Genomic DNA, 288,358 nt, shown 5'->3' with positions numbered 1-288,358 from the left:
TACAGCAAAAGAAGATAATGAACCCGTGGAAGGATAAGTCTTATGTTTTGTTTCGGCTCGGTGCTTGTCTTGAAATAAGATAAACTGCCAAGTCAAGCCGAAGCTGGTCCAGGTCCACCCTCGCTGCTGTCCGACTTCACAAACGAAAAGAGCGTTCGGGCTAGCTTGAGCAGCCTGGAGAAAATTCCACAAATTTTTAATCCATGATGGTTTGGAAAATTAAAATCTGTAAGACTCTTGTAACTTGATAGGGTGAAACCATTTTACTTCTAGCACGCTCTTTCGACCTTTCCAACCCGAAGTATATTTTCAAGGCGCCAACTCCGGAAAACTCACTTTGCACAACATTTAACTTTATCTCGTGTCTGTCGAAGCTTGTCCGTGCCAAAGCTTTCTCGCCGAAGTCACAAAATCAAGCAGCTAGCTGTCTAGTAAGTGCAAAACTCTCGGGAACACAACCGCAAAGCAATATGGTGCTTAATTTTATTATCGACACTTCCCCTCCTCTCTACCCTCGCAGAGATGCCGAAGGAGGTGAGGAAAAAGTTTCCCGCAGATTGGAACGATAAAATCTTTTGGCATTCGGTTGAACGCAAAGATTTCTGAAGCCCCGAAAACATAAACGTGGCAGTTAACTCAGTTTGGAAGGAAATAATTAATTTGATAAAATTGGAAGTGGATGGTAAATCTTATTTTTATAGCACTTTCTAGAACCCGAACTTGTTGAATTTTTGGTAGTGAATATTTCGAAATGTGATACCAATGCAGACTTAGATTGCTAGAGACAGGATAAAACTATACTACTGGAATAGAGTTGCGTGAGAGGTACAAAGCAAACTTTAATTTATTTAACACGTCGTTTTGCAATAGCTACTATATGCATTATAATTGCAGGGAAACAAACCATAGTATTCAGGTATAATTTTGAAGGCCCTTACACAATTGGATCATTCACACCAAAACAATTCTGAAACCATTTTGTGAACTTACTTTATTTTTTAAAAAGCAATGTGAGTTCACTTTGAAGTTAAAGAAAACACTTATTTCACAGTTGAGATATTTATCCCCTGCATTAATTATTACTGTAAGACGTGAATTTAGTGTTTGGTCGTAAATGAATATACAGATCACAAGTGCAGTGAGAGAATAGTTTTCTCATATAAATAATGTTAACATTATATTCATAGCATCAAGAGCAACCGAATCACAGTTTGGAACGAAATCATAAAAAACAGGACATTGATAATAGCGACGAAATTATTGGTTACAGTATTTTTATATCTTCGGAAATACAGTGATGGAAAAATTGAGTTACGGGAGTATATACTCAAATCAAAAACAAAACCTTTTCATTTTTTCACCCATGCTGTCTATGTCTATGAAAAATATGTAAACAAATCAGAAACTTGGTAGAATATATAGAAAGAATGAAATTCGAGTACAAGTAGACATGTATACTCTTAAAAGCGCTTATAACCATACAATTTTCATTTGATTTTCATATTTTTTCAATGTTCTAAAAGTTGAACAGGCTTTAAAAACACATTTGTGTATAGAATAAATCAACCTAATTAATTTCGTGTTGAAGTTACTCCTGTTGAAGCGATTTCTTGATTGTCGAACACAACGCTTTGATCAACCAACAGTGGCACTCTGAAGATTGGTAAGTCACTATATCCCCAAACTAATTCTTGCCACCACGCGTACTGGTTTCGTTCAGCTGGAAGTAGTTTCGGCTTCGACGACCACGTGAAACAGCATAATACCTCGATTGTTTCAGCAGAAGACCACTGCTCGCTCGATAGATCAGTACTGAGGAACCGTGAGCTTATTCCGATTCGTAGTGTAATGGTGGACTACGACCCCACTTGGTGAGCACATCTGTGATATTTTGCTTTGTCGGCACCTAACTCCAGTCTCGCATTCGGGTTAATTCCAAAATTTCACCCACTCTAAACACTACAAACTGGAATTTATACTGGTCAAACTGCAGCTATAACAGTACCGTTCGTGAATCTGTCCACAGAATAGTTTGACTGATTCGCAAAGAGTGCGTTTCCATAATAATTTGCCTCATTCGGGCTTCCAGAACTTCGGTCATCAATTCTAACCTTTGGATCGGCAGCCGTTTCAGTGGTGCTACTTTGGCTCGTGATATGATCAGGCCACACTTCACTGCTCCATGAACGACCAATCGTAGTTACGCATGCTCCTAAATAGCATCGCGGAATAGATAAGGCCTCCACATTAGACAGCAACTCCGTCCACTGTTTCCACAAAAGCCAATTTAGTTCATCGATCTCTTGGTCTCATTTCACTAGAAATGTTGTATGAGAATCTTACCATGGATCGAGTGAATGGCCAAAGCAGGCTCAGTGGGTCAATAGTTCCACGACACAACTTAAAACTATCCGCTTTGTCGGTCACCAACCAATTCGAAACCCAGTTCCTTATCTCAAAACCAGCCGTACATGGAAAAACTTCACCTGCTTTGCTTGATCTGCGCTTCAGGATACTGTATACTGTGCAAACTCTGGCGCATTTTGGTTTTTAATGAACCGTACCGATGCTGAAGGGCATGTTGAACCATAGGTAGCATCATCCATCACATATACTATCGGCGCCTCACTACTGTTATTCCGAAAACGGAAGCGTTGCACTTGCCGGTCAATTCTTCCTCGGTGGCTTAGTAAGCATATTCTTTTCCTTCTATGCTATCTTCTACCGAAAATTTTAATACACCTGTGGCGATTTCTCCAGTTTTCTTTCTTGCTGCTTCAGACGTTTTAACACAAAGTGTAGCTATCTGGGAAGCTCGTCTCGAAACGATTTTTCACTCATTTCGTTGTTCGCTCCATAATCAATCGAGCTCGTCGATCCTCAGCCAACTCTTTTTACGCCTTAACCACTGATTCTTCTAGCACGAAATGGCTCTTCAGGATATCAGGCATTCCTTCATTAGATATTGCTTGATGCCCCGGAAAACTGCTTGAAGAAGTTGATCTGATTTGACGCGGTCCATATACAGTCCAACCGAGCTTGCAGCGAACAGTGATCGGATCCCTTGTCCTTTCAATTCTTGCTTCCAATGGGGCGAACGTGTGGATGTTGTTAAGACCGATTAGTGCGCCCGGTCGACCATCGAATGATACGATTTGCAATTCGCGCATGTGTTTGCACTGTATCGATAACTCATTAGTGTCCAACGTGTGATGATGCAACATCAAATTTTTAACAGTGTTAACTGGCTGCATTCAAAACTTACCGAGTCCACAACGCCCACCGCAGAGGTCCACACGTTCATCCGCCTTGAATTTTTATCCACACGATAAACGTCAGACGTCCGGTTGATAATCAGCTTCTCTCTCACCCCTGTGAGTCCCAGTCGTTCATCCAGATCATTCTCAATTGGCATCGCCGATGCGCCTTCATCCAGGAAAGCAAGAACAGTAAACGATTTGTCTCCACTATGAATCCGCACCGGAATCATCCGGTACATCATGGAACTGCCGAATCTGTTTATATGCACTCCTGTCTACCACATTTTCTATTGGAAGAATGAGTGGGTTGTGCGGTTGCCCACGTTGCAGCGAATCGTGTAGCGACATTGACCACTGTCATCATTAAGACAAATGTTGCACATTTTCCATTTCGTCACAATTCGCATCCGATCCGCATGCGGTAATTCGCTGAAATCTTGGCAAAACCGCAAACGGTGAACTTCCGCTGGCACACACGGCAGGGGTTTTTTCCTGCTTTCAAACACATTGGATTCCGATCGGCTCGTAGCGCTGTGATTATATACTACGCCTTTCTCCTCCAGCTCTATCGTCGTAGATTTGGTATCTGGTTTGTAATCGATGTTGACATTTGCCTCACCTGCATCTGCCACGATTCTGGAAACGAAGTCGGTTCTTTCGCTTATACTGCACCCTCTGCCACTTTATTCAATCTGGGAGCTTGCTGACTAAATTCGGGATCAGAATCGGATTCACTAGGTGCAGTGTAAGCTCTGCTGCTTCAAGATGCTCGCAAAGCTGTTCTACCGCGTTTCCAAACGGGATGAAACTGGCTAGCCTATCGGCTTTTGGCGGTTCAAGTTTCCGCACCTTATCTAGATGGCTTTGTAATAGTTATTCGGAGCAACCGTAGAGCTGATGGAGCTTCGCAATTACTCTTGGGACTAACTTCGGAAGTAAAAGCTGTCCCCGAACAGCGTCCAACGCTGCACCTTTCAGGTTGTCTCACCAAATTCTCGACATCCATACAACCCCAGGCCTCGTTCGATGCTTGATAAGTTCAGAAGAAGAGAGGCCTCTCGTCATGTTTCCCCGAGAAGGTAGGAAGATTCTTTGTTAGGCCACCCTACTCGGTCCGACACGTTACTATCTGCTTTGAATAACACTGGAACTATCTCTAGCGTCGTTGGCGTTGATGGTCGAGTCATCGTCGCTGTTTCTTGAGCATTCGCCTTCTTCGCTGGTGCTATGCTTTACATGTAGACCAGATGCCCTTTCTTTTCCCACAATTTCTGCTTAAGTTTGAGGTCCTTTTTTAATCTCTTGCGCGCAACAGTCGATCATTTTCCAATTCTTTTTCACGCAACTCTGGCATACTTCTTATCTTCAACGCATTTTCATCACCATTTCCTATTCTCTTAACAGCATCTCCGCATCCATATCTTCTACCAGGCGTTTATTTTCTACTTCTAGCTCTTCTAACTTCCACTACATCTGGTACGGACAACGGTTGACGATTATCGCTCGATTTGGAGCTCAATTTATCATATTCTTCCTCAATTTTCTTTGTGCGAGACGCTTTCTTCTCATTCTGGTATGCCTGGAAAACTGCTTCAAAGGTAATCTCGTATCAGAACCATTTCTTATCTCATTTCGGTACCGTCGTTAGTCCCACACAACGTATGTGGAACCAACTGTCACAGCTGTCATAAGCAATCATCTTTTCATCCAGTGTAAATAGGGTTGCCACCCCTCCGGGTTTAACCCGGAGACTCCAGTTTTCGAGAGCGATCTCCGGATCTCCGGGTTTTACATCAATTTCTCCGAGTTTGGTGGGAAGAAGCATAGGTTAATTTTTTTGAATCAATTGATTCTTCACAAAATATTTAAAAAGTCTAGGTTAACTATTACTCTGGTTCAGATTTATTTTCCCGACTAACCCTTCGTTTCAAGGTGGGAAGAGTTCACCAAATATTGCTCATTTCTTTCACAAAGCAATGAAAATGAAAAACAAATAAAATTTACTACAAATTAACCTTCCGGAAGTCGCGCTAGTGCACTGAGTGCACGCTGCTCTGAAAATCTAGCGAAATCGTCTTAGGGGACCAGCGGCTGCTCGTTCGGTAGGCCATATGCGCGACTTCCGGAGGATTAAGGAAAGTAATATTTCGCTATGTGCTACAATTGAAATGTTGCATTCCACTAAGTTGCTCAAAATGGTGTAAAAAAGTTATTTTGCTGCAATTTTATCAAATCATTTCACTCTGCTGCACTAAGGTCTGGCAGATTTGTTTTCTATCCAACTGACTAGGTCAACATCAAACGAGTTCTTGCGGTGTTGTTGCTACTCCGGCAGCGATCCTTAATTGAGTTAAGGAGGTGAGTTTTGCCCCTTTGTTGCGAAATTAAAATTTGTTGATGACGAATAACCGACACCACATAGTGTGATGTCGCAGCTCTGCCTCCTTTGCTCTCGTTTTCCTGTAAGTTGTGGAGGAGAGCAATGCTCGTTCGACTTATCCTCCACAGTGAGAGTAGCTGGTGCTTTTGTATTCTTGGCACTTAGTCGGGGAAGTGAAATACTACACCACATTAAACCGATAAAACCGTTCTCAAACGTGAAAAATTTACAGTTTTACTTTAACGTAGTAATAAAAAGCGATTAAAGTGCTCCAAAATGCCGAGCAATCGCTTTGATTCCAATTTCTGTCTCGTTCCACTCAAAATCCACCACCCCCCATATCAGTGGTCAAAGCCTCTCCAGAGATGACAACCCCGGGTCAAAACCTCTCCAGAGATGGCAACCCTAAGTGTAAGCGTTTTTTCCACACTCCGCACACGCTCATTCATAACAACTAAAATGTGAGTAGCACTCAATTTCATGAAAAGTACACATAGTCAAAAACTGAGTTTTCCTAGTTTACTCAGTTTTGAGTTTGGGATAAAAATATCAAATTTGGGTACATTTTACTCAAGAGGGAAATACAGAAAATAATCATTCCGCATTTTTAATAAAACAACAAAGATATTCATTGGCATTTCAAATATCATTTACCTGATCCCCCAGACCGTTGCCCAGGTGTTTGCGATGTTCGGGAACTTAATCCAAGGTCGGCATCTTGTTTAAATTGCCGAAGCTACAAAAACACAACTGGAAGTAAGATTTGAAAGCAAACAAAACTCAATGAAACTTACCGTCTAGTTTATGCCTTTAACTTCAGGCTCTTTTTAAAATTTAAATCAACACCTAATTTCGCACACTTTTTTGAGAGTATTTTTTCACTCAGAACGTGAAAATTTTATGATTACTCAAGAAATGAGTTAGTTCTATTCAAATTAAAACTCATTTTTTGACATATTGCAATTGAGTGCTCCGAACTCAAATTTTGATTAGTTTCGAATGAGCGCGCATATGTCGTCGTGGATTGGTCCAAGGATCTTTCGCTCATCGTGATAGAGGGTACCGAAATCTTTCAATAAGATTTTAGAGATTGTTCGAGTACACTATTAATTTTGCAGCAGCTATTCAGAGTAGCTCAAAAGCTGAAATATATTGCCATTATTTTTTTGACTGCTACAGATTTATAATTGGCACTAAACCTATTGACTCTAATAGTTTCTTCCTTCCTTACGACATCGATCCTTCTGAACTATTCTTGATGCTTCCTGATCCTGCCTCTTCTTCTTCCTGTATTTTTAATCTCCGATCAATATTTTTTTCTTATTCTTCTTTCAGATACTTACAAATTATACCCGTAGAAGGCTATACGATGTAATACCTGCGCCTTGGGTCTTCAGTCCTCGTGTGATAAGAGCTAGGCAAGAATTTCTTTATTTTTTGTTGTCTAAACTCTCACCAATTCAATCTCCATTTTAAGTTATTTACTTACTAAACTTACTAAATTGCGCAAACGCCTTGCAAATAGATTCCCTAAATTCAACCGATCGTTCGCTTACACTGAACCTTGTCATTATTTTAATAAACATTCCAAATTTTACTGCACAAGCTGAAAACAGGTTTTTATTTGTTTTTTGGTTTATTTTTTTTCAGTGAACTGTTAGTTATCGGGGGGTTTGCAGCCAATGTGATATAAATAGGTGTGGCAGATCACACGGTTTACTTAGAGCACTCTAGTTAGAGTGTGGCCAAAAGGCCATGACGTATCCAAACGAACATGGAATTCGACGTATACACAATAGAAATATGTCAAATTTCATGTTCGTTTGGATACGTCATGGCCTCTTGGCCACACTATAACTAGAGTGCTCTAGGTTTACTAGCTTTCAAAAACAAAAAAATGTAAACAATCCAGAAGTACAACAGGTCGACGTCATAGCGTTCACACGATTCTTAAGGGGTGGAACGAACGGTATGACGAAAGCAAGTCGATTTACACTCAGGTTTTTTTTTACGCGGGGGATACGAGCCGCGTAAATGAAAACCGCGTAAATGAAAACCGCGTAAATTTCAAAATCCGCGTAAATGAAAACCGCGTAAATTTCAAAATCCGCGTAAATGAAAACCGCGTAAATTTCAAAATCCGCGTAAATGAAAACCGCGTAAATTTCAAAATCCGCGTAAATGAAAACCGCGTAAATTTCAAAATCCGCGTAAATGAAGACCACTTAAATTTAAGAATCCGCGATAAAGGGAACCTCATTGATGGATACCGCGTAAATTCCAAAATCCGCGTAAATGAAAACCGCGTAAATTTCAAAAACCGCGTAAATTTCAAAATCCGCGTAAATGAAAACCGCGAAAATTTCAAAATCCGCGTAAATGAAAACCGCGTAAATTTCAAAATCCGCGTAAAAAAAACCGCGTAAAAAAAACTTGAGTGTATACTGATAGCACTAACACCACTCATGTAAGATTAATCTTACGTATACGAATACCTTAGCCACATCAGTATATACCACATTGGTCTGCAGCTACACCGACTCCAACACTTACTGTTCAAACTTTTGTTTAAACTTTTTGTTTGGAGATGCAGTAGAATTATCGTTGGGATAGTGTCGATCGTTTCAACAAAAATATTTCCTGGAATAATTTTTTATCAACCAACGACATTGAGATTGCATCGTCGAAATCTGTCGCTCAGTGTATTCTTGGGCTGTGAAAATAGGTCCGCTACCCTGCTTCACAGTGCGTTGGTCAAATTAGTTGACTGGAAACGGTTTGAAGTCAAAATGCTATACTAACAATCTGAACTAATACTGTTATGTCCGCTCCCCTCCAGTTTTTTTAAACATTATTTTCGTTCCATTGAGCTAAGTCCATCCCCTTAGATGAACAAATTGCAATGTTTGTTTCACTGAGACAAGTTTCCTTCTGCTATCGGTATGCACACATAGCGAGCACACGTGCCTTTGTGTGAAATTCATGAAATTTTCATGTTTTCCTCAGACGATTACGTTTACGTTAATTAAATCCCGAGTGAATATAAATCGACTTGAAAATCGTTTCCTTTCCCTTTCTCTTGCCAAGTTTAAAACCAACAGTTCATTGATACAGAGACGGGTTTCTACACAGCAGTAACGATGGGAAAATGTGCGTCGAGCACATGGAACGACAGACAAAAGACATTGACGGATGAAGTGAAGGCGAAATCCGTAAAATTGCGCTTCTTAAATACAATTACGGGACCAGTGCTGGCAAATTCTGGCATTCAGAATCAGAATCTTATTGTTAATTTCGAGAATTACAATATCCTAACACAAAAGGGATTTGTTCCCAACCCTCATATACATAGGGTTAGAGATTTTTCTAATCGGAAAAGGAGACAACAAACCTTAGTGTTAAAACCTGTATAATCTAATAAAAAATAAGACTACATTCACCACCAATACGTGCACGCTCCACTGTTAGAATCGACCCTGTAATAATAATAAAACAAACTAGCAACACTGCACACAGTGATGTAGTCATATTCCATTCCTGATCCTTGTGTAGGAGTAGTTCAATTTTGTGCGACCCTACTAGCAAAATACGCTTCGCACTTTCGTAATACATTCTTCTCAACGACCCATACCCAACATTAGTGCTTGTGCTGGCATGTGATGGTTATTAAACGGTTCCCTTGCATATCGAGTAGCTCGCGAAAAGCACGGGAATGTTTATTTACATAACCTTTCTCGCGAATGCCGCTGTTGGGTGATGCTGGACGGAAACGGAAACTGAAGTGGCAAGTTTTCAGGATACTCGAAGAGCGTAGCACTTACCGTTGCTAAATTGAAGTGCTCTGTTGTTCTTCTTATGATTCAATGTAACACTCGGCTTAGAGTGTGTTGTCGGAATTTGGCAAGAAATGCTTTAGCAATGCTGCCCGTGTTACCGCGTTCACCGGTGAAAGTAATTGTTTGCTTGAGTAATTGATGAGTTTTAGTTCGAGTGACTATGTGCAAATCCACCTGCCAGCCTGGAATGTGGCTATTGAGCTACTGTTTACGATTTTTCCTACTAAAATGTGGATTTTAAAATTTCCTTTTCGTACTGGGCATCCTAGCTATTTTGAACTTATGGATACGCATCAATTTTCATTCTACAATTTGAACGACTGCGTTGACCAAACATAAAAAGGCGCTGCAATTACTCATAACACAGTTACTCATAACGTTTCAAATGATTGACCAAAGGGATAAGGTAAAAATAGGAACAACAGCCAACCTACGTTCATTAGATACCATGTGAGTGCACATGCATGCTTTTCATCGAAGTTGTTTTTGTTTGTATACCACACCCAAGCCGAAATTTCTCCTGCACATATTTCGGAGCACAAAAATTTTCATATTAAAAATATCTGCGTCATGCAAGATAGGTCAGCACGGATAATGGAACAGAAGAATATTTCGGTATAGCTTACTTTTCCTTCTTGTGAGTTATTCGTCCGCGCTCGCTCACTAGCGGGAAATATATTTAAATTCTATTTGTCTATGGTATATGATCTCATACTCATCTCATTAGTAGGGAAGGTACTAGGCTATTTTATTGACTATGTGAGCTACATTATGTAAAAATTAAATAAGAAAATTCTGTGTACGTTAATAACGGGTGAATCGATAGTTGTTGCGGCACTTTTTATTTTGCGTTGACAGTGAGATTGCGGTCGATAAGGAAGAAAATTAACAAACCGTTTGCGAAAGGATTTCGTTCACCCACATGCAACCTCTGGGATAGTCGCATCGCTAATGAATATTAGGGTGGGACAAAAATTAGATTCCTGCTCCGAGCAACTTTTTAGGCACAACTGTGCAAATTCTGAGCTCGATCCCTGAAACAATATTTTTGCGCCCACTGTTTAAAGTTTACATGGGTTTTTGTATGGGAAAAATAACTTTCACAAAATAAATCCTCCAAGACTCTCTCATTGTCTCCTAAAAATAAATCATTATGTGGCTTAAATTTAACAAAAAAAAACAAAATCTCAAAGACCACGAAACGATTTGAGGCTTAAGAAAAAAGTTATTAAGCAGAAACCGATTGATGCTCTAACGATTGATAAAATATTCAATTATTCTAGCACCACTGCATCTGGTTGTTTAACTATATGCAATTTTGTTTTGATCTTCTCTTAATATGCCTAAAATAAATTATCGGAACTGTTTGGCCACTTCACAAGAGTTTTGGAGGATAAATTAAGGCTTCTATTGTCCTTCATAAGAGTAAGTTAGAATTTTTGTATATATTTCTGCCGTCAGCAGCAGTTATGTTAAAATTGAAATTTTCATCGATCTTCAGGGCATCAATCGATTTTTGCTTAATAACTTTATCCACAAGCATCAGATCGTTTCACGGTCTTCAAGCCCTAATTTCCTTGACAAATTTCCTATAAAAATCTGACATTTATTAGTTTTTAGGAGGTACGGGCGACTCTTGAAAGAATTATTTTTCAAAAGTCGATTTTCCCATACGAAATCCCATGTAAACTTTAAACCATGAGCGCAAATATAGTTTCAACGATCGAGCTTGAAATTTGCAGAGTCGTTCTGGTACCTAAATGGGACCCAAAAAGTTACTCGGAGCGAAATTTTATTTTTTTCATATAACCGTGTCCCGCTCTAATGAATATACATAAACCGGCTCAAAGGCCCTCCAACGGTTCCAGAAACCGATGGCAGTTGACAGCTGGACGAAAACCGAGAACAACGCTTAAGAAACCGACAGAGCACTGATTGCTAATTTCAAGAGGTATCCGAACATTTCGACGCGAGGCTTGGCTAAAAACTTGATATTTCGTAAAAAAAAATCGTCCAGGGGGCTCCACATCCTGATTGAAAACGTACAAAACTTCCAATATTGAACGCTGGAAAATAATACTTACTGCTGCAGAAAGTGCTCGGGTACAATGTTTTATAAACACAGGAGGCAAACAATCTGGACCAGGCCCTTTCAACGGATAAACCTGGACAGTGCGCTCAATACATCGACATCATTTACATCAAAGGGAGGAAGAGTTAATATTATACGTTGGCATTGTTTCAAGTTACTGTTGCGTTGGATAGACAGGAGGGCTGGTAAATGACAAGCTTTGCGTGGTGGTAAATAGCCTCAAGCAGGCAACTGATATTACTGGCTACTGACCTTACGAAGGAGTACAGAATATGTGTACCAGCTAATCGGATTGAAATTGACGGGCCGTCTCCAATTCGACTTTGGATTGCGCGGATCTACTGACACACGTGGTTGCAGACAGGAAGAGGACATGTCAACTCAGACTCTTATTACGTGACCTTTATCGGGTCTCCCCTACCTAACTACCTCCTCCTTAACAAGGTTCGTCTACCTGTTCGCCTATTCGTACCGTGAGTCTGTTTCTTGAACGCAAGGAGAAAAAATCAAATCTATCTTCTACTGCAATACTAATTATAGTTACTGTAGCGATCACGTGTATCAGATTTTAAAATAGCTTCGGTAACTCCCGTGGCCTGCTGTAAATATAGACTGTCCACTTCTTCCATCTCTTCCTATGATGAAGAATGAATATCGGGCGGCTAGAGCAAATGTTCTGCTTGCGTGCAAGCCGAACGACGTTTTCTCTTTGCTATAGCGCGGACTTTAAACTTGCAGGCGATACGAAGTGCCGACTTATTTGTCATGTTCTTGTTTCCCCAAGTATTGGACCCGAAGATCACTAAAAATTGGGTGGATGAAATGGTTAAATACAAAAGACCAAAGGGGAAACGAGATGCGGATCGATCCCGAACAGTTCTAAATGAGTTCGTAATGTAGTCTCCGGTTTCAAACTTTCAAAACTCGTTTAATCTGAGGATTTACAGTTTCCCTGTGCAATCATTTTGATTTGATCAGTAGAAGAAATCAGAGTGTGCTTGTAGTGTCTCGTTTTCGTTAAGAGGTTTGTCTTTAAAACGTGAGAGTTCTTAAGGCCAAGTTACAAACTATCATTGTCATTAACAGGCTTTGCGCAAGATAGCTAGTAATTGTGCGGAGACTTCGAGGGCAAGTGCGAAGACAGGAAAAGGTAATAGGACCAAGGATGCAAAATGCATACCTTTTCTGCGGCTGTAATTTTTCTGCCTACATTCTCATTTCTCTTTTGACGCTGCTGTCGTTCGCTATTGCAGGACGCCCAGCGCTGTACGGCAGTCTGTAAGCAAAGCAGTAACATGACAAAGAAATACTGCCCCCAGTACAGCCACCAGAAGCGAGCGGTACAGCTTCTCTTTCCTTATTTTACACTTTTTAATATTTTTAATCTATTCAATATTTTCAATAACAAACGACGGCAATAAATACGGTTTGTTTACGCCACGACCGGCATCATCGCTTTCGTGTGTGGGCCTCTCCCTTTGATTACGCAGCGAAAAGTGTACAAAGCGAGAGAACAAACTTTACTACGCCACACTCTCACCGAGCAGTCGGAGTACAGCTACAGAACAAAAATGTATTCTACTGCTGTACGGGAAAATGCACTCGGTTTGGCAACCGTTCTGGCAAGAGCTGTAGTGATGCGTCGCTGTAGCGCGCTGTACGGCTTGTGCAAATGTAAATATACCGGAAAAAATGTAGTTTACCAGTACCTTTGGCATCCCCGAATAGGACAATGCAAAATAACTCATTGTAAAACAATGAGCAAAGATCATTCCACCTCCTGCAACCATACTCTCGAGCAAAGCTCCATAGCGAGGAATTGCGTCCGTTGCAGCAAAAACTCGGACATAGAAGCGCCGCCACGTGCGTAATGCGGCAGCGCTAAACGCCGTATTTTGTTGCTGGTACGCTGTCAGGAGGTCCGACACTACCAGCAGTTAACATAAACCCGTGCTAGGACCTCAACAACAGCCTCGGTGCTAGAAAGCGCAAAACAGCCGTTCCGTCACTGAATAGCAGCAATCGAATTTGGTGCAAGCAGTGAATCAACAGCAGTCGTCGGCGTTAACCCTTAAAGGCGCAAACCAATTTTTTTCAAATTTTCTGAAAATTATTTCACAGCTTTAATACGTTACTATGATAATTTTGAGATGGTTTTCGCAATGTTGTTTTAAAACAACATTGCGCATTTAAGGGTTAATGGTATGAGTGCGCATCGAAAGCAGTGGGAGATGGTCGGCAGATAGATAAAGTGTGAGTAAACGCCTAAATTCCCTGCGCAGGGTGATAAAAGCTCGAGAAAATTATAACGTGTTTACACCGTTTACACACCCGTACTTGTTAGGGCCCTGAACCGGTATAAGAAATGTAGAATTAGTAAATTAAGAGTAGAATGTTAGTTTGTAGAATAAATGTTGCAAGTTAGTTTGCGTTTCCTAAAATATGTTTTAGTGCTTGAAGTGATGTTTTTGTAGTTTTGTCGAATTAAAGGGTCTCATGTTTCGCGTTCGTTTCTGGTAGTTTTTTTGTTTGTACTCTGGGTAGGATTGCTCGGGAAAACAGTCCCCACTCTGGTTTCTGAAGCTAGCTAGTTATTTGGTAGTTTATTAGGGATTCTGCCAGTGATGAGAACCACGAGTTGGTGTCAATTTTCGGTAAATTAGTTGCGAGCTTTTTGGTTATTGTTTGGTATCGTCCTGCGAGACGGAGTAACCTTCAGCTTTTGCGTCTGCCGTTTCGTTTCCCCCAAATGTTGGTAAACTAACCTGCCCTGGGGTTGGATTTCTGGTCGGGCAACCTAGAACATGACAGGTGGTTCTCGTAAGAGGTGGCGCTTAAATCACTTGTTCTGTGATCCGGGGTAAGCGCCATAGCAGACAGTTACGTAGGTACGTTTGGTACGCTACACTACGACGCCGGTCTCTGCGAATATACTTACTTGTCTACTGACGAATGCAAGTCTAATGAACCCTGGAAGGAACATCTTCTGCCTAGAAGCAATAGAAAAAATAAGGAACATCTCCGCTCCCAAGCTACATTGTAAAGGCCAGAATGTCTCTTCAAGGTTCTCCAAAAATAACTGCTCGAGGAAGTTCTTGTTCCAAATCGAATTAGTTAACTCCCAGTCTCAAAAACCAGAGCTCAGAAAAGGAGTTCCCAGCACTTCATGGGACATATTTCTGACCCTCTTAAAAGAATATTAATAAGCTTTTTCCCAGCAGTAAAAACATTGTTGATGCAGATGGATGCAAAATGACCCCTCCTTTTAGTGATTGAATTTGATCACTGTGTTACAGTGGAATTTCAGAAGAATAGTGAGCGTAGCGTAGTTGGTAAATCGATTGCCTTGTACGCAGCGCACCTGGGTTCTAGTCCCGCCCCGCACATAGGGTTAGAAATTTTTCATAAGAGATTTTTCTAACCCGAAGAGGCGAATGACCTTAAGGTTAAAACCTCTATAATCGAAATAAAAAAAAAAAACCTTAACTTGCACGATTTCAATTTTATTCGCCTCGATCGAGAAAACTCTTACGAAGAAGTATTTTTGAAGATCAAAAAGTGCTACTCTTTTAATCGAATCGACCTCCCCTCGACACCAGGCAATAAATTTGTCACTTGCTAACTAGAATTAAAGACGATGACGACTTTGCATTGCTTCCACCTACATTCCCCTCAGAACCACGCTTGGCAACCGTCGGCTTCACGATATTGTGATAATCTTCCCAACACAAAACCTATTTTTAGGTGGTCTTAATTCCCATGGTACGGCATGCAGTTGCCTCACTGCGGTTAGATTGCATGTGGAAGGTAATCCCTGATCCGCACGGCAGCGACCATCTGCCAATAGTAATTCTTGCTGCTAACGGTTCAGACCCACCAAATGCAATTCACCAGTAAAAGCGCTGTTGCCGCGATTGTTATTCATTGCCATCCTTGCATAAGAAATGCATCGATGCATCGCGTAGGAAAGGTTGATGTTGATCTTAAAATCCCGAAAATGGAATGAAAAGAACACAGAAAAAGGGATCACTCTTTCTATTTACCAACCTCCCGCACCTAATTTACATAAGCATGCAATATGCAGTCCGATTAGCTACACACCTAGAAAAAATCGTGTAAATTTACATCTCCTGACCATGACATATACGAGCATAAAAAATGACATAGTTTTACGTTTGATTTTAATTTTACATGTCGTTGAATTTTGCGAGACTCGTAATTTTACTCTACATACGGCGTTTGTTTAATATGTTGAAGGATGTAATTTTATGGCACTGCGCATGGAAAGTACATCTTTCATGTAAAACTAAACAGAACACTGTTATATTCCGTCGCTTTGTCAATTACGGCTTGTTAGATTGTGGCTAGTTTAGAATTACGTCAACGATAAAATTCCGATTTTTTTGGTGTGTAGCTTTGGTTTTTCCTTCTCACTTTCTCTGCGGTTAGGATAGTAATAAAATCTTAGAAAGCGGTACAAATGTAACCACATATGTACTTTGTGAGCCCTTACGGGACTGGACTAGGATTGTATAGCAAGAATCCGTTTTGTGGTTGAATACGTCACTCGCTTGATTTTCAAGTTAATTGGGAAATTGGCCATTATAAACAATCGTCATTCTAAGCTTTCGCAACCTATTTCTAACGCGCAATTGGACAACTGCGGTGTAGTGCTGATCCTACTGGTAATATTCCCTAAATGAAGGGCCTTTTGAGATCAGTGATTTAGCCTCTGCACCACCAGCATAGGATAGAGATAACCTGAATACTGTTGCTATTTTTACTCCGTTGACTGGTTCGGGAACTTATGGAAGAAATAGATAATTTCTTATTTGGCATGCAAGAAAATTTTCACTTCTAAATAACACAAAACACCATGAGGAGAACTTTCGTAATTTTTAAATAAAGTATACAGTAATTTTTTCCGTAAATTAGTGCTAAAAATTCGCGATAATTTGCCTATATTCAAAACATATTAGCTTGTAAGCTGCACTTAGCCTCGAATAAACGCCAATTGCTAGTTCCTATTATACACTTTGGTTTGGGCCTAGAAACCAATTATAGTTAATGGACTCATAGTTGCTTTAAGTGATTTTAAAGTAGTGTTTATTGCGAAAGACTCAGAGTTTTTTTTTCCATTAACGTGACTATAAATTTTTTTTATTCGTCGCGCAAAGATTCGGACTGCATTTGTTCAATTTGGCTCATTCAATATGATGTCCTGAAGGAAAACAGTTGAATGAATACCCCTAAATAGCGGCAACCAGGCTGTCACATGTCAAACATTGCCGGTATGTGTTACACAAGTAGCGGCCATGATCAGTAATCATGGGAGTGCTTGTTATAGTTCATGATCTTCGTCTTTTTCATTATGATATGATGAACGATAATCATGACTTCTAAGGATGACAAAATTTTTGGTTTCATGATTTTATATTCATGAAAACAATAAAGGATTTGTTTCCGTGTAGTCTTGAAGAGGCAGGGCAAAATATATAAGTAAACAAATAGGAATTGCGCCCTTCTAATGCCATAGAAAATCTACACCGTAAAATACGAGAATAAGGAAAAAGTTTGAATTAAAAGGGACAAATTTTCCCCTTAGCGATATATGAATCGCGCGGGCAACATGTAGCTTTAAGATAACGTTTGTAAATATTTTTTGAATAAATTAAGTTCCAAAGTGTAAACAGTGTTCCTAACCAATAAAAGAGAGCTCCCTTAAGTGAAAAACAAGAAGCAACAACGGCAGCAGGAGGAGCCAAGCGAGGATCAATGCTCAGCAACTGGTAAGAAACAAGATCGTCAAAGGAGCCACGGACTGGCTCAGGTACATCCTTCTCTGCCGTCGTTTCAAACGCGTTCACACAAGAGCTTCCTCCGGAGGAAGACTATCTGTTTTTGGCTTGCTTGTTTCTCGGTACCGCGATTCAAACTCAAACTAAACGCGTACCAAACGCGAACTCTCACGGATGACCATTGGCGGATCCAGGGGGAGGGTCTTGGAGGTCCGGACCCCTCCCCCGAAAATTTTTAACTTCTTGAGAAATTTTGAAATAGTTTCTATTTTAAATCCATTCTAAGTTCAAAATCATTCCAAACCAGATTCGATAAGCAAAACCAATTTTAATTGAATGAGGATATTACATATTACGTATTGTACAATGAATATTTCAAAGTCGAAATTTTGGACCCCCTCCGAAATTTTCTTCTGAATCCGCTCCTGCGGACGACCTCTCAACTCATTGTGAGACAAAGGGTGCTGAGAGGCTACCCGCTAGTTATCGACAGTACGCGACGTTATACAAGCGAATGAAGAATTTGAACAGTCTTTGCGGCACGGCCCAGCGTATGCGAAACTGAAACAGTACTAACGAGAGTGTGAAATATTCAAACTGTGGTTATTCGATTTCGCCAAGAAGGTTTGTCAAGGAGTTCGCTCCGGAACAGAAGATTTACCACTCTGCGTTCCCTCACGGTAGCTCGAACGAATCACCATGTAAGCCAAACAGAATCAAATTCAACTTGTCAACATACTCTCGTAAGAAACGCTTGTTGAATGTATTTATTAATTTTTTTTTCCTTAGGGGAAACATTGTCGCTCGTGACTGAAGACAAGTGAAGGTCATCGCCAACCAAAAATCAGGAAAACCAGCTTACGACTACAATTCGCATCGACCGATTGCAATACTATCCTGTATCCATAATCATTTTATATGAGAAAGGTGCAAAATTAGTCCCAACAAGTCTATAATTTCTTACAAAATTTAAAACTTTTTGATTTTGGTCAAACATTTTTTTTGATAACTCGACGCTTCAGACATTTCAGACGTTTTGCATCATAATACAAATTCGATTTATGAAATTTCATTTACTCATGGACATTTTTCAGTTCCTGCTTATATGATATCAAGGTGGCCTATGTGACCAAAGTGGCTTTAGTTTATCATTAGTAATATAGAACTGCAAATCCAAGAAATTTTACGCCCATTTTAATGTTTTGCATCATCTTGATATACCGCACTCGTCAACCCGTAACTCTGATCGTTAAAAAATCAATAGCAGCCTATGGGAATAAATGAATCGATTAAACCGTTCTCGTATACACCAGTACACCGGCTGAAACACATGTCGACTTTGCGCGTCAATATATCCCAAATGGACGAATATATTATAACGAGAAAAAACATGTTTATTATATAATATAAAGTCTTTAAAATAAAGAAATGTTAAAGCCTTTAGCAAGGAAACTTTGTTTTTAAAACACGCGCATAGAATCTGTATGATTTTAATCGTTTATATGATATTTCTGCATTGATAATATATTTGTAAGTGAATAGTAAGGATTATTTTACTTATCCAGTGTTGTAATACTTCGAAGAACAAACCCGCAATATCATCCTATCGTAGTCCTCGGGGGACGGGCATAGCGTAGTTGGGAAATCTATTGACTTGTACGCACTCACTTGGGTTCGATTCCCAACCAGGCACATATGGTTAGCGATTTTTTCAAAAGAGACTCCTCTAATCTGAAAAGAAGCGAATGACACTACGATTAAAACCTCTATAATCAAAATAAAAAAATAAAAGTAATACTACCGTAGTAGAGTGACTCTACATACGAGATTCAGAGTGCGTGGCATCTCACCCGAAATTACCCAACACACAGGTATTTTCCGGTCTTGACTAACTGATTCGAATGCCACGTGACACACAGCTCTCCGGTCAGGATTTTGTCGTCGATTTTCAGAGTGATTGCATAACCTTTGTATACGAGAAAGGCGAAAACAGACATGTCTTCGTGTTGAGGGTGGGTAGGTATACTGAAATTATCCACACTATTCCACAGAGGCAGCATAGGGGATGAAAAACGAAGGTTTATTTTGACTACTACCATATTTACCGAGAGACCACATAAACGCTGAAAGTGCGAAAACAAACATTTTCTACTGAAACACCATCTGTTTATATTGAAGTGGGACATGGTCGAGATTGCACGAGATTTCCGATCCAGTCCATGGGGCCATCAATGACAATAGATAGGAATCAACTAATTGAAAAAATGAGTTATATCCTATTTTACTCCAACTTAAATATGAAAGAAGACACAATACATTTATAATGCTCTTGCTGAATAAATCGGTTTTGCAAAGACCTTCTCATCTAGCACCCCTCATTCAATAATCGAGTTCTTCTACTTACACGGGCGCGAAAGATTTGTTCACTGTTTAAATGACAAAGCCGTTTATCATGGTGTTATTTCTCACTGAGTGGTTGAATAGAAGATTTTGTCACCTGAAGCCTTACTTCCTTCGCTCCATTCAGCCAAACAGCACGAAAATCTCTGGGAAGCTTAATTTTCTATTGTCTAGGGATTTTCCGTTTAGACGAACAATTTGCTTCGAGTATAACGGCGGGTGTCAGGCTTATTCTAATTATTTTCTTAAGCCGAAGATTAAGAATGTTTGACTTCCATAACACTACAGCTTCCGACTGAGATTGGTTTGACCATCTTGTCGAACATAGCATAAGCACTTCTCCTGCTGCTCCCGCCATAAAAATTTAACGCGGTGATTATCTTGTTTCACCATTCATCAAGCATGAAAGCAATCGGAACCAAATCAAACATAAGTAGATAGGTGGAAATGGTTGAGAAAATCTAAGCTCCCCCACAATCACTTCTTCGCAATCAACGGCACTAGGCATCAATGTTATAAGCCAGTGCCAGTGGGAAGCAATACTGTTTCTAGCGCTACATCCGACTTCCGAATATATACGATGATATTGCACAACTTTCCTTTCGACATTGTACATAAACAGAATCGTTTTTCTTTGGTTTCACGAGTTAAGTTACTTCTTCTACCAGCCGGCGAGAGATGTTTTGAATTTTAAACGCGAATGCTTGAATTGAATATTTTATTGTGCTGAAAAACATACATCCCCACCAATTTGCCCTTCAGCGAGAGAAGTGATATGGGGTCTTGCCTGGAATTTTCGGTTTCGATATCGCTCGTCCAGGACAAGTCCTGTGGGAAGATGGGTCGAATAAGCACACCGTACCACACTGTACGCATAGATGACACAAATGCACTGTACCCGGAAAGTATGTTTTGGTGGAAGGAAATCATATTGCTGTGTATTGGCAATTTAATTTTAAATTAGTTTTGCTCATTTCGTACCGAATTTAACTTTCACAGAAGTGTGTGATGAAAATGTATGCCCAAATTATCCAAATTGTTCACGATTTTTTTAGCAGTCTCGGTAATATTAAATTGAAAACTCCGTTTTAATCCACCTAGCGCAGCAACTGTGCCTTTCTCATTTTTCCACACTAAGATTCTATGGCTGGTTATGTTCAATATAATTGTGGAAATATCTATTACATTCAGAGAACACCTATATGCAATGGCTCGCCAACCATGGACTTGATGAACTACGTGTCGATGTTGAAACACTTGAAACAAAAATATATCATACTTAATTAACTTAATCAGCATTAGTCCAATGGTGCCTTGTCGCTAACTTATTTGGCCATACGAGGTTAGGTGTGAGTGGGATGAGAAACCCACAACCTAGACACACCATTTCCAGCTTATTTTGGTATGCCTGATGGGTAAAGGCCAGGTTGAGGTTTAGTCGGTAGGCTTGCTGGAGAAAAGGCTGCAGTAAGAATCCGACAGTAGCACGGCCAAGTTGGTAGCGGTCTCTTTTGAAGATTCCCCCTCGATAAAAACACATACGCGTCACACACACATATTTGCCGAACTCAACGAACTGAGTTGAATGGTATAAGAACTTCGGCCCTCTGGGTCTCTGTTAAACCGTCGATTTTCAGAGTGATTGCATAATATTTCTACAGGAGAAAGGAAAAAAGATTAATATGGGAAATTCACTTATGACCGGATTCTTTTTTTAATAGCTCCAGAACCAATAGTTCGTTCAAACGAAAATCGAGAAGAAGCAGATGTGAATTCAATTCAGGAACTTAACCACTTTCCCGAAGCCGCCGCCTCAACAATAGCGGTCAAAGTAATTGAGCTTCAGTGAGCTGAAACTATAAATCCAAGCAATTTAGAACACATTTGATGAAGTTTTGCATCTTTAAGATAACATGCTGATACCGATTTATATGGGAATTTCATACGTGACCACACTCTTCAGCCCGTAACTTCGGAACCGGAAGTCGGATTTAAATGAAATTCAATAACAGCCTATGGGAACGTTATACCTTTTATTTGAGACTAAGTTTGATAAAGTCGGTTTGGCCATCACCGATGTGCAATTGTTGGTCACATACGCACACACATACACACGCATATATGCAGACACAGACAATTGCTGAACTCGACAAACTGAGACCAATGGTATAAGAGACTCACCCCTCCGGGCCTCGGTTAATAGGTCAGTTTTCAGAGTGATTGCATAGCCTTTGGGAGAAAGGCAGAAGTCCTAAAAAGTCGATTTTTGCCAATTCTTTTTTTTTCTTTTGAGTTTACATAAAATATCCACACATAAAAGGATATAAAAAGACAGTTGACATCAAAAATATGAAGTCGATATTTAAAATTTAATATGGTCCCTCCTTTAAAAAAACGCTGATTTGGTCATATCGGTCCTACCATCTCCAAGAAAACAATGTGACTATTATGCTCAATTTGGATACCTCCGCCGGGGCATTCGGAACCGTCGATGGTGGCCAAAGATATTATAAATGGTTGTTGTGCTCACATTTTAAAATATAATTTTCATATTTTTACATCATCGCAGTATACGTTGAAATTTGCTGGGATTTGCTGCGCGTTCGTGTTCATCACCCTGTAGTTCTTGAACCAGAAGTCGGATCCATTAGAAATAATGGCAAACAATGGAAACGTACTTTTTATTTGCGAATAAGCCATCTCTGAGAAACTTTAATGACGTTTTTGATCACTTACACACCCACATATAAACACGCACATGCATACACAGTGTGTCAGTATAGTACACACACACATATATTTGCCGTCGGAAGCAGCAAGTACAAAAAGGACAGGAATTCAGGGGCTTAACGACCCCCCCCCCTCCAGCTCTACGGACCTACTGCTAGTTGGAGTTTTTTGCTAGGATATGGGGCTTGGGCTGCATTGGAGTCTGTTAAACCTCTAAAAATCCAAAACCCGAAAACCTCTAAGCCATTATTCCTAAAGCAGCTCCGACGAAGCTTCCGCTAAGATCCTTAGATTTTTGAAATCAAAGATCTTAGTAATAAAAGTACCCTAACCAAACCGGAGTGCGAACCGGATCATCGACCATCGACTCCAATAACATCCTGATTGCAGCATATATGTCATTGCGAACGTAAATGAACAGTACACGAATTACTAATTGCACGGCGACTTTGGACTGTCAGGCGTGCTGTTCTACTCCCTGAGTAAGAAAGGATGGCGTGACGAGTGAGCTAACAGCATGGCTGCCTCCGTCCCGTTAAAACCTTGACAAATCTCCAGGTACGTTCAAAACTCGTCATTAAATTAGCACAGATAACAGACATTTGGGCTAAAACAAAAAAAAATCAAAAGCCTGTGTAAACTTACAAATTGATAAATGTTGGAAATCAATATTTCACTATTACCATCTACGCAACCGTTTGCTACAAGTGTTTGACAGCTGCACTCCAACTGCATTGCATCGATCACTGCGCCACCTACAAACGTTTGCCAAATTTGTTTCCGATGTCTAAACTTATTCGGAAGTTCAGTAGCGGGCATTTACACACATTTCGAGCTACTTGGCTCGGAAGGACCATTCCTGATTTTACACCGATCCGGCTCGGAACACTACTCCCCATGAAGGATAGTGTCAACCCTAGCATGGCCTCTCTGCTGTGATCACAAGAGGCAACTACGCACAACCAGTGGAGCTAGCGGCCTGAGTTGGGACCCAATAAAATGGAGCGGGAAACCCACACAGATGGTGTAGGCGCGACGAATCCCTTCTCCAAAAGTGGTTCAACGAGATCACCACCTCGGCAAAGCCAACCAGTGCAACAACAGTACGAGCAGGAGAAACAGCAGCCGCAGCTCCAACAACAGCAACCTCCAGAAGTAAGGGAAGCTTATGAGGCGGAAGACAAACCCCAGGGAACGGAAACCGTATCCCTCTCTACGCCGAAGAGGCGAAGAGCTTCACCAGATGATGCGAGACCAGGAGGTTCCAAGAAACACAAGGAGGCTCCCGGTACCGTGGTACGCGTAACGAACGAAACAGCCACTAACATGGCCAAATGGGAAATCGTCGGCAACACAAAACGGAAAGCGAACAACGAGGATAGGTCGGATAATTATTATAATCATAATCGAAAACTCTTCAAAAGACGAAACAAAGGTGAAGCACTCATAGTTAAAGCTAACGATGACTCATACGAGAAGGTACTGCGTGCAATGCGGATAAACCATGTACTCAAGGAAACTCAGGAGGCTCAGACGTCAAGAATATACGGCGCACTCGCACCGGAGAGATGATCCTGGAATTGAAAAAGGATTGGAAGCCAAACAGCTCTGCTTAAGAAGAGCTCACCGAGAAAGCCCTGGGCAAAGCGGTGGAAGTGAGAGCCTTGTATCCGGAGGCAACCATCCAATGTAAGAACCTGGGTGAAGTATTCTCAGAAGAAGAGCTAAGAGAAGCTCTGTGAGAACAATGCGAACTTGGAGAAGTGCAGATGACGATCCGAATGAGCAAGGGATCTTTCGGCAGGCAAACGGCTTCGGTTAGGCTTCCAGTCGAAACAGCAAACAAGGCTCTAAAAACCGAAAAGACCAAAGTTGGCTAGTCAGTATGTCCACTGAGTGTTTTTCATCTCGGCCACCTGGCTAGAAACTGCAGTGGACCTGACAGAAGCAAACTATGCTGAAGATGCGGGAAAATGACCACAATCCAAAATACTGCCGACAGTCGTCGAGATGTCTATGCAAACGAAGAAGGTAACAACCACGTTAAAGGAGTCCCACGATTTTCGACCTTCGAACAGGCGACTGCAACTAAGTAACAGTGGAGGTAACGCAAATCAACCTCAACCACTGCAACACAGCACAACACTTGCTGTGGCAATCTGTAGCGGAATTTAAGTGCGATGTAGCTATTATCTCGGAACCATATCATATGTTATTTTTAATGCTTTAATGTCAAAAACGAATTCAGCGCACCAAAATTACATAAAACCGTTATATTTGAACCGATATGGCAAAGTTTTGACTTTAGTCCAACGTATGTTGTAAGTCGTGCCACTGTGGCGGAGAACTGGCCAATTTTCGTCAGCAGCTACAAGCAGTCGACGAGGACCTGTTGCTATTCGGATGCTGAGAACGTCATTCGCCGATAACGGTGCTTGAGAGATAATGTTTTCGAGTTAGTGAAAATTCTGCTGCTTCTGCTATCGAATTTACAGCACGTCATTGAAATCCTGCGTACACTGTACGGCAATTCGGAACTATTGATTCGAACTCTCCTGAACAAGATTCACCATGTTCCGACACTAAGGCATGATGGACTGGAGACATTGATGTAGTTTAGACCGTTCGTGCAAAACCTGGTGTATCACTTGAAAGCAGCTGGTCTGCATAGCCACTTAGCAAATCCAATGCTGATTCAGTAGCTAGTGAAAAAACTTCCTGGAACGATGCGGCTGAGCTGGGCTGAATTTAAGAGAAGGGTGCCTTGTCTTAAATTCAGTCAGCAAATTTAGAAACCTTCGGCAGGTTCATGTCTGGACTCGCGACAGCTGCTAGCAAGGTAACATATGATTTCCCGAGACTCGTGAACACGGTTCGACCCGAAAAGCGGAAACCGAAGGATGCTAGCATCATCAACGACCACACGCACAATTCAAATCAGACAGCGTAGACGAACGGTGGAAATCGATCCAGCAGAACGGCCTATGAACGACATGCTTGAACAGTCACGGCAAATGGTCATGTCGGTCGTAGACTGGATGTGGAATTGAAGGATGTCGACAAAAACGCCACACTATTCTCCACTCCTCTTCTCTTACCAACCGCAACGTTAGTATTTCTGCTAATTACGTTTCCTTGCGACAACTCAACTGGCCATTGTTTCGGGTATTACCGGTAGTATTTCTGCTAATTACGTTTCCTTGCGACAACTCAACTGGCCATTGTTTCGGGTATTACCGGTAGTCGTGTACGGAAAAAAGTGCTCTCGAATTATTTTCGCTTTCATCGATTAGGGTTCCTCTTATACCCTTCCGGAGCAGTCGATCGCATAGATGCTCAACGTTTCCGGCCAGAAAGAAAGCTCACCTTGCAGTGGACAGGAAATGTGACTCGAGTTAAGTCCGAATCACAACAGGTATAAAAGAAGCACTACCCAAGTACCTGAAGCTACATACAAAGGTCGAACATGCACCGATGACATGCGCGCGTGGTATTATGCTAATTACTAGAACAAGTTTGCAGACAATAATATCGAAAAGAAACTAATGTGACGAATTTCGCGCCAACTCGAACAAATGTTGGCAGCACACTCCCAGATTTTAATAAAACTTTCTGTACATGATAACTTTGTCACAAAAAGCCACTTGCACACTTCGTTTTTCCAAAAATGATCTAGACTGTCTTTTGAAAAGGGTCAAGCTTGCTTTACCAATTTTTTTTTCATATGGCTATAGTCTAAAAATTACAAATCCTACAAAAAATATTGTAGGATTGATTTTCACAAAATTAGTCAAATTTTTGAATAACAATATTGTAAAAAATTCTTCATCTGAAAAAAATCGATTTTAAAAATTTTAAAACGATTTACAAAAAAATCCCATCTTTGATTTGGATGAAATTTTGTTCCAAAATAGGTAATTATGTTCCCTACCTACCGTCAAAAATTAGAGTTGGGCACTATCAATGAAAAAAGTTATTTAAAAAAAACTTTTATTTGTCAAAACAATTTTTTTTTCGTGTATTTTTATCGATAACTAAACCAATGAAAGTCATAATCATTTCAGAATCCAATGACCCAACTGCTAGTTGCAAAAAAATATCAGGAACAAATTTGGTATAGCATCTCGGACTGGACTGGAACGAGGCCGAATCGATTCGCTTAACGGAGATCTGGTACTAGAGCACTTAGCGCACAACCAGACAACATGTTTAATATCGCGATAACCGCCACCACAAGCGCAGAGGTCGCTTTCCACGACTCCAATACGCCGGAGATGGACATTCTACGTATAATGATTGTACATGACTCGAGATATCACCCGAATGAAGTCATGACCCACATCCGTTCTCTTGGACCAAGGTTTGTTGATCCCTTTGGGATTCCTGAACTACCATCGCTCCGCAAAATTTTCCCATTTTCGAGCGTCCTCTGAAAAGAAATATTTAAAAACTCGTTGAAACTACGCGATCTTTCAAAAATTTTCGTCGGGTACTCGTTTCGTCTGACCTTTAACCGTAGTGGAACCACTTACTTCGGTTTTGTAACAGCACCCTTCAAGGGACATTCTAAAGCCTTTACGAGGAAGCTTAGGAGAGAAAACTGGTTTTCCTCTTTCAGAAATTTGTAGGCACATTAGAAGATGTTCCCACAATGGGATGATCAGACTCTCGCTCTTTAGTGTACAAGGAAACGTAGAAATTAGTCGTTGTCGGTGGCATAGCGCTCTTTTGCATTTCTTATCGGAGTGTTCCTTAAAAGAATGTTTCATTTTGTCCCCACATAATGTATACACAGGATATGTCGAGAGATTATGCAGAGTCTCTCAGCAGTAGGAAATTTTTTCATGATTCTCTCCGCATGTTCCACAGCGTGCCTTGTTTGTACAATAAGTCGATGTAGGCCCAATTGTTTGCAATGATGGCAGTTCATGCCTCGCGGCACAAAAAGGCGAACAGGCAGACTAGCCCCGTCCAAAAGATCAAGGTTTGGAAGAGTAGATTCGGCAAAAGGTTCGAAATGAGGCTGATGGAAAATAAGTTATTTTTATATACTCCTTGATTTTTCCTAAACGCAATTGCTTGCGAACCAGAATTTTAACTGGCCGAAGCAAAGGGTTCTTCAAGGAGCGAACCCCATACTTCGCAATTAAGGCCCCTGTTGGAGACTACACCATCAATCTCTACTTCCCGGGCCGGTACATAGACAAGATACTTCTTCGTATACGGCGAAGTGGTATTTAGTTAAATCTCGCATATATCGATGTGAAATAGCTTATCTTTGCCCTCATACAAGTTTGTTATGAATATATACCAAATTCGATGATTATGACTTTTATTGGTTTAGTTCTCAATGAAAATACACTGAAAAAAATAATTCAAGGAAAAGTTTTTTTTTCAAATAACTTTTTCTCGTTGAAAGTGCCCAACTTGAATTATTGACGGTAGATGGTTTTTTTTGTAAATCGACTTTAAATTTTTAAAGTCGATTTTTTCAATGTAGTAGTCGATGAAGAATTTTTTCAATACTTTTATTCAAAAATTTGACTAATTTTGTGAAAATCACTCCTAAACCATTTTTTGCAGGGTTTGTCATTTTAGACTATAGCCATTTGAAAAAAAACGGTTCAAAAAGTTTGACCCTTTTCAAAAGACAGTCTAGATAATTTTTGGAAAAACAAAGTATGCCAAGTGGCTTTTTATGACAATGTTTTCATGCATAGAATGATTCATGAAAATGTGAGAGGAATACGATTTAGGGTGAAATTCGTCTAATTTACTAATTTAAAGATCAATGTGCTAAAACCAATTACATGAAATGTAAGAAATAAAGAGAGAACCTCTACTTTTACAATTAATAGAATGAACATGATGTGATGGATTAAAAGCAAATCAATGAATACAGCAATAAAAAATCTGTTCTTCGTACAGGTATGACTGCCGTAAATTTGTTACTACTTTTCGAATTCAATTCTCAATCCTCATACATGATGTAACAGTCATCGTTCAACTTAGACAAGACTATGCGTATTCCACACGCACATTAAATTATCTGTGGAGTTGATTCCCTAATTGGTCAAATAAACAACGAAATAATTGTTTACTGAGTGCAAATAAATGTTAGCTTGATTGGCATCACCCGGCGGATACGTGGTCCCTTACAATGCCACCAAAACCACGAACATTTACAATTACACGCAAAAAAATGTGTGCAATTTCGAAAAGAAAAAAATGAAAACTACTACAAATTTGCAATAAAATAAGATCGGAAAAATAGTTGCATAACCAAAGTTGCTCATTTTAAAAGATGTTGATACATCATCTAATACAAATCGGTGGTAAAGGATGTGGACAAAAATATCTGAACGCCGCTAACGTCATTGTTGCAGACACAATAGATTTGGTTACGTGGACATATATCGTGTTCTAATAATTTTGTATTCTTCATTCCTCGCAAATTCGTATTGATTGCGTGTAGACAATCTTCAGTGTTTTTCAGAAATCTATACAACAAACCATTCGTATCAAAAGGTTTCTCCTTTCCATAACAGTTTAAATGCTAGAAATCGGTTGAAAATGATCCAGCAGTCACTGATTTCTTGGTACACAAACAAACGAAAATCCAACCCGTAATTTCGTTGTAGTGTATGATTCTATGAAATAATTTCGCTTTAGTTACTTAAATGACAGATCTCAATACAAATACCGACAAATTTATATATCTCAGATCAATTATACCGATAGATTTCTCCCTACTGACCATCACATCATACTGAAAACTTAGAAAAGGATATCCGCTCCTTTTGCGATTCAAACCTGTGAGCTGTTTGGATGGTTCAACATTTATTTCCACATTTCGATACGTGCTGCTTCTTTTCCGGTTGATTTCTGGCTGGAAACGGCTTCTTCGTCAGCTTCTCGACTGATTCCGATTGGCACTTCCTCTTTTTCTCGTTCTCACATTCCCCAGCCACCAATCGGTATCGCGTGATCCTATCATCATCGGTTTACGACTCCTTTGATTCAGACAGTCAGTGGGACGCCCATGAGAGCTACAGAGGAATGGGTAGCACCGTGATAGTAGAGGATTTCAGGGTGAATTCCAGAGGGTCGGTGGTTTTGTTTTTTTTTACGAGCGTACTTTGAACGTTCGGCAGTAGTATCACTCTTTCGCTGTTTATGATTCCACAGTCAATTTCACAATTCAAGTCGATGCACCAAGTGGCTGCGACAGCGGGGTCGATGAGTTGTTGTCGTACATGGACGAGGTGCGACATATCATCGTGGTTCAGTTTGTTTGGTGACACGATAATTTTATGATGAAATATACGAACTTGAAGTGAACAAAAATAGTTTTTCAACTTTTAAGTCAGTTGTATGAGTACTAAGAATAAATCAAATATTTGACTAGTTTAAATAAGTATAACCATGCTGTCAAAACATGTTTGTACATATTTTAACGGGACAATGCGCGATAAAACTACAAACGAAAAGAATCTAAAGCTACTTGCAATACTTTTTCAAAATACATGTATAAGCGGTTTAATGAATTAGTCGATACGCAAGCAAGGGTTTTGTAAAACTGTTTTGTTACACCGTAAATTCAGTTTACATCGAAAAAAAACTATGATGAAGATCGCAGGTAGTATTAGAAATGCGATATATCTGTCGATATAAGTAGTGATAGTGGAACTAAAAGAATAAAAATCGATTTCTGTCTTTCTCATACAGAAAGGTTTTTTATTCTCTTATTTGGCGAAAACATTGATTAAACGTCCAAGCTTTCGTCCAATCCTCCTCGTACGGCCAGCCTATTAACGAACGGGTTGGTTTCGGGGGATTACAAAATGGTGAAATCATTTTTATTAATACTCGTGCAACATATGCTGCTGAAAGGTCCTATGCACATTTCAACGATGAATGATAATTGAAAATCTGTGAAACGGGCGCGAGATCTAATACCGGAAAAAGGCCAGAAACCACCACCGTCATCATCAATCGATAGATTGGTCCGTGCACTGCTGAAAACAACAAAAATGAAAGCCGGCCAGCATGAGCGTTGATACCCTCGGGATAAGGTGATGTGGAAAAAACGGCGCACCGGGTTATGCCCATCAACAACTCATCTCTAACGACCGCAAAACCCTTTAAGCCGCGGTTCTGTCGCGGCATGAAAAAATGTTCCGTTTTTGTAATATCAGACCTGACCCCTTTGAATTCACAACTGTACCGAGTGCCTCGCTTTTCTGCCGGCACACGAGCATCAATTTATTGGTTTACAGTGGAGAACTCCACCGAGATAGACGCGGTGTGTCGGTGGGCGGTAAATGCCACCATTGTGCGGATGTGGTGACTGAATTTGTGTTAATTGATTCAGTCTCGTCAAATTTTCGATCACTGATTGTTGCATGCGACCGGGGAAAAGCTTCTGTAATGACGTCCTAATTAGCTGAGCCCGACATCCGTGATCCGGTTGGTGTTACGGTAAGCTGCTAGAGCTTTAATGCATGCCGGTGCTACTTTATGAAAAGGATGGTTTTCAGTTAATGTGATTCGGTTTTGGCGCGCTTTTAGCGTTTTCCGCAAGCTGGTAATTGAATTACTGAAGATAAAAGGTTATGAAATTAACATAAACTGATTGATAACCACAGGGACATTTAAAATGCATGTACGGTAAGTATAAAATTAATCTCCATCGAACACAGGAGAGTAAAATCTGGCTGAAACGTGTAGCTATGGGGTTCTTTTCATTTTCTTTATTACATTTGATCCTTGTTTTACGTGATCACTCTTATCAGCGAAGCTCTCTTCTTCACAGACAGTGAATTTCGCAACATGTCGTTTTTTTCGGGCACACATTTACAGCATAATACAAGAAATCTGTGGATTATCTTAGTCATTCTTTAACATAATATTAAGGTGAGATGTCGAATGCGTGCTTAACGCAAATTGTTTGGGCCAATTGAGGCAACGATCAGAACTGTAGCAACCTATTGGGCAAGAGGGGGCTTACCTCCACCGCGCGTTTTCTGCCGAGCCACATTTTTCTCATATATTATGTAATAGATACTAGTAAGAATGGAAATACATTAAAGAATTATCAAATAAAAAGCAATAAAGTAATTTATTTGTAATGTTTTGTACTGTGTTAATAAGTATCGGACCGAAATTTCGCCGCACCAAATTGTCATGGCACAACGCTGTGATCCAGTAGAACGGCGACGTCAAGCCTTGCAGTAGATCAGTATATCTGGGCGGTTGTAGCAGGCCCGTGCGCAAGGGGGGGGGGGGGGGGTCGAGGGTTCCCATGAGCGTTTTGACTTACTTTTAAAAATTTATTATTTTCCTGTCCAGGAAAAAAATATACTGCAAACCGTTTGGACACATAAAATGTCATTTGAGTTCGGTCACTCTAGAAACAAGTCAATGAAGAAATCAAGGACAAAACTTTGGGAGGGTGGCTTTAAAGGGATGTATGTCAAGTTGGACGGCTTCTCTGAAGGATCGGTTAACGTTTCGACAAGCTTCTATATTAGCAAAAGTAGTGAGTAGACAACAGATGTTGGTCAGCGGGATAGCAACGGCAGTTAAGGAGGAAAAACACGAAGTTGGAAAAAATCGGGATATCGTTGTCTAGAGAAATTTTACCGCCGATGATTATTCCGTTAGAGTGGCAGCGAAATGGATCGCGAAAAAGGGCATCGGTATAGGGTGAAATACTGCCGCCAAGAAGTTCTCAGCACCAGCCAGCAGATAAATAGGAACGACTAGCACCAAGAAGGATAAGAAACCCGGCGAAGGTGGTTGTAAACAGATGTAAATCCTTATGGTCGACACCCCCGGATCGGTTCATGTGCCAATAGGGTACGATATTTGCAGCAGACCTGAGCAGGTGAGATATATCGCAAAGGTTTGACAGTAAGTAAGGAAAAGTAGCTATGGATAAAAACATGACGATTAACACAAAACAAAATAAGCAAGAACACAATCCTTACTAAAGCAGTACTTAAGGTTGGAGAGAGAATCGGCAAAAATCTAAAACGAAAAAAGAAGTTTTTTCCACACCGCGTGTTAGATCTTCATAAAAATCAATCAGCAGTACTGTAACAACATTTTACATAAGCTGATTGATTTTTATGAAGATCTAGCACTCGGTGTGGAAAAAAACTGCTTTTTTCGTTTTCGATTGTTGCCCATTCTCTCTCCAACCTTAACGGTTGCCCCGGATGGATGAGGATTACGAGAGATACAAGAAGTTTAAGTTTAGTCGGTTGGCTTAAAAACTACTACAAACCAATCCGAATCCACCAGGAGCCATCAGGCAACGCACAGTGGTCGGAAATGCCAAAAACGTCACTAGAGGCCTAACCATTGAATATATTCATAGGGTATCTTTGGAAGAATGGTTCGTAAGAATATTCCCCACAATCTGATGAAAATTAAATGAAGGCATGGCTTACTATGAATGAACTAGAAAAATTAACTTTTTATGCTGACGAGGTAGAAAGTTGGTGTCCTCGAAAAAGTTTTTGGAATTCTCATAATGAAGAATTTTGTTGAACAACTTGAGCTTGCAGGACTTAATGTTATCGATTTATAAAGCGTTTTCTAAGGCAAATCCCTTATATTTAGCTTTTTAATATAGCTTTTTTTCGCTTTGACTTTTCGTGCAAACGATGTTCCAGACAAATGTTGAGGTATTAAAACCACATAATATTGTTGAAGACTTCATGTAAAAATTAAATTATTGTTGAAGACTGCATGTAAAAATATTGTTGAACACTGCATATAAAATTTTTACCTGAAATCGGCGGCGCGGCGCACACCTCTTGTAAAAATACTCATTGGTTTTAGAGTTATTCAAGAATTTTAAATTTTTTCCCTGTGAAAATCTGAAACTCTCTAGCGCCGACAGAGGATGGCGCATTACCGTTTGTTCAAACGCCTTCCTCAATTTTCTCTCAAGTTCTTCCAGGTCAGTCCGGTTCCATGTGATGACGCCGAAACTGTAGGTGAACACGGGGACAGCAAACGTGCTCTGACATTATTCCCTGCGTTCAGGAAAGACTTCAAGACACAGTTCACTCAACTCAAGAACTTATCTCGGAGCTTAAGCTTGATATCGGTGCCAGTGTTGCTGTGGTCCGCTAGGAGGTTGATAACAGTCTATTATTTTTCTCCGGACAAAACCAGCCTAGAGGACGTATGGCATCCGGCGGGTTAAAGTTTCTCAACCAAGAATTGATCCACCGGGTTCCTGCCCCCATGTCGTAAGAGGCGATTGATTAATTACAAATTTGTGCCGATTGTTATGACATTTTCAGCCTTTTTTCACTGAAAAGTGCGCTATTTCGTGTAAAATTAAAAAAAAAATCCTGCGTTCGTCGTTTGCTATTAACATAAGGAATTCGAAAAACTTTAGTTTTTGGCTCCAGGTAAAAAATTACGAGGGATAGATTTCCGGCCGTGGACCCCTTCCAAAAAAACATGCATGGGGGAAAATGTTATACAGACGCCATCTTGTGATAAAAGTATTCGAAAAACTTATTTTGTGCGATTCAATGACAATGTTTTAAATCCCATTTAACAATATTTCGATTCACCTCTAAGCGTCAAGAAAAATTATCGAAATATGCCCATTTTTTCGTGCTCTACAGTGGTGTAACCCCTTAAGCGGATCTCTGACACAGTGGAAGTTTACATCTTCGAAAATCGTGAGATTCAAATGGTGGTCATGTCCCTAATACCCATTTCAGAATTCGCTATGGGCGATTATACGCCAACGTGTTTGGTATCTTCTAACTGCTGTACAACAAGTGCTGATGAGGAAATATGTAGTGATGTGATCGAAAATGGTTAAAGTATCACAAATTAATCTTCAACATAAACGCAACTATGGTTCAATCCCGCCTTGTGGAGGAATGAAAAGCTTCTATAGCTTTGGTTCAAAACCCGTATTACAACAAAGGAAACTTCTACGTCGGAAAACTAGTTAACTCCGTCTTCGTAGCTTTCAACAAAAATTGCATGCAAATCCACGTGAAATGCCTCGTGCATGTGTACTTGCAAATAATACTATTGACACATGTCTTATATCCGATTTCACATTTGCTGATAAACTAAACAAGAAACCCGTTAATTTGCCGCATAATGAACCATCATCTCCTGATGATTTCGTAAGGGCTGTATCATGCTGTGGCAGGAATGGATTTCCCTTCATAATCGACGGTGATGCAACCACCACATAATTTGGGGCAGCGTAGGCATCAATTTTAGAGGCAACGGATTGATGGAATACTTAAGTAGTACAAATCTGCATATACAGTATATAACAAAAAAATAAGACACCCAGTTTATCATTCCAGTATTTTTAATAAAAACCTATTTTAATCCACCTAGCGGTGCAATCGTGCCTTTCTCAATCATGAATCACGAGAATGTGTGCGTTGTTTATATTCATTAAAAGCTTTTAAATGCATATATTACATTTTATTATTATACATCACATGACAACTATATACAGGAAAATAAATCATTCTTCGAGTTCCAAAATTTTGTAAAAGAAAAAAACAGCCACGGTAATATTGAACTGAAATATCGGTTTGAATCGGAGTTTTCTATGTGATCGCACTCCACAACCCGCAACTCCGGAGCCGGAAGTCGGATGGAGATGGAATTTAATATCAGTTTCCGGGGACGCAACACCTTTCATTTCAGACTAAGTTGATCAAATCGGTCTAGCCATTTTCGAGAAACCAATATAACCGTTATTCTGAATTTGGATGCTTCCGGATACGTCGATGGTGGCCAGTGTGGCCAAAGAGACCTTGAATGACTGTTGGTGACCTAGATCTACAAATTCAACAGTTGTGTTTACATTTTGGAAAAAATTTCACCTTTTTACATTCATCGCAGAATTCGTTAGAATCGAGATTTGCTGCGTGATCGTATGTATCACCCTGTAATTCAGGAACCAGAGCTCGGATCCACACAAAATTCAACAGCAGCTGATGGACCTTTCATTTAAAATCAAGTTTGTCAAAATCGGTTCAGAAAATTCCGAGAAACCGATGTGGACAAATCAACAAATTTTGTTTTGTAACCATACTCTTCAACTCGCGATCCGGAACAAGATGTCGGTTGAAAATTAAATTCAATAGCAACCTATGGGAATATTATACTTTTCATTTGAATCTTAGTTTGTAAAAATCGGTTCAGCCATCTCCGAGAAACCGATGTGTACATTTTGTTAACAAATCCGCACATACACACACATACACACATACATACATACATACACACAGATATTTTACGATCTCGGCGAACTGAGTCGAATGTTATGAGACTCGGCCCTCCGGGCCTCGGTTAGAAAGTCGGTTTTTGGAGCAATTGCATAACCTTTCTATGTGAAAAAGGCAAAAGAATAATATTTAATTAGCTTAATCAGCATGAGTTCAATATTATCTTCATCTGATTATAATTTGGAAAGGTTGGTGGAATGGGTTTGAGCGTGTAGGGAATGGGGGTTAGTAGAGTGGGAGTGGAGGATGCGTCAGAAATCCTTCATCTTATTTCGGTATACGGGGTGGAAGAAGGAAATGCGTGAGGGTAGTCCAAGAGGAGGGGTGATGAAGGAAGGAGGTGTAAGGGCAAGGCGGGGGGGAGGGGCGTCGACGCAATACTCAACTGCATATTTTGCCTTCCATTTGAGACTTGGTTTGAGAAAGTCGGTTCAGTCATGACCGATGAACCGATGTGACTTTAATTGTAGAATATGCTCGGAATTCCGGCCTCCCGGAATCGTCGATAGTGGACAATATATTCAAAGAATGTTTGATTGGCAATCAGTGATCTAGATCTGCGATTAGAAGTAATTTGGTGACCATTTCAATAGTTTCTAGCCTCTGAGGTATTACGATTGTACCGATTTATATGGGAAATTCCAGTGTATCCTTACTAACACCCCTGTAACTCCGGAAGCAAGAGTCAGAACCGAATGAAATTCAGCAGCAGTCAATGGCATTACTGTATCTTTCATTTGAAATCAAGTTTGTAAAAATCGGTAAAGAATTCGTTGTGGAATGGGTGTTATATTAGCTTAGGAACATAGCGGGTACCCCGGGGGCGTCATGAACCGTCATAGGTGGCCAATGTGGTCAAAGCTGCTTTGATTGATCATTAGTGATCCAGACCCGCAAACTAGAGTAATGTTACATCAATTTTAATATGTTTTGCATCATTTGAACATCATGGTGGTACCAGTTTATATGGGAATTTGCTGTGTGACCGCACTCTTCAACCCGTAACTCCGGAACCGGAAGTCGGATCAACTAAAAATTCAATAGCAGCTTATGGGAGCGTTATACCTTTCAGATGAAACTAAGTTTGCGAAAATCGGTTCAGCGATCTCTGAGAAAATTGTGTGAGTTTGACACACACACACACATACACACACACATACATACACACACAGACATTTGCCGATCTCGACGAACTGAATCGAATGGTGTATGACACTCGACCCTCCGGGCCTCGGTTAAAAAGTCGATTTTTACAGTGATTGCATAGCCTTTCTTTATATGAGAAAGGCAAAAAGCGTTAGTTGTATTATACGATGCTACGGTCCGATGAAAAAAATCGTCTTGTTTGGGTCAGATAACATAATTACGACCTGGAGGAAGCCAGGAGAGCGTATGAACGCAAAGTGCTTGCGGCCTACCGTGAAGCACGAAGGAAGTACCCTTTTTCATCAAGGTTTCTAGAAGGAATGGATCCTAATTTAAGTTTGTCTCTATGGCGAAGGATGGTATGGGGCTCAATGTCTTCGAACGGCTATGGAACGTTGGAATTCATCGAAAAAATTATGACCAAACAGGTTTACTTGGATATTCTGGAGAGAAGCCTCCACACCAGTGCCCGAAAGGCGAAACTTTCGCGGAACTTTATCTTTCACCAAGACGGAGACGATAAGCATACAGCGGAAGTAGTGTCACAAAAGCTCAAAAATAAGAAAGTTAAGGTCTTGGATTGGGTTGCTCAATCTTCAGATCTTAATACTATCGAGTACTGTGGGCAATTCTCAAGAAAAAAGTACGAGAACAAAATCCAAACTTGAGGGAGTTAAAACGGGTCATCTTGGATGAATGAAAAAAAAACCGAACCAACTGTCTTCCAAATACTTGTAGAATCCATGCCGGATTGATGCCAAGCCGTGATCCTGGCAAAAGGAGGCAACACGAAATATTGAACATAGTTGGGGGTGTGTTTAAATTTTTGTTATTATTTTTATAACATTTTTCTAAATCTTACCCCCACCGAAAGAGAAGACGAAACAACTTTGTTTGTTATTAGAACAGTTCACGAAACATCCAAGAAAATTTTTTTTTATATCATGCAAAAGTTTTTAATAAGTCAAGAAAGAAAACAATAGGGCTGTCTTCCATTATTTTACATACTGCACTTAATGTAGAAAATCGCCCAACATTTGCACAATCTGCCAGAAAAGAGGTGTTAGATGTAACTCTGCTCTGACAGTATTACGCATGAGTTGGCAAACTGACCAAACGAGCTTTAAACTTCGTTATCTGATCATAAGTACATCGTAACGTCTCACTAGATATCGTCACATATCGTAATCCCAAATCTACAACTGGGACTGGCGACTTGGCGACTAGGTTTCATGGGTATCTTCCGACGATTGAATCTCAAAGTGACTTGGATGAGTTCGTGGATAAAACAAGCATAGTAACAGCATATTAAGAAGTTTGTCCGCTTCGAGTTTTACGGGATTCTAGAGGAACATCTTGGTGGAATACCGAACTTGTTCGACTCAAAAAGTTATGTGGAGGAGCTTGGACTCGCATACGCAAGAACGGGTCGGAAGCATTTAAGTTGACTCGCAAAGCCTACATATATGGCATGAATGTAGGCTTTGCGAGTCAACTTAAATGCTTCCGACCCGTTCTTGCGTCTGCGAGTCCAAGCTCTTCTACATAACTTTTTGAGTCGAACAAGTTCGGTTTTCCACCAAGGTGTTCCTCTAGAATCCCGTAAAACTCGAAGCGGCCAAACCTCTTAGTATACTGTTACTATGCTTGTTTTATCCACGATCCTCGATCCTCTAAGCGAAGTGATTGGAAAATCCTCTGCATAAATGTCTCAAGTCCCAACGAAACTAGTAAATTATATAAGTTACTTGAGAAATCGAAATACTTTCATGTCAGTTCAATTAGAACTGCTAATGGTGAATACTCGTCTGTCGAAGATGTAGTACTCAACTGTCTTTTTGACAAAAACTTTCCATGAGGTACGGAGCCATCACTGACGACTGCCCCTGAGATCTGTTCAGGTAGTTCTGATTCTTGCTCGTAGAATTGTGACAACCGAATCGAAGCTTGCTCCGTATAAGTCTCCGGGGAAAGATGGAATCATTCCAGTTCTACTACAAAGAACCTTTTTCAAAATATGCTTGAAGCGTTCATATCCCTTCAAGCATATTTTGAAAAAGGTTCTTACTTGTAGTCTTACAACAGGATACATTCAGTTACCGTGGCGGGAAATAACTGTAAAATTCATTCCCAAAGGTGGCCGCGTCACTTATGAGCAGGCAAATAGCTTTAGGCCGATAAGTTTGACCTCCTTCCTTCTCATATCAATAGAACGTTTAATCGACCATTACATTCGGGATGTTAGCTTGGGTAATAGACTTCCCAGGAAAGTAATGAATTTTAATAACTCAATCGGTCCACCGCTGTGTCCATTTCTAGTTCCACCAGGAGTACTTATAATAAATTTGAAGCAAATCGGACAAGTCTAGCTACCGGAACAACGTGCCTAAAGTTTGTATGGGATTTTTCGAAAAATTTCATGGAGAAAATCCACTCGCTCGCATTTTCTTCGCTTAGTAGCACTGTATGCGTCGGATTATCATTGTAAGTGAAAATAAAAAAGATAATTTAATTGTCTACAACTTTGTCGAAGACTGCTAGTCAATCGAGCTTTGTTGAAAGAAGCTATTAAACACTTAACGAAGAGATGTCTGTGTCAGTTTTGCATGGGATCTAGCAGTGCATGGTTGTGTATCAGTACTCGATTCCCACGAACTATACATTGTTGTGGAATAATGATTAGATTTAGCTGGAAGAATTACTGAGAAATGCCCGTTCTACAACTTTGTGGAAGACACCTAATTTCTATGTGTTAATTTCACTTCCAGTGATAATACGATGCATACAGTGCCACTGTAACCGCTGAGGTTACAAAATGTTTTTTTGTATAAATTCTGTTGTTTATCTGGATAATTTGTTATGGTGGTTGTGGTCGTAATATGGTAGAAAACCGTATTGTTTAGTGGGTATAATTCTGGTGGGTGGCAGTGGATGTATCTCTCAATAGGTGGCTATGTGGGTGGTTGGCTGCGGTGAGGCAAAACGGATGATCGCGGAACGGTTGGAAAATGGAATGAGATGGGTCGAGTGTTCATGATCAAGAGACTCTCGGTCTTGAGGTTTCGACCGTGGAAGCGAGAAGACGTGCTTAAGTTAGCTGCTAGTTATTATACCAAACCTGGAGATACGGTGAAACCGGCTGTGATAGCCCTGGTCGCTGGTGTGGTCTTCGACCGCCAGCTAAACGCAAAGGACCAGTCAAATCGTGCCTGTCTCGCCCTGATCAGCTTTCGAGCTAATACGGCTAATCGTAAGAGGAGATAGCAGGCCGTCGTCGCGGGTTCCCCAATTGTTAGTCGGTATTCGCTCCACCCGCTAAAAGCTTAGGACGACCGCGTGACCCGTGAGTCCGCCATTGCAGTGCGATTGGTCGCAAACCATCTACGACCAACAACAGTACGACCATCGAAAACTTACCGCTTGACGGATAAACCTCCGTGACGTTGCTGAGTTGCGCATTGCTTCGCCGAGATTGATAATCACCAGAGAAAGCCATCATCGAAACCGCCGCCACCCCACCAGACACGTAGAATAGAGTATAAACCAAATTGTGAGTAGGAATATATTAACTGTTCATAAGGGAAGTCTGCTACCACCCTGTTACACAATGTTGCCTACAACATTGAAAAATCTTTTTCACAAAAGCAATCAAGTTTAGTTTTTTTCTCGAAATATATTGAAGGTGCTTTTGACAACGTGTCTTTTGAATCCATTTTGGAAGCAGCACGAGTTCATGGAATACCTTTACATATCACGAAACTGGATACACGCAATGCTTAGCAACCGGCATCTGTGCTTATCGTTAAGACAAGTAGGGATAAGGAAACTGAGTGTCTGCGGGTGTTCTCAAGTTGCTTTGGTTTCCAACATATGGTTTCGCTGACGATTATCATATAATGATCACCGGTATTTACATTAACACACTTTTTGATTTGATGCAACAAGCCTTATGTGTTCTTGAGAAATGGTCTGTTCATGTTGGACTATCAGTTAATCGAAATAAAACATCAATGGTGCTTTTCACGCAACGAAGGATCACTAGCGAAGCTCGTCCGTGGCAGTTCTTTGACTCGAAGGTCAAGTTAAGCACGTTGGGGTTATTTTAATAGCTAATAGCGTTGCACATTTCCAATCGAAATATTTTGTTTCGAAGTTTTAGTTTTTGCGCTTTGTAGATGATTGTCCATATGTAGCAAACTATGCTTGACTCAGTGGTGCAAATTTTCATTTTCAAACGCCAACTTTCAGTTCAATCAAACCCAACCATGATTCAAATTCAAAGCCTACCTTAATCATCACTTTCAAGTTGGTGGGATTTTCATAACTAAACTGTACGTCTTCATCTCAAATTGATGCTTTTTCATTCACCAATCAAAGCTGTCATCTGTCCTATAGAGGCCAGTTTAGGTTGACTGTTGACATGTTTTGCGTTTTCATGCTTACATGAACAGTAAGAAATATGTTCAGAGTAATTTTGTTTGAAAATATAGTCAATACCCCAGTAGAATGATATTCACAGGGTCAATCAAATTGAAAATGAATGGAAAATTATTGAACAGCTCGGCTGTTTGAATGGATGATGCAAACGAACAAGTGCGAATTGAACATAGTAGGGCATGATTTGAGATTTGTTCAAATCAACCTGTTGAAAATTTGCAGCTCTGGTTTGACTAAAACTATATAGCAGAATAATCATACTAATTATATTCCCAAACGAACATCGTACACAATGTTCGTTCTTGTTCTATGCTCATAATAAATTTTCGTACCAAGACACGTGCACATATTCGCCTGCGCCGAACCCCATGTACATTCTCTTTCTCACTCTCATCATCACTAGCATTGACTCTTTTTGCCTTGTGCGAATCGTTCTCGTGTACGCACCTGGTGTACGTACACGGATGTTTCAACTAGAATTTGTTCATCGTTTGTTTGAGATGAACCTGTACATCGAGACGAAGCATGTTTGAGGTTGAACGTGTGCACGAAATTTTGTACACAGGTACAAACTTGTCGATGTTCATGGGAAGTCTGGATTAAACTATATAAACAGAATATACTGTATGCATACAATACAAATGTTCCGTGGGGATATAAGCAATGCTCGAAAACTTAAATTTACCGCAGCGCATTGGATTCATACAGGATTTTTCATGCTAAAAAAATTTCGCGGGAAATTGAATGGTAATGAATTAATATTAACCGATTTTCAAACATGTGGCATCTAATCACATCTACAAACTTTTTGCCTTTGGGACATCCAACAGTGTATGGTTCTGTGATGACTGCATCAAATCTGTCGATCACTTAAAAGCGCATGATTCGTCAGATACGGCACATAGCATTATTGCTACCGTTAGAAATGTATCGCTGAAGTAAAAGACGAATTAGGGCAAACAGTAGGAGTTATAGGAGAGATCGAAGTGTAAGACGCAATAGTTCTTGTAGGATACCTTTATACGAATACGAATATAGATGCTGGTCTTAGAGGATGACAGGGGTCGACGATGTAAACCGCTTTCCAAGAGTCTGCGAAAAAATACTTGTTTGCGGTGCATTTTGCCTTATATTGCCGTACGCTTTATCCTTTTTTTTATAAATGAACAACATGATGGAAATAGTTTCCCAAAAAAAAATGATCATAATATATTTAACATTTTGTTGTTCGGAGTTGCTGAGAGGCAAGTTTTTGGTTGATAATTTATACAATAACATTGCTCAAAAACGTTTGTGAGGATTGGAGTGTTTATGAAAATAACTATATTTTGGTAGATTTCACGAAATGCGACGATATATGCTCATGTTTTGTTACTTTTGCGAATAATCTCGCCAATTCCCTTCGACAAAGCTTTCAAAATGATTCACTGCATAATGCGTATAGTCGACCTCACAAGCAGTCATATCTTCTTTAATTTTCCAACAATCATTTATGATAGTAGCTTTTGCTTTTTTATAATCTCAAACAATGTTTGACTTATACGATCTTCGACGGCTATGACGAATAAGGTTCTAGACCTGCGTTCGATTTCGTCGAATACCCACGCGCCATCAATGATCCAGCCCCGATTATATCTCCGTTCTCTAAATTTTACTTCATCGATTTATACCGCTTTTTCCGGGGCTCTAATGATCGCGGAACTGTTGGTGTATGTTTAATATATAAAAACCTCACGAATGAATTAAATCAGGGTGGATCATGGCTCTTTAACTAAATTAAAATTCTATTCGCAAAGACTGCGTTTTCGGAGCGTTCATTTACACTTATAATGCTACGAAACGAGAAATTCCTTTCGAAATAAGATGCAATTTTGAAAGAAAGTACTTTTTACCGCATTTTTTCTGTCTAACCACATCGCCAAGTCATATTATTTCTCGCTATGGATGCCGGATTATTGCAAATCTTCATTTTCACTGTGCACAGTAAAAAGTATCAGCGATATTTCGCATCCTAAACAGCGGTTTGACATATTTGCAGAAAAACTATCGAAACCCTGAGCGAAACAACCACGAAATAAAAATAATGCGCATTATCAAAAATATCTTATAATTATATAAAGTTAATAAATATTCTTACATTTATTTGTATAAACTTTCAGTAGTGAAATTGTCGCTACGTACTGCGCCACGGCCCATTTAGAAATAAGGATATACTCAGATCGAATGACAACTAATGCAAACAAACCTTACTAACAACATTGGCACGAGATAATGAGATTATGTCATTCGTTTTCGAGCGCTCGGTCGAGACACAAGTGTTTTGTTTCCAGTCTGTGCAGTGTATAGCGACAAAGTATAGTGCTAATCCGCTTTCAAGCTTATCTTGCACATTGTCCGCCTCTTTGAGCTTTTGGGCTTTCTTTCTTCTTTTGTGCATGTGTTAACCATCAGTCGACCAGCAGAGCAGTAGCAGTGTTTTGTTTCGCGAGCTGCATGGATACCGATATCCAAGATAAGTACCGAATTATAACGTTTCCCCTTCTTGGTTCTCCTACTAACGTGCACTGGGCAACAGGCCCGTACAAAAATGACTTCCTCTGACAATGTTTCATCTCAAGGTGAGATGGTTTTTGAAACAAAATCGGCTGCCCGGTTCAAGGTATATCCATGCTCGACCACCGGGCGATCTTCTTCCGGGCCGAAGACAAAAAGTGTTTGAATTTATTGAAGATTTCTCGAGTTGTGACAAATCGGTATTCGGCCGTCACAGATTATTGAAAATTCGCCCTGATAAGCTTCGGAGTGTGATAAATAGATTGAATAAGGCAATCGACATGTTGTTGTTGTTTCGGGAAGCACATCGACGCTCTGATTTTTTTTGCCTTTTCTAAGGTGATAAACTACATTGTTGTTTTCGAATCTGCGAAATATTTAGTTGCTGACATCCGGATCATACGAGGCACTAGTTAGTTTGGAATTATCCTAGCGAAAACTACCGCAATTATAATTCTAAAAGTGAACTGAAAATAGACTGCATCTATCATTCATTACCGGCCGAACTGTACGCGATGTGCGAGGGCCGATGTAAGCAAGGTTTTCACGCAAAGTGTGTTGGACTTGGTGAGATGAATATTTACAGCCTCAGCAAGAATTTAATATGGCTTTGTGACGAATGTCTGTGTTTTTTCCACAAGACGCGGTATGTTGTTGAGCCCTCCAGTCCACCAAAGCAGATGGAGGAGCAAATAAAATTCATGAACGATAAAATTACGCTAATATATAACGCACTCTCGCTGAACGAACAACCACACTCTCATGCAGAACGTAATTCTACACCAATTTCGACTACGCGGAAAGCAATGGAATCGAAAGTAAGCAATCTTCACCGATCTGTTGTTCCAGATCTGACCGACTCGCTACAAGAAGAAAATAAGTTCGCTCTATTCCTTACAAACATTGATGGGTGTGCAACTGAAAGTGATGTTAGCTGTATGGTATCTGAGTCGCTAAACCTTACTGAGGTCGATGAGGTGGAAGTTAAAAAGTTAGTACCTAAATGGAAGAACTGCGAAACTCTTGACTTTGCATCATTTAAAGTCGTCGTATGCGAGAAATGGAAATCAGTAGCAATGAAAAATTCTACTTGGCCTCCGGGAGTGAAACACCGAGAATTTATCAGTTTACGTAACTCAACATGGAAACCTGCCTATTGGGAATCAACTCGCTTATAATTCTAGGCAACAAGTGAGATGTTTTTCTTATTGTGCTGAGTTGTTCTGAATGAATTGTAATTTCGTTAATGTTGTTAATGTTTACAATATGTTGTAGAGTATTATTGATAGCAACTGGAGCTCTCGAAAGACTGTTGACATACATGTAAGATTTCCAAGCATAAGTTACTCATAAGAAATATATAGTTTTAAAAATCGTCTGTACGGTGTATACCGAAGATATGAAAATAAATAAATTTTAGGACATTGTTGGCTGCGGGCCCTTTACGAAGGAGTACAGAGTGTATATACAAGCTAACAGGGTTGAAGTTTGCGGGGTTGACTCCGATTCGAGTCTGAATTGCGAGGACCTGCTTCTGTCGGTGAAGATACTGGAATGCAAACGTTTGCATTCAGAATCAGTCGCAGCTGACGGAAAGAGAACAATTGTCAACTCAGACTCCTATGATCTTCGCCGAGTGTGCCCTACCTAACTACCAGCCCGATATGCATGATGCATCCAGTATCATGAGCGGTATCAAATGGCATGTATGACTCAGAATTTTACACTTGCGGGGGCAAAGTATTCTCTGGAAATAAAATAACTTTATGCTCTAAAATATCTACTATAATGGAAGCTGCGAAAATTCAGACAATCCTTCATCATGAGTCATTTTAAACAGTTGATATAAATATACTGCCGTAGCAGCTATCCCACGAAAGAACCGCGTTAAAGTAAAAAGTCTTTCCCAATCAACCGTATCATTCTCTGAATCGATTTTCATTTCCACTTCCCATAGGCGTTGTTTACACATCACGTAGATTTGAATACACAAACTTGAACTTGTCGGATATCAGTCTCGGTCTGCTTGCACTCTCTGTCACATTTGAATAGGGACCGACCCGATTCCGCATTGTCACTCCCAGTCCGATCAGTCAACTTCTCACCACAATGACACTCCTCTCCCCGCCCTGGAAGAAAACTTTCAATCTGCTGTCGACACATCATTAAATAGAGGGACAGTAGAATTTAATTTTCCTTAAGGCACCCTCGACGACACCAGACCAAATAATAAAATAACCCACTTTACGTGCCTTCCGAAAAGGTTTACCCATTAAAAAAAAACCCGTGCCCTGTTTTAAAAAAGTGGTCCAAGTTCAAACACATAACTTTGCATTAATTGACTACGCCGACGTAATCTGCCCGAATCGTTTCATAATTTTTCAACTCTCCCTCTGTTGGCAAGTAGACAATGTTGCTGACATGGGCATGGAAGGGATGTACCGATCTCCATACGTACCATGCTGGAAGGAGAGACAAGACCCAGAAGTAGAAGGAGCATCTCTTTTGTGGAGCTACAAAAGAGCAAAAAAATCGACGACAGGCGCATAAGGACGTGCCTTGAGTTCACTTGTTTCCAAGTTTCACCCTCGATGCTGCTCTTGTTGCCGGTATTTCGGAATTGCATTTCGCTGTTTGGGTCGCTGGTAGTTTATTCCGTATTTTGGGCAGGGTTCTCGCTTTTTCGACAGCCAAAACACGCTGAACAGTGGCACGGTGCATGACAAAATCCCAAAAATGTATTATTGTATTCTTTTGCAAATATGCATTTTAATATCCTATGAGTGTGAAACTTTCTCGGAATATTACGATAATCGGATGAAAAATCAATTTTAAGGATGTTTTACAGTTCATTAGTTGGTCTACCATGTTGAACAACTAATGACGATTACGTCGACGTTGTTTAAAAATGCGCACTTGGAGCTTAGACAGCTGAGTGCAATGAACATCATACGTTGGAAACTGTTAAGACTTAGGGGAAAGTCGGCTAATACGGACACGGTGGGTAAGACGGACACTTTGCGTTTTCCAAGCTCAAATTTCAAACATCGATTAAAACCTGAAAATCATTGATCTCGGAAAATAATCCTAAGTAGGCATGAGGAACTGGATATTTAACACTTGATTGGCGAAAAATACAGAAACTTTATATAATCACTCTGAATATAGACACATTTTTTAAATGTTGAATCATGTTGAGTACGACGGACACAGTAGGGTAGGGAAAGATGGACATATTTCTTACACCAATACAAACCATATTGCCTTCAAAATACCATTGGGCTATTTTTGTTATCGCTACATTGTGATGTACTGACAGAAAACAAACTTTATTGGTCGAGAAGCGTCTCACGTCTCACTATCCTATGTCCATCTTTACCAACGTTGCATGTTCATCTTACCCACCCCAGGTCCATCTTTCCCGTACCACTTTTTAAATGTCGATTTCGGGCCTCTTTTTCATGATCATTTTAAAGATATATCTGTTTGTATTCTTATATTGATGCAACATGTTCTCAAATCACGGTTTACGTGCAATTGGGTCATTAGGCTATATATATTTTTCCGTTCCATTCGATAAATTTTAGGTCCAATATACATAATATAACATTATTTCAAAAAAAAATGTAAACATAGACAACCATGCATAGGAAAACTGCGGTTGTTTACATCTGCCCAATCAAGACAACACCCAAAATGAAAAAAACTATCTACATTGGATGGAGTTTATGTCAAATAAAAATAACCCTGCGGGAAAACGAGTATTCATTTTTTCTGACAGGGCATCATTTGCCGTGAAATTCGATATGTCAAATGTTTCTGATACCCAGTCAAAAAGGGCAAATTTCTGGCTAGCGGGGGGCTATTTGCCAACTCGGATGCGCTAATTGCCCTACAACTTGCCAGCAATTTGCTGGCAATTAGTGGGCTATTTTAAATGCTACATTTGAGCGATTTGCCGCCGTCTTTTTTTGCCGTCCTACCTGCCCTTAAATCGCCCCCAAATCGCCCTGGGAACGCGCCATTTTATCGCCCTTAAATGACTGATATGAAAATTAAAAATAATAATTATTTGCGGATTTATTATCTACTCACATAAACTTAACAATACACCACCAAACTATAAGAAGAATCGAAGGTGAAATTCGTATTGCACACCAAAACTTACCACAATCTGATTTTCATTTAGACTTTAGGTCAGAGATCTTGTTCCACTATACTTACACACGATTCCACAATTTCCCACATTCGTTGGCTAAATTAAGTGCACTAGGCAAACAAAATACAAGCGAGAACACGCCAACTGTTTAAAAAAACAATTTTAAACTTAAGCCAAACATGAACCGCCATGTTTGAAAAACGCAAAAACAACCAAGTCCATTTCAGCCGCCAGAAAATTTATCTAAGTGTTGAAATTGCCTTTAAATCGCATTCATAAATTACATTTGTTCCTAGGGGCAATTAGCACAGGCGAGTTGAGTCAAACGTCCAACTGTATAAATCGCCTGACCATGTTCGTCCGCATTTTTTGACTGGGTAGTATCAAATCAAGACTGTCAACATATTTCTTTATTTTAAATTTAAATTTTATTTTCACGTTTTCTGAGTTGAAAAACAACATTGGTGTAATCACGAAAATCAGCTTTATCGATGCATGTAATAAAAAACGCTTTTAATCCACCTAACAGTGTGATGAGACATCTTCTATATATATAAAAGTCAAAGTTTGTATGTATATGATTTATAGACTCCCAAACGGCTTAACCGATTTCCGTAAAAATTTGCACACAGTAGGTATTTGGTATGGGGCGTGTTTGTGTGCTATTAGTTGGAGATTATCTGCCCGCCAGATGGCGCTTTGGAACAAATTGTGTTTTCCTCCTATTTCGCAGAGTGTCGCAGCAACGCGCGATGGGTATTAGCTAGTATATATATAAAAGTCAAAGTTTGTATGTATATGATTTATAGACTCCCAAACGGCTTAACCAATTTCCATAAAAATTTATACACAGTAGGCTTTTGTTATGGAGCGTGTTTGTAAGCTATTAGTTGGGGATTATCTGCCCACCAGATGGCGCTATAGAACAAAGTGTGTTTTCCTCATATTTCGTTACAAATCGCAGCAACGCGCGATGGGTATTAGCTAGTTTCTTATAACTCTTATCACTCTCTTCGGATATTAGATCGTTTGAGAACATTTAGAACTTGATGCTTCGCGATGTTTTTGATAACACATACTACATGGGATAGTGGTAGGACTCAGAGAATCGATCAAATCAGCATAGGACAACATCAGTGCTAGAAATCTCAAACCAAATCAATGGGAAAGCGAAAAAATGCCCAATAAAATAGACATACCAACGAATTATTGTTAATGCTCTATTAATAAAATATCTATATTGTGGTGGGAAAACTGAATTTTCCTAAAGGGGTTATATATTGTACTGAAACAAAAAAAACGATTTTTTTTTTTGAATCGATTTGAAGTTTATATTTTACTCAAATTTCCAACGCGACTGAGAACTAAGAAATCAACGCTTTTTCTTAAAAAGGGCGATACTAGCAGTGATATCATTCAAAGAAAATCAACAGTGAATATTTCCAGACTTGGTTTTATTTCCTATTTAAGAACTATTGTGTTTTTTACATCCTAGATTGCATGATTCAGTGATCGAAACCCAAAACTTCATAAAATATTTGAAATTATTAAATTAAAATTTGTTTTTGCTATTGAAATTGACAAAATGATAGTATCGCCCCTTTGGCGATTGTTTACTTTTTCGGTAACACCTATCAGCATTGAAGTATCGCCCTTACGTTTATTTACAATAATTACCGTTTTACACCACCGATTTCGTCCGGGTTTTTTCAATAGCGATCATTGTTACTATTTACAGCTAATATCAGCTTGATAATCCTAAAAAAATATTCGCCTCTAAACTGCTAGCAAAAAAAGTATCGCCCTGTTTGTTTGCATGGAGCGTGGAGGGCGAAACTTTAAATAAACAAACAAAAATACAGTTTCGCCCGTTGTATTTTTTGCTGTAGTTTAAGAAAGCAATATCGTAGAATCCAAATTTTAGGTTAATTTGTTGCGTTTCAAAGCCCTCATTCGCATGTATGAAAAAAGCCTTATGTTTACATTTGTAAGTATCGCCTTTTTCACAAAAAAAAGCGTTGAAATGAAATCGTAGCTTCTGATATCACACTATCTCTGAAGTGCATGCGTGCATAGTTCCAAATTTTACTTCAACATCGACTTTTTCTAAAGGTGACTTCCCAGTAGTATCCTTGATTTGAATTATTATCGCAAATCCTAATGCCAAAGAACAAATAAAAACCTCTCGAAAACTAACCGTTTGGGAAAATCATCATCATTACTGAAATTTTCATTTTCACGAATCTTTTCGATAACCTTCCGTTACTTGCGTTAATGCACTGGGTGCACAGTGCTCTGAAAATCTAGCGAAATCGTCTTAGGGCACCAGTGGGTCTAATTCAGAGCTATCTGCGCGGCGAGTTAAATCTATAAAGAATACTAAAAATTAATTTCTATTCCATAATTTTCAGTTCAGCAATTCGAGAGATCGTGCTCACCGCAAGCCATGAAAAATAGACTACGTTGTGAAGCGATGGTCACTATTTATTAAAAAATTACGGTTAAATAAAAAATTAAACTATTAAAAAAATTTCAAATAGTTTATAATTTTCACAAACTTATTAGGAAAAATTGTTTAATAAGCTTTCGTAATATTGTGTAGGAAAAAGCTGAAAATTTCAGTATTTTCTCTATCTGCAACATATAAACCCTTAAGTATACCAATTAATTGGTATACGAATTGGAATAGGTTCGCCAAATTTTGGAAAAAGTCTATAAAATAACCCCTTGAAAGCTACCAAAACATTGTTGTAGTTCGATGCAATAAAAAAATCCCCAAAAATGTAATGTACCTATTAATGTGAAACACAGTGAATAATACATACAGTAAAGACCCATTTTTATCAATCTCATGGTGTATTTTAGGCTGACAAAATGGGGACATTGACTAAATCGGGCAATTTTTTTTCTTTATAATAAACTGAAGCTGTTAAAATATTCTTCCCGTCCCTTGATGTAGTCTGATAACTATTTCTGATTATGATGAACTTTTCATTTTTGCATATTTCCATCTTCATGATACGGAAAACATGCTCAAGAAAGGATTTACTCGAATTCAATCTTGTTCGTCTGCTAGAGCCCATCAAACATATGTTCATATTTGGCTGATAAAATTGGGGTGTCAATGTATTATAATAGACATTCAGCATTCGAAGAAGTTTCTTGTGAACGACTGTAGAACAACTTTGTTTCTACTTACTTGAAGTCAGCGGCGTAGCCAGAAATTCGGTTTGGTTGGGGTTTGGTGAAAATCGATCTTACTGTCCAAACGGCATAATTCCGAAACCGTAATTTTTGAAATTTTAAAATTATGCAGAATTAATTTTTCAGAAAATAGTAACAGAGATCGTGTCTTTAGCGAATTTGTTGAGACTTTATTGTAGTCATGAATAATAACCTGAGAAAATTCACCATAAAGACTTCTTGGACGATATACCGTCAAAAAATTTTTATCAAATGATGCGCTGTTTAACGTTTGTAAAACTCATCGAAGATACTAAACCTCCGAAATCGGCGGTTTCAAAATGATGCTATCTTGACCTTAAATTACTGTTTTTGAACATTTGACCTATACATATAATTGGTCATACAACAAAAATCAAATGCTCATCAAAATCGATCAGAACCTGCTAGAGTCGAATGGAAATCGTAATTTTTCATAAATTTCTCTCTACATTCGGAAAGTGTTATCCTCGTTATTAATCATATTACGTTTTCGTCTCAACTCGACGCATTCCCAAAATAAAAACCTGTTTTAATCCACCTAGTGGTGCAATTGTGCTTTTCTCATTTGTCCAGACTACGATTCCATGGCTGGTTATGTTCAATACAATAGTGGAAATGAATATTACATGTTCAGTACGATTTGCACATATATACAATGGATCGACAGCCACGATCTTGAGATACTATGTGTTGATACTGAAACATCGCTTGAAACCAGCGGTGGATCATGGAGAAAGATCCGGGAGGTCCGGGTCCTGCCGCATTTTCAACTTGTTAAGAAATTTTAAACTAGTTTTAATTTTAAAGTAGCAGTATGATTGACGATTTTTAGAGTTTGACTTCGCTTCCTATTAAATAAAGACCCTTTTACAGTACATCTCTGCAAAAGCTAGCTCAATTTGAAAAGAAATCTGAGGACTATGATTGATTACAGAACTCTGGAATTTTCTATTGGAATGTTTTCAGGCAGGAATTAGATATTGATACTATTAGACAACTGTGAAATCAAGACCAATAGATCAGTTACATATCAGGACCCCATTCCGACAATTTATCAAAAATCCTCATGATGTTTACAACAACAGGTTATCAATCTACGGATCAGATAATTGTTATTGTAATATTGAATTAAATCAGTCTGCATCAATAAATTTTCAACTTCAATCCAATATATTTTTTTGGTGTGTGGGGGGGTTGTATGGTGTTAAACCCCAAAACCTTCTCTTGGCTACGCCGTTGCTTGAAGTTATTTATTTCGCTTTCCATTTTCCGATATGTTTCAGATCGATCCGATGGTCATAAGTTAGAAAAATTGCAGTCAGAAGTTTCGCACAAATGAACATTTTTGCACTGATAAGTTATCAAGCTCCTTCCAGACAACTTGGAAGTGTTCGGTGATTATTTCTAGTGGTTGTAGATAGAAAAATGAGATACAAAATTCGATTTATCGAAATAATGTTTGGCTTATTTCAATGGATTATTATTATATTGAACAATAAATAGGCGACAAATAGTAAACCACAAACAACAAGCCATAACTTTTCAAGTATTCAAAATAGATATTTGAAGTCTTCAGTAAAGTTATTCGCAAAAGTAAGAGCTACAAATTTGCTGAAGGCATCATTTCGATACAATCACTTCCAAGAAAATTTGTGAAAATATCTCACTCATACGGGGATTAATCAGCAAAAACACAATACCAAAAGAAAGGGCATATTGCCTCCATTAAATTCTCCGAAGATACTATTGACCTAAAATAAGCCGTTTTGGCGTTAATAATAGATTACATTATCTCTTTTGATAATAAACCGATTTCAACAATCTATAGCTTGTTCGAAAGGTATTCGTTAAAGCTGTCTAAAAACATATTAATTGTTAATCTATATTGTCAATTTCGGCAGATAATTCAAAAAAACTGCAAAAAACGCCATTTTTACGCATTCAAACATTCATATCTTGAAAACTAAACATCAGAATCAAAAACAAATTAATAGCGTTCATACTGTTTTTTAGTTCTTTCATTTAAAATTGGTTTGGATTAAATCGGTTCAGCCATTGCTGAGAAACACGAATGAGAATTTGTCCGTTACATACACACACAGACACACACAGACATTGTCCCAAATCGTCGAACTGAGTCGATTGGTATATAAGACTCGGCCCTCCGGGCCTCGGAAAAAATCTTGAAAGTTTGAGCGAATTCTATACATTTCTTTTATAAGAAATGTTAAGAGATTTTATTTTCTCATTTAATGACCCAATTTGCGAGCAATGCATCCATGGATGAGTCCAATTTGCTATTTAAGCTTAAAGTGACCGTCTTAGGCACCGTACATCTATATTAGGCCTTATCTGGATATTTTTGTGCCATAGACTTTATATGGATGATTTGATCGGTGTTAAGTCAGACCGGACTAAGTGACAAAATATTGATTTCGAGAAAACGGGTTTAAAGTTTGAATCGCAGCATCCTCTACGTTATAATTGGAAATTATTTTTTTTTCCATAATTCTTGTTTATGGTTACATATTTCAAATCTGGCAAAAGTTGAATGTAGCTGAAGAAATTCTTTATCCAGTGTTGTCATTATTTCATTTTTAATGTTTTTCGACTTAGTCCGGTCTGATTCAACAACGACCATTTGTGAAAATATCCACATGGAGACGCCATGTGGCTCATAAATCATCTTACAAATTAGTCACCTAATCAACTTCATATTGTTACTGATTTTTACTAGTTTTGGGAAACCTTTCTGCTATCAGTTTTTATTGGTCCTTATTGTTGACGTGTATATCAGACGTGGTAGAAAAGTTAAACATTGCCGTTTCTGTAGGTTCCCGTACAAACATTTTTTTTGGCGGCAGCACGAAGTGATGTCCCCAGTGAATCCAAGTTTATTTTCGTCGATGCATTCGCTCGGAAACTGATGATCTGATAAGGAATTAGTAGTTGTAGACCCAAAACTGAATTTATCAGAACTAAGAGCACGAGGGAGTCTAGGTTGTATAAGCAAGAGTGTCTATAGTAATGTATACATTCTTACATTAGGGTTCACAATGGTCCAGATGGCTGCACGACTAGGTTCTGTTACCGACTTTGTTTGTATCGAATTCATCGTTAAGTTTCTGTTTGTATTCGCACTGCTCAATCTAATTTCTCTTGAAAAATAACGCTGTAGTTCCTCAAGGCAGTACACTTGCACCACTGCTATTTTTGCTGTTTGTTGATGACGTTGCCGATATTTTAAGTCGAGTCACACACACTTAAAATATATTTCTTCATTTGTAATCAGTCTGGTTTTACCAAAAAAAATGCCCCCGAGTGAGAAATTTTGGTGTTCATCCAATGAGAAAAATTAGGGTGAAATATAACCCAGTGTATTTCAAACAATTCTCCAAACTATTTGATTTTAACCTTACTACATCTGTATTTTGGAGACGCATTCAATCACACTAGTTTTAAAATATTTCATTAGGGAATTATGTTAGATGCACAAAGTTTGCAAATACAAATTCCGTCTGATCGAAAAATATTGTTCAATTATCAAGCGTAAGATGAAGAAAATCGGAGAAACACGACTCTGCACGAGTTACACAATGAAGCGCTGAACAGTATAGTGTCGGGTTCTAACCGTATGTGTGCAGGATCAATTTTCTGTTCTCGTCATCCATCTATTTTTCCTAAATAATTCGCAAAAAAACAAATCCGACAACTAGAACGCTGCTAAAGCGTGCGAACTCTATGTGAAACACTCTAGTTCATACCTTGAAATGTCGCACTTTTCTTGCTTCTTTTAAACTTATTCTCATTTATTTAATTGAACAGATCCAGATTTCTGCGCCCCCTGAGGCTGACGCCCTTGACGGCGTCCAACCCGACCAACTGCACGCTACGACTCTGAGTACACATAATATAAATTGCTTTGGAGTTGAGTCAACTTTTACTTTATGCTTTTTACATTTCTTATAAAAGAAATGTATAGAATTCGCTCAAACTGTCAAGATTTTTTCCGAGGCCCGGAGGGCCGAGTCTTATATACCAATCGACTCAGCTCGACGATTTGGGACAATGTCTGTGTGTGTGTGTGTGTCTGTGTGTGTGTGTATGTAACGGACAAATTCTCATTCGTGTTTCTCAGCAATGGCTGAACCGATCTTATCCAAACTAATTTTAAATGAAAGAACTAAAAAACAGTATGAACGCTATTAATTTGTTTTTGATTCTGATGTTTAGTTTCCAAGATATGAATGTTTGAATGCGTAAAAATGGCATTTTTTGCAGTTTTTTTGAATTATCTGTCGAAATTGACAATATAGATTAACAATTTATATGTTTTTCGACAGCTTCAACGAATACCTTTCGAACAAGCTATGGATTGTTGAAATCGGACTATTATCAAAAGAGATATTTAACATTAAATGCGGACGAAAGATTTTTATCATTTCCCATTGCCAGAAATATGACCAAAAACATGTAATCTATTATTAACGCCAAAACGGCTTATTTTAGGTCAATAGTATCTTTGGAGAATATAATGGAGGCAATATGCCCTTTCTTTTGGTATTGTGCTTTTGCTGATTAATCCCCCTATGAGTGAGATATTTTCACAAATTTTCTTGGAAGTGATTATATCGAAATGATGCCTTCAGCAAATTTGTAGCTCTTACTTTTGCGAATAACTTTGCTAAAGACTTTAAATATCTATTTTGAATACTTTAAAAGTTATGGCTTGTTGTTTGTTGATTACTCTTTGTCGCCTATTTATTGTTCAATATAGTAATAATCCATTGAAATAAGCTAAACATTATTTCGATAAAACGAATTTTGTATTTCATTTTACTATCTACAACCGCTAGAAATAATCACCGAACACTTCCAAGTTGTCTGGAAGGAACTTGATAACTTATCAGTACAAAAATGTTCATTTGTGCGAACCTTCTGACTGCAATTTTTCTAACTTATGACCATCGGATCGATCTGAAACATATCGGAAAATGAAAAGCGAAGTAAATAACTCCAAGCAACGGCGTAGCCAAGAGAAGGTTTTGGGGTTTAACACCATACAACTCCCCCCCCCACCACACAAAAAAGAATTGGATTGAAGTTGAAAATTTATTGATGCTGACTGATTTAATTCAATATTACAATAACAATTATCTGATCCGTAGATTGATTACCTGTTGTTGTAAACATCATGAGGACTTTTGATAAATTGTCGGAATGGGGTCTTGATATGTAATTGATCTAGTAGTCTTGATTTCACAGTTGTCTAATAGCATCAATATCAAATTCCTGCCTGAAAACATTCCAATAGAAAATTCCAGAGTTCTGTAATCAATCATAATCCTCAGATTTATTTTCAAATTGAGCTCGTTTTTGTAGAGATGTACTGTAATAAGGGTCTTTATTTAATAGTAAGCGAAGTTAAAATTGATTTAATGTCTATGAAACATAGAACTGCTCACCAAAAAAATGTATAACTTTCAACATTTGCTAAAAATGTTTTTGCCTTTTTCAAACACTCTAAAATTCGTCAATCTAATCCCGACCCGGAGGGCCAAGTGTCATATGCCAATCGACTCAGTTCGTCGAGATCGGAAAATGTCTGTGTGTGTACGTATGTGTGTATGTGGAAAAAATATGACCTCTGTTAATCAGAGAAGGCTGGATCGATTTGCACAAAGTTGGTCTCAAATGAAAGGTACAACCTTCCCATCGGCTGCAATTGAATTTTTTATTGACTGGACTTCCGGTTCCGGAGTTACGAGTTGAAGAGTGCAATTACACAGCAAATTCCCATATAAACTGAAAGGAAAAATTTTCAAGATCAAATTTGTATTTTTGATGCCAAATGAATTTAAAATGCATGAAACATTGAGATGTTTGACAAAAATTGACTTTTTTGGACTTTGGTACATTTTTGCCTTTCTCATATAGAAAGGTTATGCAATCACTCTAAAAATCGTCAATCATACCGGCCCGGAGGGAGTATGCAGTGAGGGGTTGCTACTTTAAAATTAAAACTAGTTCAAAAAATTTTAACAAGTCCGGCAGAACCCGGACCTCCCGGATCTTTTTCCATGATCCGCCGCTGGTTTCAAGCGATGTTTCAGTATCACATAGTATCTCAAGATCGTGGCTGTCGATCCATTGTATGTATGTGCATATCGTACTGAACATGTAATATTCATTTCCACCATTGTATTGAACATAACCAGCCATGGAATCGTAGTCTGGACAAATGGGACAAGCACAATTGCACCACTAGGTGGATTAAAACAGGTTTATATTTTTGGAATGCGTCGAGTTGAGACGAAAACGTAATATGATTAATAACGAGGATAACACTTTCCGAATGTAGAGAAATTTATGAAAAATGACGATTTCCATTCGACTCTAGCAGGTTCTGATCGATTTTGATGAGCATTTGATTTTTGTTGTATGACCAATTATATGTATAGGTCAAATGTTCAAAAACAGTAATTTAAGGTCAAGTTAACATCATTTTGAAACCGCCAATTTCGGAGGTTTAGTATCTTCGATGAGTTTTACAAACGTTAAACAGCGCATCATTTGATAAAATAATTTTGGCGGTATATCGTCCAAGAAGTATGTATGGTGAATTTTATTCATGAACTCTGTTACTATTTTCTGAAAAATTAATTCTGCATAATTTTAAAACTTCAAAAATCACGGTTTCGGAATTATGCCGTTTGGACAGTATGATCGATTTTCACCAAACCGAATTTCTGGCTACGCCGCTGATTTCAAGTAAGTAGAAACAAAGTCGTTCTACACTCGTTCAAAAGAAACTTCTTCGAATGCTGATTATCTATTATAACACATTGAAACCCCGATTTTATCAGCCAAATATGAACATATGTTTGATGGGCTCTAGCAGACGAACAAGACTGAATTCGAGTAAATCCTTTCTGGAGCATGTTTTCCTTATCACGAAGATATGCGAAATATGCGAAAATAAAAAGATCATCATAATCAGAAATAGTTATCAGACTACAACAAAGGGACGAGAAGAATATTTTAACAGCTTCAGTTTATTATAAAGAAAAAAAATTGCCCGATTTAGTCAATGTCCCCATTTTGTCAGCCTAAAATACACCATGAGACTGATAAAATGGGTCTTTATTGTATGTATTATTCGCTGTGTTTCACATTAACAGGTACATTTCTTTTTTGGAGATTTTTTTTATCGCATCGAACTACAACAATTTTTAGGGAGTTTTCAAGGGGTTATTTTATAGACTTCTTCCAAAATTTGGCGAACCTATTCCAATTCGTATTCCAATTAATTGGTATACTCAAGGGTTTATATGTTGCAGATAGAAAAAATACTGAAATTTTCAGCTTTTTCCTACACAATATTAGGAAAGCTTATTAAACAATCTTTCCTAATAAGTTTGTGAAAATTATAAACTATTTGAAATTTTTTAATAGTTTAATTTTTTATTTAACCGTGATTCTTTAATAAATAGTGACCATCGCTTCACAACGTAGTCTATTTTTCATGGCTTGCGGTGAGCACGATTTCTCGAATTGCTGAACTGAAAATTATGGAATAGAAATTAATTTTAAGTATTCTTTACAGATTTAGCTCGCCGCGCAGATAACTCTGAATTAGACCCGCTGGTGCCCTAAGACGATTTCGCTAGATTTTCAGAGGACTGTGCACCCAGTGCATTAACGCAAGTGACGGAAGGTTATCGAAAAGTTTCGTGAAAATGAAAATTCCAGTGATGATGATGATTTTCCCAAACGGTTCGTTTTCGAGAGGTTTTTATTTGTTCTGTGACATTAGGATTAGCGATAATAATTCAAATCAAGGATACTACTAGGAAGTTTCCTTTAGAAAAAGTCGATGTCGAAGTAAAATTTGGAACTTCAGAGATAGCGTGATATCAGGAAGTGCGATTTCATTTCAACGCTTTTTTGTGAAAAGGGCGATACTTACAAATGTAAACATAAGGCTTTTTTCATACATGCGAATGAGGGCTTTGAAACGCAACAAATTAACCTAAAAATTTGGATTCTACGATATTGCTTTCTTAAACTACAGCAAAAAATACAACGGGCGAAACTGAATTTTTGTTTGTTTACTTAAAGTTTCTCCCTCCACGTTCAATGCAAACAAACAGAGCGATACTTTTGTTTGCTAGCAGTTTAGAGGCGAAACTGTTTTTCGTATTTTTTTAGGATTATCAAGCTGATACCAGCTATAAATAGTAACAATGATCGCTATTGAAAAAACCCGGACGAAATCGGTGGTGTAAAACGGTAGTTATTGTAAAAAACGTAAGGGCGATACTTCAATGCTGATAGGTGGGACCGAAAAAGTAAACAATCGCCAAAGGGGCGATACTATCATTTTGTCAATTTCAATAGCAAAAACAAATTTTAATTTAATAATTTCAAATACTTTATGAAGTTTTGGGTTTCGATCACTAAATTATGCAATCTAGGATGTAAAAAAACACAATAGTTCTGGAAATATTCACTGTTGATTTTCTTTGAATGGTTTTCAAGAAAAAATGTGGATTTCTTAGTTCTCAGTCGCGTTGGAAATTTGAGTAAAGTATAAACTTCAAATCGATTCAAAAAAAATTTCGATTTTTTTGGCTCAGTACAATATATAACCCCTTTAGGAAAATTCAGTTTTCCCACCACAATTTAAATATTTTATTAACAGAGCATTAACAATAATTCGTTGGTATGTCTATTTTATGGGCCATTTTTCGCTTTCCCATTGATTTGGTTTGAGATTTCTAGCACTGATGTTGTCCTATGCTGATTTGAGCGATTCTCTGCCACTATCCCATGTAGTATGTGTTATCAAAACATCGCGAAGCATCAAGTTCTAAATGTTCTCAAACGATATAATATCCGAAGAGAGTGATAAGAGTTATAAGAAATGTCTCATCACACTGTTAGGTGGATTAAACACGTTTTATATTCTAAAATAGACCGAACATATGATACGTAAAGGCTTTTAATTGTGTAAGCATCTTGAAAACGATCGCCGAAACGTTTTCCAAAATCAATTGCTTTTTCTATGAACAACGGTATTAGAATAGTCCAAAAATTCTTATTTAACTCCTCTCTCCCTTATTTTGGCGCATTTCTGAACGTTTTGATTATCTAATGTATTGAAATGAAAGTCGTAATTTGTTTTTCACTAAAAACTGTAAGATTAAATTGCTAAGTTCCAATCAACATCTACAACACCATTTGTGTTTCATTGTGGACAATAATAAGGGAATGTAGTCTAGGTTGGGACGGGTTTGTTTAGAGGCTGATATCTTGTTTCCATGACAATATTTTTCAGCTTGTAGTACACTATTTTGTATACTATATTACGTGGCTTAATGTCTGCGAATGGAAGATGTTTACTTGCAATTTTAAATAAGACTCAGGTTAAATTTTCTACATGACGGCCAAATGGCCAAAAAAGTGTCGTATAGGTTGGGACACTTCAAACAATTTAAATAATTAAAGGCAATTTAAACTTTAATGCATTATATTTATTTTTTGGTTAATATTTATTTGTTAATTGGTATTTTGGAATAAGAATAAGTAACTGAAAGACTTATTTACTTCCATTTGCCAAAGTTAATCTGACTCACAGTTTTTACATGTAAAACTTGTACGCAATCTTGTACGCATGCGTAATTGTATGGTGTCCCAACCTATACGACACGCTTGTCCCAACCAATTTTTCGAAGAAAAAAAAATCCAATGAAGCAAACGCAAAACCCTGATCGGTAATAACATTTTAGTTACTTCTTAACACTTTAAAATTATTTACGTTGAAATTTCGATGAAAAAGATTCAATTTAAGATGGCGCAAAAATCAGCACAACCAAAGATTTTTCGCTCGTTTTTGACACTGCTTAGTGCAGCTGTGACAATAATGCACTATAACTTCAACTTGGTATAAAAAGTGAGCTACGATCGAGTCTAGTATGTGCTAAAAATAACAGATGGCAACACTGCATAGGAACGAAAATATCGAGCTGTCCCAACCTATACAGCGTCCCAACCTATACGACAATCCCTTATTATTCCCTTATTATTATTTTTTGTTTCTTCAATTTGCTTAATATCATCATATTTTTTTAACTATAGGGATAAATCGAAAATAAGAGGTCCCAAACACAAATTTTGAGGAACCCAAGATAAAACTTATTGTAATAGATTTTATCTCATTGAATTCCATTCGTACGGTGACTCTCGCAGCGATCAGTCGATCTTTCCAGTCCGTGCATCGTATAGCGATAAGGAATAGTGATAATCCGCTTTCAAGATTATCTTGTGCATTCTCCGAAGAATCGGGCTTTACACTTTTTTTCGCGCGTTAACCGTAAGTCGACCAGCAGAGCAGTAGAAGTGCTTCGATTGTTGTAAGTTGCCTGGATACCGGTACCCAAGATAAGTATCAAAATTATTTTACGTTCCGCTTTCTAAGTTCTCCTACTAACGTGCACTGAGCAATAAGCTCGCGTAAAAATGACAATGCAATGGTTCGCCTAAAGGTGAGATGGATGTCGAAACTAAATCGGCTCCGCATCTCAAAGTATATCCAGGTTGGGCGACCAGGCCCTTCGTGATATGCTTCGAAGGAAGGCAAAAATTAAAAAAAAATGTTTGAATTAATTACAAATTTCTCGAGATCCGCTGAAACGATATTCGAGCGTGGCAAAAATATTTGAAATTCTTCCTAATAAGCTTCAGATGGTGGTATATAGTTTAAAACAGACAAATGATATTTCTGCCAGAGGGCCATTGATAAATTACGAATAGCAAAAATTGCGCAAAACTGACACCCCCTCACACCTGTCACAAATTTCTCTATCCCCCCTCCTCTATTACGTGAAAAATTCTTGGAATTATTTTTCCTTCAATAAAAAAGAGTTACGTAACGCTTCAGCTTACTCCCCATATGTCGCAATTTGTCATACCTCTCCTGCCCCACCCCTAAAAGCGTTACGTAATTAATAAATGGCTTCATACCAAGGAATGCAGAATATATGTACCAGTCTGTGGGGTCGTCTCCGATTCGAGTTTGAATTGCACGGATCTGCTGACACATGGTGTTAGCTGCTTTAAAGACCTCATGATTCAATCAGTGAAGATACTGGAGAGCGATCGTTTGCATTCAGCATCAGTCGCAACTGACGGAAGGAGGAGATATATCAATTCAAGCTCTTAACGGGTGACCTTCGTTGGGTCCGCCCTACCATCCTACCTCCTCTTTGGCAAGGTTAGTCTGTCTGATCGCATTTTGTGTCGCGGGTCATGAACTGTACTCCTTGCAAACAATTGGGACACACAGCCTCCCATTGTAGCAATAAGGCTCGTTGTAGGAAATCGGTGGGTGTGGATGATTCCTGTGGAAGGGATGTTGAAAAGTGTCTCTACTGTTGGGGAAATCTACATGATCTCCCAACATGACAAGAGCGAGGAGAATCTTAAGCGTTCCCTTCAGGGAACCATCTTTATTAGAAATGCTGAAGCTAACTATGCCACTGGTCTCTAAGAACACCTAACTTGTCTACTGAAGAAGGCGACCGCGATGGAATAAAGGAGGGAACATCTTCTGCTGCTACTGCTAACTACTCGAGGAAGTAATGGTGCAAAACCAAAGCAAGTAGCTTCCGATCTTAGAAACCTGAGCTCAGAAAAGGAGTTCCGAGCACTTCCTGGGACATCAGAAACCGCAAGTGTTCCCATGCCTCAGTCGGAGAAGCAAACTAGCGCTTCTCTGATACTGTGGACCATATTTTCACAGCTGTAAAGATTTCTGGCCCTCTTGAAAGTATATTGATAAGGTTCCTCCTGGGAGTAAAAATATTATAGATGCAGTTGAATACAAAATGGCCCCTTCTTTCAGCGATTGTGTCCTTCGATAGCTAATTCATTGAACAAGGTCACTGATAGGATTACCTTTTTACAGTGGCATTGCACAAGCATTATCCCGACAATAGATTCCTTCAAAACTTTAATAAATAATTCGAAATGCGATGCGTTTGCAATATGTGAAACATGCCTTACTTCAGAAATATATCTCAATTTTTCCTTCTTTTAATATTATTCGTTTCGATCGAGAAAAGTCTTACGTTGGAGTACTTTTGGGGATCAATACTATGTCATTCTTTCAATCGAATCGACCTCCTCTCGATACCAGGCATTGAAGTAGTCGCTTGCGAAGCTAGAATCAATGGCAATAACTTTCGCATTGCTTTCATCTACATTGCTCCCAGAGCCTCAGATGGCTATCGACGACTTTGCGATATTGCGAAACTCCACACCATACCTAGACTAATTATGAGTAATTTTAACTTCCACGAAATTTGTTACAACTTTAATATGACCATTTTGAACATGAGTGAAATAACGCGAATTTTGGCTCCAACAGCGCGTCCGAGCGCCTTTGACTTGTCCCTTTTATAGATATCAATGCGGTTAGATTGCGTGTGGAAGGCAATCCTTGATTCCGGCAGCAGCGACCATCTCCCAATCGTAATTACTATTACTTACGTTTCAGGGTCACCGAATACAATCAATGTTTCGTACGAAATATTAACTGGATGAGCTACGCGTCCGCGATATCCAGCAAAATCGAATCCACACTCGTGCTTCCTCCGGAAAACGAGTACGGTATCTTGGGTGGACACCGCGATTCAAGATCAGGTTAAATGCGTACCATACGTGAACTCTCGCGAGCGTCCTCCCAACCCATTGTTAGACAAAAAGCACTCAGACGTATACGCGGAAAAGGCCGCCGCGTATAAGACCTCCCAAGACGATGGATTACTAGCTAGCTATTGAAAGTACGCGACGTTAGAAACGCGAATGACGAACTTGATGAAAGCCAAACAACTTAGCTACTGGCGCCGCTTTATGGACGAATTAACGAGAGAAACATCGATAAGCACACGTTAGGGCACTATTGGATATTCGATTCCACACCAGAACAGAATATCTAGTGCACCGCGTCCCGTAAAGATACTGCAAACGTGGGGGTGAGCGTAGCGTATTGGTAAATCGATTGCCTTGTACGCAGTGCACCTGGGTTCGAGGCCCGACCCCGCACATAGGGTTAGAAATTTTTCATAAGAGATTTTTCTAACCCGAAGAGGCGAATGACCTTAAGGTTAAAACCTCTATAATCGAAATAAAAAAAATACTGCAAACCAAACACCTTTTTCGATGATAGAATTATCATTTGCTCTCTTATCATATAACAATAAAGTTCCAAGGCCGAACAGAATCAAATTCTACTTGTTGAAGAGTCTGCCAGACTCAGCCAAGAGTCGGTTGTTGAAATTATTTAGTAAATTTCTTAAGGGTAACATTGCGCCACATGTCTGGAGACAAGTGAGTGTCATGGCCATTCGAAAGCCAGGAAAACCAGCCTCCGACCACAGCTCCTATCAACCGATTTCAACGCTATCCTGTATCCGGAAGTTGTTCGGAAAAATGATCTTGCTTCACTATTTCGCTATTCGCTCGTTGAAACCTAGAAAGCACATTTCGTATTTCTTTGGGAAAATATGGGTGCGTTTATGTAGTTTGTAAGATCGTACAAGATTACATTACTTTGGGTTTCCTCGCATTGCTCCATCTCAGGTAATTAAGAAACTGACTCGTCAGCAAAGGCGGGCGCTTTAGAAGGTGACATCTGCGAAAGACGAATTTTTCAATAAATTTCGCTAGAAATTTAGCAGGCATCTTGGAGCAATGTAGAGTTAGGACGGTAGCTACATTCTATTATCCCGAAGGTATCAACGAAACCTAGCTTTAGAAGAATGGATTTGGATCGGGATTTCATTCGTGTGATGCCTCGGTTCATGTCCAATCACTACACGTTAGACGCTTATCTCCGATATCGATTACATTAACTGGGCATGCGCTGAGTATTCTGCTGTCTCATCACAACTAGTGGATTCCCTTCAGACCCGAAGAAGATCATCTACTGCCCCGGTTTGACACGAAACATCACACGCGCAATTCGGTGTGCTGCCGTTCCGTACTACAATCTACTAAGTTGAATCTGAGCCGTACTACGAAATTGTCTGTAGGAACTCCTGCCGGTTAGATAAGGACCACCTGCCGTCTCAGCACATGATGAAAACCGTACGAGTTCATAATCGATGCCGCTGAGCTCCCGTTTCCTGAAAATTTAACAACATTGTCCACCTTCCATTGTTTCGTTGTCTCCGATACTCAAATGTAAGAATATTGTTTGTGCGCTTACGTTATCTGTGGCTTGTACTACTAGAGTTATTAAGCGTAATTTTTAATTAAGCTAATTATTGATATTGTTATCCACCAAATATTGGAGTTAGAATTTAAAATAGACACAAAATTATTTGCTCGTCCCACTGTGCAAATTGTCCAATAACAACAATATCATTTTTTTTACATTTCATATCCTAGTACTAGACAACGCATTCGCTAAGATATTCCTCCTCACGAATCTGCTCCACTTCTCCTTTACTTTCTTCAATAGTACCACTTCGTTCCAGTGTGTTTATCAGGAAGAAAATTTCGGTCAGGCGCACTACGGACCTTGAAGCCAAGGGGAACGTTCCAGATGTTAGCTGAATGAAATTCATTCACCCCTCTGTGGTGGATGAACCGTCCGCCCAAACAAACCGAGCCGGAACTCACCACACTCGGAATCCATCACACAAAACAGCATGCCGACGGAACGGAGTGCAAAATGTTTGGAATTTGCAATCATTTGCAGTACTTCATCAGCTGTATCGTTGGTCGGATGTGCAAAAATCGTCGTGGAATACGTGCGCGCCGAGTACTAGGGACTCTTTTTTCTGCTTCATAGGACATCAATCAGTTATGTATATTATCTGTGTTTGACAATCAAATGGATAGTGGTAATGTTCGTGCGCCCCCAGCTGAAGGAACCGATCCCGTTGATGATCCCGCCATGAACAAACGATAAGCTGTGCAACTGAGTTTTAATTGCGACCAATGAATGTGTTAAGCTACTGATTGAATGAACGAGTGGCAGTTTATTGGTTTGCCTCGGTGTGTGTTCAATTTATTATGCCTGAGTTGATAAATCATTTGCTAGTTTATTGGCTAGTCTCACGGTTGTAAAGAGTGGTGTGTTTGTGTTTGAAATAAATCTAATTCATTAACGAACCCCGGTAATTGTTCTAGTATTGAGAATTTTTTATCAGTGCTATTCGAAGCCTTGCAGAAGGTGCATCACCAGTGAGACATGCAACAAAATTGCTGAAACACCTGCTTCAAGAACCGACCGAGAATTCACCCGAGCCCAACAGCGGAAGAATCGTGCCAAAGCTGTGAGTGTACAACTTTCTAACTCGTCGTATTTGCTTTTATTCACACGCCCATGTGCCGGCGATGGTTTCTCGTCTATTACCGATTGAAGTCGCTGGTATTTTACGTCGTCCATCTTGGAGGTGTAGATCGAATTATTTTGTTACCTGAAAACTACATATCAATCTTGTTACATACTTGTAAACATCCAAAGTACATACAGCTTAAACAACCGTGCTTCTACATACTTGAAAAAATGGCATGATGCGGACGCACGGTGATATTTATGATTTACTTTCTATATAACATTCCTTCTTATTAAGCAGAGAGATCGTGTTTTAATTAACAAATTTCTATATGTGTTGTTCAATTCTCCTGGAATCCCGCCATTCTACATTTAGGGAACCGCCTGAAATTCTAAGACGAATTCGCTTAAATTTCAGTGCACTGCGCAACTTCCGTAAAGCAAAATCGACTATAAAATGCAGCACGTAAAGAAGAAAATATAACTGTAATGAAACCATCAACCAACGTTTATATTGTTGAGCGGTGATATCGAATATTTCGACGAATTTTATGACAGCAATAATGCAAAGCGACGAATTCTAAAATATGCTATATTTCTCCCTAAGGAAAAAATAGTCGGAACCTAGTTTTGCTTATAACTAAATTAGTTATGGAATTTACGTTTCGATTTCGTCTCATCGCAATCCGACACTAACTTGACGCTAGCTTCAAAAACGAAAACACAAAGTTTATGCATGAATTAGAAAATTCCATTGTTTTAACCCTGGTGAAGCGGTATAGATTATATGGCACTTGCCTCTTAAGCCAGACATCCTATGTTCAAACCTTGTCTAGGAAGCATTTTCAGTGTCAGTAGGATCGTAATACTAGTCATGCATTCGTCCGGCAGGGTTAGAATCGGTTACGAAATCTGTTGAAACAGAAGGCGAACATTGCGCAAAGGGATTATAGTGGCAAAATTTTTCTTTTATATATTTTCATTGTTTGTGTTCTATGCTGTTCCTCAAAACTTCTTTTATACGTGACATGACCATACATGCGCTGCATTCTCAGAACCGTATTAAGTGAACAATGTTTTGTCCAAAATCAAAAATGATGAAATTGGGATGGTTGTGGTTCACCACTTGAGCTCAGTTGTTTTTTTGCACTTCATAACATGTTTGAGATTATTTCCATATTAACTTTTGAAAAGGGCTAATATGATTTGGAAACATACTTTCGTCTTCCCGATTTCTATTAATTCACTAGAATTTGAAAGCAGAAAACATGTCGAATTGCTTCTACGATGGATAAAGATGTGGATTAATGTGTATTTTTCATGAAATTCCACTCCAGCGAAATGCGAAAAATGTAAGCATTCCAAGCCTATCTCAAGCAGAGCCGTCAATATGAAGTACCAACAGAAACTCAAAAATATTTGACCCCTCTGGTAGTCGCGTCATTAGGACAACGCAATTTTTTTAAATTCCTAAACCTATCCTCCCTTCTTTATATTGCGAAAGCTCGGTAAAAGTCTACCAAGCAGGGAACCCCAATTCCATAGTGCCATGCAACCCACGCTGTGGTAAAAATTGTTAATGAAAATATTTTCAATGGCGAAGGAAGCCTGGAAAACGCCGGGCGAAATTCCCAGTATACTGCATTATCGTTCACTCTGCACACCGCAATTTCATCGTTGAGCTTGGTGAGACTTTCGGATGATAGTAGTTCGATGAAGTTTCGATTATCAAATTTCGATGTGTACAGACGAACCTTCCCCAAGTCGTACGAGGTAACTGAAAACATTCCCCAAGTCAATGTGTAGTTCCGTGCCGAAAACTGAATGATAGTCGCGCACGGAGCATTTTGGGTTCTGGCCAAAAGCAATTTGGGTACTGTGTTATGCGAATCTCTGACACAGTGGACTGTTATTTTCTTCGCAAATCGTGCAAATCTAATTACGATCGTGTCCCATTTAAACTTGATTTGGCTCGATACGTACGTTTATATCCAAACTTGCTTGGTTTCCTTTAGTTCAATGGTTTTCAACCGGGGTGAATTCACCCCCAGGGGTGAATTAGACTAATATAGGGGGTGAATTGTGCGAAATTTTAACTTATTATCCTAACATTTTCCATGCACGATTCTGACACGCCATACAAATTTTGTCATCAATACACACCTATGACACGTGTGAGTGCGACTTTTGTTTACATTTATAGTAAAAACTCGCAACATAGTCAACCAATCTTCATAATATCAGAGAAATTAATACAGAATACATAGATGCATCAATTGTCTTCTTTGAATTGTTTCTACTATTTATAAGTTTCAAGGTATTCAATCTCCCCTCATCGTCGAAACCAACCCCAAACAAAATTTATGGATACCGTCGTTAAGTTATTTTAAAAAAATTGCTTCACAATTTGTATGGACATGTTTCTTCACAATGTTTTAGTAGGAACACTAAACCTCTAGCAATTTTAGGTTTTGTTCAGTTCAATTCGTTTGGAAGCTTCGACGATAAAAAAATGTTCGAAGTCCCACAAAAGATTTTTTTTTTCAAAAGCTGTCCTCAAGAAAGTTTTAACTTGATGATGTGTTGTTGCAGGTAAGGATTACTCAGGTTTATATCGTTTTGGTCTTTTTAACGGTTAAAAGACTGAAATCGAAAGCAGCTAATTTGCGCAAAGGAACCAAACGGAATACTATTTCTGCTATCTGCTGTGTGCAATTATAACAAAAATGAAATCAATATTAGATGACTTGTTCGAAAAAATTATTTGAACTGAGATCAAAATAATATTTAAATTTGTTGCTGAAATTCTTTTCATCCAAAGGTGATGACGAGGATCCTCGCAGTTTTATCCCATTTATCAACCATTTAATTTACATAGCTTAATCAATTTTCTTTATTTTTGTTCTAACCACATTCAACTGGCTAGAGATTAGGAAGTAGGGAAAGTTAGAAGTGGCAGACTTCAAATCATTCGGACTAATCTTCTGTCTTCTACTGGTATAAGTTGGGTTTAGGCTGAGTCTCAGCAAATGGAGACTATGCAAACAGACAATCAATTTTAAAATTTTCACGGACTTTAAGAGTTTAACTTTTTATTTAAATTTGATGATTCGATAATTATTTTGTTTTTTTTGTTTTGTTCGATTAATTTTATTAATTGATTTTTTTAGACCCTCGATAAAACTCCGTCGACTCTTATACGCGATATCCTAGGGTGCAAAGATTTCGATTATCTCAAAGAAATATGCCATTTTCTCAAAATTATTGATCTAAAAATATAACATTTTTCGGCAGGTCACACCAAACCATCCAAGCAGATGAAATGATGCCGACGATTGATGTGCAGTGATGATGACAAAGTATTCCATAAGTTGAATTTAGTTAGTTAAGACCAATAGCTATTAGACTCAAACCTGTAAAATTTACTACGTATTGTAACGATTGTACTAATGAGCCGAATAATAAATGCATAGGGAAAAAATTATTAATTCGTCATGCTTTAATAATTTTATTAATTTTATTTAGTTTGATCAAATTTAACAAATGTTGACTTTATTAGTTTTTTATCATTTAACCTGTTTTGTCAATTCATTCATTTCATTTCATTAAATATTATACTATTTTATTTTTATTAATTTTATTCAGTGTATTTGTTTATTTAGATTATTCATTTTATACGCGCTATTTAATTTTATTAGTCGACATTATGCGGCCTCTCAAATGCCTATATATTTTAAGAAACCTAAAAACAAAAAATAAAACACAGGTTGAATAAATCATATTTTTCATGAAATTAGCAAAAACAAACACTTCATCCTTTTTTTAAAGAAATTCTCGCTCTTTTGTGTTGATGGTGCTTTGTAATTGCTCATTAGTTGTTTATTGAACGAAACTGGGAATAATTTGGTGGATTTAGTTCTTTTAGGGTGATTTGCGCTCCAACTTTGCGCGTCCGTGATAAAATGGCAACTGGCTAGATCATAAGACGTAATGAAAGATAAAATCTGTACTCCATTTTTAACTTTTTGAAATTTGCAGCCTTATCCGTCACGAAAACGCTGGTTTTCTTGCAACAGGAACAGATGCCTTGCCAAACGTTGGTTTTCTTGCAACAGGAACAGATCCCTTGCCAAACAATAATTCTTTTTCGAGAAAACAAACTTAAACCTGGTAAGAAACTTGCCACGAGAAAGATTTGTTTGAAATCGGCTTTCGCATATGATTCATCGGTGAGAAAAAAAAACCAACGAGTGAGATTCATCGACACCTGGTCATACAGCATACGGCTTGGGATTTTGACAACTGTTTGTTGTTTGGGGCTTCGGTTGGGCTTTTTATTTTTTCGGTAACATTTGTAGAATTTTCGCCAACAGTTCAGCGGGTAGTATTCAGTGTTTAGGTCAAATCTGAGATGTTGAGATTAGCCGGAAAATCAATTTCTGGATGGCTGTTTGAAACGAAACAATTTCATTGCTCACAAGCAAAGGAAAAATCGCAACCACCATTTTCAAGAAAGCTTTCTTTGCCTATGAAACATTCTGCTTGCACAGAAAATGAAGCAACACAACCTGGCGTAATGAACGCACACGAGTCGAATCTGCAACAACAAATGTAGAAGAATCGGTTGCGTTTTGTTCTTTTCCTTCCCATAACACATCTCGAATGGATCGCTGTTTGTATTGTAGATTTAATCAACAATTCTATTTTGATATCATTTTCTCACAAAACAAAAAATACTTGGATAATCATTGGTCGTTTATTGAATATCCGATAATCGCAGTGGGGTCTGGTGTCCACTTAGTAAGTTAATATCATTATTATTTTGCGCCACACAAAGCCTGCCCTGAGACCGTGTGGCATCCGACGGCAGAAGCCAAGAATTGATCCACTGGATTCCTGCTCCAATATCATAAGAAGCGGCGACTATCTGAAGGAAATTATTGGGCATATATTTTATTTCATTGTGTTGAAACCTCCACCTTAAAATGCAGTCTGCTACAAGCACGGAAATAGTACAACCTGGGGGCAGCAAACAATACTGTCTTCCCAGTATACCGGTTTTTATTGAACAGTTTTGGAGTAAAAGCATTCAAACACTAGTAAAAATATGGTGCACTAGAACCTCAATTTACTAACCAAACCGTAAATTGAATAAGTTTGTTAAAAAGTGTTCGTTATTTGGGATTTAGTTCGTAAAAAGAAGTTTGCTTTACAATCTTATTAAAATTCGTTGGTTAAGCAATATTCTCGATAACCCTAGCAATACGGGTATTTTTGGAACGGGTTTGACAAGTATATGATGAAAATGGATGTTTGGAAACTTTCTGAAATCCAAGAAGGCGACTTCCGGCTGAGTAGTATTATCGATAAACCGGCGATATGGGAAATTTTGGAACGGAGTTGACGACTACGGTGAAGACCCGTTTTTATCAGCCCTTCGGTGTATCTTAGGCTGACAAAATGGGGACATTGATTTTATCGGGACATATTTGTTCTTTGTTTTTAATGAACCGAAGCTGCCATAATACTCTTCTTTGGCCCATAGACATAGTCTCACCATCCTTTCTGATTGTTTTGGAATACAATTCTGCATCAGCCAAATGTCTTTGTTTTTCGTTGCAAATTTTGTAAAACTGGCGGGTTACATTATGAAATAATCTGAAAGTTATATTTGAATACTAAGAAACAATTTTTCGACAACCGTAAACTAGAAATTTATCTCGAAGAATTTTTAGAAAAATACGACGGGGGTTGGGTGAGCGTTAACAGTTTGATTTTTTTTTTGTTTGTTTTTGGTAAGAATTTAATTAAATGAAATAAAAAGAGGGGAACATGTTCAAGTTTGATTTTTGTAAGAGTGGCTTCTTTGCATAGGAATGCATTTGAATCCAACATCGGATTAACAGCAGTATAAGAGATAGCGGAGAGAGGGGGGGCAATGATGACAGAGAAAAGAACACCAATCTTTCAGCTTTATGGGGAACGAAAGGTTGACGATAGCCCTGGAGTGCCAATACTCAGTGGAATGTGCTCTTTGAACCCATAGGAAACTAGGAAATGTCACTGACTACCCTAACTAGTCCAATAATCTCCGCACGCAACAAATAGAACAAATTCTCTACTTTTAAGTCGAGTCATTAAAAAAGCTGAATAAAAATTTATTCCTACTAAGGGTCGATTTTTTCACCCTCGCTTAACTTTTACCAGCACGTTAAAACTTGGCTAGTGTGAAGAAATCGGCCATAAGTGTTTATATTGAATCGTTTTAAACAGTGGCGGCGCTAAGGGGGGGGGGCGAAGGGGGCAACCGCCCCGAGCGGCAAAATCAGGGGGCGGCATTTCCTACCAAACAAATTTCTATTTCATTTTTTTAATAATTCTTCAAGTTTCAATAATCACGATCAAAATCAAGTGTGGGTGAAACGCTTGAATTTATATTATTTTGGCGATTGACTATTAAAAAGTAGGGTATCAAGACGACGGATGCAATCGAACAAAATTATATACATATTGCTCAGTCTCAAAAGATTCAACTGAGATTAGTTTCCGAACGAACTTAAAGTAGTGGGAGTATGCAGACTAATTTGCTGGGATTAAACCAGGGAACTCTATCATATACAGAGTGTTTGGTTCATGGTTAAGAATCTTTCGAGCGGTGATAGAGAGTTGTATGAACTTTTTTTTGTAAACAACTTGTTTGTTGGCCTCATATGTCCTATCTTCAAGAAATGCTACAAACTCGAACATAATATCTTCTTAGGCATAACTCAATGCCTCCTACAAGGTAGTTTCTCGTGTTCTATTGAGGACCCTGCGCCTGTTGGCTGAATGCTTTGTCGGTCGATCAACGATCAACGACGGACCAAATGTTTACCCAGCGACAAATTCTGAATATATTCCGGGAATACAACTTGCGGACTCACCATCTGATTGAGCATGGTTTTCCGACAAAACTGATTAAGCTGATTCGTATGACGCTGGGTAAGATAAAATCAAGCGATACAAAGATCTGATGTGCAAAAGGATCATGACATCGACATCATTGGCGTTGATCGCAGAGCAGTGGAGGAGGCATTGTTGCCTTTCATAAGTAAAACTGCAAGAATAGAACTGACTATAAACTCTCACAAGACAAAGTACATGGTAGCTGATAGAGAACGTGACAGCACGACGTTGGGTGGAAATCGATAGGGTACGGTACAGTACAAACAAATTCATATATGTTAGAACACTAGTGTCATATGATAACAATGTTAGCCGCGAAGGAACAATGCATGTTGCTTCTGCGAATGTGGTTTACGTAGTCAGCTAAAGCCGCACAGCCTAAGAATAGCACAGTCGCATGAACCCCTAACGGTGCCAAGTATACAACCATGGCCAGCATGGTTGGAAGGCTGATAAAATACGGCACACTACAGTGAGCAGAGCTTGTATGACAAGAGAGAACCAGCTAAAGTTATGATCAGCAGAGAACCTGGAAGAGGTCGTGGACTGCGCGGTATACCCCGCTATCGCTGGCGGTGCATTGAGGAAGATGCGCGTGCTGTGGGCGTCCATGGAGGTTGGGAACCGGCGATTCAAGATCAAGTAACCTGGAACTCTAAAATACATTCAATTATGATTCTGTTATCCGAATTGTTGGGTCACTAGGTCACTAGGATAATGATGACGATTATTAATTTGTTTACGCAAATTTGGAATTATGGTAGAAGCTTCTTGGCCGCCCTTTCATCTGCAGTCGTTTGGGAGCATATAAATAGGACTCAAATTTTGACAAACAATTACTTACAAAGCTGAGGCACGAGGTAGAAGCTGGCGAACACATGGAAGTATACATAATTCGACGACCTTGTTATTAGTATACAAATACTACAAATACTATAAAAAATTGTCGACTATTGTACCATAATGAATAATTACACGGGGTTACAAAATAAAAAAGAATGTACTTTTCAAGTGATTTAGTAAAGGTTAGGTTAGGTCAAATACAATACAAAGCCACATTTGATCAAATTAATATACCCTCAAAATCTTGATTTATGGCAAAAAAACTATTTTTCGGGTCTAAAATATTAGTTTCGCAGTCATTTTTCAGCTGGATTTAATTTTTTTGAGAATTCTGTAACGAGGAAGAAATGGCCTTATCAACGGTATGTTATGTTATATTCTTTTGTTAAAAGTGTTATGCGGTATTTTCAATCACAATTGGTTGAAAAATGACAGCGTTTCCAAATTAGAAACTTGCTCGCATGATCTTTCAAGGGGCCGTCCCCATAAAAAAAATTCGATTTTTTTGCTCGATTGCGTATACATTTGGAAGCAAGTGTATAAACTTTAAAGTGAAAGTTTGAAGATTGTAGCCGAATTTGGAGATAAACAGGTCGTTAGATGCAGAATTAAATCTCTAAATTTTTAATAAAATTGTTGAATAAATTTTTAATAAAATTGTTGAAAAAATCGCAAAATATTGGTTGTTTACGACTTGCTGTCCTAAACCCGCATTTAAACGAGTATTTTAAACAAAAGAACATAACATAGCATACCGTTGGAGAGGTCTTTTCGTCTTCTTTGCAGAACACAGAAATTGAAAATCAGTTAAAAAATGACCGCTTAGAAAATCTTTCAGCCGCGAAGGTCCCGAAAAATATGAAAACTTTTGGCTATAAATCAAGATTTTGAGGGTATACAGCATTTCTCATACAATATTTTATGTTGCATTTGATGAAATCTATAACCCAGGTCACTTGAAAAGTACAGAATCACTATGGTACCGTGTTATTTGTAGTAAAAAAGTTTGTAAAAAAGTGAACATTGCGATACTTTAATATGAAAAGTTAATATTTAAAAAACATACCTTAGCCCATTCATGTTCCCCTTTTTCCCTGGTGCATATAGGACTCCAAAACAATTTTTCATCAAAACTGTCGCGATCAAGGAGCATAAAAACCTGTTTTAATTAAGATAGATTCTTCTTTCGCTGTGCTAAAAGCTGCTCAAAATTTAACATCCGATGCTCAATACAATTCCCTTACAATGATTACTATAATCAAATAGTATGGAAAAGGTAGTCAAAGACGGTCTTAATTGAGTCTATCAGTTTTCAATAATAATTCGAGCCATCATAAAGATATCAAAAATGTATGTTATGCCCACTGCAATTACATCAGTTCTATGAATATTACTTATATGTGCTAGTGCTCAAATGAAATTTAATAGTCTCAATAATTAGTTTTGTAAGCTAGTCTTTCCTTAGCCAAAAATTGATAAACGTTATTGTTTATAAATAAAATGGGTTTGATAGGGGTTAAAAGAAAATTATGTTTCTCTGAACGTTTAGCTAGAGAATTTAAAAAAAATGTTGATCGCCAGTATCTCACAAAAATAATATTTTAAAATGATTTGTCCAATTCCTTGATCATATTTTTTTAATATGTAATATTTTATAGAAGGTGTACCAGTAGTCATAAACCAAATGAAGAATGCCCTCTCTTTGCTCAAACAAGAAAATTTTCGGCACCAATTATTGCCATAATTAACCCTTTCATACCCAACTTTTTTCTAGAGCATGTAGGGTTTCAAAACCATTTTTCCTTGAAAGCCACCGGTCAAGAAACACGAAAAGCCATTTTTCATAAAGATAGGCTTCCTTCGCAGTGCTAGAAGCTGCTCAATTTTTACCTTCCAATGCTCAATACAATTCTCCTAGAATATTTACGATAGTCCACTTGTGTGGAAAACGTAGCCAAAGACAGTCTAAATTGATAAGTTTTGTCAGTTTTTAATGACATTGTAACATAACGAAGATATATGAAAAATTCATTTTCCGTCGTCAACGTAAACTGTCCCTGGCAGCACTGCTCCATCGGAATCCAATCACCCGAATTGCAATAACTTCAGTTATAGAGCTGATTCTTGTATCTATTAATACTCACATGAAAGACAATAGACAGATTTATTAGTCTTACTTGATTTTGTGAGCAAATTTTGCCTCAATCAAAAGTTATAGCTGTTTAAAAACGTTGTTGTCCACAAACAACATGGGCATGAATGGGTTGAAGGACATGAGCGCGGAGCGAACATGTGAACGGAGTCGTAGCCACACCTTTCGCGAGGAAATTTATGCGCAACACTACCGCCAGGACAAAATATTGACAATAAAATGTGAAAAAGTTCATTTTTGTTCGTTTCATGTGAAAAGGTGGGACATAGTTGAACTTTTTTGAAAATTCGTTGTAAAAGGGGCGACAAATTTAATGTTTGGCCCCGAGCGACAAAACACCTCGCGCCGCCACTGGTTTTAAACCACTATTCGAAACCAGCAGACAAACTAACTCTAGAACAAATCCGCACTTTAATAAAGCTTTCCACCTATATTTCATGCATTCCGCTGTCTCTTAACTCTTAATGGGAGCACGTCAAATGTTACGCTAATATCAAAGTCAACTCCAGGAACCAAATGAAAAACATAAACACTAAATTAATATGTTCAATCGATGCGTCCTTCATCATCTAATTCCGTGTTATATTGTGGAAGTTCAGCAACGTTTATGATATTCTAGGGTGGTTCGAAAGCATTCCGTCGGCCAGTTTCATGCTAACAAGAAGCTCAAGTTCAGGAACCACATAAGTTGATGTTCGTGTACACATAATTAGTTTATCGCTTCTACGGTTCTCATGAATAATTTTCATTGTATTTATGCTACGTGGAACTGACGTGGCGTGTGCAGCTCAAGCTTCTAGGTGCGAAGAGGGGTGCTGGTTCAGAATGATTCCGGTCCGAGCAAAACAGCATGATGAAGCTGCTTCTGACCACGATCGCTGCGAGTTCCGCTCAGATTTGTGGGTGGGCTAAGAGCAATATGAAACATGCCCGGTGTGCCCTTTACCGCTACCTATTGCTGATGTTGGCCGCCTGGCTGGATGATTAGGCGCTTGCAGCCAGTTGGTGTCTGGTGTTCGTGTCGAGAAAAGTTATGACCAATCATTCAAATTAATAATTGCTTGTTGTTTGCTGACAGGAAGAACAGTGGTATGAGATATGGAAAGGGGATAGCGAACGCTTGGTTAGATTGTATTAACTTTTGATTTAGCAGAGAAGTGCTAGCTTAAGATTGAAATGCGATTGCTGGAATGTGTGTTGAGTAACGGGAGCAGGACTGCGATTTTATAGTTACTTCAACACATCATAACTCATTAAATTATACACAATTGACCATCGTATAATCGCATTCTTTTGAACAGAGCTTCTTGAGTGTGTATTTCTAATGACTGTTCAATGTAGGCGTATAAATACACAGGATGCTGATTTTGATGTCGCTAGATTCAGCGATGTTCTGTGCTGCGACACACAATTAGGTGTAGCTGAGCACTTTAGTTTCTGTTCTAAGTGAGAAGAGAAGGTAGACTGCAGCTTTGACAGGTTCGCAAGTACAGCAAGTACATATTGAACCAATTGTATGATACTTGGGAGTAGTACATAATACTCAACGTGCAACCTAAAGAGACTAAGATTGAAGTACGATCAATAACATAGATGGCCACGTCTAAGCAGGTCAATTCTGGGATAGGAAGGAATGTTAGTTCAACACTTGTGACTATTATGACCGAGGAATTCTCTGCATCACCCACAAGTGTCGCAGGATAGGATTGGTGTTCGTAGGTTTGGAAATTAATCAGGATATATTGGTAGACATTGTGATTTAGCTAAGTACGCACGCGCTTTGTCTCTTTCATTATAGATCAAAGTTTTCAAGAGTGCGACCAGTAGAAATAACAGGATAAAGCCGCGTGGAATATAATAAAGGTCTATTCATCTATAAACAATATGATAATATTATTTCCAAATTTTGCAATACAAAACCAAGCGTACAAAATATATAAAAGATATCCCAAATGAATTTGAATAAATTCACTGCGAAATGTTAATGACAAGCTGGCATCTCCAGACTCCCTATCAGACACGTTTCCATAATTGGGTTAAATGACCAATCGAAAACGACATGCTTAATAAATATAATAAACACAACGACAAGGGCTTTTGATCCATCGGCGGTCCAGAAGAATAATGCATAAGAGTAGAGCAATACTGGCAAAGACCGACTACCATGAGAGCGGTTCAATCTCGAAAGAGTGACCCAGAGTACTGCACTGGATGATTTTGAAGAAAGGATCAGGAGTACGATTTTACGAAGTTTTAGCTTCCGATGGCCCTACATTCTCTGACAGAGTGAAGTGCAAGAGTGTTAAAATGTTTACCACTGTTCAGGAAATCAAAAGTAGTTCAAAGCTAGTGTCAGACCTTCATGAGACCTCAAGAAATCTTTTGGAGGTAGACGGTTCCAGATTTAATAAAAAAAACTGGTTTATTTTGACACATCTACAGATCGCTTGCACCACAAAAAACTTTTTGTGTAGTTCGTCAGCATCATCTTAGGCCAATTCAAAAAATTTCCTACTTGAAAGTTTCCGTTTTTTAAATACGGTTTTTAAGCCGAAACTTTAGAAGTTATACCTTGGCGTGGAAGAGCTGGTATATTAATATATGCTGTTACTTAGTGTAGAACTAGACTGTGTACAACCGTACAACCGCCAGAAGAAACCTAAAACGTCGGTACACAATCGGGAATAGCGAATCAGAAAAGGTGACTATATGTCAGTGATTTACTCAAAATGGAATGGATAAATTAAGAGCTTATTGGTCACCGCAAAATTGTTATACATTTGATTTGTTGATTTTTCTAGGATAAAGGCTATGTTGCAAAAACTTAAGGTCCGTCCAGGTTAAGTCTTCGGTACGGATCAATACCTTGACCTAGGAACTCCTAGCATGTTGTTAGTCACCTCTTACGACATGGGAGCAGGTTCCCAGTGGCTCTATTCTTGACTAAAATAGTGCGAAAAAGATTTAGACCGCCGGACACCACACGGCTATACACAAACTGTACAATGGAATTCTCGAGAAAATTTGAAACGACATATTCCATGAAAATTTGTGTGATTCTGTAGTTGTTCAATACAAGCTTCAAGTTTAATACAAGAGACTAAGCTTAAAAAATATGGGATAATCAAGAATATTTTGTGCAAATTTAGAAATAATGTGATGCAACTATTTGTACTTTTTTATGTTGTAACGACATTTTATTAGCAAGGGACTGAAAAGTGTGAAATATTTTTCAATGTTAGGAGCCATAGTACTCAAGGAAGAGCAAGGAGTTGAAGGAAGAAAGTTTAGAAAAGCATGGAATAGGGTCATATGAGCAAGCTTAGAGTTCGCAGATCAAAGGTAGTGTTTCTTATGCGAAAAAGTCCAAGGAAATGATTGAAGATAGACAGAATTACGGCGCGGAAGGTGTGAATTCGTTTTACCCCATGTTTTCCAAATTCAATTCAAACATGGCAATATAGTTCGGAGAGTCTAGAGTAGATAGTTAGAATGGCCGAATGAAATGTGTGAACCCGTTTTACCCCGAATTCTTTCTATAACTCAAGATTAAAGTTAAACCAGGTTTTACATTTAGTGAAGAGGTCGGATACGGCTCATCCAAAGTAGTTATTATTATGTAGAAAGTCCGGGGAATAGTTAACAGGACCGCACGAAACTTGTGTATTCAATCTACTCCAATTCTTCTCATTACTCATGTGTGAAATGAAATCTGACGCTTCATTTCAGGAAGAGGATGAATGCGACTAATCAAATGTATTAATACTTATATAAAACCGTCCGGGAAATCGGTTGAAGATAAATAAAACGACTGCACGAAATACATGTACCCGTTTTACCTCAGTTCCCAGAACTCATATATGAAGTTAATCCTTACTTCACATTTAAGAAAAAGGCTGAGTTCGGCATATCAAAAGTAATATTTCTTATTTATGAAAACCCGAGAAATTGGTTATATATAGTTAGAATGACCGTACGAAACGCGTGAATCTGTTTTACCCTACTTCTTCTCAAATCTCGTGTTTTCAATTAAACCTGACTCCATTTCGGAAACAGGCTGAACTCGAATTTTCTGTACGTCAGAACTATTGCTTTTCATCAGCTGCATTCAGCCTCTTTCGGAGTAGTACAGCCTGGTTTAACTTCATATTTAAGTTAAGACTTAAGAGAGTAACTTAGGGTAAAACGGGTACACATGTTTCGTGTGGACATTCTAGTTACATTCAATTGATACCCTGGGCTATTAAAAAATACTTTCTATCAGCCGCTTTCAGCCTCGCTTCCAGCCATTCCAAGTATGTTTAATCGATTCCCTGAACTGTTTTACACAAGAAAAACTACTTTAGTGAACCGCTTTCAGCCTCTTTCTGAAATAGCCTGTGTTAAGCCGAAGAGAACCAAGCGCCATTTTGAGATACATGCTCTAAAACCGCTATCGTATACAATATATAGCACTAGTAACACCCACATCTGTTTATTTTTTAAAAAAAATTGTATAGTAACCGAAAGCAAATAAATGTTTCTTAACAGGCTACGTTAATGGTAAATTATCTAAAAATTCGCTTCAACGTGAAAAATACAAGAAAAAACGCAGGCCAAATGATGAGTAAGGTATAACTTCACACATACATTGTACGTAGAATTAGAGTAAAATGGGTATACGCGTATCGTGCGGTCATTTAAACCATCTTCAATCGATTCCCTGTATTGTTTTGCATAAGAATTGTTACTTTTTGAGAAACTGCATTCAGCCTCTTTCTGAGAAGCACTGCCAGGTTTAAACTTCCACTTGAGTTATGATAGGAATTTGTGGTAAAACGAGTACACATGTTTTGTCTGGTCATTGTAACTATCTTCAATCGATTCTCTGGACTATTTAACATAAAAAATTACTTTTGATCAACCGCATTCAGCCTTTTGCTGAATAGTTGAGTTAGGTATATCTCGACGCTTGTATTATGTGAATAATTGAAGTAAAACAGACACAAACGTTTCAAGCGGTCATTCTATCTTTAATCGATTCCCCGGATTTTTTGCATCAGAATTACTGCTTTTCATTGACCACATTCAGCCTCTTTCCGAGAAGCACAGCCAGATTTATCTTCACCCTAGAAATAAGGGATGAGTTGGGGTACGATTCGTACTTACTATTTTCAATCTATTCCCCAATTTTTTTCCATAAAAAATACTACTTTTGATCAGCCGCATTCAGCCTTTTTCTGAAACGTAGAGCCAGGTCAAACTTTATACATGAGTTCTGGAAGAAATTGAGGTAAAACGAGTACACACGTTGCGTGTGGTCAGCCTAACTAAATTCAACGATAACCTGGACTTCTAAACAAAATAATTACCAGTTTCGATCAGCCGCATAGTAGTCTTTTAGCGAAATATGAAGCCAGTATAAACTTCAACTATTAACAGAAGAGAAAGTAAACAAAGAGAGTCACTCATTGGAGACATGTCATTTTGAATAAACGCTCTAGAAATATCGCTTTCTTCAGACGTTATTGGCATTTTGCTGCAAAGCTTAATTACCTGCTGCGACATCTCCAGATTAATAGCATAATCAATATAAAGTGGATGTTTGTGCGTTTTTCATATCTACGATAAGTAATTTGATGTAATTTTTAATGTTTTTCGGTAAATACACATTAATTACAGTAAATAATGGACTCAGAGGGGAAGAAAAACAATTTGGAAGTTAATGGGAATAGTTTTTAGTAGATACACTCAAGTTAAACATAAGAAATCTTCGAAAATGTGTACACTGTGCTTCTAGGTTAGGTTTCACAACCGGCCGAGTTAAGAATATTTAAACAATCAATCAAAGCATAACCAGTATAAATTCACTTTTGGCTAGAATTAGCTCTCATTTCGAACATACACAACTTCATTTTATTATACAACTAAGGCCAATTTTCTTGAAAATGCAAAAATTATGTAAACTTTTAAAGATTTGCTACTGATCTGACAGTTTATTCGCAAAACATCCACCGCAAGTATGTAGCGCCCCCTACATATATTTTCTGCGTAAAGATGCCAATTCCGACTGAAAATTTTTCATAATGTATATTACAACGCGAAGCAGTATTCGTCAGTTGCAAAGTTCAAGAAAGCAATCAAATCTTTTTAAAACAAGCTCATAGCAAGAAATATTGAAAATCGTAATAATTATATGCCGAAGCGAATGAAACCTGGATTCGAAACGTTTGACTACTACATGAAGTGTTAATTATTACTGGATAATTACTTAAATACAAATTTTTTTGGAAAAACTATATTTAGTGAACGTATTTATATGCACTAAATATAGGAACAAATTTTTTCACTTAAACTGCCATAACAAACGAACAAAACGCACCAAAGCTTCCAAATATTGAGATACATCGTAAATTAGGCTTCAAAATGAACCTGAAAAATTTGGTGCAGTACGTTTGAATAAAGAAAGTTATTATGAGAAAATAGGGTGAACGGATAAATAAAGGACGCATTTTTCACTTAAATTGCTATAACAAACGAACAAGATACACCAGGGTTTCCAAACTTCGAGGAAGATCGTTGATTAAGCTTTAAAATAAACGCTGAAAATCTGGGGCAGTTTGAGCGAATAGAAAAAAAAGTTATCCAAAAAATAGTAAGGTGAACGTATAAATGTGAAACACAACTTGTTTCACTTAAACTGCCATAACAAACGAACAAAACGCACCAGGGTTTCGAAATTTCGAGAAACGTTGTTGATTAAGTTTTAAAACAAACGCCGAAAATTTAGTGCAGTTTGCTCAAACGAAAAAAAAATATACTGAAAAAACTGGGTGGACGTATTAATGTGGGACACACTGTAGTAAAATGTCTGTCATCTAATGGTCAGTACAGTGAAAAAGTTTGTTATTCACGGTGCTTACTATTTCGATTAAAATAGGTTTTTTATCTCTAATGGGTGGAAAGTAGCACACATGTGGGAAAATATGGGCGGGTAATGTCTGGGACATAACTGGAGTGTCGTGACTATGCATCGGACTCTTATTTTATTTTTATAAATTTAATGATATTCAACGAAATCACGCTTGAATGGTAAATTTTCAAATATTTTCTAATTATGGTGGCTCTGAAAAGAACATTTAATATTGGCGTTGGTGTTAATGGGTGATGCACTGGATTTGAAGATCGCTAGATGCTGATGACTTATGTTCACTATGCTCAGGCCCATCTGTTGTTCATGAATGCGATTCTGACATGATTAGTGCAGGTTCATCAAACGATTATAATTTCACCATATGTTGTACATTGCAGATTACAAGTTATGTGAAAATTGTGTTAATTTGGTTCAGTGTATTTTCACCGATTAGTTGTTTGTATTGTCGCTCCAGTTATTTATTCTAAATTTTATTTGCGCTCTTGATATTGTGAAGTTTTAAAGTGCTTCCTGTAAATTTTGTTTTTGTGTCGTGAAAAATCCAGTGAAAATGGAGATTGTTTACGTCACCGGACCTGTGTGTAATTACCCACACAAATTCACACGCGCACTTCGCCACCTGCACGCGGGTAGAAGAAAGTATTTCGCACATTAACTTGGAGCATAGTGAGAAGAAAACGAAAAGCCGGACCTAGGGCGGGTAGAAAATCGGCATTATGGCAAGTGCATGCGATCACTGCGCGAAAACCGTCAAATCGGACGACGGCTTTATCGAATGCATGGGATTTTGCAAACATGTGGTGCATATGCAGTGCGGGAAACAACCTAACAAGCCGTTCTTGAAAAAAACTTGCCGAAACCCCAAATTTATTTTGGATGTGCAATAAATGTGTCAAGTTGATGAAGTTTGCTCGCTTTCACGACACCGTTTCCTCACATGGATGTATTATCGCTGGGAAAACGGATGACGTCTGTGCTGAACTAAAGGCAGAGTTATCAAAAAATAACCAGCAAATTTCACACCTCGCCAGAACGGTTTCAACCAAGAGGGTGACATCATATTTTCGTAGCCAACATAAGAACGTTGCTTGTAACAACATGAACGAAATTAATTTTTAATACGAACGAGGAGCACTTTAGTTTACATCAAATCAGTAAAAGTGTTCATTGTTTTCTTTTGTTTACTGCTACTATTGTTTGTTGATGACGCTTTAAGCGATTTTGACGTTGTCAAACTGACCCCCCTCGATCGGTGGAAAAACGATGTTGCCTATTGTCAAACTCTGTATGTAGAGATAGGGATGCAAGTTACCTGGTTTCAACAGCCACTCCAGTCCGGCCAAATTATCTTAAAAACTCAACCTACGTTAGGTTAGGCATTTTTGAATGTGTATGCAAAGTTTGAAAAAAATCGGTTAAGTAGTTTTTGAATGGCAGGTAACACAGCAAATCATGTTTTTTTCCAGAGACGTTGTACAAAAAGCTTCGTCACCGAGTCGTTTATCGATATTCTTGCATAGAAAAATTACAGAAACTAACTTAGATGGTACACTATAATGAACATTGTAGTGGACCAACATGGGTCAGATGAAAAATGGAAATAAACATGCTTCACGCAAAGTTCTACAAAAATCAGAAAAAGTGTTTTTTTTACGCTACAACCCTTATCCGCCCCCCTCCCCCATTTTTTTAAGTTTTTCGCCTTAGCCTGGATTCCTCTATATTTATGTTGTCTTGCACTGTGTTCACGAAAGCAATCGAACAGACAAGGGAAAATCAAATCATTCGTGCTCAACAATGAATCCATCCGATCCAGACAAGTCCCTATGTGACTAGATTTGCCTTCAGACAGCTTTCTTATAGCGTGTTGAATTGCACGAAATTGAATAATTGTTGGTTACAGACAGATAATGCAGAGGCGCGAACCGGTAGACCGCAGCAAATTTCTTTTCAATTTCGTGCCCTTCCAGCTATGGCAGAATAAAGCCGGTTCACACATATTGTTAGGTGGGATGTATGAATGAATTCGTTTTCACAGTTTTAATTTCATCATGATTTTATTCTAAGTTATGTGTAATTTGGTTTATCCAATCTGGTATAATTTCATATAAAATTATTTTAGATTTTGTGGTCGTCTCTTATTTACACAATCTCGCAGTAGATTCTTGTCGTAAACTGTTCGATTATTTCAGAAAAAAAATCTAAATTTGTTCATTATCCATCAGATTTCTTCCATATAACTGAAGTTATATTACGTCGTAGTAAACCGCAATATTTATGAAACAAAAAGCTCCGACAGACTAGACTATACAAGTCCTGTGATTCACGTAGACCCTATTGACGAGGGAGAAAATTAATTAACAATCGCATGCCCCGGTCCTGCATCAGTCCACTTTCTCAATCGTTTATAAATAAACGGTTTTATTCATCAAACATCGTGCCCTCCAACAAACCAAAGCACTACACTCACTGTCGGGCATCGTTCATGTCAAACTGGAAAACAGCGTAAATCGTCGACATTTTTCAATTACCTTACTAGCGGTCGGTACGGAACAGTCGAATCACTGGCTGACTTTCCCGGTCTATCGACGTGGCCTATTGGTTTGGCGAGGTGAACATTGACGATTGGGTGTCTGTTTCGTCTGGAAAGGAAAAAATGCAAAAAACACAGTTCCCCCCAGAAAGCTGCAGTACTGACAGCATGTGATCGGTGGCAGTGTTAACAGCGTTTTGTCCTCTATCATTGCCTCGCAAGCTTAGCGATGAGAAAGGATGGGCACTGAATCAGAAAATGTAGAGGGGTAGTCCCAAGCCCAACGTACACTTCGATTACCATAGCTCCAATAGAGTGACGGTATAAATTCTCGGAGAAATTTAAAGTGGTTGTTTTTGAGTATGGTCATCAATGTATTAACTTGCCGATTTCTACTGCATATTTTGTCTCAGAAAATGATAGTGCATTCATTGAACTAACACACCAATGTGTATGATTTGTACTAAATATTTACCCATAAAACATGAATGATATCCTAGTTCCATTCCAAAAATTGTGTCAATATTCACACAAACATAGGATTTTTGTTCTGTTATACTACGATAGTGAGTTCTCGTACATGATGCGATTCGACAGTCAATTCGATGCACAACTTCCATCCACTGCCAGCAACAACGTGATGACTCTAAAAAAAAGTTGTCACTTGCCTTCACTCACGGCACTGGCCAATTTTCAATCTGTTGAATTTTTTAACAATCCTCTGCTGCGACGACAGCCGACATGCAGACGTGGCAGCAACAATAGATTCAACCATTCAAATTCAAAAGACTTCAAGAAAGAGTCGCCTGTCGGCCGTCCGACGTTCAACTCTGGCAGCGCTGCAACGAGCAGCGAGAAGACAAACCTGATTTTCCATTTTCTCGTAGCTCTCGCCTTTTGCCTCTTGTCGACGACATGTCTAGTGAGCTGCAAATAATTTAAATTGAAAATAAAAATAGCGCAGCCAGCTCTCTTCTTCGGCTCGGTGAGTTATTGTATGGTTCTGATTCCGATGCTTATCCCGATGTCCTGATTTTCCCCCGATGCATGCATAGAGCATGCTGATTTCCATGACATTGGTGCACTTTGGCCGGAGACACTCAAGAATATTAGTATTGTTGATAGGGGAGAAACAGAAACTACTGTTGATTAGAAATCAATGTATGACACTTACCGGTACAATTTATACTGTCTTCAAACATAGCTTATTTTTGTTCACTTTTTTTGCTTAACACATCACGATACGTTAGCTTGAAATGCCAGTTTTAAATTTCTGAATACTAAGGGTTAAAAATTTGAAATTATCCTATAGCTATATTTAGTCTACGGAGAAAAATTATGATACTATCTTAAAATTAGAAAAATAGTTCGATACTCAAAGCGGATCAATTAAATTTGATTAAGATTAATGAGGGTTCTCTTATTAACTTTGTAAGGGCTATGACCACTGCTTCTCAATTTTTGAATAGAATAACCACTGTTCGACCAAGAAAACCAAAGATCAATATATGGAGCTTTCATATCTTCAATAAAATTATTTGTAATAGCATTCTCAACAACTTTACTGAAGGTACCAAGTTGCTAACCAAATATTGGTTTAAAGGGTTAGTTCTTCGTAATTATTTCGAGAAATATTAATCAAGAAAACTATTTTATCAGAAAATGCGCTGTTTGATGTGGCAAATTTTGTTTGCCATTTTGTATCATTTTCCTTCTTCTGTCTGTATTCTGTATCAAGTAGTGTAATGATTGAATAGAATTAATAAGAGAAAACACATCGAGCAAGCAAAGCAATCGAAAAACAGCCCGAAATCAGTAAGGACAAAAAAGCGCCGTTACTCGAATTAATGCGGTAGCCTTAGTTTTCCAGGTGATTAATGAAAAAAGGCAAAGTGTAGATATACTACGGTACAATACGGTAAGTCGTTTTTTAGTATTGTCCGATTCGGACGTTATGGAACGTTTATTGAACGGAAGTCAATTGCTTCTAATTCCATCATCTACATAATGCTGTACTGATGACGTTAAACGCCTCTGTCATGTCGGAAAGCTTTCAATGAGCATGACAATTTTAGAATCATCATTCTTTTTTATGTATACGATGATGAAATCGAGGTACAAGTACACGATCAATCCCACGTATTTTCAATAAGACCTTATTGGGCCATGAGTGTATCTTATTGGGCATAAATACGTTAAATATACAGACGTTAGGCACACGTACCTTAGACACAATGGATGTTAAGCATAACAGCATTGGGCCTAATAGACGTTTAATATAATACACGATAGTCACAATAAAAAAATCATTTTTCAGCGGTAATGACGTCGGATAATAAAAGTGTCTAACTCGATCCACGTTTTGTTGTACATGCTGTTGTACTGTCTATGGTCGCAAATCAGTCCCATAAAGATAGGAAATCCCATAGAAAATAGGACAAATATGCGATCATGGGTAATGTATGAAATCGAAGAGATCCTTGCTCAAATAAAAGAAGCAGGGCGCACGCTTGGCACGAAGAAACTGCACTTGCGTTAATTACTCAACAAACAATAAATGAATTGCACATATACTGATATGAATAAATTTATGGAAATCAATTGAGCATGAGCATGAGCATGATGACCGTACAATTCATAGTTGCTACTCCGTAATTGACCAGAACAAGTGAAATTGCACAGAGAATCAAAGAATATGTCTATTGCTCTAGGCAACCGGCTGCCGAGAATTTATGATACATTTATCGTTTGTGAATTAATTTGGAAATGCTCGGTTTGCAAAAAAAAAAAAAAAACAGGATTCCTCGGTCTCTAGTAGCAACATGTATCGGACTAACATTCCTTCCTTTCCCAGAAGATCTGCATTCGGACGTAGCCGGCGTCGATATTGATCAGCATGCAGGGATCGGAATAGATTGTACAATGTGGCTCATCATGTTATTCCCAAGCATGTTGTTCCAATCAACATTTTGCAACCTAATTTGGTTCTGGTCAATAACGGAGTAGCAACTACGGGCGATCTCTTATGCTTATGCTGCTTATGCTTAAATGCTCGGTTTGCAAAAAAACTGACTTAACTTAACCATTTAGGTTTTATAGCACGCTACAAGTGCAATCTAAGTTTTAAGAGACTCTACAAGAGTACATTAAAACCGCAAATGTTACTTGGGAACTTAATATAAGCAACAATCTCCGGAGAGCCGACAGTCGGGAGTGTTATATATGTTTAATTCAATCAAACAGCATGTGAACTATTTTATTAATCTTCGTTTTTTTATTCCGAAGAAACACGACACTTCAAGAACAATACAATGTAACGAAAAGCGATTACCTTTATTGTCTCGAGACATTTATTAAAACAGATATGCTAATGTCTATGTAAAAAGAGATTTCGTAATACAAGTATTATTTATCGTATATTAAATTTACTGTTATTATAAAACATTAAATGACAATTATGTATTGGTTTCTTTCTCCGCTAATGTTTGAATAAGGTATCGATTCTTATATTATCATCATTCGCGTGCTTTGTTTTGCCAATCTCGGAAAAATTGTGAATAAAGTAGCATGAATACTCGAACAACCATGTTTTCATGTTACGAAAACAGGACCACAAACAAAAATTATGTGTTTTATAATCATATTCAATTTCCCTTCAGTAACGCCTGCATAACGCTTTTATTGATTGAAATATTTGTTTTTGTTTGTGAACTTCAGTCACGGTTTCCGCCATGTCACTGCCAAATCGATTTTCTGCACGTGAACTAGCTCACAACTTCCAGAACATTATTCATAAAACCAAAGGTTGACTCATGATGTTAGTTCACAAAATCAAAACATTGTGGATTTTTTCTCGTGAACTATTTCACGAAACTCGGAATTTTAATCATCATTCCTTTTAATCCTCGTGAATTAATTCATGGTTCCTGATATACTAGTCACGATCTAATATCCGTGCTCGTGAAATAGTTCACAAAATCATGAAACAAATTCATTTATTCGTGAACTAGTTCATGTTTCCTAGTATAGCAGTCACGGCTTACCATCCATGCTCGTGAATGAATTCTCCAAAATCATGAAATATTATTCATGTGTTCGTGAACTAGTCCATGGTACCTAGTATCATAGTCACGACTTACCATTCGTGCTCGTGAAATAGTTCTTTATGTATTCGTAAAATGGTTCATGATTGCTACTACAATAGTCACATCTCACCATTCGTGCTCGTCACATAGTTTACAAATCATGAAATATTATTCATAGATTAGTAAACTGGTTCATAGTATATGATATACAATCTTTTTTTGCGTGCATGTGATATTTAGTAGGTAATCCTAATCATTTTTAATTTCATGCCAAATGGTAACGAAATTTTCACATGAACTATTTTACAAAATTATGCGTGTACTCATTGTTGTTCCATGCACTTTTTCATGCATTGTTCTACTACTAGAGACCAGTAATAAAAGCAGTAGATATAAGAAAAATATTAGGACCTCCAACATCGTAATTCATTTGATAAGGTTCAGTATGATGTCTAGACGGAAAACGAAAACTGCGCTGAGTACCACAAATCGTATTCGTGATACAGTTCACACAACAAAATATCGCGAATTAGTCACACTTTTATTATCCAGTTCATATTCTCACTAACTCCGAGCAGCATAACAGATTGCGATAAGGCGAAGAGAGATTACGAATACATTTTCATTCGATGGAGCATGGAAAGCACTCCTTGCATTTTCTGGGAAAACATGAGAGTTTCTTAGTTCTTTATCTGAAAAATCCTATTAGATTACCTTAGTTTGAATTCTTTTGCATTTTTTTTATTCCGGATAATGAGAAGGCGGGCACTTAAATTGAACTGGTAATGAGAAAAGGCGTACAGTTTGGCATTAGAAGGTGATATTCATGAAAGATCGCGTAACTTTAACGAGTTTTTCAGTATTTCTTGTCAGAGGACGCTCGAAAATTGGCAAATTTCGTGGAACAATGGAAGTCTAGGAATCCTTAAGACACAAACAAGCCGTGGTTTAAAAGAATGGATTTGTTCGTGACTTCATTCGGATTATATCTCGGGTCATATCCATTACACGTTGGATGAGCATCTTCGGTGTAGTGGAGTCGGGGAGAGTGGTCTCTGCGCTTATGGTGATGATTATCGTAACATTAAACATGTTGTCTGGTCGTGCGTCTCTGTTAAACGAATTATTTCGGCCTCGTTCCAGTCCGAGATGTGCTAGCTATGCTCGACCTTCCTATATGTCTCTATAAACAGATTTTCAAACGCGATAGATAGCTAAATTTAGTTATATCTTCTCATTTGGTTGATATGTTAACAGCTACCTGGAAATCTGGTCCCAAAAGGGTTCCCAGCAGATCCATGAGGGCAATCGGCGATCCGATTCATGATATCTTGTAGTATTCTTCCGTTTGTCAAAAGTTTAATTTCTTCTTTTCCCGAACGTCGTTGTCCGCCCTCTCTTTACTTTCCCTGATACGGTCTCTGCTACTCTGATGTTGTAATCAATTCCTCTTGTGTATAGCTTTTGCCTTCCATATAATAATTGTAATTGCAATTCTTTATTGATGGCTTTAACCTAATAGTCATTCGCCCGTAATTACACATAATAAGCCTAATAGTGTTTCTTCTTTGTTTCAATTGTTAATCAAATAATAGTTCGAGCTAAAAAAATTGCAAATTGTATATCCAGTCTTCGAAAATTTGTCTAACTGCATCATTTAATCTGAATAAAAATGCACTAATAATTTTTCGATAATATCGATCTGAATTCCTTGTTTTAAGATGTATATGTGCCAAAATATATTCCCATTAGTATTACTAAAAATAAATTTAAATTTAAGCAAATCCTAATTATTATACAAAAATTTAAATTTTAAGCCAAAAGAAATGTGTATCTCAATAAAAAATTAAAATTATTGTGCATCTAGAAGTTCAGACGACTGCATTTTGTGCGCAAGACACATATGCAGTTAATTTCAGGTTTCAGTTTGTTCCAAACTTTCTAGTGAGTATTTCCCTTCCCGGTATATTCGAGTCGGTAGTACTACCCATACTACCAACGGTATCCGCCGGCCCTGACAACCAGTCCTCAACCATGTCTCGATATTGCTCGCCAGTAATGTACACATTGTCTCTAGCATCATTTTTGAAGAAAATGGATCCATCATGCATTCGTGTCGTGTACAATCTTCATTGAGATGAAATGGATCCTCTAAGATCTTCTCTGGTCATGCAATACACTGAATAGGCATTTCATACCCCGTAACCGAAATTGAGCTTCATGACGAATCATTAGCAGTTAATTGCAAAAAGTTTACTTTACTAAAATTAAAAAGAAAGCTGAACAAATTAAAAGAACAATTATCAACTCAGTCATAAAAAAAATCGCGATTGAAAAAAAATATGAAAAGCATTCTACTTATCCTCGCCTCGGCCCACAACATATGAATTTCACAGTATAAATTCATTTTACGATATATGCAAGAACAGACTAGTAAAAAAATCAGTCAACAAAAATAATGGGCATATGTCTAGTTAAAAAACATCAACATAAAAGTATTAGGATATTTTCAATACTTCAATTTCTGCAGCATCACAAGCATTCCTCAAACAAGCGTGTTGAATAAATAAAAAGGGACGTTGCATTTTTAACACGTAGAGACTGTCGGTTTGTCCGAATCCGTGATGTTTCCGCATCTAGTCGTTCAAACTTTTCAGTCGTCACTGGCCACCCCACACACAGGGACAAGCCCAAATCAATTCATCTATCAGTTCAGAAAAAGAGTGATACATCTTTTGAAATAAGGTTTGAAATGTATCAATCCAAGGGATTGAAAATTACGTGCCGTCGTATAAGTCTTTAGTGGAGTTTTCACCTGTCTTTTCAAATACTTAAGCTTTTAATTTGATCGACGCTTGTCCAATGTCTATACTTAAAACAGGCAAAGGTCTCTTTATAATTCATATTTTACGTCTGAGGGAATCTAGTGTTGTTGCTTTGGGTTAGCGAACGAGATTACTATACTTATGCGACTTTCCTTTTTCCCCGTAAAATCACTGTTACAAAGTAGATACAGCACCTAGATTGTAGTGAAAATAACTACTTACACCCCACTTTCCCACTCCTAATATATAATCCTAAAATCTTAAAATTGAAACACTCTTTATCTCATGATTGTTCTAGTTGTAGACTTATGTTTTACTCCATCCTTTGCCTTGCAGCGCACTGTCTCTCATCCAAATACCCGGATGGCACTAAAGTAATAATGCAATATTAACTCTCTTTTATTTTTTCTGAAATCTCCCGTTCCTTCCGGATAGAAACCCCCCCCCCCCCCCCCCCCCACCGAGTGGTATTTTTTGCTATTATGCTTCACACGGATGGGATGGAAGGAAAAATGCCACCATCCAGCACGGTAGAGTTTTAACAGGCGACACAGTCGGTTTGCCAATGTTTGGGGTTTTCTTCCGTTCATAGTAGAGCTTGAGAAAGGGAAAAACAAACGACGAGACAGCATCCAGCAATCATTACATAGAATGGAGGCGTTAAAATTTAATAAGTGTCTTGTGTGCAGAAAGGTCTTCAATTGGTTCGGATGTTGGAGAATTGATAATGCTGGGACATTGATTTGTTCAACTTGGATAGATATTGTACCTTGCCGTCCTCAAGATACCTAAAACCAATCCACTGTTTCATCGAGTGCTAAATCGAAATAAATTTAATTAATACTGTTGCCAATTATAGAACCATGTTTTAACTCTGTAGTATGTGAAATATTGTACACATCTTTCATTTACGCATTTTTGCGAAGTTATCATTACGATTCCTCAGTAAAAACGAACGATAAAATGCGTCATGAAACCAATTGATTCCCCGGTGCTCTATTTCTGGGCGCACCGGAAATACACCATGAACTGACGTTACTGACTCCATCAAGGCCAGGGCGTGCAGAGCACAAATCAAACATAATAAATATAAATTACGTAACGTAAATCCCGTCGAATGCATTAGTGCGGCATATCCCTTCTTTCTGCGGCTATCCCTTACCTGAAGCAGGACATTCAACTTAAAGTGATCCAGAAAAATTGATTAAGAGATAATTAATCCCTTATGCAGTTTTTGTCGTGACTAATTATTTTTAAATATGGGACATCCTTTTTTAAAATTTCAGACACAAACAGGAGTGGACGTTTTGAATGTTAGTATAACTAAAGGCGACTACGCACTAATTTTGCACAAATCATAAAATGCCACCAATTATTGTAATAATTTGCGAAGTATAATGTCTATAAATAATTAATATCCAAACTGGTTTTCGAAAGCCGCAATTCTAAATATTCCACTCTATTTTAAGCATAGTCATCAAAATGAACTACCAACCGAACACCTAAAATTAGTGATATTATAAATATAAAATCACTAGAGATTTGCCTCACTTGCTCGCTGTCGTGCTATCTTACAACAAACGCCACTGTAGGACAAACTGAATTAACGCCACTCTGGGACAAACTAAATTAAATATGCCACATTACTTGTCTAAAAGTGGTGTTTCCAGAATTTTGAAATTCCGCTTAATTACTAAGATAAAGCAAGAAACGTGTGAGAAATTGTGAGTTATTTGAAGAAGGGGGTGATATTTTCGGTGAAAAAAAATGCTCTTGGCGGTATAGAAAGTGTTAGTGTATTCAGTCAATGTTCATACAATAATACAACATTTCCACAATGTTTTCTCTAATTTTCATAGCATAGCATAGCAAGAAAAACGCTTTTTCTTCATAGTGAAACAAGCATCACAGTGTACACCTGGTCACGTCCTTACAATCGTCGAGAAAGGGCAGGAATGTTAGTTCTAACATCATACTGCTTTCGTACATGTTTCAGGAATAGGAGTTTGTGTTAGTAGGTTAGGTTATTTATGAGGAGCTTATTCAACAACTTTTCAGTGCAAAATGGTTGTAACTTACCTTGTTTAGCCCGTATTTACAATAAGAAAATTATTTAGATAAAATATATACCGTAAAATGGGGCAACATTGATCACTTTTTCAAAAGAATTTCTACTAACTATCTTCAATTCAAGTAGATGTAACTGTTTGCATTAGATTGAAATTGTTCAAGTTGTTGGGTATTTTATTTCGTTTTACCATAAAAATAAAATTACTTTGTTGTAAATTTTCATTCGTCGTTTTCGGGGTAACTTTGATCAGCAAAAAGTGTGTATCGAAATAAAAGATAACGCTCGAAATGTTATGTAAATCCGTAGGCAATTTCATGGCTCGATATTGTGTCGTCTCGCAAGAAAACAAAATTATCTAGAAGAATACAGCCAACTTTTACAGAACTTTTTCAAGAATATAGTCAAAATTAAATAGGTAACAACAAAAATCTCGCATTTTTTAAATGAATTATTGGATAAAAATATTCACGGTTTCTAAAAAAAATGATCAGTTTAGTTGAAGTTTATTGATTTCATTAATATACAAGGAATTGTTTGAACATATTGAAACGATGCATGAGAGTTGTATCATTTTCAATTTAATTTTGTGTTCATAAAAAGTACATTAAACGACGAAATTATCGTTATCGATAGATGCTGAACATGTTTAGAATATGGTTTATTTTTTTGCTTCGATGATTTGGATACAGGGAATCGTCTTATCGTACGTTACTGAAAAAAAGTCTCAGGGGGGTGGAGATAGCGTAGTTGGTAAATCGATTGCCTTGTACGCAGCTCACCTGGGTTCAATTCCCAACCCCGCATATAGGGTTAGAGATTTTTCTAAACAAAATTTCTCTAACCCGACTAAGAGGCGAATGACCCTAAGTTTAAAACCTCTATAATCAAAATAAAAAAGTCTCATTTGATCAAACTTACCCCGATGAACGAAGTTACCCCGTTTTACGGTAAACATTAAAAAGAATATATATGTATATGTAATGTACTGCTGTTATAAGCATATTTGTCCCACGTTCTATGGGACTCCCTATATACATCGGGCAATTATGTGAAGAACGGCAGTGAAGTGTAGATCATAAATGATATAACTCACTTACTCAAAAGATCTTCCATACTCAACCCTCCGGCAAATGTGCTGAACTGTATGACACCAGCAGTACACATTTGAAAACTTATTTCTCAGCGTTGTATTGACGAAAAAATTCTTCATTGACTCCTACACTGAAAAAATCGATTTTAAAGTCGATTTACAAAAAAAAAATATTTGTTTTGGATGAAATTTTGTTCCAAGATAGGTAATTATGTTCCCTAGCTACCGCTCTAGTTGGGCACTTTTAAGGAAAAAAGTTATTTGAAAAACACTTTTCCTTGTCCAAACAGATTTTTTTTTCTTCAGTGTATTTTTATCGAAAACTAAACCAATGAAAGCCATAATTATCTCAGACTCCAATAAAACTTGGTTTGTGAGAAGATGTTGTCTAACTTAGCAACAAAGCATATTTTTATTAAGGGGTTAACTACTTTTTCATTTTTTTTAAATCGAAATTTGTTATTACTTTATCTGAAAGTACAACTCCTTGAGAATGTTTTCCCAAATTTTTATAGATATCCGAGAAATAGATCGAAAGTTACAGCGCTTCCAAGCGCGCTTCTTATACCAAGAGCAGTGGTAATTTGAAATTTTAAACTCGATTATCTCGAAATGTCGTTTTCCGTGATCACGATTGCCGAAAAGCTACTTAATCTATCTTCTTAATTTTCTTTTTCAATTGATCGTAATTATTTTTTCTCGTGCTTTAACGATTCCTTTTTTATTCATAAATTTTGTTTAATGGATAAGATTTTTTAAATACAATCTTTAGAGCTTAAAACAGCGTTTTTCACTAAAAACGTTCTCGAATGCAGGAAAAACATATTTTTTTCAATTAATCGTTAAGGTACAAGGAATACTCATATACTAATGGAATTTTTTGAGTTTTGGGATTTTAGATGATCTATAGGTCTTCAATCGTAATCACCGCAAACCTCTTAAATAAAAACGGGTTTCGGGGAAAAAGCCATAACTCCACCAATTATCAATTTATTTTTATAAATTTATGCTTGTTTATTTCACTGGAAATGTATTGCCAAAATATTATAAGTTTGATGTAATGAAATAATTGCTTTATTCCTTTACATAAATTCAAACTTTCTTAACATTTTTATCATTAAAAGGTATGTAACCCCTTAATCAAGAATCCCATTAAAAAGAGTTTTTGTCATTAAACAAATAATCCATTATTACTTTTTTACTTTCTTGTTTAGTGCTGAGGAAGAATCAGAGAAAGAAATAACCACCACAACATTATATATTAAATTTTACATAATTATTAATTTATCTTTATATACAACATTTGTCTTAAAACTATCTTCATGCACGCTATTTTATACCAGAAAAATATTTTTGGTTCATCTTCTGAATTAGAATACCTTTTCGTCTCTACTTCGCCACCAGGAATAGGCACAAAACTGTGGAATTTTTGAATTCCACATATTGTTTTGGAGTTATTAGCTCTTCGAGTTCTTCTGACATTTTGTTCAGTGTTCAGTATTCAGTGAATATGTAGCGGAAAATTAATTTTGTTATATTTTATCAGTTTGTTCAACTGCCCAGTTATATAATTCTCGGGGAGTTGTTATGGTATTTCCATAGTCGCGAGCAAGCCTATCTTTTTTACCGAAATAGCCTTTGTCGCCTCCTAAATCACTGTATCTACAGATTGGCTCAAGTTATGTTAAAGTTTCAAAGTTTTTTTTTCTGTGTAAAAATGTCTGCGGAATGCAATGGCATTGAAATTTTCAAAAAATAAATACAAACATGTATTATGCGCAATGCAATTTTAGTTTTAACTGTACAACGTTGCACTGGAGCACAAATGTACCCCACGACATCTTTGGAGCCGCGTGAAAACGAGAATTCGGCATTCACTGACCTGGGACTCTCACCATAATTCAATCTAGAATTTAAGGTATGAGTAGGAAAAGGTGATAAAACCAGTTTGCTTTTGGCCTTCGTGAAAGCAGGAGTCAAAGTCTGTTCCCCAGTGTATCGTTGCCGATAGCCTTTCGTGCTATCAGTGGAAATATAACTTGTGATGATACTAGTTTAAAGAAAGGTTGTTTTATTACGTAAGTAAAAATTAGTGTTATGTAATCGTTTTTATTAATTATTAGCATTTACTGAACTCTAAAAGAAGAGAATCAGTCGATTTATTAGATTATCACAATTCAAATTATGCGAAATAATTTGTAGAAACATAATTGACCGGACGGAATGGTGCATTTGAAAAGTGGCGGTGATTTGTTGTCACACCACCAGAGCTTAAAAAAATTGACACCCCTGCGTGAACTTGAAGGGAAACGAAATTCAATTCATACCCGCTGCGATGAATTTTTGGTTCGTTTCCGTCGTCATTCGTTCTCCCGATGCAGCGCATTCAGATTCGGACATGTTCGATGTCAGAAGCAAACTGAATTTGGTTTCTATGCTAGCTCTAAGAGGGAGCAAAAGTGCGCCAGATATAGATTACGCAGTTTACTTATGCTTCAAAATGTAGAGATGCCAATTTCTGCCTTCAAACCGTCCGCATAACAAATGAATGCTTTGATTGGTGAAGGAATTTATATTTCCTCTGCATTCAAGCATTCGATTCTGCATGAAATTTCAATCAGTTAGAAGTTAATGAATGAGGGAGGTGGTGAATATGATTGTTGGTTTCGGTAAATTCAAGCAAAAATTAGTAACTGAATCTGAAATTTCGCTGCACTGCACATCACCACACTGTGCTGGGACACGCAACACAAATGCGTAATGAAAAAACCACAAAGGCTTCGTGATCGCCAGGATCAACGGCGTATTCGTATGTAACTGTTATGCTCCCCTACAGTGGACACCAGAGCAGTACAACCAGATGCTGGACGCACTAACCGACTCGTTAGTCGGGCGAACGCCGGTTGACATAGGAGGAGATTGTAACGCTTTTGTCGTGGAGTGGGGTTGCAGGCTGATCAACGCAAGAGGTTACAGCCTATTGGAAATACTGGCGAAACTGTACGTAAGGCTGTACAACGAAGCTTGCGTTTGCACATTCCGTAAAGACGACCGAGAATCCATTATCGACGTAACATTCTGCAACGCGTCGCTTATGGATAGCATGAATTGGCGAGTTAGTGAGCAGTACACACACAGCGATCCACTACACAATTGGTCGTCGGAATTGAATTGTGACTCGGAGAATGAGGACTGGCGAGCGGTAGTGGAACATAAAGGACTTCGACAAGGACTTTTTTGTGGAAGCACTTCGTGCTGACAGCCCAGGTCCTATTTCGAATGTCGATTATCAAGGGCGTGGCTCAAGGGACGAAAGGCTCAGCATCCTCCGTGCTGCCTGCCTGAAAGCCAAAAGACGTATTCATAGAGCAAGAACTGAGGTAGTCATAGAAGAGTGTAAGGTTCCAAGCGGCTAGGGCCGCTTTTAAAAGCGAGATAGTGCTTAGTAAGGCCACCTGCTACAAGGAGCTGTGCAGAGAAGTAGACGATAACTCCTGTGGCAACGCTTACCGTGTAATGATGGGTAAATCAAAGTCCAACGCCGCCAGCTGAAAAGTGCACTGACAAATTGAAAAATTTTCGAGGAGGGTATTTTCCCGAAGCACGACCCAATCGCATGGCCGCCTACACCGTATGTTGATGCAGACGATGGAAATGCTGGTGGTAATCGAGTCTCCAACAACGAGCTTTTTATAATGGCAAAAGGGCTAAAAGCAAAGAAAGCTCCCGGTTTGGACGGTATCCCCAACGTGATACTGAAGATCACGATTCTGGCGTTTCCGGACATGTTCAGGCTAGTTCTACAAGAAATGCTTGGACGAAGGCTACGAACTGATGGAAGGTCCAGAAACTGGTGTTGCTGCCATAACCAGGGAAGCCACCGGGAGATCCAGCATCGTATCGGCCTATATGCCTGCTGGATACTCTTGGTAAACTTCTGGAAAGGGTCATCCTCAACAGGCTGACGAACTACGCTGAAAGTGAGAACGGACTATCTCAAAGCCAGCCAAGAAGTTCAGATTCCGGAAAGAGATATCGACGGTGGACGCCATCCGCACAGTCATTATGAGCGCGGAGAAAGCGTTGAAGCAAAAGAAAAGGGGTAATCGCTACAGAACGGTGGGTACGATCGACGTGGTCTACGAAACCAACACGGGGCATAGGTCGGCTAGGGCTACGGCAAGAGCACCTCAGGGTTTCATACTTGGAATGTAATGTACAACGGAGTGTTAATACTGGACCTGCCCATGAGAGTCGGTCTTGCAAATGACGTTGTCCTGACGATAACCGGCGAGACCCTTGAGGAGGTGGAGATGTTGACGGCTGAGACAATAGGCACCGTGGAAACCTGGAATGCTGACTTCAAGCTGCAGTTGGCTCACCACAATACGTAGGTAGGGCTCGTCAGCAACCGTAAAAAAATCCAGCGTGGCATGATGAGTGTCGGGGGACAATCAATCACATCGATGCGTTCGCTGAAGTATGATGCGGTGTGATGGTCGATCGATTAAATTACAACAGCCATGTCGTATGTATGTGAGAAGACTGCGAGAACAACAAACGCATTGGCAAGGATCATGCCGAATCACGAAGGAGCAAGATGCAGCACGAGACGTCTCCTGGCGGGTGCCTCATCCTCAATACTAAGGGGTGGCGTGCCAGTCTGAACTGCTGCGCTGAACTCAAAGCGGAACCGGAAAAAGTTGACAAGCATTTTCCGCCTAATGGCTGTTCGTGTCGCGAGTGCGTACAGAACGATATCGTCAAAGGTAGTATGTGTAATTGCCTGGATGATTTCCATCTGCATCACTCTGGCTGAGGGTGTAGAATGCAAGGGGACTAGTGCGAGCGGACTCGTTGGCTAAGTGGCAGCAAGAGTGAAACAACTTGGAGAAGGGATGGTGGACCCACCGACTCATCCCAAATCCTTGGGTACATAAGCAGCATGGAAAGGTGAACTTCCATTTGACGCAGTTTTTGTCCAGGCACGGATGCTTCCCGAAGTACCTGGATAAGTTTAGACACGCTTCGTCACCCCTTCACCCGGAGTATGAGAACGTGCAGCATACACTGGAACACGTGGTCTTCGAATGTCCTAGGTTCGAAGAAGTCTGAAGGGATATGTTTGGCGTTACAGTGGGCAGTATCGTCAGAGATGTACCACGACGAGGACGCTGTCAACAGAGTGGTTACGAGTATACTCTCCGAACTGCAGAGGAAGTGGCGAAGGGACCAACAAAGTAGCGCCATTGGCTTGAACATCACCGTGAAACTACAAATCGGGTTTCGAGGTTCCACCGTCCACCGCCAGTGAACTCTCCGTCGGTGTACACTAAGTCCACCGCCGAGGACCAGTAGAGGAGTACGCGATGTAGCAACGGGTTCAGATCGCCAGTAAACCTTACGTCAGGCTTCACCAGAATCGCCGGACCGACCTCGACACCCTACCATGTGGCTCATGAGTAGGCTACATCCACCGTCGGGGCCTGGACCGAGTAGACCGCGTCAAATAGCTATCAGTGGGTCGTTAGAGCACCAGTGAACCTGAAGCTACACTCCACCCGGAATCGCTGGATGGACCTCAGCCAGCGATGTAATGCACCTTAGAGCAAATAAAGAGAAGAATAAAAGACTCTCTTTGCACTTTTCATGCGAACCACCGCTCTTCTCTTTCACAATAAACCTCTTCACTCCGATGTGTGTTGCTCGCACACGTGTATTCTACTATATGGCTACACACCACAAAGAGTAGAAATAAAGAGGCTCTTTAGTGTGAATCTTGGTCTTACGCGCACGGAAGCAGAGAAGGCAACTAAAAAACATTTTATAAACGTTCTTCCGATCAAACTTTATCTGAACTGTAGTTTGATTCGCCTTCCTACCAGCTTGCCAGTGAGGGGAAGCACAAAAAAGTGGCTCTTCAAGGTGACTCTTTGAACGAAATTGTGCAGCTCTTGGTGCATAGATCTTTCTCTTTTTCGTTTTCAAGTTTCTCGTGCGATCGTTCTGCACAACACAGTGTTTTTGTGCTGCTCTATTTTTTATCGGTGTATTTCGCTCTTTGTGGCACATTGTGTGAGCAAATAACTAGCCTGACCTCAGCACCAACTGGCTGGCCGTTGAGTAGGCTAGGTCCACCGCCTGGGACTAGACCGAGTAGGTTGGGGCGAAACGGGGAGTTAAAAGGCTCACGGAAACAAACTACGGTATCGGGAGCAATCTACCGCCGGGGAATTCACGGTACGGTAGATTCTCCGCCGAGAACAATCCGACTATATCGTGACAAAGACATGACGAGAGCTACACTGATAATATATATTCGGAAAATATAATTAAATCGATCATGCAATGCACGAATTCATTCGTCGTTTTCTGCAACGAAGTATTTTCGTGCATTCTAAATAGTAGGTTTCGTTCATTTCATAAACAAGAAAGGTCGCTTGTTGAACGAAAGCTTTCGTAAATTTTACACATTTAATGTTCACTGCACGAATGTTATCGTTGATAACGGCATTGTTTTTCTTGAATGAAACGAAATGTTTTGTTTATTTTAATAAACGTGATTTCGTTGGTCGCGCGAATTCATTTCGTTTATCTTAGAAAAATTTTCGTATTTATTAGCCTTTTATTGTTTTCAGTCGATCATTTGGGATCGATGTTTGACAACATCAAAAAAAATTTAAAAAAATCGATGTGGCCAAATCAATTTTACTGTGGTATAAAGAAATGACCGCTTGATGAACAAAAGTTTTCGTAAATTTTATTTATTCAGTGTACATTGCACGAATGTAATCGTTGATAGTGGCATTATGTTTCGTGAATGAAACGAAATGTTTCGTTTATTTTAATAAACGTTTATGTATATTACAAACGATTTGGTTGGTCGCATTCGATCTTTTAGGATCAATGTTTGACAGCACCGATTTTTTATTAATTAAAGGGATCTATCTGGTAAATTCGATTCTATTTCAACCTGTTCATCATTATTGAGGACTAGAAAAATTATGGTGTGAAGAAATGGACGCTTGATGAACAAAAGTTTTAGTAAATTTTACTTATCTAGTGTACATGGCACGAATGTTATCGTTGATAACGACATTATTTTTCGTGAATCAAACGAAATGAATCGTTTATTTCAATAAATGTTTGTATATATTACGAACGACTTCGTTGGTCGCACGAATTCATTTCGTTCATATTAGAAAAGTTTTCGTATTTATTTTCCTCTTATTTTTGCATTCGATCTTTTAGGACCGATGTTTGACAACACCGAGTTTAGATTTAGTGTACATTGCACAATTGTTGTTGAAAAGGACATTATTTTTCGTGAATGAAACGAATTGTTTTGTTTATTTTAATAAAAGTTTGTGTATATTACGAACAATCTCGTTGGTCGCACGAATTAATTTCGTTCATCTAAAAGAAGTTTTCGTATTAAGTAGCATATTATTTTGGCTTCGCTCCGACAGAGAAAGCTAAAACTAATTCACACAAACCAATCGCGATGGCTCAACTGAATCCGTACTGCTCCGGATTCTGGAACAACTGGAAGCGAAAGAGGTTCAGGAAATCTTCCTGAAATCGATGGACACGGATACGGCTACTAAATAGTCAGACCGAGATCGTCGTTATGATCAACAATTATCTGACGTATAGCAACAAACTCTATATTGAAGCTTTTTGACGTTGACGGTTTGACGAATAATGCTCGTAAATATTATAAAGATATTCGTATATAACAGCGAACAATTCGTTTGCCGAACGAAGCTGTTTCGTAATAAGCCAACGAAAGTCGTTTCGTGGTTTTAGCGAAAAACTAGTAACAAAAAATAAATGTGTTTCAATAGAACTACGAATGATTCATGATATGTACGAAAAATTCGTATATTTTATGAACATTTTCTTTACGAAACTAATGCCTAGCGATTTACGAATATATTTTATCAGTGTAAGGAAGCGAAATAATAGATGGAGACAAAAAGCAAGAGAAGAGTCGAAAGGTAAGTCAAAGTTCAAAAGTCGAGCCATTTCATGAATCAAATGAAACTTCGAGATAGAGCAGAAGAAAGAGGTGCGACGAAAGCACAACGAATCCCCCCCCCCCCCAACGAAGTAATGCAGTCACGCAGCATCACCCTACCACATCGCCGTGATATACTTTATTTTTTGTCAATAGTTCGGTTTAATTTTTCTTCGTACCTAAACGATTCCTTTTTTATACATAATTTTTTATTTGTAGATAAGAATTTATTGAAATACTGTTGTAAGTTTTCGGGGTGGGGGAAGGGAGGGTCCGTACCCTTTTCCCTGGATCCGCCCCTGAAATTAATATTTTAGTTTGTGTATGATGCATTAATGATAAAAGTTATTTAAAACTTTTTTATTTGTAATTCATAACCAAATAAATTACGAAAAAATAAATCGTTTCTTCAAACATTATATTTTGATAAATTTAGCTATTCTATAAGGTATTCTACCATCACACTAATAAGGTTGTAATTATTGCTTTCGAGGAATTCGAAATGTAAAACAAAGAAAATTCACATCCACAAGCCAACGGAATGCGTCGCGTCAAAAAAAATGAACTGAACAAATATGAAGGCTCCAATTCATACACCAGGCCACAAATTTATCGAATCTGTGAGTTCATGACTACATTCATATCTGCACATATTTTTCTCCATTGCCAACTACTCTGCTGAAATAATTAAATCAGCCGATAACGTAGCCAGTAGGCGCAAGCAACGAGTAGGGCACCATTTTTTTCCACAAACAAAGAAACGGCAAAACACAGCAACTAAAGCCTTATGCAGGTGCACACATTGTATCAGATTGTCAAAAACAACATCGGCAATATCCGAAACGATTGAAAATATTAATGAGCAGGAAATCTCGACAAACAGCCATCATGACCAGTTTTAAATGAGTGGGCACGTGAAACATGTAAGAATCACAATCGCATGTACCTACACATCTCATTGAACGATTCAGCATACGGCCATCATCGACCGGTAAACGTCGGCGCGCCTTTTCGAGGAAATGGGGTTTTTACGGTTTGCTGTGCTGCACCGGTCCAGGGAAAAACCCAACAGAGCACAGCGGAGGACTTTGTGTTGCAATTGCTGTTGACAGCGATTGTCGTGCAACTGTGAACATGGGCTGGACGTGAGTTGGTGAAAGCAAGTGGTCATTCTAGAACTGCCAGTACCTACCTTCCCCGCCACTGACTGGTAAGCTGACAGTTGCAGTCGGTGTTCTGCGGTGATAATAATTGATGACACAATAACAGTACATTTACACTTTATTAAAACAACATAATTGCGGAAATAGGTACGGACGTGGTCCTTTTTACCACGTTCGCTTTTTGTGGGGAACTTAACTCTTTTTGTGTATGGTGCCCGTTTTGCTGACACGACCGGTCTGTATTCGATGTTTGCACAAAACGATCATTACATGCACAACTGACCATGATTTGACGATATTGCAACATTTTGCACTAACCCGGTTCATCCGAGAGGATTGAAAAGACTTTTCGATAACAATTAATTTTAATTGGTAAATTCTATATCACAGTTTATATTAGCATTAGCATCGTTAATTGCACCTCACATACGTAGGTGTTACAAACGCTTGTTCGCTGTGAACGAATGTTAGTTCTATATCGATATAGATTCATTCGCGTATGGCATAACACTCAGAGAGATATAAAAAAGAATACTTTGTTGTCGTAGAGTGCTGTGTCGAACAAATATCTTGAATAAATAACTGTTTTCGCGGAGCATCCAATCCAACAATCTGGATTTGTTTCTATAAGATTTGCCAAATGTCGCACAAAGCGTAAGTATATCTAGCCTACCATCGGTGGTGATAATTTATTAGATCGCTTTATTTTGATTAAAAATATTTTAAGTGCTGTAAAGTGTCGGCAACGGAATGTTTTTTTTTTGTATTATCTTTCTACATGATGGTGAATATTTTGTGTTGCATTCTTCCAGGCAATGCCTGAAACCTATCTGCAGTTTACTCGTGACCATGGGCTTCACTGTCAGGAGTGTGTCGAGCATTATCAAGATTTATGGGCAAATTTTATGCACTCATTTCCGCTTGAGTGGTGTGTCAGCTCGAGTACGCTTTCTCCGCGAATGCAGAAATTAATCATGAAAATGTTCCAGTCACACATTATTCGCTTACCGAGGATGTTTGTAGCGGAATTTCTGCTGAAATTTTGCATTTTTTGTTCCCGAAGCTTGATTTTACGCAACTTTGCAAAAACCTTGTGAATGCAATTTGTGAAATTATTAATAAGTGTTTTGTTCGAGAATATATATTATACAAATCCGAAAGAATGGCAAAAATGCTATATTTGCGATTTTAATTAACTACTATTATCTACTAACAAAGCGGGATTGCAGTTGCTGTATCTGCTGCATACGATTAAAAGAACTAACATGTTTCATGGAACAATAAAGGAATGCAGACAAGAAAGTTGTTTCAAAATGAAAATAAGAATAAGGTATCAAAGAGGAACATGAAATTTAATTTCAAAGCACTTAAAAAAATAATAGTACATTTGTGCAAACAACGTGGTAGCCTATTTTTATCAGCCGGTCCGATCATAAGCAGGTCGTTTAGCGACACTTTTTGGTTCAGTGTATTCTTACCGATTAGTTATTTACATCAATCGCTCCGGTTATTTTTAATTCTTTGAAGAGATTTGTAAAGTTTTATCGTTGTTTTTCATATTAAACGACTAGGAATTTTGTGTTTACCGTTGATATTGTGCAGTGTGAAAGTGTCTCCTGCTTGCTTTTGTGTTGTAAAAAACAGCGAAGAACGGAATCAAGTGAATTTCTGTGACTTAACCACCAACACTTTCCATCGAACGCAGAGCCATCTATATTCCATTGTTCTCATTCTCAGACCGGCACGCATTATGGTAAGACAACGATGCGATGTGGGAAACAACTTAATGAACACTTCTTGAAAAACCTTGCGGAAAACACAAATTTATGTTTGGATGTTTTATCGCAGCTATCGCTGGGAAAACGGATGACGTCTGTGCTGAAATTTTCAAAAAATAACCAGTAAATTTCGCGCCTCACTAGAAAAGTTTCAACAGCTACTCCAGTCCGGCCAAATTCCGGCACCTTTCGACCACCTCATAAACGTCGTCGCAAAGATGGGCCCGATCCGAGCAATATTCTTGTTTGCGGTTGAAAACTAGTCCATAATAGCAACATTGTTACGGTTCCATCTCCACCGCCATTACTCTAGCTGTATCTTTCCGGCTTTCATCCCAACGTTAGTAAAGAGGCTGTCGACAAATGTCCACAGAAGTACTAAATTGCAACGAGAAGATAAAGGTTATTTCTTTTTAAATTTTAAATGCATAGAAGTCAGTACGTTGAACTTCATATCCTTCAGTTTTAGTTCACCCAAAGTACCGTGATGCAGCGCTTAATTCTGATACATGGCCGCAAGGCATGCTGTTCAGGGAATTTGAAGGTAACCGTACCCAGTGCATTTGATGCCCGCCGACTGATTTTCCTCCGTCTCCAGTCAATGGTCCTGCAGAGGACTTCGCAACGATTGGCAACGCCACTATACCAAGGTTCACCGCCATTGGGTCGATGCCAATCGCATATTGGGATGCAACGCAGTCGCTACTATGGAAGCCATTGATTCCCGCTATAATCGAGCCTTTGCTAACAGCGTTCAACAGTCGTCCTGGTCCTGTATGTGTGTGTGTCGAAAAGGGGTCTAGCAAGCCAACTTTCTCGGCAAGTATTATACAAATTGTAACGATGCAACGGATGAACCTATTTACGCTTCTAGCTCATCGTCTGACTCTCGCCGTAAGCAACTACCGTCACGTTCCTGATCTTCGCATCGCGCCATCGAGTTTCAACGCACACTGGGACGCACCGCAGTTGGCACTATGGAAGCCTTCGATCCCCCCGCCAAAGTCGATCAATTGCAGCCAGCGATCATCAGTCGTCCCGGTCTTGTGTGTGGGTGAATGAAAGGGTCCTCCAACCCGCCTCAAATGGTAATTATACATCTGATCCGAACACTTCAAGTGCTGATGTATTCTTCGCTTCCAGTATTTTGCCTTTTGCTCCGGTATCTTGTGATCATATGTCAACCATTTCTCTCGCCGATAACGATTGTCGTATTCTTGGGCGCAACGCTGTTAATTCGGGATGTCTCGAATCCCTCAACACAGTCGACCAAGCGACCGTGAGCCGTTCGGATACTATTTCATGGGACTGACGAAAGCAGCTTCCTACACGCTCAAAATAGCAACATGACTTCGCTCTCTGTTGAACCTGATCCGTCCTCCAACAACATCGAAGTTTTTTACTAGAATGTTGGTGGCTTAAATCCATCAACGGACAGCTATTTGCTCACGACTACTGGCTGCTGTTATTACGTTATCGCCTTGACCTATACGTGGCTCGACACCCTGACAATCAGCCGTCCTTAGACGATAAAATTGCCAAACGCGCTGCATTTAAAAAATCTCGAAACGTAAGAGACTTGCATGCAAACCACTACTTTCAACTCAACCACGAATACAAACAGCGAAATGTCTAGCGTCAACTGAAAACTAAGCCCAAGTCGTTCTGGAAGTATGTGAATAAGCAGCGAAAAAAATCCGGTTTACCATCTTGTATGTCATTTAATGGAGTTTTAGGCACTGACACTAAGGAAATTTACCAACTGTTTTCCGACTAATTTTCAAGCTTTTTTTAACAAGAGCCTTCCACCACAACAAGTCGCTGCCACCGCTAATTTAACACCTTCTCTAGGACGAACCATCAACCGAGGTTGCGTCGATAATGCTGTCATTCTTGCAGAAAAATCCAAGCTAAAAGCATCTCGATTTTTGTCAAAAAGTGCATCAGCGGGCTTATTGAACCACTTCGGCGAGTGTTCGAGCCGTCTCGGTCCAGTGATACTCCTCCTCTACTTTAATGACGTCAATATCAAATTACAAGGACCCCGCCTTTTTTTCGTCGACTACATGAACATTTTTCGACAAATACGGGATAAAACCTATACTGAGCTTCTTCAGAGGGAACTGGAGAGCTTTAGTATGTCGCGCATTTACCGCCGTGGAAGAGCTCTTCGAATTTGGTGAGCCGTCCAACCGCTTTATCGACAAAATTAGACAATCTGCTGTGTTTTGATATTACTTTTTAATGTGAAGATTTGTGTGTACTAGGACTTAATATGAATTGTAGTTATTATTATTATATGTTTTTGTGATTTTAAAAGATGGTGGTTTTGCGCCCATCTGAGCATGGCATGAAAGGTGTCCCGTACAATGCCATCCAATCGACGAACATTTCAAATTACATGCGACACAATATGTGCAATTTCAACAATAATAAAATGAATACTACTTATTTGCAATAAAATAAGCAGGGAAAATAGTTACATTACTAAGATGGTTTATTTTCAAAGATAGCACTGTTGACGAATCATCTAATAAAAATCGGTCACGAGGCGAAAATTTAGCGAAAATTTAGCATTAATAAACCATAAACTATAAAAACAAAGGTTACGCCTGAAGAACCAATTTTATATTCATTTTATTTTGTTAATTTTATTCTGTTCATTTTTCACTTCTTTTTGTTCACTAGATCAATTCTAGTCATTTTGTTTATTATACTTATTCTATTCATTTTATCGATTTTGTTAATTTTATCCTTATTATTGAGTTTATTTTGTTTACTTTATTCCATTTGTTTATTTTTTAAATTAACTTTTTTATTCCGTTTCTTCATTTCAATAATCTTTTTAATTCTGTTCAGTAATTTCTCCTAATTATTTTATCCGACTTTTAATGTGACTCGTTTTAATAAATTGGAGTAATTTTATATTTTTTGTATCTTCAAGTTTTTCATTTAATAAGCTGAACTAATTTGATTTACATATTTTAATAGTTTGATTTATATTAACCATTCTACTCATTTCATAAATTTGATTGTTTTTTGTTCATTTCTTTGCTTTAATATTTTTTATTTCATTTGATTCATTGATTTTCTATAATTTATTCAGTTTATTCGAGGGTTTTTTCGTGCATTAGTCGAAACTGTGTTCATCCCACCACTACTTGGGTACCTACTTCGTATGAATTTTGCAAACCATTGGATGATTATATGTAGATATGTGTAAGAATTGTCTCAACGCACTGCTTGGTGAACTAAGTCGGTTTTCAAATTTGTTACGTTTCATTTATCCATCATTTAAAGATACAGAATACGCATATCAAATAAACAGACTGAAGAAATCTAAATTCTGAAATCATCACTTGAAAAATATATATCAAACTTTTAATAAGTTATTAATTCTGATTTTGCTGCTCAGCATTGATGCTGTAGCTTTGCGGCGCCGGTGGTTGATTGGTAAGCGTGACCGCCACTCATTCCAGTTGGCCTGGGTTCAATTCCAGCCGAAGTCGTTGAGATTTTTCTGAGGTGAAAAAATCTGTGGTCACGTCTTCCTTCGGAAGGGAAGTAAATTCGTTGATCCCCGGTCCATGAGTTGATGGATAGATATCTCGTCCAGATAATGGAGTCACCTCTCTGGCGTCGGTAAAGAAGAAGTAGAATCCAACTTCTATACTTATTAACAAATATCCTCCTCCCGTGGTACTTGTGGAGTGCGCAGTAGTATATACGGCCTCTGGCAAAAGCAAGTATCGGACTAACAGTTCCTTCCCTTTCCTTCCGCTATCTACGTTCGAGCCTGGTAGGTGCCGGTATCGATCAATAAACACTTTAGGATTACCAGAAGTTGTACATTGAACGATGTTTCGCTACTCCCAAGCATAATTATCTACTGATTCCCTGTGCAACTTCAGTTAGTCCAGATCGATAATGGAGTAGCAGCCAGGGGTGGTCGCACAAGCTCAAGCTCAAGCATTGATGCTGTAGCTTTGCTGTTGTTTGATGTGGTGAAGTTTGGAAGTGAAATAATTTAACATTAAACATGCGCTTCATGAAGGTCGACATTGTTAAGAATCAAAAAGTGGTCGTATATAGAATTTAGTGAGGGAACAAACAAAACTGGCTAATTCAATGAGTTTCAACGTCGCAAATGCTTAGTGTGGAAGTTTACCGTGACTTAACTTTTTGTCGGTTCCGACAGCATGAAGTAACAAGTTACTGTACGCTTGTCCGGACATGCCATAGAAAAATGGTTAACAAAAAAATGGTAAAAATACGTATATAGAATATATTATTATTGTTTTTCGAGGTAAGTAAGGTAATAAATAAATAAAATAAATAAATAACTATTTTCAAATGTTCACACCCTCAAAACGAAAGGAGTATCCCTCCGAAACGTTGAACCATGGGTAGGCAGACGACCAAAAATCGAAAACTACATCAACTTCAATTTAATTCAGTTCTATTCAGAGCTTTTATATGCACTATAATTAAGGAAATTCATGGATATCTAGAAAAATATTTAACTTAGGTGGGAAATATGGAAGCTTGAAGATGAAAATTTTGAGAAGAGACATTCCACGTGCGTTATTTAAACTCATCGTATCTCTATTGAATTTTTAATGAAACATGCTCAAATATGTCATGTGAAAAGTAAGAACACTTTTTTGTGATGCTATAATTGAAAATATATATTTATGAACTATTATGAAGAATAGCGGATCAAAGCCCAAAAATATCCACAAATTAAATCCGGGAAAAGAAGTATCCCAAAGACACCACACTTGATGGGGGTCCACGTACAATGTTTCTTCCAACTCATCGTTGTCCCTTTTTGCTCTATACTAAGTACAATTCAATTGATGTTTCAATGGCAGTCAGAATTAGTAGAGAGGCGTTGGATAATTCAATACACATTTCATCTGACTACATTTTTGCTATTACTGTGTAACACAAATGAACCGGAAGGGACACTTTTCATGACCATTGTGTCTAGAAAAACATTTTTATTCGCAGAAAATTAAGACTTGTACTTCAAGCATGTCCATTAGGGTGGCACGAGCATGTATGAAAAAAATTGAATACCGCAGAACCAAGTTAGAAAAATTCGTAATTCTTCAACGAACTCTACGCTAAATCTGAATCAAATCTGTTGGAGCATGTTTTATCACAAATGATTCTAAGTTTGTATGGAGTTTACTATGAGAAAATGATACATTTTCATTAAATTCATAAATATTCCGCCTGGTGCCCCTGAAAAATATATTGTATGCTACATTCTATAGATTCAGTCAAGTAGAACAACTTCTTCTAAAGACAGTTCATAGCTACGACAACTGGTTCATGAGTTATTGCAAAATTAAAGTTTTCGGTGTCTTGAAAGTTATGAAAATAGTTCTGTCTCTGGCTACCCGGCGTGCTGAACCTTCAATCAAGTGAACCTTGACGTATTTGTTGTGGTCACTAGTTATACCGTTGGTGTAAAGCGGAATTATAGTCCAGATGGTATCATCCGGAACATGTGATCTAAAGGACTTGGGATCGAATTGTAACAGAATTATTTTTATGTATTTTTTTGTGTATAGCGTTAGAGCATAATTTTGCTAAAATAAAATAACACGTCGGAAATAACGGTTACGATCTCCCTTATTACTTTATTTCAAACGAACAATTCTACATAATAATTTTCTCGCTTTACAGGCAATAAAAAAATAAAAAATTAAGAACCGAACTCATGTCCTTCAGATTGTCTATTTATGACACTCGCATCTGAACTATAAAACCGGCTATGTTGATAGCTGCCTAATTCGGTTTATGACTAGCATACCACGGTTAACTTGATTGAAGTATCAACCAGAGTATCCAGACAAATTCAATTTTCGCCAACAATGTAGACACTTAAGCATTGTATAAAGAATAACTTTTGAACCAGAAGCCGCAGCCTATTACACTCTTCGGGGAAGTTGAACATGGTACTCGTATCTACCGAAATTAGCATAGCATATATTTTTTAGAATACATAGGAACGTGTCTACGAAATATTAAATAATGTGGATCATTTATCCATGTTAAATCACATACAAACTTTAAACCATTTGTGCTAAAATATAGTGCAACCTATCAAATTAACATTTTGCATGGTTGAATGAGGTCGTATAGCGAATAGTTTTAGATCGGTTCTACTGAATTCTAAAATTTGTGCCACCCTAATGACCATCCATCAAGAGCAGTTTTTATGTCCAGTGACACTTTCAATGACCACCTGCGTTTCCAACAAATTTAATACATATCCTGAAATTTTCAGAATTTTCAGTCTGAAAATTTGAACCATTTCTTTTTCGTAGTATTGCTTTGTGTAGGACTCATTTATCCATATCTACTGAACGAGAATTCCGAACGGAACAATATGCAAGCTATAAGGATGGCTGGAAAGAGACTGCATTATAATCAACTATTACTTCAATGCAAATGAAAACTTTGATATATCCATCTGTCTCATTCACGAATCGCACTCTCCCTCTGTCGCCCTCTGTTTAAGGGACTTGAATGCACATGTGACATTGTCTCACTTTACTATTTCCAAATGCGCGAATTAATGTATTCTTCTAACCAAAATACAACTTTAAATTCTAAAACAATTTGAATTCCTGATGACTAATTAAGGTCCATCAATAAAGTAGACACACCAGATAATCTTAAACGACGCCACCCAGAAAAGAACAACGAAAAGGTGAAAACAAAAAAGAATGAAAATCCTAGAAAGTTCATCAAATTTATTAGCCATTTTTCAGATTTCTTGTTTCATTTTGTATACTCGACTAATTTTAACTATATGATCTTTGCATTTTAATTATTTGTTTCATTCGGTATTATTTTTATTCATTTGGGTTCGTTTTTTATATTTTATTCCTTTCATTCTTCGGATTCACTCTGATCAGTTTTTTCGCACATTTTATTTATTTCATTCCTTTAACTTATTTTATTTACTGTTATCCTTCCATGCATTCTATTCGTTTTTTCCAGTTCATACATGTTATTCAGTTTCTTCATTTTAATAATCTGACTATCTTTTCAGATTCACTTCATCCAAATTCTTTATTTGACAAAATTTACTTTCTTCTATTAATTTATAACTTTTTAACATCGCTTGATTTTTCATTCAATTCAATTCATTTTGTTCTGCTCATTTTCTTCTCCTTTGTATTCATTTTATCAATTCTATTCGTTTTGTCTATTGATTCGTTTGTTTTATTTATTCATTTATTTTTTTCTTTTATTAATTTAATTATTTTCATTCATTCCAATCCATTTTATCCATTCCATTCATTTGATTCATTGTATTCACTGGATTCATCAAATTCGTTCTATCCATTTGAATCCATTGGATTTATTTGAATAATTCAATTCATTTGATTCATTTGATTCATTTGATTCATTTGATTCATTTGATTCATTTGATTCATTTGATTCATTTGATTCATTTGATTCATTTGATTCATTTGATTCATTTGATACATTTGATTCATTTGATTCATTTGATTCATTTGATTCATTTGATTCATTTGATTCATTTGATTCATTTGATTCATTTGATTCATTTGATTCATTTGATTCATTTGATTCATTTGATTCATTTGATTCATTTGATTCATTTGATTCATTTGATTCATTTGATTCATTTGATTCATTTGATTCATTTGATTCATTTGATTCATTTGATTCATTTGATTCATTTGATTTCATTTGATTCATTTGATTCATTTGATTCATTTGATTCATTTGATTCATTTGATTCATTTGATTCATTTGATTCATTTGATTCATTTGATTCATTTGATTCATTTGATTCATTTGATTCATTTGATTCATTTGATTCATTGATTCATTTGATTCATTTGATTCATTTGATTCATTTGATTCATTTGATTCATTTGATTCATTTGATTCATTTGATTCATTTGATTCATTTGATTCATTTGATTCATTTGATTCATTTGATTCATTTGATTCATTTGATTCATTTGATTCATTTGATTCATTTGATTCATTTGATTCATTTGATTCATTTGATTCATTTGATTCATTTGATTCATTTGATTCATTTGATTCATTTGATTCATTTGATTCATTTGATTCATTTGATTCATTTGATTCATTTGATTCATTTGATTCATTTGATTCATTTGATTCATTTGATTCATTTGATTCATTTGATTCATTTGATTCATTTGATTCATTTGATTCATTTGATTCATTTGATTCATTTGATTCATTTGATTCATTTGATTCATTTGATTCATTTGATTCATTTGATTCATTTGATTCATTTGATTCATTTGATTCATTTGATTCATTTGATTCATTTGATTCATTTGATTCATTTGATTCATTTGATTCATTTGATTCATTTGATTCATTTGATTCATTTGATTCATTTGATTCATTTGATTCATTTGATTCATTTGATTCATTTGATTCATTTGATTCATTTGATTCATTTGATTCATTTGATTCATTTGATTCATTTGATTCATTTGATTCATTTGATTCATTTGATTCATTTGATTCATTTGATTCATTTGATTCATTTGATTCATTTGATTCATTTGATTCATTTGATTCATTTGATTCATTTGATTCATTTGATTCATTTGATTCATTTGATTCATTTGATTCATTTGATTCATTTGATTCATTTGATTCATTTGATTCATTTGATTCATTTGATTCATTTGATTCATTTGATTCATTTGATTCATTTGATTCATTTGATTCATTTGATTCATTTGATTCATTTGATTCATTTATTCATTTTATTCATTTTGATTCATTTAATTCATTTGATTAATGTAGCAATTTTCTAATCAAGTAATATATCGTACTTAACAAGGTGCGGCAAAATGATAAATTCCTATAACTATTCAAAATTTCAGTTTTTAGTTTTAGCTAATTATCGCGAAATTGAACAGACTGTGGATAGGAAATAAAAATAAGGTACACCGGGACAAGTTTAAACGGATTTTTCACAGTTGAAATTTGAGCCTCTCTAATGAAATCATGAAATAAACGATTTCTAATCTATTAGCGGAATACATTTGCTCATTTCGTTTATTACTGAAAAAATATTGATTCATATAAGTATGTAAGAAATATACAGCTTATTGAGATTTCCAATTCTTAAGTTCCTTGTTGACGTTTGCCGCTCGTAGCGGGGTTAGTTAAAATATTATGATTTCAAGATTTGGAGGTTTGGTTTTTGGACTAAACACTGCTTGATACACATGTTTAATGTTCACTTAATTGTCAGGGATTGTTCCACGGGATTAGAGGAAGGGTATGCATTGGATCGATCATAAATGTTAGAGATTTAATATCCTAAGCAATTTAGTGATAAATTGAGGTATTTTTTTTAAATATTTTTTCGTATTTAAAAACGGCGCAAAACTTAAGAAGATACGGTTGAATGAAGCTTTAACAATATGTATATGCAGAAATTATTCAATAGTGGTGCCCCGGGAAAGAAAACTATATTTTTCTTGTTTTGATTAATTTTACCCGACAAGTTAAAAAAAGTTTATTTACTTAATTGATTATACAGAATACTTTAGTTATTCATTAATACCTGCAAATAAAAATATCAGAATACAAAAAATGTAAGATAATAACAAATTCAAGCCGTGAACCCTGCCAAGCGGAGCTCCCAAAAATTGACATCTCTATGTGAGCCTGAAAAAGAAACGACATTAAATTCATGCTCACCGTTCTGAAGTGTATGCTTCGGTTACTTGCCTCGTCAATCGGTCGTTGCAGCGCATTCATTCAGTTATTTCCGATTCAAATTCACTTAAGTTGCAAACTGAATTTTGTTTCTACGCTGGCTCTGAGTGGGATTAGCGACAAAAATACATCACCTATGCACGAACAACCTTCTACCTCCAATTTGTCCATATATGTGAAATTCAAATAGGTTTTATTATTCAAAATAGTAGGATACAATGCAAGTATGTATTTAATCGCGGCCACACAGAACACTTACCGATCGTTCTGGCGTCTTCGTAAGCACTAAACTTCTTCGCCCGTGGTCTGATTCTTACATCTCGGGCATCCTGCAAGGGTTCTGGACTCCAAACATCGTAACGCTTCATGTGAGATGCTACACTGGTCGTCTTTCTAGGCCCCTCTCCACTTATCTTCTCAACTTCATACCTGTTATTCAGCTTCACGGTGCTAACCTTGTACAGTCCCAGATACTCGGCCGCATACTTTTTTCCAGGACCAAACTGCGTTCGTTTGATAACTACAACATCACCTTCACGGCAGCTCGAAGCGACTTTCGCACGTAGATTGTACGAGTGTCGCTGTTCCTTTTGCGCCTGCTCGATCGCTGCTTTTGCTTTTCTTCGTATATCATTCCGTTGCTCGTCGAACTGCGCAAGCCTGATTTCTTCTAGCATCTCACAAAGACGGATATCGCCTTCGTGACGCATTTGCACCCCAAACATTGCCTCGAACGGACTCACACTTGTACTCTGATGCACGCTTCCGTCAATCCAACGTTGGATGTTTCCGACGTGTTTGTACCATTTTGTCGTATCGTTTACACTCATCTTTGTTAAAATTGTAACTATAACCTGGTTTACCCGCTCGACCTGGCCGTTGCCTCTCGGAACTCCAGTCGTAATCTCCACGTGCTCAATGTGCTGTTCCGTACAGTATTCTTTAAATTCGTTCGATGTAAATGCAGCTCCTTTGTCACTAACGATCCGCTTCGGATTCCCGAAGACTTCACTTTTTTGCATCAGCCTCTGAACAACCTCCTGAGTATTTGTCGTCTTAGTTGGGTAAATCCACACATATTTTGTTAAAGCATCTACCACCACGAACAAATACTTATATAGCTTCTCGGTAGCATCCATTGGCCCAACATGGTCAACGTGATACGTGTCAAACGGAACTTCACCTTTCGGAATCGGTGTTAGCAACCCGTCGATCTTTCCTCTCTTCCGTTCCGCCAAGATACACTTCACACAGCATTCAATTTGTCTTTTAATCTTCGCAGTTAACTGAGGTACGTAGTAGTCACGTTTTATCATTTCTTCCAGCTTTCGCACACCGAAATGTCCATTATCATGTGCTCGTCTAATAACTTCGCTCTGCAGCTCTGCTGGCACGACAATCACTTCGCGTCCATCAACCACCTTCATTAATACCTCGCCACTCACAATATAATCCTCAAAAGATTGCGTCTTCAGCAGTTCGAAAATAACTCGTATCTTCTCGTCACGGTTTTGCGCATTTTTTATCATTTCCACAAGTGGGTCACTTGCAGCCAACATTACAGGCGCTCGACTCAACGCGTCAACATGCTGCATCCGGCTGCCTGGGCGGTGCTCGACTGTATAAGTATATTCTTCCAGTAGAAGAGCCAATCTCGCTACTCGTGGACACAACTGCTTCCCTTTTAACCTTCCGGCAGTCGCGCTAGTGCACTGAGTGCACGCTGCTTTGGAAATCTAGCGAAATCGTCTTAAGGCACTAGCGGCTGCTCGTTCAGTGGGCCATTAGCGCGACTTCCGGAGGGTTAACGTGTGTTGAAGTGCGGCACAGTCCGTTACAATTTTGAACGGCACGCCAAGTAAATAAACTCTAAATTTCACAACAGCGCGCGCAATTGCCAATACTTCCAGATGGTACGCACTATAGTTCTTTTCCGCACTACTCGTTTGTTGACTCATGTACGAAATAGGATGAAACTTCTCATCATCATTTTTCTGTAGAAGCACAGCGCCGTAACCTTCTTTGGATGCATCAGTGTGCAGCTCTGTTTCGGCACCAGGACAATAAATCTTTAACACTGGGTCCGACACCAAACACTCTTTCAGCTGCTCGAAACTACGCTTCTGAATCTCTCCAAACTCGAATTTAACATCCTTTTTCAGCAGTGACGTTAACGGTTTTGCAATTAATGCATAAGCTGGTATGAACTTCCGAAAATAGCTCGTAAGACCTATAAAGCGCTAAACTTCTTTCTCATTACGCGGCTCACGGAAACTTTTCAAATCCTGGATTTTCGCGGGTGAAATCTTATAACATCCTTCACTGATCACATATCCGACATATTCGACTTCTCTTTTCAGAAATTGAGATTTCTGCCAGTTAAATTGCACTCCATGTTCAGCAGCCACTTTTAACACTTCCTTCAGGGTTTCAATGTTTTCCTCTTCGGTTTCCGATGGAATAATCAAATCGTCCACATAGATCACAAGGCGTCCACTCTTTATCAACCCGCGAAACACATCAGCAAAAAATCGATTGAAACTCGCCGGACTGAGGCATAATCCGAATGAGGTCTTCAGAAATTCGTACTGTCCCGCGTGGGTTACAAAATTAGTGTATCGTTGACTCGTTGTTTCTACCGGCACGTGAAAGAATGAATTTTTCAAATCCAATGTAGTGAATATTTTCGCTCCTTTCAACTTGTCCACCTCATCTTCTATATTCTTCATGGGATACCAATGACGCACTACTTTCCGATTCAGTTGTCGGTAATCCACACACACCCTCATTGACCCATCTTTCTTAGGCGCTAAAGTAACGGGACTCACGTATTCGCTCGCACTTTCCTTGATGATCCCAGCTTTTAGCCATTCGTCGATGGTTTTCTCTACTATTTCCTTCTCTTTTGGTGCGAATCGTCGTGGATTGATATGCACTGGAGTATCATCATTTAAAATAATACGCGTTTCCACGCGACTTTTCACATTGCTTTTCGGTACATACTTTAAAACAATCGCTTTGATTTCGGCAGCATACGCCGGTGCAACATCAAACACATCGCCGTCATTGGCACTTTCGCTTAAAATCATCTTCATTTCATTTTCTTCATCCGATTTAGTTTCACTACTCTTCTTCTTTATTCGTATGCCACATTTACTTATTTCGCGTCCATGCCCAAAATCGCATCGTATTTCATACACCCAACAGGCACAACGTAAAACGACACATTCGCATAATCGTCGTCACCAACACAAACATCGATCTCGATTGTACCGCGCGCTCGCGTTTTCGTCGCTCCGAATCCGGTAAAAATCATCCGCGCACTGCTGACTCGTGGCCCTCCAATTTTGCTAAGCACACTCTCACAAATCAAGTTGTATCGGCTTCCCGTGTCGAATAATATACGAAGCACAACGCCATTTGCTTCAACCTCGAATACAGGCATCTTTTCTTCCTCGATTGTGTTTACCTCGGGTTCTTTCTCTTTTTTACAGTCTTTGGCTCGGTGGCCGAACTCGCTACATACACAACACTTCGGACCGTGCGATTTCATGTCACAATCGTTTGCGTAATGTCCACGTTTGCCACAGTTATAGCACCGAACTTCACCGGTGATAGTATCTCCAACTTCTGGTTTGCTTTCATATTTAAAGCTCTTTTTCGCTTTGTCTTTGTCTTTCTCAACTTTAGTGTATTTCACCGTTCTATGTGCATTTGGCTTTTCATTTTCTCATATTGTTTAACTTGCTCTTTTAGCTCAGGTAAGGTTTTTGCTCCATACAGGCAAACTTTGTTCACCGGCTCATCACTCACACCACGAATAACGTACCTACTCACATAGCGCTTCCTCTTCAATGTTGCCACGCTTTGCAATATTTTGCATGTGATCTTTCGTCTTTTTGCGATCGCGCAGTTGCTCGTGTATCTCAGCACTTGTCACTTTATCTTCGAACTCATTTTTAGCGCCTCTTTCAATGTGGACCAATCGTTAAGGCCAGATGAACTATACACAAACAGCTTAGCTGTTCCTCGTAGCAATCTTCTTCCGTAAATGAACTTTTGCAAATCATTCCACCCAAAATTCGCACAGGTTATCTCAAATTCGGTTAACCACTCACACACGTCACGATTCGATTTTTCTCCGGAAAACTTGTCAAGGGAATCCGGAATGTGAACTGCGGACCTCGCGTATTTTCTTCTTTACTTGAAGCCATTTTCTTCTTATTATTTTTCGGCGTCGATGTGATTATGGTTTCATTATCAGACGAATTTTCTTCAATACTCTCGTTGATCTCACGTAGAAGCAGCCCGATCAGGTTATGCTTCTTTCCACTTGTTGGCAAGTGTCTACGAGATCTCGTCTATCGGCAACTTTTGCAATTGGCTTCTCGTAGGTGTAGACATGTCTATCTCAAGCTTCGTTCTAGGGTCACACAACTCTTGTATCACACACATTATGGAGAATTTACTCCGCTCTCAACTCATAAGATTGTGGAGACTTTTCTCATGTCATGTCCGGTCTCGCTCTCGGATCACAACTCTCAGATCACACACGTTGTGGAGAATTTACTCCGCTCACAGGGTTGTGGAACCTTCCCTCGAAAATCACGCGGAATAAAATGGCGACGCGTCTGTTTAATTTTATTTCCAACACCAAATGGCATTGTTTGTCACTTCAATCACTTAATTCTCGACGTCAATACTTGCGGGGATTTCGGTTGAGCCCCCATGTGAAATTCAAATAGGTTTTATTATTCAAAATAGTAGGATACAATGCAAGTATGTATTTAATCGCGGTCACACTAACCGATCGTTCTGGCGTCTTCGTAAGCACTAAACCTCTTCGCCCGTGTTGCCGATTCGTTCATATATAATATTGGTTGCTGAATGTATTCAAAATTTTTCTGCGCTGAAGACATTGGATTCTGAATAAACCTTCAGTCAGCTTGGAAGTGAATAAGTGAGAAAGGGGTTGAAACTAAATGCTGGTTTCGGTAAATTCTAAATTTGAGATTTCGCACCGCTGCTACCTATCAAATTACAAACAAAAGTAAATTAAATACGTAACAACTTGTTACAAAAATGTAGAAAAATTGTGTGGTCAAATGATCAACTCCGAATCGAAGATTAGTGAATCATTACTGTCGTTCCAATTTGCTTCTCTGTATGCAGTTCCATTTGCCCCAAGGGGTGTCAAAATACGGGGTATGATGAAACGGTAAAAATTTAAGGTGAACAATGATTTATTAACAAACATTTCATAATCATTACACTTTTTTAATCATTTCGTTTATTTGATAGGCATAAATGTGTTAGCTTGGCGGTGCCAAATTCTTTTGTTTTTACATTTTAGATATCTTAAAACTAGGAGGTTACAATGTTGAAATACTTTTTTTTTATAAAAGAGAAAAAAAATTACAGCTATCTTAAGACTAGAAATAAGATTCTATATACAAGAGAGGGGCAAAAGCATAATCATTACACTTGATAGACCCTAATTGATTGTTTATCATGTAACTTTTTAGAAATAATCTGCAATCATAACATTTTTGGATAAATTGACCTGGTTTGGAATAGGTTTCTGATTTCGCGAACGACGAAATATAAGCAAAAGTTCGAAAGTCGTTGAGATGTTTCAAACTTACACCTATGGGATTCAAAATGTGCGTTCAAGGGAACTTTTTGCTGAAAAAAACAATCTCGGCGAATCCTCTTCTCTGGTGATGGTTACGGCTTTCGTTCCAACTTATCCCGCATTTCAACTTGCCGCAGTGTAACTTATACAACATAATAGATGGAATTAAAATCTACCACCGCCCTGAATATATCGCCTTAGCCGGAATTATGTTTATATCAGTCTAGTTTAATCATGGTTATCAAATGGCTTGGTTCAATAACAATGAAACTCAATAGTTTGATTTACTTGGTTTTTCATGAGAAAATGAATTCAAAAGAAGCTGTTATTCAATTGACATGCAACTCGAATTGGTTCAACTGACGGTGAACGGTTTCAACGGTTCATTTTCAACGAACTGAACTCCAGTCGTCCTATTTCACTGTATCCGGTGATGGTCAGGTTATTTTGCAGTCACCGTTTTAAAGATAGCTGATTTACACACAAACACCTAATGCCATTCTTCAAACCCGTTAGCCGTTAGAGTTTTCCATATAGCATCCGGTAAGATGGAAGTGGTAAAAAACTAATATCCCTAATGTACAGCATGTGAAATCAAAGTTGATGGGGACGAGGATAAAACAAGAGGGAAAAAAGGCACCGAAGCACATGTTTGCAGCATATGCTTACTGCTGCAGTGTCCTGTTTTTAACATGTATAGCGTATACAGCACTCATCATTCAAGTGGGATCTCTCACAGCGTTTATGCTCAAGAAACCTAGGCAAAACAAAAAAAGTTATGTAAACTTTTCAACCCCCACAAGGATCATGCGAAATTTCGACGCGTTTCTTGCGTTTTGGGTTTGGTAAGTTTAGAGCTTGATGGGCATTGAATGGCCGGAACGGTGCCTGGAAAAACTAAATTTCAAAAATCTCATTCCTTCGTTCCTGAAATATCAGTCCGGTTTAGAAATACACTGGCTAAAACTCAAACAAAAGAGTGAAGATAGCGGAAAGCTATGCATACAGCAAGACGCGTTTTATTTTGTGTGCGGGATAAACTTCTTGCGCTTTCGGAAAATTGCTCGTCCAAAAAGAGTAACGAACATAAATATTTCATCTGAGGAATTTCAATTAGAATTTCCGGCGGAATTAAAGCCTTTTGTGCTTGGTGTTGCGTCTTACCCAAAAATCCTTCCCCTGGAAACGTTTTTTTTTGGCACGCGAAAATCATCGTTTTGCACGGATGCACTTGACTCTTTCGAAATGCGACGGTCGCTGGGAAAAGAGAATAGCGAGAGTTTCGAAAAAGCTATAAGCTAACAGCTCGTGTATACCGCAGTTGGTTGGTTCATTTTACGATGATCCACGGACGCTGATGGTTACCGAAAGCCGCACATATCATCAGACAGAGGAACCCGTTCAGTAGCAGGCAGCAGTACGTTGCATTCATTGCGCTGGAACCGGAAAATAGGTCCAGAAGGTAATTTCTCACCCCATCCCACCACCAGCTATCTTGCTGACCTACCACAGCGCGGGTAGCCTGAAATATTTAATTTAAAAATTAAAGAGTGCTGCATTATTCATATCGGTTTTAACGCAAATAAATTAATGTCACTGCAGGTTGTCACTGGCACACAGAGTGCACTTTCAACCAAAATTTTAATAATTACCGGGTGGTGATTGTCATTAAGTCACACGGGTGCCGGAAGAGAGTTGTCGCGCGTATAACCAATTGTTCGTAAATTACTGAATCGCGTAACTTGTTGGGTGTGATGCAATCAATTAACAGTTATATCATGATGTGTGTGTGGGTACATATTTGGGCTTCGTTGTGCATTGAAATCCCGTTAAATTAATCAGGAAAAAATACCGCAAATCGTACTAATTTTGTTCAAAAGCCCAATTATAAAACAATGTTCCTTTGTAATCATTATTGAGTGTAAATAGACATAAGAAGATGCAATTCTCTTTTTATTGAAATTTTTTGCGAAAAAAATAACCTGACTTGAATTAAAAGTGTTTTACGAAGCAGTACCTACTAGAGATGGACAAACTGATTCACTATAGAGAGAGAATCGTGTCCGATTTAAAAAGAATCTAGGCATTCGGCTCTGTGTTAAACTTCAGTCAGCTTGCAAGTAAATGAATTCGAGGGATTTTGAAACTGAACACTGACTTCGGTAAATCTACGCACAAACAGACAACTGAATTCACGATTTCGCACTTTTACAAAAAGTATTCCGTTTTAAATGCTGCAGTTATTATAATTCCTCAAAACTCTACCTGAACTTTTTTACTCACAAGTTTCCTATCTCATGCTTTCACGTGAGTCCATCGATGACATTTGATCGTTAGACCGGCGTCGGCTGGGTGCTAACAGCCTTCTGCTGTAGTAAAATTTATGTCCCAATCCAAAGTGTGACGCGACCCGTGCCGAGGGATGAATGGCGAGGGGGTATCAACACGTCGAACTCCAACTTTACGTAAAACTAGGACTGGAATCTGAAGTGTTGACAAATACCAAGCCGGGGCACCAGGGCGCACCCCACAGTATTTTTGCCCTTACCCTGTCAAACGGGACTCTGACAGGGTTGACTTTCTTTTCCTAGCTATTCGTGGGAACAAAACGGAAAACACTAAAAACACTGTAAACATGAGTTTGGAGGAGATTGCGGCGATGGAGGTGGAAGAAGGATTGCGTGGGAAGCAAACTTGGAGAACTGCTGAATAGCAGTTCATTGGAGGATGACGTGTCCTGCACTTCGTCCATTCTCAACTCTCCAGACAGAAACGAGGATCGGGCAGTGACCAGGGAGGACACAGACCAATCCAGCGGAGCAAACGGTGGGTCGGAGGGCTCCGAGAATAAAACAAGAGAAACAGGAAGAACTTATCACTTAAGCGGAGCGGCACTGAAACGCTATGGGTGGCTGCTGAGAAACGGCATCAAACCCGCTGAAGCGCTAGAGTTGGCAAAAGTCCCAATAGTGAAGGCACCATCCATGCGACAGCGTTCGACTGACACCGAGTCGCCGAACAATAATGGGTGCAAGAAAGAACCGTATCCGAAAAAGATCAACGGTCAAGATCCCAGACAGACACTAAAAACTGAGCAGCGCCCAACCTTCAACGAAATGGCCAAGTCGCACTCGATGGCCATCAGCCCGGTTGGGTACCCTGCGAACTCGATGCGCGCTGATCAATAGCATCATGGAGCAGAGCTCAAACAATACGAGACTCAAGTTTAGGAAGTGCACATACAAACAAGGGTATCTCGAAATCGCCTGTGTAGACAAAGATACAACTAAGTGGCTGCAGGATGCCACAGCTGCGATCAAGCCCTTAGAAGGCGCATTATTGGAAGCCGTTGAAGCGTCGCAGATTCCAAAACAAGCACTTTACATCGGGTATTTCCCCAACAGCATCGAAAGGTCCGATGGGAGCATCCTCCGCCTGGTGTAGAATCAGAACGATAATTTCTGCACATAAAGCTGGAGGGTCGTGAAGAGAACTACCGTTCTCAAAACGGTAGAGCTCCTGTTGGCGGTAGATGAAGCTTCAGTGAAACTGATAACCTCCCAACACAACCAGCTGAACTACGTATTCGGAAAGGCTAGAATGCGCCAGTTGAAGAGAGACCCGGTCTTCGCCGCACGTGAAAGTTCTAGGCAAGCATGGACTGTAAAAGCTCCTGTGGGTGACCCAACACGGAGCACCTCACAACGGACTTCTGATCATAACAAGCCTGCAGCAACGGTAACGAGTGCATCGGTGGCAGTCCGTCTTGCGAGCAAAACACAAAAGCACCATACTGTATGCGGCTCACGAACTGAAACGCAAAAAGAGGATCGTAACCTCCCGTAAGCGAAGGTGCGCAAACGGCAAGAGCCGAAGCAAATACTGGACCGGAAAAGACCACTGGAACGTCGAACAGTACAAGCCTGTGACTAGCCGTCGGTACAATAAAGAGGACGAAGAATTGGCCCCAAAAACCGACGGCAAAGAAACACCGAAAAAATGAGCAGCATTCACTGCATTCAAGTGAGACTTCACCATGCAAAAGGTGCCACAAGTGTCCTTGCCCGGAGGTTCACCAAAGAGCGACTAGACATCGCTCTTCTACAGGAGCCGTGGGCAAATAAGCACAAAATCGTTGTCTTAAATTCCTCAGCTCACAAGATAGTATATTGTAACAGCCAACTCCAAGAGCTGCAGTTTTGATAAACAGAGCAGTAAAATTCTCGCCAATTACTAGATTCATACAACGAGATGTCGTTGCAATAACAGTGGAGGCCTCGACGGCTATGGGAAAGTAGGAGATTGTGATCGCATCTGCCTACTTCCCTGGCGATGCGGATGCAGCCCCACCTTCTGAAATCGATACCCTCATAAAGTACTGCAGAAGCATAAACAAGCCCTTTATCAGTGGAATGCGCATCACATAATATGGGGTAGCACGGATATAAATACCAGAGGTGAGCATCTACTAGAATACCTGTCGTCAAATGATGTCAATGTATGTAACAAGTACATTGGAGTTGTACCTACATTTATGACCGCATTTAGGAGCGAAGTACTAGACCTCACGTTATATAGCACTCAACTGACGGAAAAGATGAAGAGTTGGCACATTTCTGACGAACCTAGTCTTTCGGATCACAATTATGTGTCTGTGATCCGAATAGATCACACTATTGGGACGTTCGCCATAGAAGTCAACAAACTCACAATGCAAAAACACAGGCAAATAAGGAAAACAAATTGGTGTGTATTTAGCTCACACCTGAAACAGTCGAATAAAAACGGAGAGTAAGATCCAATCTGCTTGTTCAGTAAAGCGAAGATTACTGGTAACTGGTCAAACGATAGGACCGCTCTTACCAAATACAACACTGAGTTGAGAAAGACTAAGAAACTATCAATGCGCGAGTTTTGTGAGACCATCGGAAACTTTCCAGAGGCAGTTCGCCTTCAAAAAACCTTGTCAAAGGATCACACAAATGGCCTAGTGCAAGTGAAAAAAGGCGATGGTTCTCTCACAATTGACAACAGTGAAACATTGGATGTTCTAATGAGTTCACTTTCCTGGGTCGGTTGCGAAAGACGAAAATTCAACAGATCAGGATTGTGATGGACTCCATCCTAACAGGACTTGTGAGGCATCACAGAAACTGGCCTGTCGGATTTTCACACCATCTCTAATTAAATAAGCTCAGAGGCGACGCGTCGGTACGTTCAACCTGTTCATTGAACAGGTAAGCCAAATCAGACAAACCGAAACCCATTTCAAGTTTAAATGAACTGTAGAACTCAGCAAAATATTTTCAATGAAGGGAAAAATAAAACACTAAGGTCATTCAGTTTTGAACGATAAACCAACTGGTCTCCAGTAAAATTTCAGAAAATGGTTTCACCAGTTCATCCTCAAACATGCACGCATCTCGTACTCTCACCGCACGCTTTGGATGGAGCAGCAGCAGCAGCCTGAGAGCCATGGGCGACGGTTTTTTTTTCTATTCTCTTTTGCACCGGTTCAAACCAAATATTGAACCAGCGTGCATTGTAGCGATGTCCATTTGCTCGTTAGAGCTCTGTGTGCGAAACGAGAGCGCTTTTTAATTTTCCAACACGCTTCACAGTTGTGCCATACGTTCACAGCTGTCGGTCGAACGCTTGTTTTCTTGGGTAGTCTAACCAGATGTTTCTGCCCTTGGGACATATTAGTTATAAGCACGTATGGATTTGGTTAATTCAACGAAAGTAATAAACCATGTACCTGCTTCGTAGAAATTGTTTGTTCTTTGCATTTACACATTGAAAACATGTCTACTGAAAATGTAAAATGGACATAATGGATTTCATTCGAATCGTTTCGCGTTCTATTGCAATAATGTTAAAAGTCTCTTTCTTACGTCATTTCGCGAGGAAAATGAATTTTTTGGTATTGCATATGGAACATTTAAATTTCTCTCCTGTTTTGTAGAATTAATAGATGATTTCAAACAGGTTAATAAATGTTTCAACCTATCTTATACAGAAGAAGGAATAATTCTCGGTGTAAAAAATAAGATTCTACATTGGAGGTTAATTCGAATCATAACATGACTTATGAGTATTCAATAATGCCTTTAGACATGGTTGTTGAAATTTAAATTGAGAAATCTTTTTCAATACGAAGTAAGCGGTTGCCTATACGGATGAAATATATCTTTTTTGCTTTTTCTGTGGAACTCTCTTGAATTAGGTATTCCACAAGACGTTTGTTTGATAATTCACCGATGGGTTTTGACAACAAATTTGTTTTGCTCAACTCCTGCGATCAGAAAAATCCGTCCGCCAAACATCTTTCGTTGGTACTATTCGTTCGATGTTAGAATCGTCGATTTTGAGGGATTTTGTAGTATTGAACAGGTTGACGGTGGAATCACGCGTCGCCTCTGAATAAGCTATCAACACCTTCAAACCCTACAAATACCCCGGCCCTGAAAACATTCCTCCAATACTACTACAAAACTCGGCAGACATAATTCTTCCGGACTTACTAAACATCCTGAGATCCAGTCTTATGCTTGGGCACCCACCTATAAGCTGGAGGGAAGGTAGGGTAATATTTATTCCAAAAACAGGAAAAAAAGACTTAACAGTACCCATGGCCTTTAGACATATTAGTTTGACATCAACAATTCTTTAACTGATGGCAAAACTGCTGAACCACTATATTCGAACGGAGCACTTATCGAAAGCTCCGCTAAACAAGTACCAGTTTGCATATCAAAAGGGCAAATCTACGGAAACAGCCCTACATACCTTAGTGACACTTGGACGATCTTCTCAATGATCTGACCGAGATTGTTGAATACGCAGATGACATTGTCCTAATTGTGAGGGGAAAAATGAATCTGTACTATGCGATCGGATTCAATTAGCCCTGAACTTCATCATGACATGGTGTTTCAAAGAGGGACTCAACGTGAACCCTGCAAAAACGGTTATTGTATCGTTTTCTAATAGGAAAAAAACCTGAAGTTGGTTACCCCAACGCGCAGTGGAACTAAAATCAACTACGCAGAAGGGGGCGAAACACCTAGGTGTTATCCTAGACAAAAAACTGAATTGGAACTCGCACCTGACATACGCCGTTAATAAAGCAACAACAGCACGGTGGGCGTGCAGTCAACTCTTCGAGAAAACTTGGGGTCTCAAACCGAGGTTGGCTTACTGGTCCTACACGACCATCGCCAGACCACGATTAACCTATTCCTCCATTGTGTGGTGGCCCAAAGTTAAGCAAAAGACCGCCCAAACTAAACTAACTAAAGTTCAGAGGCTATCCTGCCTCTGTGTCACAGGCGCTATGAAATCAACACCCACTACAGTCATGGAAGCCATGCTTCATCTACCTTCATTGCACAAACATGTTATAAGGGAAGAGAGACTTGGCTCTGTGAGAGTGCCAAAGGGTAAACCACTATTTGACGGGGATTTAAATGGTCACCTGAGTATAATAAAGGAAGTCAAGCTAAGCCCTGTCTTGACTACACTACCCATGATCGCATAGTTGTCCTGTTTTCTATGGGAGTTCCTATATTTATGGGACTGATATGCGATCGTAGGCAGTACAGTTCAAGATAAAATGGAGGCTAAACCGAACTTCGATATCTCATATGAGGTCCACAAAGTACATCGTCAGATATAAGATGTATGGGGTCCCATACTCCCTCAAGGTACAATATCATTCTATACGTATGTTTCTAAAATGGGTGAGCTGACTAGCTCGGGAGTCTACGGACCAAGAATTAAAGAAACGATATCAATGGGAAAGTAGACTACAGCTCTCCAGGCAGAGCTATATGCATATGTCTATGACCTGCTCGGAGGTCTGTAGGAAACGAAACTACAGACATGCAAAAATCTTCTCGGACAGCCAAGCAGCACTGTTGCCATTAAGGTCGTCGAAATGTGAATTCAATCTGGTTTCGGAGGGCATTACATCTTTACAACAACTGGCAACTTGGAATAAAGTAATGATATTTTGGGTACCTGGCCACCAAGGAATCGATGGTAACGAAGTGGCCGATGAATTAGCCAGGCGTGGTTCATCAAACATGTTGATTGGACCACAACCATTTCTAGGTATATCAACCTGTGCAATCAAACTAGAACTTTTGGCTTGGGCAAGGGACCAACTACTAAACGACTGGCGTAACGTAGAAGGCGCTCGATAAGCTAAGAAATTCATTAATCCAGATATAGCGAGAGCCAAAAAACTAATGGATCTATAACGAAAAGATTTACGTATAATCATAGGTTTATTTCCGGGACATTGTCCTGTTACGTATCATCTCAAAAAACTCGTTCTAACTCACCTAGTGGTGCAATTGTGCCTTTCTCATTTATCCAAACTACGATTCCATGGCTAGTTGCTATGAGTCGACGCTGAAACACTTGAAACCAGCGGCGGTTCTAGGAGGAGGGTTCGGGGGTTTGGATCCCGCCAAAAATTTTCAACTTGTTAATAAATTTTAAAATAGTTTCTCAACTCAAAATCATTTCAAATCAAATTTTTCACTGGTTTTTCAGACCTAGTAGGAAAATTCATTCTGAAGGAACTAGAAAATTTTATTCGGGTATAGTAGCTACATGATGAGGGAAGAGCGGTTTAGGGAAGCGTGAGTGGTGAGTGATGTAGGAGGGGGCTACCCCTCACCGTATCCCTCTAACTACGCTCCTGTTGAAATACAGAAAACCTATGCAAGTCAAAAAAAATTGGTCGGGATTAAGTTGACGATGTTCAGAGTGATTGCATAACCTTACTATAGGAGAAGGCAAAAATGTGAATTTGCTGTGTGTCCGCACTCTTCCACACGTAACTTCGGAACCGCATCGCAGAATTTAATGAAATTCAATAGCAGCCTATGGGAACGTTGTACCTTTCATTTGAGACTAAGCTTGATGAAATCGGTTCAGCCATCTCCGAATAACCGATGTGCATAGTTTTGTCCACATACATACATACATACATACATACATACAATCAAAGCTCATAGGTCGTGCCACTCCATGAAGCAAGCGAGGTTTCGAGATAGAGCAGCAGAAAGAGGTGCGACGAAAGCGCAACGAACCCCCCACGAAGTAATACGATGACGTAGTTCCGTGGGGAGAAGGGCGTAAAAAGTAAGGAATGTTTTTAGTGGTTAGGCACGAACGTGAGTCGTGAGTCCCACACAGTGCCAATACACTACAGACCAGGCTTTTGAAGCTTTTTTAACCTTACTATAAAAAACATACATACATACACACATACATACACACACAAACATTTGCCGAATTCGACGAACTGAGTCAAATGGTGTATGATAGACAGCCCTCCGGGCCGGGATTAAGTTGACGAGGTTCAGAGTGATTGCATAACCTTTCTATAGGAGAAAGACAAAAATGGCAAAAGTCAAGATGACAATTGTCGATTCAGTAACTACGAGCCCGAGAGCTCAGAACATATTCTCTGCCATTGTGCGGTACTATTTCTTCGAAGGGAGCGGTGCTTCGGAAGGCATCTTATGACGCATCACGAGGTATGGCATACCTGTCCCAAACGGATCCTCAGCTACATTAATAATGTACTACCCGGTTGGGACGACACATGTGGACAAACAAACAACTCGCTTCCAACTACATTGGATTCGGGTAATTTGTAACATGTAGAGCACACAGGGGCAGCCACAAAAGGTAACCTGAATAGTGGTCGCAGTGGCAAAGTTTCCCCTAACAACAAAAAAACCTGAACTTTTTAAAAAAAAAGCATCGTGGCTCGTTCAATCTTTTTCAAGAGTTGATTCTTTCGATCACTTCGCGATTCACTTTAGTATCTACCCTCCTAACTTATAATTTTTTCCATAGCTTAGGTTTAAAACCAGTATTTTGAAAAGGGAAATTTCCACCTTGAAACGTTACTAAGTCTCTCGATTTCTTTGCTTTATCAAAAATGGAAATCGTGAAATTCTTACATTCATACTTGTGAATAGTGCTATTGATGCATTTCATAGACCCGAATTCAAAACTTCGACCAGATTATTGAAATAAATGTATTGTTCGTCAAATCTGTCGCATATTAAACCACGGCCTTTTGAAGATTTTAATAGAATTATGTTGCCCCAAATTCAAAATGCAAAATATCGACCAACATTTGCAACATCTGGGAGAAAAGATGTGTCAGATTTATCTCGCTGCTTCGACAGTATTACGCCGTATGGTCTTGTTTAGGCACCTTCGCCTGGTGACTTCCTAGGGCGCTTCGCGTTCGACGTCGTCTTGCGCTTGCCCTTGCCCTTCGAGGGGAACTCAGCCACCGCTTCGAGCGACTTGGCTGCTCCATAGAAGGGGAAGGGGAAGGTCCCTGTCTGGGTACCTATGTCGGCCTTCTCTCTTCCCTCCCTCTTGGAGGCCACTGTCTGGGTTCCTCTGTAGGACTTCTCGCGACATTCCACACTCTTGGCGTAGCCTGCTGTTCCTGTCTTGCGACACGTTATTTAGTTCGTACTTAGTTCAGGTCTAACGAGCTCGAAACGTCGATAGCTGATCGAAAATGGATCTTCTTAGATAAAATTCATTGGGGTCCGCAGCAATCCAGGGTGATTTCTAAGCAGGTTGAGAACCGTTTATTTAAATAAATTGTTAAAATAGACCGATTTACACAGATTTCGTCGGTTAGTGCAATCGAATGGATAGGCAGCTGCATCATTAGCACAGTCGGCCGATTGTGCCGATTTAAGTCAAATTCGCAGTTTCAGTGACGTAGCGTGCGCGGGCACCAATCTTCTTCAATATATTTCATTTACGCGCACAGCACTTGTGGAAAACAGTACCTGTGCATGATAAGCGAGAATGTGAGCATAGTGTCAAGTAGATTAACACCATCATAACTCTCCGAGCTCTCGATCGAAGCAGTTCGTTTTCTGGTGCCGTGCATAAAGTGAATAAGTATAAATATTGTCAGTGAAGGGTCAACCATTGTTTGAGGCAGTCTTTGTTCGCCGGTGCCCAGGCTGGTGAAGTGAATACCAGAGTAGCCGGAATCGCCGCTATATAAGCTAAGTATTTTTATTTCTTTCATATCCCTTTCCCCGATCGGTCTCTACTTCTTCCCTTTCCCCTGAATATAAGTTTCATCTCTCGTTTACACCACGTGCTATCCTCGTGCCTAAATGGCCGAGGGCGAAGTAACATTGGATGGGAATGATATTCCCATGGATTTACCGGATAAACCCGAAATTACTCCCTCCCCTGATTCCCCCAGTCCTCCTCGTATTAAAACATACCCACCCAGTTCAACTAGACCCTGGGTGGTCTATTTCCGGCCCATCGCGAAATCGCTTAATATTTTAGAGATTTCACGGGAGCTGACTGCTAACTACCCGGCCGTAGCTCAGATAACACGTGTTAGAGCTAATAAAATACGCATATTAGTGAATGACCTCGACCAGGGAAACCAGATTGCTCGCAGCGAGCGTTTTACAAAGCAATTTAAGGCGTATATACCTTATTTGGCATTGGAGATCGACGGGGTCGTCGCCGAACCGGGTTTGAAGTGCGAAGACGTGTTGAAGTACGGAGTTGGTTGCTTTAAGGACCCCTCACTTCAACATGTGAAGATTCTGGAATGCAAGCAATTGTATTCAGCAAAAACTGAGAATAATAAGACAACTTATTCATTGTCAGACTCGCTTCGAGTGACTTTCTCCGGGTCTTCCCTCCCCAACTATGTCCTCCTGGATAAGGTTCGTCTACCTGTTCGCCTGTTTGTACCGCGGGTAATGAACTGCAGCAATTGCAAGCAGCTGGGCCACACAGCCACCTATTGTGGCAATAAGAAAAGGTGCGGCAAATGCGAGGGAGAACATGAGCATGACGCTTGCGGTGGAGAAACTGAAAAGTGTATTTACTGTGGGGGCCCTCCGCATGATCTTAAATCATGCCCCGCGTACAAACAGCGCGGGGATCAAATTAAGCGCTCCCTTAAGGAACGCTCGAAGCGCTCTTATGCAGAAATTCTTAAGAATGCTTCGCCATCTGTCCCTTCCGAAAATTCCTTTGCTCTTTTGGCTGGCGTTGAGCAAGAATCTGACGACCCACGAGAGGGAACATCTTTGGTTAACCAAGGGGAGTCCAGGAAGAGGAGAAATCTAGCCTCCCCTAGACTGCCTCGTAAGGGTGCCAAGGTGTCGTCCACTCAGAGTGCGCCAACTACAATCAATAAATCCAACGGAAGTGATGCACTAAAGCCGAAGCAATTTGCTCCAGGACTTGGAAATTATAATTCTAACAAGGAGAATCCACCACTTCCAGGGACACCAAAAACCCCAAGTGTTCCCTTTTTCCAAACAGATACTCAGTCCAGTAGCGGACTAATGAAATTTTCTGACATAGTGGACTTAATTTTCACAATGTTACTGATCCTCGTAAAAGCATTCTGATACATTTTCTCCCTATGGTGCAAACATTTTTCAAACAGTTGACTGCTAAATGGCCCCTCCTTGCAGCGATCGTATCCTTCGATGGCTAAGTCATCAAACGAGGTCACTGATTCGATCACTGTCCTACAGTGGAATTGCAGAAGTATCCTCCCGAAAATCGATTCCTTCAAATTTTTACTAAACAGTTTAAAATGTGATGCCTTCGCATTAAGTGAAACTTGGTTAACTTCCCTTATAAATCTCAACTTCCACGACTTTAATATAATCCGTCTGGATCGAGGAAACCCTTATGGAGGAGTACTTTTGGGGATCAAAAAGTGCTATTCTTTCAACCGAATTAACCTCCCTTCGACACCAGGCATTGAAATTGTCGCTTGTCAAGTTATAATCAAAGGTAAAGATCTTTGCATTGCTTCCATCTACATTCCTCCTAGAGCCTCGGTAGGGCACCGAATGCTTTGTAATATCACGGAATCCTTACCGGCACCGCGGCTAGTTCTGGGAGACTTTACTCGCACAGATCACTACTTCATCATTTCGGACAGCCTCAGCTCTATCGAAGCTCTTCGTGCGATGAAGCCCAAAAAAGCAATTCCTATATTTCCTGGGGAAGATACGGGATTCCTTGTGTACGTTATCTGAAAAATCTTATCAGATTACCTTTGTTTGGTTCCCCTCTCATTGCTCTATCCCGGGCAATGAAAAGGCCGACTCATTAGCAAAGGTGGACGCATTAAATGGTGACATATACGAAAGACCAATCTGCTTCAACGAATTTTTTAGTATTTGTCGTCAGAGAACACTCAACAGTTGGCAAACGACGTGAAGCAATGGGGAGCTTGGACGATGGCTACATTCGATTATCCCAAAGGTATCAACGAAGCCTTGGTTCAGGGGGATGGATGTGGGTCGGGATTTTATTCGTGTAATGTCCCGACTTATGTCCAACCACTACACCTTAGATGCGCATTTGCGGCGTATTGGGCTTGCGGAGAGTAGTCTGTGCGCTTGTGATGAGGGCTATCACGACATCGAGCACGTTGTCTGGGTATGCGCCGGGTATTTGGACGCCAGGTCTCAGTTAAAGGATTCCCTTCGAGCCCGAGGTAGACCATCCAATGTCCCAATCCGAGATATGGTGGCAAATCGTGATTTCCCCTATATGTCCCTTATATATACTTTCATAAAAACGATAAATATCCCAATTTAGCTCCTATCTTTTTATTTTTCGTTTTTAGAAGTTTTCTCCTGCCTTGTGGAACCGATCAGCTCCAGACTGCCACTATGTAACCGCCGTCGCCCTCACCACGACAGAAACTGAAGCAAGAGCGAAGAATACCATCCGCCAATCCGACCTACTAGACTGAGGCGCAAATTTATTTCGCTGATCTCCCGTTTGCCCGAAAGTTGTAAGTTTTTCTCTTCTCTCCCGGTCACCATCTACACCTTCTCTCCCCTGTCCTTGATACAACTGCTTCTACACCGATTTTGGAAATAAGCCCCCCTCTGAATATCTTGACCAAGCATAAGTCTCCGGTAAAAAAGTTTAAATTTGTATTCCGTATTCTTAGTTTTAAGATAGTTGTAATTTTACGTCTTTGTTAAAATTATTGTCCCCCATCTTGTAAATAGAATTGTATCCCTAGTTTTAAAACACCTGTGAAATTTTTCATAAATATTTGTTCCCCCTTTTGTGTACCAAACTATATTGTTAGTTTTAAGATAACTGTAAATATTCCTCAAAAAACTATTACTACTGAAATCCTTGTTTTAAAAATTTTCATAAAAAAAATCTTTTGCCCCCTCTCTTGTACATAGAATCTTATTTCTAGTCTTAAGATAGCTGTAAAATTTTTCTCTTTTAAAAAAAATATTTCAACATTCTAGTTTTAAAATACCCAAAATGTAAAAACAAAAGAATTCGGCACCGCCAAGCTAACGCATTTGTGCCTATCAAATAAACGAAATGAATAAAAAAAAAGTAGATTAACAAGACAAGCATGTTTACCGTTAGGTGGCACTGTATGCATTACATTATCACTGTAAGTGAAAATAAGAAAGATAATTAAAGTTGTAGACACAACTTTGTCGGAAATTGCTTGTCAATCCGACTTTGTCAAAAGAAGTTATTGAACTTTTAGCGAAGTGATGTCTGAGTCAGTTTTACACGGGGCTCAGCAGTGCATGGTTGTGCATCAATACTCGATTCCCATGAACTAAACATTCTTATAAAAAATAATATTTAAAGAGAATTTTATGCCAATTTTGCAAAACATATTGTTTTTGATGAAGAAACGTGAACAACTTATGCAATGGTCGTAATTTTACTCATTAAAGGGAGGTTCTCATTCAAAATTTTCAAAAATTTGATTTTTTTCTTCGCACTTATTGAATGGTATTATTGTCAACTATATTGTGTTAAACAAGGTTTAGAGGCCATTGTTCGAAGCAGTGTCCTGGCCGCCAAGGGACGCTTTCGGCTCAAGACGCACGCCTCGGATAGAAACCTTTTTACGGCTTTATGCACGTTCCTACGCCTGAAAATCATATTTCGCGGATTGATTTGTAGAGGTATCGCAGATTAATCGTGAGTTACGAAACAATCGCAGAAAACGGTAAAAACGAAAAAAAAAATCGGTCAAAATTGGTAAGGTCACATTTTAGTCCGGCATATTGGAATCACCATTTTTAAATTTTTGATTTTGATACATATTAACTCAAATTCGTGTTCAGAAATCACAAAATCTTTTTTTTTCGGTTTTGGCAGAAATATCGCTTATTTTTGTGGATTTATTGGATCCTCCATTTTTAATTTCGAAAAAATGACTTCAGTTTCATAGTCAGCGATATTCAAAACCTATAATTCCATGTAATTGTTACAAAATAGTAATATTCTACCACGAATTATTCATCGAAAGTTTTCTCAAAACTTTAAACGCGTTTATCTCAATACATGATTTTTAAAACTGCGCACAATCTCAGTTTTTACTCTTCTTAGGTCATTCCTCTAATAAATTTAGCTTACTTTAGAGCCTTATTATTAGTTTTGTGTTTCAGATCGATCCCGAAGCAGCAGGCTGTAAGCAGCTTTAGAATTGCACGTGCACCTTACATTTGACAGAATTTTTAACCTGCACATATTGTTCTGTAGGCTTAAGAATGCTTTCGATATGTTAAAGCTGGCCAATTTCACTTTCACAAACCTTGGACCCCCAACTACAAAACGTTTTTGTTTTGTTGGTCTAAGCTGTTCATTTTTCTGCTCTTTGTAAGCTTGATCTTGGGTTTATCTCCGCTGGAAAGCCACTACAATTACCCTACTTCGCTGAAGAGAATCCGATTCCATCGGATCGTGATGACAACGGCGACGTGCGATGATTCAACAGCAAAGAGTGTACGTAGCTTGAACCAACGTAGTGCCATAAATGGAAAAGAAAACCATTAAGCCGGAAGAATCCAAGGAAGCACTTTTCCTACTAAAATGTAACCACTCTTTGTTATCTGCAGTGTTGAAATAGAGAAGCTGCTCAGCCACAGTTGCAGCAGTAGACTAAGTATTTTTCTATGATGGCACGAAGCGGCAGGCAGGCAGGCAGCGTGCAAATAGCAATATCCAGTCCGTGAGAAAGGGCTGTTTATTTTTGCTTCCATGTTTTTATTTGGTTTGCTAGAGAGGATATCTTTTACTGGAGGCATTTGTTGAATGCAACCCGGTTTAGGGTGAAAGGTTATTTAACTGCTATATGACTGGTGAAATGTAGCTTCTGGTCGCACGCTGTGACCATAGCTACTCGGATTGAAAATGGAGTATATGTATATACTGTACCATGTTATAATAGCACATATCCATGTCCTAATTGAATTATCTCTCAATATTTTTTCACGTGCACTTTCCTAGTCCAACGTGTTAACTCTTAAGCATGAAAGCAAACACTGCACTCGCATCTTTATCTCATCATGTGCTATTGTTATGATTCTTATTCTTTAGAGTGAATCCATGAGTAAGATGCCAACCTATGCAAAGTACTTCATTTGCGCTCTGATTCAAGATAGTATACATGCAGGGCCGCAGAGAGGAAATACGGGCCCGGGGGGTCCAACGTACGGGCCCCCAACACTGTGTCTTGCCTGAGTACAAAAAAGTCAATGTTTGAAATCCATTGGAGTTCACTGATATTATGTATAGTACACTGAAATTTTATATTTATGTTCCATCTTTTGCTCTAGTTGTTTGTAGTGCCAATGAAGGAAAAAACGCAGAGTTTTTTTATACTTTGGGAGTTTTTAATACCTCTTCGACAGTTTTGGTAACTTTCAAAAGCGTCATTTTTGTAATAGTATTCATAAAAGTAGGGAAATGACAAGATTAAAAATGTAGTTATTACAAAAATTAAAAACATCTAAACGGCGATCAACGGCAAAAGATAAAAAACAATAGGAAAACTAAATATTAAAAGAATGTACAAAAGAGCTAAAACAACAAAATCAACCACATAAACAAATGTCAATTGTCAAAAAATCTTTAATCGAGAAAAAGCAAAACAAAGCCTATAAAAAATTGATAAAGGAAAACAGGAAACCAGGAAAACATATTGCGAAGATTAAAAAAGTCGAACATTATTGAACAGATTGTTAAAATAATGAAAAATCAATAGTAAATTAGGAAAAAAATTAGAATCAATGAAAATGAAAAAAAAAACGAAAAAAGAATACAAACATTAATATGAAAAATTCATAGAACTGAAAAACTCGATATGATTTAAAATTTATTTAACATTAAAAACAAGAAATATTTAAAGCAATAGAAAAAATAAATTAAACTTTAAGAATGCATAAAACTAGAGGAGTATATATAAAAGACAAGAGTAAAATAACCATAGAGAAATTAAAAAAATTGACGAACCAGAAAATTTTGAAAAACTGGAAAATTTAAATGATGAAAAGACGAAAAAGTAAAGAAAATTGGAAGTATTGAACGAAAAAAGGGAGCAAACAGACAAAATAGTAAACAAAAAATAGTAGAAAAAAGCCATACTACAGAAACACAAAAATGAAGATATTAACACGAAGAAAATGAATAAAATGGATATTATTTAAAGAATAGAAAAAGCACTAGAAATGAAATTTGAAATAAATTCAAACAACGAACTAAATGTAAAATTAAGAAAAAGTGCGCATAGTGTCAAGAAAAGATAAATCAAAAGTTTTTTTTAGGAAAATAAAAAAAAATCAATGTTAACGTATAGGAAAATGGTCAACTGAAAAAGTATTTTCAAAATAGGTTAAATGAACAACATGAAGAAATAACAATAACGAATTAAATCTTAAGAAAAAAATATAAAAAATAAATAAAATTATATTAAATGAACAATGGGAAAAAATAAAACTACGATAAACGGAAAACTAAAAACTAGAAAATGAGTAAGAAAATAGGAGAAAGGTAAAAATTAAACAATAAGACAAATTGGAATGAATTTGAATAAGTAAAATTGCTTTTAGAAATGCAAAAAATATGAAAAAAGGAAGTAGAAAAAGGCTTTGACAAGAATAAATGTAGTAAATAGACAAATTCTAAAAATTAGATGGAATGACAAAAGAAACAAATAAAAAAACAAGGTATCAAAATATGAAACAATAAGAAGAAAAAATAAAGAAAGCAGATTTTTCTCGAAAAATTGCGAATAAAATTAAATAACAGAGAAAAAATTATAAATTAAAGTAAGTGATAGTGATACAATAGAATAAGATGGATAAAATAAAAGTATGCAAATAGATAAAAAGGCAGAATATTACAACTATAGAAATATACATACAATCCACAACTTGAAAAAATAGATCAATAAAATTTTAACAAAATAAAAAAAATCCACGTAGGAATAAAAAAATGAAAAAAAAAATATGAGAAACATGGTTCAAAGTTCAAATAAGGGTTTTGGTTGGATTTTGCGCTATGCTGGTTTCGAAAACATTCATAATCCTATAAAAACATGAATTATTCTTTTATTTGTGTTAGTGTGTTAGCACACCTTAAAATATTTTACAAAAATGTTATACCTGATTTCTAGAAAATAGCTCAAAAATAAAATAAAATCGTTACGTTCAGGAAGCGACGTTCAAAATCTCACGCTCACTCCTCCAAAACCTAAAGATTTTGTATGCGGATTTCACTTGCAACATTAGTTATCTAATCTTGCTAACTAGTTGGTTTAATTTGGAAGCAGAGTTAAATTTTCTCTTCGAAATCAATCAAACACAATTTAGCAATTTAGTTGAACGTATGCTTCTTAGAATCATTGGCAGCTGCAGGTTTGTGAACTGGGAGATCTTCTCTTCATGCTCCATGACATATAAAATTCAAAACAAAACTATAAACACTATACTTGTCACGACAGGGGCTTGTTGTTTACGCATTTCGCTGTTATAATGAAAATGTTGATAAGGGATCATCCATAAATGACGTAGCATTATATGGGGGAGGGGGGAGTTTTGTATTTTGTGATGATGTGTGACGACAGGGGCTTTTTTAAAGGGGAATAGAATAGAATTTTTTAAAAATTTTGCGGTGACAAGGGGGGGGGCAGAGTTACCGTCAAGCTACGTAATTACCAGGGGGTAATTAGAGGTTTGTGACGAATTGCTACGATGGGGGAGGGGGATGTTAAAAATCACTCAAAAAATGCTACGTCATTTATGGATCATCCCTAAAAGGCCGAATTTGAAAGAATTGTAAAACGTATTTATTTTTTTCCATCCCTGGCCTCTTTGCTAGGGGAAATTGGTAGTCGAAAATTGCCGAAAAATTGAGTATGACCCCTTTACTGAGAAAAATTTGAGTATGACCCCTTGACAAAAATGTTTCAGTATCATCTCGTAGCTGAATATGATTTTTTATACATTTTGTATCAATGAACGGCAAACCAAATATATTAAATTTCAAATTTAAATTTTTGTTTTTGATGACTCATTTGACCAATTGAGCTCTCAAATAGAGGTAGGGTTACCGCCTCTAGTGGTACTTTGACCAGCAGAATTTTACTGAGCAGGGGATAGACTTCAAGAGACACATGGGTATGCGTTGAAATCAATTTGAATTTCGAATTAAAGTGATCATTCGACAGAATTTTGGAGCGCTTCCATTGCTTTATATTGTATAAAACACTTAAAAACAAATAAATATGCACTGTTTTACTTCTTATGTAGCTCGTAGCGCTAGGAGGAAAAATATCTTATTTTCTTCACATTCATCGTAGAGTGTAATGTTTTGGTAAAGCATTTTTGCATTTGTTAACAGTTTTGTTGATTTAGTTGGATGTAGCTTTCTCGGATATTCACAAAGAATCCAAAAGCATCAATCACTCTCGCTGTGAAGGCTAACCCGAGCGCTCTGCTCTGCTCTGCTCCTCAGTAAACAAACACGGGGTGTGAAATCACACTTCAGATTCTTTCGAGAATCTTTGTGAGGAACATAATGCCTGCAACCCGAGGATTATGTTTATGAGGACTGGGCGCTGGGCGATTCCTGGAAAAGAAAAGGGTAACGCAAAATCTCAAAATAATCCAATGGATTCTTCCGGGCGAATTCAGATTTACCTGAACGAAGACACGGAATTCGCCTCCAAAAACCGGTGTGGCAACCTTAAACAGGGTTTTTTTTCTTTCAATAATTACTTTCGATACTAATCCAGCGCTTTCGAAGATTGGAAATTCAATAAATCAAAAAAATCGATTCCAAATTAACGAAATTTGAAGACAACCTCATGACTTCTAATTGGGATTCGAACCCAGGTGAGCTGCGTACATGACATTCAATGTACAAATTCCGCTATGCCCGCTCGAGTCTGATCTTGTTTCGATGCGAGATTTACGTTGGTATAAACATAGTTGATATCAAATAAGAGGTAGTTTAGAATTCTCGCCATTCTAGTTACCTCATACACAAGATATTGAATGTTTAATTGTATTCTCAAATAAATTTTTGTCGAAAAAATATTTGCCAAAATTTTAAGTTCTGTTAAAGATCCGGGCCCCCTTCGAAATTCCGGGCCCGGGGGGAAACACCCCGGTCCCTCCCCCCTCTCGGCGGCCCTGTATACATGCATAACTCGTATACTTAGCATGATGACTACTTTTTTTTCACCAACTGTTGTCAGTACGGATTGTTAATACACATATATAGTTGCTAAACTTTACTTTAAATATCAGGAGCTGATTACTTCTATACACATATATTATTTTTCCCACACAACAATTACGGCTTCATGGCATTTGTGAAGCCCTAAAACTTATATTACGCTTGTAGTATGATATAAAACCAAAATTGTTACTTTCTCCTTTCAGTGGTAATTTAATATTTAGAATTCTCAGATTCAGCAATGTTGATTGAAATAACAAATATGAAATTTCCTTTACCAAAAACGAACCAACATGCAAGTCGAAAATTTTGGGAATGTTAGGGAATAGTCCTCTTTGTTCAAACATTTATTGATTGATTCTAGAAGTATATTTGTTTTATTCATTTGAAGATAAATGGAAAGAATGTAAGAAAAAACCGATTTAGTCCACCTAGCAGTGAGATGAGACATTTCTTACACATTTCACTATTGGATTAGTTTGCAGAACTCACGAGAAGTAGGCACCCAACTAGAGGTGGAATGAAAACAGTTTCTAGTCTTGCACGAATAAAATCTCGAATAAACTGAATAAATTATAGAAATCAACAAAACGACCGAAATAAAAAAGTAAAGCAAAAAATGAAATAATAGGTTTTTTAATTCATAAAATGAGTAGAAAAATTAATCTAAATCAAAATTAAAATATACACGAACCAAATTAGATTAGGTTTTTGAATAAAAATAAGATTATATTTATAGCCAAGGAGGGTATATGTCCTTCCGAAGCAATTATAGATTCTGCACACCCTCAAAACAAATCTCAATTGCAGTCTGTCTAACCTGCCTGACAAACAACTTCAATGTCTAAGTGGAAAGTTAGACCGCATCGCTTCTGCTCGCTCAGAACGCCTCCCACTACAGACTGCTGCTGAACACAACACTTTAGACGCCGTCACCGAAGATTATCTGCACAGCAGTCGACTGGAATTTCACCCTTCTGACCCGGTCGTGCTCTCTGAAGATTTGAACCAACTAAAAGAAGGGGCACTTTGTTTGTCGCTGCCATCGCCGGGACGCCCGTTATACAGCACTACGGAAGCCCCCAAGCGCTCCAACGCAGTCGCGCTACCAGCCAGCGACCCGCTTAGTCGTCCCGGCCCTGCGTTTGGAGGTCGTGAGGGGGTCTTCCGAACTCCCTTTCTCAGGCGAGTATTTTGCTTTATATGACAGTTCGCTTTCTGAAAACCACTCGGTTTCTAGCGTTCCATCGGGTACAACACGTTCGTGCAATTTGCCGTTACTTGAACGAAGCATAATTTCCTTGCCATCACCAAGACCACATCTACAAACTCACGCTGCGCTGCCATCACCGGGACGCCCGTTATACAGTACTACGGAAGCCCCCGAGCGCTCCGACGCAGTCGCGCTACCAGCCAGCGACCCGCTTAGTCGTCCCGGTCCTGCGGTCGGAGGTCGTGAGGGGGTCTTCCGAACTCCCTTCTCAGGCGAGTATTTTGCTTTACATGACAGTTCGCTTTCTGAAAATCTCTTGGTTCATAGCATGCCGTTGCGTACAACTCCAGATTTCCTGTCCGTCTACTACCAGAACGTTCGTGGAATGAGAACAAAAACGCAGGCTTTCTTGCTTGCGCTCACTTCCTGCGACTATGACATTATCGTTCTCACCGAAACCTGGTTACGTGATGATATATTAAACACCGAGCTAACGACGAACTACACAATCTACCGATGCGATCGCAACTCTTCTACCAGTCATCTACGTCGCGGAGGTGGTGTTCTCATAGCGATAAAGAAACATCTAACTGGGACTATACTAAAAATGCCTGGATGTGAATGTTTGGAGCAAGTTGTCGTACGCGTTTCACTGCCAGGTCGATCGTTATATATTTGTTGCATTTATCTAAGGCCGAACAGTGATCCTGACTTGTACAATGTTCACTCTTCTGCAGTCCAAAGCATCCCGACCAAATGTAATAGGCGCGACAATGTACTTGTTGTAGGTGATTATAATCTTCCTAATCTTCGGTGGATTTTTGATGACGATTATAAGTGCTACCTTCCTGAAAATGCAACCACGGAATAAGAGACGGCCACCACAGAAACTTTGGTCGCTGGTGGCTTGTATCAAATCTGCTCTGTTAGCAACGCTAATGGACGAACCCTCGATTTAGCTTTCGTCAATGACACGGACGTGTTCGAACTGATTGAGCCTCCCACATCTATACTGAAGGTTGACCCTCACCATAAACCCTTCGTTTTAAGACTTGATATGCGTTCTGATGACGGTGAAGCTTTTGATACAATTAACGACGACTTCAACTTTGACTTTACTCGATGCAATTTCGATGAAGTCTCAATGGCCATTGGTGCACTCAATTGGCGTGAGATGCTGGTTGGAAATGACTTAGATCAGGCAGTTGTGGCGTTCTATGATGCCATATATGAGATTCTTCGCCGTAATGTTCCTAAAAAACGTCTCAGCAGAAAAGCAGAATATAAATTTCCGTGGTGGAACGCTGAGCTTGGTCGCCTACGCAACGTACTCCGAAAACACCGAAAGCGATATTTACATCATAGGACCGACGACAATAAAACTATTCTTCGTCAAACTGAACTGCAATATGAAACAGCCCGGAACAGTGCATTCGGAGAATATCTGAACCAAGCTCAGCGCAGCCTTCGAAATAATCCTTCGACATTCTGGACATTTATAAACAGCAGAAAACGTTCCGTGGGTGTACCAGAAAATGTCTATCTTCGAGACAAAAATTCACAGTCCGCTGCCGAGTCGGCGAACCTTTTTGCGGATCACTTCCGAGATGTTTTTTCCAGCCCTCCTGTCTATCCATCGCAACAGTACCTTGAAACATTGCCAACGCATAATATCAACCTTCCTCTTCCTAACGTCAATGATTCTGATGTAGCGAGCGCTCTGTCCAGCGTTGATCCTTTGAAAGGGCCTGGTCCGGATTGCTTGCCTCCTGTGTTTATAAAGAATTGTGCCCGAGCACTTGCTGCACCAATAAGTATTATTTTTCAGCGTTCAATCTCGGAAAATATTTTTCCAATGGCATGGAAAGAAGCTGCTATAGTTCCTATTCATAAGGCTGGAGATAGGCACAATGTTGAAAACTACAGAGGAATCTCGCTGCTGAACTGTCTAGCTAAAGTTCTGGAAAAGTTTGTGTACAATGCGATGTACGCTGCTTCTTCCAACATAATCGACGAACGACAACACGGATTTATGAAAAAACGCTCCGCCACTTCGAACTTGATGACGTACACGAGCCTTCTAGTTCCAGCTCTAGAGAAGCGTCAACAAGTGGACGCTATATATTTTGATTTCGCAAAAGCATTCGACAAGGTGCCCCACAACATTGCTGTTTTGAAGCTGGAGCGACTAGGCTTTCCTGAGTGGGTTACCAGATGGCTGCATTCTTACCTCTCACAACGATCTGCCTTCGTTAGAATTGGCACTACATGCTCAAGCGCATTCGAAACGCCAACCGGTGTGCCTCAAGGAAGTCACCTAGGGCCACTGATCTTTCTCTTATTCATGAACGACCTCTGCACCCGCATCAACTCTGAAAAACTGCTCTATGCTGATGATCTGAAAATCTTTCGTTCAATTGCTTCAGCACTCGATTCTGCTGTGCTCCAAGACGATATAGCCAATATAGAAGAATGGTGTTTGCTGAACGGTATGCAGATCAACATTGATAAATGTAAGTTGATAAGTTTCGGACGCTCGGCAAATATAAGGCGTTGCGAATATACTCTTCAAGCCTGTGTCATCGAGCGGGTGGATTCTATCCGTGACCTGGGAGTGTTATTCGACAGAAAACTTCGTTTCGCCGACCACATCACTGCAACAACGGCGAAGGCTTTTGCAACATTGGGTTTTCTAAAACGTAACGCTGTCGATTTTGTGGATTTCTACGCACTGAAATCTTTATACTGCGCACTGGTCCGGAGCACTTTGGAGTATGCTGTACAAGTATGGGCGCCATACAACGCCGTTCAAAGTAGCCGACTAGAACGCGTTCAGAGAAGTTTTGTACGATTTGCTCTCAGAAAGTTGCCTTGGAACGACCCTATCCGTCTTCCGCCGTATAATAATAGATGCATGTTGCTAGATTTGCCAACGCTGGAGTCTCGCCGCACGTTCTTGCAAAGAATGTTCATTTTCGATATGTTGTCGAACAATATTGACTGTCCCGACATTCTCTCAAGGATTCATTTATTTGTTCCCCCTCGTGATATAAGGAATCGTCCGCTTCTGTGGATTCCCAGGCACCGCACAGCATATGGCCAGAACAATCCGCTAGACAGATGTTGTAGCAGATTCAACGAAACTGTTTTAGTTTATGACTTCCATACCACTAAATCTAACCATAAGTTAGCAATCAGACATTTTTAACATTGACACTAGCAATAGAATTAAGTGTAATCTGTACGATATATATCGAAGATGTAATAAATAAATAATATATTATATATTATATATATTATATATTATATATATACATATATATATATATATATATATATATATATATATATATATATATATATATATATATATATATATATATATATATATATATATATATATATATATATATATATATATATATATATATATATATATATATATATATATATATATATATATATATATATATATATATATATATATATATATATATAAGATTAATAGAATAAATTGACTCATACTAACAAATTGAATGAAATAAAACGAATGACCGATCATGAAATGCATAAAATTAAAGATATGAATCAAATGAATCAAATGAATCAAATGAATCAAATGCATCAAATGAATCAAATGAATTAAATGAATCAAATGAATCAAATGAATCAAATGAATCAAATGAATCAAATGAATCAAATGAATCAAATGAATCAAATTAATCAAATGAATTAAATGAATCAAATAAATCAATGGAATCAATGGAATCAAATGAATCAAATGAATCAAATGAATCAAATGAATCAAATGAATCAAATGAATCTAATGAATCTAATGAATCAAATGAATCAAATGAATCAAATGAATCAAACGAATCAAATGAATCAAATGAATCAAATGAATCAAATGAATCACAAATGAATCAAATGAATCAAATGAATCAAATGAATCAAATGAATCAAATGAATCAAATGAATCAAATGAATCAAATGAATCAAATTAATCAAATTAATCAAATGAATCAATTGAATCAAATGAATCAAATGAATCAAAGGAATCAAATGAATCACATGAATCAAATGAATTAAATGAATCAAATAGATTTAATTCATCCAGTGAATACAATGAATCAAATTAATGAAATGGATTAAATGAATAAAAAGAATGGATGAACAAAATGAATAAAGTAAAAAATAAATGAAATGCATAAATAAAACAAACGAATCAAATAAACAAAATGAGCTGAAGTGATAAAATAAATAAAAAGAAGAAAATGCGCAGAATGCATTGATTAAAATGAAAAATTGAACAATGGTAAAAGGTTATGAATTAATATAAAGAAATAAATTGAATCAAATAAATTATTGGAATGAAATGATTAAAACTGAAAAATTAGTCAGACTATTAAAATGAAGAAACTGAAAAAATGAATAAACTGGAAAAAATGAATAAAATGCATACAATGAATAAAATAAGTTAAATGAATGATATTAATAAAATGCACAAAAAGAATAAACTGATCAGAGTGAATTTAAAGACTAAAACGAATAAAATAAGTAAAATGAACGCAGATGAACAAAACGAATAAAAAGATGGGGAATGAAATAAATAATTAAAATGAAATGGTCATATATTTGAAGCTAAAAACATTTTTGAATAAAGAAAATGAATGAACCGGATTGTACGAATTTGAGAACCATTGCATCAGAAACTTTTGAAATGTTTTTGAAAATCCCATCTTCTGAGAAAAGGCTAATAAACATGCAATGGACTTTCTAGGGCTTCCATCTTTTTTTGGTTTTATTCTTTTTGTTTTCATGCTTCTTTACTTGACGGCGTCGTTTTAAGATTATATTGTGTTTCTACTTTATTGTAGGACATTAATTAGTTATCATGGACCTGGAACGTTCAATTTGCTTTGGAATTCGAAGTTTTTGGTTTTTGGTCGCATATTCCCGAAAAAAAGATTTATGTACAGAATAGAATTTACTGGTCCAGTATTTTAACGCGCAATTGAATATAGTAAAGTGAGACAAGGACACATGTGCTTTCAAGCCCCTTGAACAGAGAACGACAGGGAGAATGCGATTCGTGAATGAGACAGGTAGATATTTCAAAGTTTTTATTTGCATTTAAGTAAATAGTGTGAAATGTCTAGGCTATGTCGATAGCATAAAAGCCGTGCATTCATTTGATTGCAATGCAGTTTCTTTCCATCCATCCTTATAGCTTTCATATTGTTTCGTTCGGAATTCTTGTGCAGGAAATATGGATAAATGAGTCCTATACAGACCAATACTGTGAAAAAGAAATGGTTCCAACTACTCAGTATATCCAGATATGGACGACGATAAGTTAGAAGACACATTTTAGTTGCATCCCCCATCGAGAGTGGGTACTTTGGGAGACTTCTTTTGCTGGATCTAATTTGTGGATATTTTTGGTCTTTGATCCGTTATTTTTCATGAAAGTTCGTACCAATACAACGAATGTGCAGCTGATACAACTCATGGTTCATTCGCCTGCGCAACGTTCTGTCTTCCATCTGCACGTCATCATAGATGGTACGCAACACCTTTTGTTCGAAAACTCCAAGGGCGCGTTGGTCCTCCACGAACATAGTCCAGGTCTCGTGGCCGTAGAGGACCACCGATTTAATCAGCGTCTTGTAGATAATCAACTTCGTGCGGCGGCGAATTTTGTTCGACCGGAGCGTCCTCCGGAGTCCAAAGTAGGCACGATTTCCCGCCAAGATCCGTCTCTGAATTTCTCTGCTGTTATCATTGTCGTCGGTTACCAGTGAGCCCAAATACATTAATTCGTCGACCATCTCGATTTCGTCACCGTCAATCCGAACTCGGGTGGGAGGTTCACATTGTCGTCTCTAGAACCTCTTCCTCTCATGTATTTTGTCTTCGAAACGTTGATGGCAAGTCCAATCCTGCTGGCTTCAGCTTTCAGTCTTTGAGCATATATTTCATTCAAAATTCAATAGAGATACGAATAGTTTAAATATCGCACGTGGAATGCCTCTTTTGAAAATTTTCATCGTCAAACTTTCATATTACCCAGTTAAGCCAAATATTTTTCTGATATAGCTATGAATTTCCTTAATTATAGTGTAGATACAGGCTATGAATACAATTGAATTAAAGTTGAGTTGATGTAGCAGCAGACAAAAAATAGTTTTGTTTTCTCAAACCTTCGCAATTACAATTAATAAATATTTCAGATTGGCAGAAGATCTTATCACACAACTTAGAAATGGATACAGAAATAGCTAGATAGATGCGATAGAAAAGAGACAGAGAGAGAGAGAAAGAGAAAGAGAGAGAGAGATGGGGGGGGCCTTAAAAAAATTTCGCTCTCTCTGTTTTGTTCAATTTATCGTCCGGGTCAATGCCTTTGATGGATTGTCAAATAGAATATTAGGGTCGACACATACCGTAGTTGGTAAGTCGATTACCATGTACCTAACGGTTCCTAACCCCGCACATAGGGTTGCAATATTTCCTAACCAGTCCAAAAAGGCGAAAGACCCCAAGTCAAAACCTCTACAAACGATACAAAAAGGTAATAGCTACCCTCACAGCAAAATTGTCGTAGGTCACATGAGAAGTTTGACAGATGTGCCGGATTAAAGCTGGTAACACTTCATAACAGCCACCCTGTATGCCCAAAACCTGCACATAGTCATTATATTCTAAACCACGGCTGCAAAAGCTGCAGGGACAGCAACAAATAGTCACTCAACAACGATGAGATAGCAACCAATACTCACTCAACAACGATCGTACCCAGCACCCTCAAACCAACAACCAGCACAACTAACAAAGAAGCGTATACCGAAAAACACGATGTGAACAATCCAACTGTGAACATATAGAAATAAGCGTCATAGTCGTGCACGATTGCGCGAGAAAAGGCAAACTGAGTGACCTCCAAATGACTACGGACTGCTTCACCGCCAAGGAAAACGATACGCTGCAAGAGAACGCGGCCGTCGGAAGCGGTGAGAAACCGCAACCAGCAGCATCCAGTCCGAACCATGGACAGTGTGCAGTCCTGAGATGATTTGGGGAAGATAAACACTGTGAAACTCAATTTTATTGTTTAGTTAACTGTACGAAAATCAGAAATTTTGGCATAATCATCTTGGCCGCCCTATCACTTGGGGTCTGCCATTATTTTTTTTAACCTGTACTTTCAACAATTCGACGTTACTACTTGTAGTGCCAAACGAAGAACCGGAGTATTATCCCGACAACACTGGTTCAGATATTCTAATTTCATGAAATATTCTGAGCATGAGCATGAGCATGATGACCGTACAATTCGTAGTTGCTACTCCGTGATTGACCAGAACAAGCGAAGTTGCACAGAGAATCAACGAATGGGGCCTGGGAGTAGCTATCCATCCTCAATGTGCACGTTTCGAGAGTTCTATACTTTGAAATGTCAATAACGGCGCCGGCCACGTCCTTACAGTCATCGGGGATGGGAAGGGATGTTAGTGTAACAAACGTTGTTATGGAGACCGTGTATACCTCTGCATCTCCACGTTTGCCACGGGAAGGTGTTTTTGTTAGTAGGGTGGGGTATAGAGTTAGACAAAATCTGGATTCACCTTGACAAGTGATACGATCTGTCATTCTCAGAACTGTTATCATGTGATTATTGATCTGGGCAGCCGGCTGCCGATGGTCGGCAATGACTGGGCAGTGCGTAAGCCTCTTGTACCTGAAGGCATAAAATAGACCCCACTTGCGGTCCTTAGCTTCCTGCCCAGTAACTCCTAGCCCTGGCCTCCTCGTGGCGTCGACTGGGATCCGAGTAACCTTAGTGAAGGTCGGGTAACCAACCCCGGTGGGAACTTTGGTCGTATGCTGGCAGGGAAGGGGGGGTTACCCTTCTTCGGAAGGTGTAAACCTGTCCTGGTGCCCAGGTGGGACCCTAAGCAGTCCTGGCACGATGGCCCACCGGCGAGACAGGTGGTTGGCGTAGGCCCTATAAGCCGCCCCTTAAAAAACCCACATAACGAACAATACAGAAGAGAATACGACCCAGAACAATCGGCAACGACCCAGGCGACGAATAAAGGATCACGATTGGAAACTCGGAACATGGAACTGCAGATCGCTCGGCTTCGCAGGATGTGACAGGATAATCTACGACGAGCTACACCCCCGCAACTTCGATATCGTGGCGCTGCAGGAACTTTGCTGGACGGGACAGAAGGTGTGGAAAAGCGGGCATCGAGCGGCTACCTTCTACCAGAGCTGTGATACAACCAACGAGCCGAAACCGGCTTCATAGTGCTGGGCAAGATGCGCCAACGTGTGATCGGGTGGCAGCCGATCAACGCAAGGATGTGCAAGTTGAGGATCAAAGGCCGTTTCTTCAACTACAGCATCATCAACGTGCACTGCCCACACGAAGGGAGACCCGACGACGAGAAAGAAGCGTTCTACATGCAGCTGGAGCAGACATACGACGGTTGCCCTCTGCGAGACGTAAAAATTGTCATCGGCGACATGAACGCACAGGTAGGAAGGGAGGCAATGTACAGACCGGTGATCGGGCCTAACAGCCTGCATTCCGTATCAAATGACAACGGCCAACGATGTGTGAACTTCGAAGCCTCCCGTGGAATGGTAATCCGAAGCACCTTCTTCCCTCGCAAAGATATCCACAAAGTCACCTGGAGATCACCGGACCAAGTAACAAAAAATCAAATCGACCACGTTCTAATCGACGGTAGATTCTTCTCGGACATCACAAACGTCCGCACTTATCGCAGTGCGAATATAGATTCGGACCACCACCTGGTTGCAGTATGCTTGCGCTCAAAACTTTCGACAGTGCATAGCTCTCGTCGAAGCCGAACGCCGCGGCTAAACATCGAGCGGCTACAAGATGGCAGAGTGGCTCAAGAATACGCGCAGCAGTTGGAAGTGGCACTACCAACGGAAGAGCAGCTAGGCGCAATTGCCCTTGAAGATGGCTGGAGAGATATCCGATCCGCCATAGGTAGCACCGCAGCCACTGCACTAGGTACGGTGGGCCCGGACCGAAGAAGCGACTGGTACGACGGCGAATGCAAGCAGTTAGTCGAAGAGAAGAATGCAGCATGGGCGAGAATGCTGCAACACCGCACGAGGGCGAACGAGGTGCGATATAAACAGGCACGGAACAGGCAGAACTCGGTTTTCCGGGCCAAAAAGCGCCAGCAGGAAGACCGAGATCGCGAAGCGATGGAGCAGCTGTACCGCGCTAAAGACACACGGAAATTCTACGAGAAGTTGAACCGCTCGCGCAGGGGCCACGTACCACAGACCGACATGTTCAGAGATACAAACGGGAATCTTCTCACGGACCAGTGTGAGGTGATCCAGAGGTGGCGGCAGCACTACGAAGAACACCTGAACGGCGATGCAGCAGACGACGAGGATGGCACGGCAACGCACCTGGGAGCACGCGCGGAAGACATTACACTATCGGCTCCGGATCTCCAAGAAATCGAGGAGGAGATTAGCCGGCTCAAAAATAATAAAGCCGCTGGGGTTGACCAAATACCAAGTGAGCTACTAAAACACGGTGGCGAGCCACTGGCTAAAGCGCTGCACTGGGTGATTACCAAGATTTGGGAGGAGGAGATTTTACCGGAGGAGTGGATGGAAGGTGTCGTGTGTCCTATCTACAAAAAGGGCGACAAGCTGGATTGCTGTAATTACCGAGCAATCACCCTGCTAAACGCCGCCTACAAGGTACTCTCCCAAATACTATGCCGTCGACTATCACCAATTGCAAGAGAGTTCGTGGGGCAGTACCAGGCGGGTTTCATGAGGGAACGATCTACCACGGACCAGGTGTTCGCTCTTCGTCAAGTACTGCAGAAATGCCGCGAGTACAATGTGCCCACACATCATTTGTTCATCGACTTCAAAGCCGCATACGACACTATCGATCGAGATCAGCTATGGCAGATTATGCACGAGTACGGATTCCCGGACAAACTGACGCGATTAGTGAAGGCGACGATGGATCGGGTGATGTGCGTAGTACGTGTCTCAGGGACGCTCTCGAGTCCCTTCGAATCACGCAGAGGGTTACGGCAAGGTGATGGTCTCTCGTGTCTGTTATTCAACATCGCGCTGGAATGTGTAATAAGAAGAGCAGGGATCGACACGAGTGGTACGATTTTCACAAAGTCCGTTCAGCTACTTGGCTTCACCGATGACGTTGATATTATTGCACGAAACTTTGAGAAGATGGAGGAAGCCTACATCAGACTGAAAAGAGAAGCCAAGCGCGTCGGACTTGCCATCAACACGTCGAAGACAAAGTACATGATAGGAAGAGGTTCACGAGAAGAGAATGAGAACCGCCCGCTGCGAGTTTGCATCGGTGGCGACGAAATCGAGGTGGTTGAAGAGTTCGTGTACTTGGGCTCACTGGTGACAGCCGACAATGATACCAGCAGAGAGATTCGTAGACGCATCGTGGCAGGAAATCGTGCTTACTTTGGCCTCCGCAAAACACTTCGGTCGAACAGAGTTCGCCGTCGTACGAAGTTGACCATCTACAAGACGCTGATTAGACCGGTAGTTCTCTACGGGCACGAGACCTGGACCATGCTCGTGGAGGACCAACGCGCACTTGGTGTCTTCGAACGGAAAGTGCTGCGTACCATCTACGGTGGAGTGCAGATGGAAGACGGCACATGGAGACGGCGAATGAACCATGAGTTGCATCAGCTGTTGGGGGAGCCGCCCATCTGTCATACCGCGAAAATCGGACGGCTACGGTGGGCCGGGCACGTAGCCAGAATGTCGGACAATAGCCCGGTGAAAACGGTTCTCAATTGCAATCCGACCGGTACAAGAAGACGTGGCGCGCAGCGAGCACGATGGATCGACCAGGTGGAAGACGATTTGCGGACCCTTCGCAGACTGCGTGGCTGGCGACGCGCGGCCATGGACCGAGTGGAATGGAGGAATCTTTTGTATACGGCACAGGCCACTTCGGCCTTAATCTGTTAATAAATAAAAAAAGTACAAAAAGTTGGTGAAAAATTCAGATTTGAATGTGAAAGCCGGCTGCCGAGAATTGATGGTAGATTTATCGTTTATTGAATTTATTCGGAAATGCTCGGTTTGTAAAGAATGCAACTTAAACTCCGAACAGCCGACTGTCGGGAGTGTTGCTTATGTTTAATTGAATCAACCGTCAACGATTTTATTATGCTTTGTTTCTGTAATCCGGCGAAACGCGCCATTCCAAGAACATATTCTAATTTCATGAAATATTCTACTTCAAAAGTTTAAGCCAACTGCATTTTTAGAATGTTTTGAACCAAAAAATAAAAATACTTTGAGAATAGTGCCTGGATGTTCCTAAACAAAAAAAAAGTTTGCTGGTGGATAATTTGCTCAAAACCCTAATCATCCATCTGGCATGTCTTGAAGATTCCATACATCAGGTCAGCAATCTACGAGCTCTCATGAGAAATTAAGATATTTCCACTATTAAATTGTTTTGAAAGCTGCTTCCGATCCAGACATGAAACTAGAAATAAATCCGTGTACATACTTCGCAGCTGAAAGGACGAAAAAGCAAAACCGCAAATAAAAGCATAAAAGTATCATAATCACCACCATCATAGCGCGTCATCTTGTCACGACAGACGAGGGAAAAGAATCCTGCAACATGTTGAATATTACATTACGATTCTTTTCGCCACGTTCTGCTAGTTCGCTTGAAACAACAATCGTAGAGCGATCTTCTGGTAACTATACGCTAGCTTGGAGTACGACGGAAGAGAAACTTTTTTGATATAAATTTTGTATTCGACGCGTCTATCCGTGCCACGTTCTAGCATCGAAAATACTAACAATTTTTTCTTTCTTTTCTGTTACAGACGGTATCCGCAACCAACCAGAACACTAGAGACACATAGTGGTTGAAATTTTACCTCTGTGCTGGCTTTGCGACAGGACACGAAAAAAATCGCATTCCACATTCCTCTACCAAGCAAAGTGGGGCTGGCCGGGTGAGGAAAATGTAAAATAATGCAAAAACAGTCAAGATGACGATAAAACTTCACGAGTGCAAACATAAACATCATCATAAACATCATCGCAGTGACAACAGTCGTAGAATTAATTTAACTTCCGGCACAGCGGACGGTAGTTGTGGGGTGTGGAAGGTGAAACCGGAAAAGGTGGTAACTAGTGCAGATTACGGCGATGGTGAAGGTGAGCTAGCGAAATCTGACCCAGCTGCGGTGCTGGAAGACGTGGCGAGGGTAGCTTGCTCTGTTTCTGTACGAAACTTGAAGGCCAGCAGTAGTGTGTCCACCGCGCGTGCCTGTGATGGTGATACGGCGAATGGTGGTCCATCGCTAACAGCACGGTCGCAGCAGAGCAAACAGTATCACATCTGTCAGCAGAACAGCAGTTGGAGCCATCCGATTAGTTTTAGTGTAAAATTGTTTCGTTCCCAATTACTACAAACTGTGATCGTGTTGTACATAGCACTTGTAGTAATTATAGCAGATGGTAAGATAATGGCCTTTGCTTTACTACGTTATAAGAATTATCAATATCGATTACTATATTATCGTGATAAAAAATGTTGTTTTTGTCTTCTATGAAACAATGTCTATAACCTAGAATAGAAAATATCAAATGTGAGATTCGGAAAAATAGATCTGTTGCTTACAACTTTGTCGAAGGCTACTACATTGAGAAACTATATTAAACGGTTGACGAAGTGATTTTTGAACAATTTTTGGACGGGGCCTGACAGCGCATGATGGTTCGGATGAATTTTAGACCGCTACCATTTTCCCCCTTATTTCGAAACATTGCTAATTCATTAAAATAGTTGACTCAACAAACTTTATGTCAAATATGAGCCTTTTCTGAAAGCTATAATTAGCTTACAAGAGTTGTGCTCAATGTTACTTACATCCTATTCTAATTTTTCTCCAGAATTGGGTTCTCTTCTGACACACTTAACCTCACTTTCCTTAGCAGTTCACTAGTACTGTTTACATGGACCTGGAAATTTTTTTTGGATGACTAGATTCGCTCGAAGCAAATTGCAAAGAATTTCTCTAAGTCCATGTAAACAGCGCAAGCAAACTGTCAATAATGACCATTCGAGTTAATTTGTAATGCCACTGTATAGTATTCAATGGTAGGGTGAACAAGGACGCGTTGGACTCGTCTTTTCGCTTTGCTCAAACGCGACTTTTTTAATTCTCCAGCCTAGATTTTTGCTGTACTATTAAGCACAATCCAATCACTGTAAACCGAAAAATCAACGAGGAAATGGGGCATCCTGACTATTGAAATGGATAAGGGCTCGTCTAGCCTATTTAAAAAAATACACAAATAAATTTTGGTCGAGGGGGAGATTAAAATGTTTTAATTATAGTTCAACATCGGCTAGACTGAGCTTGGTTTCAAAGATAGAATTCTGAAAGTCAACCCAACGGAAATGCAAACTCATTATGAATTAGTACCATGCATTTGTATAACATTCCACGTAAATATATTTTAGAACAAATATAATATCGAGTCTGTTCGGAGTCCTTCGCTAGAGTTTGGCAAAACGTTGTGGTTAAATTTTGCTGGATTATATTATTTGTCTGAACCAAAGTGTATATACCCAACTAACTAGCTACATAACGAAATTGAATTAATTACTTTTCATGTAATGCTCTTCAACCCAATCGTAGGATTTTCAATTTATCGCTTTCTCTTTACACTGACCCGCTGGACCTTCGACCCATCAACCGCATTACCACAACAGCAGTGGCAGCATTTGAGCCTGATTTTGTATACCCACTGGAAAATGTTACGGTAGCAAAAGGTTTGTATTCCAACAAAGACCACATAAGGCTTGACTTGTCGCTACCAAAGTTGGTTTGTTACTTTGACTTGTGCGACCCCTTATGAATGAAACCATCATTCCAGGCAGATCACAGCGTCCGCCCGGTCAAAGGTAGTTCTACTATCACTATTTATCAAAACAACGTCGACAGTCTTGCAATATGTGGTCTTCCATCCAGTTCTTATTTTCACCACCTCGCCAAATATATAAATCTTTGACAAACTTAGTAATAAATTAAATTCCATTCTCGATTCTTTGCTTTCTCATTTCTGCAGGACGTGACGCCACGTTTACGTGCGTCGTGAATAACCTTGGTGGTTATAGGGTGAGTGGGGAGGCAACTCCAGCTAGGGTATGTATCGGTTTTTTCAATATGGTATAAATTCTTCCTTGAGTTTGTGGTCGACACACCGTTTCCCTCGTATTGTACTTCTTCGCACCTCCGCATACCCGGCATCTGGCACTGTTACTTGCACCTGTGCACCAAAGCCCCACTTAGCAATTGCACCAGCGCACCCGATCAGAAAGTAAAACAGCACCATCGCACCACGCAAGTATATCGTATGGAACCAAAACAAAAACTGCACCTCTTTCGAATCAGTGATACTACTAGTCTACACAAAAAAACCACTGATCCATCGACGGCACTGTGTTGCTTTACACACCTTGTTTCACTATAGTTTAGAGTCAGCACCAGCATCAAACAGATACAGTTAGTGACGCACCGTAGTGTAATTACAAACTGAAAATAATAATGCACAGTAATAGCACAGACAAACAGGTATCACACTCTGGTCTTTTTTAATGTATATAGACGCGAAAAACATAGTTTTCATTGATTTTTAAAAGATTTAATTATATTATCATTCTTAACTTACGAGTATTAGTAGAGTCCAGAACTATTTTACCGATTTTAATTTTAGTCGGCAAATTAGTTCTTAGATTGTTTTATAGTGTTATAAATACTGATTCATAAGCAGGAGAGCAAGTCGATTGCCTAGATTCTCTTCCCAACTCTGCACATAGAATGAGAAATTTTTCTAACCCGGGAAAAACATAATAAAACGTCATGGAAAAGTAGCCACCTTGAATTTAATTTTGCTATCTTGAAATTTAGCATAACCTTCGAACAATAGGCACTATTTCCGTAATTCTATGATAAATCCATGCATTGAAATTTGGTTCATTATAGATGCGAATGTTTGACGTACGATAGTACTCTTGGTATATTTCTCAAATCATAAATATCCTAGTTGCACGGTTTCATACGTAATGAAACGTCAAAGAGCGGCATGTTTCTTTTATTTGCTTTCGCCACCTTAAGTTTTACAATGTTCACCGCCATTGTTGAACTCTAGAACTCTCCCGGAATCCAAACATTTCTATATTGTGTTATTCGAAAAACTCAACTAATTCACCACAAGTTCCATTTTGCAGTACCGTAATGTTAGGTGAGGTAACCGTGAACATGGGGGACAAGTACGCATCGGACTTTTGGAGGCATATAAGCATGTGAAACCAGTAACACCGGATGGATTTGATACTTCTTTTTTCATTTCTATTTGATAAAGCACGTTTGCGTTAGCTTAAAGTTGCCTTATTTTTGTTTTTCTGTTTTGAATTTCTTAAAACTACACATTTAATTATTATTATATTTTTATAGTGAAACTAAAGAAATTTTACAGCAATTTTATACATACACAAGGACAGGGAGGGGCCAATAGCTTTTGGGATGATATTCAGGAGGATGGAGTGAATTCTAACATCTGGGTATCAGAGATAGGGTGCGAGGGTGGATAAAGCTTATAGAGGGGGATATAATCTTTCACTTTTCGGCATCTAGAAATCAACGGTAAGGATTACAGACTCGGACTGTCTTTATCAGGAAGCGTCATGTATTAGGACACCGGGTGGTCCTCGTTGAGTCGACAAGGGTTCCTCCAGACGATTTTGTTGTACGGTTCAGATGCGGATCGGCAAAAAACCCGCACTGCGTGTGTGATGTTTGTGCTGTATGTCCCGTGTTTGTTGACTAAGTCGACAAAGATATTTTATGTGAGCTTGATGTCGCATCAAACCATCGTTGGTGTACGGTACAGGCAGAAGAGCGCATTTCTGACAATGATAAGAAGAATGACAGGAGCAGTTAAATCTGTATATATGGTTTTTTGGAAGGTGTGTACAAGAGACATAAAGAGGAGATCGCCGCTTGCCAGTACACCTCGAACAGGGACATGGGGCGATCTTCCCGGGCCCGAATGGAATCCAATAGTTGACATCTGGCAGAACAGTACACGACGCGTGCCCAGACAATATGTTGGATGTCGTGATAACCGTTACCACAAGCGCAAATACCGCTATTTGTGAGCCCAATGCGTCGAAGATGAGCGCCTAACGTGTAGTGATTGGACATAAGCCGAGCATCACACGAATGAAATTCCGACCCACACCCATTCATCTGAATAAAGATTTCGTTGATATCTTCGGGAAAATAGAATGTAGCAACCGCCCTAACTCTCCATTACTCCAAGATGTCTTTCTAGCGTCCTCTGAAATATTAAATTATTCATTAAAGCAGACTGGTTTTTCATAGAAGTCACCTTCTAAAGCGCCCGCCTTAGCCAAAGAGTACGCTTCTTCATTACCTGGGATGGTGCAATGCGAGGGAACCCAAACTAAGATGATCTTGTACGATCTTACAGACAAAGCACACAGGAGCTCCCACATTTTCCCCAGAAAACATGTAGTGTGCTTTCTAGGTTTCATTCAACGGAGAGCTTCTATTGAGCCGAAGCTGTCTGAAGCAATCAGGTACTGACCGATGGGCAACGTATCAATCATCCCAAAAGTATACTGGATAGCAGCGAGTTCTGCGACGTATGCTAAAGCAGGATCATTGAATTTGAATGAGGCGGCGAGGTTTTGATTGAATATACCGACAGTGGAACTATTAAGACTAGACCTGTCGGTGTAAAACCTCTTGTTGCAGTCGACTTCTTGAAATTTACAATGAAAGATGTTTAAGATAAGTTGCGGACGTATGTGATCCGGGATTCCACGAATCTAGTCTTTCATGGATGTGCCAAAAAATACAGTTGAATCAGAAGCATGAGGGAAATTGACACGGTTATGGCAATATGAAGAAATTGATATTTTGGGCCATGTGGGGCTGTTGGGCCCCAGGAGACAATTTGTTCAAGGTATTTTGCCTTTGCGGAAGCCAAATTGTGTATCTGACAGTAAACCATTTACTTCGACCCAACTGTCGAGGCAGAATAGGATCATTTTCTTAAACAACTTCCGGATACAGGACAGCATTCCCGAAGAACTACTCATTGGTTCAAACACCACATAGCCCCTTGAAAAGACCTTAAACATGGTCCGTGCCAAAATTCACAACCATCAAGACACCATAAAATGGTCTCAATAACCCATAAATACACCAACATATGGTATTTTATATGGGATCTACCGGACCATTGTGATGGTGTTTTCATGGGTTGAACCCATTTCAAACACCCATGTCAAACCCCATGAGCATGGGGGTATTATGGGCTTTTCGTTTGCTCGGGTTGCAATCGATCGATACGAATTTTGGTTTGCGGAGGCTGGTTTTCCTGGTTTTTGCATGGCGATGACCTTAGCTTGCCTCTAGTCTTGAGGGACAATGTTACCCTCAAGAAACTTATTAAATAAATTAAACAAGGGTAAAAATGGGTTTCGTGGTTCGAATTCCAAAGGTGTTTTGTTGTTAATTAGCGGAAGAAGTGGAGAGTCATTCACTTTGAAACTGTTGCGAGTGGGGAAAAACCCTTTCGCATGTTGGATGCGTAGTGACATCGGAAAACTAAGTTTTTCTTTTCGGAGTGCAGAGTTTTACTACAATAATACTTTGCTACAGATGATGGGATATCTTTTACCCATTATAATCCTTGGAGTATCGATGGTAGCTCAAATGCAAAAGCGACGACTAGAAATTTAGTTAATTTCTGTAAAGTGTATTCATTCTTAATAAAGCGGAAGAAGCGAACGGCAAAGTGCCGTATTGCGTAATTTTGACTGGAACGTGATTTTCACGCGGTACGAACTCTATATTAAACAAATGGTTTAAATACTCATATAAATCTGTCAATTCGTCGAGATCATCTGTGTGTCTTTTTTGAACAAATTTAAACATGCTTAACTACTGGAAGCCTCACCAGGACCTCAAATTATCATATCCATTCAATTAACATTGGAATTCACTGAATTCACCTTCGCTGTCTCCTTCGATACAAAGCAGTACAATTGAGTTCTACAAGATGACGACACAAATGAACGCATAATGAATGAAGTTCATGTTTGACAATACTCGGTGGTTTGTTTACTTGTCAGTTGCGTGAGTTCGAGTGCAACGGGTGCTTATCTGTTACACTCGAACTCACGTAACTCCCATATAAACAAACTACCAAGAATTGTCAAACGAAGTGCATCCGGCTCATTTCGTGGGGTTACATCGGTTGGTGTAAAACCTAATAAAGACAACGCCCCTTCTTCTTTCGATTATGCGGAAGCGAGTAGCAGAATTAGTAGTCACTTTCGTTTTCCTATGACAATTCTAAAATTCAATCACGTTATAATTTTAAAACAGTTATTTTGATATTAAATTTCAAAACTCGGCGCGCTGGGGAAGCCGGAATTCGTGTCACTTCACCCGTGTTCAAAATGGTCATATTGAAGTTGTCGCAAAGCTCGTAGAGTAAGGTAGATCGATTATCGTTCAGAACTTCTGTTTAGGTTGTTCTACAGAAAAGCCTGGACGAAGGCTACTTCCCGGAAAGATGGAAGATGCAGAAGCTGGTGTTGCTGCCGAAACCAGAGAAACCACTAGGAGACCCAGCATCATGTCGGCCTATATGCTTGCTGGATACTCCTGGTGAACCTCTGGAAAGGGTAATCTTTAACAGGCTGACCAGAGAGGCCGAAAGTGAGAACGGACACAGCCATCACGAGCGCGGGCAAAGCATTGAAGCAAAGGAGAAGGGGTAATCGCTACTGCGCCGCGTTGACGATCGACGTGAAGAAAGCGTTCAACAACGCCAGCTGGATGGCAATCGCCGTAGCGCTGCACAGAATGCAGGTCCCGGACTATTTGAGCAGGGTTCTGAAAAGTTATCATTAGAACAGAGTACTAGTCTACGAGACGAACATGGGGCATAGGTCGATTAGGGTTACGGCGGGAGTACCTCAGGGTTCCATACAGAGCCCAACGCTCTGGATTAAAACGTGCAACGGGGTGACACTGGAACTGCCCAGGGGAGTCGAGATTCACCATTCATTCAAATTCATTCCGAACGAACCACAATACAGTTCAGTAAAACGCTTGCCTTCACCCCAACCGAATGAATTGCCGCTATGGATACCGAAGCAACAACACGAGGAAACAGAAACAGGAACGAATATATCCACACACGCTTGCATAAGCACGTATCATTATAATGATGAACAGTTGTGAGTATCACTGAGAGAGGATATCAGTATTCTCTTCTCTCTTGAATAGTGGTCCCTCTTTGCTTGGTTGATTATTTTGTGGAATTGGTTCAAGAACGTGCAAGCTGTTGAATCATTCAGATTCATTGTGTAATGCTGAATCTGAATATAAAATTCTTCTAGCCATATTAGCGGTTTTCCGCTTCTTTCGCTACGTCAGCTAGGAACATATGGCTTGTGGAGCGGACATTAGGCAACAGGTACCGCTTATTTGATTCTGCTAAGGTTTGAGGGGAAAAAATTTCAACTTGTGTTCACGATGCTTTATAAATTTATGGAAATCTCGGATATTCAAACATCGATATGCATTTTATCAATTTTTTGGATGTTGGTTCCTCAGATGATTCAGCCCAACACATATAGGTTCAATTTTTTCTAACATTGTATCTCTAGCTTACGAATATTTGGAATTTTATAATCGTGAACCAAAACGAAGTGGTTATAAGCTTGGTTATAAGTTATTCGCATTTAACAAGAACAATATATGTTTCAAACTGTGATGTACTACATTTTTTTCCTACATGTTGTACAGACAGGTTAAATGTTAACAAATATAATATTAACCACAAATTTGATGAGCAAGATTTATGACTCCTGATTAAATTGGGGTACCTACTAACGGAGTGTTTAAAATGTACGGCATATTGTGGAATATTTAATAATCAGAAAATTACTTTGAGCTTCGTCTAAAATTGAGCAGGGATAGTAAAATTACACATGCCCTTCAATCTTTGGGACAAGGTTAAATGTTAACAAATATAATATTAACCACAAATTTGATGAGCAAGATTTATGACTCCTGATTAAATTGGGGTACCTACTAACGGAGTGTTTAAAATGTACGGCATATTGTGGAATATTTAATAATCAGAAAATTACTTTGAGCTTCGTCTAAAATTGAGCAGGGATAGTAAAATTACACATGCCTTTCAATCTTTGGGAAGAAATTAGTATCCCGCTTTAATGCTTTAGTGATCTGGACAGATTAGTTCGCTGCAATTATTCCGAGCTTGGCGAATAAAGTTTTATTCGGAATATCCTCCAAATGAATCTTGACAGTTGACTTTAATGCATTTATTCTAAGTCACCCGAGATTTTTTTTGCGACTAGGTAACCAAAAATGTTTTCAAATTTTGTTAAATGGAAAAAATCACACTATAGTTTTCTCCTATTCCATCAATATTACTATCCTATCATTCAAAATTTGTCAACTGGTTAATAAAAACACAATTTAACAAATTGCATTCCTTGACATTCAAATCAAACATATTTTACGAAATTAATAGTAATGTGAAATTAAAATTAAATCTTTAACCTTTTTCGATACTCGTATATGTCAGGAGCAGAACACGTAAATTTTTACGATTTTTTCTAGTTCTGTGTAATACCAAAAAGCCCCCCTGAGTTGAACTTGAACAACGACTGGCTTATGAATATTTTAAAATATATTGTATTCCTTAAGACAAATTGTTTTTGGTTTAATAATTGAATGTCTTCCAAAACTCGTTGAAATGTAATATGCAAAATTATTATGTGTATTAATGATTTTTTCAGAATTGATAATTTATTTTTTCAAAAGTTACAAAAGTTTTTCTGTGATCGTTTTTTTTCTGCTCAAGTCTGCCCACTGCGGGAGCTGTACCAAGAGAATTTTGAAATATCAGAACAAAAAACAATGGCATATAACATGCTGTTATCTTTTCTTCCCATATTGTTGAGGTTCTTAGTACTAGTTAAAAATATAAAACGATTGCATTTCATGAGCTTTGATTTTTTTAATTTCTTTTTTTGGATTAACTGTACTGATTACATTGCAGGTTCACGTGTCACAAAATCAGCCATAAAATCATTAGTGTATCTATCTGTGGTGTCCTTGAACGATTGATTGAAAAAATATTCTCTTCTTTTTGGAAACGGGAACGATTTTTCCAAAAAAACACGATTTTCACCTGAAAAAATTTATTAACAAATCCATAACATTAATATGAAAATTTTGACGAAAAAATGGAATCGTTCAAGGACACGGCAGTTAAATTGCGAACAAACAAAAATAAAGTTTTGAAATCGGTTGCAAACTCTTTCGGCACTCGTAGTCACCGCAAATATCGCAAATATAATCGCGTTCAAAGTTTCAAGTATAAGCCACACCTCCGTAAAGGAGCAAGATGAAAAACTAAATGAAGAAGATGAAAAATTAGCTGATGGGATCGAAACAAATATTAATATATAAAAAAATAAGTACTAAATGGAACATGTTATTAATAATTGTTGAATTTCGTGCTTGGTAAAGTCTCCCCATGTTCCCTTAGCCCTATTTGTATTTTCACCATTCGACAGATTCAATAGGTTGAAGACAAAACTAAAACATATTGCATATGAAAAGCGCACAGAACATGTACCTAGCTCGAATAAAAATAATAAAAGACAGCAAGCACATTCTCGTTATGAGCGCTGTTCTCCGGGGCAGCTGGGCGGCATCATTTTTCGTACCTACATTCGCACCCAACAAGCAAAGAGAATCTGGGTGCCTATAGACAGCTTGCTATGGAGAACGAATGATGCACAGCGGTTGATATCTCTTCGAATGGGAGAGAGAATGAGCAACGGGTACTATTACGCTATGCGCATATACCTACACTATAGAACAGCAATGATTCACCAGCCTCGGTGGTGGTGAACCAAAGCCGTCAACTCCGCAGCTCAGTGGTGAATGGCTCAATAGGTGGTATGTTCGTGAAGCGAAGAACGAATGAAGAGTGTTGGTTCTTTTTCAGCTGATTCGTTTTCCAAGCTCTGTTCAGAAGGCCGTACCGTGGGAGTTGAAATTAGCTAAAACTAGCCCCGGTGAGGGAAGGAGTTACGCAATATCGTAAAGTCGTCGGTAGCTAGGCTCTAAAGGGAATGTAGGCGGGAGCAATGCAAAGGTTCAAGGTAATTCTAGTTTGGCAAGCGACAACTTTCAATTCGATCGAAAGAATAGCACTTTTTAATCTCCAATAGTACTCTTCCGTAAGAGTTTTCTCGATCCAACATGTAAATCGTGAAAGTTGAGATCGATTCCTGAAGTCAGCCATGTTTCGCATAATGCAAATGCATCGCATTTCAAGTTATGTAGTAAAATTTTAAAAGAATCGATTTTGGTGGTAATGCTTCTGCTATTCCACTGTAGAGCTGTAGAACAGTGATCAAATCCGTGACATTGTTCGCTGAATGAGCCATCGAAGGATTTTATCGCTGAAATAAGGGATCATTTCGCAGTCAACTGTATCAAGAATGTTTTTACTGTGGGGAGAAAGCTTATTAGGATACTTTTAAGATGGTCAGATATATTTAAAGCTGTAAAAATACGGTCCACAATATCAGAGAATTTCATTAAGCTAGCACTGGTTTCTTTCTCAGGCTGAGATATGGGAACACTTGAAGTTGTTGATGTTGCAGGAAGTGCCGAGGTTTCTGAGACTAGCAGCTACTTGCTTCGATTTTGCACCAGTACTTCCTCGAGTAGTTATTTTTGTAAGACCTTGATGAGACACCTTCTGGCCTTCACAATGAATCTTGGGAGAGAACATGATCCTCCTTTTTCTATAGCTTCTAGGCACAGCTGAAAATTTTCCCTCCTGGGGTTCATCACAGTCGCTTTCGTCAGTAAACAAGTTGGTATAGATGTTCGTGGGGTTCGGTACCTTTAACATTTCTGCTAATGATCGCTTCTAATGTCCCTGAAGGGAACACTTAACTTTCTCCTTGAGCTGTTTGTACGCGGGATATGTCGGGAGATCATGTGAGTTACCCTTCCACAGGAATCATCCACATGATTCCCACTGCATTTCCCACAAACCTTATTGCTACAATGGGAGGCTGTGTGTCCCAGTTATTTGCAATTTGTGCAGGCGAACAGGTAGACTAACCTGGTCAAAGAGGAGGTAGGTAGGTAGAGCAGAACCGGCGAAGGCCACCTGATAAGAGTCTGAGTTGACGTATATTGTCTTCCCGTCAGCTGCAATTGAAGCTAAGTGCAAACGTTTGCACATCACTATCTTCGCTGGCTGGAGCAAGGGGTTTTCAAAACAGCCAACCCCATGTGTCAGCAGGTACGCGCAATTCAAACTCGGATCGGAGACTACTCCCGATTAACCCTATATGATGGTACATATACCCTGTACTCCTTCGTAAAAAGCTCGTAGGCAGCAATATCAGTAGCCTACTTCAAACTATTCATAACCACCCGAAGCGTATCAGGGCGAATTTTCGATATTTCTGTTACAGCTGAATGTCGCTCCGTTAGAACTCGAGAAACAGATTTAAACATTTCTTGTCTTTGGTCCGGAAGAAGGTCACAAATGGCCCGGTTGCGGAGGATTTCAGTCGGGGAGGTGATTCTATATCTACATCTATCTTTACTTGAGCAATATCATTATTAGGGGAAGTCATTTTTGCACGGGCCTATTGCCCAGTGCAAGCTGGTATTATAGACAAGAATGGGAAGTATGATTTTATAGCGGTATGCAAACGGATTATTAAAAAAATACACACACCAAAAAATTATGAAATTTATCTTTGACGTAATAGCAAACATGACATAATTTCACAACCCGTAATTCTCGAAATGACGAAACATTGCCGTGTTCCGTTTAATTTTACACGAAACATATACTTTACATGCGCAATGACATAAAATTACACTTACTGCCATTGAAAACAAATGCCATATGTTGAGTAAAATTACACGATTTACAAAAATCAACGTCATGTAAAGTTAAAACCAAACGTAAAACTAAGTCATATTTGATGCTCGTATATGTCAGGGTCAGGAGACGTAAATTTACACGATTTTTACTAGGTGTGCACTGCTTCATTGCTTACTGCCCGAATATCGGTAAACGCGCAAAACACAAAAGAAGAGAAAAATGCTGAAACCTCGACGAGATGGAGAATGCGCAAGATAACTTTGGCAGCGAATTAGCACTATTCTTTTCAACGTTACACTGCACGGATCGACCAATCGGTTCGAGAGTCACCGAACGAATGATGGATTTGATATATAATTAGTAACTGATCACATAAATAAACATATAGAAATTCATTGCAGTGCCGTGAAATAATGAAATAGGTAGCATTATTCACTATTTTGATGTATTTTTTCAACTTTGGCTGTTTGAATAATTTAGTATCCAATACTAAAAAAGAAGAAAAAATCTTTTTAATTCCAGGTGGGATTGAAAGAATATTTTTTCTTTTTATTTTTATTTCCAGCATTCCACCAAGATGCTTCAATAATAGAAAAACTAATTCAGAGCCTCCAAAACTGAAGTACAATCTTCAATATATCGTTGTTTGTAAGATGTGTTGGTTTTGAAGAAGAACATTCCGTAATTTTCGTAGAAATTAAATAAGTTAAAAAACTGTTGTCGGGCCAAACTATACTAGACAATGGAATGGTTTCAGCTCAACAAATTAACACATTTACTAAGCTCAAACTCAGTGATTGGCACTTCAACTTTTCAGGCACGGTTCGTCAATCGCGGGCGTCATGTTCAGCACAAATGTGGATTTATTATATCTTATCCAAACTCGAACAAGAGTGTGATATCTGTTTTGTTTGTAGTATTAGAAATAAGCAGTATCCGCACTTGTATTGCACCTCAATTAAACGCACCATTCATTGTTGCATAGCACCACTCACATCCCTGAATCCTTTGTCGGCAGATCTTATTTCTATAAAGAACCCACTACTAAACCCACAAATCAAAATGGATATTGCTGTGTTGTACTACGTATCGTCAATTATTAAAGTTTTTATGTTTTGCTTAAAAATGGTTAACATATATGCATATGTTACAACATATAGATTTGAAGAGGTTATAGAGGATTATATTTGGTGAACATGTCCAACGGCAAAACAGATCGAAATATAAAACGGTCTAGCGGAAGAAAGAATGTTTGGAATATTTATAGAACGTTCAGGGCTTTGAATAAATTAAAGTACGATTGCGAGCCATTTGATAAAACAATACAAACAGTTCATATTGTTCACTAACCGATACTATAATTTATTGAAATTCAGACAAGATTCAGAGCAAATGAGCGAAGTATTATAATTAAAATAACAAAAGCAAATTTATTTCAATCGTTTAATCAGCAGATTGTGATGACACATTTATATGGGAAATATATCAACCCACACGCATAGAACTCCACACTCCAAACATAAATGATTTTATTTAATTTTCTATTACTGCTTTCATCCCACCAGGTACGGAGCACATTTTCCACCTTTCCTCTAAACTCCGTTTTATCGAACAAACATTATCCAGAGCTTCTCCCTCGAAATTGTACCACAATAAATTATCTGCCTTCATCCGACCCCATGCAAACTCGCATGTTTAAATGGTGTCTGAAACCACAAAGATTCCATACGCACATTTCCTTTCGACCCAGCCGTTTTATGATTCCCTTCCTCCAGTACAAAAACCCCACAATAGCTAGTAGTTCTATCTGTTGTGCCGTTGGTCGTAATTCTGTACGTAGCTACAAACAGCATAAATAAATCCACTAATAAAATGTATAATTCACTGCACTTTAGTACCGCACAGTACCTTGCTCTACGCTTATCTCCCGACATTCCACCAATCCCAGGCGATACAACACCGACATCGCACACCCCTTCTAATGTCCCATTCAATATCCGTATTGAATCAGCACCAAACTCTCGTAACACCCGCGAGCCTTTTTCCTGTTTTATTTATGTAACAAACATCAAACCTTTGCAATTTATCACTTTACCAGACTATTTTTGCAAAACAAAACTAATGCTTTCCATCTTCCTCGTCGGACACCAACCGTCCTGTTCCATCACCTATATGGATTCATTCATCGGCCCACCCCGACACCGCAGGTAGCCTGGATAAAGGCTGACGCGAAAGCGATCCTGGCAATCCATGAGCACGTGATCACCAACAACGGGCGTCTGTCAGTGACGCACAATGACTACAACACCTGGACGCTGGTGATACGAAATGTCAAAATGGAAGACCGAGGGCTGTACATGTGCCAGGTCAACACCGATCCGATGAAAATGCAGGTTGGTAGCAATTCGTTCTATAGATTAGATCAGTCAGTTGGTAGTTGTAAGCATCAATTATTAGTTTGTTCGTTTTTTATAAGTAGGGTGAACAGGTCTAATAGGCCCCCTCAAGCAAAAACAACTATAGTTCAACGTTGGACACTATGATCCCGCACCAACTACTTTAATTTATTACTATGTATATTAGTTGGAAATTAGTTCCGATTTCATTTTGACATTAAAAATGTCTTACTCCACTATCTGGGGCTAGGTGTCATTCTAAAATCTGAAATATATCTATGTAACGAAACTACGTTTGCACGCTTATAACTTCGCTATTATTAGACGGATTTTTACCATTTATACACAAAACTATTCAGATACGCCTAACTTAAATATTGGCAATAATTTAATATCTTTGCAATAAAAGTAGTTTTTTTGAAAATTGGTAAAATTGAAAAGCTTACGAAAGAGGGAAATTTGCCATTTGTGAGGCAGATTTCTCAGGCAGAGCCGTCAATAAGAAGCACCTTAACAGCTCAATCAAACACGAAAAGTCATAAATAGAGGTGACGCTTGCCTGTTTGAATCAGTTGCTTTTTTGGTTTTGACTATAACGTTCGGACGGTATAAGCGGTAGACACTAAAGATTTTTGGCAATGTTGGCATTTGCATTTACACTCACACGCTCACACCCGCTAACTCCGCTAGCGAATGACGAATCTCAATAGTAGCATGTCTGTAATAACCTACGTACTTCGAACTATTGAGAACCAGAGCTACAGGTCCAAAGCCCTGGTAAAGGAGGATGGTTGTGATGATCTGTACCGCGGGATGAGTGATCGAGGGGGTGAAAAAGATACTAGATCGTTAACGGAGCCTGTGGGGTGCCTGGGCAACCCCCACAGTAAGCACCCCTTGCTACGTTACTGCGGAGCTCTGGCGTGGCGGACCTTCCTTTCTCGCGCTACTCGTGGGATTAATGAGCGAAGTGAAAAATAATAAAAACAAACAAACGGAGGTGCCGAACCCCTTTGCTAAAGGTGGTTTGACGAGGTCTCCCCCCAGTGGGGAGGGTAGTGGAGAGACGGGGGCTTCATCCGACAGCACCAGTGACCCCCCCAGCAGTGGTAGAAAATAGCCCTACCAACGCGCTGGACGGACCACTAACCGCGATGCGTAAAGTGGTGGAGCAACGCGATAGTATAATCGAGTTTACTAACGCGAAACAAAACATCAGCAAGGATCTGAAACAGAGCCTGCTGGTGCTCCGAAAAGCAGTTCGTGTCGCAAGACAGGAACCGCAGGCGTACGCCAAGAGGGTGAAATGTCGAGAGAAGTCCGACAGAGGAACCCAGACAGTGGCCTCCAAGAGGGAGGGAAGAGAGAAGGCCGACATAGGTACCCAAACAGGGGCCTTCCCCTTCTATGCAGCAGCCAAGTCGCTCGAAGCGGCGGCTGAGTTCCCCTCGAAGGGCAAGCGCAAAAAACAACACCATACGGCGTGTAACCGTCACGGCCAAACGCCGGGCGGCCGAGAGCCTCTCGGCCATCGGGCAAGACGTGCGCAGCGTGGGACGCACCAATACAGGCGAAATGCTTTTGGTGCTGAAGCGAGGCGCACAATCCAGTGCAGTTTATAAGGCCTTGGCCCAAGAGGTCCTGAGTGAAGGCGCCCAGGTGAGGGCGGAAATGACTCTCCAGTGTAAGCAACTGAACGAGTTCACGACCGCAGACGATGTCGTCGCAGCCGTCAAGGAACAAAGGGACGTAGCAATTGAGCGGGCCTCTGTGCGCTTGAGAGCGGGACCCTCCGGCACGCAAGTAGCCTCCCTCAGGCTACTGAAAGCAAAAGCTGACTTTTGTAATGAAAAGGTCAAAAAACATGATAAAGTAAGCTTACCCTATTCATAGGGTTCTAGAGTGCCACGCACTAAACCTTCTTAGTTTTATTGTGCATAGTTTACACAGTTAAAAAAGTGCCTATTCGTGCATTTTGGTTTGCACCTTTCTTTCTTATACGTAGTTGAAGTTGGTGTAAAAAAGTGTTAAAATCTTCAATAACTTTGAAATGAATAAGTATTTTTATATACAGTCTTCGACAAAATTATGTAGTTTTAATACCTACACATTTGTCCTGAACATAGTTGCACGAAAAGTCACAATGAAATCAGTTATATTAAAAAAAACTAGATTTAAGGGGTTTGCCATAGAAAACGCCTTATAAATCGGTAACCTTTAGTCCTACAAGCTCAAGTTCTACAACCAAATTCTTCACTATGAGCATTTCCAAAACTGTCGAAGACACCAACTTTCTATCTCGTCAGTATCAATCATAGTAAGCCATGTCTCATTTTAATTATTTTCAAATTTGGGGGAATATTCATACGAACAATTCCTTCAAAGACACCCATTGAATATATTCGATGGTTTGGCCTCTAGTGGATTAAGTTCACGTTTTTGGCGTTTCCGACCACTGTGCTTGAGGGTCATTCGGCCCGTCTTCTCTCGCGTTTTCGTTCACGTTCATGTCGTCATCGGTACTGCATTCATGATGCTCACGGTCGGATGTTCTTGTTTGCTTCTTCTACTTCCGGGTCGCTGTTGTTAATCCTTCTTCATCGCTGTTTGATTCATTATTGGTGGTGTTGGTTGTTGGTTTGGACACATTAGGTGTAATCGTTGTTACTTCAATGTTGGTAATAGCAATTGGTTTAGGGGTACTGAGCCCGAGTGTTGTTGTGCTGGTGTTTGTTACTGCCCGGTCCGCAGTCGTTGGTTTACCAACCGGTTGTGGTTTAGCATACGACGACTGTATACCGGCAGCAGCCTCTGCACGAGGTTTATCGTGGTGTAGCGGCTGATCGCAATGTTGGCACGCAGGAATCTGCCCTGGGTACGTGACTAGTGTTCGTTGAGAATGTACAATACCTTGAGGGCATCTGCCTGACATGGTCAAGTAGCCATTGCCAAGTCCTGGGCAGAAATTCCTCCAAGTATCTATCCACCTCTCCGTATTTTGACATGAGTTGTTTGATAGCGGCGGAACTAGTACGTGGTGCCAGGTCATGTAGCTTTATTTCAATACTGTCATTATCAATATATGTTGGGATGCTGTATAAAATTTCATTACATTCAACGGCTTGTTTCAAGTTGTTCGAAGCGAATGATTCTGCTTGGCTAATGTTTTTGAACGTAATCATTACCGCATGACGTAAATGATGGAATTGTACGGCACTAACTTCTGCTATTGTTGAGCTCACCTTCAACAATTGCTCCACTTCACGAATCGATCATCTTAGAGGACATTTAGAGAAGTCATCAGCAACACAGTTTATCCGCAACGGGACACACTCTTACTTTACATTGTCACTCATTGTTTGTTCACGTTTCACACATTAGGTAGAAGGAATCAATTTTTGCTCTTGCAAATAGACAAAGCGGCGGCGCACGGGTAAATTTGATCACTTGTTTTTTTTTTTCATTTTCACGACATTCAATTAGCTAGAGACTACTGGATAGGGGAAGTTATGAAAATTAGAGCCATAGTACTCAAGTACGAGCAAAAATGTGAAGTATACAGATCGGAAAACTAGAAGTGGCAGGGTCATTAGAACAGACTTAATATCCTACGGGCTTAATTTTTGTCTTCTGCTAATGAGGGTCGAGCTTAGGCAGCATAACTACGAATCACTCGAGTTCGCAGCATGTCTCCTGGCATAGACAGAATTGTCCATCTTTACCGTGAGAACCGACAAAAGAAAAGCCACGCAAGATCACCACTGAAAACCTGTCGACGATTAGCATTAATCAATGTTGATTGCTGCTGTTCATCTCTTTTTGCCTTTCGAATGCCGGGATAGATTTTTATTAGACTACTGTCACTGCGCTTATAGTCGTAGTGGGTTTGCTACATTGTGCAAGGTTGTGGCTGTGTCTACAGCGCCTACCCACCGCTCCGATAGATTCCCATCAGTTCCTTTTTATTTTTTCCTTTTTTTATTTCGACTATGTTAGTCACATTTTCTTTTTTACATCACTTCTAGTTTTCCGATATGTATACTTCACATCCTTGCTCTTACTTGAGTATTATGGTTCTAATTTTCATAACCTTCCCTACCCTACCTGTAATCTCTAGCTAATTGAATGTCGTTAAAATGTAAAAAAGAAAATGTGACTGACATAGTCTAAATAAAAAAAAGGAAAAAATTTGATCACTTGATCTGCTATAGCAGCGGATCTAATCTTTGTAAATCCGCTAATCTTTGTAAATCCGCTACATATATAAACCCTTAAGAGCACAAGCAGTGGCGGATTCATGGGGAGAGTCCTAAAGTTTTTACATAATACTTATTGTACAATGTGTTTTTTTTAAACCAAAAATACGAACCCCTCCCGAAATTTTGCAAAAGAAATAGGAATAAAGTGCCAAAGAACGAATTATAGAGAATGTTAATAAGCATCGAATGAATAAATCCAATGGAAAGTTTTGTTATTTTACAATTAGAAAAGTCAAGAAACTCCATCCAAAACATTCACTTTGAACACCTTTACTTATGAAAGCCATGTATTAAAAAGCGGAAAGATATTAAAACGAAATTCGTAGGCACTCCTGCACTCAAACTTCAGGAACAAGGGGACTATTACTATTTGGTTAGAGTATTTTAAACACTTATATTTAAACTACAGAAAAAGTTTAATAGTATCTAAAATGGATATGGATGTGGGAGAACGGATTATGAATCATCTTAAGTTTCATAATTTGACTAATAGGAATTTTAGTATTCCTAAATAGATAAAATTAACTAAATCAAAACCACTAACTATCGACTATTTCATTATTTCATTTGATTATTAACCACAAAATAAAGACCCGGTATAAATCCACTATTATCAAGAAAGCATAATGATTAGGTAAAATTATATCGGAATGTGGCTCGATTAACGGTAACCTGTCTCGTACCGGTCGACAACATCATGAATCGCTCGTAAAACGAAGAACCATTGCTGTTTATTTTAATATTCCATTTATTTTGTTTGTTAGCTAATCTCTTACGTTTTCACCCATTGGCTGCTGATTATAAGTCACAATTCGTTTGATAGTTCAGTGTGTCTACTATTCTTGAAAAAACCGTACAACTAAGACTGATTTAAACATACGCGGAAACTATCATAGAAAACATAGAAACTAATCAATGCTACCGTTTTCACCCCCAACAGACTGCATTTCTCGAGGTTGTGATCCCACCGGACGTCATCTATGAGGAGACATCCGGCGATATGATGGTCCCAGAGGGCGGCTCGGCCAAGTTAGTGTGCAAAGCACGTGGCTATCCGAAACCGAAGATCATCTGGCGAAGGGAGGATGGGCGAGAGATAATCGCACGTAACGGCACCCATGGGAAGATGAAAGGTAACGAACTCGAAGTAGTAACTGAGCTTCATGTTTCAATTTAATCTGGCTTCTTCAACTGCTGACTGTTTCCCTCGTGTTTGCAGCCACAGTCGTGGAAGGCGAGATGCTATCACTTACCAAGGTGACACGTTCGGAGATGGGTGCGTACATGTGCATCGCGTCCAACGGTGTTCCACCGTCCGTGAGCAAGCGGATGAAACTGCAAGTACATTGTAAGTTTAATGGTCCCTATCCTTACTTTTGGAATGCCTTCTCATCCAGCGAAAGCACGACCAAGTTGCCGAGATCCATTTCAACGAGCAAAGGTTCATTTACACCATATAAGAAGAATACCCAGGTATTCTACACCAAGCTTCAGTCTGTGGTGTATTTGTGATGAGAAAAGAGCTGCTAGTTTCCCTTAAGCAAGTAAATCGTTAACGAAAGACTACTGATGTCTAATTAACAGATATGGCAACATTGTTCCATGGAGGGACCCATTAAAATCTCACACAACTTCGAACCATGAAGAGTAAAATTTCAATTTAATTCAATTCACACTTGCCATGCTAGTCTTGCCACTGGTGGAGAACTACCTGGCCTGCTATATGAGTGGCAAGCGCTCTCGAGTTGAGATGAGCAAGGGCGGTAAAAAACAGCTTTCATCACGCTCTTCAAAGTTTCACAACCCTTCTGGGTGAGGTGGCTAGCAGTAGCTACTGTCAAGATTCACAGAGGAGCATACTATAACGCTCCAAACCCATGTGGGTTGCTTTTGCATACGACACAGCAGCAATGAGCTGCCGAGGAAGATTACCATGCAAATGATGGGCGGTAGTCCTGAACCTGGCACGGCCATGCGGAACGTGTTTGGAATTTATAGGCTAAAATTAATTTAAAGCGGAACGATTTGCAGCAAATAAAAGTTTGACCCTTGTCAACTTCAAGATGAACATGTGCTGTCGAGAGCGGCACGACCATAGATGCTTGCAGTATTTTAACGTTGGAAAAGCAATTGCAAATGTTTGGTGCAAGTGTTGTTGTAAAGAGATCCATTCGCAAAAGTTGAACTAAAATTGCACTAATGCTTAACTAATGAAACTAGTTTGAAATTCCATCAAATACCAAAGGTTCAGAACATTTCAATTGTTGTGCGAAAGTTGGGGATGGTGTTTATCCTTGGCCCAACAATAAAAGCCATATTTATTGCGGAAGAATCGTTGATTATATAACTCAGATAACATACATTAAGACTATAAAAAGTTAGTTTAAAACCTGTTTAAACTTTAGAATTGATATACGTCGAAAATCAATGACTACCTACCGCCATCTATTCAATTGTTTGCTACACGTATATTGACAGTTGTATTCCGGCTGCTTTTTCGAATTGTGTGCATTACATGTGAGATTTGGCCCACTGATAGCAGTCTATTATTTTCCAATCAGCGTCAAGAGGCGAAACTATCATATTTCGTAAATATGTATCATGTAATAACTTTTAGAATACATCCTACAATGTCGAATCTTAACAACTGAATTCGGAGAACTGACACACAACTGTTGATAACGTGTAAAAATGTAGCACTCGTTTTGCAATAATATTAACAGCTAGCCGGTACTACAATCGGCTATAACAACGACTTCAAGTATACCAGTTACCACTCTACGATCCTTACGTGAGATTGTGATATCTCCGTGCCAATTTGAAAGCAATAGTGGCTGTAACGCATTTTCATTGAAATGTTTACGTATCTCTCTGGTAAAATTATTTCAACTTAAATGCCTGTTCTCTGCGGTGCAATAAGTGCCTATGTACTACTTCCTTTTATGCAGATGCTTCGGAAGCATATCATTAAAGCTCGGTTTGACACATTGATATAAAAAGTTGCGCAGCTTTAATGACGGCATGAGAGCGTGAGGTCGACTAGCATACAAGTGACAACAATAGATTCCACGCCACAGATTCGCCGTAGGGTTGAATCACACAACACGCATCATATGAAACGCTATTAAATAAAAGTCAAACAAACGACCCAAATGAAGGTTAATCTATCGTCTTTGTTTCACTGACACTGACACACTGACAGCTTCTCCTCTCATCCTGGAATCTTCCAGCAGTGGTTTTTCAAGCAAAGTATATTACGCTATAGTACCATGAGTCAAATCAGGAAGCGTCGCTATCACATTACTTCACCTTGTCTACCCAAAGGCGATTGCTGCTAGCACTCGTGAAGTCATCTGTAAAGTTGTCGTTTTATTAATGCTAATATCATCCTAGTGTCCTGCATTATATTCTAATTTGTGATAATATGGTGGTGGTAGAATGCAGAAAAAGGCAGGAGGCAACGATCATACTGTAGATAGTTGCCATAATCATTTTCTCATTTCTCTTGTAAGTCATCACCATATTTTATAAATCATTCCACTAAAATATAGATGGTTTCCCGTACACAAAGATGTTAAGCATTTAAAATCATTATATTTTACACCTTTCATCGCCGGAATTAACTCCCTCCAAGCACCTATCACAGGAGCCACTCGCAGGCTCTTCGCGTAAAACGATTACTCAGTACCAGACACCCTCGTTAAAAATGTATGCACAATCCTGCAAAAGGGCCAAGCCCTCCCTTTTCACACCTTAACCAGAAAGGCAATTTTTTTCTAACGGGGTGAAGCCAAACATTGGAAAAATGGATCTCGTAACATTAATGTAAACCATACACATAGAGTACCTGGAGAAAAAGCCTCATTCCTGTGGCCAGCTTTCGAATCTTGTTAACAAAAAAACCTTCTTTTTCATCCCATCCCCGCTTTTCCGAGCAGTTCATCCTCTGATACAAGTGCCGAATCAGCTTGTTGGCGCCCCATTGGGAACCGATGTTACGGTAATTTGCAATGTGGAAGCATCACCGAAGGCAATTAACTACTGGCAGCGGGAAAATGGTAAGTCTAGTCTAAACTTTTAGTGGTAGCAGTAGTAGTAGCAGCCTAAAAAAAACACCAAATTCAATTACTATTATATGTGATCTAATAAAAAAAATGCTTAGCATCCTTCTATGGCAACAAAACCGGCGCGCAAGGTGCTAATGAGATGATAATGCTGAAATATATTTTCGTTAAATATTCTCCAATCACATTTAACAATGATCCTAAAAAAATCAAGAACTTATAGTTCACCAATGTCGCCAGCTCAAAATCTCTTCAAATCTTATACACTCAATTGGGCTCGGCAATTACCCAACAGCTGTGTAGTCAGACAATTTGGAAATTGATATCTCAGTAATGTGAGATTTGTTTGCTGATTTTCGGTGGAATATTTTCCGAGTCGCAAACGTCACTTTTACTGAGATATTAGCAAAAAAAATATTTACTGACATCTCAGCTGTTAAAATTTCGACAAAATATGCGAAAAAAGCTCAGATTCGGCAGAAAAAATTAAGTGTGTATATAACTTCTAATATAAGTTTTAATAATGAACTATTATTAATAATCGAAAAATGATAACCATCAGGTCCTATCTGGACAAAACCACAAAATTTTATGTTGGATTATTCATAATACGGTGGTATAGTGGTTTTGTACTTCTCAAATGACCTAGTATAGGTTGTAAATCACGCCAAATGCAACACAAAACAATATTTGAAAAATGTTGTATACCCTCAAAATCTTGATTTATGGCAAAAAACTATTTTTCGGAACTTTAATTTAAAATTAATTTAAAAAAATTCTACGCGGTCATTTTTCACCCAATTTAAATTTGTATTGTGCTTCTCTATAACTATGCTTAAGACAATATTTTTCTATTTAGAAGTTTAAAGAATATAAATTTCATAGTTCACTACTTTGGACGAATGGCCATCGATCCCGTGAAATTAACAAAAGGGATATTACTGCAGTACATCATACTACTAAACCAACTATTTAAAAGCACAATAAAAAAAACCCGATGGCACCATTCATTTCCACGCAGCAGATTTTTAATCTAACTATATTTTGCCGTTCCGAATATCCATACTGGTAAAGGGCGAACACGAAATTATTGCGACACATTCAACAGGGCATAACTTTTTTACCATTGGGTAAAAATCAACCAAATTTTGCACACTTTCTCGTTGATGTGTATTGTTTACATGCTGTCAAACTCGAAGTCGTGTTTTTCGATTCAACGAAAATGGAGGTGAACCAACGCGAGTCGAGAGAACAAATTCTTTCCAAACACCTGGAATTTCCTGACCTGTCGCACCGGCAGTTGGGAAAAATGTTGAACATACACCATTCAACCGTCTCCAGAGTGTTGAAGCGGTTCCAGGAGCGGTTGACGTTGGACCACGGCAAAGGAGCTAGAAGAAAACCGGGACCGGAGAACAAAAAGACGGAGGGAAAGGTGAAGCGGATGATTAAAGCAAATCCCAACGTCTCAAGCCGTGATTTGGCTAAAAAGATCGGCATGTCGCAGAGCTACGTCCAGAATGCAAAGAAGAGAGCTGGGCTACATACATACAAGGTACAGAACTTCCCAAACCGCGATGAGCGGCAACAATCGACGGCTAAAACTCGGGTACGGAAACTCTACGAGAAGATGCTGACAAAATATGGCTGCTATGTGATGGACGACGAAACGTATATAAAAGCCGATTTTAAGCAAATTCCAGGGCTGGAGTTTTTCACCGGGAAGAGCAAGTTCTATGTGGGCGACAAATTTAAGAAGAAGAAAATGTCGAAGTTCGCCTCCAAATATCTCATTTGGCAGGCCATCTGCTCTTGCGGACTGAGGAGTGAGCCTTTCGTGACAAAGGGCACAGTAAATGGCGAGATCTACAAATCTGAGTGCCTCGAGAAGCGCCTTTTTCCGTTCTTGTAGCAGCACGACTAAGCTCCGCTATTTTGGCCAGATTTGGCATCATGCCACTATTCTAAAAGTGTCCTGGAGTGGTATGATGCCAATTCTGCCCATTTTGTTTCAAAGGACATGAGTCCGCCAAACTGTCCGGAGCTGCGCCCGGTGGAGCAGTACTGGGCAATGATGAAGCGGGAACTTCGGAAGAGCAAGAGACAGTCAAAGACGTGAAGGACATGTTAAGAAAATGAAAAAAAAAACTGAGAAACTGGTACCGGATGACACTATAAAGACTTTGATGGAGGGCATCAAGCGAAAATGCGTTCAATTTTACACTCAAGGCTCCATCGATTAACTTTTCTTTTGATTTTTGAAGTAAATATATGTATAAAACTACCCTAAAATTTTGGTTTGATTTTAAACATTATAAGAAAATTGGCATGACATTTTTGGTGTCGCAATAATTTCGTGTTCGCCCTTTACATTCTCTACTCCATATTGCATCCACTCCGCAAGAACAGCTCTTGGTCGGGTGGCGGAAAAGTGAAATGATAAACGTGCCCCAAACGGTGTGTGAAATGTTTCGAATATCATTTATTTTCCATTACTCTCATTGTTATTGTTTGTTCAGCGTTATGCATGAAAATACGTTTAATTGTTTGTTAATCATAATTCGTTGAATTAATACATTCTGATAATGGGTTGGTTAGGACAACGCTGCGTGCAGAATGGCTCACAAATTGAAACATCGAAAAAAAGTAATGAGAAAATATAGTGAAACCATACAGTGGTTATTTTCAGCCAAGCACTGTTCAACTTATTGTGAATACTTAACTTTAATGCAAGCATCAATATCATGGTTGATTTTTATTTGTTTGTGAAGCGACTAAACGGTTGCAATAGTTGCCAAAAAAGTTACATGAACATGTTCCTTTTAGCCATGGGCGGATAGAAAATGCCGCATAACGCAAATAACACTAGTTTACAAATTTTGGGGTGATTGCATGAAGTTAGGAAAAAAGGTGTTTTCTAAGTCAATTTTAGGTCGCTGAACACGAAAATCATATTCATTTTCTTTTTCAAAGAATCGTTGTTGAGATTTTTTTGAAAAACGTGTTTTCGAGCACTTTTTACAGCGATTGATTGATATCTCTGGAACGAATCGTTCGATTAACACAATTGACTCAACATTCGAAAGGTGTTGATGTGACCATTTCAAAAATGTATAACATGTTTGGGTTAAATATCAACAATTCAGGGTTAAGAACAAGCAAAGTCAAAAAAAGCGATTTTTAGCGAAATTACTCATTTTTAGTTGATTTTTCATAGAAAAATAATTCAGCAAAAAAAACCTTTTAGGATCTTATGTGACAAACTTCTCACGAAAATTTTAAGCCTAATATCACGAAAATCTGATAAAACTGTTGATGTTATTAAGCACCGAGTGAAAATTGTTCTGTTTTTCACATATCTCTTTTGGTCTTAAATAACATTACACTTATTTACAAGAAAAATGAAGTTTCGAGAAAAAGTGTTTTCTAGATAAATTTTGGGTAGCTGAACACGAAAGTCATACTCAATTTCTCGTTCAAAGAAATTCGCGTTTAAAAAAACATTTTTTTGCTTACCTTTTTTGTTTTTGCTCTAATTTTTTATTACAGATTTTTTTTCATATTTTCAAAATCTAATCACGATAAATGAAGAAGAAAGGTGTTTTCTAAGTTAATTTTAAGTCGCTGAATGCGAAAACAAAGTCTATTTTTTCCAAAGAATCATTTACGAGATTTCATTGAAAAAGATATTTTTCGGCACTATTTTTAGTTATTTGTCAATATATCGTTAAAAAAGGATCCGATCGAAACAAACAACTCACTGTTCGAAAGGTATTGATGTGCCCTTTCCGTATAATATGCGTAGATCAAATGTACATTTATTGTGATTACAAGCGACCAAAATAAAGTCTAATTTTCGACCATTTTTAAAAAATGCATACTTCTAGATAATTTTTATAACAAATCATGGACAGAAGAAAATTCTTTTAAAATCTAATGTGATAGATAATCCTTTTACATAAATTTTAAGCCAATGGTCACAAAAATCGGATGAGAAATGTAGATGGTATGAACCACCGAGTGAAAATTGTATCTTTGTATTTTTCCCACAATCATACTTTCGGCTGAAATGATCTTCTACACTTGATAGTTATAAATTCGTTTATAATGATCGTTTGTGTTGGGTACAGTCTTCTCTAGCTTGTATCCAGCAGTAGTCACCTACAATGTCCCCGTCCCAGAAAACCTGATATCGCATTTCATTAACTGCTGAACCCTAATGGAATTTACTTTTACAAAAAATACACACAGATTTCTCGTCGTGTTGCAATAAAGGGCTCTCAAGTGAATTAATCATTAAACGTTGCCAACGTTGTGTTTGTTAACTGCGGCATTTGAATTTTTGAGTTGTTGTACAAGTAAGTGCTCTTTTTAAAATGTGCAAATATTTGTTTTGTTTTGTCTGTGGTGAACAAATATTTAGCAATCATTCCAGAAATCGGTTGACTGAAAATGTTCTTACTGCTATAAACATTCTTTTGCATTCTAAGCTAAATTCGTAAAAGAGCTTTGGACTCCGTATGCGTATTGTGTTTGGTGAAAGATTCCATCAGGATATTGCAGCAAGTGAAAAGCGATATGAGAGCTGCTGGGATGAAGGCATAATGGGTGACTATTACTGGATGAAAATTCGAGTACACTCTATCCAACATAAAGGACTGCATTCAAGGGAAAAAGTTTTTTTTACCGGAATTGTGATTTTGTGAACAGCACAAATCTCGACAAACATATGATTACGGCCTAAAAGCCAACTGTCAAAATCCACATTGAATGGAAATTCCAGACAAACCGTTACTAGTCGAACACAGTTCACAACAGTTTATGAAAGAGAAAACTTTTCTCTTTCGTTTATTATCAACATCTGTGATTGGCGTGTAACGGTTTGTCCGAAATTTCCATTCAAAGCGGATTTTGACAGTTGGCTTTTAGGCCGTAATCATATGTTTGTCGAGAAATGTATATTAATATTAATCCTTTTAATTCCATTAAGTGGTAGATATTTATTGAACTGTGCAATCCCTTAGAGGATTTGTTATCTTCTGCTTCAACAGACTTCGCTGGCGATTCTTAGTTTGCATAACATTACGTGGTTAGTGCTACGATCCCACTGAGACTCCTTCTCGATAGGGGCTCGAATATTTGACGACTGGCTTATGAGACAAGTGCTACACCCTCTGAATCGCCGCACCAGAGCAGGGTCTGCTAAAATTACAAAATTTTATTTTCGCTTAATGCGCCATAGCATCAACATTTTCCATCCGATGTTGGTGATATTAGGCTTAAAATTAACGTGAACATATTATCTGTCATCTTAGACTCTAAAAGATCCGAAAAAAATTTGCTTTGCTGTAAAAAAATCAATTAAAAATCAATAACTTTTGAAAATGGTCAAAAATTCACTTTTTTTACTTCGATCGCTTGCAAAACTAAAAATTTTAACACTTTAACAAAAGCACTGTTTTGAGCGACTTAGTGGAATGTTATATTAAACACTTTAAACCGCTGTCTTCCGTTTTATTCTGATACAATACAATACACTGAAGAAGGCTGCAAGTCGTAGCCGAAATACGTATCTGTAACAGAAAAGTGCAATTTTGCATTTTGTTCATCATAGTGGAATTAAAACGGAAGACAGCGGTTTAAAGTGTTTAATAAAAATTTTACATATGATCGCCACATATTATATATTTTTGGAAAGGGCATCTCGGCCCCTTTCAACCTGCATATTGATTATATTAATTGGATGATTTACACGCAAAATATTGACTAAAAACTAAAAATAGCACTCAAAAACAAGTTTTTTGAGAAAATCTCAAAATCGCTTCTTTGAACAAAAAAATGAATATTGTTTTCGTTTTCAGCGACCCAAAATTAGCCTAGAAAATACTTTTTCTCGAAGCTTCATTTTTTCAGCTAAAAATACGGATCTTGAAACCGGCGATAGCCATCGAATTTGTCAAAGTTACGGTTTTAACCTCTGAATTAGGGATTGCGATCAACCGTGAGTTTGATAATATATGAATACACAGATCGTCATATAATCCTCTTAGTAGTGAGGTAAACGCCTTTTCATATAATTCATATTCATATTATAGTCGTGGAATCACCAAGATGTCTGTCCTTTTGAATTCTCTACATCCAGTGGTAAATTGAAATACACATGATACTTCCTAGGATAATGATCACCCTGTTGCTACCATTAACCTATTCACATGAAACCGTTGATTAAAGCTGCATCTGCCATCATTGTTCAGCGCATTGACTTAAATGGTAGTGCGATAATGGGGGCATTCGATTCAAGTTTGCGTTGCGCATAAACAGAAGAATTTCGCCATTCTCGGGCCATTTTGCATTTTTTACATATAATTTATAATATATAACATGTTCAATGTGACTAAAAATGTATTAATTTGGAGAAAATTGAAACTTGTGTTATAAGAATGTTCATCCCACAAAAGCAGGGACACTTTCAAACGACACTCGCTTTTCCGAGAATTTAAATACTTATTATGATAGTTTAAACGATTTCTTTTTCATGGTTAGGTTTACCAGCTCCAGTAAGCCCTTTATCCCGAGATTTTTACCTGGGATAAGTTTTATAGAAGCACGAGTATACGTTGAAACCACACCTACTTGCGGAGTTTAAATGAGACAAGGATAAACTCTTTCATTTTTTTAACTCGTCGAGGTATCAATTACCGAAATTGACATACATTCACCGTTTAGTGCTTTATTTTAGCAAAGCATCATGCATAATTGTTCTGAGTGTTTCTCCTTAAACTGTAATTTTTTCGCGTTTCTAAACCGTTTTGAAGATTTATATAAGTGTGAAATTTCAACTACCCGGCAATCGTCAAAAAATCCAAAAGCACCGACCACCACAAGGATTGCCTTCTGCCACAGCCAGTGATGTACCAAATCGGATTTTTATAATTTTGGGGAAAAAACCCAAGGTTTTTTAAAACGGTTTTTTCGCGGGAAGATTGGGTTTTTTGCAATTTTTGATATTTTAGTAATTCAACATTAATGTATTGTTATACAAACATTTTTATTTTATTTATAAGCATTATTGTCATAAAGTTTTGCATGTATATTAATCCTTAATGGTTTTCCTCGATTGAATCATTGTTATAGCGGTGATCCAACATTTCTTTACAAATATTGTGGTTAAATAAGTGATAAAACTTTTCAACCTGTTTTGGGCTAAGTCGATTACGTTTCTTACTGTGAATCCACCCAAACGTACTGCACATTTTTTCTACTGTTGCTGATGTAGTTGATGCCGAAAGAATTTGGGTTGCGATTTGTGAGAGTTCTGATTACTGTTCATACTAAAGACGAATGTCAAGGCCCTTTCTTTCTGCATATTACTCACTTTTACTTTTCACCGAACTAAATAGGTATTTTCTAAATTATGTGTGAATACCTACCTTATTTCGCTAAAAGTATAGCAACCCCCAAAATGAGTAACAAGTAGAATAAAAGTAGTTCGGGCATCACACGATTATTCTAATTTTCACTAGTCAGAGTAACAATGACTATTGTTCCCAGTATTATATGAAATAAATTGGAATATGGAATGGATCGAAATTAAAGTCGCAGGAACAGAAATTGCTTCGTAAAACCCGTTATAAATATACTAGAATGTGAAAATTGGATTTGAACTTCAAGTTTCAAAATCGGACAGGAGCTTTTCGATTATGTCCTATAGACTAAAAACCGTAAAAAAGTATGTCCGGTTCTTACAAAGGACTTTTCTTCATCCAACTTTTAATCTTGAATGTAACGTTGTATGGAATTTCCTGTGAGCTAATTATACTGGAGGTTCATACTTGCCGACTTTTTCGGGTGAGAATATTTTAAGCGATTCTCATGTTCAAGGATCTCTGTCCGATTTTCACGCTTGATGTTTATATTCGATTTTTACATGCTAAGATATCTAGAGTGGGTTCTGCAAAGTATGTTTTATCCTTGATGGCCTCTCAAATGTAAATGATTCTGGCCCACTGAACGAGCAGCCGCTGGTGCCCTAAGACGATTTCGCTAGATTTTCAGAGCAGCGTGCACTCAGTGCACTAGCGCGACTGCCGAAAGGTTAAAACATTAAATGAACATCATATATTCGATAAAACGAAAAAACCCATATTTCGTCCGGGTTAAAATGATTTGGGAAAAAACCCGGTTAAAACCCAAAAATAAAAACCCGGGAAGATGGAATTTTTCCCTTCGGTACATCACTGGCCACAGCTAACAGGAGAAGTAGAGTGAAGCAGACAAGAAAGTGGCAACATCTAGAAAGTACACTGCGATGTCTGCCGGAATTGTTGCTGGCCGCAAATTCGGTAATTCATCATCACAGTCGCTAGGGAGGTTATAACAAAAGAACGAAGTTTTTCTCTCTGGTCAACAGTTTATAGCCGCTGCAGATGTCATCAATATTAACGCCAGAAGAACGCGCTTGAAAAAAACAAATTCAATTAAAATTATTCATCGTCTCACTAGATTCCGAGAAATTGATGTAAATCCCGTAGGCCTGGACATCGTCTCCAAAAACCGGTGTCTCCGGATCAAACCCGGAGGGGTGGCAACCCTATTCATAGTACTGGTTTGTATAAGAGTCATTAATTCATATCTCCGGATCGAGAATTCCGAATGAAACAATACGCATGCTATAAGGATAACTGGAAAGAGACTACCATGTAACCGACTGAATGCACGGCATTTGTGGCATTGTCTATAAAATAACCCTAGACACTTCACTCGCCCTTCTATTTACTTCTATGCAAATGAATACTTTGACACTATCTGTCTCATTCACCAATCGCATTCTCTCTCTTTCTATCTATCTCTGTCGCTCTCTGTTTAAGTGGTTTGGAAACGCATATGGCCTTATCTCAGCTAACGATTTCCAATTACGCGTTAAAATACTGAACCTGAAAATTCTATTCTAAGTGTTTTTTAATTCCGTCATTTCTAAAAATCCCTTTATTACTGTTGCGTATCACTATCAATTCAAACAAACTTTTTGTACAAGAATATGAAACAACAAAGCTTTAGTCAACCGGTTGTATTAAACCTTCCCAAAGTGCGGTGGACGTCTGACGTAAAATAAATACTTTTTGCTAGAAATCTGCAGCCAAAAAGTCATCTTAGATTTCCAAAACAAGTTAAACATTCCAGTTTCCTGAAAACTAATAAAGGTCGCTCAATAAAATAGAAACACAATAAAATAGAAAGAAATTAACAACGAAAACGAAAAAGCAAAACTGGAAAGGATGGAATCACTAGAAAGAGCATTATATACCAATTAGATATAGGATTTTCACAAACATTTCACAACTTTCTGAAACAATGGATCTCAAATTCGTCTAATTTGTTTTATTTATTTAGTTTATTCGAATCATTTTTGTTTTAAATTTCATTCCATATACTCATTTCTTCAGCTTATTAATTTCATAGATTTTATTCGTTTGTTTTATTCATTACGACTACTAGACTATTTTTAAATATATTATCATTTCTTTTTAATCGTTTATTTCATTCGGTATTCTTTTTACTTATTTTGCTGGTTTAAGTTCATTTTATTTATTTCATCTATTTTAGTCGTCTCATTCTTGGGATTCATTCTGATCAATTTGTTCATTTCATGAATTTAACTTATTTAATTTACTGTCTTCATTTCATTCATTTTTATCATTTCATATATTTTATTCTGTTTCTTCATTTGAATAATCTGACTATTTTTTCACTCAGCATTTTAATAATTTCAAACTAATTATTTTTTGACACAATTTAAATAATCTATTAGGCATATAACGTTTTTAAAATTGTTAAAATTTTCATTTAAATCATTCAATTAATTTTATTCAGTTTTTTTTTCTCTTTATTTATGTAATCAATTCTATTCATTTTGTTTCTTTTATTCATTCTTTTCGTTGCATTGAATTTATGGTTTTGGTCATATTATTCAATTCCACATTTGACCATATTACTCAAACTGATGAAATTGCCTTGGTATATGCTTGGAATATGTCAACCAGGTAAACAACATTACCAAAAACAAAAACAATAGTCAAATAGACACGTTAGACCTTTTGTTGAAAACAAATGCTGCCTAAGCTCGAATTCTACGAGCAGAAAACAAAAAGATTAGTCAGAAAGATTTTAAGCCAGTTTCTAATGACCCTGCCACTTACAGTTATCCGATCTATATATTTCACATCCTTGCTCTCACTTGAGTACTATGGCTGAGTGTGACTACATATCAGTCGAAATAAAAAAGGAAAATAGTTTCATTAAAATCGGTACTGCCATTGCTGAGGTAATTACGTGACATTAGTGTACATACATACAGACACACATACTGACATACAGCCGTGTGGTATCCGGTGGTTGCTGAAATCTCTTGTAGTATTTCACCAAAAAATTGACCCACGGGATTTCTGTTCCCCATGTCGTAAGAGGCGACTAACAACAGTTGTGCTGTTAAATGGTGAGATAACATCGTACTCACAAGTTTCCTATATTATGCCTTCACGTGAGTCTATCGATGCCATTTGATCGTTAGACCGGCGTCGGCTAGGTGCTAACAGTCTTCTGCTGTAGCATCGGAATGAGAGGGTGCCCCAATCCAAGGCGTGACGCGAGCCGTGCCAAGGGATTAATGGCGGGGGAGGGGCATCAATACTTCGAACCCCAACTCTACGTAAAACAAGGACTCAGATCCGAAGTGTTGTCAAATACCAAGCCGCGCACGGAGTCTGTGGGTCACCAGGGCGCACCCCACAGTATTTTTTCCCTTACCCTGTCAGTCAGGGTTGACTTTCTTTCCCTTGCTCTTCGTGGGAACAAAATGGAAAACACTAAGAACACTGTAAACATGAGTATGGCGATGAAGGTGGTGAGCTCCTTTGCCAAAGATGGTTTGGCGAGGTCTCCTCCCCGAGTGGGGGACAGCGGAGCGACGGTGGCTGCAACCAACAGCTCCAGAGTCCCTTCAGTGGTGGTAGGGGATAGCCCTACCAACACGCTCAGCGGACCACTACCCGCGATGCGCAACTCGATAATATCAACGAGTTTACAAGTGGAAAGCTGAACATCAGCAAGGAACTGAAACAGAACCTGCTGGTGCTCAGCCAGGCTGTTCAAGTCGCAAGACAAGAACATGACGCTTATATCAGGCGGATGGCGGGAAGAAAGAAGGCCGATAAAGGCGCCCAAACGGTGGCCTTCACCTTCCTTGGAGGAGCTACTATGGCCCAAGAGGCGATTGATTTCGCCTTGACGGTAAAAGAAGGCAAGGCGCGAAGCAACGCCAAACAACGCGCAACCACAAAGGCCAAACGTTGTTTGAACGGTGCAGACCGGGGTGCAAAGGATCCCGAAGGGCGTCGACCCGAGAAGGTGACTTCTCGGCCCAAGAAGCCGAAAGGCACCAACCGGGCACAAAGTGCCGGGCCACAAGTGGGTGCCATCGGCGGAAGTGGCGAAAATCCCTGACAGCTGGTCAGCATGGCTAAGCGAAAGTCGAATGCACCTCGACCCGCACAGAAGGTCAAGGACAGAGGAGAGACTCTTTTGGTGAAAACCGACAAGGACAAGTATGCTGACGTCCCCAAATCGATGCGGGTGGCCGATAGCCTCTCGGCTCTAGGACAAGATGTGCGCAGCGTTAGACGTACCAGGACCTGCGAAATGATCGTGGTGCGCAAACTAGTTGGGCGGCGTACAAGAAGTTGGCCCAAGAGGTCTTGGGTGACGGCGCTCAAGTGAGGTCGTTGGGTGTGGAAGTGACCCTCCAGTGCAAGCAACTGGATGACATTACGAACTCAGACGACGTCGTCTCTGCCATCATGGAGCAGTGTGGCGCAGAGATTGAGCGGACCTCTGTACGCCTAAGAGAGGGACTCTTTGGCACGCAGGTAGCCTATTTCAGGCTACCGGTTGCGGAAGCCAAAAAGGTGATCGAGAGAGGGAAGCTGAAGATCAGCTGGTCAGTATGCCCAGTAAGCAAACCCCAGGCGGTTGTGGACAGGTGCTATCGGTGCCGAAAGTCCGGCCATAAGTCCTACAACTGCAAGGGTCCAGACAGAAGTAAGTTGTGCCGTCGCTGTGGTGAGGAGGGACACAAGGCACAGAAATGCGATAGGGTACCAAAATGCATTATCTGCGCCAGTAAGAAGCAAGACCGTAATCATGGACTTGTACTTTCGTATCCCTTCGGTGAGGCTAGTAAGAAGAAGCCGTGCAAGTAACACAGCTGAATCTTAACCACTGTGCATCTGCCAAGCAGCTGCTGTGGCAGTCGATCTCGGAGTCGAGGACAGATGTCGCCCTCCTATCCGACCCGTACAACGTTCCTGCCGATAACGGACGGGGGTCTAGAATGGCGGCAATTTGTACAACGGGACGGTTCCCGGTCCAAGAGGTAGTACACTTCTCTGCGTGTCGCGATTGCCAAGATCAATGGTATGTTCTATTGTAGCTGCTATGCCCCACCAAGGTGGCCTATAGAACAGTTCAACCAGATGATCGACAGACTCTCGTCCTACCTAGTGGGTCGGAAGCCGTTCGTCATAGCAGGAGATTTTAACGCTTGTGCAGTGGAGTGGGGTAGCCGCTGTACAAATACCTACTGGAGGCGCTTGCGAATGCAGTGCTAGTCAATTATGGTTCCACTAGCACGTTCCGTAGAAATAGGGTCGAGTCATGGATTGACGTAACGTTTGTCAGCCCGGGTCTGGTTCCAGACATGGACTGGAGGGTAGACGAGGGCTACACCCATAGTGACCACCTAGCAATGCGCTTTAGGATCCGAGGACGGGTGATCCCAGCCAGGCACGTGGGTGATCCCAGCCAGGTACGCAGGTGGAAGACCAATCACTTCGACAGCGACGGCCTTCACCTTCCTTGGAGGAGCTACTATGGCCCAAGAGGAGATTTATTTCGCCTTGACGGCAAAAGAGGGCAAGACTGCGCTTAACCCGAAGCGGCCCAGACAGTCACCAGGCGAAGGTGCGCGAAGCAACGCCAAACGACGCGCAACCACAAAAGCCAAACGTCGTTCGAACGGTGCAGACCGGGGTGCAATGTAAGTGAGACCTACATCTACTGAGTCACTTGAAAAGTACAAAATCACTGTGGCACCGTGCAATTACTGGATTTTGTTCTAGCTATTCACATGCGACAACAGCAATATCGTGATTATTTAATGTGTCGTGTGTCCTGTTGCATCGTCTGTGAACAGCTTTGTTTGTGTTCTCTTTTGGTAGTTTTTTTTTCTTTTTGATATCTGTGGTATCTATCATTCAATAATTTCAAATGGAAAAAAATCTGGAACTGAATCTCGCAAAGCGTTTTTCATTTTTCGGTTGAAATTAGCTGATTGGCAAATCAAACATTGGAATTGTCATTATCATAGGATTACATTCAGCGTTAGGTATGTATAATTTAAAGACCGACACAATTAACCTCACTTCATTGACTATTAGCTAGTGGACTTTCTATATGATATGCAATTGATTGGTGGTATAACTGCTATATTGCTGAATACGATCTCATATAACATGCAATAACAAATCGATTTCTTACCAACCAATTCTTTTTTTTTCTTTCTCTTCTATCCTACTTCATTCACAGGCGAGATGATAATCTCCAACGATCGTTATTCAATGAACGAAAACGAAAGCTCAATGTACGCGGTGCAGATGACACTAGTGATCCGCAAGCTGCACAAAGCCGATATGGGCGGTTACAAATGCATATCGAAGAACAGCATCGGTGATGCCGAGGGCACGATTCGGTTGTACGGTAAGCATAAATAAATCATCTGCACTGGGTTTGGCCGACCACGAGGTCACTCTTTGAAGGGCCCGGTCACAATTTATCTACTGAAATAGGGTAAAAACAGTGTTGCTAGTGTAAGTGTCTGAAATTAGTTGAGAGTGGTAATAGGGATTTTATTATTTTTTTATTTATTTGTATTTAAAGCTTCGTCCGCAGTATAATGCAAATTGAAGCCTTTATATATTTTTGTTATCAAAGCAACAGTGTACACTAACACTATTGTTCTAGTACCACTGATGTGGCTCACGACAAGCGCTCCCGACCAACAACCGTTCACACTTATGGGAGGCTAAAGTTGTAGGGGCGCAGAGCGAGCAACGAGCAGCTGATCGTGTGATGCTTGCTACCAACAAGGGAACAATAAAAAAGAAATTTGTTCATGAATAATTCTACCGCACAAACGATGTGTGAGAAAATGCAAAACGCAGAAATGTAGCCTTGGGGAGGCAGAAAAAATCTCTTGCATTAAAAGTAATATGTAACGATGAGTTTGGAGGGTTCAAGTGGGCTGGGAAAATGTTATGATGAAGATTGGGCTAACCCCAGTGCAGAGTATAGCATTCTTTCGTTTTCTATTCCCTTCGTGGAGAATGCCGAAATGGATTGCGCCAGAAAAGGTTCTAGGTGAACAGAAATCTGGATGTAGGGTGGTTGAAACGAGAAAATCAAGTAGGAATTAGAACTATATTCTCTCTTGTCATAGATTAGCAAAATCGTGATGTCAAATGTGAGATCTTGGGTAATAGAAAACAAATTCTCTGGACCTTTGAATAGTGACGAAGAATAGCGCCTGATTAATTTGTTTGTCGCTTTTTCTACTACATAATCTGTTCATCATTTTCTAATAGCACAGATGTACAAAATAAGAAAGAAATCTCTTTGTAAACTTGATTACATCGAATAGCAGAAATGGCTGACAAAACAAGTAAAAATCTTTAATTTTCAGCAATTTATAAGAAGATTCATGAGCTACAGGCCGTCTCCATGTGGGTATTTTCAAAAATTTAGATATAAAAACTTCGTCGCAAAAATGCACAGGAAGTGGCCTGTATATCTTGAAACAACACTAAATTTTAAGTCAGATTCATGATATATGATATAATACCCATGGGAGACCATCTTAAAAACTATAAGACGTTTATAGATAAATTACTTATATGACATTTAATTTCTCATTTGCTTTTTCTGATGCAGAACAAATGTAAAAGATTTCTGCACAAAATGCTCACATCTATAGTTTAAACATTTATTCTTCTGTCCAAAAAATTCAAAACTACTCCAATTCGCCACTATTTTAAGTTCGAAGGTACGAACATTTCTTATGAATTGAATTGATAAAAAATCCTCAACATCACTTGCTTCAACGATATGTTAAAAATTCATTTTTCATTCGATTATCGCAAAATTCTGAGAAAAAAAATTATTCGAACCCAGAGAAAAACAAAATAAACATTTACCAAAGAATTACAAGGCATTGATTTTTGGGGTTTTGTCGATCGTCGTACCACTGTGTACCGTCTTCACGCATAGGCATACTGAGAGAGGGCCACAGACGCCAGGATTTGGGGGCCCGAACTTAGGATGGATATAAAATCATTTTAAAGGCTATATTCCGAAAAACGTTTAATACAATTTAGTGTGTGGTAATAATGAATTGGTAGCAACTCGGCATCGCATATTGTACCATATCCCATATGAACATGACTTCTAAAGAGCATCAGACAACCAAGCGGACATTTCTATTCAAGTTTCAATTTGTATTGAGCAAAAAGAAGGAAGCGTTTTGTATAACATGAATATAAAATTGGAAAGGCACCGAACAGGAGCGGCAACTATAGCACGTTGTTAGAACTTGCACAAGAAAGCTGTATAAAAAATTGAAACGGAATATGTTGACATTCGCTGCAAAATCATTGTTTAGCTAGCGATCCGCAGCTGGGGTCAATAGTCAGTTGTTCGTTACATCTGGGACCGTCGGCGGAAAAATCTATAATGCTATTTTTGTAAAATCACAAAAAAGGATTAAAATTCCTCTTGCGAAAGTGTGATTGAATCGACCATACCTTTAATAAATTCGATTTAAAGAAATGTGCGTGCCTCTACGGTTATTTGAAGATTTTTGAACATTTGGATTCGGATATATTGAACGGAAAATTTTGTTTTCGATTGGTGCCATTAGTTTTGCTACATAATATTTCTATAAACATTCTTATTGGTTAATGAGGGAGTTGGGAAGAAAAGGATGTTATACTTAAAATGGTTTAATGTTTTTTTCTGCTATATAAGGTGGGTCTATTCAATCAATTTCCATACAATAATGCAACATTTGAAAGACATTTCACTAATGTCTTTGCGAAATTAGTTGCAGTGAATCTCCAAAGCCACATCGGAAAAATGCGTTGTATATCTTATCATATGTTTTGTATTTCGACTGCTTTACGTGACTGGCATTGAATTTATTTGTATCGCTCATATTAATAGGTTCGAATAATTTCGATGTTTTAATATGAAAGCGTATAAATATGAACTTGACAGAACAATTAAGGCATTGGACATACTTTTGACTGGTGAGAATGCTAATTATTGTTATTATTTAAATTTATTTTTTTGTCGAACTCATTCTGCCCTCAGTGCCTATCACCGATACAATAGAGACGACTCCATCATCTTAACCTAAGGCTTGATACTTAACCACCGGTTCCATATTCGAAATAACCAATACTTATTATTACTTCAAATGAACATAAGTTTTGGTCGAGAAATCTGCTATAGATTCAAACGTTTTTTGTCTTTGTTCCGGAAAAACGCCCGGTGGAGGAAGATGGGTACAATTTCATCGAGCAGCAAATCTTGAGCTGAATAAATTTTGAAATCAGTCAAAGGCTGCAGCTCATACCCGTCGTCGTATCCAACCGCCCCCATTCATAATCATTCCTTTTTGACGGTAAGCGTTGTAGAGATTTTTTCGTAAAACACTAATTGTCTTCTCATCTCGCGAAAAAAATATCTGATCAATGCAATCAATTAACAGTTCAAAAGGTTTTGGTATACTCTTTCCAAGAATATAAAATAAGCTTGGATCATACAAACATAATTTAGGAACGCGACCAAAGTCGAATAATTTTTTTATATGGTCAAAAATTATGCTTGTTTCACTTTGGTCGCTTGAAGTCACAATAAATTTATCTTTGATCTACACATATTCCACATTTTTGGAAAATGTTGGTCATCAACAGTCATGTCATAGTGGGCGGTACTTAGCAGCATCCAGCGATCTTCGAATCCAGTCAATCACCCATCAAAATCAACGCCAGCATCAACGATTTTTTTCAGATCCACTACTATTGTCATAAGAAATAATTTGAACATTTTACTTTGAAATGTAATTCCGTTGAAATCTAATCCAGTTAACAGGCCAAAGTGTAGTCACTACACTCCAGTTATGGCACAAACATTACCCACCCATCTTATATTTCTTCTTGCATATTATAAAAACACGAAAGATCCTCGGCTTATTTATACTAACGCATTGAGTCGTGTCAAATAAATTCGAAGAAAGTTTTGTTTCAAAATTTAAAATTCATTGTATAGGTGAATCCTGGGCAAATTACCATTTTAAAATTTCGGTTGTAGTTAGATTAGGGTTTTACAATTTTTTAATTCCCCGGCCCACATACTACACAAAACGGAATGGAACTAGTATAATAAAACTAATTCATTGATAAAAAATATAAATATTTTAATCCTACAAAATGAATATAACGCACATAAAACATGTTCATATATTAAGATCTACTACGACAAAACTTTGCAATTGAATATGAACGGATACAATCCATTCACGTTTTTTGATGGTTCATTTTCATAAATAGCCTTAACCAATTTGCACCAACTTAGTTTCCAATGAAAGATGCAACCTTCCCATCGGCTGCTATTGATTTTTTTATTAATTGGACTTCCAGTTTCGGAGTTACGGGTTTAAGAATGCAGCCACACAGCAAATTCCCATATAAACTGGTACCACCATGATATCAAAATGTTGCAAAACTTGTTAAAATGGGTGCAAAATTACTTGGATATGCCAGTCTTGATCAATAATGACTACCCAAAGTCGCTCTGACCACATTGGCCACCTACGCAAATTTCAGTAAAGACCGAAAGATATCTGATTTTTCGAAAAACATGGTGACAGAATATATGTCAAACTTTACCGAACGATCTATTGTATACAAATGGCGTTACCAAAATCTGTACTTAAAAGTACAATTCGTACAGTAATACCGTATCCAGTAAAAAAAAATACCAAATGAATGGTAAAAATTCATTACCGAATTTCGGAAAATTCGATTATCCATGAAAATTAACTGTCAACCAGCAGCCATCTACAATTTTCAAAGTGTTCTTCAAAGCATTGTTTAGTTCAATATTTAGTGGTCGCGTTCGCGAGTGAAAGTTGTCTACTTAAGGAAAATGTCGGTAAGCATTTATTTGCAATGCAGCGAAACGTCAGCTGTAGTGGCCGATTTTATCAGTAAATTAATACGCTATACATCCGCCTCCCCTGACATCACGATACATTGCGGCGCGTAGATCTTTATTGAAACAACTTTCAAGTCCTTTCCCGTGGCATGTTTTCACCACCCGAGAGCTGCGCTGCTGCGCTTCAATGCAATGAAAGTTCCAAAGATTAAAACCACAATAAAATTATAAAAGTTATCCATTTGTTGTTTCTATACATAAATCCGAAATATTTTTGACGTAGGACTACATCTTTGTTTTCGATATGGGGGTGCACTTTGCAAATTCTACAAAAATGGTATGTAACGAAAAGTGGTCAGGTTATAACGTTTATAACTCAGCCATATCTCGATAAATTTCCAATTCTTTTGCGCATATCGCCCCGAAATACTTCTCAGAATAGATCCAATGCATAAATCCAAACATTGTTGATATCATGGCATTAAAAATTTAAATAATGTACAACCTAGTCAAAATATCGCGCATTTACACACAGAAGATAGCGCTTCCCAAGTCCGGCGCGACATATTGGTGTACCTGTCATCATCGACTATTTATATAATGGATTTCGCCAGACAAGCTTAGTTGCCTGTTGAACGGCAGGCTGGGCAGATCACTGCGCTGTGTATTTTCACAGCCAGTGTAGCTGAGTGACAAGTCCGTTACACTGGCTGTAGAGGTAGGCAACCAAGAACCGTTCTAAACGCGACTGAGCTTATCCGTTCAAACACTACGCTTTCTTTTGTGTTGTGCTCGTTTCCAGTACATTTTTATGTACAATCTCGAACACAATCATTCGTACACAAAATCGCTTGTATATTCGAGCTCCATTTGCAAACACGGTTAACATAGTGTCGTGGTACAAGTTGTCTCTTCCACTCTACCCTCTATTTATTCATTTTACTTTGTGCGCTTGGGTTCAATGTTTGAGGCAAATGTGTAGGTGGGTATATCTAATTTGTTAGCGGTTGCATGCGTAACCTGTATGATAGAAATCTGTGCTTTCGTTGCGTAAAGACGAAAATTTTCTTAGCAACAAATTTACGCGGATCGATGGCAAGCACAACGAAAGTTTATTATTTACTTTCGATCAATTCATTGATTTATTTCCATTTCACGTGATTAATTTCCACTCAGCCTAGCCTATTATGATTCTGCTAATAGGTACATACTACAAAGCCTATTCATGAATGATTACACTTCCACTCGAAAAACCGTTGCAAAAATGCATCTAACAGCATATATATAAAATTGATTTTGATTCTTGTATGTTTATAGTTTCGATATATGATTAAGACCACTGCATTCGCTACATTTGTATGCGTACTTTAGAAAAGTTACAATAATGGTAAAATATAACAATAAAGCTTGTTCTATACATGAAATGTCTATGTATATTGTCTAAAATTTGATTTTTCTTCACCAGTCCGGATTTTTTACCATACACAATCGGAAAGTTTTTACAATTTTTAAAAGCTGATATTGTGCTATAAATCGGCTTAAACTGTACGTAAGAAATATATTTGATTTATTATAACTCACAATGCACCTAGAAAATAAATATTTTATATTAAGTAGTACAGTCCTACGTCTACAGTTCGTGCATCCCCATAGGGCTGCCCTTGTAATTTTATATAATTGATGTTCAGTTTTTTAACTGAATCTACAGAAAAAGTCCGGTAAAATTTGTATTTAAATACCGAACTATTCGAACTATTTTTACCGAACACTTCAAATACTTCTAAGTGTGTAGAATGGTTATGTAATCAATCTGAACATCGACAACCTATTTTTTTAACTAACATAGATTTTTTCAATTTTAACAGTGGCGTAGCTAGGGGCATGTGGTGAGGGGTTGACCCCACAGTACACACCATCCTACTCCCCCAATCATTTCCCCTTCCATCAAAAAGTATTTTTTAATGATTTGAAAATCACTATTAAAATGTTAATTTTAAAAGGAGTAGAATAGTATTAATTCACTATATTACATGACAAACAATTGAGCGGCCATCATGAATTGAGGCGAATACGATAAGTCACTCATTCAATGACTCAAAGGCAACAAATAACTCTGATACAAAAAAACCTTCTATCCATTTACTTTCTATCTTAGTTCTTTCAAACGGAGTGGACAACCCTGATAAATCTAGTACGCCATTTTCAGCGAACTGGCAACAAACAAACATTTGCGAAAAAAAAACTTGACGTGCCGCCCCGATGATACTCGCTGACGGCGACCACGATTTTCAGATGTGCTAAGGGATTCCTCTTGTCTGCCACCGTATGAAACCAAACAAAAAAGTACTCCACCCACGCTGCGGAAAATTCCCCGATGTAAAAGCACATAAAAATATTAAAAATCATCATGCACACATTTTTCCCTATATTGTGGTTCCCCATTGTATGGCACGGTAACCATGACTAGGATAACGCGCATTTTTTTTTGAAAGCATATGTGCGTTCAACCTCGACTGCATACGGTTGATTTTTTTGTGAAAATTTTGCAGCTACTCCTCTGCCGATTCTTGTCACGACGACATAGGTAACAGTTATGCTCCCATTGTGCTCAAACAGTGAACAAAACAAACAATCCAGAATGCTGAATGCTCGGCGGCATTAACATTCCAGAAATTAATTCCACTACCCCACTCACAATGACGGGGATAATGAACCCCGTTCCCCACTGACCTGCACGGCGCGACAAAGCTCGTTCTGCTCGTGCTTGTTCTGCATGCGGAAACGTGTTCTATTGTTTTTCATAATGTTCATGAGTCGTCACATCACAATCGACGAAAAGAGATTATAAACTCTGAAAGTACTGTATGAAGCTGTGGAAACAATTAGCTTAATTTCTTTCTTCAATAAAAACGTTATTTCCCTTTTTCCATTTCTCCCCTACCCCACATGCACTGCAGAGATGGAGCTCCAGAAAAAAACCAAATCAGCACATAGACTGAACAGCGTGGAGGATTCTTCTGTTAATGATGTAAGTATCAGACCGAAGGAGAGTTAATCAATGTTGCAAAGATTCGCCGGATGAAACATTGCCCTCGAACCTGCTCGCAATAATAATGAATCTTTTCTATTTACCCCACAAAAACTAACAGGAAATCAACTCTACGCCAAACATTGACCTACCCGAGGAGAATAATAAAATCCACAAAAACGGGCGCCTGTACAAGGGACTGCAAGGTAGCGAGCACGATCTGATGAGTTCCTCTGGTGCAGCCGGAACTATTGCAATCGGTGGGGTCCACCCGTACCTGCTCCATCATCGGCCTCATCAATCATCGTGGTCTGGCGGGGTGAAGCTGCTAATTGTCCTGCTGGTGCACCTACGCCACCTGCTCGCCCGGCTACTGCTTCGAATTTTCAAAACGATGCAGCATCCAAACGGTTGGTACCGAAGCTGCAGCGCTATCTTCCGCTGGCCACATTTGCCGACGGTACTGTTAAACTCGTCGTTGTGATTTTCGCTGTTAATTCTGCTGATCGGTGTGCGTTTGAGCGTTGTTTAGGCCTGCTAGTTGTGTAAATACCTTGGACTGTGTGCACAAGCTGTAAGTACTGTTTTCATTATATTTATAGTTTACCGCTTTGAAAAAAAACATGTAAATCATCAAACGTTCTGTGGAAAACATTTTTTAACGGAATCCTAATCTGCCGTGAGAATTCCCTATTTTCAAATTTAAGTATCATTCGAGACAGAGCTGAAATCCTATCGCAAAAAGTTTTGTTATACCAAATTAACTATCATATTCGAACAAATAAGTAAATAATACAAACATTGGAATAATGACACATAATGGTTCAACTGAGAGTGCCGAAAAGCGGGAATCTTTAAAAATGAATTTCCGCACCGTCGGATGCTGCTCTTATGCCAAACGAGCAACCTCATAGCCATAGCGTCTGGACGTTGCAATAAGCGGTAGACGTCATTGATTTTCGGCAGCTGTGGTATGAAATCGTATAGGAATTTTTCGAGCGCCAGCACGGTAACGGAACTTCGAGCAAAACCTGAAAAGTTGTTTAAATTAGTTCGAATCACCATATTAGGATCATTTTGGAACACTTAATGTCATTATGATATTTTTTTTATGTGATAGAAAATATTCAGCCAACAGCAGATATTTTAATATATGATTCAGTGATTGATCCACCTATAAGTAACAAAGATTTTTTTTGGAAAGATCAGATAAACTGTTTTTGTCTTCGAAAAGCTGTAGACAGGGATGCCAACGGTACCGATAAACTACATTTTTTTCGATATATTTACATTTGCACAATCCGTACAGCCCGCTACAGCAACGTATCACTACAGCTCTTGCCAGAAAGGTAACCAAACCGAGTACATTTTCCCGTACAGCAGTAGAATACATTTTTGTTTTGTTGCTGTACTCCGACTGCACGGTGAGAGTGTGGCGTAGTAAAGTTTGTTCTCTCGCTTTGTACATTTTTCTCTGCATAGTCAAAGGGAGACGCCCGCACACGAAAGCGTTGATGCCGGCCGTGGCGTAAATGAGCCGCATTCATTGTCGGCATTTTTGAATAAAAATATTAAAAAGATTGAAAATATTAAAAAATGTAAAATAAGGAAAGAGAAGCTGTACCGCTCGCGTCTGGTGGCTGTACTGGGGACAGTAGTTTTTTGTCATGTTACTGCTTTGCACACAGGCAGCCGTACCGCGCTGGGCGTCCTGCAGTAGCGAATGACAGCAGCATCGAGAGAGAAATGAGAATGTAGGCAGAAAAATTACAGCCGCAGAAAAGGTAGGCATTTTGCATCCTTGGCTGTAGATAACACTGTTAAACGTCACATTGCCGAAGAAGCGAACTTTTGAGAAAGACCTCTTAATATCAGTTATAAAATGATAACTATTTCTCTACGAATTTTTACGTTTCCATTCATTTTTAAAATTATTTTATGTATTGAAATACGTATCTTTGATGAAAAAGGAAGCTGTTTCAATCATTCTCTTATTGTGCCCAAATAACTATAACCAATAGTCCATTGCTCTATAGTAGCTGTATATCAGCAGTAATATTGTATCAAAACCCTATTTCCGCATTATTGCAATTATTATTTTGGTTATTTGTCAATTTCTCATAAGTATAGTTTTCATCTTTTTTTATTTTCTCACAAGATATTGACCAAACGAAAAAAATATATTTTTTGAAAAAAAAAATCTTTAAAGCGCTTCTTTGAAAAACGATGAATATTGTTTTCTTACTCGGAAACCTAAAATCAGCAAAGAAACTATTTATTCTTGCGATTTATTTTTTGTAAAGGCTTCCAAATTTAAACTTTTCTGTGTGCCTGTGCATGTTCTAAAATCATGAATACACGTAATTTGATGTAATTAGGGTGATGACCCTATTTACGCCATGTTTCTATTATCACCCTAACCATTTGAAGCCGTTGGTTAGAGCAGTGTCTGCCATCTTTGTTCAACGCATTGAGTCAAATGGTAGCGCAACTATAGAGGCACTCGATTCGAGTGTTCTTTGCGCCCAAACGCGAGAATTCCACTGTTTTCAGCGTATTTGTGTTATTATATTGATTCTTAACAACGACGCAAAGCTGTTGATGTCAATTTGTACGCATTCCATTGATTGTACGCCGAGAAATTACTCAGTTTGGTTAAATAAGATAGAAACGATATCATCTGATAATTTAGTGAGCTCATTTTCGAAATTTCATTAATTTATTCTCTTCCTAAGTGGCCCTCACCATCTTCGAATTTAGTTCGAAGAAAAAAGAGAACCACCTTCTAATGAATCATGAACTTGAGATACGGTAGGTCGAAAAAAATACATGTTCACTAGCGCCTGCTGGTGTAAGAATTTCATACTGTGCTATCTCGTAGGTTTTGATGTCCTGAGCAACTTCGTCGAAGGTCTGGTTCTTGAGGTACAATAAACCGAAAAAACAAAATGCTCGCTGACTCTACCTAGCGGTAGAATTTTATTTCAAATTATTTGGTCTTTCACAGGCTAGCTCTTGATTTCCTGAACAGTGTGCCGAAGGGAGTAACTATCACTCTCTTCACAATTTTATCGTGCCAAAAATATTCAAATCTAGGAATTTTCAATCAAAGATTACAGACCGGCCAAACAAACTTTTGGCGATTATTTGCAAAAAAAACCTTTTCTGACGAAGGTCGGTGAATGGGGTATTGAATAAACAAAACTGCCTATTTAGTGTAATGAGCAACTCGAGGAGAATATAGAGACCCTATTTCATCCTAATAAAGTGACTGTGTGATGCGATTTGTACAAAAATGGCATTCTGTGCCCATTTTGCTTCAAAAATAATGGTGGAGTCAACGTCAACATCACTCGAGATATGATTGTTTATCAAGATTAGGAAGACCTTATGTCTACATAAGATGGGTAAACAAGTCATAAAGGGTGTGTCGTTAATTATTGCGACACTTTAGATTGATTTGTAAATCAGCTAAGGCTGTCGAAATGAAACTGAAACGAAAGATTCATATGGAATGATTTACATATGTCGATCAGTTTTGTAAATCTTACCGTAACGTGGTCACGAATGGTTCACTACGTACACCATAAGTACATATCTCGACAAACATATGATTACGGCCTAAAAGGCAACTGTCAAAATCCAATTTGAATGGAAATTCCGGACAAACCGTTACACGCCAATCACAGATGTTGGTAGTAAACGAAAGAGAAAAGTTTTCTCTTTCATAAACTGTTATGAACTGTGTTCGATTAGTAACGGTTTGTCTGGAATTTCCATTCAAAGTGGATTTTGACAGTTGGCTTTTAGGCCGTAATCATATGTTTGTCGAGATATGGCTTGTTAAATAAGGTACCTCGGAGTGAATTGCATCAGCTTCTTTCATTTGAATCGGACATCCACAGCAAACTTGTCCTTACCCATGGAATATTTCTGTCCCGGCAACTGATTGAAATACGCTTTGATGTAGGTCTCGTCCCGACTTGAGAAGGTTTGAAACTTATGCCTTTTCAATCCGGATCGTTTCTTGACACTTGCAAAACATCAAATTTTTGGCCAAGTCCGACATTGAAATGTTCAGCCTCCGCTTGCAATGAGCAAGCACTCTGTCGGTTTTTTACCCGTTGTTCCCAGTTTTTGTACAGCTCCTAACTTATGGTCCACTATCATCCCTTCATGGATCCTTCGAAGGATCTTAGAGGTTGTCGAATGATGTATATATCCATTTCACAAGGCGTGATGCGGCAATCCAGGGGTGACATTGCGCATCTCGAAACGAAAGGTTTATTGTATGCAAGCTTGTATGAAAAAGTCGATTCGAAATGGTTCCATAATGTGGCCCCAGGATTACGCACGTGGGTGAACGCGAACGGTATGATGATTTTCTTCCATCTCGATCGGAGTCTCACCGACAACTGCAAAATTTAGCGGATGTAAACAATACACTCTAATGAGAAACTAGACAAAATTTGGTTCATTTCGTTCAAGTATAATAAAATAATGAAAGTTTGAACGTGTCGTAGTAATTAGTGACTCACTCTTTATTAACTCTAACTTTCTAGTGCCGGACCCACTCATACACCGTTGTTAATACGTGGGAAGAAAAACTCCATTAATTCTTTTTTCAGTAGTCAAATGTTCAATAAACAGTATGCACATCATGTTAACCTAGAAAGATAAATCGACGGTGAACAATTTCCGGATTTTAATCGTTATTTTCTGTAGCTTCATTGCACCTTGGACTTTTTTTGCTCGCTTATCCAATAGTTCGTATATTTGATATTAGCAGTCTCTCTCAGAAACATTTTGCAGTTTGTGAGAGACGCGAAGTATCCAAACCCCCCGTTGTTTCCCCGATATACTGGACACTACTACGTCAGTAGACACTACTACGTCAGTATTTTCTGAACGAATGTTGGTGCATCGTAGCGTTCTAAATTTACCATAACCACAATCAACCCCAGTTTGCCGCATTAAGTAAAAATACACTCCATTTATTTATAGGTATGTATAGTTGGTGAAACGATAACGAGTAAATGAAGTGGAAAACTTTTTTAAAACCACCGCAGTGCATCTGTGGCACGTGGCGGCCCGGGAGTGAACATTACAACATCAAAAACAAAACTTACGCTACAATGGCAACTTAAAATTGGTTTTTGTGCATGGTACGGGTTTTGCAGTTGAGCCCCTATTCAAATGAGGCCCAACGCCAACAGCTGCCCAGCACCGCAAATGTATCTAACACAAACCAAGCAAAAGTTTTAAATTATTTTGAAACTGTAGGTGGTTGATTCTGATCAAATAATGAGAAATGACCTCAGCTCTTCTATTGCCATTTCCGTCTACTGTGCCTGGGCAGTGGCATAAGAAAGGAAGAGGAATCTAACAAAATATAAAACTAGCGCAATTAACGTGTAACATAGTGCATATAATGCTCGAAGCTACAATGACGGTTGTGACAAGGCTGGAATATGCTTTGTACAATGAAAAAAGAATAATCAGTCCCCCAATTTCTCAAATATGCGTATAGGTTGGGGACTCTACCCGAGCAGATGAAAATAACTTCAGAATATCAAATTCAGGTATACTGTACCCAGTACTTGAACACCACAATAAGGTATTGAGGAGCCTTGCATAAGAGGTAAAATACCTGAAATAATAACTGAGACATGTACTAGTAATAACTAGTTGATAATGAAAGGAGTACCTGAATAATAACAAAACCTTTTCACCCTTCCAATAACAAAATTGACTGTATAGAGGTATTCAATAAGGTATTAATTTGGTATTTGTAGAGAAATTAAGCTTCGCGAAGATTTTAATTCATTTTTGGCATTTTTATATTCAAGATGCTTCAATGAACACTCACATAATAAAGAACATAAATCATACACAGATGTTTTTTTATTTGTTCTCGTGACTTCGTCGATCGATTTTTCGAGATTACCTAGAAAACAAATTTCTCTTGGTACTATTTTGCCGATAAGACGATCCAGACCGGAAGGTTTTGAGTGCAAACGTGGTGAGAAAGGCTAAATGCTCTTCAAGTTGAAGGAAAACCCCATGATTAACACCTGGACTATGCAGACAATTGGCCAAATCACTAGGCAGACGCTGAAGCCTTAAGCCCGGAAACAGTGATTGTATGCAAGGACCTGAATAAGATCCCAACGGTAGGCGCTGAGTGGCGCACTTAAGGCGCAGTGCAACTTTGGCGAAGTGCACATGACGATACGTTTAAAGAAAAGGTACGGAGGAACACAGCCAACGATGATTCGTCTACCGGTAACCGCTGCTATCAAGGCGCTGGAGGTAGACAAAGTTACGGTTGAATGGTCGAGATTCCCGTTGAGAGCCGCCCCGCGAGGCAATAAACAAGTGGAGAAGAGCTTCAAATGACAGGGGCTTGAAAAGACCCAGATAGATCCAGGGTGTGCAGGAAATGCAGGGAGACGGGTCATATTGCGAGAAATATATCTGAATCATTGTGACACCGCACAGCGACTGTTGTGGCAATCTACGACAGAAACGATGTGTGACATCATTTTGATTGCAGATTCGTATCAAGTCCCCCTGATAATGGTAGCTGGGTGACGGATAAAACAAGAACGACTGCGATACAAATTATGAACGTATTCCCGCCTTAGTGATCGCCAAAATCAACGGCGTCTTCATGTGAAGCTACCATGCAACTCCAATTGGACAGTGGAGCAATTCAGTCGAATACTGGAGCAGTTAACCTAGCAGTTTATCGGCCAAAAGCCGGTGGTGACTTCAATGCCTGGACTGTAGAGTAAGCAACAGTGTAACAAACACAAAAGGGGACATTTTGCAGAAAGTTATACGTATACGTATGATTGTGCAATGAAGGCTCCATTAGCACATTTCGGAGAGTCTATAGATAGTCTACTATCGACGTCACATTCTACAGCCCTTCAGTGACGACGAACATGGACTGGAAAGTATGCGAGAAGTATACCCATAGCGACCACCAGGCGATTCGCTACCATATCAGTCAACGGTAGAAATAGAAGACAAAAAATTCTTCGTTTAGGCACTTCGGCTGGAGAGCGGGACCTAGAACGTTGATGTGGATTGATCAGTAGGATTGTGAAGGCTTGCGTCACCACAATGCCTCGACATTCGGAGCCACGCACTAGACGACGTCCAGTGTGCTACGTGCTGCTTGTCTCAAAACCAGAAGGCGGGCTCAGATAGCTGAGTCGGAGCCAAATAGAAAGGAGCGCAAGGCAGCGTTTCGGAAAGCTAGGGTCGATTTACAACGGAAGATCATGCTAAGCAAGTCAGATTGCCACAAGGAGCTGTGCTGAGAAGCAGACGCCAATCTCTGAGGGCGCTTACAGAATCGTGATGGCGGAGATGAACAGCCCGTCGACGCCAGCTGCGCTGGTTAGCTGATGATAATAGTTGAAGGTCTCTTCCCGAAGCACAATGCCTCATATAGGCCTATAGTCCAACTGGCTACACTTGTAAAACTCATAGAAAAAATCATTTTTAAGAGGTTGGCGAAATGCACAGTGGGCGAGCGTGGACTTTACAAGATCCATATGAAGAATGCGTTCAACTAAGCCAGCCATCGCCACAGCGCTGTACTGAATGAGGGCCTCCGACTATCTATGCCAGATCCTGAAGAGCTACTTCCAGAGCAGAGTGTTGCTGTATGAGACGAACGAAGGGCAAAAGTCATTGAGAGCCACAGCGGGCATTCCCCAGGGCTCCAATCCTGGTCCAACTCTCTGGAACGGGATGTACGATGAAGTCAAGACACTTCGAAGAAAGTGAAAATCGTAGGTTTCGCGGACGACGTGTCACAAACCGTGATACGTAAGACACTCGGAGAAGTGGAGGTGCCGATGACGGAGACAATGAACGCGATTGAGAGCTGTATGAACAGGATCAAACTGCAAATAGCTCACCTCAAGAATGAAGATCGACGTCCGAGAGCACGCGATGGCATCGAAGCGTGCACTAAAGCAATTATATACACAACCACATCGATTATACCTGCGAAAAGTCGGTGAAGGCAACGAACGCAATAGCGAGGACCATGTCAAACGTCGGCGGTCCAAGATGTAACACGAGACGACTGCTAGCTAGTGTTTCATCATCGATACTGCGATGCCTGGGGTGTGACGCTGAAAACCAAGCGGTGCCGCAAAAGGCTGAGAAGAACGTTCCATTCAATGGCCGTACGAATCGCGAGCGCGTGAAGAACAATATCGTCGGAGGCAGTATGCGTTTTAGCCAGGATGATCCCCATCTGCACGACCCTGACTGAGATTATAGTAACTCCCGACAAATCCATTTACCAGCGGTGATAGGCGCCGGAACGGAATCTGGGATAGCACTTTGTACGCGGCATCGCGGTATCTAAAACTTTCTTATAAAAAATATGATTTTCCAGTTTACCACATTGCTTCTTAACATGAACAGAATTTATATATATACAGGTAATCAGTAGATAATTATGCTTCGGAATAGCGAAACCAGGAGCGGATCCAGAAAAAAAATCGGAGGGGGTCTGAAATTTCGAATTGGAAATGTTCATTGTACAATGTACAATGTGATACCCTTATTGAACTAAAACCAGATTTGGTTTCCGAATCTGGCTTGAAATAATTTTGAATTTAGAACTAATATAAATTAGAAACTATTTTAAAATTTCTCAAGAACTTGAAAATTTCGGAGGGAATTCCGGACCCCCAGGATCCTCCCCCACCACTGAGCGAAACATCTTTCAATGTGCAACTCCTGGTAATCCTAAAGTGTATACTGATCAATACAGGCGCCGGCCAGGCCCGAACGTAGATCGCGGAAGGAAAGGGAAGGAATGGTTAGTCCGATGCTTGCTTTTGCTAGAGGCCATATATACTACTGCGCACTCCACAAGTATCACGGACAGAGGCGGATCCAGAAAAAAAATTCGAGACGGGTCCGAAATTGCGATTTTAAATTGAACATTATACAATTCGTAATACGTAACAACCTTATTAAAAGAATATCAGTTTTGTTAATCAAATTTGGTTTGGAGTAATTTTGAGTTTAAAGCTAATATAAAATTGAAACTAATTAAAAATTTCTCAACAAGTAAAATAATTTCGGAGGGGGTCCGGACCCCCAGGACCCTCCCCCTGGATCCGCCACTGATCACGGAGGATATTTGTTAGTAAGTATAGAAGTTGGATTTTACTTCTTCTTTACCGACGCCAGAGAGGTGACGCCACTATCTGGACTAGATATCGATCCATCACCTCATGGACTGGGGCCCAACGGCTTTACTTCCCTTCCGAAGGAACACATGCAATAAGCACACTGGCATGAATGATTAAGACAAATAATCCACAACAAACTTCTCTATCATGAATTTTGAATTACGTATAATGTTTCCCGATATCTCCAAGTCACAAAGATAGCGATGAATTATTACTAGAGCGACCACGATAAAAAAAGTTATCTTTCCTCCACCTAAATCGAATTTCCATTCACCATCTTGAGCGTCTATACGATCAACCTATTTCTCGAAACATACCAACTAAATCCAAACAGTTCTCCGAAAAATCATCAATCACTGAACACACCCTTCTACTGTTTTTATCGTTGCAGCTTTCCTTCCGCGGCAAAAGTTGTTATCATTGACAAAGTGAGAAACACCAGAGAGACCGCTCATCACTATCCACCCAATGTGTGTGGAAATTGCGACTGTTTTCCATGACTCTTCCGCTAGCTGCTTCTACACGCTGGCTCAATCATAACATGGTCGAAGAAGTTGAACGTAAATAACTGTATATTTTAAAAGTAAGTGCCAAACAAATATTGCAAATAGATGAACAGGCGATGACAGTGTCGTTAAAAACCATACACACACGTTCATACAATTTATATTCATATTCATTGCTGATGGTAAATAGCATCATTTTATGAAGTATTATGAATGCAAAACAAAAATATGAGAGTGTATGAAATATTATGACAAGTTTTTATTATGAATAAAAATCTGGCGCTTATTGTTACGACGTAAAGAGATAGCAATTATAATAACATATGTCATGTCACAAACAGAAGGTTCAATGAATAGAACACTGCTAAATAATGGTAGATAAACAACATAAATAAAAGCAACCGTAACAAATTTAGCCAATCTATGTACGGATATATTTCCGCTGGAGAAGAAATTGTTCTGCAGTTGTTTGTAATGATGCCGAAACGGTGCATACGTTAAACAATGCAAATGAGTGGTGAAAACACAATGGAATTGCAGCAAATCTGTATCTGCTATTACAAAATATGTAAATATGAATACCAGTAAGATCATGGATACACTAGAACAGATAAAGCAACAAATAAAATAAAATAAAATAAACGATTTAAAAAGTTAATTTGCTTTCTTACTCCCATGTATCCGAACTTAGAGAATGTCATTTTTCAGTACTTTAAGCAACGATCAGGTCCCTGGTAAGTATTTTATTCATTCACAATACTTTAATGTAAGAACACAGTAATCAATTTCCCTGTCACGTGTATAGTAAGTATTTTATTCATTGTTTTGCATAATTTGGTCCGTACTGTGGGTGAACATCACATTTGAATGTATAGGTATCCGAAAAAATCGAAGAAAGTCTATGTAAAACGAAATTTATCACGTACTAGCTAATACCCATCGCGCGTTGCTGCGACTCTCAACGAAATAGGAGGAAAACACAATTTGTTCCGAAGCGCCATCTGGCGAACAGATAATCGCTAACCAATAGCACACAAACACGCTCCAGAACAAATTCCTACTATGTGTAAATTTTGACGACAATCGGTTAAGCCGTTTGGGAGTCCATAAATCATATACATACAAACATTGACTTTTATATATACTAGCTAATACCCATCGCGCGTTGCTGCGACGCTCTGCGAAATAGGAGGAAAACACAATTTGTTCCAAAGCCCAATCTGGCGGGAAGATAATCTCCAACTAATAGCACACAAACACGCCCCATACCAAATACCTACAGTGTGCAAATTTTTACGACAATCGGTTAAGCCGTTTGGGAGTCTATAAATCATATACATACAAACTTTGACTTTTATATATATATATATATATATATATATATATATATATATATATATATATATATATATATATATATATATATATATATATATATATATATATATATATATATATATATATATATATATATATATATATATATATATATATATATATATATATATATAGATAGATAGATAGATAGATAGAAATAGAATATGGGTCATTCCACGCGAAGTGATCAAAAAAAGATGCAAACTTGAAATCGACCTTCACGGATTTGAACAAAATTTGGAGGAATTGTTCATCTAGGGCCAATATATAAAAACCCAAATTTTTGTGTCAATTGAACCACCCCTCGGGTCATGGGAGCACCCCCCGTTTTGGCAAATTGCCAAAACCCTTGATTTTCTTTTGATCATATCTCCCGTTCTATTTACTTCAGAATCAAACCACAAGATGGCTTTTGAAGAAAATTGTTCAAGAAGTCTATAAAAAATATTATTTTTTGCCGACAGTGTTGCCAACTATGCAATTTTTTCAGTTAAATATTAAAAGTTAATTTTTCTCAAAATACGTATATTTTAATTTTGGAAATTTTAATGCCATCGCGTTCCTCAGACATTTTTACATAAAAAACACTTATCGTCCCAATATAATATGAGCGCATCCTGAGATATACCGTTTTGAAGGGAAAAACTTCGATTTTCCCATATAAAAATTCATTTTTATTGGCCAAAATTGTAAAAATCTTCAAACTGTCATAAAAATCGACCCTGATCTGCTAGAAGCAAACCAAATACGTAGTTTTTAATCATTTCTCGTCTACTTCACGAAAAATTATGTTTGAACTTAGAATACTCAAGTTGGTTTTTTAGTGTTGTGCGCTTGCGGTTTTATATGGGAAATTGCGGGTTTTTCTCTTCAAAACGGTGTATCTCAGGATGCGCTCATATTATATTGGGATGATAAGTGTTTTTTATGTAAAAATGTCTGAGGAACGCGATGGCATTAAAATTTTCAAAATTAAAATATACGTATTTTGAGAAAAATTGGCTTTTAATATTTAACTGAAAAAATTGCATAGTTGGCAACACTGTCGGCAAAAAATAATATTTTTTATAGACTCCTTGAACAATTTTCTTCAAAAGCCATCTTGTGGTTTGATTCTAGAGTAAATAGAACTGGAGATATGATCAAAAGAAAATCAAGGGTTTTGGTAATTTGCCAAAACGGGGGGTGCTCTCATGACCCGAGGGGTGGTTCAATTGTCACAAAAATTTGGGTTTTTATATATTGGCCCTAGATGAACAATTCCTCTAAATTTTATTCAAATCCGTGGAGGTCGATTACACGTGCCTTGATCACTTCGCATGGAATGACCCATATAGAATAGAATAGATAGATAGATAGATAGATTAAATGAACAGACATTGAGCGAGATAACAATGCAATAGCATTGCTACATCTATATAAAATCCACCACATCGGAATTTTCGAAGCTGACATGCTTGAACAGTCTGTCAAACGAAAACTGACACGGTTGGTATGCGGTAATTGTGAATCATCATTGACATACGTTTCTGCCCTTTAAGTATAACGTATGACGTTTAACAATTGAAAAATTCTACTAAATTTATTAATGATTACATAAATCCTACCTAAAACTGCAATTGAAGCTTTGAATTTATGTAGCTTTAAAGCTGTAAATGACTAAATAACTCTTTGAATTTTTAAATCTTTGTATCTTTGAATCAGAAATTTTTATTTGAAAACTAATATATCACTACTAGTAAGTTTTCAAAACATTTTTTTTGTTCTCGACGTACCAAATTATAACTTCGGTCAACTTTAACAAAAACCTTTTTGAAGCGTTTATCACAGATCACAGAGAACAGACATCCATGATCGAACAAATATATTAATAAAACGTGTGTAAACATTTGAATTAATATGCGATAAAACACTAGCGACGCCACACTAACTTATCCCAAATATCCTTCCATTCCATACCAGAACCAGTTCGAAATCCTGAATGGATTCAGTATGGAATCTGACTTAAAAACAATCAATTCCGACTCAATCGGTTGGTGCATTTGAGCTGGAATTCATACTGAATCCACTCAGAAGTCCGAACCGGTTCCGGAATGATTTAATTGGGTAGAGGTATAACCGCTGTCAATTCAATCGAACTCAGCCACGAAAAAACATGACGACAGTAGCGCACCTGGTGGAAATATCCCAACTACCTTCGAAAACGTTAGGGATTTTTTCACAAGTTGAATGCTGAAGATGGACGTCTGTTCTCTGTGCCGTGATGTAACCGATGGTGAGATAAAGGAGTAGTGAAATAAACGCTTAGTGCAATAGTAAAAATATAACTGTAATAAAATTTTGGAGGAATAGCAAAAAGAAGTGAAAATCTTTTAGATTTGAAACCATCCTTTCCTTTAACTATCTTGTTTCCCATAATTGTTGGATTGACATAATATGATTCACACGTGTCTCAGATAGCCGCGGCGACACTCTCGTGGTAATATAACTGACCTACTTGACATCTATATGATAGTTGCAACTCTGACAGAATCATTTACAAGTTTTGGTCTCAGATTCTTTTTCGCAGATAACAGATTGCTATAATTTTTTTAGTGTACAGATGTCAACAGATTTTATTTTTAATCCGATATTGCAAATTTGGTCACGTGGTGGCATCATTGATCTAGATTCTATATACGTACTCGGTTCGTATGACGAATTTTGCGTAGAAAGTCTAAGTTTGTGTACATTGTATTTTAGCTGGAAGTATACCGATGCTGAGTAGTTCGATCTGTCGAAAGTTGAACTAATTCTAATCACTAACATCAATTTGTTGGTAATTTTCTGATTACTACACATTTACTTATTATTACACCCAAAACCAGTCCGTAACACCTTTACAAAAATTAGAAAAAAAGATCTAATAGCAAGAAGGTAAACACTAAAAAAGTACCAACAAAAATTCTGGAAGGGAGTATTAACGCTGGAACTGCCCGGGGAAGTTGAGATTCTCGGCTTTGCCGGCCGGCCTGGATGACTGACGAGAAGGTGCAGCTGGCTGACCACAAGACAAGGATAGTGCTGGTCAGCGACCGTAAAAAAATCCAGCGCATCGTGATCAGCGTCGAGGGACACTCAATGCCATCTATGCATGCTCTGAAGCACCTGGTGGTGATGGTCGACGATCGGTTAAATTGCAACAGCCATATCGGCTATGTATGTGAGAAGGCAGCGAGGATAACTAACTCATTGGCAAGGATCATGACGAACATTGGAGGTATAAGATGTAGCACGAGACGCATTCTGACGGATGTCTCACTCTCAATACTAAGGTATGGCGTACCGGCAAGGGTTACTTCACTGAGCTCACAGCGGAATCGATCGCAATTAACAAGCACGTTTCGCCTAATGTCGTCGCGAGTGCTTACAGCACAAAATTGTCGGACGCGGTATGCGTAACAGTCGGGATGATCCCCATCTCATCCCAAATGCGTCGGCTTGGGTGCATAGGAAGCTTGGAGAGGTGAACTTCCATTTGACGCAGTTCTTGTCCGCGCACGGATGCTTCCGTATGTACCTGCATGGACACTCTTCGTCAACCCTTTACCCGAAGTGTGTAAATGTGCGAGAGACACCGGAACATGTGGTCTTCGAATGCCCTTGGTTCGAAAAAAAATCGAAAGAGTATGCTTGGAGTGACAGTTGACAATGTCGTCGAAGAAATGTGCCACAACGAGCATATCTGGTTGCTGTCAACAGAGTAGTTACGTGTACACTCTCTGAGCTGCAGAGAAAGTGTCGAAAAAACCAACAAAGTAGCGCCACCGATTAGAAAACCGCCGTGAAAAACCAAATCGGGTTTCGGGAGAAATTCCGCCGCCGGAGAACTCTGCCTCGGTGTAGATAAGGTCTACCGCCGGGGACCAGTTACGTGACGTAGTACCGCGCTCGGGTTAACAGGACATCAGCAAACCGCACGTCAGACTCCACGGAATCGCTGGACCGACATCGGCATCCTTCCGGGTTGCTCGTCAGTAGACTAGATCCTAGGATTAGCGCGAGTAGATCGCGTCGAACAGCTAGCAATGGGTCCCCTTGCTGGCCCATTGAGTAGGCCTGATCCACCGCCGGAAACTAGATCGAGTAGATATGGACGGAGTGGGGAGTTAAATGGCTCACGAAAACGAACATCGGTGTCGGGAGAAACCTAACGCCGGGGTATTCACAGGAAGAGATATTCACTACCGTCAACTATCCGACTATATCGTGACAAAAATTAGAGGTAGTTGGCTAAACGGCTCACTAAGACGAGAGCTAGATAGAGACGGGAAGCAAGAGAAGAATCGAAACTTAAATGGCTCAAAGGTGACATTTCATGGATCAAGTGAGGCTCCGCGGTAGCTGCGTAAATCACGTGAGCAAGAGAAAGAGGTGCAACGAATGAACAACGATCCCCCATCCTCGAAGTAATACCTCGATGTAGGTCCGTGGGGAAGAAGGACGAGAAAAGAGTAAGCAGTTAGTTAGTTACGAAAGTGGGACGTGAGTCCCACACAGCGCCACAGGCCAGACTTTTGAAGCTTTTTAAACCATAATATAAAAAACAACGCCCAAAACCAGGCCGTAATACCTTTACAACAATAAGAAAAGAATGCTCTAATAGCAAGACGGTCAATACTAACGTACCAAGAAACGGCAATATCAACATCCAAATCCTCTCTGTTTCGCACTCATGTGGAATATTAGGTCCTGCATGTTTCATCAAATCTTATACAATACATATTAACGTTTCGAATCTTATAAAACTGTGTACCATTTCACTTGTCATTGAATTGCACAACAAAGCGAACGTAATGTGGAGAAATCATCTTTCTTTTCAACACACGAGACGTTTTCGAATTTGCAAATCGGGTCACACTCGACTGGTCACAGACGAAAACCCGACTCAAAATGAATCACGCTGTGTTGAGTTGAAGCCTCCTTTCTATCCGGACATTAACATGAGCACTCCTTCCCGTCATGTACGGGTTGAATCCACATATCTGAACTAAGGGATCCAGATACTTGTCCGAACCTAAACACCAAGTTCGGGTCTTGTTTAGGCCGAGCGTAGTAGGATCCGAAACTGGTTCAGATCCGGAAACTTGTCCTTATCCAGAATACACTAGTTGGGATCCATGGACTGGTCCGGTTTCGTCATTTGTCCCGGATTCGGGGTCTGGGCTTAAATCGAAACCAAGCATCTGGAACCAAAGACAAATTCCGGTACAAAGCATCGTACCAGTTTTAAAAAAAATTATCCTGCGACCAACCCAGACAAAAATCTGGATTCCGGCTGGTTTCTGCCCGAATTGCCGCATAAACTAGCTAGAATTCCAGCAGAAACCAACCACATACAAACAGAACCAAGGTTGACACATACTGAAAATCTATTTGGTTGTGTGAGGCACATACAAGTACATACTACCGTAGTTCTTCATTTCACCGTTTAGTATCTAAGCGGTAATATGAGTTTAATACCGCAATGCGCAATCACATGGTCTATTACTATAATTGAATCTTAGCCAAAAGTAATAAAATTGATTTTGGGTGCAGACAGAATTCTTCCTGATTTGTACTTGTACATACAACGACTGGCTTGTGCGACAAGTGTAGTACCCTCTGCACCGCCAGACTAACGTCCCTACCACACGCAGATGCAAGATAAATGTCAACAAAAATTATGCTCCCAGAAATACCTAATTCTATTTTCGGTAATGCCTAATTCATTTTTCTGAAATTTTGAAAAGTTACCGAAAATCTAATCAAACATTACAAGGAGCACAACTTTGCTCGGGATTTAATTTGCACCGAAGTATTCATATATTTATTCTTTCAGTTTATTCTTCAATTGCGGGAAAGATATTTGTACAGTGAAATTCATCGTAACAGTACCTTCCATCGACGTAATGTGGCGATAGGGAGTTCGAATGGTTTTAACCACAGCAATCATGAAAGCAATAACAAATAAAATCGATTCGGTTTTGAATTGAAGAGCAGAAATAAAAGGCAAAACTTTTGCTATTTACACCAATATCTATTAATGGAAAGTGCCTCCGTGAGGTAAGTAGGAATCCATTATTGTTACCTCCCAAAGCAAACTTTTCCTGAAGGCGAATCAAAAAAAAGGTCACGGGTAAAGCATGCTGTCGAGTCGATGCGGTCAGGCATTTTGTATCAATGAGGGGTCGCTAATTTATTTGACGTTCGGTTGATTTGTTTGCTACGTAAATCGAATTGGCATGGAGTGGCCAAACCCAACATCTTAAAGTATAGGTAAGTGTAGAAATACACTAAAAAGGAAACAATATTATTTTATCGGAAAAAGTAAGAGCCTATATTCACCCAATATTCCGATTGTCACCATACTCATTTGAAAGCGTTAGTTAGTTAGCATCCACTGTGTCCGTTTAACGCGCTCAAATGGGGTGAAAATAAGAACGTTCGAATGAATGTTTCGCTTCATTCAATCGCGAGTATTTTACAATTTTCAGCCTTGTTTGCTATGATAGGGAATAGTACAGTAGGGTGGATGTACCAATAGTCGCATGCTTAAGGTAAACTTTTGATAAAAAATCGATTAATAGACCTATGACCAATGTTAATACATTAAATGAAAGCTTTCAGTCCCTACATCATAGGAAAAATATAAAGATGGCTTAGTAACCAATTTATGTATTCAAAACCGCTTGTACCACTATAGGAACACATGTACCAATAGTGGTGCAATCGCTAATTTCGGTTCCTATAGTTGCAAATCCCATTGCTTTCTTATGGGACTTGCAACTATAGGTACACTACATCAACTATAAGTGCAAGGGAGCTCAAAATTCTAAGAAAATAATTTTTTTCAATAGTTATTTGAGCAAATTTCAAGGATAACAGTTTTATTGTCGCATAATTTTAGTGCGATGAATCGATAAAAAAATATTTGTTGATGGTTGGTATCTTAGTTAGGCGTATAACCCACTACTGCAACTATTGGTACACCTCAACTATAGGAGCACCCACCCTAATAAGTTTATATTAGACCTGTAGGAAGGGTGCGGCACTAATTGAATAATTACTCAGCCTGTAAGCGATTGAATGACAATAAACTCATATCAATATCCTTGATTCATTCGGATCGATAAAATAACCTAAAAATTGGTGTAGTTCGATGCAATTGAAAGAAAATATCCTCAGAAAATAGGTTGTACCTATTACAGTGAATAATAAATACAATAAAGACCCGTTCTTATCATCTCCATGGTGTATTTTAGGCTGACAAAATGGGAACATTGAGTAAAACGCGACATTTTTTTCTTCATAATAAACTGTAGCTGTTAACATAATCTTCCCTTCCATTGATGTAGTCTAATAACTATTTCTGATTATTCAATATAGTCTTCTAGCGCAAAAATTTAAAAAAAAAATATTTTTTGCATATTTGCATCTTTAAGATAAGGAAAACATGGTCAAGAAAGGATTAACTCAAATTCAGTCTTGTTTGTCTGCTAGAGCCCATCAAACATATTTTCATATGAGGCTGATAAAATTGGGGGCTGATTAAATCGGGTCTTCAATGTATTATAATAGATAGGCAGTATTCGAAGAAGTTTCTTGTGGACGAGTGTAGAACGACTTTATCTCTACTTACTTGGAGTCAGCGGCGTAGTCAGAAATTCGGTTTGGTAGGGATTTGGTGAAAATCTAACTTACTGTCCAACTGGCATAATTACGAAACCGCCATCTTTGAAGTTTTGATATTGTGGAGAATCAGTTTTTTCAAAAAATTGTAACAGAGTTCCTGTCTTTAGCGAATTTGTTGAGAGTTTCATTTAAAACAACTTTATTGTAGGCATGAATACTACGTATATCTATGTATATGGAGTATATCGAGTTATAAAATGATATTTATGAAGTGTTCCTAAATCTAGTTTTTTTCTAAAATAACTGTCTGTTGTGAGCTTCACAACTCAAGCTTTGGATAAAACGTAAATTTTATCGTTTATAAACAATAGAAGAGATTTATTATAAACAGTAAAATCATAATAATTTAATTTAAAATTAAATAGAAATAGCCAAAAATATGTTAATACCTTGAACACATGGAGCCATGAAGTCTTCAATAAAATGGTTTGTAATAGCACTCCCCAAAATTTTGCAGACATTAAGTCTGGAACTAAATATGCTTGAAGAGTAAATTTGCCGTAAATACTTCTTGGAGGATATAACGCCAAAATTATTTTATCAAATGATGTGCTGTTTAACGTTTGTAAAATTCATCAAAGATACTAAACCTGCGAAATTGGCGGAACGGAAAACGCCATTTTTCATAAAAGCCCCTACTTTTGGTAGGTGGTTTGCTCGTTATTAATTCTATGACGTTTTCGTCTCAACTCGACGCATTCCCAAAATAAAAACATTTTCAGCAAATGATGGAGTTATGCAATTTTTCGGTAAGCAGTTCTAAGTTTCATAGCCATTAAAGCAATTCCAGTTTCGCTTCCTAGTAAAAAAGACCCTAATCCATATTACAGTACACCCCTTCAAACTGAACTCAATATGATAAAAAATTATGATTATGATTATGATTGATTTCAGAACTCTGGAATGAGTTTCTATTGGAATGTTTTAGGCAAGTATTTGATATTGATGTTATTAGACAACTGTGAGATCAAGACCAATAGATCAGTTACAGATCAGGATCGTATTCCCTCAATTTTTCAAGGTTATCAATGTACTGATCAGGTAATTATCATTGTAATATTGAATTAAATCAGTCAGCATCAATAAATTTTTAACTTTAATCCTTTTTTTTGGTTGAGGGGGGAGGGGGTGTGGTTAAAGCCCAAAGCATCCTCTTGGCTACACCACTGCTTGTAGTTATTCATTTCGCTTTCATTTTCCGAGATATGTTTCAGATCGATCCGGTGGTTATAAGTCAGAAGGTTCGCGCAAATGAAAATTGTTGCACTGATAAGTGATCAAGGCATAACTTTTAAAGTATTCGAAATATGTACTTGATGCCTTCAGTGAAGTTATTCGCAAAAGTAAGAGCTACAAATTTGCTGAAGGCATTTTTTCAATACAATCACTTCCAAGGAAATTTATGAAAATACCTCGCTCTTAGGGGGATTAATCGGTAAAATCACAATACCAAAAGTAAGGTTTAAATTCTCCGAAGATACTATTGCCCTAAATTTATCCGTTTTGGCGCTAATAACACTAGTTTACAAATTTTGGGTTAATTGCATGAAGTTAAGAAAAAAGGTGTTTTCTAAGTCAATTTTGAGTCGCTGAGCACGGAAATCATATCCATTTTCTTTTTCAAAGAACCGTTTTTGTGATTTTTTGAAAAAGGTGTTTTTGAGCACTTTTTGCAGTGTTTGGTCAATATCTCAGGAACAAATCTTCCGATTAACACAAACGACTCACCATTCGAATGGTATTGATGTGCCCATTCCAAAAATATATAACATGTTAGGATACAATATCAAAAATTTGGGGTTAAGAGCAACCAAAGTCAAAAAAACTAGTGATTGGTAAAATTACAAATTTTTAGTTGATTTTTCATAAAAAATAAATCAACAAAAAAAATCTTTTAAAATTTTATGTGACAGGCAAACTTTTCATGTGAATTTTAATCCTAAGATCATGAAAATCAGACAAAAAATGGTGATGTTATTAGGCACCGAGTGAAAATTGCTGTATCTGTTTTGGTCTTAAATAAGATTACACTAGTTTACAAGAAAAATGAAGTTACGAGAAAAAGTGTTTTCTAGATTAATTTTGGGTCGCTGAATACGAAAATAATACTTTATTTCTCTTTCAAAGAAGTTCGAGTTTAAAAAAAAAGTTTTTCTTGTGCTTCCGTTTTTTTTGTTTTTACTCTATTTTTTATTACAGAAATTTTTTTTCCATATTTTCAGAATCTAATGTGACAGATTTTAAGAACTTTAAGGTAATCGCGATAAGCTAAGAAGAAAGGTGTTTCCTCAGTTAATTTTGGATCGCCGAATACGAAAACCAAGTCCATTTTTTCAAAGAAGCATTTTCAAGATTTCTTTGAAAAAAGTGTTTTTGGGCACTAGTTATTTGTCAATACCTTGTACAAATAGGATCCGATCGAAACAATTCGAAAGGTATTGATGTGCCCTTTCCGAAAATGTATAATATGCGTAGATCAAATCTCGACAAACTCAAACAAAATTCTCTTTGGAAGGAAATTTCAGACAAACTGTTACCCGCCAATCACAGATGTTTATAAAAAACAAAAGAAAAAGATGTCTCTTGCATTAACTGCTATGAACTGCGTTTAGCCAGTAACGGTTTGTCTGGAATTTCATTTCAAAGAGAATTTGGACAGTTGGCTTTTAAGCCGTAATTGTACGTTTGCCGAGAAATGTACATTTATTATGATTAAAATCGACCAAAGTAAAAAAAGTCTAAAAAATTACTAGAAATATGCATTTTTTTAAAAAAAAAAAAAGGTCGAGCATTTTTTTAAAAAAAATCATATTTCTAGTAATTTTTTATGATAAATCAAGGACAGAAGAAAATTCTTTTAGAATCTAATGAGATAAAAAATCCTCTTGCATAAATTTTAATCCAATGGTCACAAAAGTCGAATGAAAAATGTAGATGGTATGAAGCACTGAGTGAAAATTGTAACTTTTTATTTTTCGCACAATCATACTTTCGGCTGAAATAATCTTCTATACTTGATAGTTATTGTTTGTGTTGGGTACTGTCTTCTCGAGCTTGCATCCATCCATCCTGCGGCATTTGAATGGTTTTGGATATTTCATTGTACAACTAAGTGCTCTTTTTAAAATGTGGAAATATCGTTGGAAAAGTTTTGTTTTGTCTGTGGTGAGTACATATTTTACGAATTAAAGGAATTTTAGCCTTCTACTTCAATAAGCTTCACAGCAGATTCTCAGTTCACAGAATATTACGCGGCTAGTGCTACGATCCCACTGAGACTCCTTCCCGATAGGGACTCGAATATTTGACGACTGGCTTATGAGACCAGTGCTACACCCTCTAAACCGCCGCACTAGGGCAGGGTCCGCTAAAATCATAATATTTCCATTTCGCTCAATGTGCCATAGCATCAATATTTTCCATCCGATGTTAGTGATATTAGGCTTAAAATTAACGTGAATATATTATTTGTCACCTTAGATTCTAAAAGGTCCGAAACAAATTTGTTTTTTGGTCAAAAAATCATTTCAAAATGAGTAACTTTTAAAAATCGTCAAAAATTCACTTTTTTAAACTTTGGTCGCTTGCAGCACTAAAAAATTTACATATGATCGACATATATTATATGTTTTTGGAAATGGCATCTCGACACCTTTCAACCTGCATATTGACTAAATTAATTGAATGATTTTGACACGAAATATTGACGAAAAGTGCTCAACAACGAGTTTTTTCAGAAAATCACAAAATCGCTTCTTTGAACAAAAAAATGAATATTGTTTTCATGTTCAGCGACCCAAAATTAGTCTAAAAAATATTTTTTATTGAAGCTTTATTTTTCTTGTAAACTACTGCAATACAATGAATGTTTTTGATCTTATTTCTGGCTATGGGAAATGATAAAAATCTTTGGTCCGCTTTTAATGTTAAATATCTCTTTTGATAATAGTCCGATTTCAACAATCTATAGTTCGTTCGAAAGGTATTCGTATAAGCTTTCTAATATATATATATATATATATATATATATATATATATATATATATATATATATATATATATATATATATATATATATATATATATATATATATATATATATATATATATATATATATATATATATATATATATATATATATATATATATATATATATATATATATATATATATATATATATATATATATATATATATGTTTAGTTACGTCGTCAATTTACACAGCAAATTTTGAAAAACTGCAAAAAACGCGATTTTTGCACCTTCAAACATTTATATCTTGGAAACTAAACATCAGAATCAAAAACCATTTAATATCGTTCTGTCTGGGTGATAGGCCTTTCATTTAAAATTGGTTTGGATATGATCGGTTCAGCCATTACTGAGAAGCACAAATGAGTAATTGTCCGTTACATACACACACAGACATACACAGACATTGTCCCAAATCGTCGAGCTGAGTCGATTGGTATATAAGACTCGGAAAAAATCTTGAAAGTTTGAGCGAATTCTATACATTTCTTTTCTAAGAAATGTAAAAGGTTGGCATTTCACAAATATCAAAGTGCACATTACTCTACACTAAATTTACAACTCGGCCAACCAGCCTCGCACAGAACTCGGCCAACCTACCCCAATGTATATTTTCGAGATCAATCACGATTTACACAAACAAATATAAGGTTACACTGGTAACCGTTATACCATTTTGTTGGGTTTTGAATACCCTTTCCACTAATACAAAATTATTGGAGATCGGATGTAAATTGATTCGCGTTACACATATTATTTTTCTGCTGTATCGATTTTGTTGATTATTTTCGACAAATTTGAGACAAAGATAAACGAAAGCAATGAAATTGAAAGACGGATAACCCACCGTCAAGCCACGCAATTACCAGGAGGTATTTAGAGGTTTTGACGAAATGCTACGATGGGGGAGGTTAAAAATCACTCAAAAAATGCTACGTCATTTGTGGATGGTTCCTTACATGGGCCTTTCCCAGGGCTCAAGTCTAAGCCCACTGTTATACAATTTTTATGTCAACGCCATTGATGAATGTCCTGACAATTCCTGCACGTTAAAGCTACTTGCAGACGATGGCGTGGTTTTTGTTACGGAACGCAAAGCTGTCGATCTACAAGGACCATTACAGAATACCATGGCCAATTTGTCTGCTTGGGCTATTAACCTGGGTATGGAATTCTCCACGGAGAAAACTGAGCTAGTTGTATTTTCCAGGAAGCGTGAACCAGCACAACTACAGCTTCTATTAATGGGGCAAACTATCGCTCAGGTCTTCACAGTAAAATATCTAAGGGTCTGGTTTGACTCGAAAGGTACTTGGGGATGCCACATTAGGTATCTGAAACATAAATGCCAACAAAGGATCAACTTTCTTCATACAATAACCGAAATATGGTGGGGTGCCCACCCAGGAGACCTAATTAGGTTGTATCAAACAACGATACTGTCGGTAATGGATTACGGATGCTTCTACTTTCGCTCAGCTGCGAACATACATTTCATCAAACTCGAAAGAATTCATATCGTTCTTTGCGTTTCGCCTTGGGTGCATGCATCGTATGATGAATCTCGAAGTCCTGTCGGGCGTTCACCCGCTGAGAAATCGATTTGAGGAGCTTTAATATCGATTGCTCATTCGATGCGATATCTTGAACCCGGTGGTGATTGAAAATTTCGAAAGGCTTGTCTAGCTCAACTCAGACCTGTTTCATGTACCTGTACTTGCCTACATGGCGCAGAATATTAATTATTCCTCTTAAATTCCCAACGGCGTCCGTTTCTTGAATACTAATGAATCTACAGTTTTCTTCTACACATTGATGAAAGACGTGGTGGTTCCAACCACTTTTTTATAATAAGATGTTTTATACTCTAAGATATTTTATACTGGAGCCGAAACAACATGAAGATCTGACCCTATTTGGAGGATTCCCCACGGGCCCGACGAGGAGCACCCGACGTTCTGCTGCGTGCTGTCTTGGGACCACACCGTCATACCATCGACGATCTGCTATAACCTGCAAGCTTGATTCCTCTCTTCACTGTCCTCGTTGTCAATCCTCTCGTTCCTGTACATTGCTGTTACTAATTTCCCTGAATATTGCTATTACTTAATTTCTCTCACAAGTAAATAGCCCATTGTTAGAAATAGTGAATTTGATTCTGTTTCCTCTTATTGCTCTCCATTAGTTTTCAATTACATTCCCATTCCCCTAAAAATAAAAACTAAGCTGTATTTATAGTATTATATTTCGCGACCCTCCGACTCCCCCTTCTTTAAATCTTAGTGTTTGATTCCGCATGTACATTAAACTTTATTCCTGGTTAAGATAGTCTAGAAATTGTCCTCACCTTTAAGATAGTCTCAAAATTGCAGCTTACTTTTTAAATGTAGTTTTTAAAAAAAAAAAGCATTCAGTAATCTTCTAGTTTTAAGAAATTTGAAATGTAAAATGTAAAAATTGGCACCTTTAAGCTGTAATAGCATGGCGCCTTATCAAAGAAACAGCTTGAATAAAAAAAGAAACCTGGAAAATTAAATTAATTGCTGTTCGGTAAGAATAAAAGTTGAAGACAGTTTTAGTGTTTCAATAATTTCATGTTTCTCCATCAAGGTGTTACATACTTTAATTTCTCTCAAAATATCGAAATTTCTTTTATTACTTTATCTGAAAGTAAAACGGCCTGAGAACACTTTCGATGTTCCCATAGAAATCCGGACAACCCAAACTATTAGATAAAGAACCTTTTGTTCTTATTTCTGAAAATGCAAGACCGGATTCTTTGTGCTGCGCCAATACATTAAAAGGAATAAAGAAATAAAACCACAACAGATGAGTTAATATAGGGGAGCCCGGGGCTAGTTGGCGGTTGGGGTAAGTTGGCGGAATCCCCTTTTCTGCGTTTCTAATAGACATAAAGCGCTGTCTCTCGTTGTGAACCTCAAGTAATGTGAAACGCATTATCCAATATGTTTTTGTTGCAAAACATTTAGTTTAGTGGAAGCTGTGGGCGATATTGTGTTTTTGAGCATATTTTGTAAATTTTCTTAATTTTAAACATTTTGTGTTATTTAAGGTGGTTTTAATCTATTCCTCGAATGATTATATTTTTCGATAGTGCGTGAAAAGAGCTTTCAGTATCCGTATACATATTACACCTATCTATACAGAAAAGTAATTGTTTAAATCCTTTTTCATAAAATATGCTGTTGGAATAAGTTGGCGGTGACGCACATGGGGCAAGTTAGCGGTACTATTTACAGTGCAAAAATAGTCATCAAATATTTTCATTTCTGGAATTCACTCCAAAGTAAGAGAAACTTTTTCTTGTGTCTCTCGTGAATGCAGAGGATAATTATTTCGGATAATCGCCTGAATATTTTCGAAAATTTGCTTTTGAATATGGAATACGCATCGAAGTCAAAATGACAGAGTATTGAGACAGCAATATAATGAAAAGTGTCGAATAATATACAGTTTTATTGAAAAGACAATCTTTACATTTCATAAGGACCACTGATGTAATCGAACTTCCATTTGATTGTTTATTTTCTGGCATTCCGCCAACTTACCCCATACATACCGCCTACTTACCCTGGGGCTGGGGTAAGCTGGCGGCTTTTCCGCGTCATATCGTTTTGTCTCTTGAAATGAAGACAACGATCAATCATTTTCATAAAATTCAGAGATGTTGCCGACAGTCTGCCGTTTCATGTAACGTGTTGTATTTTGCAAGATCTACCAAAATCGAAGCGGTAAAAAATGGAAACTGAAAACACCGCCAACTAGCCCCGATCTCCCCTACAATACAACACTAAACTAATCTCAAAATTACAAAGTCTCTAGCTCCGTTAAGCTCATTGAATATCTTCAAATAACAAAAAAGAACTAAATGAACAACTAAAAGTTACCGTTCTGAACGGTCGCAGTTTATATGTATTACAAATTACCTACAACCAATAAACAACCGTGTATCATAACTGTAAGATTCCATCCTTCATTATCGCATGGTGCCGAATAAGCGTTTGATTAAACCAAGCACGTGCGTAAACAGTTGATTGAATTCGCTTTCACGTATGAATAAGCTGTTTTCTTCACGTTCAGCTTTCTATTGAAACCGGAGATGGGATGGGGGGTTAGCGGCATAGCAGACATAGGTTAATCAGTTTGTCGAGTCATGTGTGAACCTATGACGGAAGGCCGTTGGCATTGAAATTGAAAGTCCTGATTGAGATGAAAGCACCGGTCATGATTTATTGGAATATTTTAGCGTTTGGTTCTGATACCAAATGGTTTTGTTAATTTATTATAAACGTGCTACGTGGTTCACTTGGCGTCGTGCCATGTCTGCAAGCGGATGCCAATACTCAAAACTGGCAGCAGAATCCACTCCAATCTGTAGTGTGATAGATACCGTTGAAGTGAAGGTTCAAAAAGAGATGTGAAAATCATTGATTATAAAGTTCGCATCCTGGCTGCAGGCGTTTTGGATCCCGAGTGCAAACATGAATCGGATATGTGACTGGGGCTCACGTACTTGAGAGCATTGCCTGCTGGTGGCTAGCCAGCTAAAATTGGAAATGACCATTATCTCTTCCTGACTCCGTATCAATATCCGCTCGTTTCATATTTCCGTCCACAGCATAAACATATGTGCCGCGGGATCGTGCTCTATATGGAGTATGTAGTCAGAGGGCACGGGTCGTTGTTGTCCGTTGACCGGAAAAGAGAGCCGAAAGCCAGCTGTTACACCACAAATACACTAAACGGTTTCGATAAATGATAAATGGCAATTTCGCAGAGCGCTTTCAAAATTGTGAATTAAATTGTGTTAAATGTATTAGAATTTAATATCTGAGTCAGACATGTAGTATTAAACGGATAGCTAATAAAACTGTCGAAAGCCAGTGAAAGTAGAAACACAAATTGTAATGCCTTTCTAAGAACTTTTTTTTGGTATCTAAAAATATCTGTGAAACTCTAAGTTCCATCAAATTTTTTTATCAATTTTATATATGAGCAACTTGACGAAAAAGAGAAGCTGAAAAAGTTTCAGATTAGTCCTTTATTCAGACCAGAAAGATGCACAGAACATTAAAAGCAAATGAAAAATTCCACACTTCAAAAGGATATACCTCCGAATCGACCAGAGTTTCACTTTCGTTCCATTGTATCCGGTTGAGTAACTACATACATTCGTACCCTCCATTATTTGCATAATGTGAATAACTTTTTGCTTTCGACGAAAACTTTTCTTTTCGGATAATTTGTTTCACTGCTTCTCATCGATTGAAAGTTTCAAGCGGAATTCTCTGCCGGGTTGTACATTTACCGATCAACTGTCTCAATTCAAATTCGTGAGGTGATATTGAATGGTATCCTTCGATCGAATCGTTGCTGGTCGTTATTCATATGTATTATATTGTATACACCCCGATATCTAACTTATAATGGCATAATAATATGTTTGTTTACTTGGAGTAGGAAGGAACAGCTTCGAAATGACAAATTGAGTGCTGTGTTCTCTCGCTTAAAGTGCTCGCCTTGTGTATTTTCATGCTTATTCGGTGATTTCTTTTGGTGATTACACAAAACATTATTTTTTCTCTACAAAATATAAACTTCAATCGAGTCATGATAACTTGACAGACAATCGCCTGTGGTTTTTTTTTCTATTTGATTATATTGTTATGCTTGCATTACATTTCTGATTTAGTATATTGGGTGTTCATCCACAAGTGATAACTTTTAATCCCTATGATTACATGATTCGGTTAAATTTTATTAAGATATAATAAGCTTTCGCAGTTAAAAGATTTTTGCAGTAGGAAGTTCTAAGCCAACTTGTCATCCAAATTAAGGGCTCAACAAATCTTATAAACAAACTTATAAACTATAAAGAGAGCTAATCGTTGCAATAGGTGATTGTAAAGATTTTTGTCGGAAATTGTTTATAATAGGGGAGCCCGGGGCTAGTTGGCGATTGGGGTAAGTTGGTGGAATCCCTTTTTCTCCGTTTCTCTTAGACATAAAGCGCTGTTCGTCATAATGTATAATGTTTCTACGTTTGCGTGTCTGTGCAGCTCGTTTGTGCTAAACCAGGGAGGACGCTTCAAAATCATTTTAAGAATTATATTCTGAATCCTTTGAAGCGTTTTCTGTCTAGTAGTACAACAACTTGCCCAGATTGGCATCTGATATAGAATTGACGATCTAAATTTTTGTTTATAAATTAATAGTTTGTTCTTTAGGCAGAGCCTAGAATTCCTGTTTATAAGAGGGTATAAACATTTTATATATTTGTTGCATTTTGTTTAAATTCCTTCAATGTGATCCTTGAAAGTGAGTTTTTTATCGTAAATGAAACCCAAATATTTAATTAATCTGACCACGTTAAATTCAAACCATTAAATTAAATAATATGGTTATGATTTGGTTTAAGAAAAGAAGCTCTTGGCTTATGCGGAAATACAATCAATTGTGTTTTTGCCGCATTAGTGGAAATTGTCCATTTTACAGGTAATCAATGAAAATATTTAAGTTTCGTTGATGTCGACTGCAGATAATACGAAGGAGTCTCCTGTGGCTGAGATGCTAGTATCATCACAGAAAAGTGGCCTTTTTCAGCCTGCGGGTAGATTTGGAAGATCAGAGGTAAAAATATTGTATAGGATTGGTGCCACGCTTGACCCTTGAGATTTCGAGCTTTTTCTTCGTTTGTATTTATGTGGTCCCTTCCTTCAAAGCTGGAATTGGTTTCTGAGGTTTCTTAAGACCTTAGAAAGTTTCCAGAAAAGTTTAGAATATGGCTTGATTTGTTCAACCTCTTTCGCGAAATTTTCATTTCTTAAGAGTGTGAATCTATAACATTATAGTGCACCATTTCAATAATATGCTGTAATTTTTCTATGCAAAAACATCGCCAAAATTGATTTCAATTAAGAGGGTTTTTTACTCATTTTAAATAAAAATTACTATTTTCCACGAAAAATTCCGCTTTTTTATGAGTAAACACCCCCTTAAATGAAAAATTATCTCAAAATCTCAACGTAGGGGTTAGGTATTTTTAACATAGAATGTGTATGCAAAGTTTGAAAGAAATCGGTTAAGTAATTTTTGAATAGCAAGTAACACCATGTTTTTTTCTAGAGACGTTCTACAAAAAGCTTCGTCACCGAGTCGTTTGTCGATATTTTTGCTTAGAAAAATTACAGCATGCTATTGAAATGATACACTATAATGTACAAAAGTTTTGTTAAATTTCCTTGAAGCAAAGTTCTAAAAATATTCGCAAACAAAAATGTTTTCTTTTTCACACTGAAACCTTTAACCCTCCCCCCCTAAAATTTTATCTGTGTTGTTGGTGCTCATAAATTTCTTGCATCAATTATAGAATCACTTCAATTTTGCAATGCCGTATCAATATCAGCTTCATTTTTAAATCATGATCATGATTAAACTTATTCTCAATGAAAGTTTTGTACGTATGCCCATTTCGCTTTGTGATAATTAAACACTGAGCGAATGGGATTGGAAACAGCTTCTTGAGAAAGTTACTGGTTACAAAGTTACTTGAAGATGATCAGAATCAAAGTCACAGTCTCTACGCATCGCTCGATCGAGATAGAAGTGTTTTGTTTTCGGTCTGTTGGAAAAAGAACAGTGCAGTAATCCGCGTTCAAGGTTATTTTGCCATTCTCTGCCTCTTCGAGGTTTGGACTTTTATTCTTTTGTGCGTGTGTTAACCGTTAGGCCACATTCCTCAACCTTTTGTTCGTAAAGCGAGGATTGAACAATAACCAGCTATTTAAGCTGGACTGGTGCGTCGTGGGAAACGAGTATACAGATAAGTGAAATCTACCTTTTTGATACATTTACGGCTTTTTCCCGTCGACTCCTAAGGCTCTCCCCCAACCCAAACAATATCCAGAGCTCTCGACCGGTCCCTTTGTGGTCTTCTTTCGGCCCAAAACAAAATCGCTGAATCTATTACAGATTTCAAAAGACCTGACGGAACGGTTCTCGGCTGTGACCGAAATAAAAAAGGTCCGCTCAGACAGGCTGAGGGTCGTGCTGACTAACTCAAAGCAGGCAAACGATATTGCTTGCTGCGAGCACTTTACGAAGGACTATCACGTGTATATTCCAGCTGTAAAAGTACAGTCTGAAGGCGTTGTCACCGATGACAGTTTGACATGCGAGGATCTGCTGCAGTACGGGGTTGGCCGTTTTAGAGACCGCATACTTCAGCCAGTGAAAATACTCGAGTGCAAGCGTTTGCACTCAGTAGTAGTTGCGGGGGATGGTTCAAAAACGTACCCCCAATCAAACTCTTATCGGTTGACCTTCGCTGGTACCGCTTTGCCAAATTACGTCCTCTTGCACAAGGTTCGTCTGCCTGTGCGTCTGTTTGTGCCGCGGGTCATGAATTGCACAAAGTGTAAACAATTGGGTCACACAGTCACCCATTGTAGCAATAAGGCCCGCTGTGGAAAATGCGGGGAGAATCATCTAGATGATTCGTGCAGTAAGAATGCTGAGAAGTGTCCTTACTGTGCAGAGAATCTGCATGATATCTCGGCATGTCCCGCGTACAAACTACGCGGGGATAAACTAAAACGTTCCCTTTCGGGACGATCCGAACAGAAATGCTAAAGAAAGCTACACCACCAACCTCAACAAACATCTATGCTCACTTGCCTCCTAACGAGGGCGAGGCTGATGACCCACAAGAGGGAACATCTACTAGGGCGCCTAGAAGTTATAGGAAGAGGAGGAACATTTCCTCTCCTAAAGTTCGTTGTAAAAGCCAGAAGGTGTCCCTTGACGGGACTCCGAAAGTCACATCTATTGGAAGTGTTGCAACCAAACCGAAGCAATTAGCTCCTGGTCTCGGAGGATTAAACTCAGAGAAGGAGTTCCCAGCACTTCCCGGAACATCAAAAATCCCAAGTGTTCCTCTGTTTCAGTTCGAGAATAATCGCGGCACTGGAATTATCAAACTCTCGGACATTGTGGACTGGATAATAAAAACTTTCAATATAACTGATCCTATTAAAAGTCTTATGTTAGCTTTTTTCCCTACAGTAAGAACATTTGTGAAGCAGTTGACTGCTAAATGGCCCCTCCTTTCAGCGATTGTATCCTTCGATGGCTAACTCATCGAACGAGGTCACGGATTTGATCACTGTTCTACAGTGGAATTGCAGAAGTATCATCCCGAAAATCGATTCCTTCAAAATTTTAATAAATAATTTGAGTTGCGATGCATTTGCATTATGTAAAACTTGGTTAACTTCCGACATAGATCTCAACTTCCACGACTTTAATATTATTCGCCTGGATCGAGACACCCCCTATGGAGGAGTGCTTTTGGGGATCAAAAAGTGCTATTCCTTCTACAGAATTAACCTTCCCTCGATAACAGGTATTGAAGTTGTCGCTTGTCAAGTAACAACCAAAGGCAAAGATCTTTGCATAGCTTCCATATATATTCCCCCCAACACCGCGATTGGGCATCGCCGGCTACATGACATCATAGAATCCCTGCCTGCACCGCGACTAGTTTTAGGCGACTTTAACTCTCACGGTGCGGAATGGGGTTGCCTTTATGATGATAACCGTTCCTCTTTAATTCACAATATTTGCGACAACTTCAACATGACAATTCTAAACACGGATGAAATGACACGGATTCCTCCCCCACCAGCGCGCCCAAGCGCATTAGATTTATCCCTTTGCTCGACCTCGCTAAAGTTAGAATGCGCGTGGAAGGTAATCCCTGATCCCCACGGAAGCGACCATCTGCCGATCGTAGTCTCAATCAATAACGGCTCAAGGCCATTGGAAACAATCAATATTTCGTATGACCTCACACGAAATATCGATTGGAAGAGCTATGCTGCCGCGATATCCGACAACATCGAATCTACTCAAGAACTTTCTCCGGAGGAAGAGTACAGCTTTTTGGCTGGCTTGATTCTCGACAGCGCGAATCAAGCTCAGACTAAGCCAGTACCCGGCGCGAACATACAAAAACGTTCTCCCAATCCCTGGTGGGATAAAGAGTGCTCAGACGTGTACGCAGAGAAGGCCGCCGCGTTTAAGACCTTCCGGAACGACGGGTTACCCGCTAGTTTTTGACAGTACGCGACGTTAGACAAGCGAATGAAGAGTTTGACGAAAGCCAAAAAACGCGGTTATTGGCGCCGGTTCGTCGACGGATTAACGAAAGAAACATCGATGAGCACTCTTTGGGGAACAGCCCGACGTATGCGAAATCGAAACAGTACTAATGAGAGCGTGGAATATTCAAACCGTTGGATATTCGATTTCGCCAAGAAGGTTTGTCCGGATTCCGCTCCGGCACAGAAGATCTACCTTCGCCGCGTCCCGTCACGATAACGCGAACGAAACACCTTTTTCGATGGTGGAGTTCTCACTTGCTCTTTTGTCGTGTAACAATAAAGCTCCAGGGCCAGACAGAATCAAATTCAACTTGTTGAAGAATCTGCCAGACTCTGCCAAGAGACGCTTGTTGAACTTATTTAATAAGTTTCTTGAGGCTAACATTGTTCCACACGATTGGAGGCAAGTGAAGGTCATCGCCATCCAAAAACCAGGAAAACCAGCCTCCGACCACAATTCGTATCGACCGATCGCAATGCTATCTTGTATCCGGAAGTTGTTCGAGAAAATGATCCTATCCCGCCTCGACAATTGGGTCGAAGCAAATGGCTTAGTGTCAGATACACAGTTTGGCTTTCGCAAAGGCAAAGGGACGAACGATTGTCTTGCGTTGCTCTCAACCGAAATTCAAATGGCCTATGCTAGTAAAGAGCAGATGGCATCAGTGTTCCTAGATATAAAGGGGGCTTTTGATTCAGTTTCTATCAACATTCTTTCAGAGAAGCTGCACCAGCATGGTCTTTCAGCGACTTTAAACAACTTTTTACTAAACTTGTTGTCGGAAAAGCACATGCATTTTTCGCATGGTGACTTATCGACATCACGATTTAGCTACATGGGCTTTCCCCAGGGCTCATGTCTAAGCCCCCTGTTATACAATTTCTACGTCAACGACATTGATGAATATCTTGACAATTCCTGCACGTTAAGACAACTTGCAGACGATGGCGTGGTGTCTGTTACGGGACCCAAAGCTGTCGATCTACAAGGACCATTACAGAATACCTTGGACAATTTGTCTGCATGGGCTATTAAGCTGGGTATCGAATTCTCCTCGGAGAAAACTGAGCTAGTTGTATTTTCTAGGAAGCGTGAACCAGCACAACTACAGCTTCTATTAATGGGTTAAACTATAGCTCAGGTCTTCACAGTAAAATATCTAGGGGTCTGGTTCGACTCGAAAGGTACTTGGGGATGCCATATTCGGTATCTGAAACAGAAATGCCAACAAAGGATCAACTTTCTTCGTACAATAACCGGAACGTGGTGGGGTGCCCACCCAGGAGACCTAATTAGGTTGTATCAAACAACGATACTGTCGGTACTGGAATACGGATGCTTCTGCTTTCGATCCGCCGCGAACATACATTTCATCAAACTCGAAAGAATTCAGTATCGTTGTTTGCGTATCGCCTTAGGGTGCATGCAGTCGACCCATACGATGAGTCTCGAAGTCCTGTCGGGCGTTCCCCCGCTGAAAAATCGATTTTGGGAACTCTCATATCGATTGCTCATTCGATGCGATATCTTGAACCCGTTGGTGATTGAAAATTTCGAAAGGCTTGTTGAGCTCAATTCTCAGACCCGTTTTATGTCCCTGTACTTTGACTACATGGCGCAAAATATTAATCCTTCTTCTTACAATCCCAACCGTGTGCATTTCATAAATACTTCTGAATCTACTGTTTTCTTCGACACATCCATGAAAGACGAGATTAGTGCAATTCCGGATCACATACGCCCGCAAGTGGTTCCAAACATTTTTTATAATAAATTCCGAGAAGTCGACTGTCCTAAGATGTTTTATACTGACGGATCAAACCTCGAAGGATCCACTGGCTTCGGTATTTTCAATCAAAAGTTCACCGCCTCCTACAAACTCAGTGACCCTGCTTCAGTTTACGCCGCAGAACTAGCTGCTATTCAGTATACCCTTGGAGTCATTGACACATTACCCGCAGACCATTACTTCATCGTCTCGGATAGTCTGAGTTCTATTGACGCTATTCGCTCGATGAAACATGGAAAGCATTCCTCGTATTTATTGGGGAAAATACGGGAGCTACTGAGTGCTTTATCTGACAAATCTTTCCAGATTACCTTGGTGTGGGTCCCTTCTCATTGCTCCATTCCGGGCAAAGAGAAGGCGGACTCCTTAGCTAAGGTGGGTGCCATTGAAGGTGACGTTCTTGAAAGACCAATTTGCTTCCACGAATTTTTCAGTATTACTCATCAGAGAACCCTCGAAAGTTGGCAAACCTCGTGGAGCAATGGGGAGCTAGGAAGGTGGCTACATTCGATAATCCCTAAGGTATCGACGAAACCTTGGTTCAAGGGGATGGATGTGGGTCGTGACTTCATTCGTGTGATGTCCCGACTCATGGCGAACCATTACACGCTGGATGCACATCTCCGACGTATTGGGCTCGTGGAGAGTGGTATCTGCGCTTGTGGCGACGGTTATCACGATATAGAGCACATAATCTGGGCGTGCACCGAGTACAGTTCCGCCAGGTCTCGGCTTATGGACACCCTCCGGGCCCGAGGAAGACCACCCAACGTCCCGGTTCGAGATGTGTTGGCAAGCCGCGATGTCCTCTATATGTCCCTTATATACACCTTCATAAAAACCATCAATATCCAACTTTAACTGCCCCTTTTTCCTTATCATTCTCAGAAACGCTCTCTTCCACCTGTACCATACACCCACGATGGTTTGATGCGACTTCAAGGCGACACAAAACATCCCTGTCAAATGAGCCAACAAACACGGGACCTAAAGCACGAACATCACACGCACAACTCGAAATGTAGCCGATCAACATCTGAGCCGCACTACGAAATCGTCTGGAGAAACCCCTGCCATCTTAAGAACGACCACCCGGCGTCCCAGTACATGATTCTTCCTGATGAAGGCCACCCTGATTCTGTAATCCATCCGTTGATCTCCCGAAGTCTGAAACTGAAATAATGTTCTCCCCCTGCCATGTTTGTCCACCCTACTTCCCCTGACTCTTATACACAGAAGTAACACCCCTTCCCCCCCCCCCCCGCAAATATCTTCATGAAGCATTTAGCTCTTCTTGCCTTTTCTAGTTTTAACTATTATATTATATGATCTCGTTGAAAATGCCCAACTCTACTACCACATAAAATAACTCTAATTAATGTCTCCGAATCTTTACAAAATTTAATCACGCCCTCTAATTATTTCAACTTTTAAGATAGTCGTATAAATTTTCCCCCTTAGTTAAACATTATTTGCTCCAATAATCTCATTGCTGAAAATGTCAAACCATATTGCCATAAAAACAAAATGATCCCCTAATCTTACGAAAATTATATTACCCCCTTGTGTATATGCATAGCTAATCAATATGTAATCCCTTAGTTTTAAGTAATTTAAAATGTAAAACAAAACAAAATTGGCACCTTTAAGCTAACGCAAACCTGCCTTATCAAATAAACGAATTGGAAAAAAAAAAAGAATCAAAGTCCGCATGTGAAATTAATTCGCTACAAAGGTGACTTTGATCTGTCAAAACCAAATCAATTGTTGATGGATTCCTTACAGACGAATAGCATGTATGTCCATTCGGAAACAAAATTGAATAATAACCATCAGAGCAAGAATTAAAAAATAGTTTACCGTTGGAATTGCTGTGAGCATTATTCCAGGATCGGTGTTTGGCGCTAAAATCACCGGTTATAAAGAATTTCGACCGATTTCTTGTAAGTTTTTGTAAGTCTCCTTTCAAGAAATTAATTTGCAGCAATAAAAATGATTCCAAGATCGGTTTCAACTTCGACACCCAAACTCTCGATCACCTTGGTGTCAAAAGACGGTATAACAGAATGTTTGATTCTGCGATTAACCGCTATTGCGATTCCTCCGCCGAATCCAACAATTCGATCAAATCGATGAATAACAAAATTAGAGTTACTCTTCAATTAAATATTTGGTTTTAAAAAAGTTTCGGTCAAAACGGTAATATGCATATGTGTTTTCAAGAAGTTGAAATATTCATCTTCAATTTAATAAATTTAAATGATTATTTAAAATCATTATTAAATTTTAATTTCATTACAATTTTGTTGGCAAATTCCCACCCAATTTGAAAAGCTTCAAACATGCAGGTAGAGTTTAACATTGCAATCATCAGCTGCATCATATATTCTTGCAATAATTTCAATTTTTCTTCCGTTACGCTACCTAGATTCTTAGGACTAAAGGAAGCATTGGGAGCAAATCACATTAAAAGCGGGGTAGCCGTTATTTTGGCCGAGTCACCTGCCATTGAAGCATAAGATGGCACACCATTGAAGGATGGTGTGACGAAGATAGAAGAACCTAGTATAGGTAGGGAAGTTATTCTATTTTGAAGTGGATTAGCAAGTAGGTACATTTTTTATTTGTCGTTTTTGTTGCTTTGAGCGAGAATTTATAATTTTTTCTCGAATATGACAAGCCCAAAAATTCGATGTATTATTTGCGCTACAATTAGCGTATTCGAAACTTTTTTTGGTTTTTTTTTCACCGGACAAGTATTTTTTGTATTCTATTTATCACCACAGACCATACATTTGGAATCCAAACGACAATTTTTCGTGCCGTGCCCAAAGCCTTGGCATCCATGACACTGGGTCAATTTTTGAATTCTGCCCCCATGTCGTCTATAATATATCCACTTTACTCGCACGTAGACATAAAACGTGCTTTTTCTAATACATTCAAATTATTGACCTCATTATGGTTAAAATGAATTAGATAAAGCTCCTGGACTATGCTCGTGGAGGACCAACGCGCCCTTGGAATTTTCGAACGAAAGGTGTTGCGTACCATCTATGGTGGCGTGCAGATGGAAGACGGAACGTGGCGCAGGCGAATGAACCATGAGTTGCATCAGCTGCTGGAAGAACCATCCATCCCGCAAGACGGGGTGCACAGCGAGCACGGTCGATAGACCACACAGAGGACAACGTGGGGACCCTTCGAAGACTGCGAGGCTGGCGACAAGCAACAATGGACCGAGTGGAGTGGAGACGGCTTCTACAAGAGACAACAAGGCACTAGCCTGAACGGTAAGGTAAGGCAGTAAAGCTCAGAGCGTACTGGAGTGTTAGTGCCGCTAGCCTTTTTCTTCATAAGAATAACTTGTGAAGGAGAAAAGCCAAGAAAATTTTTAAATTTGTTGGATATTTCGTCCAAACCTTGACCTTACGGCAGCCCTTTCAAGACAGCCTTGAATGGTCTATCTGTCTTGAAATCATATGAATAAAATTTATATAACTTCTCTTTAAGATACCGGATTAGTCGTTTGTGGCGAACCAAGTCCTCCGCTGTAACTTGACTTTCTCCTCTTCGGCCAATCTGAAAAGAGACTTTCACGTCCGAAAGGAACGTCGAAGGCTGAATTTTAAAGGCTTTGAAATCGGAGACCATCACTGTTATCGGGGGAGGTGATTGCTTTTTTTCTCTTTGGCATTATGCACAATGCGAGGAAATTTTAAAATTTCGTCAGCTTCACATTCGGATAAAACATCGAATGAGTTATTGCAATCAATTGAATTATCGGGTGGATAACCCGATCAGAAAGAAATAACAAAATTACTGAGTTACTTTGTTATGATAACAAGTTGTGTTATAACTTTGGTCTCGTTAGTTGGTAAAATAACAGAAAACATAACAGAAATTCTTCTAGCATATATCAAAAATATGATAACCTGTAATAGGCTTCTATCAGAATTATAACAAATTTTGTTAGGTTCCCCCACGGCCAATATAGCTTTTATTACCTATTGTATAGTATCAACGAATTTAGCGTGCAAGTCTAAAAAAGAATAGAATAGAAAAATATAAAATACATTCAGGCGTTTTTCGTTTGGAAGCAAAAAGCTTCATGTAGCAAAAGCTTTATATAGTTTTGTCAAATGATTGCATACATGCTGGCTGATTGTTATTATGAATATATGACACGATGATTGTTATTTGTGGATATATAGCGATTTGAACCTGGGTATTCTGAGTTTTATGGGGATGTTTCCTGCATGAACCAACGACGTTGCTTTCGACCGATGTTTAATGTTAGCATAATATTCTACGCATTCGTCAAGGGCAAAACAATTATAGATGTAGAAGATGTTTCGAGAACGCAAACATTGAAGTTTGCCAAAGCCTAAGGACTGTTTGTTTTCCTTGTATAATACGCTTTGTTTTCATATAGTTTTGCTCACTACTACAGCTGCCTATATTACGATAGACTAAATAGCTTTATAATAATGATTCCAAAACTTTTTGAATAAAGGCTTCAACATTGAAATCATATGCCACATATTCGAAATTGCGTGTCAGACGAGTGTCTCTTAATCAACATGCAAACAAGTAAGTTAAACACCTTACTTTCAAGTTTTCCGACCACTTGCATCTAAAACTTATCTATTCTCAAAATCGTGGAACCTTGAATATCCATGTGGAAAACACAAATATAAGGAAATCAATAAAAACTTCGAAAATTGGTTTTAAAAAGTTGAATATATACGCATAAAAAGAGGCTTCAGCGTATTAGCAAATAGACAGTCATTTGTGTTATATAACAATCATTCACAGTTGATTGATTGATTTATTTATTAGAGCTTTAACCAACTGGTCATTTGCCCGCTTTACAGTTTACAGTTAGCGATCAATGACAATTGTGAAAGAATATGTAATATATTATAACATCATCGTTATATGCGTTCATTAAAATCATATTAGAAGTTCAATGATATCACCAGAAGATATAATCTTGATATAAGTTTGCTTGCCTTGCTGATTGGGATATCACAAAAATAACACAGTGAGTAATAAATATCAACATCAGATATAAATTTGATAGTTTTCTGTTATGTCGTTCTGATCGGGAAGCCATCCTTTTTCATTTATTTTTAATACTTGGCACACGGCCTTTCTGGGAGGACCTAGACATGTTGGAAGAATTAAATATTTCTTTAGGCTGAATTATTATTAAAACGTAGTCTTGAAAAAGACTGATTGAGTACAAAAAGTCAGTAGTCTTGAGAAAGACTGATGGTAGTCTTAAGAAAGACTGATCGAAAATATAGGTAGTCTTATTGCTGTTGAAAAACTCTAGGTAAACCAGGAGCTATGAAGATTTGTAACCAGTTCAAACGAAGGCTCAAGCCGGTATCATTGTAAATTTTTAAATTGTTTAATTTTTCGCGCGTTTTGAAGCGAAGAATAATGTTATAAAATGTATTTATGTCAAAGTAATATCACTAAGTGTGCACAAAACGTGTCAAACAAGAAGAGAAGCAAATAAGATGATTCCCCTAACATTCTCTTCTATAACGTTTTATTCTGAGATATTTCCGACCGTACCGTATTTGCGTACCGATTCTAAATTGACAGAGCTTTAAAATAACTAATAGCGTGGAATTTTAATTTAGTTCTGGAAATAGCACAATGAAAGGAAAAATTAATCGAGGTTTGGTTTATCGAAATATAATTCCATTAACACATTTAAAAACACGGTAATGGTAAATTGCTAGTATTGGTAACATTCTAGTCATGGCACTAGTTAAATTTTACATTCCAAAAACAAAAACATCTATCCATTGCAAACCGCATTTTTAGTCTAGATGCTCAAACTAATGAAACTGCTATAGTAGTGCTGCAGTGTAGAACGGCTGAGAGCAGCATGGGATCGGCCGTTTGGCAAGGAAAACAATCTAGACGAATAAATTTTAATGGTAGCGATCGTCATGTGATACATTAAAAAGTACATGCCAGGCAGAGAGCAACTGTAGACAACTACAGCGCCTGTTCATTAGGGTGGGGTTCACTGTTCATTCCCCCATATGCCAGTGGGGATGCTTTGAAATGATTTGCTGTACAATATTATTTAAATACTTGCTTTAATGGCAATCATTTTGTGTATAAATAGCTGGATCACAATTTGGATAAACTTTTGCCAAAACTAAATCGTATGAAACACCGTAGGCAAAATGGTTCGATGAGGAGATTTATTTTTCCCTATATATGCGCATGCAAAACTGAAAGGGTTCATAAGCAGAGACGCGGGGAAATTTTAAATTTGTGTAAAGCTATGTAGCTTTTTTATTATTTACGTGTTGTTCGTCTATCGTACTAAAATGTCTAATTTGCAAAATCCATGTGAAGACAAACAAATACAAATAATTGTCGAAGTTATAACAGTATAGGGATTTGTGGTGTCCTTGAGCGATTTACTAGAACAAAAATATTTTTCAATGTCAAAAAATATTTTTGTTCTGGTGAATCGTACTCCACTATCTGGGGTTAGGTGTCGTTCAAAAATCTAAAATATCTCCTATGTAACGAGTTTACGTAAGGTAGTAACTAAAAATTGATAATAATTTTTTATATCTGGGCGATAAAAGTAGTTTATTGAAAACCAGTAAAATAGAAAAGTTCACAAAAAAAGCAAAATTTCCATCAACGAGGTAGCTATTTCAGCCAGATCTATCAATAGAAAGCACCTTAGTGGCTTAATCAAAATCGAACAGTCAACTGTTCAATCTGGTTTCGATGTAGAGTAGCCGCTTGAGGGCACTGTCCTTACTTGACAAGGAAAATATTTGTAGTCCTTTTTTGTGTCCTGGCGATGAAGGGATACTCCCTTTGAAACGTTGACTTTGAACGCAAAATAAATGTTCTGAGATTGTAACCAGAGACCAAAAAGCAATCTTTACATCTATTCTTGAAAATTTAATTGGAAAATATAAATATTTCGTTTGGCGAGCTTGGGCTACCTCATCCCAGTTCTTAATATAGAGCTACTCGTTTTGAATATATTTTCTGGACGGACCAGATTTTTACTCGATGGATCAGCTGAACAATGCCAATCAGGTAATGATATAATAGATTAGTATAAAAGTAGAGCAAAGAGCATGGTGTTGAACTTGATTTAAGAATTTTGTTACTGTTAAATAACCTTAAAATTATGGTTTAATGTGGAGGTAGTAAATTGTAACATAGCAGGAGAGTAAGCTAGAACGTGAATTGTTAGTTGTGATAGATTAAAAGTAAGTAAGCTACAACGTGAGTCGATTGTGATAGATTAAAATTCATTCGCGAATTATATTGCAACCTCTTGAAATAAGCTACATTTAATTGTCACCGTGGTCGTGTCCTGTACACAACTCTTTACTTTTTCAAACGAGGACGATTTTTTAAAAAAAGCCAATATTTTCACCTGAAAAAATTATAAAAAAAATCAAAACATTGACATGAATATTTAGAGGGAAAAAGAAAGGTCCAAGGACACGGCAGTTACATTACAAATATTTTTAAAAAAATTGAAACTGTTTCGACAGGCACCGCAAAGACGTTTTTGGAAAAACATAATTTCGAGATAATCGCGTTTAAAGTTCCAAATATAACCACGCCCCCGTAAGGGACCAAGATGAAAAATGTTACTGCTTGGATGTTTACAAAAAATTGGAAAATTATTCTAAAGATCCACTTTAGGACAAAAGAATAAACAAATTCAATTTTTTGGTAGAGCTTAACATATAGAAGTTTCTTTATGTCAGTTTGTATATAGTTTTTTTTCTTGGTTGCTCGTTTTAATGTTTTGACACCGCCAGGCTGTAATTCTGACGGACTAACGAAAGAAACATCGAGAAGGTTTGTCCGGATTCCGCCCCGGCACAGAAGATCTACGGCGCCATGTCTCCTCACGATACCGCGAACGAAACAACTTTTTCGATGGTGGAATTTTCACTTACTCTATTATCATGTAACAATAAAGCCTCTGGACCTAACTCTGCCAAGAAACCGCATGTTGAATTTATTTTATAAGTTTCTTGAGGGTAACATCGTCCCAAAATGATTGAAGGCATGTGGAAAGTCAGCCTCCGAACAACTCGTATCGACCGATAGAAATACATTACTGTATCCGGAAATTGTCTATTCCGCCTCAACAATTGGCTCGAAGCAAATGGCTTACTGTCAGATACACAACTTGGCTTCCGCAAAGGTAAAGGGACAAACGATACGTTGCTCTCAACTGAAATTCAAAAGGCCTGCGTTAGCAAACAGCAGATGGCATCAGTTTTCTTGGATATTAAGTTGGTTTTTGATTCAGTTTCCATCAATATTTTTATGATAAACTACCCTAGCATGGTCCTTCAACGATTCTAAACAACTTTTTGCTGAACCTGCTGTCTGAAAAATACATCCAGGACTCATATCTAAGCCCCGCTCTCTACATTTTTTACGTGAATGACATTGACAAACGTCTTGCCAATCCTTGCACGCCAAGCCAGCTTGCAGATGACAGTGTGATCACTATTCCAGGGCCCAAAGTTGTCAATATGGCAATGACCATTGCAAGATACCTTGGACAAATTATCTGCTTGGGACCAGCAGCTGGGTACCGAATTCTTCTCGGAGAAAATTGATCTAATAATATTTTCAATGAAGCGCGAACCGGAACTTCAATGGGTCAAACTATTTCTCAGGTTTGAACTTTTAAATATCTTGGGGTATGGCTTGACTCTAAGGTACCTGGGTATCTAAAACAGAAGTGCCAACAAAATATCAACTTAACAATAACCGGAGGATGGTGGAGAACCCAACGAGGAGACCTGATGATGGCTGTGCCAAACAGCGATATTGTCAATGATGAAGTACAGAAGATTCTGTTTCCGCTCCACTGCGAAAATATACTTCATCAAACTGGAGATAATGCTAGAAAGCACATTCCATATTTTCGGGGGAAATATGGGAACTCTTGGGTGCATTGTCTGTAAGATCGTATAAGATTACCTTAGTTTGGGTCCGCTCGCATTGCTCCATCCCAGGTAATGAAGAAGTGGAATCTTTAGCTAAGGCGGACGCTTTAGGAGGTGACATGTACGAAAGTCAAATCTGCTTCAATGAATTTTTCAATATTTATCGTGAGCTGACGCTAGTAAGTTGGCAGACATCTTAGAGCAATAGAGAGTTACAACTGTGGCTACACTTTCTTTTTCCAAAGGTATCTGCCCTTGTGGCGACGGTTATCACGATTTCGGACATATTGTCTGGGCATGCGCCGAATATTCTTCTGCCTGATCTCAACTATTGGATTCCCTTAGAGCCCGAGGAAGATGTTCCAATATCCCGGTTCGAGATGTACTGCCAAGCCAAGCGAACAGTGTACATATGTAACTACTCCTTCTATTTTCTTATCATTCTCAGTAGTGCCCCCTTCCTCCTGTACCGTACAACAACTATGGTATTATGCGACTTCAAGGCGACACGAAACATCTCTGTCGAATGAGCCAACAAACACGGGACCTACAGCACAAACATCACACGCGCACCTCGGTGTGAAGCCGATCCGCATTATAGTCGTACTACGAAATCGTCTTGAGGGACCCCTGCCGGCTTGAGGACGACCACCCGGCATCCCAGTACATCATGTCACCTGATGAACACCGCTCGAGCCTGTAATCCATGCCGTTGATATCCCAATGCTTGAAACTGATAGTAAATATTTTTCTCGTATCTGTTATCTTTCTCCACTCTCCATCCCCTGTCTCGGATACCCAGATGTACCAACTCCTTCCCCCTCGCCGTGAATAACTTCCTAAAGTATATTTTCCCTCCCTGCCTCTTCTAGTTTTAATTGTTAAATTACAGTATCCCGTTAAGAAACACCAAACTATACCACCTTTTATAAAAACAGCCCTAATTAATCTATCTTAATCACAATAAAATTCAATCACTCCCTGTAGATATTTCTAGTTTTAAGATGGTTGTGAAAAAGCTTCCCTGAGTTAATAATTATTTGCTCCAATAATCTCTCTGCTAACAAAATACCAAACCGTATTTTACTAAAAAAACAATGTCCTAAAAGGCCTACAAAAATTACATATTCCCTCGTGTGTATGTATACGATAGCTGTAAAATCTCCTCAGTTTCATTACAAAAAATTCCAATACGTAATCACCTAGTTTAAAAGAAATTTGAAATGTAAAGCTAACGCAAACGTTTCTTATCAAATAAACGAATTAAAAAAATGTAGAATTTGTGTGTGGTTGGAACTCGGCATTTCAGCAAATACGTGTTTTTTAATGTTAACTATCTAAAACACGAAACCGAATGAAGCTAATGCAAAAGAAACGTTAAATAACATGTTGTGAACGTTAAAATGGAGTTAAAGTACCAAATTAGTTGAACCTATTCGGTTTATTGAAATATATTTCGAATAACATGATGGTGTACTGACATTTTATGAAGTTGATTTAGCACAAAACCTACAACTAAATTTAAAAATTGAATTGCATTTCCACCTTCTCTCATCTATACAGAAACACTAGTTGTATCTACGTTTTTGGAGCTAGCATCAATTGAGCACTAGCTTAATACGGCTCTAACTTAGAGTTGGATTCTGATGAGATGAATGACAACGCAATTCCTCTTATTAAATTTTATTCGGATCCATGTTCCTGATCCGCAATTGCTTAGATAACCAGACCTAGGTTAACTGATAGCCAATCAAATTCTCTTTGAAATTATTGCCTATAATCGCCGGTTTCTAGTGCCCTGAAGGAAGTAGCCATATTAAGAATGAATGTCATTTTGGATATTAGAAATGTCCGATCCGATTTTTATAATCCTGTAATGAGAGATGTAATATTCCAATTTCATACCGGCAAACAAAGTTCCGTTCCGAAAACACGGGCTACCAAAAATATGATATATCGAAACACTGATTCGTTTTTGTTTTTTTTTCATGCAGAAAGGTCATACAATCGATCTGAAAACCAAGTTACATATGGATAAGCAAACTGCCGACTCTCATATAGCATACGGCCAAAAATTTGAAAACTATCCTTGAAACCCACAACTAATATTTTTGAGTATCACTATCCTATAAACTCCCACGGACACTGGGAACGTGAGCATTAATTTTCTTTCGCGTTGTTATTTTCTCCTCTGCAGGATGATTCCAGGCGTGTGGAAACATCCCGTTGTCTGTGCTCAGCGAGAAAGAAAAATCTGTATACCGTGTATATTTTGCATGTTTTATATTGCTCTTTGCTGCAGGTTGCTTCCCGATTGCAGTGTATTTAAAAGCTATAGAGCATCATGCATTAACGTCTGCCAAAGCAGTAGTTAAATGTTAAGGAACCGTTTCCGAAATGCATCGATGCCAAGGCAGGAAAGTAGTTTGGCTACGGAAAAAATTCGCATACATCCAATGCCATCATAAATCATGTTTTGCGGTCATAAATATGCATCGTACACTGACACATGCCGTTATTGTTTGTTCGTTACACTGGTTGCAACGTTGGCGATAAAATGTATTATTACGAATGCTTTTACAACCGCAGAAATATCTACGCATTATTAATTGGTTAAATGGGTGTACTAACTGATTCTACTCCAGCGATGCTTTTCGAAAACTATCGATTCTGAAAAGTTCTCCGATAACATCCGAAAAGTTTTCCCTTTTCAGCATCGTTTATCTTTCTCTCAGTATGACACTTTCCCCAAGATTTGACTGCGAAACAACTTTAAAAGATTAAAATTTTCATTAAATAGAAAGAAAATTAATTTCCATACTGAACTTACTCACCGAACCATCGCACCGGCATACCTTTGTGAGGACCCAGTCTGCCTTTTTCATGTGATGGCTCCCTGCTTCATATCAGAAATTGGTTTGAAAGGATTGAAGAGCTAGCATAATAGTGCGGCTCCATTTTCGAGCTAATGGCATGCTATTCGTTCCGGTGGTTCAGGAAAAGAGATGGTTAGATTGTGAGTGCTGTTTTATCTTTAAAGTTCTGTAAGCGGAATGATACGGGAAATTATGTTGAAAGGCCGAATATGTGATTCTTTCGTGTTTAGCGTCAATTCAAAGTAGGGTATGCTTTCGCTTTACTCACGCTTTAAACTCAAATCAGTAGATGACTAATTATTAAAAACATTAGGCGTATTAGCGTGCAGTTGGATGGAGTAATTTTCGATGTTGTCGTACAGCACTACCAGTGCCATAACCGTATGTTAACATACATAGATGAGCCACTAGTAATATCTGGTGAAGCTTGATTCATCCGTGATGAGGAAAAAGTGGTGTGGTTTCCTGGCACATTAGCTAATTGAAAAAAAACCTTTTACCTACATCCAATACAGCTGCCAGTTCGAGATCGTTTCAACGATGAGAACTAATGATGGCTCTTCGGTACTTACTTCAGCTATTCCAGCTCTTAGACTCGTGGAAATGTTGAAATTTGACTGCGATCGAGTCATTCATTGCACAAGAGACTCGAAATGGTTCTACGGATTAATGGATGCAGCTCAAAAACAAGATTGAGTTTAGAGGTGAATGACCCTAAGGATAAAATATCTACAATAGAAATAAAAAAAGAGATTTGGTGTCATCCATGTATTCCCAAGAATAATCTAATTTTATGCATGTTGTACCCGAACATCAAAAATGCATCAAGCATGAGTTGTCATTGAAAACCGTGCTGACGAGGAATTCTAAGGAATGATTAGACATTGTTATATATATATATATATATATATATATATATATATATATATATATATATATATATATATATATATATATATATATATATATATATATATATATATATATATATATATATATATATATATATATATATATATATATATATATATATATATATATATATATATATATATATATATATATATATATATATATATATATATATACATCGTTATTGCTTTAGAGCCATTGGCAATAATATTTCACATTCCTTAGTTTTGCTTTCAAAATAAACTTCGAGAAAAACTTCAATATTTAAAAAAAATCCCGTGACATTAATGTAAGATTTATTTGTACTCTAATATGAAGCTAATATTTTTATTTCGTGCTACCATCTGTAACTATAATTTCTAGTTAAATGAAAATTACCTTCTTGAATTATTATAATGAATCTAACGAAATGCTTTTGCACTGTGACGCTCGGACGTCTATCCGACATAGTGCCATGTGCTCGCGTAAAACAATAAAGAGGCAGCTTTGCACACCGCAGATAGGAGTATTTGACTGAAAACCTGGCCCAAATTATTTAAAAATTTGTTTGCTGCAGAAATTAATATTCCCCTATATATAAGATCAATATTTAGCAACAATTAGATTTTTGAATTTGTACGTACGTGTTTATACACAAGTGCAAAAAAAGCTTTCTAGCCAATCAAAGACTTGCCTATCTATTATGTAATCAAAGATATATTTTACATATTGGATTTCCGAAGATTAGATGTACTGCGATTTTTAATATTGAGGACTTCAGTTGATAACAAGTAAGTTAAGCAGATTTTATAATGTAATAACCAGGAAAGGCATGTTTGATACCTTTTTGCGATATCTCGTTTGACCTGTTACTCAAGTACACCTCACCAAATATAGAAAGATTTTCTACAGGAGAATGTTAATTAACCTCAAATTTCAAAGAGTGATTCATTTCAACGGCTTTCCTGGACACTCTGAAGCAACTTTCATAATCTTCTGATCAACGGGATTACCTGCACTACGTTGACCGATCTTAACTGAATACGGTATTCAATATCAAGAACAGTTTCCCTAAGCTTTGAGTTTTTTTTTTCTTTTGCTACATACACTCCACCTTCGCCCACCTAAATCTTCAACAAACCCACGCCTCTCAGTACGTGCACATCAAGTTGAGTCCGCATCACGTATATTCCAAATTCTGAAACGAGTGTATTAATAGGCTCATTACAACAGGAACCTTCAAATCATCGACAACACACTGTCAACCCAATGCACACGCAAGTATAAAACTAATGTGATTTATCCCGATTCGCAAGCATCCCCAAGTAGCACACACCCATCGCATACTGCAGTGTTGATCTCCCCCAACCTACCCTTCCCACCCACATTGCTAATCGCATTTCCATTTTCCACTATGCAAAATTTCAACTCGCGCAGCCACGATAAAACATTGACACAGCAAAAAACGGGTGCAAGTTGTACACGGGTTAACTGTGTGCAGATTGCAGAAACGCCATAACATCTACCGCTTATTGTACTGTCCCGAAGAAATAGTCATGATGTTGCTCGTTTGGAATGCAAGCATCGACTGACTCGAACAGATACGCCGCACCTCTATATATAATCTCGTGGTATTTGATTGAATCACTAGGAACTCTCTATTGACGACTCTGTCCGGAATAGACTGATTTATTTATGGGAGTTTTCACGTTTTTCGACAACTATTCATTTTTAAGCGTGTTCAATAGTGTACTATTGAAATACATAAGCTATATAGCAACTGAACAGCATTTCAGCTGATTATAAATTGTGGTAAAAAAAACTGTAATCCATCCTTTAAATAACAGAGATATTAGCGTTATAAAAAGTGACGCGAAAGCTTGACATTTAAATGTCAAAATCAGGGAGGAGAACGGGCACTTCCGTGCATCCTCCTGAAGCAACTAGTAATTCTAATTTTCTGCGATAATCGCATGTGCTCAGCAACTGCGAAAATGTAACTAGGTGATTTTCTCCACCAAACCATGATTAAAGGTAGGGGAGCCCAGGGCTAGTTGGCGGTTTGGGTAAGTTGGCGGAATCCCCTTTTCTCTATTGCCATTACACATATAGTGTTGCTTGTCGTTGTGTAGCTCAAGTCACGTGAAACACATTATCCAATGTGTTTTTGTTGCAAAACGCTTTGATTTGTAGAAGTTGTGGGCGATATTATGTTTTCGAGCATACTTTATAAATGTTCTTAATTTTAAATTTTTTGTGTTATTTAAGGTAATTTTCAATCTGTTTCCCTAATGATTATATTTTTCGATAGTGCATGAAAAGAGCTTTCATTATCCATATAGAATATAGAATTACATCTATCCACAAACAAATGTTATTTTTTAACTTTAACATCTTTTATAAAATATGCGGTTGGGGTAAGTTGGCGGTGACGCGTGCACACAGTGGCACGACGAGTAACAAAACCCCAAAAATCAATGTCTTGTTATTCTATTGCAAAAAGTTATTTTATTTTTCTCCTAGCTTGAATAAAATTATTTCAAAATTTTACGATAATCGGAAGAAAAATGAATTTTTAACATGTCGTTGAAGCAAGCGATGTCGAGGATTTCTGTTCAATTGTTAGAATTGTTCGTACCTTCGAACTTCAAATGGCGATATCTCAAGAACTACATGGCCGATTGAAGTAATTTTGAATTCTTTGGAAAGAAGAATAAATATTCTAAATGTAAGCTTTTTGCACAGAAATGATTTGCTTTTGTTCTGCGTCGAGAAAAAAAAATGAGATCATATCAGTAATTTATCTTTATACGTCTTCCAATTTTTGAGATGGTCTCCCAAGGGTGACTTATCGTGAATCTGACTCAAAATTTAGTGTAGTTTCAAGAAACATAGGGGTCATCTTGCGCATTTTTGCGCCGAAGATATTATATCTATGTTTTTGAAAATACCTGGAGACGCCCTGTAGCTCATAAATCTGGTTGCCCAAACAACATCATATTATTTTAAAATCAGTTATATTTACTAGTTTTGTCAAACATTTCTGCAATCCGATGTGATTAGCTACGATTATTAACGTGAGGAATTCCACGAAGATCCGTCCGAAAATCATTAAAATCGTGACCGACCATCTTAGATTCCGATGAAACTTTGCACGTTTCACCGTCATAGAAGACTAAATATTTTCCACAGGTAATAAGATTTGAATAATATAATATTTTGACTCAAGAGCAACTTTTCAAAAGAGCGTAAACGTTTCTACATGCATGAATTTAAAAAAAAATGTTCGATTACTATATTTTATACAGCAAAACTATCTAAGAACGAGTTACAGGGAATGAATACTTCTGTCTGAAAAAAATATACACTGAAAAAAATGTGTCATTTTCCAAAAAAACAAAAATTTATGATAAAAATTTAAATTGCGAAAAAACCCATTTTTTTTAAATTTTTTATATTTTGTTACCAAAAACCTAAAGAGAAAAGAAACATTTTGAATGTGATTGCATGATGGAGAAAAAATCGGTAAATTTTTTTTTCTAACAATAACTTCGTACATGTTTTTAAATTTCATACTAATTGACATATAAAATTTCGCGATATTTGAAATTTTGCTCCTTCAAAAATAATTAATTCGTGTAATTATGCTCTTTTTAAAAGTCATTCGCGTTACCCCATCATAAAATGTCAAAAATTTAATGCTTCTCGTTTTAAAGACGTAAAAGCAACTCTTTTAGTGTATTTGGATCATGGAGAAGCTTTCAATAAAAAAGTTTTCCTAACAACAACTTTTGACATATTTTTATAATTCTTACTATTTGCAGTCAAAAATACAATTTTCTTTTTGAATATGATTCTAAACGCCATTTTAAATCGAAATGCTCTTAACAAAAATTTTCTAAAATGTACTAGTTCTCGAGATATTTTAACTTTTGTTTTAACAACACAATTATTTTGTTTTATTACGACCTTTTCATAAATTAGTCGCGTTTCTCCATCAACAATAATAGGTTTTTTAAAAAGTCCGTAAACTTTCCTGCAACTTTCTCTTTGACATCTAGGCGATATTGTGAAACATTTGAAAGTTACATGAAAACAACCAAAATATGATTCAACTATATAGTTTAATCATCAGACCCTATGGTTGAAATATATTTTGGTTGCTTTCATGTAACTTTCAAATGGTTTACAATATCGCCTTCATGTCAAAAAGAAAGTTGCAGGAAAGTTTACGGGCCTTTTGAAAAACCTATTATTTTTGATGGAGAAATGCGACTAACTTATGAAAAGGTCGTAATAAAACAAAATAATTGTGTTGTTAAAACAAAAGTTAAAATATCTCGAGAACTGCTACATTTTAGAAAATTTTTGTTAAGAGCATTTCGATTTAAAATGGCGTTTAGAATCATATTCAAAAAGAAAATTGTATTTTTGACTGCAAATAGTAAGAATTATAAAAATATGTCAAAAGTTGTTGTAAGGAAAACTTTTTTATTGAAAGCTTCTCCATGATCCAAACACTAAAATAGTTGCTTTTACGTCTTTAAAACGATTAACATTAAATTTTTCACATTTTATGATGGGGCAACGCGAATAACTTTTAAAAGGAGCATAATTACACGAATTAATTGTTTTGAAGGAGCAAAATTTCAAATATCTCGAAAACTATCGCATTTTGGAAGATTTTTGTTAAATGCATTTTGATTTTAAATGGTGCTTAGAATTATATTATGCAATAAAATTACAATTTTGTATGTCAATTACTATGAAATTTAAAAACATGTACGAAGTTATTGTTAGAAAAACTTTTTTACCGATTTTTTCTCCATCATGCAATCACATTCAAAATGTTTTTTTTCTCTTTAGGTTTTTGGTAAGAAAATATAAAAAAATTTTAAAAAATGGGTTTTTTCGCCATTTAAATTTTTATTATAAATTTTTGTTTTTTTGATAACACAACATTTTCTTCAGTGTATATTTTTTTCGGACAGATGTATTCATTCCCTGTAACTTGTTCTCAGAGAGTTTTGCTGTATAAAATACAGTAATCGAACAAAAAAAATTTGAAATTCATACACGTAGAAATGTTTACGCCCTTTGAAAAATTGCTCTTGTATCAAAATATTCCAATTGCCAGAGAATATCATGGAGATTCATACAGTGAACACACTTGCAAAGTTTCGTTCGAATCGACGATGGTCATATTTTGCGGTCGGCCGGTTTCTCATGGAATCCCTCACGTGTATATTAACCCTTCACCAACAAATGGGTTTACATAAAAATGGTCGAAAAATAAGAATTATAGAATTTCAAAACTGATAGCAGAAATGGATTCAGCGACCCAAAATTAGTTAAAACCCCAATTTTTAGCCACATTAACCAAGTTTTAAAATTTTGTCACAACTTTGTATGAACAAGCGCCACTGTGGTGCGGAGCAAGTTGGCGGTACTATTTACAGTGCAAAAATAGTCATCAAATATTTTCATTTCTGGAATTCACTCCAAAGTAAGAGAATCATTTAGAATTGTCTCAGGACAATGCAGGGGATACTTATTTCGGCAAATCGCCGGAGTAATTTCGAAAATTTGCTTTTGAATATGGAATATGCGTCGAAGTGAAAATGCCGGAGTATTGAGACTGAAATATGATGGCAAATATCGAATAATTGAAAAGACAATCAGCACATTTCATAAGGACCACTGAATTTTTATTTGATTGATTATTTTCTGGCATTCCGCCAACTTACCCCATACATACCACCAGGCGGGTGGCGTATTTCGCGTCACATATTTTCGTCTCTAAAAATGGAGACAATGTATCAAACATTTCAATAAAATTCAGGAATGTTGCCAACAGTCTACCCTTTCATTCAAAGTGTTCAATTTTAAAAGATCTGAATAAATCAAAGCGATAAAAAATGAAAACTGAAAACACCGCTAACTAGCCCCGGTCTCCCCTATATATTTATAATCGCAGCAATCGTAATTTCAAACGGTTTCGATTGCTATTTTAAGTCTTGTGCTTTAATGATATCCAGCACACTATCTTATTAAACGTAAACAAACCCTGTGCTAGTTGATACAATAAATGTACCTTGGCAACAAACAACTTAATATCGTAAACGGTGGCATCGACGAAGTGGTGACTGCTATGTATGCAATCGAATGACGAACCGCTCTGGCTGCAAAATAGCGCCCTGCGGTAAAGGGGACCAACGGAAACAACGTATACAAATGTTGCAATTATGTCCGGTATGCTTCGAGTCCGGCGTCCGGTAAATCTATAACACGACGACAAATCCACGTGAGAATTCTGCCTTCACATGCGGTAGGTAGGTTGTCTGGTGGTGAGACGCATTTCCACAGGCACATCGCCAGCGTTTGCACTGCAGTTAGTTTGTGTGGCCAAGCTCGGAGTTGTACTAGCAACGACAGAAACGACGAGGGGGATATTTCCGTTATTGTCCATTCGTGTCCATCGTACTGGCCGGTGCAAGATCAAATGCATACAACTTTGAAAACTACAACTCTGGATAGGCGGACAAATGACCACTGGAAAAGGATATCATGCGACACAGTTCTGTTGTGAAATGCAAAACGATGCCAGTGAACAGTGGTAGGATGTGTGTATTTTGGAATGCTCTCGGAATCGCTTCTCGATGGGGAAATGCCCTTGGGACTGGGGAATCGCTCTAGGTCTAGCTGCTCGATGTTCGAAAACGACAAATCGTGCGAGCGGCAAGTGGGAAAGCATAAAATAATAAACACATACGAACTTTGGCCTCTTCGATTAGAGAGCAGAATGCGAACGGTCTTGATTCGCAGAAGTATCAGGTATGCGGGTTGTTGAGTACCGGAAAGAGTCCGACTTTGGAAGCAAAGGAAAACACACTAATAAGTTTATTTTTAGGCGATTAAGATTTTGGAGATATTACTTTAAGTTGTACAAAACCAAAACCGAACAACATTGAAAATGTATCCATGTTAAAATACGATTTTCAAACAAGTGCATAAATATATGTGCTCGACGACTTCCGTATGATCTCCGACTTTACGCATACACTTTTATGATCTGTGCGAATTATAATATGCTATCGGAGAAAATTTTTTGTGAATGTTTTGTGCTTTATACAAAACTGTAAATCCATTTGTACAATTGAACCGCTTTATTCTAATATGGTCAAGGCTCCGAAAATGGCAACCACAGGCGAAATTATTTTTTTATCAAATTTTGCGTCAAACTGTTTGTTTTCCGTATGTACATAAACTCTAATATTAAAAAATATAAATGGTGATCCCAGGAAAAAATCAGGTTTGTCATTTATGAAAGTTTGTTGATGCTACTTGCATGACCTGGAAGTGATTAAAAAACCGTAAGGAGATAAAAAGGTAAACAAAATCCATATTTTCCACTTTTTGCTTGCAACCACATTTTTCTATCGTAGTCTAATTTAAAATTGATGATATTGCTTGAAATTTTTTGATGAATATGGATTCTTGCTTATTTTGAGTTGTGAAGCAATGGAAACCAAATAACTTGTAACGTGACAGATCAAAAATTCAAAAAAGTTTTGTGGACCACACCAACAGCATGCATACAATGTCTAACCTGCATTTTTTTACTACTTTGAGTCTACCTTTTGAAACTGTATTGTGAAAACTTTAAAGTTTTATTAATTTTTAAGAAAACACAGTTTATCTTATGTAACAAGACAGATTGTTTCTGCTGTAAAGCAATTCTATCAAGTTTGATTCAATTGCGTCAATATTGGTGACCATCTTTGATTCTGATGAAACCTTTTACGTTTCATGTATATGGGAGACTAAGTATTTTTCAATATTAAACAAACAATTTTTATTCAAGAGTAATATTTAAAAAGGGCGTATGAGATCTTGAATGCGCTACTTTCAATATATATTTTTCGAAAATCGCCATTTGTGCAGCAATACTATATGATAGCGAGTTCTAGGGAATTAATTGTTCTGTGTGAATATTTTTTGGCGAAATTTTTCAAAAAAAATGCAAAAAAATGTTGAAAATACAAATATATTGTTAAAAAAAAACAAAAAACAATGAAAATGCAGTCACAGAAAAAAAATGTTTTTTTTTTTGTTAACGAAAGCCTGTAAACTGATGAAACTATAAATGCACTATTAGGAAGATATTAGTAAAAAAACATTTTTAACTTCAAGTATTCTTCTAAAATTCTTAGTATTTGCCAGTCATAAATATAATTTGCTTATACAATATTAATACTAAATATAATTTCGAAGCAAAATGCTCTTAAGAAAAAAAAATCGAAAATTTTTGATTTTTTTCAACAAAAATATCTAGTAGTGAAAATACGCCTTTTTAATAAATTACTCACAAAAAAACCCAAAAAACATAACACGTTTAAAATTTAATTGCAAATAAAAAACTTTAAAATATATTACATGTCGTTTAAATTGCATTATTTTTTGGTGTGATCGGCATAAAATCCAGTCCTTTCCCCAAGGCGAGTGCACAAACTGATTCGAAATAGCGCCAAGGTTTATTATAATATCGACTCAGATTTTGACCGATTCCCCAATAAAAGCAGCATTGGATCCCGATCAGAATGAAATAACAAGATTGTAACAGAATGCAATTTTCGTAACCAATTGTGTTAAAAATTTGGTCTCGTTAGTAGTTAAAATAACAGGAAATTATAACAAGTAACAACGAGAGATATAGTTTTGAAATATTCTTGTTATGTGTTTCTGATCGGGATAAGGAGAAAAATTAAAGCGAACATATCCGTATGTCGGCGAAAGAAAAGACAGCAGCGGGAGCTGTAAAAAGCCACCACTAAAATTGCCGAAACTAAGTCTAAAAAGGTCAAAAAGACTAAAGAGTGGAGCTGTTTTTGTACCTCCCTATTGCGAAATGATGTTTTCTCACTAATAAACGTTTTCCACTGATGCATTCGATGCGTTCACTTATTTTACGAATCCGTATCTGTTGGTCGATTTTTCACTCCGCCCTTAATCAATTTTTGCCTGATTTTGTTTTAAGAAAAACAAATCACATAGGGTAAAGTACCTATTTTCACCATACTAAGGAGGGTGCGTCACTAATTCATTAATTACTCGGCACACAATCAATGGAACGCGCACAAATTGGCATCAACAGCTTTGCTTTGTCGTGAAGAACCAATATAATAACGCAAATGCCCTGAAAATGGTCAAATTCTCGTGTTTGAGCGCAACGAAAACTCGCATCGAAAGTCCCTATTGCGTTATCATTTGACTCAATGCGTTGAACAAAAAATGGCAGATGCTGCTCTAACCAACGGCTTCAAATGAATAGGGTGATAATAGAAACATCGCAAAAGTAGACTCATCACCCTATGTGTTCAAGTGTTGTATCTTCATGACAACGCAAACCTTTCATCAAAAAGTCTAACCAGAATGAGTGCAGAAATTCCGAAAGCAAAACTCGGCCAAACAGCCCCGATATCCCCTATGTATATTAAGGAATTTTTACGTTGAAATGTTCGTCTAAATGTAACTTAACAGTCCGCGATTTAGTCCATATATTTAAGAAAAAATAACAAAATTCTATCATCACCTTAGAAACCGTAATAACACCTAAATACAATAAAAAAGAAGAATATTCTGAATAAATATCATAAAAATATACAAAAGTTTAAAATCTGTTTACAAAATATAATTTGACGTGCTAAATATATAATGATTAAAACCAGAGATGGGTGAGTGAATCACGAATCGATCAAAAGAATCGTCTTTTGGGAAATAGTGATATAGTCGATTTTACACCCAGTATTCATCACAAATAATAATGATATGACAACTTCACTCCAGCATTAATCATGAATTTCTTATGAATTTCATCCTTTATCGTCACATTTGTATCTGTAGTTGTCAGGTAATGTATGAGAACTTAGAATTGAATTCGCGAGAATCGAAAATCAGTTACCAATTTACGGCAGTCAAATCTGCACGAAGAACAAATGCTTTATTGCCATTTTCATTGGTTTGCTTTTACTTCATTAACGGGGTCTCCTCAACAGTCAGTCAGGAACGTCTTGAGAAAAAAAAAACAGATGAGCAAATTATAAAATTATACGCTGAATTAACTGCGAGTTCTAACAAGTAGCTGCGACGGTTATAAAAATAATAAAAGTAGTAACATAGCGAAATTAAAGGCACATTTTCAGAGAGACACTAACTACGTACTAATAAGAATTATCTTTAACAAGAAATCATTTGACTTATTACTTAAAAAGATGGGTGGGTAATGTCTAGGACATAACCGGAGTGTCGTGACTACTCGTTTGACTTGTAATTCAAATCGAATGATACTCAATGAAATATGTGGGAATGTTTCAAGTTATTCTTTATAATAATTATGGTGGTTCTGAAAAGAACCTTTGTTGTTGGCGTCTGCGTTGATAGGGGATGCGCTGGATTCTAAGCTCGTTGAGACATTCATTCATGAAATGAACAATTTTCTTGCTTTGAAATATCAATGTTAAAATCTCTCGAAACAACCATCGGAATCTTTTCCGTACAGAAATGAATACGCTTAGCGAAAACTAGGGGCGGGTAATGTCCGGGACATAACCGCGATGCTCATATTCTTAAAATTCTGCTTGTATCTCCTTCAAATGGCTAAATTTTGCGCATTAAGTTCGATTCACCGGGCTCAGCGAAATTTTCCTGGGGATCCCGTTCGTTAGTATATTCAGCAAAACAATTTTATTACCGAGTTCTCCGCGTTGAATACAGGTCAATAATTTCATATAATGATTTCAACATGCAGACAATGTACATGTATGACAGGTGGGAGTGTTCTGAAGTGGTTTTAGTGGAGGTAACAACATAAAATCATGTATTGGACATTTTACAATGATTCTCCTTAACCCTGCAAAACCACGTGGTTGGCAGCAGAGGGTTAAGTTGTTTGGAAGAGATGACAGTTAATATATGATAACTAAAAATATAAAATTGTTCTATAAATTGCAAAGTTATTGCCGCGTTGACCTGAAAATTTGTCATTTCATTCATAAAGGAACAATCATTGAAATTATGTCAATTTATGCTTTGCAAGATTTGAAATAACTTCGAAGTGTGGTCACGACACCCCTGTTATGTCATGTACATTACCAACCCATCTTTTTCCATTTTGCCTTTGTCCTAATAAGGACGGTTTGTGGATAACTATGTTGATTGAAGACGGGAATCTTTTAAAACAATTCAAACCTTGCCGACGATTGTTTTTACTGCGTACATCCGTACGATCTTTCCCCTTTCGCAGCTCACACCGAATGAGCACGGTTTTCATCATGGTGTTCCTATTTATTGACTTTACAATGCAGATGGAAGGACGTCCTTTTGTTCGATAAATGAAAATATTTTCATCATTCGTTTTGGTGCAGCTTTCGCTTAGTGGCAGAGTTGGCACATTCACTGATTTTCTTGGAAGGATTTGCAAAAACCTTCGGGTTTGTAAATTAGAAAAACATTTTCTTATGATTCACTGGTAAAAGTACAGAATTACCAAGCGCAAACTTAATACCAGTTAATAAAAGAAACTTTCTAATTAAATTCTTTTTCCATTTTGTATTCGTCCTAATAAGGACGGTTTGTAGATAACTATGTTGATACAAGACGGGAATCTTTTAAAACAATTCAAACCTTGCCGACGATTGTTTTTACTGCGTACATCCATACGATCTTTCCCCTTTCGCAGCTCACACCGAATGAGTACGCTTTGCAGCCTTCGATGTTTTGGTGGCATTTTTAGTGGCAGTTACTACCGCCTTTTCAGTGACTGCGTTTCTTAGCCTTTGGCTTTTTGGACTTCTCACCGCCACCACCTCCACCAACGTTTTTCTTCTTCTCTCCGATGGTAGCTGATTTGATTGGTCGTCCGATGCAGCTTCTCACGACCACGCACGTCTGTTATGCACTGCGTCTTACACACGTCTGGCTTAGAGAAAAGCTGCGACACCCCTATTTATAGGTTTTATCATTAATGTTGATTTCATTTAAAGTAGTTTTCGAACTATTTAAACAAATTTTATATAGCAAAGAACGCATCGGTAGCAAGCATTGAACGTTTTCCTTCCGATTTATGAAACAAGATTGGCAATCCGTTTTGTAGAAGAAAAGTTAATAAGGTTCAAAATGTACGTAACGCTTTCGCTAATATGCACTACAATCGCTTTCTCGCTCGTTCTCGTGGCGTGCATGAGCCTTTCCTTTCCGTCCGACTTCTAATGGCTTAACCAAAATTAATATCCCGGCTTTCCCCCACCAACTGCTCTCGTCAAGCAACCCAATACGAATAATCATAGGAACAAACATGTAGTGGACCTTTATATAAACTTTTCATTATTTTATTGTTCATTTGCTGCACCATTTTGACGGCTCTGTGCGGGATGTGCTGAAAATTTTTACTTTTCCGAGTCGTTTTCGAAAGATTTTTCAAAACACTATTTTTCCGTTGATAATGAATATCCTACATATTCCAAAATTTAATACAACATTGGTACAAATAGTTTCGACAAAATGCCGAAGAAATTGATTAAATCCATTCAGTACAACAAAAGATATAAGCGTTCAAAATCTTACATCATTTTTCTTCCGAAATTTTGAAAAGGGGCCCCTATATTGAAAGGTAAGTCGTTAGTCACGACAAAAACGAAGACAAAAATTTGGATTTATGCGATACAATTCTGATATTTCCAGATATATTTATTGCTTCCAATTAGATATAAAATATCTTAAATATCCATCAGTGCGCTATATTTATTTTATCCAAATACAACAAAATTACTTTATACTAAAATGGACTAAGATGTAATAAGATATAACTGAAACATTTTCTTTGTATAAAAACTTGATATTTTAACAACTATTTTATATCAAACATAGATATATAGATTTTACCCTGAAGCAGAGGATCGTGAATTTCCCACACTGATATGCATGTTTCATTTTGTGCAGTGGATATTCAGCTAAGCTAACGTTCCTGATGTTCCTGATGATGATCGATTATCCGTTCCAAAGCATTTAGAAGAAAAGAACTTAAGCTGATTGGCCTAAACTTCTTGACTTGGCGATTGAAAATATATCGATGAAATTTAGTTAGTTGGAAAACTTCCACAAAGAGGTCCCAGTTTGTAGATTTAGGATTACGATATATTTCCACATTGACATCAAGATCGAAAAATATATATTTATGATAGATACGATAGAGGATAGAGACGGTTCAGTTTCTTTTCGAACCAGCCAATTTCCCAGCTCAAATGAAACTCTTTCAGAGCAAAACGTTCTATCTAACACTTCCTCTCTCCCAGACCTCGCAAAAGTTGGTCGGTTTACTACATTCAGAATGTGGAGATTTGTGCTACTTATGTACATACTGCATCAGCTCAGAGCCTCTCAGATTGACGTTTGCGCTGTCCCAAATTAAGTGATGAGCATTTGCATCACTACTCACAATGAGTGGAACCCTATTTCTGCTTCAATAATACACTTCGCCTTTGAAATCATGAAAAGAAAATGACTCGTTATGCGGTAGATATACTGAACAATATGCATACTTTTAGTCTATGTTACCAACAGTCAATGGACTGTGCACAGATATCGCGAGTTGCGAGCTCCGGTATGAGACACGCGTCAATAGCCTTATTTGCAAGAATGCAAGCACGAGGCATTTCACGTGAGTTAGTCATGTCTATCTTGTTATAAGCAATGAAGGCAGTGTTAAGTATCTTTCCAATATAGAAAATTGCTTTATGGAAGTACGGTTCTTGAACCAATGCCATAGAAGCTTTACCTTCCTGATTAAGTCAAGATAGATTCTAGTTGCTGTACGTTTATGCTGGATGATTTGTGCTATTCTTACCATTGTTGAATAGAAAACTGGAGCGGCCATATCAGGTTTATATGGGACATGATCATTTGATTCCCACGATTTGCGAAGAAGATTCGCATAGCAGACTAAGAGCAAACTCCAAAATGCTCCGTGCGCAACTGGCATATTTTAGACCCTCCAGTCATCAAGTCCTCGACAGTTCGACACGCAACTACACCTAGATTTAGGGACTTCTTTTTGCAGTCGCCTCCTAATAACATGGGAGCAGGACCCCAATGGCAAAAACTGAAATATACGAATTAATTTGTATGTTTGTATTTCCTTGTTTATTTATTTTTTACTGTGTAATATTGAAATCCGTGTTCGTTTTGCGTGTCGTCCATAGAGTATGTTTTGATAGCAAATAGTATTAATCTCTTAACTAAACTTACTACACATAGTCATTCTTTGCCGGTTCTTTGTTCGGCGTTATTTCCCGTCGCTTCTGACAAACACAAACACACGACTGCACCGTCATGTTGCCGGAGCCATCCTTGACTGCGAAAATTGCCACACTAGTCAGAAGAAGCATGAGCTGGAATTTTAATATTGTCCCAAACAGTCTGTCAAGCGCAGTGTTCGTGAATTTGACTCTCCGGTGGGCTACAATGCGAGAAGAGGCTAGGATTCGGTCCGGACAAACGGATGACATTCCACTACAACATGCAGCAGCTTGGCGATAGCAAGGGATGGTCGGGGCACGCAAGCAAGCAATTGTGTGAATGTGTAAACCAATGAATTTCAATTGAACATGGGACTGGGAACTCCATCCAAAGACAATACATGGCACGAGAATGGCGAAAATGGTCAAATGATCGAAGTTCCGGTTTCAATATAGTCACATTTTTCTCCATCTCTTGCTCCTGGAAGATGAGGTCAGAATACTCCGGAGATTTTTGTGGACACGGAAAGGTGCCCCCTGGCGACCCTTCCTCATGCAGTGAGTGTGATTCGGTGCGATACGCTATAGGGTGATGGAATTATTTTGCATATCAATACCAAACAGGTTGTGAGAGGTGAAAAGCGAACGAATTGGGTGCAAATGGGGGCAATGTTGTCCGGATATGTTGAGTGGGTTCAGTGGCTTAGTTTGGAACTTCCTGTGGGTATACGGGTGGTTAGAAGTGATATGCCACCATACATTGAACACTCGTGCGAAGGCCTGTTCTTTTTGTGGCTTTAGATTGAGGCTGTGGAATATAGCCATAGGCAAGTTCGGGATATGTTTGTTTAGCAGGTAGTTTAATAGACTTTTTCTGATAAATAAACTGAAAACGAATCAAAGAGTATTGGTGAATTTTATTGCACTATCTGATGCGTGTTTACAGCTGAGTTAATAAATTCGCCTACTATATCATATTTTATATGTTTTATAGTTACGCACAATCGGAACTTACAATAATAATTCATATAGCGTGCAAAAACTTCGAAGTCTATATGAGAGATTGACGATAAATTTGAAAACATTACTCATAACTGAAAATGATAGATGATTGCTGACTGAGACAAAACCGGAGTGTCGTGACTGCTTTTAGGGTTGTTTTTAATTAAAATCTAATGATATTCAACAGAATCAATAATTCACCAAATAAGTTGGATTTAGTGAATTATTCGTGTTCCACTCGTCAGTAACTGACACCAACTTGCTATCAATTAGACGATATATCCAAACTAACACCAAATTGGCGTCAGTTAGACATTAAATCTTAACAGTTCACACAACATGTGTGAATGCCTAAAGCCTATATGCTTAGTCAGCCGAGACATCACTCAGCGATATTAAGAGTTTTCCTTACAGGACAAGTAGCTATAGGCAGAGCCGTAGCGTAACCATTGGCGAAGTCTCAGTTTTGCGCCCCTTTGGTGTTAACTTTGTCATTCTTTTTAGTTGGACTTTCTAACAATGCCGTGGTAAACATGAATCCCCTCGAAGAATGACTTCAGATGTAAAGGTTTAAAGAATTTCACATAGACATGTAAATACAACATACGTCGTACAACATTCCACTGACACAAACTCGAGGAGCTGGTGCTTCAGTTCGATAACACCAAGTTCTTCGTGAATTGGGAGGGCCAAAGTAATGTTACAATGCAGTCGGATTTTCCTCATTTATTTTGCAGTGGCAGAATATGATTATTAAATTAGTTATTCTTTGTTGCCAACGTCTTGACTTGATTTCTTGACTCTTGGTGGTACATTGTTCTGATTGGGAACTGGGGTCACAACCTGCCTTACAAGTGAGCGACCGAAAATAAAAGTCGCAATGACAGAACATGCTTCGTAAAACCCGTTTCAAATATATTAGAAAATAAAAACCGGATATAAACTTCAAGCATAAAAATCGGACTGGGACATTCCTTTGTGAGAGTCGGGTAAAATAACTTTCAGTAAAAAACCGGAATGAAATACATCCGATTCTTACAAAGTAGTTTTTGTTAGCCGACTTTTAATCTTGAACATCAAGATATACGGTTTTTATACTGGAGGTTCACCCTTGCCGAGACGGGTGAGAACTTTTTAAGCGATTCTTATGCGGAAGGATTTCTGTCCGATTTTTATGCTTGCAATTTATTTCCGATTTTTATATTCTAATATGTTTGAAACGGGTTTTTCGAAGCATCCTTACGACTTTTAATTTCAGTCACTAAAGTTAAGAAGTGTTGATACCCTTCATGTTGTTAGGCCAACATCTTTTTCAAAGTTTCGCTTTATCGCAATATCTCAAGGTATCCGGAAAATATTCTGTCGTGTGATTGTCACAGATGTTGTAGGCCGAATATTCCCAGATGGTAATAGTTCTATAAGTATCGCTTCTGTTTACTTATTATTTAATGTATCAACAAGATAATTTTTTAATTGCGAAAATCATGATAAGATCTTATGTAGCGTGGAGGGGAAATTCACCAAAATCTTGCGAACTCTTATATGGGGGGAGAGGGAGGTTGGAAATGTCTAAAAAAGCCTTACATAATTAGTGTACGGCCCCCAAGGATGATCTAGAAGTCTAGCCCCTTTTAAACAGTTCAGGGTCCGAGTAGGACCAACCGGCTTTTCGGTTCATGAAGTTTTGCTAGTTCGAGGCAGTCATTGGTCTCGTTGATCTTCCATTTACCATAAAATGGCAAGCTGATGTTTTTCATTTCACTGTAATGTTACTATGTTTTAATTGCCGCAAGGTTCTACTGTATCGATTTTGTTGGCTATTTTCGGCAAATTTGAGACTAAGAGAAACGAAAGCAATGAAATTGAAAGACGGATAGGTATTCTAGAGCGAATCAGTTATAAACTTAGAACGGAAAACTAGAACTAGGCAGGCTCATATGGGCATGATCGAAAGGAAATGTGAAGAATTTTTTGCCTTCTGCATAGTAGGAGTTGGGCGTTCCACCCAAGTCTACCGCATGGTCTATGGTAGAACATGCGGTAGACTTGGGTGGAACGCCCAACTCCTACTATGCAGAAGGCAAAAAATTCTTCACATTTCCTTTCGATCATGCCCATATGAGCCTGCCTAGTTCTAGTTTTCCGTTCTAAGTTTATAACTGATTCGCTCTAGAATACCTATCCGTCTTTCAATTTCATTGCTTTCGTTTCTCTTAGTCTCAAATTTGCCGAAAATAGCCAACAAAATCGATACAGCATTTCACTGTAATAATTATCAGCCTCCTGTCCCTGACATGGTTGTTGCTACTCCGATGTTGGATGGAATCTCTCTTCTGAACGTCTTTTCTAGACATAATAGAACTCCCTTACTAGATGTTATTTCAAGTGTGTTTTCTTGTCTTAATTGTTCATTTCAAAAACTTTTCTTTATTAGAAAATGCCAAACTTTGTCTGTTAAAAAGTCTTCAACCCCCATCCATTTATTCTTAATAAAAACAACCCAAGCTTTTCCTCTTGTATATCGAACCGAATTCTTAGTTTTAATATAGCTGTGAAATCTTCTTAGTTTTAATATAGCAAATGATTTCAAATTGCAATTCCCTAGTAGGACTACAAATTTAAAATGTAAAGCGTAGAAACAGGCACCGACAAGCTAACGCAAACGTGCGTTGTAAAAAACAAAGTAAAAAACTACAAAAAATGTCTTTCGTAGCAAAAGATCTTCTAACTGAAGCCGCAATGAAACGAACAAATAAGTTTTGTATTTGAAATAAAACGTTGAAATAAACTAGTTACAAAATTTGTGTATTACACATATAGGCAATACGATTGTATTTGTTTTGTCTTCTAGTCAATATAGAGATACGTTTTGTTTTGAAATTACTGGTAATGTTTTGGGACATGCAAATGTTGTTGTAATAATGGACACTTGTGCTGAGTTTACAACTAATAAATAACTAATTTCCAAATAAGATAAGGCGATATAAATTGTCATTAAATACTAGTTTTATTCTATTTCAAAACTTCTCCATTGATCTTACAAATGTGAAGGAGACGCATGGTAGCTAGTGCACTCAAACACACACACTGTATCACGTAACCAATGGAATTGAGTAACTTTAAGACGCAAGATGCCCCCAATCTTCAAACGGTATTTAAGTTTCACCCTGAGTTTCTTGCTGTAAGCCGGACGACAATCTGCAGCGGGATGAAGTGTGCCAGCACTGAGCAAACTAGATTTACCTTCTGATTAGAGAAATTGATTCACCCACCCAAATGATGCACATCGTCAAACAACGTTCGATTTCGAATAGGAACTGCGTGTACATAGAAAACCTAATTACCTGGTTATAAGGGTTGTCGTACGATAATCAAATGCACTCTGAGTTAATCAATTAATTAAACTAGAGAAGAAGTACTGTGTTGCAATTACCAAGTGAGGAGCCAATCTTCGGTTTCAATCTGAAGCCACGGACTAAATGTAATTTGCATGTGGAGCATTTGCGTATATGTCAGTAGAAAGAAATTAAATTTTCTATTTGGGTAATAGGATATTAAATGTATAGAAATTTTAAATATATAGGACTTATGCCACGGGTTGCAAAATACAAAGTAACAGGATTTTTCGCGGATAACGACTAAACTTTCAATAGAGCGGACCCTTTTCAAAATTCCCCGAAATACTTGTGTAAGGTATAGAACATTACTAACATTCATTATACTGAGATAGAATTACAAAACATACACACTAATCAGTCGGAAAATGTGGGTCGAGTTCTATAAATAACGTTAAATTTATTTTAAGAAAATATTTCGAAGCGGAAGAACCTAAACTTCAAATTATTAGATTAGACCCACCGATATGGAGCATCAACTTTATACCAAAGGTGTTTGAAATTATCAAAAATGGGTCCGCTACAGGTTTGCCAGCAACATTAACGAATCATGTTTATAGATGACGGAGGGAGCATCTGTTCGGGAGACTGTACCTTAAAACAGTGTAACGGGCGGGAATTTTTGAGTATCGTATGGATATTACAACCACGAGTTAAGTGCCAGGCAAGATCAAAAAAGTTTCCGCGAAGAAGCGCGTTTTGCTAAAAATACCGGTACGACTAGATGACCTCAGAGTATGGTTTTCTTTCCCACGCTAAAAAACCCTCTTAATTGAAAAATTATTTCAAAAATTCAACGTAGCGGTTAGGTATTTTATACATAGAATGTGTATGCAAAATTTGAAATAAATCGGTTATGTAGTTTTTGAATGGCAGTTAAACCGCAAATTGTGTTTTTTTTTTCAGAGATGTTCTATAAAAAGCTTCATCACCGAGTCGCTTGTCGATATTTTGGCATGAAAAAATTGCAGAATGTTATTGAAATGATACATTATACAAAAGTTTTGATCAATTCGCTTCACCCAAAGTTCTGAAACAAATTCGAAAAAAAAAATTGTTTTTTTTCTTGACGAAACCACTACAAACCCCCCTCCCCCCACCCTCCCCCTCTTAAGTCGAATTCAGAATTACATTTCCATCAAAAAGATACAGAAAGTATCAAATTTTGAAAAGCGATCAAGCAAGTAATTACAACGATTTTTTTCGAACTAAAAGCATAAAAAGGAGTGAAATCTAGCTTATACATGCATCGAATCGGAAAAAGTTCGATGTAAGGTAACTAGTGGCCCGGTCATCTGAAACCGCAATTTTAGCGAATATCGGATTTTTAATTCCATCGAAAACTTGAACTTCGACCTGCTAGCACGGACTAAATATATTGTTAACTTGGACTGTGGTTTCATATGTGATGATGGCGTCACTGGCATATGTGAAAGGATATGGGGAACAGACCACTACTGCAAGGTAATTCCTAAGTATAAGGGATAACCCACTTGCAAATGAGTATTTGGGACTGTGTATAGACGGTGGAGCTAGTGTTCTAGCAAATAATCGGAACGATATTTTTGGAGAAATTTGCTCATACTGTTATGTCTGCTTTCAAAAAAAAATTGGCATCTGCTGGTGGCGGATACCCACAGAATCCCAAAATTCGAGAGCAAATGCCAGTACAGATTGTATTCAATCTATTACTAGCTGTTACGAAAGAGAAAATATAAATCAATACGCGTTCTTCGTTTGTCTTTTGTTTAAATGAGCAGAAATTGAAAAAAATATGAAGTCAAAATTATCAAAATAATTTAAACATTCGGATGCATAATATTTTTAGTTTTACCGTCTAGGGCAAAATTCTTCGATGTTTCAACCCTGGAGCAAGCGATTTATAACTGTCCATGGAAGAAACATGGATATTTCACACCGGAATCTGCAGACGATGAAGTTATAATTGGTGTATGTCAGTTGGTATCATTTTGATGCGCGGAATGAGTACAATAATATTTGGCATTATTTTTTATCCCAATGTATAATTTCGGTAGATCAGTGTTTCGCAGCAGTATAATTGGTGAGCTGAGTTTCAAAAACAATTTACGTGTTGGTATTCCAGATGGATTAAATGAATTCAAGAACTCGATCGGATAATTACTCATATCTTAACACTGTATCAAGAGTAGTAATCAAGACAATCACATTAATTGTTACATAAAGTTTTATTGTAAATCTGCTGGAATAGTAATACGCCCAGCCCTTTTTCAAGAAATTGTACAGTGCCTCCCTACATCTGTCCAAAACACCACTACTACCTTTTTCAACGATATCGACAGATCGAACATCTCTGATGAATTTTAACTTCTATGTCGGCACAAGTAGTTGCTTGCACGATACATTTCCGGAAATGGAAAACCGAAAAAAACCGCAACGACAATTTGAATTTAGTTTGAATGGCTGATAAATCCGAAGTTATTTAATATTAATACTACAGCAGGCCCCATAAAAGGAATATTGTTCCACTTGGTGCTCTTTGTAGCTATTATTTGTACATTATACTGTAATGTTTGTGGTTACTTTCACGTGTTAATTTTGTCTATTTTTTCACGTTCTCAGCGTCTTCGCGAATACCTTTTTTTTTTCTTTTTGTGCTGACCTTTTTTGTACGCTGAGAACTGATATGTCCACTACCAGGGGACTCTCTGAGCGATCCTTTTGGTGTCAGAGGCGGGCTTTCATAAAAAAATGTTACCTTTCCTTAAGCAACACAATTATTCCGTTCTGTTTGGGTGGGATTTAACATCTTGCCATTACGGAAAAAAGACCATGGAGCAATATGTCGCGACCTATTTTGGTTCGTAAGTTCTGGTTATAACAGCCTTTATTTACATAATATACAGGGTGATTCAACATGAGGTTTTTTAACAGGGCATTTTCTAGTGGCTGACAAGTAGTAACAGTAAACTGCCAGGCTATTGTTGATCGATATTATTTTCCATTTCATTATTGATATACACAAAGTCACCGTCTTCAAGTTTTTCAACCATTCTTGGCTCAATGGTCACACTAATAAGCTAATTGTATCTGGAGTGAGGAGCAACCCGAAGAACACTTTATGCACAAAACATAAAAGTCAGGTTAGGTGCGGAATATTGGCCGGTGGTATTATTGACCAGTATTCCTTTCAAAATGACGATGAGCGTAACTGCGAATGGCCCCCGTTATCGATCCATGTTAACAAACTAGTTACTGCCCGAACTTGACAACATTTGGTTCTAACAGCAAAGCGCCACGTGCCACACAAGTAATGTAACAAGCGAGATTTTTGGTGAACATTTGATTTCTCGTAGCCATGTGGCATCCGGCGCACAGTGAGACGGAATCAAAAAAGCCGGACATTGATATTTGCGACGAAACTATTGGCTATGGCACTTTGATGTCTTCGAAAAGGTTTCTTTGTTTTTTGAGTAGTTTAATATAATGTTGGAAAATTTTGACTTAACTTTTCAAATTGTTGCCAAAATTGATAGTCATGTACGAAAAGTTTGTAGACGAAATGATTTTATGAAACTTTGTTGAAGTAGCGAAATGGCTATCTGTTAAGCGAAAAAAGTTATTGGGTGGAATTGAAGTACATGTCGGAATACCCCCTTAAAGTGTTTTTATTGTAATTTTTTTATTTGATTTTTTACAGTTTTTCGAAGTTCTAGAAAGTTGTAGATGCTTTCAAAACACACCTTTTTGCGGAATTGAATCAGTGTCCTGCTAAATCTTCTTCGTCATTGAATGAATAAGGTATTTCGTTGCTTAGAATACTCGGTTATATTAATACCTTATTCATCCAATGACGAAGAAGATTTGGCAGGACACTGATGGCTAATAAGCATGTTAATAACAAAAAAAATCAACTTTGAATGTCGGAATATATGGAATGAACTATAATATTTCAAATGTTTATTAATTTCGCATAACATAATTTCGCATTTATTCTTCATGCTTCATAATACAAATAATTTATTGAAACTCTAGTCTATTTTACCTCATATTATTCCAAGAATCCCATTAGATCCCCCTATTATTTATATACAAATCAATAGGGTATTTCTTGCTGAATAACAAAAAAAAATAAATTTAGCTGCTGCTACCTGCTACTCTACAAACCATAGCCCCTTAAAGTAAGCAAAAAAAAACAAAAAAAACAGGCATACATCCTAAAAACGAAGAAATAGCGCATTGGTCTTTTCCGCAAAAAGGTGTGTTTTGAAAGAATCTACAACTTTGTAGAACATCGAAAAACTGTAAAAAATCAAATAAAAAAGTTACAATAAAAAACACTTTTAAGGGGGTATTCCGACATGTACTTCAATTTCACCCAATAACTTTTTTCGCCTGACAGATAGCAATTTTGCTGCTTCGACAAAGTTTCATAAAATCATTTCGTCTACAAAATTTCCATACATGACTATCAATTTTGGCAACAACTTGCAAAGTTATTTTTTTATCTGCGTATATACCCCAGAGCTTAAAAAAGTTGACATCGCTGCATGAATTTGAAAGAAAACGAAATTCAATTCAAGCCCGCTGCGATGTATGAAATTTTTGGTTCGTTTCCATCGTCATCCGTTCTCCCGACGTAGCGCTTTCAGGTACGGACATGTTCGGTTTCAGAAGCAAAGTGAATTTTATTTCTATGCTGGCTCTGATAGGGATTATCGATCAAAAGTGCATCAGATATAGATTACGCAGTTCACTTATGCTCGAAAATGTAGAAGATGCTAACTTCTGCCTTCAAACTATCGGCATAATAACAAATGAATGCTTTGGTTGGTGAATGAATGTATATTTCCTCTGCACTCAAGCATTCGATTCTGCATGAAATTTCAGTCAGTTGGAAAGTGAATGAATGGGAGAAGCGTTGAATCTGACTGTCGGTTTCGGTAAATGCAAGCAGAAATAGGTAACTGATTTTGAAATTTCGTAACACATACCCCCTTAAGTCAAAATTTTCCACCATTATATTAAACTACTTAAAAAATAAAGAAACAAAAAATCAATGTCCGGCTTTTATCAATATCAATGTCCGGCTTTTTTTGATTCCGTCCCACTGTGCGGCGAGTTGATGTATCTCAGACAAGAATTCATCCACTGGGTTCCAGATCCCATGTCGTAAGAGACGACTGAAAACAGTAGTCCTCTAGTCGAAGTGTGTCTCTATGCCGAGGACTAAATGGCTGGCATGATAAAAATATGCTAATCGCACACGGACTGTCTTCGGTATTATCCTTGCTGTGTTAAGCGAATCTCTTACACAGTAGACGTTTGTTTTTTCGCAAATCGTGAGATTCAAATGATGGCCATGTCACTAAAGCCCACTTCAGGGTTCGCTATAGGCGATTATAAGTCAACGTGTGTGGTATCTTCTAGTAGCTGTACAATAACTGCCGGCGATGAAATGTGAAATGATCTGATCGACCATGGTTCGAGTAGTCCAAATTAATCTTCAGCATAGGCGTACAGCAACTATGAATCAATCCCGCCTTTCGCAAGAAGCAAAAACTTTCATATGTACAAGAACCGTATTTCCATGAAGGAAACATCTATGTTGGAAAGCTACTTAACCCCGTCTTCGTAGATTACAACAAAATGGCATGACAAATCCACGCTGAATGCCTCGTGCATGTCAACTTGTGAATAGTGCTATCGACGCATATCTTTTATCCGACCTCAAACTCGTGATATTCGTGCTGTCACAGTCAATGTGACTGTTGATAACATAAACAGGAAATACGTCTATTGTTCGGCATATTCGCCGCATAATGAATCATCACCTTCTGATGATTTCAAAAGGGTTGTATCATACTGTGGTAGAAATGGCTTTCCACTCATAATCGGCAGTGATGCAAGTACCCACCACATAATTTGAGGCAGCTCAGATATCAATTTGAGAGACATCGAATTGATGCACTGTTTAAGCAGCACAAATTTGCATATATGTACTTAATGGAGCAAATCACCCAACATTTGCACGGTCTGGAAGAGAAGAGGTGTTAGATGTAACTCTCTGCGCTGACTGAATTACGTATGATTTGGGAAACTGGCTCCTACCCAATGAGCTCGAACCGTCGTTATCTGATCATAAGTACATCGTTTTTTATCATTTGAACGCCTAGATGTAGCAACCTCTTGCGGTTCTACGGTGTGATAATTAAATTTTGAATAAGTAGTAGAAAAATTGGTAATGTTTCAAAGGTTTTCTTCCATTTAATTTCACTATGTTTACAACAAGAAAACCTTTGAAACATTACGTACATTCCACTAAGACCTCCGTTCGCGTATATATTGAGAAAAATTGGATTGAATTGTGTAGACTTTGCTAGATTGTAAATTCTCACTCGTTTTGATGAAATCGTTAATGCGTGCAGATCCTTTTTGGATTTTCGGGGAATAGAAAATTGAGTCACTTCCCATAACATCAGGTGTGAATACTGGTAGTTGCGAGAAACGCGCTTCTTCTATTACCTTAAAAATGGGAAAAAGATCAAAATAAAAAAGAAGAACAACCGCAGAGGTGCTCTCTTCAACAATGCTTCCGGTTCATTTTATATAGTTTTCGTGTTTCGATACTTATTGAATGCAAGCAAGGTTGGAGAAAGGTCACTTTTCGATTGCACTGAAAGATGATCTGATAAAAGATCTTCACGGGTGTCTCCTTTCAATCCCTCCTAACTCATTCATCCCCAGTGTTAGTGGCTAGGTATGGTATTGCTTCATTCTCTCCGTATTACGAACAAAGCTGTACCTAGCTGAATTAGAAATTGGAGGAGATAAGGGAGGAGGCAGGAGATTTTCGTTTTATTGTCGAACCTCATAGTCATCACTAGAATAAGGTATTTCTTTACATTCCGTGGAATTCCAAGGAATGTTTGAAGAATACCGTTGTTACTGTTCAAAGAGTCTAGACTTTCATAATCCTGGTTCGTGGGCAGATAGCTGAGAAGTTCTGAGAACTAAGTCGCTTACAGAGAAAATACAGCAGTATTTTTGCAGTATCGACGACCGCTCTCTGGAATTTCTAGCGAAAAAGGGTTATAAAATGAATTATGCCCTCCAAATGTCACGACGATAGTTCATAAACCTAAATCGGCTTAAGCCGAATTTGAATAACAGTATCAAATCTCAAATCAACATGGGGAACGTGCCATTTGAGTCAGTTGCTACTGATTTCTGAACAATGGAATTATTGTGTGAGTTTTTTGGTGAACACTTAGAATTAACTCGCAATATCACACTAGATCGTGCGATATCACACCTCTAAACATTTTATTATGTGAAGTCAAAAGTCTATGTGGATAAACCTGCAACGATTGAAGAATTGGAAGCCGACATTACTCGAGTAATTGACCAGATACCACTTGAAATGCTGAAACCCGTCATCAAAAATTGGACCCCTCTTGTATGGTCGACAACATACGCGCTGCTATGGTCAACATTTAAAAGATATTGTTTACGAAGAGTAAATGGCAAAAAATGTTCCAATAAGTAGTAATAAAGATTTTGCGATTTAATTCATTTTTTATTTTATTTTTTTTAGTTTAAAAAGACCCATGATGAATCACCTGTTACATAACCTGTAAAGATTGCGGTTCATAGTACATAAGAATCAACTATATGGTCATTAGATTTCAACACAAAAGAAAACATTCCAGCATGGCGTCAAGCGTTACACGCTGTATGTGCACAGTCAGTGAAGTGAGTAGCTAAATAAGAAAAGTAAGAAAATTGTCTTGATAATCCTCCAGAGATACTTTTTAATTGGATTTGGAGTGTGGCGTGTTAAACTTAATTTGCTCAGTCGCAATTTCTCGCTTCCTTCTGTAACATATTTTTTTCACTCTGCAATGATTTGCTAGTGGATAAATCGCTTAAGAGACTGCAATTGCTGTGAACATAGTTATGAAGATACGTTTTTTTCATGAAATCGCTGTCACTTTTGATGATTGGAAAAGTATTTCCTTTCAATCTGCCCTTTGACACCAGCCAGAGTGATATGTTTGCGCGCGTGGAAAAGAAATAATAATCAACTTTTGGTCGAACGCTTGGAGACATTTAATTTCCTGTTCTACTGTATCGAAGTGGTACAACAAAAAATAATAAACAGTTGCGATCTATTCACACTTCGCCTATATTTTGTCCCACTTTTTGGGAAAGAGTTGACAGTCTGTCTGATAGTTCCCGAAATACAGCGGAAACCACAACTAAGGTTAACAGACCAGTTTGCAAGGTTCGCCCAGTTCGAAATGGGATTGGTTGGTAACTGCTGCCTTTTGCCTTGTTCGAGCTGTCGGCTGTAGACTTCTTCTTTAATTTAATTAAAATAACTTGCCAACAGATTCCCAAAGTGATTTCCACCTATCTTCCATCGAATTTTCTCCGCTTCCGGTCTCGTTTGGTACAATAGCCTATATTGATGAGTGGAATCGATATCGTGCCCGGGATGCTGGGGTAAATGTATGCAAGATAGCTGACAACCACAGAGGAAAAAGTTTGCTTGCACGATTCGTTCGTTGCTTTGGGGGTGTTGGGTGGTGATTAAAATTATCCAATTCGGGAACGAACAGAAAAGACAGTTTGCACTTGCTCTAGGTGTTGATGTCAACTGACATTCTCAGTCGTTCTCGTTCCCATTCTGGGGATTTCATCAGGAGACTCAGTACAACGAGGAATGTTTCGTTCTATCACCCCTTGACACTTCATTGATTTTAATTTCGAGTTGTTTTGGCTTTTCAAATCGTTAGGTGTCAGTTACTTGGAAACACCAAAACTTTTGTGGTTTTTGTTGTGATAATTGTTACTTGGGCTATGTAGCGATCTGCATGCTTGTCGGGATATGATACCATATAATTAGTTGCTTCTTTCAATTATTTAATTTTTAGTTCATTTTATTCGTTCTTTGGCGTACTGATCAAATTAATGATGCTTCCAAAAAGGTGTACCTAATAACTCAAAAGAAATAAAAATCCATTTTTATTACTCACCAATTGATTGGATTGATCATATGATAAGCCTCAACTTTATCTTTGGTAAAACTTATGCGTTAAAGCGAGAATATCGTATTAACAACTTATAGTAACCCGATGGCAGCATGGTAAGACGACGAACTCAAAAGTTCCATACAGGAATGCACCAAAGCTGTTGTTCTTTTATCATCTACATGACCAAATAATCCACCGATTCAATTTTTTTGCAGTCTGGATCAACAATATCGTAGACTCGTGCTGAAGTAAAATTCGACCAAATAAACTTTGGAAACTGTTTCCGCGATGGCAAACAGCAGCGAAATTGAATCAGTCGTTTATCAGATTATGCAAAGTCTCGTGCGCGTGCGAAACGCATATTTCGGGAGGAAACGTGATTTTTTCACTTTCATCCTCTTCCCTGGCGAATCCCTACTCATCGATGTACATACATATATAGAGGCGATATAATGTACTTTCAATATGTGTGCCTAGCGCATCCTACCACTGCCTGGCACGTTTTTTGCTAGGTTCGATTTATTCGTGTCAATATTATTAACCATTATCCTCGCTACTCTTCTTGGACAGACCTTTTTTTCGCCATTGGTGTTTACCCAAAAAGCGGTGAAGATGGAGCAAAGTGGATATTGCTGCGAAGTGATATCAAATATTTATCTTTTATTTTGAGTTTATATCCATAACGCCTATACAGATAGGTAGCAGCTGACATACGGTATACAGTAAATGAACTTGTTATCGAAAAATAATTCGTTCATTTACTATTTCTGAAAATGGTGAATTGGGTATTGAACTAAAAAAAATTCGACTTCATGACCAACCATAAAGTATGTTCGCACGTTCCTGCATCAACATATATTCTCAAAAGGATCGAAATTGTTTTAGATTTGACAAATAGTTCCACATATTTCAACTTTCGGGTACGTAACCCCGCTCACCGCATGTATAGACACAATTCTCCGCTAGCAGCAACTCATTCGGCGAAACCAGATATAAACGTTGCACAATGTATCACCGGGATTGCAGAAGCACGCTCTTACAACCTTCTTCAGACACTTCATTACCTATACAGTTTCCCTTTCCCCCTGGAACGTTCCATTCAAACGCTAGATTTGAAACTTGCAATATCGAAATTTATCAGCAGAATGGCAGCGTTCCCAGTAATTCTGCCTTGTAATCAAATGGAAAAACTTCTCAAAAACTGATCCAGTTCTCTTTTTCCTCCAACCAATTCCCTCAAGCGTCGCTCAAGCTTTTTTTTCGATACTTTTCTGTTTGAGAAGTACTAGAATTATGCAAGCATCCGTGAAAGTGTAATGCTTTTGCTTTTGTTTCACTCACACACTCTGTTAACGGAAAGGATTTATTACTAGTACTACAGTAGTTATTTTTTGAGTACACACTTATTTGAAACCGAACTATTTGATATATTTTTTGCATAATATTTTCGCTCGAAATGATTTTTTTTTGTTTGTTTCCCGTATACTATGTAGGAGTATAATTTAAGACCATTTATTTTAATTTATTATCAACACTTACCATCTACACATAGAACATAACCCGCGTCGATTCGAACAAATCCGGCTGTCAATTAGAGTATTTCGGCGCAAGAGCAATTGTTCAAAAAGTCGTGGAAGTTTTTGTATACATTACTTTCGAAAACACTTTGTTCGATTACCGTATTTTGTACAGCTAAACTATTCTAGAGTAAATTAAAGGGAATAAATAGTTTCTGCCCAGAAAATATACACTGAAAAAAGTTAGTGATATTACACAACAACCAAAATTATGAGAAAAAATTAAATTACAAAAAAAAACATTATTTTATCAAAATGTTTATTTTTTTCTCAACAAAACCTTAAAAGAAAGGAACAATTTAAAAATCATTGCCTAATGGATAAACTATCAGTAAAAAAAGTTAATCTAACATAGTTATTCTCGTCTCGTTTATCGTTTAAACACAACAAATATAGTTTAGTGTGTTTGCATTAAAAGTTATCAATAAAAAGTTTTTCAAAACAACAAATTTTAACTTATTTTTATAATTCATATGTTACTACTGCTAGGTTGGCGATTTTCATAGTGATGGCATAACCTTTCTATAAAGCAAAAGTGTGTTAAATCAACTAAGTGCAAAAAGCCAATTTGCCTCAATTAGCAGTTTAAAGATCCCTAGGTATTCATTACTAGGAACTCAACTATTTAAGGGTACTTCAAATGGTGTAATTATTGTGAGAATCTAGTTGGACCAACCCATTTGCATCTACAAAACATAATGCCATAGTAACATTACACAGAGAATTCTTTGCCTATTAACAGTTTCCAATACCATTACTTAAACCACAAACAATTGCCAATTTTTTAGCAGCTATTCCATCAATATTGAAAACAGCAAAAGCCGCGTCAAATACCACAAAATCAAAAGCCATCATTGACGAAGTTCACACTCGCGACTCGTAAGGGTAAGAAGCAAGGAAGAAATCAGATACACAGATCGAGTAATTAATGATATAGTGCGGCACCCTAGCGAATGGGCCCAAAATAGGGGCATTAAATTGTACAATCAAAATTATCAATTTACTTTTCCACCCTTTTGAGATATCGACATTTGAAAAGGGCCTATTTTTCAGTGTAAATTTTGTATAACTTTTGAACCAGACAAAATCAAATATTTCTTCCTTCAGCAAAAGTTGCCCCTAATCATGCTCTAAAAGTACACAAAAGCGTACTTTTAGGATAAAAATCACACTAAAAAACTGTACGGAGAAAACTACTTTTTTGAGAGACACCCTAAATAATGACATGGAACTCACTATAAAATGAAAACGGTTTGCTATACAAAGCATCTTCAACAAAGTTGCTCAGAATTAATTGTTCTAGAATATTGCAGAAGAAAGTATCATTCCATCTCAACCACAGAGAACAGACATGTAAGCTAGAACAGGCTTTACCGAAAAACCTGTGTAAACATTTAAATGAAAATACGTTGAAAATTACCGTCGCATACAGGTTTGCATGCGTGAGTCACCATTGTATCCAAGTTAGCATACAAGTCCCGTATAGCAATTGCTGGCCGATCGAAGCGCCGACCAGTGGCAAGTTGCTACTTGTTGTTTTCATTTCAAAGCGACAGTTTAATTTCTCACACAAGTTGAAAACTTTACTTGTATGTCAGTTCTCAGTGTCTCAACTCTAATTTGTAATAATATTTACTACTTTGACATTTTAAGGACCACCCTAAAACCGTTTCAACCAGAAGATGCAGTTTGTTGCGCACAATAAATATTTCTAAGGGTCGATTTCTTCTTCCTCGCTTAACTTTTAAACCAGGTTTACCAGTACGTTTAAACCTGGCTTAAGCGCTAAGCGAGGGTGGAGAAATCGGTGCTAAGACACCAAATCTCTAAATCCAAAGATGAAAGCGTTCCGACTAATGGTATTTGAAGTCTTAAGATTGTCTATATTGCCCCACCACAATCTGCTCATTTTACCCTCTAAGGGCCGATTTCTTCACCCTCGCTTACTGGTTAAGCGAGGTTTAAACGTACTGGTGAACCTGGTTTAAAAGTTAAGCGAGGGTGAAGAAATCGTCCCTAAGGCAGCGATTCTCAACCTGGGGACGCGAAGACCCCTAGGGGGCTGTTAAGTAGTTACCAGGGGTCCGCGAAGAAGATAGCTCATCTCGGAAGGCGCTTTTTTTGTAACAAACTGAAAATAATATTTGGATAGTACACAAACTGGATGTTAAGCCAGCGAGGGGGGGGGGGGGGATCCGCAACAACCCTGGGAGACTACGAAGGGTCCGCGGGACGAAAAAGGTTGAGAACCGCTGCTTCAAGGCATGTTATTTTTAAACAGCGCTGTCGATTGAGCCATTTTGTTATGATGCCTACTGGTGAAATATCTGCAATAGGTTCGATGACTATGATGTAACACCATTTACAGAATAAAATCAAAATTTCACCTCAAAAAACTTTCTATTCTACATGCCGAATTTAACAACAGCGACAGACATGAATGCCGATTTTTGTAGAGGTTACGATATAGCAAACATATGTCAAGAAGCAATCATGAAAAACAACTAAAATGTTGTGGTTGGTTGAATCTATAAATCAATAAATTGGGATAATAGTTTCGATTTCATGTTTTCAGTAAGTGACAGTCTCTTGATCTTAGAAAAGTTGGATTTGAATGTTTTGTCAGTAACTGACACCAACTTGCTATCCGTTTGATTATATATCCAAAATAACACCAAATGGGGGCCAGTTAGACATCAAATCCAAACAGTTCACACAACATATGTCAACGTCTAAAGCAACTGGCTGGTACTGAGGGATGTCTCGGATAACCAAGCACAGAAGCTCTGGGTCGCTGACAAGTATTGGGCATGAGAGCCAAACGCCTATAGGTATGCAAACTAATATTTCCCCAACGGAAAATAAAATGGATGAACCAAGTTGCGCATGAAAGCGCTTGGGTTCATTCATTTTTTTTCCTTTGGGAAAAATATATGTTGCATACCTACAGGCGGGTGCCCCCATGCGCAAATTGGTTCATCCATTTTGTTTCCTTCCAGAAAAAGAGAGGAAAAAAGAATCAACCAATTCAAATCGCTTCAACAGTATCTCTTCTAACTTTTCTATACACTCAAGACGTGTACTTTCGAAATTGCGCTCAGTTCCTCTCATTTCGGTTTGAACAAAACGAAATTTCCGAAAGCAGTTTCCTTTAGTAGATAAAACTCTGGGCAGTTTTCTCTAATAGACTAAGTCGATGAAATATATGTTATATTGTCGAAAAGTCCATGAATTCCAAAATAAATATGTTTGTTGTCAAATATTCTGGAAAACCCAGAAGCTTAATTTTCCCAAATATATTATTTGCTTAGTTAAGGTAAGTCCAAACGGTTTGCAAGATTGTCCAAAATTCGAATACATCAGGAATATGACAATGAAAATTACTTGTTGACTTTAGCCACTGTTTCGTGGATCTAGAAACTCTTCAAAAATAGTAGTATTGCTGAACATATTGCGTGAAAGTACAGATTATTATTGTACATTACAATTGCAGGGCTAGTGTCATGGTACTACTGATCACTAAAAATCCTTCCTGGCTGGCTGTCGTTTAAAATAAAAATATCATAAAATTGTGTAGACGTGATGTCGTAGAACTAGTAATAGGGACACGACGATATGAGTAGAACCGTCTCTCCACATTAACAAATCGCTTGTCAGATAAGAAGATTTAGAGCAAATTTAAATTTAAATATTAAAATTCATTTAAATTAAATTCAGTTTAAATTTCAAAAATTCAGCTCTGATTTTTTCATGTTATCTTATTGAATCATATAGTCTTTTCGATAAAGTTTCAATTTTTTTACATTTACTGCCTCAATTAGCTTCCGAAACACGCGACAGATTCTATTAATTCTGCTCGAGTCCATATCTCTTCAGATATACCTGAGGTCACTGTACTTGAGTCGCTTTTAGAACAAGCCTCAATGGATTAAGATCGGGGCTGGATGGTCGCCCATAATGGCAAGTAATCCCAAAGCCACTTCACAGTGCGGTTGAAACTGAGGCGCAAAGCTCCATCTTGTTGAAATATTACATTCGGCTTCAAACCGTATAGCTTTTTATTCCATGCAAGGAAATACTTACTTAAAATGCCGATGTTGATATGCGTGTTCACTTTGTTGTCTACAAAAATGATTCTCGGGTCCATTTTTTATCACCTGAAGTCATCAACCCGAACACCATACCACTAGCGGGATGCTTTATCTAGTACACATTTCTGTACTCGCCGATCTCCTCTTTTCCTGGAAGAGAGATAACGCAGCCATCGGTTCTGGAATAAGAAACGAGATCGACATGCTCTCATCTGTGAACAACATCACTGGATTTTCTCAACAAAAAATCCTCTTACAGTACTCGACTCGTAGCTGACATGATTAGTTATCATGTTCATTTTTTCCGTATCCTTGACTTCACCCGCAATCTCCCTTTACAGTCATCCATGCCGTAAAGTCGCTAATCCCATGTTCCTTAGCCATTTTCCGCATGTAACGCACAGGATTACTCGGAATCTAGCTTCCGATAGGAGCGATGACTCTCGAAATCCGTGCTGACTTCGGGCGACTTAGCGGATTTTTGACCTTTCTTACGGTCCAGTTGAATAATATAAGAGTCTCTCTTTGTTTACTTTCTCTTCCGTCAATAACTCCGCTTTTACGTTTGCTCCTTAACTCTTAGCATAACATGCTAGACAACATCAGAGTCTTCCGATATTTATTGAAACAATGTTGGAAAGTTTTGTGATGACGCCATAATAATCGAAAGAAAAAGTAAACACAGAGAGGCTCTCACTTGCGTTATGCCCTTTTCACATGTTTATCCAGAATTTTTTTTGCGCTCCCTTATTCGCAGCACTCTCCTTAAAGAGCCGACTCTGAGAGCAAGAGTGCTGCTCACGCTAGAGCTAGTGGTTCGAAAAAGAAGGCTGTTGCAAAGCCCACCCTCTCAAGATCCCCATTGCATTGCACGATTCACCGTTCTGGTTCACGAGAATAACAGGTGTAGTAACTTGTTTCCAACATTCTGACTCCAGTATTGAGGCAGTATAAGACAACTACACTTGCACACATTTTGAACTTGGATTGTCAGAATTTCTTTATATTCAAAAATTATTTTTTTTACTGAGATCTCAGCTGTTAAAATTTCGGCAAAAATGCGAAAAAAAACTGAGACTGATCAGTGGTAACATCTGTCGGAATCTATGCGTTAAGGTTAGATAGGGTATGTACTCCTAGCAACACTATAGTTTTCAATTACTTTGCGATACAGGTGTGGGATATAGTTACAGCTTGTTTCTAACGTTCTACCCCCGGGACTGGGACGAATTTGCATTCACAGCAATCAACGATTAGCAAGAGAGCACAATTGCCACCGAAAAGATTTCAAATTCTAGAAAACGTCCAGCACTGCCCGAAACAACACGAAAGGGTTATGTGTGTACGCGGCGCATACACGCTTCCGTTTCCGAAAGGTCCCTTCCTCCCGTGTTGGGTTGGATTTGCACATAGCGTCACGGAATCGGTAACAGAGGAAAGAGATAATAAAGTGCCGACAGTATATTACTATACCGCACTTCACTCACTAGTGCCGCACAGAACAGTGTGAAGCGGCAAGGACTCTTCGCATCGGACCGAAATGCTAGCAGTCTAGCTGTTTGCCGGAGAGCTTACGAACTCGGCGCGGGCTGCCCGATTGAAGGCAGGATTCCACACACCAAAAGTGAAATTAAACTTGGGAATAGCGACCCCAACCGACAGAAAGAAGGTGGGCATACTTGCATGTGTTTAAATTTAATATGTATATTTTAACTAAATAGAAAATTAACACAAAGTTCATTAGTTTAGCATTACAGCAGCTAGGCGAAATTCGTGTGCAAAAGAGCAGATGGGGTAGCAACGAATAGTAGTAATATCACCCTATTTTAAATAGTGGTACAAGAGGAAGAGGATACATTTATTGCTTCCAATGAGTTTCAACACGGCCGTAAAACAGGAAACGGATGATGAAGTAAATTGTGTTTATACGCAAATATTCGCGTTGCTTCTGTTCTTAACAGATTGATTTAAAAAGTTTACTATTTGAATGTGATTCATTTTGATTATGTTTGGTAATATAATGATGATGATGATGATGAATGGATAATGTAGATAGCTGAGATCATATGTCTACAGTCTACAAACAAAATGAAATTAATTTATTTCGTCCAAAAGTATTAAGTGGGAATCAACCAAACGTTTATGTTAATAACTTTAATGTCATTCCCATAAGAATCATATGATGATTTCTGGATGCACATCCTCTCCCCTCTTTTTCCAATTAAGCCAGATGTGTTTGGAAATGCAGTGTTACAATGGTTTCATTGTTTCCTAGGTTAATATGCTGATATTTTGGAAAAATCAACAAGTTTGTTTGTTTCATTGTAGTACTTGAATTAATGACGTCATATCAATTATTGTAGTTGATGTCAAATTAGAACTTTTTCTCCTGAGGAACATTGATGCGGTGCGATGTATTTGAAATAGCGATGTGGTTAAGAACGCTATAAAGAACGTTGCGATCAAAAATTGATCAACTTCAGCTTGACGCATTTTTTTTCATCGTGCATTAAAAAAACTTGCACACCCCTTAAAGATGTATGTATTTGGCAACATGACTACTATTTGATTTTGACATTTACTCTTTATTTGTGAAGATGGAATCAAAGAAAGAGGAGCAACGCACGGGACCAAATTTTACATGCGCATCGCGAAAATCCGGACTGCTCGGACTCCAAATTTGCGACATTGTTGAATTTTGCTGAATCAACTATCACCAATGTAATAAAAGTGTTCGAAAAACGTTTGTATACAACCAGGGTGAAATCGAAAGCCGGAGGTCTTGCGACGAAAAGGGTGAACAGTTGCTTCAAGCAGAACCCCAACCTCTCCGCCCGAGATGTCACAAGCAAGCTGGGAGTGTCGTCTACAACCGCACATCGAGCTGCCTGTCGAACTGTACAGGGAGGTGGTGACTCCAAATCGTGACGAAAAGCAAATCAAGTCGGCATAGAAGGCTTAGAACGATAGCAGAAGTTGTAAATGAAGATGTGGACGAAGTTCGATTGTGTGGTACAGGATAATGGAACCTACGCCAAAACAGGCTTTAAACAGCTTCCTGGACAGAAATTATACACTAGGCAGATTTTCATTCAGATTATGCTCCCGAAGTTCCCAAAGAAATATCTCGTGTTGCGGACAATCTGTTCCTTTGGCTTAAAGAGCGACATTTAAAGGGTGTACAGAATCTAATTGCATCACAAGAAAAGGAATTCAAATGCACGGACCTTTCTCTTAAATCTGCTCATAAGTATAAGGTTACGAGAATTAAACTCCCCCTTTGAGTCGCGAAACTCGGTGCGCCAAAGAAGGAATCGATCCCCCAGAACCACTCAGCGAACTTGGATTTCAAAGGAAAAATTCAAACTTAAATTTCTAATCTACTTCCTTTAATTTTTCAAATTCACTTTCTTATAACTACTATATACAATTCTTAGGCCTACTATTTACACTATTCTTCTTGCGATCACCACCAATATTACCAATTTCGCAGACTCCTAACTGGTCCAGATCCAAAACCTCCCGTCAAATTTTTATTCAAATTCTAGAGCTATTGTGACCTTTGCCACCCTTTTGTTAGCTCTTCTATACCAAGAAACAAACTTTACTCTCTATCGATTTTTTTCAAATAGCCAGCGAAACAATAATTTTGCTCTTTTATATTAACTCTATTCTATACAATTTCCAAGACGGAAACCCTTCCAGAGATGCAGTCAAATTCAACCGTCATTTTGGTTTTTTGAGAACAGACGAGCTTGTCTGCGCGTTATCATCATTATCATCATTATCATCTGCTTCATCGACGGGCGAGTAATAACGCTCGATGTATGGTTGTCTCATCTGGCTTCGTATCTGCTATCCTGCTGTCATGTTTGTTCGGGTGATTAGATGGTGATCGTCGATAGTGATCGCATGCATTTTATTTTCAGTATTTAAATTTTCCCTTTCCTTTTTATCTTTCCTAATAATTCCTAATCTAAATCTAAGTCTTCATCCCTCCTTTAAATAATCCCTTCACCAAATTCTTATAAATCTACTAAAACACTAATCTTTGTTTCATGCTATTTTTTAGGCAAAGATGGTTCTGCGACCCGCGAAAAAACGAACGAAGCAGTAGCTTACAAAGGTCATTTGGGCCAACTTGTTTTTGCGTGGTAATCCATTTTTTTACTCATTAATGCTTTCGATTTCACTTGCTTAGGATGCCTTTGGAGTACCTGCTTCATGACGGCCCGGTATATTGCAATTAACCGTGATTCCGGTGTAGGGACTTAGATCCTTTGCTCGAAATCGGCCTCCTTAGCCTTGCACCACTCCAAAACACCCTTCGTGTTAGTGGAACGAGGATAGACCCATCGTGAGGCTTCAGAAGACGCATTTGGAGGCATTATTGAGCGTTCCGGTTGTCACGAACGAGGTGCTTCACTTACCACACGAGCAAATTGACTGCCAAATCATGAATGTTTGATAAACTTAGACGTCTTCTGCTTTCTATAATAACTTCCTCAGACAGGTCGAATTTATGACGAACAGTGGAAGCTGCCGGAAACCTGTTTTCATGTAAGTCTTGTAGTCCATTGTGAGGCAATACAGTTGCATCTACAACTAAGTGTGGAGCTTCCGCACACGTGATTTCCCACTGTAATCTGCCGTTCATTACAATTCGATGCCTTTTGGATTTAGGAAGTGTACAGTCCTTGATGTCTTTTGTATGGTGCACCACAGCTTTGCTTAAATGCAGTTTTTTAGCCACGTCTCTCACTGAACTTTTGGGGTTCTTCTTGAAAGCTTTGACTACCGCTTGTGATCCTTCACACTATACAAAAATCACTTTTGGATACTACTATCGATAGTCAAACGTTCGTTATACAATTTCAAGACATGACTTACCGTAGATTGAAGCATTCCCAGTTTTTTGCTCACTGAACAGCGAGGGAGATCCTGAGACAGCGCCGGTGGTTGAGTGGTAAGCGTGACCGCCACCCATCCCAGTTGGTGGGTTCAATCCCAGCCGAGGTCGTTGAGATTTTTCTGACTTGAAAAATCTGTGGTCACGTCTTCTTTCGGAAGGGAAGTGCAACCGTTGGTCTCCGGTCAATGAGTTGATGGGCCGATATCTAGTCCACTAACAAATATCTTCCTCCCGTGATACTTGTGGAGTGCGCAGTAGTATATACGGACCTTAGCAAAAGCAAGCATCGCACTAACATTCCATCCCTTTTCTTCCGCGATCTACTTTCCGGCATGGCCGGTGTTGATCTTATCCGACTCCATTTTTTTTTCAACGCTGGCAAAACTCCTAGTGAAACGTAAAAAAAGTAAATAATACACATTGAACTAATTTCACCAAAAATGTTAATTGAAAATACTCTAGGGGGAAAAGTTGCAGTAATTTTAAAATAATGCAATTTTTTTCCATACACCCTTTACATCGCAACCGATACCATCAACCAGGAAATTTATCTGCAGATATACCTGGAAAACGCATGTTGCCTTTCCTTAAACAACATAATTTTAGCGGGATTTAGTATCTTGCCATTACTGAAAAAGGCCATGGAGTGGTATATCGCGAATATCGTCCAGGTGGTGCCAAAGGACATGAACCCTCCCAACACGCTAGAGTGTTGGGAGTCTCCGTCCAATAGAAAAATGTTGGACAATTGTAACGCGAAACCTCAAGAAGACAGTTGTCAGCGAGACCAGTTCATAACAAACTGGCGTTCTGTTGCGCGAAAAGTTGCTGGGCTAAACATGATGGAAAGAGTCAAACGACAGGACCGCCAATTCGCATTTGCTAAAAAGGAAACTCGAGTGATTTTTTTTCTTTATGTTGTATAAATTGAACTTGCAAAAGAAACAGGATTTGATTTTTTTAATAAAAAGTTTGACCGATTTACACATTCTTGTTAGACCAATTTTTGATCGTAAAACCCTTTATTGACAATAGTGTAGGGGGACCCAGGCCTATTAAGACCGTAGGGGTAATTCGGACCCCCTCGATTTCTCAGAAAATCGTAAGACTATCGTACATGTTCGTGGAACAGCTATTGTTAAACAATAATTTTGACAGCTGAATCTAATTCTTGATAATAATTGAGATACAGCGTGTTTCAAACCAAATTATTTTTTTTGCTTTTCAAGGAGTTTCTCCAATAAATATTTCGTAGGAAAACATAACTCCATTGTAAAAAAAAATCCATATCAACTTTTGAAAAGGGCTAATAAGATTTGTAAACAAACTTTTGTTTTGCTGATTACTCTTAATTTGTAATAATTTCAACGCAGAAAACATTTGAAATTGATTCTACTAAGGGTAAAGATGTTGATTCATGTATACCTTTCATGAAATTCAACTAGACAGTGGAATAATGAGCAAAATAAGTTTGTTTACAAAAATCTCATTAGCCCTTTTGAAGAATTGATATTGACATAAAAAATTGACGGTCCGAATGGGCCCGTAGGGAAGTCCGAAGTCATTTGAAAAAGATGGAAAAAGGTAGCTTTGCAAATCGTCGCCAAGCGCTGCCATGGAGTGGTGCAAATGAACTTTTATGGAACTAAAATGTAGCAGAGGTTTCAAACTAACAATTCGGCTCATTGACCGATAAATTCTGTAACATCTATCAACCTAAAAGGGCGATTTGTCCTTTTTTTTCCTTTAATGATATCTACATATCATTTTTAAATAGGTTAATGAGGCGATAAATGTATATAACAACTATGGTACTAGAGCACAATGCTTGTACAAGAATACCTACAAGGGATAGAACCACGGAAAAATATATCAGAACAGAAAAGAATAATTTTCTTATTCCCACTGTTCACATTTTTTGTTTATTGGAATAATATTGACACGGTATTTACGCGTGTGAGGGGTGGGAACGACGAAATTTCACAGATTAAATGAATGCGGAATTC

General features: G+C 38.4%; 1 protein-coding gene across 3 annotated transcripts; it reads left to right on the top strand.

The window, feature by feature from the left end:
* The first annotated feature begins 66,071 nt into the window (after positions 1-66,071).
* LOC131676966 (lachesin-like) lies at positions 66,072-210,874 on the top strand. 3 transcript variants are annotated; one of them, XM_058956430.1, is made up of 13 exons: positions 66,072-66,380; positions 66,548-66,661; positions 156,208-156,847; positions 158,109-158,168; positions 158,465-158,541; positions 170,614-170,799; positions 176,002-176,194; positions 176,281-176,409; positions 179,000-179,119; positions 192,764-192,934; positions 200,407-200,477; positions 200,599-201,051; positions 210,102-210,874. In XM_058956430.1, exons 3-12 carry the CDS (start codon positions 156,376-156,378, stop codon positions 200,959-200,961), a joined length of 1,842 nt encoding a protein of 613 aa, XP_058812413.1. In that variant the 5' UTR covers positions 66,072-66,380; positions 66,548-66,661; positions 156,208-156,375; the 3' UTR covers positions 200,962-201,051; positions 210,102-210,874. The 3 variants fall into 3 exon arrangements, with proteins under 3 accessions (XP_058812413.1, XP_058812422.1, XP_058812405.1); XM_058956439.1 differs by having other exon boundaries at positions 66,072-66,661; positions 158,465-158,514; XM_058956422.1 differs by having other exon boundaries at positions 66,072-66,661.
* The last annotated feature ends 77,484 nt before the right edge of the window (positions 210,875-288,358 follow it).

This window comes from Topomyia yanbarensis, chromosome 1, assembly GCF_030247195.1.
Source record: "Topomyia yanbarensis strain Yona2022 chromosome 1, ASM3024719v1, whole genome shotgun sequence".
Lineage (NCBI taxonomy): Eukaryota > Metazoa > Arthropoda > Insecta > Diptera > Culicidae > Topomyia > Topomyia yanbarensis.
Note: the sequence above shows the minus strand (reverse complement) of the source record. Positions and strands in the feature narration are given on the sequence as shown.

Excerpts from the sequence above, each read along its gene's own strand:
- LOC131676966 (XM_058956430.1), top strand. The coding sequence starts at position 156,376 with ATGACGATAAAACTTCACGAGTGCAAACATAAACATCATCATAAACAT. Across the intron at positions 158,169-158,464 it reads AAATGTTACGGTAGCAAAAG|GACGTGACGCCACGTTTACG; the intron begins GTTTGTATTCCA and ends TCATTTCTGCAG. Across the intron at positions 179,120-192,763 it reads CTACTGGCAGCGGGAAAATG|GCGAGATGATAATCTCCAAC; the intron begins GTAAGTCTAGTC and ends CTTCATTCACAG.